This window comes from Salvelinus namaycush, chromosome 10, assembly GCF_016432855.1.
Source record: "Salvelinus namaycush isolate Seneca chromosome 10, SaNama_1.0, whole genome shotgun sequence".
In the NCBI taxonomy this organism is placed as follows: Eukaryota; Metazoa; Chordata; class Actinopteri; order Salmoniformes; family Salmonidae; genus Salvelinus; species Salvelinus namaycush.
The window spans coordinates 5,457,353-5,745,710 of record NC_052316.1 but is presented as its reverse complement, the minus strand read 5'-3'; the positions used below and the strand labels follow the sequence as shown (position 1 = coordinate 5,745,710).

The 288,358-nt window shown below is 41.8% G+C and overlaps 4 protein-coding genes and 1 long non-coding RNA gene across 6 annotated transcripts; 2 read left to right on the top strand and 3 right to left on the bottom strand.

Moving 5' to 3' along the window:
• Positions 1-6,993: 6,993 nt before the first annotated feature.
• On the top strand, positions 6,994-109,171 carry LOC120054610 (26S proteasome non-ATPase regulatory subunit 1-like). The gene is made up of 25 exons (XM_039002084.1): positions 6,994-7,171; positions 15,642-15,685; positions 15,817-15,890; positions 16,015-16,184; positions 16,441-16,649; positions 16,825-16,965; positions 17,521-17,747; positions 18,016-18,073; positions 18,188-18,316; positions 19,953-20,041; positions 20,191-20,269; positions 20,383-20,556; positions 20,777-20,888; positions 24,282-24,478; positions 26,761-26,856; positions 28,141-28,205; positions 63,491-63,605; positions 76,883-76,999; positions 78,669-78,771; positions 88,155-88,324; positions 91,383-91,475; positions 91,879-91,965; positions 101,086-101,250; positions 102,747-102,902; positions 108,988-109,171. Exons 1-24 carry the CDS (start codon positions 7,156-7,158, stop codon positions 102,891-102,893), a joined length of 2,877 nt encoding a protein of 958 aa, XP_038858012.1. The 5' UTR covers positions 6,994-7,155; the 3' UTR covers positions 102,894-102,902; positions 108,988-109,171.
• On the bottom strand, positions 41,164-53,840 carry LOC120054611 (5-hydroxytryptamine receptor 2B-like). Of its 2 annotated transcripts, XM_039002085.1 has the most exons (4): positions 53,752-53,840; positions 51,702-52,338; positions 44,733-44,933; positions 41,164-42,839 (listed from the first exon to the last, which is right to left on the bottom strand). In XM_039002085.1, the coding sequence occupies exons 2-4, from the start codon at positions 51,961-51,963 to the stop codon at positions 41,917-41,919; spliced, it is 1,386 nt and encodes a 461-aa protein (XP_038858013.1). In that variant the 5' UTR covers positions 51,964-52,338; positions 53,752-53,840; the 3' UTR covers positions 41,164-41,916. The 2 variants fall into 2 exon arrangements, with proteins under 2 accessions (XP_038858013.1, XP_038858014.1); XM_039002086.1 differs by lacking the exons at positions 51,702-52,338; positions 53,752-53,840 and adding an exon at positions 53,391-53,572.
• Positions 109,172-121,860: 12,689 nt separating the features above from the next.
• On the top strand, positions 121,861-124,511 carry LOC120054393. Its single transcript, XR_005477608.1, has 3 exons — positions 121,861-121,992; positions 123,870-123,940; positions 124,375-124,511. It is a non-coding gene; the product is annotated as an uncharacterized LOC120054393 (long non-coding RNA).
• A 1,753-nt stretch (positions 124,512-126,264) lies between these two features.
• LOC120054609 (arf-GAP with coiled-coil, ANK repeat and PH domain-containing protein 2-like) lies at positions 126,265-245,660 on the bottom strand. Its single transcript, XM_039002083.1, has 23 exons — positions 245,328-245,660; positions 195,580-195,637; positions 192,382-192,501; positions 191,286-191,339; positions 181,761-181,819; positions 180,197-180,380; positions 173,378-173,422; positions 173,179-173,274; positions 166,960-167,034; positions 144,332-144,444; positions 143,289-143,340; positions 141,875-141,975; positions 135,861-135,966; positions 135,385-135,590; positions 134,861-134,930; positions 133,957-134,051; positions 133,296-133,498; positions 132,197-132,289; positions 131,720-131,955; positions 131,464-131,573; positions 130,928-131,038; positions 130,619-130,680; positions 126,265-127,131 (listed from the first exon to the last, which is right to left on the bottom strand). Exons 1-23 carry the CDS (start codon positions 245,378-245,380, stop codon positions 127,025-127,027), a joined length of 2,409 nt encoding a protein of 802 aa, XP_038858011.1. The 5' UTR covers positions 245,381-245,660; the 3' UTR covers positions 126,265-127,024.
• A 560-nt stretch (positions 245,661-246,220) lies between these two features.
• Positions 246,221-267,362, bottom strand: LOC120054392 (protein phosphatase inhibitor 2-like). Its single transcript, XM_039001805.1, has 6 exons — positions 267,203-267,362; positions 260,051-260,158; positions 252,853-252,924; positions 252,150-252,247; positions 249,402-249,566; positions 246,221-248,427 (listed from the first exon to the last, which is right to left on the bottom strand). Exons 1-6 carry the CDS (start codon positions 267,337-267,339, stop codon positions 248,414-248,416), a joined length of 594 nt encoding a protein of 197 aa, XP_038857733.1. The 5' UTR covers positions 267,340-267,362; the 3' UTR covers positions 246,221-248,413.
• Positions 267,363-288,358: the final 20,996 nt, after the last annotated feature.

Sequence of the window (288,358 nt, the reverse complement as noted above, 5' to 3'; positions counted from 1 at the left end):
TTGTGGTGAACTAGGAAATACTTTATTTCGGTTGTACTGAATGACTGTCAAATAGATCAAATTGCAGGATGAAATTGTTCACATGATAATATCCATCAGAGGGCAAAATTGTTGTGAAAAATGTTGGTTGCAATGAGGACCAAAAAAAATTCCTCGACATCCAAGTTAGGGAGCGGTAAATCGGTGGCCAATACTGGTTGCAATTGAGATCAGTTTAGTGGGTGATTTTAGTGCGTATTGATGGTTTAACAAAAGTTGATGGTTTAACCAGTTTTTGAAAAGGTATCTGGATTTTGCCTATCGGATAGGATTAAATGCATAAAAATGTAATAAATAGAACGAAAGTCCCCATTCAAGTTTATGATTAATCCGTTCTATAAATGTTATTTCAATGTATTCAATCCTATCCAATAGGCAACATCCAGATAACCTTTTTTTTTTAAACTGGGCCCTGCCAATAATCTGGTGGCTTTCGATGGTTGCAATTGGCCCTTTATGTTTGACCATCCAGAGATAAATGAAGAAAAGTTGTGTCCTATCTTCTAAGCAAATGTAACACGAAACCCTGGGGGACAAAATAACTGGGGAGAAACATCTCATCAAGAGTAAAAGACAAAAATCTGTTTTTCCTCTCATAACTGGTGATTAAGATCAGATTGTAAAGGACAGAAAATGTTGTGGATTGATTAAGCAGTATTTTCATTGTGCAAGTTTGTGAAGGAGATCCAACATCAGGTGTAGGTATTCCGCTTGATTGTAGTGTACTGTGCTACTCTATGCCATCTTGTCTGTGTGATATCTGTATTTGGGGTATTGGAAAACTGTAGAATATTGTAAACAATACAGTAACTGTTTCTCTGACATTTTATTTTCTTCTATAATTCACATAATAAGTAATAATATGTAAATAGTACTGTGTATTGAAGTAGAGTCAGCCGTCATTGGTTCATATTTAAATATCAGTGTCAGCTACTGTGTGCCCATATCCACTAAAATTTTAGTGACACTCCTTCAATTATGAAAGGACATTTTAAAATAGAGTCCAAAATGCGAAGTCTACCAGACACAAATCCCCAAAAACAAAATAACATTCAGAACAGAGCAATGCAATAACACCTTTTCGCAAAGAACTGACGTGCAACCATGTTTCCGTTATGAAAATAGCTCCCTTGAAGTTTCCCTCTCTGAAGATGTGCACAGTGACGGTCCACACTGAATTAGATTGATAAGACCTCAGCAGTAATTCTCGTCTCAAATTAGAAAAGAGGGAGCTCTGTAAAACTAGACACAGCTATTTTCCTGCCAAAATATTTTGTTCCCTTTTGCTCATGCAGATCTCATCCAAAGAACAATTATTTCCTGTCACGACCGCTCTCCCGCTCTGGCGCCCGAGGGTGCCAGACTGCCTTCATTACGCGCACCTGCACTTCATCACCGGTCACCGTCACGTGCAGCTTCGCATCATTGGACTCACCTGGACTCCTTTAATTTGTTAATTGCCCCTCCTACATCTGTTTGTTTCTTTGGTTAGATCCCTGTGTCAGCATTGTTTGTTCCTGTCCAGACGCTGTCCTGTTCCATGTCCGTGGTTAATTAAATGTTCACGCCCTGTACCTGCATCTCATCTCCAGCGTCATTCCTTACAGAATTCTGACACCAAAATTGAAAGCATCAGGGAGGCCTGGTTTTTTGTTGGTGACGTGCGGTCCGGGTGACGTTGTCAATGGAACCGGGGGGTGCCTCAGCTAGCTCGTCGGGCTTCCATGCCCTAGTTGGCTCTAGAAGTTTTTCTTGCCCCAGTGGGCTCGGCAGGCGCCCCCCCCACATCATGCTTCGGCCGGGCCATCGGGCTCCCACGCTTCCGCCGGTTCGTCAGGCTCGCACGTCTCAGCGGGATCATCAGGCTTTCACGCCTCAACCGGATCATCAGGCTCCCATGCCTCAGCCGGTTCGCCATGCTCCCACACCTCTGCCGGTTCGTCGGGATTCTACGCCCCAACCGGCTTGTCCAGCGCCCATGCCTCGGCCGGCCCGTCAGGCTCGCCCAGGTGGGATGCTGGGTGGCGCCATCTCCCGCTCTGGCGCTTGAGGGCGCCAGACTGCCTTCATTGCGCACATCTATCACCATCGTTACAAGGACCCACGCTTCATCACCGGTTACCATCACGCGCAGCAGCGCATCATTGGACTCACCTGGACTCCTTTAATTTGTTGATTGCCCCCCTATATCTGTCTTTGTCTTTGGTTAGATCCATGTGTCAGCATTGTTGTCATTGTGTCTTCCTGTCCAGACGCTGTCCTGTCCTGTTCCATGTCCGTGGTTAATTAAATGTTCACTCCCTGTACCTGCTTCTCATCTCCAGCATCATTCCTTACAATTTCCCTTTATTTTGGCAGCCGTGCCACAGATCACATTAGTCAGATGTGTCTTCAGCTCGTGTACTTTGGTCTCCCCACGCTTGAGGAAAAACATTGTATACTGTGAACACAGCCCCTCAGTCTGGTGGAAAGTGTTGAGGTCATATTACCTTCAAAGGCTAATGTTGCAGGTGAACGATGGATGCTGCAGGTGCCAGTGCCCCTAGTGACTCAGAGAATGCAGTCAGCACCAGCACCAAAGGATGCCTCACAGCTTGGCCCAGGAGTTTTTGTGTGTGACCATATTACTTAACCAGTAAAAATGAGGTCTTAGTCAACACAGAATAATAATTGTTTTATTTAACCTTTGTTTTGCAAGTCAATTAAGAACAAATAACAATTTAGACTATAGAGAGCCCCTGTGTCCAGTTTTTCTAAACTTTTAATCTGGATCAGAATGATTCTTTTTTTGCCTCCCAGAATCAGATCGATCTGGCTGTTTCTGATCCGTTTTTTCTGAAAATAATCGGACATGATCATTCTGATCCAGATACCACAATATCAAGATCACATAATCCGGATTTTACTTGCTTTGAACAGGCCAGCACCTTGCTATCTACTGGGAAATATATGGTACTACTTCTACACTGTCATAGGGAACCAGAGATGAGTAAACTAATACATGAATAAAGGTGCCTAGATTACTTGTAAGTACATGCATTTATTTGTACTCAATATAACAACTGACCACATACCTATACTGTGGTCAATTTAACATAATGAACCTTTGTTTTTTCAGATGTAAGAAGGTTTTTAAACCTTGTCACCTTAGTTACATTGACCTTTCTTGGTTGTAGTGCCTCGCACCTGAATCCACCCTTCCAGTGGGTTCAAGATAATCCTGATGTTCAGTATCAAAACTCTCCTAATCACCTGGAAAATGCAAAAACAACATTTAATCCTGATTAAATGTCAGAATGGATTACCAAATCTGAACCCAATTTTAACATTTAATCCTATCCAATTGCTGAAATCTGATCAGATAACTTTCTAAAAACTGGGCCCTGGTGGCAGTGACTGAGAGAGGCACTTATCCAGGCAGATATTTTAGCTTAGGTGGCACTATGGCACAGAAGAACAGTGCATTGACAGTGGCAGGCTCCCCGGAGGGGATGCATAAGGCAGGTGCCAAGCCCCTGCTACTCTTGAGGCAAGGCACCCCTCAACCAGGGGGGAGATGGCAGCTCTGAGTGCTGGCTTCCAAATCATCAGTGAGCAGCTGCAGAGGAGCTCTCTGAGAGCTGGATGGCAGCAGTGGCATGGTTTTCTCTTGGCTGGAGGATGGTGTGTTGCAGGAGGACAGAGCCAGTAGTGGGAAATACTGTCGTTGAGTCAGACTGCCTATACCCCAGTGTAGTAGGACAACACACTTAAATTGAGGTTTCAATTGTGTTTCTTCCTTTGTCTATTCATCTGTTATTTGTTACACATGTTTGTTTATAATTAAACATTTTGGAACAGATTTTGGAAAATAATTTTCAGCTATATTTAGTATAGAAGGTTCTTAACTCGCATTCCATGCATTTTTTTACTTCACAGCACAGGGCTTTCCGTAGAGCTTGTATTACAATTATAAGACAGCTGCATAACCCTTCTTGAGGAAAGACAACAATTAAGATTGGGTAAACATTTCTGAAAAGTACCACTTTAACATGATCTAATAGGAATAATAAAAGTTGTTCACATTGATCTGCGGCTGCAGGTTACTTGGCCCTTGCAGCTGAGAAGACGTTTCTGGTCAAGTTTCCAGCCCAATCACTTACAGTGGCGTGTAGTCATAGATACCAAGGAAAGCCAGGCTTCCCAGAAAAAAAAAGATAACAAAAAAAGATAAAATAAAGTATCTTTTGTCTCTCTGTGTTTCATCATTTTCCTTCAATTCACAAGAGGCTGGATGTATCTCACAGGAGAAAGCATCCGAGCGAGCGAAACAGCGCCCCTTTGTCTCTCTAAGTGTAGGCCATCAATCTGATGCTGTCTGGTCCAAATGAGTATGACATGTTTGCCGCCAGTAGCATTGAAGGCACGGGAAGCCAACGAGCATCTGGCCTCACTTGACAAAAAAAGTATACAAAATGTGCCAATCAGTGTTGAGCTAAACTGAGCGAGCTCCCAGTTTGGATTTGGCGTCATTCCTATCAAATTCCATTGAGAGCATTCGTCATTGACAGAAAAAGTTGAATTGTTGCATCTCGTTGTGTTGTTGTCCTCCGGTGGCTAGCTAGCCAGCTAGCTAAAATTGTCTCTTTCCTAAATTAGCCATGGATGGAGATAGGGATTTGGACTTGGGGTTTTACTTAATTCTCTGCCTGGCTAATGATTATAACAGGGATTCTGATCCAACCATTAATTCATACATTGTTGTGCCCCTGTCCTCAGAGGATGGAAGTTCAATATGTAGCTAGATGTAGAAGGCTTATGTTAACTAGCTAACGTTGCCCGTGAATGGAAGTTAGGCTAGAGAGAAAACATTTTAGCCAGGTAGCCCAGAGCCCTATTCGGACCAGGTAAGTTTTACTGAAGGAGCTAAGGTATTGTAATTATGTGCATGAGCACAAATCACAACATCTGGCATTTTAGTCCCGTCCATATCAGTAATTTTTACTAAGCAGGAAAGTTATTATCCCAGCCCTAAAAACCTGTTGTTTTGAGGGATATTATAGAGTTAACAGGTGCTGCACCCAGTTTGGGTAAGAAGAACATGGGACCAAATTGATGCTTCAAATGTCACGCCCTGAACTTAGAGATCATTTTTATGTCTCTATTTTGGTTTGGTCAGGGTGTGAGTTGGGGTGGGTATTCTATGTTCTATTATTTGTATTTCTATGTTTTGGCCGGGTAGGGTTCTCAATCAGGGACAGCTGTCTATCGTTGTCTCTGATTGAGAACCATACTTAGGTATCCCTTTTTCCCACCTGTCTTTGTGGGAAGTTGTCTTTGTTTGTTGGCACTATAGTCTTTAGCTTCACGGTTGTTTTCTCATTTGTTGTTTTGTTGGCGTCATTTTTTATAATAAAAGAAAATGTACGCCTACCACACTGCACCTTGGTCCACTTCCTTCAACAGCCGTGACATCAAAACAAAGTGCTATGGACCTATCCTACAGACGAACTATCTGTTTTGTCACATATCAACTTTCCTAGTGCCATTGTTCTCTTTTAAAAGATGAAGTGGACAATATTGAGCCAATTAGTTGATAAATTGCCAAATACGTTAGGTAATTAAATGTCTGCATAGGTTACAGTTCATGGTTCTTAGATTATTGATAGGGTTTTATGGGTTTTACGCTGCATTGGCAAGATAGAACAGCTGCCTCCGGTAAGACAAGGGGTGGCGGTCTGTGTATATTTGTAAACAACAGCTGGTACACAAAATCTAATAGTAAGGAAGTCTCAAGATTTTGCTCGCCTGAGGTAGAGTATCTCATGATAAGCTGTAGACCACACTATTTACCAAGAGAGATTTCATCTATATTTTTCGTAGCTGTCTATTTACCACCACAAACCGATGCTGGCACTGACCGCACTCAATGAGCTGTATACGGCCATAAGCAAACAGGAAAATGCTCATCCGGAGGTGGCGCTCTTAGTGGCCGGGGACTTTAATGCATGTTAAATGTGCAACCAGAGGAAAAAAAAAGTCTAGACCATCCTTTACTCAACACACAGAGACGCGTACAAAGCTCTCCCTCGCCCTCCATTTGGCAAATCTGACCATAATTCTATTCTTGCTTACAAGCAAAAACTAAAGCAGGAAGCACCAGTAACTTGATCAATAAAGAAGTGGTCAGATGAAGCAGATGCTAAGCTACAGGACTGTTTTGGTACCTTAGTTCAGTCTTATAATAGCAATTGCACTAATCCAACCATTAATGGGTTATGGGTTTACTCTAACTTGTATTTATGATTTTAAACTAATGGTTGTATAATTGCTCATTCATACAATATTAAATAAAAATATACTGAATTTATTTGTTGGATTCTACGTTCTGTCTTTCATGATTCATTCATTGTTTTCAGGCAATTTATTCATAGTTTGAAGCCGCTGCTTCAGTTAAACAATTACAATAGATTTATCAAACATATTTTATTTTGAAAGAGCAACAATGTATTGCACCTCTTTGCTTTAAGTTATGTAGAAGGACTGATAAAAGGGAGATAAATGTAAGTCACACAAATCTATTTTCATTTAAAAGACGTACTAATGATGGTACAAAACTCGTCTAAAATAAACACGCACTGATGTGAATTCACTGTCATTATTTCTGACTGAAGATTACTAGTATTATTTTTCTCTCCAGCGCGAGGGTTGCAGAAAAACGTGTGTATGACATGTAAAATAACGGATTCATGCGAGACTGGCAGAATAGAAGCCTGTTTGTCGAAACAAAATCATACCGACATGATGCTTTAAATGTTCTAAGAATCGAAATATACAGTCTTTTGACAATGATTTAAATCATAATTTTCCTTCACCCTTTTCAAGAATCAGCCAATTTGACAACGATGAACTGTAATTTCACCAGGCACTAACTATATATACCTAACTATGGGTCTTTCAGAAGGGGGCGTTCATTATTGAGCAGAACAATTATTTTCAAGAGACAAGTGTCCCTCTGTTGAGAACAACGGACACCTTTACGGTCCTGTCAAGATTTTGATTTTCCATAAGTTCATTGTTGCTAACTGAAACGGTACCTGGGTTCTTGGAGTTGAGGGGGCGAATAAAGAACCAAACATGATAACATCTGCCGGTAAGCAGTAACGTTAGCAAATGTGAGCATGGAATACGGGAAAGATGCCGAGTCACATATTAGCTGGCTACCTATTTTACAAACTTTTCAAGCGAACTAACGTTACCAAACTAACTAGCTAGAAACAGACAAATGTATTCCAAAACATTATTGATAGTTAGCGTTAGCTATATTGTTTCATGACTCTATAGTCGGCATCAGCTGTTGGACAACAATTTAGCTAACGCTAACTAATGTTAGCTGGCTATCTAAATTTAGCTACTTAAACTCAGCAAAAAAGAAACGTCCTCTCACTGTCAACTGTGTTTATTTTCAGCAAACTTAACATGTGTAAATATTTGTATGAACATAACAAGATTCAATAATTGAGACATAAACTGAACAAGTTCCACAGACATGTGACTAACAGAAATGGAATAATGTGTCCCTGAACAAAGGGGGGGTCAAAATCAATAGTAACAGTCAGTATCTGGTGTGGTCACCAGCTGCATTAAGTACTGCAGTGCATCTCTTCCTCATGGACTGCACCAGATTTGCCAGTTCTTGCTGTGAGATGTTACCCCACTCTTCCACCAATGCACCTGCAAGTTCCCGGACATTTCTGGGCGGAATGGCCCTAGCCCTCACCCCCCGATCCAGCAGGTCCCCGACGTGCTCAATGGGATTGAGATCCGGGCTCTTTGCTGGCCATGGCAGAACACTGACATTCCTGTCACGAGCAGTATGGCTGGAGGGTCATGTCAGGATGAGCCTGCAGGAAGGGTACCACATGAGGGAGGAGGATGTCCCCCCTGTAATGCACAGCGTTGAGATTGCCTGCAGTGACAACTAGCTCAGTCCGATGATGCTGTGACACACCGCCCCAGACCATGACGGACCCTCCACTTCCAAATCGATCCCGCTCCAGAGTACAGGCCTCGGTGTAACGCTCAATCCTTCGACGATAAACGCGAATCCGACCATCACCCCTGGTGAGACAAAACCGCGACTTGTCAGTGAAGAGCACTTTTTGCCAGTCCTGTCTGGTCCAGCGACGGTGGGTTTGTGCCCATGGGCGACATTGTTGCTGGTGAGGACCTGCCTTACAACAGGCCTACAAGCCCTCAGTCCAGCCTCTCTCAGCCTATTGCGGACAGTCTGAGCACTGATGAAGGGATTGTGCGTTCCTGGTGTAACTCGGGCAGTTGTTGTTGCCATCCTGTACCTGTCCCGCAGGCTTGATGTTGTTGTTACACGTGGTCTGCCACTGCGAGGATGATTACCTGTCCGCCCTGTCTCCCTGTAGCGCTGTCCTAGGCGTCTCACAGTACGGACATGGCAAATTATTGCCCTGGCCACATCTGCAGTCCTCATGCCTCCTTGCAGCATGCCTAAGGCACGTTCATGCAGATGAGCAGGGACCCTGGGCACCTTTCTTTTGGTGTTTTTCAGAGTCAGTAGAAAGGCCTCTTTAGTGTCCTAAGTTTTCATAACTGTGACATTAATTGCCTACCGTCTGTAAGCTGTTAGTGTCTTATCGACCGTTCCACATGTGCATGTTCATGAATTGTTTATGGTTCATTGAACAGGCATGGGAAACGGTGAAGATCTGTGAAGTTATTTGGATTTCTACTGATTATCTTTGAAAGACAGGGTCCTGAAAAAGGGAGGTTTCTTTTTTTGCTGAGTTTAGTTAGTACCTGCATCACATTAGCTGTTACCTTGTAAGGAAATAGCATTGTTTCAGCTAGGCTGGATGCTGTGTGAGAATTAAGGCTACGTGACTGACTTACCATTGAACTCGTCTTCTAAACTCCGGAGTACATAAAACGATATCTATAGGTGAAATAGATACAGTGGCGGTCGGTGCCGTTTAAGATAAGGGGACTATTTGTTTTTATGGGCCTTATTTCTATTACAGCATATTGGATGACTGTCAGTCATATTCCATTCACCCAGTTCAATGTAACATCGATAGGTTTAGGTTACTACATGATACTCAAATTTTTTCTATACCCATAATGAGGTTGCTACAACCTAGCCTATGAGTGAAAGTTTACAGTTGCAGAGGTCGAGAGAAACATTTGAGACATCAAGGTGACAGTGTAACCGTTAGTTCAACAGTTACAAACGAGAGTATTTATTGGACAAATTCAGGTATGTTTATCCCCGTTCTGTTTGCTTCTGTTTAAGAAATGTTTTTCAACAGAATCGGAGGAATGAATACCCCCTGATCACACTCACAGTTCACTTTCATAGCAGCCACAAACAAAGAGCATAATTACTTTGCTTGTTAATTCCTTCTCACATCTACGCACTCTACTCTCACCGTTTCCCTTTGCTTGTAGGCTTCAGTGCACAACACATCAGCAGTATGTGATCAGGTGAAAAAAAACATGCCAAGCCAAACCTTCATATCATAATCTTTAAACGCTACATCGTTGTCCCCATATTAGCTAACGTCAATCAACATAGCTACTAGAACTAACACATTAGTACTCCCTCTACAAGCATGCAGTACAGTTAGCTAGCAGTTACACTGGCGGGCCCCGGTGGCAATAAATTAATAAAACTTACCTGGAAAATTTCCTGTGGTGTATAGTCATAGCCAGAGCTAACATGGCAACCCTTTCTGTTTGAGTAGGCTAAACTAGCTAGCGAAGTGAGAGATAAAAATACAGCGAAATATTGCTAGCTCTCTCTCTTGCTTGTCCTTTTTCTTTCTTAAACAGTTAAACTATTGTCTTTCACTTTCTCGGTCATCTACTCACCATATTTATGCACTGCAGTGTTAGCTAGCTGTAGCTTATGGTTTCAGTACCATTATTTGATCCTTTGATTGGGTGGGCAATGTCAGTTCATGCTGCAAAGCTCTGATAGGTTGGAGGACGTCCTCCGTAAGTTGTCATAATAACTGCATGTCTATGGAAGGGGGTGAGAACCATTAGCCTCCTAGGTTTTGTATTGAAGGCAATGTACCCAGAGTAGGACGGAAACTAGCTATCCTCTGGCTACACCATGGTGCTACCCTACAGAGTGCTGTTGAGGCTACTGTAGACCTTAGTGTTGTAATCAATTATTTGGTGAAATTAATATATTTAGTATAGTTTTATCTAAAATGGATAACCTTTTTAATGTTTCACTATTTTTATGATATTCACTGAGGAGTATGGTCCTCCCCTTCCTCTTCTGAGGAGCCTCCACTGGATATATATTGATTTTGACATGACATGTAGTAGGGACGTCTAACGTTCAGCTTTCTGCACAGACCCTATGGACGCTCTAGTCGAATGTTTGGTTCAATTGTTCTTAGGAGCAATTTTTAAATCTCTAAAGGGTTAACATTTTTTATAGTTTACTTCATTTAGTATCATCCTAAATAAAGATATTGAATTATTTAGCCATATCTAATTAATGTATATTACGCTACTTTAATGAAGTGGACAGTGTATGTTACTATGTTATACAAGCTGATGTTTGACCACAGTGAATTGAGGGGGTGTTACACATCCTTTTTACCTCAGATTGGTGATGTTTATAGTCAACACGTTGACAAGATCAATTGCTTAAAACAGATCAATATCTTTGGTTTTGTACTGTTGATTTAGTCATGCGCTGGGGGTCGCAGAAAAGGATAGCTGCATTCTTAAATGGCATGGATAATTCGAAGTGGTCTCTATAAAAGTCGCTGGCCACACACCAATACACGACTTAGTTTGAATTTCAATCATTCAAATAGCAGCCAACCATTGTCACTTGATATCCTGTGGCGGATTGTGAATAGTTGGAATTAACAGAAAAAGTAGTTTGTTCCCTTGCGTGATGGCAGCCTCCCAAAATCAACATCCAACCATGTATAGGTTATTACAAGTTTCCATGTGGCCGTTGAATAGTGTTAGTTTAAACAATGCTACACCCCAAATGTTTGCCCCCTGTTCTATTGATTTCAGCGTGATATCGATGGAAGTGATTAACAAAAAAAGTTGTGCGTTACACTTAGAGTTGGCGACCCACTTGAAACAAAATGCAACACTTCAAAATGTAGCTAGCTGTCTTGTACAGTCGTGGCCAAAAGTTTTGAGAATGACAAATATTAATTTCCACAAAGTTTGCTGCTTCAGTTTCTTTAGATTTTTTTGTCAGATGTTACTATGGAATACTGAAGTATAATTACAAGCATTTCATAAGTGTCAAAGGCTTTTATTGACAATTACATGAAGTTGATGCAAAGAGTCAATATTTGCAGTGTTGACCCTTCTTTTTCAAGACCTCTGCAATCCACCCTGGCATGCTGTCAATTAACTTCTGGGCCACATCCTGACTGATGGCAGCCCATTCTTGCATAATCAATGCTTGGAGTTTGTCAGAATTTGTGGGGTTTTGTTTGTCCACCCGCCTCTTGAGGATTGAACACAAGTTCTCAATGGGATTAAGGTCTGGGGAGTTTCCTGGCCATGGATGCAAAATATCAATGTTTTGTTCCCCGAGCCACTTAGTTATCACTTTTGCCTTATGACAAGGTGCTCCATCATCCTGGAAAAAGCATTGTTCGCCACCAAACTGTTCCTGGATGGTTGGGAGAAGTTGCTCTCGGAGGATGTGTTGGTACCATTTCTTTATTCATGGCTGTGTTCTTAGGCAAAATTTTGAGTGAGCCCACTCCCTTGGCTGAGAAGCAACCCCACACATGAATGGTCTCAGCATGCTTTACTGTTGGCATGACACAGGACTGATGGTAGCGCTCAGCTTGTCTTCTCCGGACAAGCTTTTTTCCGGATGTCCCAAACAATCGGAAAGGGGATTCATCAGAGAAAATGACTTTACCCCAGTCCTCAGCAGTCCAATCCCTGTACCTTTTGCAGAATATCAGTCTGTCCCTGATGTTTTTCCTGGAGAGAAGTGGCTTCTTTGAGGACGGTCTGGTGTCAAGAAAGGCAGCAAAGTCTTCGCCTCACTGTTCATGCAGATGCATTCATACCTGCCTGCTGCCATTCCTGAGCAAGCTCTGTACTGGTGGTGCCCCGATCCCTCAGCTGAATCAACTTTAGGAGACGGTCCTGGTGCTTGCTGGACTTTCTTGGGCGCCCTGAAGCCTTCTTCACAACAATTGAACTGCTCTCCTTGAAGTTCTTGATGATCTGATAAATGGTTGATTTAGGTGCAATCTTACTGGCAGCAATATCCTTACCTGTGAAGCCCTTTTTGTACAAAGCAATAATGACGGCACGTGTTTCCTTGCAGGTAACCATGTTTGACAGAGGAAGAACAATGATTCCAAGCACAACCCTTCTTTTGAAGCTTCCAGTCTGTTATTCAAACTCAATCAACATGACAGAGTGATCTCCAGCATTGTCCTCGTCAACACTCACACCTGTGTTAACGAGAGAATCACTGACATGATGTCAGCTGGCCCTTTTGTGGCAGGGCTGAAATGCAGTGGAAATGTTTTTGGGGGATTCAGTTCATTTGCATGGCAAAGAGGAACTTTGCAATTAATCTGATCACTCTTCATAACATTCTGGAGTATATGCAAATTGCCATCATACAAACTGAGGCAGCAGACTTTGAAAATTAATATTTGTGTCATTCTCAAAACTTTTGGCCACGACTGTACACATTGTCCTCTAACCAGTGATGTTCATATTGTTCCTAGATTCTGTGCGGTTTTGAGCTGTGTTATTTTTAACAGGACGTGCAACCTCATCCCCCACTGTTGTTTCTCCTTTAGTTTTGATGACCCTCATATCAAAATGTGTCATTCCAAAATGTACTGTGCCTTCAGAAAGTATTCACACCCCTTTACTTTTTCTATATTTTGTTGTTACAGCCTGAATTAAACATTTATTAAATTGAGGTTGTCACTGATCTACACAATACCCCGTATGTCAAAGTGGAATTAATTAAATGAAAAGCTGAAATGTCTTGAGTCGATAAGTATTTGACCCTTTTGTTATGGCAAGCCTAAATAAGTTCAGAGGTAAAAATAAGGTCTAGGGCTGTGACGGTAATTTAAAAACTGTGTAACTGATGGTTATGGATGAAGACCGTAAGGAAATTAAAATATCCATCAAAACCGTTTAAATAGGCCTACATTCATAATAGGAAAGTTTCATTTTTTTTTTAAATTAACTTAATTTTAATGTAGTTGGAGTGTTTTACTAATGATTATAAGCAGGTGTTTTGCTAACTTAGTCTAAACGTTCTACATCTCCTATTTCCAACTGATGATGCACGGGGTGTAGAGTGCTATAGACTAATCGTTTGATGTGTGAACCTGCATTGTATAAAAGTCTATTGCTTGCTAGTAAATCGGTCTGACTATTTATAAATTATTCAACAGCAGTCTATAATGCGCTAATGTTGTTTCAAATGGAAAATGCGCCAATCCTCTCCCAACCTAACATGTAAGGATGTTAATGGTTAATCGGTTAGCAGCAGAAAATACATTTGACGGTTCATGCTTATCGGTCTATAGGTTAATTTGCATCATTTTGTGTAATGAAATTGCTGTGTGTGTATTTTTGTTAGTCGTCACAAAAACAAGCATATATCAAATTTATATAGCCCTTCTTACATCAGCTGATATCTCAAAGTGCTGTACAGAAACACAGCCTAAAACCCCAAACAGCAAGCAATGTAGGTGTAGAAGCACGGTGGCTAGGAAAAACTCCCTAGAAAGGCCAAAACCTAGGAAGAAACCTAGAGAGGAACCAGGCTATGAGGGGTGGCCAGTCCTCTTCTGGCTGTGCTGGGTGGAGATTATAACAGAACATGGCCAAGATGTTCATAAATGACCAGCATGGTCAAATAATAATAATCACAGTAGTTGTCGAGGGTGCAGCAAGTCAGCACCTCAGGAGTAAATGTCAGTTGGCTTTTCATAGCCGATCATTAAGAATATCTCTACCGCTCCTGCGCTCTCTAGAGAGTTGAAAACAGCAGGTCTGGGACAGGTGGCACGTCCGGTGAACAGGTCAGGGTTCCATAGCCGCAGGCAGAACAGTTGAAGCTGGAGCAGCAGCACGGCCAGGTGGACTAGGGACAGCAAGGAGTCATCATGCCAGGTAGTCCTGAGGCATGGTCCTAGGGCTCAGGTCCTCCGAGAGAGAGAAAGAAAGAGAATTAGAGAGAGCATACTTAAATTCACACAGGACACCGGATAAGACAGGAGAAGTACTCCAGATATAACAAACTGACCCTAGCCCCCCGACACAAACTACTGCAGCATAAATACTGGAAGCTGAGACAGGAGGGGTCAGGAGACACTGTGGCCCCATCCGATGATACCCCCGGACAGGGCCAAACAGGAAGGATATATTCCCCACCCACTTTGCCAAAGCACAGCCAACCCACACCACTAGAGGGATATCTTCAACCACCAACTTACCATCCTGAGACAAGGCCGAGTATAGCCCACAAAGATCTCCGCCACGGCCGTTCACCTTCACACTCCTGGGCCAGACTACACTCAATCATATGACCCACTGATGAGATGAGTCTTCAGTAAAGACTAAAAAGTTGACACCGAGTCTACGTCTCTCACATGGGTAGGCAGACCATTCCATAAAAATGGAGATCTATAGGAGAAAGCCCTGCCTCCAGCTGTTTGCTTAGAAATTCTAGGGTCAATTAGGAGGCCTGCGTCTTGTGATCGTAGCGTACGTGTAGGTATGTACGGCAGGACCAAATCGGAAAGATAGGTAGGAGCAAGCTCATGTAATGCTTTGTAGGTTAGCAGTAAAACCTTGAAATCAGCCCTTGCCTTAACAGGCAGCCAGTGTAGGGAGGCTAGCACTGGAGTAATATGATCAAATTTTTTGGTTCTAGTCAGGATTCTAGCAGCCGTATTTAGCACTAATATGTCTGTGAAATGTCAATGAAGCACTGAGCTTCCCGCTAGCTTTTTATTTTCAAAGCCTTTTACATTTATTTCAGCTCGTGTCATGCTAATTTTGCTATTTGCGAGCTGTGAAAACAACTAGAAAGACAATTACCACAAAATGTAAATTCCTCAAGTTTTGTCAAGAAAGCTGCACCGCTCTGTCAACAGAGCTCTGCTTATCAGATGTATTAAGTTACAACATTTTGGGAGATAATGTTAATTATATGTTAGAATAAGACCCCACTGAATGATTCATAACATAAATAATCATATTTGTCTTGGTGAAATGTATTTTTATAACATAAGTGAAATGTCATCACCTGAGCGTGTTTTCACCATGCTGGGCAGAGTGGGTGGACACCCTACTAGTTGTCAACAGTTGTGCCCGGCTCATCTTGCCAATAGGCAAACTAGATAATGTAAAACAACATGCTGTATAATTTGTTTTCAAAGCCTGGTAAACGCGGCTACTCATTTGACCTGTTTGGGCTTCACATGTAGCTAATTTAACTAGCTAGGTATGACAAATGTTAGCTAGCTAGGTACACATATGTATCAGGTTTTATCCATGATGTTGAAACTGACTAGCTACATATTCTTTGATTTCAGCTGGAATCATTTCGCTCCTGGATGAGGAGGAGCCCCAGCTCAAGGTATCATAAACACAGCTTGTTATTCAGTGAGAATACACCAGGGGTCACCAATCCTGGCCCTAGAGTAGACAAATCCTATTAGACCATGATCTTTAAATGTTATTCTAACGTTGGGATTGTTTTGCTTGTAGGAGTTTGCTCTGCACAAGCTGAACTCCATTGTCAATGACTTCTGGGCTGAGATATCGGGATCTGTTGACAAAATGTATGTGTTTTTTAATAAGAAAATGAAGCACAAAGTTGTCCAGTTTTATTGGAAGAGAAACATGACAAGGTAAAGTTCTTCATGATAAATGGGTTTATTTCTAAATGGTGTTCTCTCCTCACAGCGAGGTCCTGTATGAAGATGAGACATTTCGGAGCAGGGCGTTTGCTGCCTTGGTGGCTTCTAAAGTGTTCTACCACCTCGGGGCATTTGATGAGTCGTTGAACTACGCTCTGGGTGCAGGAGACCTTTTCAATGTCACAGACGACTCTGAGTATGTGGAGACCATTATCGGTGAGTGATGTCACAACTGCATGTTTTGGTGTCCCCAAGTACACAATCTTGATGATGACCTCAGGGTCCTGCTGATCTTTAGGCTTCCCTTTTGTTACATTACCCATAGACACCTCAATAACGTTCAATTGATGTATACCCACTGACCAGCGTTGCTAATTCAGATATCAACTCACTGATACCACAAATCACAGCGGTTAATTATTCCTCAGCGGTATAAAGCAGTTATTTGATGACCTCTGTCTCTCCCTCTTAGCCAAATGTATCGACCACTACACCAAGCAACGGGTGGAGAACGCTGAGCTTCCCGAGGATGAGGAGAAGAAGAGCATCGACCCCCGGCTGGAGGGCATCGTCAACAAGATGTTCTTGCGGTGCCTGGGTGACCACAAGTACAAGCAGGCCATCGGCATTGCCCTGGAGACGCGGCGCCTGGACATCTTTGAGAAGACCATCCTCAAATCGGTCAGTGGTTCCCCTGCTCGTCTTCTGAACCAATTCTGTTTTGGTTACACAAATTAAGTTTAATTTGACTACTTAATGTAATCAAAAATTATTAGCTCCATGAAAATCCACATCTGTTTTTCTTCCAGTGACAACTTGCAATCCTAACCCTCTTCCTTTTTCTCGTTTTGTACAGAATGACGTTAGTGGCCTACTGGCCTACAGCTTGAAGGTCTGCATGTCACTGCAAAATAAGAAGTTCCGCAATGAGGTCCTCCGAGTGCTGGTCAAGCTCTACATGAATCTGGAGAAGCCTGACTTCATCAACGTTTGCCAGGTAACAGGAAGAAAGGACACTTCAAATTGAGCTCAGATTTTTTTCGTATCCATTCAGCTTCCCACAGTTTGGTGGTAGGATGGTTCTCTGATTTCACCATCTGAAACTAACATCTTGACCCAGTGGAATTAGACAGTCATTCAATGACAAATTACTTTGAAAATTAACATTGTCACATGCACACCTTATTGTTAGGGGGGTATGTGAGAAACTGCATGAGGAAACGAGAAGACAAACACAATATTGTTCATAAACCACTTTTATTTGTAGCAATGTTTTGGTCTGAGGTGGGTCTTCATCAGGACAAACAGTTTGCATGTACCCATACTCACGTGTGTTGCCAGCAGAATCAGTCGCTTTGAGGCTGACTAGAGATTACCGGTCTTCATTCCCCCACCTAAATCTCTTTTTGTTTTGGTTACTGCAATTCAGCTTTTAGCTGCAAATGTGTTCAATGTCATATAAATACACTTTACTAATAGAAGGAAGTAACCACTTGACCACCATGCATCACACTCAAACTTTGTTTCTCCCTTCTTTCTCTCTCCTCCACAGTGCCTGATCTTCCTGGATGACCCACAGGCGGTGAGTGACATCCTGGAGAAGCTGGTGAAGGAAGACAACCTGTTGATGGCCTACCAGATCTGCTTCGACCTGTATGAAAGCGCCAGCCAGCAGTTCCTCTCCTCCGTCATCCAGAACCTGCGCACTGTGGGCACGCCCATCCCTGCCGTGCCCGGCTCTACCAACACGGGCACCGTGCCCACCCTGGACAAAGACAGGTAGGCGAGGCGGAGGGTACAGCCTCAGGGTGTGAGGGGTAGGTAAAGGAAAGAAAAAAGGGTTATGGAAAGATGGATGGAACAGGGTAAATGGGTAGAAAATGTAGTAAGATGTGTTAAAATTGCATCTCTGTGTAGGCAGAATATCTTGACACTTCACAAATAATTTACTGTGAAACGAAGTTGATTTTGCCAAGTTTAGCCAATCAGGATTGTTTTGTATCTTTTAAGTTGCATGGAAGTTATCATATTTTCTCCTTTGTCTCAGTGATGCTATGGAGACGGACGATAAGGCCGGCAGCTCCCCTGCAGGAAAAGCAGCAGACGTGAGTACGAAAGACCCAATGTTACCCCCACCTCTACCTGATGGTTGACTTTTGCAATTTTAAATGGTTGTTGTCACCCAAAATAATTGGTCAGCCCTGCCTCTGCTTCCATAGAACGATGAGCCGAAGGACCAGAATGCAAAGATGACAAAAATTCTCAGCGGCGAAATGGCCATCGAATTGCATCTACAGTTCCTCATCCGGAACAACAACACAGACCTAATGATTCTCAAGAACACAAAGGTAAAGGATGCCAGTATGAGTATTAGACATACAGTACCAGTCTCAAGTTTGGACACCTACTCACTCAAGGGTTTTTATTTCTTTTTTACTATTTTCTACATTGTAGAATACTGGGGTAGACATCAAAACTATGAAATAACACATGGAATTACGTAGTAACCCAAAAAGTGTTGAACAAATCAAAATATATTTGAGATTCTTCAAAGTAGCCACCCTTTACCTTGATGACAGCTTTGCACACTCTTGGCATTCTCTCAACCAGCTTCACTTGGAATGCTTTTCCAACAGTCTTGAAGGAGTTCCCACAAATGCTGAGCACTTGTTGGCTGCTTTTCCTTCACTCTGCGGTCCAACTCATCCCAAACCATCTCAATTGGGTTGAGGATGGGTGATTGTGGAGGCCAGGTCATCTGATGGAGCCCTCCATAACTCTCCTTCTTGGTCAAATAGTTGAGTTGGGTCATTGTCCTGTTGAAAAACAAATGATAGTCCCACTAAGTGCAAACCAGATGGGATGGCGTATCACTGCAGAATGCTGTGGTAGCCATGCTGGTTAAGTGTGCCTTGAATTCTAAATAAATCAGCAAGTGTCACCAGCAAAGCACCATCACACCATCACCTCCATGCTTCACGGTGGGAACCACACTTGCAGAGATCATCAGTTCACCTACTCTGCGTCCGACAAAGACACGCCGGTTGGAACCAAAAATCTCGAATTTGGATTCATCAGACCAAAGGACAGATTTCCCCCGGTTTAATGTCCATTGCTCGTGTTTCTTGGCCCAAGCAAGTCTCTTCTTCTTATTGGTGTCCTTTAGTGGTTTCTTTGCAGCAATTCAACCATGAAGGCCAGTTGATATTGCGATGTGTCTGTTACTTGAACTTAGTGAAGCAATTATTTGGGCTGCAATTTCTGAGGCTGGTAACTTTAATGAACTTATCCTCTGCAGCAGAGGTAACTCTGGGTCTTCCTTTCCTGTGGCGGTCCTCATGAGAGCCAGTTTCATCATAGCGCTTGATGTTTTTTGCAGATCTACTTGAAGAAACTTTCAAAGTTCTTCAAATTTTATGAAGTGACTGACCTTCAAGTCTTAAAGTATTGATGGACTATCGTTTCTCTTTGCTTATTTGAGCTGTTCTTGCCATAATATGGACTTGGTCTTTTACCAAATAGGGCTTTCTTCTGTATGCCACCCCTACCATGTCACAACACAACTGATTGGCTCAAACACAATAAGAAGGGAAAGAAATTTGTGAAATTAACTTTTAAGAAGGCACACCTGTTAATTGAAATGTATTCCAGGTGACTACCTCATGAAGCTGGTTGAGAGAATGCCAAGAGTGTGCAACGTTGTCAAGGCAAGGGGTGGTTACTTTTTAGAATCTCAAATATAAAATATATTTTTATTTGTTTAACACTTCTTTTTTTTGATTACTACATGATTCCATATGTTATTTCATAGTTTTGATGTCTTCACTATTATTATAATATAATGTAGACAATAGTAAAAATCAAGAAACTCTTGAATGAGTAGGTGTTCACACTTTTGACTGATATTGGATATATACTGGATTTTTTACCTCCAAGGTTAAAAGGTTTTCACGCACATTTTGTTGCTTCGTCTACTTATTCCAGGATGCAGTCCGAAATTCAGTGTGCCACACAGCCACGGTCATAGCCAACTCCTTCATGCATACGGGTACCACAAGTGACCAGTTCCTCAGGTATAGCCACTATGCTTTAACATTAACAAATGGAGACTATCACCTTCTGTTTTGCCAGTATAGTTTTACATTTACCTAGTGGTGTGAGGACATAAAGGAACAAAGATGTGTTTAAATGTGTGATGTGATTTTATTCATTATTTTAACAGAGAGAACTTGGAGTGGCTTGCAAGAGCCACCAACTGGGCCAAGTTCACTGCCACAGCCAGTCTTGGCGTCATTCACAAGGTAAACTTTTGCTGAAACAATTTAAACCTAAATGGATATCTGAGACCTCTTTTTTGTTTTTCTGATTTTTATATAAAGAACCACTTTTCACCCAGATCTCTGCATATTTTCAGGGCCACGAGAAAGAGGCGCTGCAGTTGATGGCCACATATCTGCCCAAAGACACCTCCGCTGGATCGGCCTACCAGGAGGGAGGCGGGCTGTACGCCCTCGGGCTGATCCACGCCAACCACGGGGGGGACATTATCGACTACCTGCTCAGCCAGCTCAAGAACGCCAGCAACGACGTGAGTGGCAACAAGCAGATGCGTCACATTTATAGCGCCCAATTCCAAATCAACCCATAGCCTCCCTACCCCTTTGGTCACTTAGATTTGATCTTGTGTGTGTGTGTAAGCAGTACCGGTATATAAATAATTATATGAAGCCCATCAGAGGGACATCATGTCACTTTTGAGTTGAATACAAAGTCTTTGTGTCTGTGGTTTGCTTTGTTTGCTTCCACAGATTGTCCGTCATGGCGGAGGTTTAGGCCTGGGATTGGCTGCCTTGGGGACAGCCAGGCAGGATGTGTACGACCTGCTCAAGTCTAACCTGTACCAGGATGACGCAGTAACAGGTACATGAACCTGAACAGACAATAGGGAATTCAGTGCTATTCAAGTTTAAATGTAGCCAACTAGCATCTCTCTAGCCTTTATAGAGTGTAACATGGGATGTCAAATCCCCATCGGTAGTGAATTCAGAAAAACATTTTGATAAGAGTTCAGTGATACTAGCGAAAACAACACGGTGCTCCTATTGCCCAATTGGAGCACCGTGTTGTCCTATTGTATATCCTATAGGAGCACCGTGTTCTATATGTAGAGGGAAGAGATCATTGCGGCGCGGTCTGCATTTTTCGTACTGGGTGCAGGTGGTCAGACAATTATGGAAACGGTCATCTTTCTGTTTTGTATGCGTTCTCCAATATATTGTATTAAAAGCACCTTTTTGTCACACTATTCTCACACACACACACTCATCATTCGCTGCTTCAAGTTCAGTAGCCTATACCTCTCCTCTCCTAGTTGGGCGTGCAAGATCATGTGCGACAATAGGCTAAATGTGTGGTCTCAATTAAATGCATGGGCAGAGAAGCATGGTACAGTTTCTTTCCAAGGAAATTCACTTTAATACGATTAGGCTACAGTTTACTACAGTGTCTTGAAATAAATATTGGTAATGGAAAGAAGTGGAGGGCACTCAACCAACGTGAATTGAGTTGCGAAGGAAAAGGCGCAACGTTATTTGTCTCTGGCTGCAAATCGTCCCGCTCCTAGGCTATAGGCCAGGGGTATTCAACTCTTACCCTACGAGGTCCGCAGCCTGCTGGTTTTCTCTTCCAGCTGGTAATTCATTGCACCCACCTGGTTTCCCAGGTATAAGTCAGTCCCTGATTAGAGGGGAACAATAAAAAAAAAACTCAGTGGAACTGGCTTCGAGGTCCAGAGTTTAGTTTGATGGCTATATAACGTTAGACAAAGTTTCTTCATCATTCTTGCTGCCTTAAGTTTCAGTAGCCTTCCTCTCCTAGTTGGGCATGCGAGATCAGGTGCACATGTGGTCTCTATTAAGGAATGATCCAACCCCAGAAAAAAAAATGAAACTCCTATCAATTTGGTGAAAGCCTATGTTCTATCAGTGGGTAAAATAAGTGTTCCCCATGATTTAATTTCTAAGTGGTCCATCTGTAAAATCAGGAAATCGTGTAGGAACTTAGCTTAGATGTGCTGAGTCTGACCGGTGTACTAAATTATTCAACTCCGTTTCTCCTTCAAGTACCATCTCGCAATGCGCCCTGTGTCTGTTGTTGCCATAGCAATGCACTCTGCACTCGCTCTGGGCAGAGAGGAACTACAAGCTGAACTGTGTGAGATGAACTCCTAAATTGATAGTACAGTTTGTTTAGGCAATTTTACAGCTAGCTCCTTCACATGATTATATTGACTTTGGTATTATTGTGTACAGCCATTTTAATCCTCGGGTAGCCTTTTATTTTGTTTAAATATATTTCTGGGATGGAAAACACTTAAGTGTAAACTTAAACGACTAAAACCCAAATATAAAGTATGTGGAAAAGATAGTGGACCTATATTTTTTTTTTAAATAATATAGTCTTTGTTAGTTCTCAATCACCAAAATAAAAGATAGACGGAGAATTGGCAATTCCAAAAACAATGAATTTAATGTTTGAGCAAAATAACACATTCATGGATAAATGAATAGAATTGCCAATTAGCTTTAAAACTGCTAAATGTTTTCTCAGCTGCATGGAAACATTTGTAGAATTGCAGGAAACTTGCTTTAAAACTGAAGGAAAAAAACTCGGCTCCATGGAGAAATTAGTAGTTGCAGGAAATTGGCTTAAAAATAGGAACTATCCACCCAAAACCACTCATTCCTTTAATTGACAGTGTTAAATAACACTGAGAACAACATTTTTTGAATTTTTTTTGTTCTTTAATTTTAGTGTTTATAATAAGGTTGGTAGCAACATGGAAAATCGTTATGGAAATCTGTTTCAGCTCAAGTCGACTCATCTGCAATGCTTTCTCTATGGGCTCTAATACCAAAGACAATATCAGCATGCAATGTAGCTAGTTAACTTTAAAATTGCCTAAACAAACTGAACTATCAATTTAAGAGTCTACAATCTCACCATGTTCAACCTGCAGATCGATGTGCCTCAGAGAGGAGTCTAACGTTCACAACGGCAGATATACTTTTGAGAAGTTGGGGAAATGTTACCCATGCTATGTCAATGGGTCGTGCAGTGCATTCTGGGCGATTCTGGGACAAGGAGCGCTCTCCTTCAAGGGGTGAAGGGGAGTTTATTGGGCGCTAGCTCAAAAACCCAACATAAGCACGAATTTCGTCAACAAGAAGTACAACATTACAAATCTTTTCAAAGATGTGAGATAATTAACTTACTATCTGTAGTATCGTATAGCTTTGGAATCGTGACATTACGTACTTTTGAAGAAAATAGGCACGTTTATCGACATACACTGACTTTGAGAGGGGATTGTGTGACAATTAGCTTAACAACTGCGTGACTCAGCATGACAACTTGAACGCGATTCATTGACAGTCTGCAGCGCGGGGCGTTATACATTTCTTTATTCATTGTATTCCTATCTGCTTTCTATAATATCTCTGGCAACAGCACCCTGGACTAAAAAAGCAGACACAAATAGGAAAAATTCAGTTAAATTACACATTTTTCGAGGTAGGAATATTACAAAAATATGATCAATGGCTCATTCGAGATAAGAAATCCTTCCGAGTAATGACATGTATGATAGACGTCTTTGCGATCTAAAAGTTGTATTCCTGTTAACTTCCAGTGTAGTCAGCGACTTCATCATGGTGCTACGTCATACTGGATGGATTTCTGGCTGCTTGAATGCTGTTAACTCAAATACAGATGAAAACATGAAATGACCCAGGGAATTGATAGAACATCACTCAGAGATACACAAAAACAATATAACATTCAAAATGGGTGAACCTTTCCTTTAAGGTAGGCTAGATTATGCAAAACGTAGCTGAAGTAAAAGCGCAAGTGTCCGTTCTCGCTCCAACTCTGGCTCTTTCAAACTGTCTAGCCTATTGGCTGATATAGCCCAGTAATACCGATAGCTTAATATAATTGGCCACGTGAGAATCTAATTTTTTTTAATGTATTTCTTGGTTATTTTTGCCCATTTTGGTTTTTCCTATAGGGCACAAAAATTGCTGGGACCATGGTCTGCCAAGCAAGCTGTGTCACATAAGCCTAAAATAACATTTGCAGGACTGCGGTTTGGTTCGGGACCAGTTCTTGCGGGTGGGAGTCGGACAAAAAGCCAGCGGGAGTAGTCGCGTCCGGTATGAAAAGCTGTAGGAGTGGGTGGGATAAAGAAATCAGTCCCGCACAGACCTCTACCATCATGCGGCGCTCATGTCTGCGTCTGCCCTCTGTTCCCAGGTGAGGCTGTGGGGCTGGCCCTGGGGCTGGTCATGCTGGGCTCGAAGTCGGCACAGGCCATTGAGGACATGGTGGGCTACGCCCAGGAGACGCAGCACGAGAAGATCCTGCGCGGCCTGGCCGTTGGAATCGCCATGGTCATGTACGGATGCATGGAGGAGGCAGACACGCTCATCGAGAGCCTCTGCAGAGACAAGGTTACAGTCGGACTTGGCACACATTCACACGCACACACTCTTCTTCCATTATGCCTGTTGATGATGGGTATATGGCTTCTCAGCACTTTGCATTGTAAGGGGGGAAACTCGCCTTATCTGCTACCACCATATTTATTCACATTTATTCCTTGGCTATGCACCCATGACAGTTAACCCTTTTGCCTATTGTTGCCAAATGTGGTTGCTTTTGCTTTTTTTCCAGCCTGTATTCATCTGTTTCAATTTACTGTGACAATGAATACCTCTCTTGAACTGTACAGCTCTGGGGAAAAAAATTAAGAGACAGCTGCATATTTTTCTTAAATCAGCATCTCTACATGTATTGCTTCCATTCCAGTGTCTGTTGAATTCCAACACAGCCACACCTCATTCTACTGAATGAGGTACTGATTAGGTGATCATCTGAACCAAATCTTATTTAACGAGGGAAAAGTATAAAAACCACTGCTGTGGTCATCACTATCCTCTTGCAATAGGACCAGCTGGATGGCAAAAGCAGTGCTAGTAGTACCTCAAAAGTAATTGGAGTTAAAAATAACAATTGACCATGCCAAAAGAGTTGAAAAGGAAAGTTTTGAGTGAGCGAAAGAAGGGTTCAATTCTGGCTTTACTGGCAGAGGGATACAGTGAGTGTCAGGTTGCTTCCATCCTTACAATTTCAAAGATGGCGGTTCATAAGAACAAGGTCAAGCAGCAGACATTGGGGACAACAAAGCTACAGACTGGCAGAGGGCGAAAATGACTCCACTGACCGGGATGACCGACAACTCATTTGAATGTCACTCAACGACTGTAGGATGATATCAAGTGACCTACAAAAAGAATGGCAAACGGCAGCTGGGGTGAAGTGCATGGCGAGGACGGTTCGAATCAGGCTCTTAGAGGCAGGGCTGAAGTCATGCAAAGCTAGAAAAAAGACCAATGAGAAGCAAAGAGCCAGGCTGAGGTTTGCAAAAGACCATACGGATTGGACCGTAGAGGACCTGGTTGTCTAATGACCTGGAGAGGCCTACAAGCCACATTGTCTCGCACCCACTGTGACATTTTGGAGGATCAGTGATGTTCAGGGGGTGCTTCAGCAAGGCTGGAATCAGGAAGATTTGTCTTTGTGAAGAACGCATAAATCAAGCCATGTACAAGGTTGTCCTGGAAGAAAACTTGCTTCCTTCTGCTCTGACGTTCCCCAACTCTGAGGATTGGTTTTTCCAGCAGGACAATGCCACACAGCCACGGTGTGGATGGAGGACCACCAGATCAAGACCCTGTCATGGCCAACCCTGTCATGGCCTGAACTCCAATGAAAACCTCTGGAATGTGATCAAGAGGAAGATGGATGGTCACAAGCCATCGAACAAAGCCGAGCTGCTTGAATTTTTGCGCCAGGAGTGGCATTAAGTCACCCAACATCAATGTGAAAGACTGGTGGAGAGCATGCCAAGACGCATGAAAGCTGTGATTGAAAATCCAGGTTATTCCACCAAATATTGATTTCTGAACTCTTCCTAAGTTAAAACATTAGTATTGTGTTTTAAAAATGAATATGAACTTATTTTCTTCACATTATTTGTTATTTGGACCATTTTCTGCAAATAAATGCTCTAAATTACAATATTTTTAATTTGGATTTGGGAGAAATGTCAGTAATTTATAGAATAAAACCAAAATGTTAATTTTACCCAAACACATACCTATAAAAAGTAAAACCAGAGAAACTATTAATTTTGCAGTGGTCTCTTAATTTTTTCCAGAGCTGTATATTTCTACACTGAGGTTGGAATAATATTGTGAAAATGCTGATGATGCCCTTTTAGTGTAAAAGCTGTAAACTTGAAATTTCAGCCTGTTTTGGTGGGTGTCGGCCTGCCCGGTGACGACATCAGACGGTAAATGAGTTAATAGACCAATAAGAGTTCCATACCCCTGCCAATAACAGCTAAATGTCAGTTTTCCCCTCCCCATTTAGACCACTCCCTGACAGTTCTATCAAAATGCTTGCTTGAGAAATTACTCTTTGCTAAGAATCACATTTTTTTTTATTTTTGGCTATTTTGATTGAAAACAATCACTGTAAGGTTGTTAATTGTTACCCAGAAATTATTTGATATTGAGATGAAAACATCTGCATTGGACCTTTTTTTAAATGTGCTAGATGTCAAATAAGATGTAGATGTTGTTGACCACACATTGTTGCCATGGCTAGACTTACTGCTGCAGACTCGTCTCTTAACTAAGGCTCTGTGTTCTGTCACTGTCTGCTCTAGGACCCGATCCTGCGACGCTCCGGAATGTACACAGTTGGCATGGCCTACTGCGGCTCCGGAAACAACAAGGCCATCAGACGTCTGCTGCATGTGGCTGTAAGTATCCTCCTTCCCCTTTCTCATGCAAGACACCGACAACCAGGTAACAGATCACGCCATGGATAGCCAAGCTATTACGTATTGTAATTGCGAGGATGGTTATGACAGATTATTATGTGTTGGTATACTTTTGTATATCGTATGTGGACACTCCTTCAAATTATTGGATTCCAAACTGCCTCTGGAAGCAACGTCAGCACGAGCTGTTTGTCGGGAGCTTCATGAAACGGATTTCCATGGCTGAGCAGCTGCACACAAGCCTAAGATCACCATGCGCAATGTCAAGTTCCACCATTGGACTCTGGAGCAGTGGAAATGCGTTCTCTGGAGTGATGAGTCACGCCTCACCATCTGTCAGGCCGACGAACGAATCTGGGTTTGGCGGATGCCAGGAGAACGCTACCTGCCCCAATGCATAGTGCCAACTGTAAAGTTTGGTGTAGGAGGAATAATGCTTTGGGGCTGTTTTTCATGGTTCAGGCCCCTTAGTTCCAGTGAAGGGAAATCTTACCGCATACATTGACATTCTAGACCACCGCATACATTGACATTCTAGACAATTCTGTGCTTCCAACTTTATGGCAACAGTTTGGGGAAGGCCCTTTCCTGTTTCAGCATTACAATGCCCCTGTGCACAAAGCGAGGTCCATACAGAAATTGTTTGTCGAGATTGGTGTGCAAGAACTTGACTGGCCTGCACAGAGCCCTGACCTCATCCCCATCTAACACATTTGGGATGAATTGGAACGCCAATTGCGAGACAGGCGTAATTGCCCAACATCGGTGCCCGACTTCACAAATGCTCTTGTGGCTGATTGGAAGCAAGTCCCCGCATTTAGTGGAAAGCCTTCCCAGAAGAGTGGAGTCTGTTGTCACAGCAAAGGGGAGACCAACTCCATATTAATAACCATGATTTTGGAATGAGATGTTCGACGAGTAGATGTCAACATACATTTGGTCATCTAGTGTATATTTTTCACGATAATGAAATCCTTTGGTAGTACAGGAAGCCCAAATAGATTAATTAATGTTATTGTTACTAGGTCAGATGGTTGTTCCTACAGATGGCAGCCTGCATAAGCAAAAGGTGTGATTATGCTTTGATATGAGCTGTTTATGAACAAAAGTATAGGTTTCTCCCAAATCTTTGATATTTTGGCTGATTGGGAGTTTTTCATTTTTGCTTTTGTGCAGCAAAATTATTAGTAGTGGATGTTACATTATCTCCTTGCCCCCACCGCATTCTTCCTGCTGTTAATTCATCGTTCTCTACCTTTTCAGGTGAGCGACGTGAACGATGATGTCAGAAGGGCAGCGGTGGAGTCCATTGGATTCATCATGTTCAGGTAAGGCCTTGGCCCTATGCAATCCTGTATACCTCTATGTAATCCCCTTTTCGCCCAGCTGAGGTCCCCCTACTTTCAGCCTCTTGGTCCACTGTGAGTCTCAGCCAAGCGAACTCTGATTAATCAGCCCCTACTTGTATACACATAGATGGCATTCTTCCCATATCCCGGGAATACTTTCCAAATGCGTTTGGAGTATGTCCTCGAATGGGTATTGTTGGCAGTTTATGTAGCCTCCTCCCCCTCATCCCGACCGTTAAAACATCCAAAGCAAACAGTGAGATAGATATCTTCCGCCCAGACCTCAGATTAATAGATGGGGCTTTTCCAGTTGTGAAGGCCACTGGGGCTGTTACCCACCTTCGGCCCAGAGGTTAATCCATGTTCTCCCGTCAAGAATTAGGTTTTCACAATTGTCACCTTGCTTGGCTAGAGAGTTAATGTTGTCTGAACACTGTTTTGGGTTTTAAGTAACCATGGGCATGCAGTATAGTTACATTTAAGCCCAGATGGAGCTCTGGGCTGATCTGTTTTCTTATAAGCTGAATTGTTTATGTAAGTGATGGGTGTCAATTGTAATTTGAAAAACCAAGACTGTTAAATGTTTTGAAAGTGTTTAAGTTTCCAAAATGTGAGAACTTGTTTGATGTTCAAGTTAAATCTATTGAGCATGAAAACCCTTTGAACCACCCTTGTGTTGGTCCGTGCAATGGTTTTCGGTAGTCTTATCCAATTATTAAGTGTCATTCATGATCAAAGATATGACACATTTTGAAGTGATTTTACTCTTGAGAAAGTATTTCATTGCATCCTTTATAGCTTAGCCTACCTCAAGGAGGTGAAACTATCCCTCACTTTCCTACAGGGTTAGCACTCTTAAGTGATCCCCATGTGATTGGTTTTCATGCGGAATATCAATATGACGTAATGACCAACATCTCCTCTGTCAAATCAAAGACAGAATTTAGATGCACTTTTAGCTGAGAGGTTATAATTACTTCCTGGCTCTCCTTACAGGTAGTTCAGTGTCTGAGGACATTGTTTTTCATGTCGTCCTCTTGAGTCACACATTCTTCTTTTCTGTCTGTTTACGGAGACTCATCACTCATTCTCTGACGTGAATTTACCCACCAGGCAGCACTGCAGCATTAAACAGTGCGCTGGGCCAAGTGGAGGAACATGGGGGTCTATTTTAAGCCCAAAAAAGGTTATGCGATATTCCCATGATCAATTGGCTGTTAGATAAACCGTGTGTAAATCCTTCCTGTGTTTAGAGAGCCTCCTGAGCAGCAACAATCCCCCCCCCCCCCCCCCACTCCCTTCTTTGTCTTGGGAAGCCAGGATGTGGTGCTCCGAGCTGCTGTCTCTGAGTGGGCCAGAAGTCAAAGGTCAGAGTGACTGCTCCAAAAGGCCATGGGTATATTCTTCCCCATTGGCTAATCATGATCGCAGATATATGCATTGAAAGTTCTGAGAAGGTTCTGTATGAACCACATGTGGGCTATTGCATTACATTTCAATGCAGGGTGGTACACCCTGTATACTTAATATTATTATAGATTTTATGCTATGGACTCCGGAATTAGTTAAACTCATCCAAAAAGAATACCCTTTTTGGTTTATTATGTAAATTCCTTCGTTGTTTTTGCTTAGTCACTTCATTCACTGGTATGGATTTTGTAATGGAGAATTTGTCAAAATGCCCTCTTTTATGGCCACTCCTAAAGTGATCATGACACTAGGCACTTAACTTCAGGATTCGGCCTCCCTGTAGTCATTGTTTGTGATTATGAACTCCAGAGTTAGCGTGGGGGATTATGGTGTGTTTATTTTGGCTCCCCTGTCCATTTAGCGAAATGTCCTTTCATAGGGTAGCCGGAGGCAAAGTCATTAATATTCATGAGTTACTTTGGTTGATTGGTTGAGCCTTCTTGGGTGTGACGTCACATAGATGGGCCATCTGTTTAGTTTGCTCGTGGGCATGAGCAGTGAGCACCGAACGACTTGGGAAACCCAGCTTCAGCTGAATTAATTAATTGGGAAATAAATGAAAGCCCCACCAGATAGCTACCAATCTATTTTAGTTTCATTGTCCGATCTTTCATAAAGAGTCCACTAATTGTTATTTGTACCTTCCCACAAACTGTATCTTGCATGATATGAGCAAGTTAACCCAAATGTATCAAAGAATAGGAAATCCATGATTAGTTGGCTAGTAGTGGCTACTGCCAGGCCAGTAAGCTAGTTAACGTTAGCTACATTTCAGACAGTAGCTATCCTTCTAAATATGGTGGTCACAGGATAAACTAGCTATGAGTTGAACATTAACTACCGGTCAAAAGTTTTAGGACAGCTACTCATTCAAGGGTTTTTCTTTATTTGTACTATTTTCTACATTCTAGAATAATAGTGAAGACTATTAAATAACACATGGAATCATGTAGTAACCAAAAAGTATTAAACAAATCAAAATATATTTGAGATTCTTCAAATAGCCACACTTTGCCTTGACAGCTTTGCACACTCTTGGCATTCTCTCAATCAGCTTCACCTGGAATAGTTTTCCAACAGTTTTGAAGGGGTTCCCACGTATGCTGAGCACTTGTTGGCTGCTTTTCCTTCACTCTGCGGTCCAACTCATCCCAAACCATCTCAATTGGGTTTAGGTCGGGTATTGTGGAGGTCAGGTCATCTGATGCAGCACACCATCACCACCATCACTCTCCTTCTTGGTAAAATAGCCCTTACACAGCCTGGAGGTGCGTTTGGTCATTGTCCTTTTGAAAAACAAATGATAGTCCCACTAAGCACAGACCAGATGGGATGGCATATCCCTGCAGAATGCTGTGGTAGCCATGCGGGTTGTGTGCCTTGAATTGTAAATAAATCACAGACCGTGTCACCAGCAAAGTACCATAACACCACCTCCTCCATGCTTTACGGTGGGAAATACACATGCCGAGATCATCCGTTCACCCACTTCGCGTCTCACAAAGACATGCCGGTTGGAACCAAAAATCTCCAATTTGGACTCCAGACCAAAGGACAAATTTCCACTGGTCTAATGTCCATTGCTCATGTTTCTTGGCCCAAGCAAGTCTCTTCTTCTTATTGGTGTCCTTTAGTAGTGGTTTCTTTGCAGCAATTCGACCATGAAGGCTTGATTCACGCAGTCTCCTCTGAGCAGTTGATGTTGATGTGTCTGTTACTTTAAATTTTTGAAGCATTTATTTGGGCTGCAATCTGAGGTGCAGTTAACTCTAATGAACTTATCCTCTGCAGCACAGGTAACTCTGGGTCTTCCATTTTTGTGGCGGTCCTCATGAGCCAGTTTCATCATAGCACTTGATGGTTTTTGCGACTGCACTTGAAGAAACTTTAAAAGTCTTGACATTTTCCGTGTTGACTGACATTAAAATGTTAAAGTATTGATGGACTGTCATTTCTCTTTGCTTATTTGAGCTGTTCTTGTCATAATATGGACTTGGTGTTTTACCAAATAGGGCTATCTTCTGTAAACCACCCCTACCTTGTCACAACACAACTGATTAGCTCAAACGCAATAAGAAGGAAAGAAGTTACACAAATTAACTTTTAACAAGGCACACCTGTTAATTGAAATGTATTACAGGTGACAACCTCATGAAGCTGGTTGAGAGAATGCCAAGAGTGTGCAAAGCTGTTATCAGGGCAAATGGTGGCTATTTGAAGAATCTCACGTATAAATGGTGGCCATTTGATGATTTAACACTTTTGATTCCATATGTGTTATTTCATAGTTTTGTTGTCTTCACTATTATTCTACAATGTAGAAAATAGTCATAATAAACAAAGCCCTTGAATGAGTAGGTGTTCTAAAACTTTTGACCAGTAGTGTATTTTGGTGAATACTAACTAGTAGCCAGTTTGTTGTGGCCCATGGTGGAGTCATATCTAACTAGCTGGCTCCTGAAACCTGTGGTCGTGTTCCCCTGCTCAGACGTTGCATGCATCAACCAATGGTTGCGTGCCATGTCATGGACTGTGTCATCGAATGACTGATTGCATTAACTAACATATGATGTGTGTAGCTGTTACTTAAAATACCAAAGTCTGTGTCCATGCATGAGCTCTTGAGTATAGCTAACGTTATGGTACAGACACACCGATAGATCTGACTGCCAATAAGGACTTTGCACAGTAGGAGGCCATTTCTTCTCTTGCTAGAACAAAATATATGTCTGCGGTGTACCGACCTGGTACCGATGAACCTGCCGTTTCTACTTGTATACAAGCTGCTGATGTGCGCCTTTGGAACATCTACATAAAAAAAAAAGTTATACATCCGTTTAATATACACCATCACAATAAATCAATTTATGCTAGGCAGGTCTAAAGAAACAATATGATATAATTTTTTTCTTCTCAGAACAGAATGAGTTGGCCTACTGTATTATCTGGCTATTTGCCGTATGCTAGTTCATTTGGACTAAATAGGGACTAAATATGCTTAAGTCTCGTGCCATTATTTTATAGTAAGAAGAATATAATTGAACTTGGCTGAAATAGAAAGGATATTTTTCCCCTTTCTGGAGCGAGTGTGCATATGATGTGTCTATGTCATAATTTCAAACAAGTCCTATACGCTAGATTTAGTTATTTGGTATTTTTATTTGGGAATAATACAAACCTTAATGTCTTAGAACTCCAAAACAAATATGGGCTGCATGATGCGACTATAAGCTATTGATGATTTGTTGCAAAAAAGCTTGCACTCTGTTCTTGCCTCAGGCTACACACACTGCTCTCTCATCAAGTGTTCATATTTTCACCCATCAGACTATTCTCAATTTAATCTCGTCTTTTATTAGTAATGTAAAATTTGTTTTGATTTAGAATGGCCCATCCCATTATCAAATTAAATAAAGACATGTCATCCGTATGCACTCGAATAGCGAATGAAGACCGCTTTCTCGCAGTTAGTTTTTCAATCATGCCGGGTAGACTAGTCCATTTTTATAGCTGAACATGTGCTTAATATGAGCAGCTGAGAAATAAATATAGTAGCCGGTAGGATCCTCCTTTTTAGTGGCAACTATCAAAACTCTGCTTTAACACAGTATTGCAGATAGAAATGTCTGGGTTTATAAGAACACTTACAGTACATGGCCAAGGTATGTGGACACCTGCTCGTCGAACATCTCATTCCAAAATCATGGGCATTAATATGGAATTAGTACCCCCTTTTGCTGCTATAACAGCCTCCACTCTTCTGGGAAGGCTTTCCACTAGATGTAGGAACATTACTGCGGAGACTTGCTTCCATTCAGCCACGAGCATTAGTGAGGTCGGGCACTGATTTTGGGCGATTTAAGCCTGGCTCGCAGTCGGCATTCCAATTAATTCCCAGAGGTGTTCGACGAGGTCAGTGCTCTGTGCAGACCAGTCAATTTCTTCCACACCAATCTCGCCAAACAGTTTCTGTATAGACCTCGCTTTTGCACAGGGGCATTGGGGAATGCTCTTTCCTGTTTCAGCATGACAAACTGTTGCCACAAAATTGGAAGCATAGAGTTGTCTGGAATGTCATTGTATGCTGAAGCGTTAAGATTTCCCTTCACTGGAACTAAGGGGCCTAGCCTGAACCATGAAAAACACCCCCAGACCATTATTCCTCTTTCACCAATCTTTACAGTTAGCACTATGCGTTGGGACAGGTAGCATTTTCCTGGCATCCCCCAAATCCAAAATTAGTCTGTCGGACTGCCAGATGGTGAAGCGTGATTCATCACTCTAGAGAACGCGTTTCCACTGCTCCAGAGTCCAATGGTGGCGAGCTTTACACCACTCTAGCTGCTTGGCATTGGTCATGGTGATCTTAGGTTTGTGTGTGGCTCCTCGGCCATAGAAACCCATTTCATGAAGCTCCTGACGAATACTTCTTGTTCTGACGTTGCTTCCAGAGGTAGTTTGGAGCTCGTTATTGAGTGTTGCAACTGAGGACAGATTATTTTTACACGCTTCAGCACTTGGCGGTCCCATTCTGTGAGCTTGTGTGGCCTACCACGTCACGGGTGAGCCGTTGTTGCTCCTAGATGTTTTCACTTCACAATAACAGCACTTACAGTTGACCGGGGCAGCTCTAGCAAGGCAGACATTTGACAAACTGACTTTTTGGAAAGGTGGCACGCTATGATAGTAGTGTGGGCCATTCTACCGGCAATGTTTGGCTATGGAGATTGCATGGCTGTTGTGCTCGATTTTATACAGCTGTCAGCAATGGTGTCGCTGAAATGGCCGAATCCAGTAATTTGAAGGTGTTTCCACATACTTTTGTCCAACCACTGTTTTGAGGAGCATGCAGTCTCTCTGTATGACAGGTAATATATTCCGCCCAAGCTCTGTATGCCATGGGCTCTCCAACCTTGTTCCTGCAGCTACCGATGGTAATGTTTTCACAACTAAACATATTTCATTAAACTGTTGACAGACCCTCTCTCTGCACGCTCAAGATAGGAATGAAGGACAGAGATGAGGAGAACACACAGTGGTGAGATATTCTGTATCTAAAGGTAATGTGTCTGCCTATTAATTATGAACATATAAATTCACTATAATTGTAGGCCAACTCTGTAAGCCGCCCTGCAAAATCAATGAGCCAATAGCGTTGCCTAGGCCTATACTTTCTCTCCCAGACTCATGCTACACTCCAAACATTCTATTCATAAGGCACCAGCCCATCCAGTATGGATAATAATACAGTCCACACTCAAAAGAGATTACTAGAATTTGTTTAATTCTGGAATATAGCCTAGACCAATTATTTACCAAGGACATATAAAATATTTTATCAGCAACCATCACTCCTGTGTTCCAATGGCACGTTGTGTTAGCTAATCCAAATTTATAATTTTAAAAGGCTAAAAGATCTTTAGAAAACCCTTTTGCAATTATGTTAGCACCTCTGAAAACTGTTGTGCTTATTAAAGAAGCAGTAAACTGGCCTTCTTTAGACTAGTTGAGTATCTGGAGCATCAGATGTGCTACCTATCCCAGACCTGCTGTTTTCTCTCTAGAGACAGCAGGAGCGGTAGATATACTCTCAATGATCGGCTATGAAAAGCCAACTGACATTTACTCCTGAGGTTCACCCTGGACAACTGCTGTGATTTATTATTATTTGATCATGCTGGTCATTTATGAACATTTGAACATCTTGGCCATGTTCTGTTATAATCTCCACCCGGCACAGCCAGAAGAGGACTGGCCACCCCTCATAGCCTGGTTCCTCTCTAGGTTTCTTCCTAGGTTTTGGCCTTTCTAGGGAGTTTTTCCTAGCCACTGTGCTTCTACACCTGTATTGCTTACTGTTTGGGGTTTTAGGCTGGGTTTCTGTACAGCACTTTGAGATATCAGCTGATGTAAAAAGGGCTATATAAATACATTTGATTTGATCAGCATTTGTGGGTTCGATTACAGGCTCAAAATGGCCAGAAACAAATAACTTTCTTCTGAAACTCGTCAGTCTATTCATGTTCTGAGAAATGAAGGCTATTCCATGCCAGAAATTGCCAAGAAACTGAAGATCTCGTACAACGCTGTGTATAACGCCCTTCACAGAACAGCACAAACTGGCTCTAACCAGAATAGAAAGAGGAGTGGGAGGCCCCGGTGTACAACTGAGCAAGAGGACAAGTACATTAGTGTCTAGTTGGAGAAACAGACACCTCACAAGTCCCAACTGGCAGCTTCATTAAATAGTATCCGCAAAACACCAGTCTCAATGCCAACAGTGAAGAGGCGACTCCGGGATGCAGGCCTTCTATGTTTAGAAAATAACCACTATATTTTCCCAACATTTATGCAATGCATTTTGGGTTTTTACCATTAGCAGGACAAGCCATTCCATCAATGTGTTATCAGACAGCTATACTGAACAAAAATATAAACGCAACAATTTAAACGATTTTACTGAGTTACAGTTCATAAGGAAATTAGTCACTTTAAATAAATTAGGCCCTAATTTAGGGATTTCACATGACTGGGCAGGGGCACAGCCATGTGTGGGCCTGGTAGGGCACAGGCCCACCTACTTGGGAGGTAGGCCCACCAACTGGGGAGCCAGGCCTAGCCAATAAGAATGAGTTTTTTTCCCCCCACAAAAGGGCTTTATTACAGACAGAAATACTCCTCAGTTTCATCAGCTGTCCGGATGGCTGGTCTCTCCAACGATCCCGGATGTGGAGGTCCTGGGCTGACGTGGTTACACAGTCTGCGGTTGTGAGGGAGGTTGGACATACCTGCCAAATTCTCTAAAACGATGTTGGAGGCGGCTTATGGTAGAGAAATTAACATTAAGTTATCTGGCAACAGCTCTGGTGGACATTCCTGCAGTCAGCATGCCAATTGCACGCTCCCTCAACTTGAGACATCTGTGGCATTGTGTTGTGTGACAGAACTGCACATTTTCGAGTGGCTTTTTAATGTCCCCAGCAGTAGCTGCACCTGTAATGATCATGCTGTTTAATCAGCTTCTTGATATGCCACACCTGTCAGGTGGATGGATTATCTTGGCAAAGGATAAATGCTCACTACCAGGGATGTAAACAGAATTGTGCACAGCATTTGAGAGAAGCTTTTTGTGCGTATGAAAAATGTGTGATCTTTTTTTCAGCTCATAAAACATGGAACCAACACTTTACATGTTGCGTTTTATATTTTTGTTCAGTATAGATATACCTACTTACATTTTGGAAGCTAATAGATTACATTTATTGTCGCATCTTTTAACTAAATGCAATCTGAAAATACTAATAACATGTAAATATTATTGGTAACAGAATAAATAGCAGAAGAATAACTGCAGATTAAATAATGCTGTAATTTATAATTACAGCATTATAATTCCAGCGCCCTGTGAGTCCTAATGTAGGCTATTGCCCCTTTTAAGAGCTATAATTTATTTTGTAGGCATACCTTGTGTTGTGAATCTTACCAAATATGTTGTCTTTTCACACTATTCAAACCCCAATTAAATAAACAGCTGATGAAGCTATTTTAGCCTATAGTTCACATACTGCAAACAAATAATCTGAACTAAAATCTTTACACATATTTTGGGATTTCTGTGCATTCTTGACAATCCCTAATCAGTATCCAAAAACGGCACGTTTTTTCCGCGAACCTGCACATCTTCTCTCTTGTGGCACCAATGTAAGGGTTTGTGGCAGGGGAAACAGTGTTGCAGTAGTCTAGTGTGTGGTGCGGGAATAATGACAAGTGAACTTGGAGAGCATTTCGAGAGGTTGTCTAACCTGACCTCAGACCACCTCTTAATTGTATTTTCAGTTCGCTTCGGCAGCTCTTTTGAGGGGTCTGAGTTCATACTGGACAAAAAAATGGTACTGAGCGAACGGTACTGAGTTTACTGAAATTGGCTGAAATTTTGCTGCGGTCAAGACTCATGACTGGCGGTAATACGGTCACCGCAATCGCTCTAGTCCCATCTAGCTATTTTAAAGAGTAATCTACCCCCAGAAATAAAAATCATGATACTTCTGTCAATTTGCTGAAAGCCTATGTTTTATCAGTGGGTAAAAAAAGAGAACTCCCCATGATTTAACTTCTAAGTGGTCCGTCTGTGAAATGAGGAAATTGTGTAGGAACGCGTCATAGCTACATGGTTCTCATCACTGGAGATGGGGGATAACACACTATCACATTTCATAGCCCTTTGAAGACAATTTCCTGCACTCCAGATTAGAGGTCGACCGATTAATCGGAATGGCCGATTTCAAGTTTTCCTAACAATCGGAAATCTGTATATATTTTTTTACACCTTTATTTAATCTTTATTTAACTAGGCAAGTCAGTTAAGAACACATTCTTATTTTCAATGGCGGCCTAGGAACGTTCTGCCTCAGATTTTTTACCTTGTCAACTCGGGGGATCCAATCTTGCAACCTTACAGTTAACTAGTCCAATGCTCTAACACCTGATTACATTGCACTCCACGAGGAGTCTGCCTGTTAGCGAATGCAGTAAGCTAAGGTAAGTTGCTAGCTAGCATTAAACTTATCTTATAAAAAACAATCAATGACTGTCATTGCTCCAATGTGTACTTAACCATAAACATCAATGCCTTTCTTAAAATCAATACACAAGTATATATTTTTAAACCTGCATATTTAGCTAAAAGAAATCCAGGTTAGCAGGCAATATTAACCAGGTGAAATTGTGTCATTTCTCTTGCGTTCATTGCACGGGTATAGTCATGGTATATGCAACAGTTTGGGCCGCCTGGCTCTTTGCGAACTAATTTGCCAGAATTTTACGTAATTATGACAACATTGAAGGTTGTGTAATGTAACAGGAATATTTAGACTCATGGATGCCACCCGTTAGATAAAATACGGAACGGAATAAACGTTTTGTTTTCGAGGTGATAGTTTCCGGATTAGTCAAAGGTATATGGTTTAGAGAGAAATAGTCGACGCGTTATAATTCCTGTAAAAACTTGCGGCTGAATTTGAAAGGGGTTCCTTCGTTATTTTACCGTTCATGTCTTCCATAGAGAATGTCTTGATCTACTTCAAATAAGGTCTGTGTTTCGTGCAGGCTTAAACCGCCTCGACGTTTTGATACCCGTGTAAATCTCACTAGGATAAGGTAACGTTTGTCAACATATTTTCATAAATCCACTCTACAAAAAAATGTATCTTCGCTTATATTTAGCCAATATTGATCAGAGTTACCTTGTCCTATGGATATCTACACAGTTATAAAATTGGCACGGTGATGTAAGCCTACATGAAAAAAAGACCTTTATTTTAAGTGAATCTAAAAATATCCTATGGAATAAATGAAGGAACCGCGTTTCAGATTTTGCTAGAAGGTGTCATGGGAATTATGACTCGCACTTTGGTTGTCAATTCTTACCATGCCCATTATTAAAATAGGATTTCCTGCATATAGAAATTAAAGTTTTTGTTTTCAACATTCATCACAGGTAACTTAAACTCTATTTTTATTCAAACAGTTGAGAGTATTTGTCTCCTAAGCAGACTCTTCAGTATCATTGTCACTTCAGAGCTGTGTGCGTGTGTGTATTTATGTATTATATTAAGTTAAAATAAAAGTGTTCATTGTTCATTCAGTATTGTTGCAATTGTCATTATTACAAAAATGTGTGTGTATGATATATAATATATATATATATATATATATATATATATATATATATATATATATAAATGTTTTATTTTAAATAAATCGGCCGATTACTCGGTATCGGCTTTTTTTGTCCTCCAAGTATCGGTATCGGCATTGAAAAATCATAATCGGTCGACCTCTACTCCAGATTGCCAAAAGGCCAATGGATGGTATGGGCATACTTGTCTAGAACACATCCATCCGTTTTATATCGTCATGATAAAGTATATATTTCACTTGGATGTGTTCAATCTAAACAGTGTACCAAATTTTTCAACTCTGTTTGTCCTTCAAATACCATCTCGCAATGCACCCTGTGGGAATGGGCTGTTGATGCCATAGCAACATACTCTGATAAATGACAAAAATGTCAATGTAGTATCAACAAGGGCTTTCTAAAAATTCTAGCTAGCTAGCAACAAAATTAGCACAGCTTGCTAGTTAGCTTACATTAGCTACAGCAGGCACAAGCTACTGCCATCTTGTGGCCTGGAGTATTTAACGTAAAACTATTCCACTGTAAAATGTCAATTTAATAGCCTTGGCATTTATTTGTTTAAATCACTGAACAAAACGGGCGCTTATTAGAGACAGGTTTCTTTTTGAGCCTGGCGTCGATTTCCTTAATGCACACACCTTTTGCTCATTTGCATAGTTAATTGTTTAATTCCAACATTCACCTCCAGGATTTTAAACAATCTTAATTATAATTTACAGTGTCACATTTTTTTTGTCTAAGTATGCCTCCATAAAAATGTTTTATTTTGACTATTTCTGGGGGTCTGTACTCCAGAAGTTCTTACTGGCAATAAAAACTGATGATTTCCAGAACATGGTGTAGTTTTTAAATGCATTGGGGCCTGTAGATTGCCATGCTTCTCTCTCTATTCAGCTATTAATAGACTACATCTAGTTATTATAAAGCTGTGTAATATAATTTTGCAATGCAAGTCATTACTATATTCTTTAGAATTGTATTAAATGCTTTCATTTTATTCTAAAGTATGTCATTTTGAGATGATGATTTTTTACATCCCAAAATAGGACACTGCCCCTTTAAGACAAACATTCCAAAATATATCAACTCGCTACAGTAGGCTAGCCAAGACACATGCTAGGTGTCTTTTTGCAGCTTTCTTTTAGCAGACTATCAACAGTAGCCAGCATATTGCTAGTACTGTATGTTCACTATTGAAGGTTGTAAATCACTTTCCCTAAAGTAAAGGAGCTCAGCGAATGGATTAATGACCATTTATTTTGCTCAGGACAGCTCGTGTGTGTGCTGTGTAAAGGCCTTTGGCGTCGGCTAATATTTTATTTTATTTCATGTGCTGTAGTTGTGACTTGCGGGAACAAGTGGCGCTTCAATGAACGGTCAATCATATTGCTGAAATACAAATGGCATGACTCTATCGCGTGTAGTATTCAGTGGTAGAGCGGGTAAATGTTGAACTGGAACACGAAAATGCGCTGAAAAGTTACTGGGCCAGTGACTGACGAGATCCATCGGGCATAGTCAATGTAAGACCCTGTTTTATAGCTTCAAAACGTGGCTAAAACAGTAGTTTGAATATCATAGATGGTCAGTCCTTGCATCCATAGCTCTGCCTATGAATTTGAGTGGTTACATTTCTCCAGATCCATCCCTCAGCTTTTTACTGGAACAGGGATGGGGATAACATTTTTAATGTTTCAACTGCTGATTGTCCCTTTAAGAACTGTAAAAAAAAGACATACCTTTGGCTTTTCTTTTAGCAGAGCACAGTTTTATCAATTTATGAACCAGGAATTTTATGCTAAATACATATCCATCTGTAGGCTATACATTTGTATTTTACAATCTTCCCGTTTGCAAAGGTTTTGTCTTTATTGCATTTTATATATAATAATCAATTTGGATGCTATAACAGTTTGGGAAAATAGGACCTGTGACTATACAATAAATCTGTTAATATTCATAAAAGCACTTACCAAAAAATTGCAATTAAAATGGGTGGTATTTATAAACTATTGTGTGAAGGTGAAGTGTTTGTCCTCTCAATAGGTAAGAATGCCATCTCCTCAATGGAAATTGTCCATAGCAGAGAACTAAATAGCCCAAGGTGACAGGATTAGCATTGGAATACACATTGTATGCACTGAGAGAGTTTCCAGACAGTCATAGGTCTTCATTCCTTATGTATTTCTCGTGTGGCTTTCTTAGGAACAATCCGACCTGACCCTTGTCAGCTTATCTTTTATTGAGGGCAACCACCTCAACACACCTGTTTGATGTCTCATTTTACGCATAATGTTCAGCTATCTCTGTACAGAGGGCCTACTTAGTTGTTTGACAGAAATCGACGTCTCCTTTTTGTTTTCCCCCTGAGAGCACACTGTTTTCTTGAATAGAAAATAATCCACGTGATGCTCATGGAAGGTAATCCCCTGGGGAGTTTACAACTCAAGCCTTGGGTGCCTCTTACATGTGACTTTCTCGTTCTAATTGTTTCCCTTTTGCTGACTGCATTTTCCGAAAGGCCTACAAGTAACTGACATGCTCTTCGGATTTGCAATCCTCATTCTCGGTAAGGAGCAGGGTGTCCAGTAGAACGCTGCCAGAGGACTGTATTGGTGCTTGCCTTCGGCTCAGTTGACTCTGATAGCACACTGGCCCGATGCCGTTTTTCATTCCCCGCTTCATGAACAGCTTAGAGTTCTCTGCCACAGATGAACGGAAGGAGATCCGTGTTAGATTCCTGCAGCCATGCTGTTCCCTTGTATGGCTGGCTGGCCCATTACTGATGCGGCTGTAGTTAAAGGTGATGTAGCGTGTAAAGGCCTGGCGGAAAGTCTTGTTGAAGAGGGTGTAGACCAGTGGGTTGATACCAGATGACACGTAGCCCACCCACACAAAGATCTCCATCAGACGGCCGATCACATTGACGTTGCAGCTCGCACAAAGCACAGAGGTGATGTTAGTGATAAAGAATGGGCACCACATGACCACAAACAGCAGGAAGACGATGCCCAGCACCTTAGAGGCACGCTGCTCATTGGTCAGGTTTTGCATGGACTTCTTGCCCATGGTGGACATGCGACGGATGGGGATATCTTCACTTGTCATGGGGTTGGTAGGAGGGGTGGGATTTCCTGGATGTTTCTCAGTTGTGGGAGAGGCCATGGACTGCTCCCTCTGGAAGACTGTGGAGACTGTTGGCCGAGTGAAGCGCTGGGTGACCTTTGACCTGAGCAGAAAAGCTTTCTTGCGCAACACCTGAATGGTGAGCAGGTAGATGACCATCATGATGGTTAAAGGGATGAAAAAAGCTGTCATGGAGCCATACATGATGAACTCTCGGAAGCTGTCTGGTTTCAGTAGGCAGGTGTGGTTGCTGTTAAAGGTGACATTGTTTGGAAGATGGTAGTTTCTCAGCCCCTTGATGGGAATGGGGATTGCGATACCTGTGTAAGAGAGAGAGAGAAGTTTGGTTAAACAAATCATCAATGCAAACTTTGCATCCTACTCTTGGTTGTTTTTGAGATTCAATGTGTTTTGGGAGTAGATGCAGTATCTTCTCACAGCTTAGTTTTCCACGGTGGTCACTTTATGCTGCTTTTCATTTTTTTCATTTTATTGTTGGACATGAAATCTTATCTGCTTTTCCTTTTGATGTTGCCGGAGTATAAAACTGTATAAAGCCTCATGCTTTCACAACTGAGGACAGCAGAGGTAGCACAACGAGTTAGGAAGAAAAACTGCTTTCTGTGAGTCCTGGAAGTTCTCATTCTTTGCTTAACAATCCAATAAACTAACCATATATCGCCAGCTATAATACAGTGACAATGAACACACACCCTGGACAAAGACACTCTTCCACAGTCGCGGTGTCTAAGTGCTGCCCCTGTAACTCAAAGCAATCTGGTTTTGCTCAGCGAAAGAAAGTAAATGTGTAGAACCTAGCCCTGAGTGAAAACTAGGGGTGTACTGTTGTGAAGATGTCCGAACGCTCCATGACTACCACTATTGCCAGGCTAAACTCTGCCAAGTCCTCACACCGCAGTCTCCCAAATGCCTCAGCCAGAGGAACCGTCTGGGCTGACGATGTTAACGAGCATAGGGGGGGGTTTAATTTCATTTCCTACTGGAAAGCTAATATTTAACGGATAACAGATCATTAAAAGCACACCAGTATGCTTATATACCGAGGGTTCACTGGCCAGTCATCAGTAATACAGACTCGGCCAGAGGACTCTAAAGTAATATCATCAATCAGGAAAATAAAACGATGTTTGTCTCAACTGTCAAACTATCTCTTTGGACTATGGCAAATGACATTTGGGTCTAGGCTTACATTGGGCCAAAAATGGGAAACCAGTTTGAGTCTGGAATTCCCTTGTATGAAATATGCCCTGTGAGAAGAGGATTCCAGTGTTTCAGATCCATCTGCAGCTCATTTATAGTCTAATGGGCTAAGCAAATGGATGCAATGATCAGGGGTCCTTCGAGTTCATTAAGGTAGACCTAAGATTTGAACACACACTCCCATCTTTCATAGCAAAGTAATCTGAGATTAATAGCAAAGAGAGCGGGGCAGGCAGACCGACAGTCGGAACCGTGCGTATAGGCGATAACATGGTCATCTTTATCTCGCATTGTCTTGTCTTGCAATGCCTCAAATTCATTCTATTAAAATATATACACTACCAGTCAAACGTTTTAGAACACCTACTCATAACGGAGTCGCCTCTTCACTGTTGACGTTGAGACTGGTGTTTTGTGGGTGCTATTTAATGAAGCTGCCAGTTGAGGACTTGTGAGGCGTCTGTTTCTCAAACTAACCACTCTAATGTACTTGTCCTCTTGCTCAGTTGTGCACCGGGGCCTCCCGCTCTTTCTATTCTGTTTTAGAGCCAATTTGCGCTGTTCTGTGAAGGGAGTATAAACAGCTTTGTGGTGACGTGAAATTAATTTCCTTCCTGGAGGAATACTTCAATCTTTTAACCTCCCTTTTCATTTTATGCTTCTTTTGGTCAAGTCTTTCAGGATCGTTTACTGGGTTTTCCCACAGGTCACCTTGACTGCTATCACTCTGATGCTCTGTTACTGTTACGATGTGTTGCATTCCCTCCCTAGAAACTTCACCCCCACTGTATGTGAAAGTTGATATAGCTTCTGCTTTTATTGCATCCAGCTTTCTTTTCTGACTATCCACCAGGCTTGCCACAGATGCTAAGGAATTGAGTAGACTAAAGTATAGACTAAAGTACTTCGATCAAGCTATCACTTTAGAAACATTGCAGAATGCTCCTGATATCAGCAGTCAACACAGGACCAAAAAAAACAGCACAGCTTACCAATGGATATGAGCCACACCACTGCTATCTTGGCCATGGCTTTGGACCTGGACTTATACTGGCTGTGCTGAATGGGTTTCTTGATGGCTATGTAGCGGTCCAGTGAGATGGCACACAGGTGCATGATGGACGCTGTGGAGAACAGGACGTCCAGGAAGAGCCAGATTGGGCAGAGGAACTCCGGAAGAGGCCACCCGGAATCTGAGAAACAGAAAAAAAGATGGCAAGAATTGGATTTGTTAACTGCTCTCATAGGCCAATACAGAACCATTTGAGATGAAAAGAACACAGTTCTCAAACTTGATTACTGTGGTGCTAAATCTTTTATGTTTTCACCTTGCATCAAATAAGCCTTATTGAATTTAGATTTCAGTGACTGTAAGTCATGATGATTTTGTTTTAACTCTGAATTCAATTGCTATCTATTTGGATTATTCCCATTGAAAACAGGACTACACTGAACAAAAATATAAACGCAACATGTAAAGTGTTCGCTCTTGAAACATGGGACCGAAATAAGATCCTATAAATTTGCCATGCGCACAAAAAGCACATTTCTCAAGTGTTGTGTTGAGGAGGATTTCTGTTTGTAATAAAGCCCTTTTTTGTGGGGAAAAACTCATTCTGATTGGGTGGGCCTGGCTCCCAGGTGGGTGGGCCTTGGAGGGCATTGCTACACCCCTGCCCAGTCATGTGAAATCCATAGATAAGGGTCTAGTGAATTTATTTCAACTGACTGATTTCCTTATATGATCTGTAACTCAGTAAAATCTTTGAAATTGTTACATCTTTCGTTTATATTTTTGTTCAGAAATTGTACTGATATGTCCTCAGCGCACGCCTATTATATTCTAAATAGAGCTTGTGTTGTTGACCCCACCAGCGTTGGGGAGATACGCTTCAATAGTGGATTAAAACCAGCTCTGATGTAGTGAATTCTGTTTGTTTATTTTAGTAAAGAATGAATTCACCGCAGAGCTGCTTCTCTTATGACTGTGTATGGAGCTGAAAGCTCTATGCTTTTGATGTAGATGTGTTCAAGCACCCTTCTCTCCAGAACTGTTTATCCTGGGTCTCGGATGTGAAATTAGCAAGTAGTTGGGCTGGATTATGTCCCATTGCACATCAGCATTGTGAAAGATCCTGTTGTTGAAAAAGTTGTTGAATGATTTCTTTAGTGTTAACCCTTTAGCTGATTGCTTGTACTTCATAACTCGAGCATTAGTGAATACATCACATTTATTTTTGTATCCAAGTATTACTTCTAATATTGCATATTCGTATACAATTATAAAATAAATGCGCTTTTGAAGAAATGGTTCTTAAACACAATATTTGAGTGTCCTCCCTTCATGTTTTACATGCGCTCTCGGACTGTAATGGACACTCCTTACCCACTTTATTGGGTTCCACGGCACACCATTTCAGGTGCTTTGTTCAGCTTGATGCACCATTTTGCAATTTCTCCGTATTTAATTATTATATATTTTTGTTTATAATTAAATAAACTTTGATAGGGACTTTCTAAGAGTATATTTTTGTGGTCCCTTTGTAATTCCTATCATCTGTCTACTTAACATGGACAAAGAGAAAAACTATTCTCTCTATGGGAATAAGCTCATACACTCAACATGTTCTTTACATGTGGTGATATTATGTGCTTAGACCAGAGTTTAAATCTGTCTGCAGGCAAAGTTTCTGAAGATGTACACTGACTAATAATATAAACGCAGCATGCAAAACTGTACAGTTCATGTAAGGAAATAAATAAATTGGGCCCTAATGTATGGATTTCACATGACTGGGGATATAGATTTGTATCTGTTGGTCACAGATACCTTAAAAAAAAGGTAAGGGCGTGGATCAGAAAACCAGTCAGTATCTGGTGTGACCACCATTTGCCTCATGCAGCGCGACACATCTCCTTCGAATAGATTTGATCAGGCTGTTGATTGTGGCCTGTTGAATGTTGTCCCACTCTTGGCTGTGCGAAGTTGCTGGATATTGGCGGGAACTGGAACATGCCGTTGTACAAGTAAATCCAGAGCATCCCAAACATGCTCAATGGGTGATGTTTTTTACATTTAACCTTTATTTAACTAGGCAAGTCAATTAAGAACAAAACTCTTATTTACAATGAAGGCCTACCTTTTGCCTGACTTCAGTGGGCAAATGCTCCCCTTCGATATGCTCTTCACGGATGAATCCCGGTTTCAACTGTACCGGGGCAGATGGCAGACAGCTTGTATGGCGTCGTGTGGGAGAGCAGTTTGCTGATGTCAACATTGTGAACAGAGTGCCCCATGGTGGGGTTATGGTATGGGCAGGCATAAGCTACAGACAACAAAAACAATTGCATTTTATTGATGGCACTTTGAATGCACAGAGATACCGTGATGAGATCCTAAGGCCCATTGTTGTGCCATTCATCATCCGCCATCACCTCATGTTTCAGCATAATAATGCACAAAATTGCACATTCCTTTGTAACTTGTCCCAATTGAAACCAGCTGCTTTCTATGAGAACGTCGCAAGGATCTGTATAAAATTCCTGGAAGCTGAAAATATCCCAATTCTTCCATGGACTGCATACTCACCAGACATATGGGCTCCTGAGTGGCGCAGCGGTCTAAGGCACTTCATCTCGGTGCAAGAGGTGCCACTACAGTCCCTGGCGCACAATTGACCCAGTGTTGGCCGGGATAGGCCGTCATTGTAAATAAGGATTTGTTTTTAACTGACTTGCCTAGTTAAATAACATTCAATTCTCCTGCAACAGCTTTGATGGACGTTCCTGCAGCCAGCATGCCAATTTCCCTCAACTTGAGACATCTGTGGCATTGTGTTGTGACAACTGCACATTTTAGTGGTATTTTATTGTGCCCAGCACACGGTGCACCTGTGTAATGATCATGCTGTTTAATCAGCTTCTTAATATGCCACAGGTGGATGGATTCTTTTGGCTAAGGAGAAATGCTCACTAACAGGGATGTGCAAAACATTTGAGGGAAATTACCTTTTTGTGCATATGAAAAAAATGTCATGGATATTTTGTTTCAGATCATGAAACATGAGACCAACACTCTACATGTTGCGTTTATATTTTTGTCCATTATATGTGTTGCCAATGCTACAGAGGTGTCCATCCAAGGCCACATTTCTAAGTAAAACTTATAAAGCCATTGCAGGCTACTCTGAGAGCGAATACTTTGAAAACCGAGCTACAAACCTCTAGTGTAGGGTGAGGTCACCATTCCAAAGTGGGAGAAAGCCAGTTAGCATTTTCAGCTTTGTTTTAGTACTGTCTTATTAAAGGGCTGTCTTTTGAGTATTATTGTCTTAACGATAATTATTATTGCTTACTTTAGAAAATGTCCCCGTTCCAGCAAATACCAGGGTATAAACGCTCTGTCCTGCGCCATTGATGTCTGTCAGGCTCTCTGATTACACAAGACATGCACACAGTTCTTAAGGGGTTCCATACTTTATATGGGAATCCTTTATTAGTGGATTTATCTGGACACCCGTATTAGTGGATTCGGCTATTTAAGCCACACCAGTTGCTGACCGGTGTATAAAATCGAGCACACAGCTATGCAATCTGAATAGCCAAACATTGGTAGTAGAATGACCTTTCAATGTGGCACCGTCATAGGATGCCACCTTTCCAACAAGTCATTTCGTCAAATTTCTGCCCTGCTAGAGCTGCCCCGGTCGACTAAGTGCTGTTATTGTGAAGAGGAAACATCTAGGAGCAGCAACGGGTCAGCCACAAAGTGGTAGGCCACACAAGCGGTAGGCCACACAAGCTCACAGAACGGGACAGCCGAGTGCTGAAGCGCTTAAAAATTGTCTGTCTTTGGTTGTAACTCTCACTACTGAGTTCCAAACTTCCTCTGGAAGCAATGTCAGCACAATAACTGTTCATCAGGAGCTTCATGAAATGGGTTTCCATGGCCGAGCAGCCGCACATAAGCCTAAAATCACATTGTCAAGTGTCAGCTGGAGTGGTGTAAAGCTCGCCACAATTGGAGCAATGGAAACCTGTTCTCTGGAGTGATGAATCACGCTTCACCATCTGGCAGTCCGACGTACAAACCTGGGTTTGGGGGATGTCAGGAATATGCTACCTGTCCCAATGCATAGTGCCAACTGTAAAGATTGGTGGAAGAGGAATAATGGTCTGAGGCTGTTTTTCATGGTTCGGGCTAAATTTGATGCCCATGATTTTGATATGAGATGGTCGACAAGCAAGTGTCCACATACTTTTGGTCATGTAGTGTTGCTAGATTCTTTGTTGGACAATGGAGATCCCACAGATGAAAGTAAATAATTGGTGTTTTTTGAAGGCTGTAAGAACTTCCAGAGTTTTCTGTTTGCACTGAGGTCCTTTTAAGGCAGCATTCATTCATAAATTGTATTGTTCTTGTTTTAAGCTCTCCACTGGAGCACTAATTTGATATTCTGGAGGTGGCTCAAAAGCTTTAAATCTATCATGTTTTGACCCAGGATTCTCCAGACGAATTATGGTTAAAGACTAAATTAAAAGACAGCTCTGGTTGAGTGGGAAATATATCTATGCCTACCTGTTGTGTGTGGGTAGACTGGGTGAGTCTGGGACCGAGGCATGCCTTCTAAAAGCGTGACCTCTCCCTGAAACAGACAGCATTGAGCTCATTAGTGAAGAAGGGTAAGAATATTCTGTCATCCCCTTGGTTCAGAGGAGCATCGACCATAGTGACACTTGTGGGCTATTTCGTGAAATCTAAATCATCACTCTACTTTTCACTCTGGTGGTAGAAAAATGTACATCGTTTCTGGAATGTCAGGTCTTGTGACCCAGTTGTCCCAAGGCCCAAACATATTTAAGTAAGCATTTATCTCTGTCCTCAATATAAACATATCTTGTCGTGCTACCTCGCAAACATGGCACTAGGGTAGGCGCCTCCCTGCTCGAATCCTTCAAATAGCTTTTCTTAATGGGTCTCTATGGTTACCTGAGACTTATTCAGCTGTATATTTAGGTTTACTCTGTAGTGTAGTCAGTTTACAGTGCGCCTTTTTAAACAGTGCAACCATTTAAATTTTCTAGGTGTTGACTGTAAGCCTTAAATTCATCTGCTAGGCAGATGTGGAAAAGGACCTCAGGACTTCTTACAGCTCTTACAGACATCAATTGTACACTAGCCATGCCGTCTTTCTCAGTAAAAGGTTTACTTTTGGAGGAAGGTCTAACTATGATTGGGTTCACCATCTCATTAATATTGGATGTTTGATGCAATAGCTAGGCTAATTGTGATTAGTCTGGCACTTCCCCCGCAGCCAGGGCTTGGGATGGAGAGGAGATATTTATCCAGCCAGACACAGAAGAAAGTGGAGAAATGTTCAAAAACCATGAATTGCTGGCACTTTCTCTACGCTATGTAGTTGTGTTTTATTTGGAGTTTAGAGAGTCTTAGGTTTAATGGCAGTGGTATATTAGCGGTCACGATACTGTGGTTATATAACATGTAGCTACAACATGTCGTCCCTGTCCTCTGGTAAATGTCTTGTATTATTTGGATGTGAGCACTGATCCCCTCGCTCGCCGTTTGCCTTCACACACTGTTCTTAGCGCCGCCGGCCTGGATGTACACACGCCTTAACTGGCCCACCGTGCCGAAAGGCTCTAAAGGCTCAGCGTGAAGCACTAAACTCTGTTTATGTGTGTTTATGTCCCCCTGACCCCCCCGCTGTGTGCTCTGTCTCCAGCCAGGAGAGAAATGACAGCTGCCTCTGCACAGTCGTACTTTGCATCCATTCCGTACATTCACACATTGACGAGCTCCGTGTGCTCTTACACATGCGTACGCATACTCGCACACACAGCCCCACTCCATCCTCTGAACAAAGGCTACTTCTCTTCAAAAGCCACTAGCTGTTTAGTCTTGGCCCTTTGTCAACTATAAACTATGGTCACTGAAGACAATCCATCTGCTCATGTTCTCCAGATTTAGAACTAGGACCCTCGGAAAAAGACACGGGGATTGTCTGACATGATAAGCATGAGGACATGGCTTTGACTTTGTTTATCTCCTCTGTTCCATGCGTCGAGCCCCGACGACTGCATTAAGATGTGATGGAAGGAAGCAGCTTCCCCCCCTTAGCAGTTTGCCTCATGCCCGCAGTTTGCACGGCACATATGGTTCTTATGCAAAGAAAGTGCTTGTTTTCTGAAAGCAAGACTTTTGCTTTCTGAAAGGTTGGTTTGTGATTTGGAAAATTGTCTGTGAAAGTCGTGCAGAAATTGGGTCATCATGATCATTGGTAGCTGATAGGGCTGTGCTACGGTCGTGATTACATAGCCAAAAGGAAGTAGTTTGTTTATTGTCCACTATCTTGTGTTTTTGTCATCTGCTATAATTTGTTTATAGCTGGCGGAGATTCAGCAGCATCTCTGTTGGTGTCCTATTAAACTCTAGCGCTCTTGAATTATCGTAAATATGCATGCCTATTTTTTTTGTTCTGTTAACGAATGATGAACACAATTCTTGTTGTCAACAAATGAGTGTGCTCGATCCAATTTCCACTTTTAGGCAACCTACTGTAATGGCTTTCTGCGTTGCAATGCACATTTACTGAACCGGTGCACTCTGGTGTTTCCTGGGGCTCTCGACTGACAGCAGCTTTACAATGGCAACTCCATGGGGACTGTGCTATTTAGACCTCATTTATGGGAGCTAAGCATAAGTCCTAGGCCAGCCTTTTCACTTGAATCAGCAATATGTCGCCGTATTGAGGCTGGAAGGGAATCATTCTAAATTAGAATGATGTTGAGACAATCATCGGGTCACAGTTCTATGAACTGTTCACACTTGTAGGACCAGTAGATTTTAGTATAAGCAGTGTCTTGAGTTTCAAGTGCATGTACCAGTGAAGGGATCCTTTCTCATGGCATGGCAAACGGGCAGTCATGTTGGGGTGACTTACTGTATAGCACAGTGATGAGGGCGATGGGCATCACCAGGAGTCCCACCAGCAGGTCGGCCACTGCCAGGGACATCAGGAAGTAGTTGGTGGCGTTTTGCAGCTTCCTCTCCAGCGACACGGCCAAGATGACCAGGATGTTGCCCCCGATGGTGGGGATGATAACCATGATGATGAGCAGAGCAGCCCAGTGCAGCTGAGCTCCGGCCACCTCCCCGGCCCCCGAGCCGTTGGTCCCCAGCGGGACCGCATCTGGCTGGGACATCCTGCTATGGAATGGATGGCTGACCTGGGCGCGGGTCGTGGTTCTGCTCTGGCTGGCTCAGGGGGCTTGGCCAGCATGGTCACAGGGTCCCACAGGCACGGGGGAGGGCAGTGGAGGGCAGCTCAGAGCCAGCACACAGGGCGGTGGCTCATCCTCAGACTCAGCGTACAAACCTAAAGGGCCACGTCACAATCGAAAAAGCCCCGCCGCTCCAGAACTGAACAGGTCGCCTCAAGCTTGTTCCAGGCAGTAATCCAAGCACAGGTTGTACCACCACAGTAAAGGAGATGTTAGGTCAAGAGTTGGTTGTCTGACTCGTAGTCCAGGCGCCGATGTCTTTTGGTTTGTGTACTCCCTAGAACAGACCAGTTTCTACTGAAAGTTTTAAAAGGAAACAAAAGCCACAATGTTAAACCCCTTGCTCTGAAGGGGACATTAGCTTCAGTTTGAAGACTTAATGATGAGTGACATTTATGGTAACAAATGGTATGGATTCTTCCTGTATATTCATTAGTATTGGGTTCCAGTTCATGGCTAAACAATTAACCAAGGAAGCAGATATCAGCTGTAATCAGTGCTTGCATTCTTAACTCTGGCATGTTTGTGTGTGTGTGTTTGCAAAAAAAATTATCTACTGCTAATATGTTCATTCTAGGTCTATTTCTGTAGTTTTCAAACAACTAACTTACAAAACAACTTTTAACCCGTAAGGTTTAAAACCATTGCATGTCATTTAAAAAACATAGAACTAATATTAAATTATGCATGGTTTAATTTTTTTCAAATGCGATTTTAATTGACTTATTTCCTTAATTTCCCTATTGCTTTGTAGTGTTTATAGGAACTTAAAACGTTGCTTATTTATTGCATATCCTAGTGGCTTTTTTTCCTTTCATATTTCTAGGTCAAAGTCATTATTTCATTGACAATAATATTACTCTAAATAGATTCATTGCATTCTCTAAATGTACATGTTTTTTCCCATCAATTTATCTTAGCCTTTTAATTTAGACATACTTCAAGAGTCGTTTTGAAGTGTAGAAAAATGATTTGACCCTCCTTAGCCTCTAGTCCGCTTGTTGAAGCCGCTCCCTAGAAACAAACTGCTTATCCCTATTTAAGTTGTCACTGTTTTATCATTTGTCTACAACAGTCGGTGCACCTCTGTCTGTGAGGGCCTTCAAAGGCTTTTTATAAATGCACTTGATAACAGAAGAGACTTCAGGGTCTTAGCAAAAAGAAACTGGTTTTGTTAGACCATACCATTCCAGTTCACGTCTAACGTTAGAACGAACAAAGCTCAGAAGTTCTCACAAATTGTACACTATTTGAACACGTTAACAATTTTCTGTAGATTTGTGATTATTTTATTTATTTTAGAATTATGAACAAACAGTAAATGATTTTACTGAGTTTCTCTTTCTTACCTTCAGCTAACGCAGAAGCCTGTGTGTTCTCCTTTAGTTTGTCCAGTTCATTTGCATCGCATTCAGAGCTGCTATATCCTTACTTTTCAATCACGCAATACCTTGCGCATTGGATGAATAGTGCTGTTCATCACCAAACAACTCAATCCTCAGACTCCTTTTGAGTGGCAGCTTTTTTTCTTGTCCCTGCTCACGTTTTTATATACGTAGAACCCCTCCAAAATCATAAAATGTCATAGGCAGCCCTCCCCTTGTGAAAATAATTGCCTAATAATATCTCACTTCGGTGCATTCCATGCTGAGGAATTTCCTTTGTCCCCGCATGTTGGATGAGCCCCTGGTTTGGATTCGCATCACCTACCGTTATCACAGGTTGAAAACGTTCAGATGTCCTCTCTCTGTCTCACGCTCTCTGTCTCACGCTCTCTGTCTCACGCTCTCTGTCTCACGCTCTCTGTCTCACGCTCTCTGTCTCACGCTCTCTGTCTCACGCTCTCTGTCTCACGCTCTCTGTCTCACGCTCTCTGTCTTTCGCTCTCTCAGGCTCTCTCTCGATCCCTCAGGTTCGCTCTGTCTCTCGCTCTGTCTCTCGCTCTGACGCTGTCTGTCTTTGGTCGACTTGCTATTTCTCACTGTTTCTTCCTCCCACCTCCATGCTTACCCATGAGTCATGCTAAGGAGAACATGGATGAATGTCTCAGAGTTGGCCAAATGCCAGTGGTTCTGGGAGGTAATTTCCTTCAACACAGTTGTCCTACTGTTTATATTTGTCACTTTCTGCTCTCCTCCAGTAGGGACTGGGGATGGAAGTTGGAGGAGGGAGTTGTTAGTGATGTCCTATTGAAACGGCATTTTCACTTCTTGAAAATATTTTGGTCTGCCTAGTCTCACGTTCATTGACAACGTTCATTGACATTTAAAAAAAATCAAAGGTAAAATTCTAGAAAAAATTGCCTTAAACGGGTATATTAGAAATTGCAGCGCCAACCATTTTTGTTAGTGTTGATATACATACACCTAGCATCTCCTTGCATGCTTATATTACTTCCACTGCTGTCTCGTTGCATTGCTTTTAAAACCAGATGAAAACCATGAAGATGAGTATAAATATGATGTTCCTGAAGTATACTGTGCTCCTAATGCACCTCAGGTGTCTAGACAGGAGTTGGACCAGACAAGGTATTTTATAAGCTACCTTTCAGTGCCTGTTTAGCGTCTCAAATCACAGGAGCCAAGAACGTTTCATCTCACTCAGATACCAGGCAGATACATTTTTGATAGTGCTCTAATTCATGACCACTGGTGTTAAGGACTGCTCTACCTCCACTGGCCAAGCGATTGGTCATTCCTGATTCCTGTGTGGATCACTTGGATGCTCCTGATCCTCTGATGTAAGGAGTTGCTGAGAGACTTGCTGCTAGCACCCCAGACATCTGTTCTCCACTTTGCTAGGCCAACGCTGCAGATGCTACTAGAAAACATTCTTGAAATAAATGCAATTTGAAGTTTCAGCTTACTTAGATATTCAGACCATGACGTGCCCAATTCTTTAGATATCTTCTAGCTATACAGGATAACAATGGACATGTTTTCACTTAGATTTTCAGCCCTTTCAACTCTTGATTAAGTCTGCAGTCATTTCTAATTGGAGGTGGATTGATGGTGCACAAAGAGGAGAGCTGCAAAAGTTTCTTATGTCTGTTTGTGGAAAGGAACACTACACAGATGCTTTTCATGGCACATTTTAATCATATGGATTGACAAAGGGAATCAAATCTGCTTTTTGGCATTGCAAAAATGAACGGGTACTGGTTTCATTAGCCTTAGTGTTTCCCTGCTTCTTTCACCTACTATGTGTGCCACTTCACTGGCCACGCTGAGCGTGGAAGGGACAGGATGGATTGACCTGGCGCTACTGTGCTTTTTTTTGTGTCTTTTCTGTTCTCTAAGCGTCAGACACCGTCTAGACGTCTGGTGAAATGAAACATGAGGTGTGCACTAGGGTTGGTGCGATGTCATTCAAAATTAAGCTGTGATAGAGAATCACCTATAGACTCTGACTTTCACAATTGTTCCCATTTGAAAGCTGCAACTTCAGAACAAACACTTATCAAATAAGCCTATTTGGGAAATACTCTTCATAACTTGTCTCAAAGGGATACTTTGGGATTTTGGCAATGCGGCCATTTATCTACTTCCCCAGAGTCCGATGAACTCGTGGATACCATTTTTTTATGTCTCTGTGTCCAGTATGAAGGAAGTAGGGGGTAGTTTTGTGAGCCAATGCTAATTAGCATTATTGCATTGGAAGTCTATGGGTATCTGCTAGCGTGTCGCCTGTATAATGATATTAAAGCCTCGGACCTGGTGCAATTGGATGAATTTTTCTAGAATGACCCGCAATGTTGATATAACCCCATTCTCTTCAAAGATGGCCCCATTCTCTTCAAAGATGAATGAGGGGTCAGGAAAAAAAAAAATATATATTAGTAATGAATTTTTGTTCGGCCTATTTATGTTGTTTGTGTGCAAAGCACAAGACCATGGCTCTGATGGCACTTCCAGTCCAGGGCTTGACATTGTCCTACCTAAAAAAGGTTAGATTCTTTACTTGTCTGAAAGCTGAAGTCGCCACCCCAAAAATAATACTTTAACATCATCGCCCAAAATGGTGACAAAAAAATTGTGAAGTACATAGGAGGGATCTGAAAGAATTTTCTGCACTTGCCCATAGACGATGCTATCGTCCCCTAGATTGCCCCCCCCCCCCCAAAAAAAGACTGCGAGCTCAAACTTGCATATACGGGCGAGGGAGGAGAGGAATCATGACACTATCCAGGTTTTCATCCAACCTTTTTAAGATAGTAAAGTACATGTCGGATAAAAAAAATGTAATGACAGTTCTGATGGAAACAGAACATTTTTTCGGTAAAATTCCCAAATGTTCCTCAAAACAAAATACGCTACACACGGTGGGATCTTTTTGTGTCTAAAATTTAATTATGTGAAAAATGTTGGTGGAAATGCTTTCATGCTCAAATATTGATATAATAACCATCATATCGAAGTAAACTTGAAGTCATGCGACGCCGTGTGAGTCACCCACTACCACTGATTGGGAAAGCATGTTTTCTGTTAGGTTACCGATGAAATAAATTAGGACGAACTTCACAGGGTGATGAAAGTGCAAGGTGATGCGCTTGATGTTCAACTCCAGTAAATATTGAGGGTCTTATTCTGGTGACATGATAATCGATGCTCGGCTGCTGTCTGCCTACGAAAAATAATTTTTTATTTTGTTCATAATCTCATCATGTAGGCTATACGTGCGCTATAGCCAACAGCATCTCATCACGTAGGCTATATGTGCGCTGTAACCAACAGCATCTTATCACGTAGGCTATACGTGCGCTATAGCCAACATCTCATCACGTAGGCTATACGTGCGCTGTAACCAACAGCATCTCATCACGTAGGCTATATGTGCGCTGTAACCAACAGCATCTCATCACGTAGGCTATATGTGCGCTGTAACCAACAGCATCTCATCACGTAGGCTATATGTGCGCTGTAACCAACAGCATCTCATCACGTAGGCTTTAAGTGCGCTGTAACCAACAGCATCTCATCACGTAGGCTATATGTGCGCTGTAACCAACAGCATCTCATCACGTAGGCTATACGTGCGCTGTAACCAACAGCATCTCATCACGTAGGCTATACGTGCGCTATAGCCAACAGCATCTCATGTGTCCACAGCAGGCAGAAAGTGTACAATGGAATAATGTGCAGTGGAGCCCAAAAATATTGCTTTTGTTGTGTTGAACTTGACAGTAACACTTGTGAGGGGGATTTATTTATTTTTTTACTCAGTGAATGTTATTTTTGCACACATGTAGCCTTGTGCACTTGATCGATGTCTACTTTAGTGGCCACTATAATAGAGCAAATAGAATGCCTGTTTGTTTCATTCTATTTCTACTTAAGATGTTTTTTTCCCAAGTGCAATATTTAGATGTGTGTGGTCACAAGTGTTATATTATAAAGCCTGTCATGGCTAACTGCAATATTAATGTATTCTTTTTTATCAAGACTTGAGTGTCATTTAGTAATGTCTAGGCGAAAATAACATTGGATTGCTTTCTTTACATTTTTTAGCTGTGAGTTGGGTTCACATGAACCACTTATTTTACACACAGAGACTGATCATGTAGATCATATTCTTTGTTGTTTAATTTGTTAACCTGCATTTCCCCCTAGCAGGGATTTCTTTTGCATGTTTCAGTTTTTGGGCCCTCACCAGTTTGCATCCCTGATTTAAATTGAAAGAGTAGTGTAATAGGCCAGTCATCATATCAAATGGAGAGAAAATTGACTTCGGCTATTGGCCCAGATCATTTGAGAGAGAGATCATTTGTCTTCTGCTTTGTGTAAATGTAATATGTTTATTGAAATAAACTATAGGAATATGGGAAATTTACTCAATGTCAACCACGCACTGCCAAATTACTGGAGTAATTCTTTGATATTTATGTGCAATTTTGTAGAATTTTTTAATTTTTAATTTTCTAGTTGTCCAGCAATTTATTTATTTTTTACTTGCCCCGGACAAGCTTTAATGTCCTGCAGTCATTACGCGACTTCCTTCAAATGGCACACAGAGACATAAAAATGGTACCCATGAGATCATTGGGCTTCATTGCCAAAATCCCGAAGTATTGCTTTTGATAACCTATTTTAATTAGTAGGTTTTGTATGTTCTTCAACTGCAAGTAGGAGGGATGCATACATTTATTTTGTAATAGACTAAGCTTTGCTCAACTGTAAGATTTGTTCAAACTACTCGCTAGAAAAATCTATCTTGCTATTGTTTGTTCTACCTCTCTCATTATTACCTTAGCCCTATCATGTTTTTAAGTTATTCAGAAACAACCTAAAACTTTCTGAGAGACCGTAGATCTCCGTTGGCTAAAATGATGTGTTTCATGTTTAATCATGAAGTAGCACGGTGGGAGAAACCCAGCATGCATAAAAATTGTCATTCATATCAAATGGACAGAAAATACAAAATGGGGCTTTTATAGAGTGTCTGCTATATGGTGTTTGTTTATATGGACCAGATCATCTGACATTGAGAGAGGAAAAAAACTACATATTTTCTGACTGGACATTTTGCACTGCTTTGGTGATAATCTTAGCTTTGTCTACATTGTTCTCTTGCTTTTTGTAAATTGTTTGTAACATATTTATTGATATGTTATGCAGGCTGCAAAGGAATAGGCCACTTTGCATGGCCCAGCTTTGAACTACCAGGTCATGTCTCTACTGCGTGGTGCTAGTCAAGTTGAAATAGGTTATAAAGTGCATCGTCTGTCACATCACAATGTCGTCAACATCGACGATGGCTGTCAATCATATTCGATAACTGATACTATCGTAAATATCGCTGAACCCTAGTGTGCGCGCACACACAGACATATCTTACACTCATGGTCAGAATGTACAGCTAACTCCTGGGGCATTCCGTTTAACTCTGCTTATGAGTGGCTCTAAATGTGAATTATTTCTCTGCAGTAGCAAAGCGAAAGGCACATTCAACTTCAAGCCATTGCATTGCCACACAATGGTCGTAACCTTACATTTAGAAAGCATTGGATCATTGGCAAGTTCTTATTTTACCACACCCTCATATTTTGTAAACATTAGCTTGATGGATGAGAATTGTGGCATTGACAATTTTGGCACTGGCAGGAATGTATTGTTTTGCCATACAATAGACTTTATAGGCTACCTGACGACCCCATCCACAAAGCCTGTGTTTGGACACAGGTCTCGCTCTACTCTCTACAGGTTGCGGTTGATCCAAGAATAGATTAGTGGTAGTCATATATGTACCAGAGTAGCATCTCATATCCCTGCTGGCGAAATTGAAAGGCAATCCAGATCTTCCAGAGATTTGCCATTTGTGATCAATTAGAGCCCTGGTTGGCCAGTTGAAATGCGATGCTAAATCCAAACAGGCCAGTTGACATTATGCCGCCGGAATTCACCACTGCATTAATGGAGAAGACTGAATGAATGACCCTGGGAGGTTAATCGATGTATGTGCATAGAACCTTCTGGGCTTTATCATTGACACTGAAAGTGTTTTAGACCCTTTCCGAGTACCCTAAGGTACTTCATTTAGCGTTTGATTACAGCGAGCCGATTGTACTCCGATAAAAGCTGAAGTCAAATCACTCTATGTTTCCTGCTTGTTTGTGTTAGGGTTGGTTAGATGCTAGTATTTTAATTGTGTGTAAAATCAAGACGGCGCAACTCACAGACATCAACGGATTCTGACGGTTTTCGTGAACTACTCCTATGTTGTTTTCGGGTTTAAAAGTCTACTAATCAGGCTAAAATATGTTCTGAGTGGGAGCGCAACCGTATGAATGTGTACATTGTATTCAGTGTCCTGCAACAGGGATCCATCTTTATTCCTCCTGACCTCTTCACTCCATCAAACCAATAAGGTTTAGTTTTCTCTGAGAAGCAAAGGACCTCTTCAATTGCCCGCAACGCGTCACATTTCTGGGAGAGAGTGGCAAATGTGACGTTTTTGTGAGTTAGTGGCATGGGAGTCATCAACGATGATGCCTGTTTTTTGGAGAAAGCTGAGGAGTCTGTTTTTTTATAGAGGATTGGTTTACCGCCTAGCGTTTTTTGAGTGAATGACGATTAATACCTGACTGATAGACTCCCAATTACCATTACAAGGAACCGAATCGTTCTGGGAAATCTGAAGGCACATGGTAATCTGATCGGTTTCACTGTTCATGCCGAGGCAACGTTGGTCTTCTCAAGCGCCTTTCATAGCATAGCAGGGTGTATAACACGCTCAATATGATGTGCTTACTTCATCCCATTGTCAATTGTTTTCTCCTCTATGGTTTCAACCATGTCTGTGCCTGAGAGACTTCCTAATTCAAGACATTACAACGGGCTATACCGTAATACATTTCCAACACTGGTAATACAGCACACATTATACTGATTTGAGTAAGAGGTGACTTGTACAGTTATGTCATTACTTCAGAGGAAATCCCTCTCTTTCTCAGGCAGTATTATTCCATGCCAGTTGTAATTTATTGCATTCCCTTTTTTTTGTGACCAAATATGATTCATTAAACATTTCATTTAGCTGACAGGTTTGGCTAACCGTTGGCAGGAGTTTTCACTAAAAGATACACTGGAACACACCGTACAGGCTACAATCAACAGCACATTTTGTATTTTTTTAAGTTAGACTTTAATTTTCCCTCAAGTTATGAGTGGTCCAAGGTTGAAAGCCATCCGCAACTTTAGAAGAATTGGGAAAGATGGAGACTGCGCGCATGTGATGGTTGGCCACTGACTGTTTTTGGCAGATCGTCGGCCATGTGTGTCCTCTAAGACCTACCTGTCTTGTTCCAGCAAGAGTCGAGTAGACCAGATTTTCCTTCTCTATCTGGTCCCGCTTCATTCCTCTTAGAACAGAGCCCATTAAATTCACTTCACATCTCAAGCGCCTAATTGCAAATGGCACTTACCCTAACGGCACATTAAGTGCTAAGTAAAGATGCAGTTACGAGAGGTTAGGGTCCCAAATCTACATCCCCTGGTCTCCGCCCGTACACCCCACACTGCTCTTACCTCTATATTCTCACCCCATACTCCTGTAAGGGTTCTAATGTCCCAACCTGAACAGGGAAGGCAGTGGGTTAGGATGGGAGGAAGATTGACCATAATCACCTTGTGTAAATTGTTTAAAGAAACCATCTTGATACAGCTGCCTGGACTTGGGAGAGTTTGTAAAAGGTATTTGAGTCTTGGTTCAAAACGAACATGTGAGGAGGCTCCTCATAGTGAGACGGTTGGGCCCGTGGAAGCCAGGAAAATGTGATTGGGAAGAAGCCCTGGCAGTTACATGTGAAACACAAGATGGTCGAAGGTAGTGGAGTGGAAGGGTTAGCCAGAATATTCACTTCATTACCCTGGTGGTGTTAGACTTGATGTAATATTCTGCCAAAATCCACTAAGTTGGCATGGGGCACAGTTTTCTGCAAAAATCCCATCACCTAAATGATGGTGTTCTTTATTATTATTTAATGAAAAACATTATTTTATTAACTTTGACTGTTGGGTGGATGTTAAAATGTTTCAGTGTGCTCGTTCTTTTCGTAAGACTAAAAGGGATCTTGACAAAGTGAACGAGTTAAGAGGCTGGCGTCGCCCCTGCTGTACGTCATAATTGACTTTGCTCAGTCTTCACTTAAGTCAGCAAAGAAATAACAATATATACTTAGCAGAGAATTTTCTTTTCCTCCATTCTGCGCTAGACTCATGCCATTATACTTCAAGCCAAAGATTTCAATCTAGCAAAATGGTTAAGCACAATGTTTTCCCTTTCCCATACAGCACAACCAGATAAAATGCATGAAGACTTTGTGTTAGACCTATAAATCACTGCCCCTATTTCACACAGCACACACGCCCCACCAGTGCTCCCCTCCAACACCGGTTCAGAGTTTGGTTGTTGCAATTCCTTTTGATGTGCTGTATCTTTGAGCCACCTGTCGCCTGTACAATTCTGTATACTTCTGGCCCCTCTTTGGACACTGTGTTAACTAACCTCCAGACGAGCTTCAATGCCATATAACTCTCCTTCCGTGGCCTCCAACTGCTCTTAAACGCAAGTAAAACTAAATGCATGCTATTCAATCGATCACTGTCCGCACCTGCTCGCCCGTCCAGCATCACTACTCTGGACGGCTCTGACTTAGAATACGTGGACAACTACAAATACCTGGGTGTCTGGTTAGACTGTAAACTCTCCTTCCAGACTCACATTAAGCATCTCCAATCCAAAATTAAATCTAGAATCGGCTTCCTATATCGCAACAAAGCATCCTTCACTCATGCTGCCTAACATACCCTCGTAAAACTGACCATCCTACCAATCCTCGACTTCGGTGATGTCATCTATAAAATAGCCTCCAACACTCTACTCAACAAACTGGATGCAGTCTATCACAGTGCCATCCGTTTTGTCACCAAAGCCCCATACACTACCCACCATTGCAATCTGTACGCTCTCGTTGGTTGGCCCTCGCTTCATACTCGTCGCCAAACCCACTGGCTACAGGTTATCTACAAGTCTCTGCTAGGTAAAGCCCCGCCTTATCTCAGCTCACTGGTCACCATAGCAGCACCCACTCGTAGCACGCGCTCCAGCAGGTATATCTCACTGGTCACCCCCAAAGCAAATTCCTCCGTTGGTCGTCCTTCCTTCCAGTTCTCTGCTGCCAATGACTGGAACAAACTGCAAAAATCTCTGAACCTGGAGACTCATATCTCCCTCAGTAACTTCATGCACCAGCTGTCAGAGCAGCTCACAGATCACTGCACCTGTACATAGCCCATCTGTAAACAGCCCATCTATCTACCTACCTCATCCCCATACTGTATTTATTTATTTATCTAGCTCCTTTGCACTCCAGTATCTCTACTTGCACATTCATCTTCTGCACATCTACCATTCCAGTATTTAATTGCTATATTGTAACTACTTCGCCACCATGGCCTATTTATTGCCTTAACTTACCTCATTTGCACTCACTGTATATAGACTTTTTGTTTTCTTTTGTTCTACTGTATTATTGACTGTATGTTTTGTTTATTCCACGTGTAACTCTGTGTTGTTGTATGTGTCGCACTGCTTTTCTTTATCTTGGCCAGGTCGCAGTTGTAAATGAGAACTTGTTCTCAACTAGCCTACCTGGTTAAATAAAGGTGAAATAAAAATATATTTCTATAATGATAATAAAGCCTTGGACCTGGTGCCAATTGGATTAATTCTTATAGAATGACCTGCAATGTTGATAAAACCCCAGTCTCTTCAAAGATGGCTGAGACAGTTCATCATAAGAATAATAATGATGATGATGATTAGTAATGGATTTTTGTTAGGCCTATTTACATTGTTTGCAAGGCTCAAGACCGTTGCTCGGATGTTTGATGTAAATAACAATGAGCGTAACTGTATTACAATGTCTTTCTCTATCTTTGTGTGTGTACAGGACCCCAGAGCAGTGCCCTAGTGTGGTGTCCCTCCTGTCAGAGAGCTACAACCCCCATGTGCGCTGCGGGGCCGCAATGGCCCTTGGCATCTGCTGTGCCGGGACAGGCAACAAGGTTAGTGCCCCTTCCACCTCATTACTGTACATCCTTTCCCGACCTCCCTCCCTCCCCTCTCTGTGAACAACCTGTAAATTCTATTGTCCAGTCCAAAATCAGCCCATAGGCTTAGCTGTAGACACTTCTTAATGCAGCTTCATGAATCTAAAATAATTTAAAGGGTCTATGAAGTATTGCGAAAGCTCCTCCTAGCTTACCACAGGGCTGTGTTGTATCCCTCACACACACCATGAGTGTAGCAAAATAATGGACACCACCGAATATCTGAGGCTAACCGAGGCTAACTACTAGAAGACTCAACCTCTGCTAGGAACATACGGAGAAGGAACTGCCAGATGTGTCATAATAGCCCGGAAGTAAAGCTGCACTGGGAGCCAAATTTGAAATTGAATACATGGAGTGGTTGGAAAAAATCTAATTAGAACATGATTTAAATGTATTTTCAGAAGGGCTGTGGTCAACGTTTAAACAATACATTAAATATAAACATTACAATGGTAGTGGGGAGCTATTTTATACTTTTTTCACAGATCCATTATTTTCCCATTTGTCTTATAGCAACCCTATATTGTTGGCAGCCCTGGTGTGAAGGGGAGATAGGGCAGAGTAGACCGTCATATGACCCTAAATATTTTTGCTACTTGGAATTACAATTTAAGAGAACCAGTGCTTTAACAGTGAAAAATAAAACCTTACATCTGTGCTGTTTGGGAGCAGGTTCTGAAGGTTTGCATTAAAAGAGTGTGTAGGCTACTACATATCACTGGTGTAGCCTATAGGCCTGCTATGACATTTTTTTTACAGCATATAACCTGATTGGATCCCCCTCACCTACTGAACCAACACGTTATACAGTGCAAAGCCCGCCACATGATCTCCAGCCCAGACCACCCACTCCACCACTGCTTTGATCTCCCATCAGGTCAGAGAAATCGGACAATTAAATGGCGCACACTGCACGCTTTTGGAGGAGTTTCATCCTACGGGCAATAATTTATTATGAACAACTCCCCATATGGGCAGGGATGGGAGGGTAGGAAAGGAAAGGAAAGGTATCTTTCCTATTGTTTTGTTTCCTGCTGTGTTTTCTATATGTGTTGTTTAGGCCTACATGAGAAGTGGGAAGATTTTCCTCTTGTAGGACAAACATGAATCTGAATCGGAATTGTTTTCACTTTTCCATCATATGACAGTCATGATTCTAATGCATTGATACAGTTGAATTCAATCAATGAATCAAAGGTTAATGCCGGTATTATTTTCTCCTTCATGGCATGAGGAGCGTAAGCTCATAAACTGTAGAGAACTTAAGATTGATTGGCTTCTTTCTCGCATTGATACATTTCACACCTTCACAATCCAGAGCCAAACACACATTTGAATGACACACATGAGGACTTGATTAACATAATGTGGGATTTGATGGATTATGGTCTTCTCTATTCGCTACAGAAAATTGTAAAGGAATAACGTTAAAAAGTAATAAACACACAGGTTAAATCTTAATTACAATATTAGTGGGAATATATCCATGATAAAAACTAACGCTCAATGAGTGAATGGGTGTGGAGTCAGGCGCAGAGAGCAAAGGATACGGGGAAAAACACGCTTTAATGTCCAACCAAAAAAAGGTACAAATGGTAACACCAAACATAGGCGTTAATAACGCCACTTCAGTACACTCAGGTAAAATAATCCGGACAGCGAAAAACCTCAACGAACACCTCACACAAAACAGAAGACAAGCCCGCAGAAACAGAAGCGGGCTAAACGAACTTAAATAACACCACCCTAACAACCAAACAATGAACAGGTGAAAACAATTAGACAAAACCAAACGAAAAAGGAAAAAGGGATCGGTGGCAGCTAGTAGACCGGCGACGACGACCGCCGAGCGCCACCCGAACGGGAAGGGGAGCCACCTTCGGTAATATTCGTGACAAAAACAAGAGAATGGAATATAATTGGATAAATTACAAAAAAGATTAGTTGATGCAGCCACCACTCGCGTGTGGATCGCTAATTGTTTTTATTTTTTTTGTTCTCCCCAATTTTTTTTTGATCTTGTCTCATCGCTGCTACTCCCTAATGGGTTCGGGATAGGCGAAGGTGGAGTCATGTGTCCTCAAACTCTTTAACGCTCTTTAACACCCACCAGCTTAACCCGGAAGCCAGCCGCACCAATGTGTCAGAGGAAACGCTTTTCAAGTGGCTACCGGGGTCAGACGGGGTCAGACTGCAGGCACCCGGCCCGCCACAATGAGTCACTAGAGGGCGATGACCCAATCGGAATTGCCGATTAATTATTTTTGGACACCGATTTGGCCGCTTTAAAAAAAAACACCTTTACACCTTTATTTTACTAGGTAAGTCAGTTAAAAACAAATTCTTATTTTCAATGACGGCCTAGGAACGGTGGGTTCGACAGATTTTTACCTTGTCAGTTCGGGCATTCAATCTTGCAACCTTACGGTTAATTAGTCCAACGCTCTAACCAGCTGCCTCTCATTGCACTCCACGAGGAGACTGCCTGTTACGCGAATGCAGTAATAAGCCAAGGTAAGTTGCTAGCTAGCATTAAACTTATCTTATAAAAAACAATCAATCAATCATAATCACTAGTTAACTACACATGGTTGATGATATTACTAGCTTATCTAGCGTCTCCTGCGTTGCATATAATCGATGCGGTGCGCATTCGCGAAAAAGGACTGTCGCTCCAATGTGTACCTAACCATAAACATCAATGCCTTTCTTAAAATCAATACACAAGTATATATTTTTAAACCTGCATATTTAGTTAATATTGCCTGCTAACATGAATTTATTTTAACTAGGGATATTGTGTCACTTCTCTTGCAACAGAGTCAGGGTATATGCAGCAGTTTGGGCCGCCTGGCTCGTTGTGAACTGTGTGAAGACTATTTCTTCCTAACAAAGACAGCGTAACAAAGACAAACTTCGCCAAACGGGGGATGATTACACAAAAAAAAAAAAAAAATGGTTGCACGACTGTACCTAACCATAAACATCAATGCCTTTCTTAAAATCAATACACAGAAGTATATATTTTTTTACCTGCATATTTAGCTAAAAGAAATCCAGGTTAGCAGGCAATATTAACCAGGTGAAATTGTGTCACTTCTCTTTCATTCATTGCACACAGAGTCCTGGTATATGCAACAGTTTGGGCCGCCTCGTTGCAAACTAATTTGCCAGAATTTTACGTAATTATGACATAACATTGAAGGTTGCGCAATGTAACAGGAATATTTAGACTTATGGATGCCACTCGTTAGATAAAATACGTAACGGTTCCGTATTTCACTGAAAGAATAAACGTTTTGTTTTCGAGATGATAGTTTCCGGATTTGACCATATTAATGACCTAAGGCTCGTATTTCTGTGTGTTATTATGTTATAATTAAGTCTATGATTTGATAGAGCAGTCTGACTGAGCGATGGTGGGCACCAGCAGGCTCGTAAGCATTCATTCAAACAGCACTTTCGTGCGTTTTGCCAGCAGCTCTTCGCAATGCTTCAAGCATTGCACTATTTGACTTCAAGCCTATCAACTCCCGAGATTAGGCTGATGTAACCAATGTGAAATGGCTTGCTAGTTAGCGGTGTGCGCGCTAATAGCGTTTCAGACGTCACTCGCTCTGAGACTTGGAGTAGTTGTTCCCCTTGCTCTGCATGGGTAAAGCTGCTTCGAGGGTGGCTGTTGTCGATGTGTTCCTGGTTCGAGCCCAGGTAGGAGCAAGGAGAGGGACAGAAGCTATACTGTTACACTGGCAATACTAAAGTGCCTATAAGAACATCCAATAGTCAAAGGTATATGAAATACAAATCGTATAGAGAGAAATAGTCCTATAATTCCTATAATAACTACAACCTAAAACTTCTTACCTGGGAATATTGAAGCCTCATGTTAAAAGGAACCATCAGCTTTCATATGTTCTCATGTTCTGAGCAAGGAACTTAAATGTTAGCTTTCTTACATGGCACATATTGCCCTTTTACTTTCTTCTCCAACACTTTGCTTTTACATTAATTAAACCAAATTGAACATGTTTCATTATTTATTAGAGTATAAATTGATTTTATTGATGTATTATATTAAGTTAAAATAAGTGTTCATTCAGTGTTGTTGTAATTGTCATTATTACAAATAAATTAAAATAATTGGCCGATTTTAATCGGTATCGGCTTTTTTTGGTTCTCCAATAATCGGTATCGACGTTGAAAAATCATAATCGGTCGACCTCTACAATGTAGCCTAACATCGCTTGCAAACTGAACTTATGTGAGATTTGTTTCAATATAGAAGCATTGGTCCTCTTTAATTTTCATTCAAGGTTCATATCAAAATATTTCCAGGCATATCGGATGGTCTCCTCTCCTATAACAGTCACGCCAAGCATAGGGTTGCTGTAAGACTGAAATGGGAAAATAATATATCTGTGAAGAAACTATGAAATAATTCCCCAATAACTTCTGATATATATATTTGCATACGTTTGATGTATATATCTATTACATGAATAGTGACCACATCCCTTCCCCGAAAATACATTTAAATGTTGTTTTAATGTGATGTTAATTTCTTCTCCACCCTGCTCCATGTGTTCCATTTCAAATTTGGCTCCCGGTGGGACTTTACTTCCGGACTATTATGACACATCTGGCAGTTCATTCTCTGTATGTTCCTATACCCTCTGTAGCCTCTGTCCGAGTTTTCAGTGCCAAAAATATCATGAATGAATGACACTGAAGTAAGCAAATGTGTGATTACTTTTCGAAAAGAGTAATACAGTGCATTCGGAAAGAATTCAGACCCCTTGACTTTTTCCACATTTTGTTACGTTACAGCCTTATTCTAAAATGGATTAAATAATTTTCCCCCCCTCATCGATCTACACACAATACCCCATTGTGACAAAGCAAAAACTGTTTTTTATAAATGTTTGCAAAATAAAGAAATACCGTATTTACATATGTATTTACATTCCCTTTGCTATGAGACTCGAAATTGAGTTCTGGTGCATCCTGTTTCCATTGATCCTCCTTGATGTTTCTACAACTTGATTGGAGTCCACCTGTGTTAATTTCGGAAAGGCACTAACCTGTCTATATAAGGTCCCACAGTTGGCAGTGCATGTCAGAGCAAAAATCAAGCTATGATGTCGAAGGAATTGTCCATAGAGCTCCGACACAGGATTGTGTCGAGGCACAGATCTGGGGAAGGGTACCAAAAAATGTCTGCAGCATTGAAGGTCCCCAAGAACACAGTGTCCTCCATCATTCTTAAATGGAAGAAGTTTGGAACCACCAAGACTTTTCCTAGAGCTTGCCGCCTAGCCAAACTGAGCAATCGGTGGAGAAGGGCCTTGGTCAGGGAGGTGACCAAAACACTGATGGTCACTCTGACAGAACTCCAGAGTTCCTCTGTGGAGATGGGAGAACCTTTCAGAAGGACAACCATCTCTGCGGCACTCCACCAATCAGGCCTTTATGGTAGAGTGGCCAGAGGGAAGCCACTCCTCAGTTAAAGAAAGGCACATGACAGCCCGCTTGGAGTTTGCCAAAAGGCACCTAAATACTCTCAGACCATGAGTAACAAGATTCTCTAGTCTGATAACCTAGATTGAACTATTTAGCCTGAATGCCAAGCGGCACGTCTGGAAGAAACCAGGCACCATCCCTTCGCTGCAAAAGGTGCTTCAACAAAGTACTGACTTAGTACTGAGTTATGTAAATGGCATATTTCAATTTTTGCAAACATTTCTAAACCTGTTTTTGCTTTCTTATTGATGTATTGTGTATAGCTTGATGAAGGGAAAAAACGATTTAATCAATTTTAGAATAAGGCTGTAACGTAACAAAATGTGGAACAAACTTTCTGAATAAACTATGTTCAAGTCTAATAAATGATATAGAAAGGGAATGAATGAGAAATTATACATTTTGCGCAACTCAGGAGAAGTTTGGTTTAATGTTTGGTTGGTATATCGCCACTGGTGGTCAGGGATCTAGGGGAGGGAGAAGAGGCCATCCTCTTCACCCTCGTCTTACCAAAGTAGCAAGGACCCTTCAGCACACAAAAAAGGGACGCCTGAATGGAAGGGAATTAAAGTTAAAGTTCTCAATCAGCTTGCAGGTGACAAAAATAAATTTCATTATTGAAAGGTTTTTACTCTAACATTTGAACATGTAACGTAATTTCATATCTGATAGTCCATATATGAAATAATGTGTGACTAAGTAGCAAAGTTACGAACCAGCTAACCTTAGACCAGAGGGGTATCCTACAAAGCAAGCTAGATCTACTCAGGGTTTTCGTCATGTGAAGCTTCAGTTAGTTTCACATGAAGCTCCGGCTTCATCCGTACTATGACGGTTGATATTGCTCGTCCGCCTGCTGCTAACTCTAGCAGGCTTGTAACGGCGTGTGCATTTAACACAAGGCTAATCAAACTCCGAACTCTTCATTGAGACAATGCTGAAACATCAATCCATGGGTGAGTCAGTACCATATTTTCATTTGTGCCGAAATCAAAATGAAAGACAAGTAATCTTGCAAATTCTGCAGGCTGTGGTGTGAATTAGGCTTTTAGAAGTGCCATCTTTATTAGTTATCGTTAATGCCGTGTTTTGTGTGCTTATCAATGGACAAGCAACTTTTTTCCCAATCTTATCAATATTTATTTATTAAGTCATACAAAAGTTGCATTGAGTGAAGTTTAAAATACATTCTGTCATTACAAAATATGTAATGGGAAATATCTTAACATTACTAATTTCTATCACAAAAAAACATTTGATTAATAAAATATTAAATCAGTCATCTTCAAATGATGGTGACAGTGGCGACCCGTCATTCAGGGCAGGTGGGGCAGAGCCCTACCTGTTTAGCTAAAAAAATATACAGTACTAGTGAAAATTTGGACACACCTATCAAGTTTTTAAAAACTATTTTCTACATTGAAGACATCAAAACTATGAATTAACACATTTGGAATCATGTAGTAACCAAAAACGTGTTAAACAAATCAAAATATAAAAAATGCCTTGAGGACAGCTTTGCACACTCTTGGCATTCTCTCAACCAGCTCCACCTGGAATTATTTCTTGAAGGAGTTCCCACATGTGCTGAGCACTTGTTGGCTGCTTTTCCTTCATTTTGGGGTCCAACTCATCCCAAACCATCTCAATTGGGTTGAGGTCGTGTGATTGTGGAGGCCAGGTCATCTGATGCAGCACTCCATCACTCTCCTTCTTGGTCAATTAGCCCTTACACAGCCTGGACATGTTGGGTCATTGTCCTGTTGAAAAAAAACGATAGTCCCTCTAAGCGCAAACCAGATGAATGTCGTATCGCTGCAGAATCGCTGCGGATTTGGTGGTGCGCATGTAGCCTAAAGCCTGTTTTAGAGAGATGTAATCATCAAATATTGTAAGTGCTTTCATTGTCTGCTTATAAACCCCCTTTTTATCCTACGGTTCTGACTTGGTCAATACTGTAAGAACGGTCCATGTTCTGAATTCTGTCGCTGTACATTTCAAAAGTGCTGAACAAATAGTTATATTGACCACGTCCATCTTAGCTCGCTCATTAATGTCTTAATCGATATTAATAATTGCCTCTTATCAGCTCATCGTTCCCATGACAAAGTTTGTACATCTCATATGTCAGTAGAAACCACATTTGTTTAACCAAGTCAGCTATGTTTTTTTTTTTTTTTAAGGCAGTAAATGAGGCTGAATTAACTGTTTCGCTGACCGTCAAGGCTCCGCTGATAGCAAGGTGTAGCGGTGGTGCGTATTCACTCCATGGTGCTGAAAAGAAAGCTTTGTTGTTGGGACAGCTTTATATTATATACCACCCTGCATACCACTGCTGGCTTGCTTCTGAAGCTAAGCAGGGTTGGTCCTGGTCAGTCCCTGGATGGGAGACCAGATGCTGCTGGAAGTGGTGTTGGAGGGCCAGTAGGAGGCACTCTTTCCTCTAGTCTAAAAGTATCCCAGTCCCCCAGGGCAGTGATTGCGGACACTGCCCTGTGTAGGGTGCCGTCTTTCGGATGGGACGTTAAAACGGATGTCCTGACTCTCTGAGGTCATTAAAGATCCCATGGCACTTATCGTAAGAGTAGGGGTGTTAACCCCGGTGTCCTGGCTAAATTCCCAATCTGGCCCTCAAACCATCACGGTCACCTAATAATCCCCAGTTTACAATTGGCTCTTTCATCCCCCTCTCCCCTGTAACTATTCCCCAGGTCGTTGCTGTAAATGAGAACGTGTTCTCAGTCAACTTACCTGGTAAAATAACAGATAAATAAAATAAAATATTGGCCCTAACAGTTTGTGGGCACCGTTTGTCACCGTTATAGTGCAATTAATGTGCTGTGTAGTGGCTTTGCTGGCATGCTTCTAAGAAGAAACTGAGTTTTTAGGAATCATATCACAGATAAACCGACACATTATGAGATATTAGCTAGCTATATAGTTAGCTAGCTAGTTGTTATAAATGACTGTATATGGGATCATAACGTTACATTTTACTGGTAATATAGCAGTCCTGCAGATGTTCTCTCTTCCTGGCTTGCTAGCTACAGCAGCTTCATATCTAATCACTAGCCAGTTCGTTTTAGCTAGCTCTAGCTCAGGCCTGGGCAATTATTTTCCATGGAGGGCCACATTAGAATATATTTTTGCCATCGTGGGCCAGAATCCTATTACAGGATTATACATCATGTGTATGACTGTGTTGACAGATATATCTACTGTAAATCACGTCCAGATATGCTACTTTTTAACATGCACAGAAATAAACCACATCCATGTTCTCCTTTTTGGTAGGTATTTGCATTATTAAACATGCAATGAACTACACGAAGGGAAAAGTACACTGTGCATTCAGCACCACGGACAGAACTCTTGTTAATGGGTCTGCATAAAAACACAAGAAAGAGAGAGCTCAATATTACATTTAAACTACTCAATCAGTGTGAGGAGTGAAGTCTCTGATGGGCATTGACTAGAGCAGTGAAGTCCGGTATAGTTTCTGATGTCGCTATGTGCAGGATTGGTGAGAGTCCGTAAGAGATGATCTGTGCCTTGACTTGTTATATTTCATCACTGAAAATGTCTGTTCACATACATAGGTTGACCCAAACAGTACAAAAATCTTCTGAGCATTACTCCTAATCTTTGGAAAGTTTTGTTCATCGAGAAATGCATAGAACCTCGTCAGTGACATTGTTTTAAAATAGTTCTCCAATCACTGCATCAGACTGAAGATTGATAAGCTCATGTTGGGAGCGTTATCCACATTGAAGGTGAAAGGAGAGGAAACCAACAAACTCACCGTTCAAAGCACGCAGCGGAGACGTATACTTCTCCCGCTGGTCATCTGATAGGGAACAGACTAGTAGTGTCGGAAGGTGGGTGAGATTGTTGGCTTGTACTTGGCGGGTCAGGAGGAGTAATTTTCCCTTGAAGGCTTTGACAGGGTTGTACATCTGATGTGCAAAAAGGCCCTTTTAGTTTGGAATTCAGTTCATTTATGAGGGCCATAATGTCCACGGTGATGGCAAAATCAGCCAACCATTATGTATCTTGCAGTTGAGGGAAATCCACATATTTTCCTTTCATTTGCAAGAACTCGGCAATCTCCGACTTCAGGTCCAACACCCGTTTAAGCACCTTCACCAAACTCAGCCATCTCACGTTTGTGTGGTAGGGGAGATCTACATGACCTGACTGTCTCATCCAACAGTGAGACAAACTGCCTGTGGTTTAAAGATTTTGCTCTTACGAAGTTTACCACTTTAGTGACTATGTAAAACATGGTTCATTTTCAGAACACATTTACAGAGCACCTCCAGATGAATAATGCAATGCAGGAAAATAATTTTCTGATCTGGGTTCAGCTCTGCTACTTGCACTTGTATCCTTTTGAAAAGGCCAATGTTTTTTCCTGTCAAGTTTGGGCTGGATAACCTTTCAAAACTCAGTCCCAGCTTTGCCGCACACTCCTCCAATAAATCTTTCCCTGTGGTTGTGCTCTTCATTGACTGCACTGAAGCAAGCTCCTCTGTAATTTCAAAGTCTGGGGTTATGCCTCTTAACCTCTCTAGGGTGTGTGGGACAGTAGCGTCCCACCTCGTCAACAGCCAGTGAAACTGCAGGGCGCCAAATTCAAAACAACAGAAATCCCATAATTAAAATTCCTCAAACATACATGTATTTTACACCATTTTAAAGATACACTTGTTGTAAATCCAGCCACAGTGTCCGATTTCAAAAAGGCTTTACGTCGAAAGCAAACCAAACGATTATGGTAGGTCAGAGCCAAGTCACAGAAAAACACAGCCATTTTTCCAGCCAAAGAGAAGAGTCACAAAAATCAGAAATAGAGATAAAATTAATCACTAACCTTTGATGATCTTCATCAGATGACACTCATAGGACTTCATGTTACACAATACATGTATGCTTTGTTCGGTAAAGTTCATATTTATATCCAAAAATCTGAGTTTACATTGGCGCGTTATGTTCAGTAGTTCCAAAACATCCGGTGATTTTGCAGAGAGCCACATCAATTTACAGAAATAGTCATCATAAATGTTGATGAAAATACAAGTGTTATACATGGAATCCACTTCTCCTTAATGCAACCGCTGTGTCAGATAAAAAAAAAACTTTACGGAAAAATCAAACCATGCAATAACCTGAGTACGGCGCTCAGACGACAAATCAGCCCAAAGACATATCTGCCATGTTGGAGTCAACAGAAGTCAGAAATAGCATTATAAATATTCACTTACCTTTGATCTTCATCAGAATGCACTCCCAGGAATCCCAGTTCCACAATAAATGTTTGTTTTGTTCGATAATGTCCATCATTTTTGTCCAAATTCCTCCTTGTTGTTCGCGTGTTCAGTACACAATCTAAACTCACGACGCGTGGGCAGGTCTAGGCAAAAGTTCAGACGAAAAGTCATATTACAGCCCGTAGAAACATGTCAAACTAAGTATAGAATCAATCTTTAGGATGTTTTTAACATAAATCTTCAATAATATTCCAACTGGAGAATTCCTTTGTCTTCAGAAATGCGATGGAACAGAGCTCTCTCTCGCATGGTCAGCGCATGTTCAGCTCATGGCAGACCTTACTCAATCCCCTCTCATTCGGCCCCACTTCACAGTAGAAGCATCAAACAAGGTTCTAAAGACTGTTGACATCTAGTGGAAGCCTTGGGAAGTGCAACATGACCCAATTTCCACAAAGAGTTGAAAAACTAAAAACCTCAGATTTCCCACTTCCTGGTTGGATTTTTTTCTCAGGTTTTTGCCTGCCATATGCGTTCTGTTATACTCACAGACATCATTCAAACAGTTTTAGAAACTTCCGAGTGTTTTCGATCCAAATCTACTAATAATATGCATATCCTAGCATCTGGGCCTGAGTAGCAGGCAGTTTACTCTGGGCACGCTTTTCATCCGGACGTGAAAATACTGCCCCCTACCCCAAAGAAGTTAAGAATATCAACAACTGCGTCTTGTCACGTGCATCACTGCTCTCATCCAGGGCCAAGGAGAAATGGGTGAACTCCTTTACCTTTCAACTGTTGTTCCATGTTCTCTGCGATGTCCTCAACACATTTTCAAACAGCTCTTTCTTGTTGGGGCAAAGTATTGCTGCAGAGTCAATTAAACATTATTTAATGATTTCGCCCTCAGCGAATGGCTTGCTATGTTTTTAGCAATTTTGTGGGACAGTACATAGCTAGCTCTCGCAATTCTGTTTGCTGAATGCAGTTTTGTGAAAAGTCCTTGCTTCTTTTCCAACTGAGAAACTTCTCTGCTCAGAAGACATATTCGTATATTTTTCTGCATGCTTCATCTGGGGGTGTTGCTCTCTTTGCACACTAAGCACACAGCTTTCTCTGATACCTCAAAGAAATATTTCGATGTCCACTCTTGCTGGAAGAGCCTACATACCTTAAAACTTAAAAAAAAAAAAAAAATCCTGTCCCAGAGGCGGTGGGAGTTAAATCGTTACACAAAGGCGAGTATTGGGCTTTTAAAATGAATAACAAATACGTTTTTCGAAACTTTACTATTGCAAATTCTTTGATCTGAGCATGATTCCGTGGCCCGTATTGAATCTTGTCCTGTGCCGCATGTGTCCCCCGGGCCTGCCTTTGCCCAGGCATGGTCTAGCGCATACCTAATGACAAATGCTTTTTAAATTGTCAATATGAGCATTTGACTTTGTGCCGTTGTCAATGAAACAATTACATCAAAAAGACAAGACAAGACCTAAATCAGGTAGTCTAGCTAGCTACCTTGTCTAGTTTAGGCTGATTCAGTAATTGTCTAACGTTACTCGGCTTGTTATCAAAAAAAAAATATCACAGACTCATCGGAAAAGTGCTCAAATAATTAACATAAAAACAGATTGTATACAGTTTCTTACCTTAATATTGTTGTTCTGATCTCCATTGCAGAGCTGTAAAAGATGTGAGAAACATTTCTGGTCTAGTAGAGGTGTGGCAGCATTCACTTTCAGTCTCCGTGCAAAAATTCACAATTTGCTCAGTCCTACCAATGACTCATTGGCATCAGTTGTTACTATGACAATTCAAGATGGCGCTACCCATACCTCTAATAGTAAATGCTCACAATCAAAATACAAAAAATGCAGATGTTTCCATGTTAAATGCACTTGTTTCGTATTAGTGGATTGAATACATCTCTTTGCTTAGCTTTACTTTCTAAAGTGTTTTCAATCTTTGAATCTGATAGAGATCTCAAGTGTAGGCCTCATCTTGGGTCCTCACTGCTGAGTGCTGAAGTTTGCCCTGGCACAGCTGAGCCCGCCCTTCCTCAGAAGCCCCTGGTATCTTGTGCCAAGCGGCTGAGCTGGCACCCTCTGCCAGGCTTACTTCTTAATACCCAGGAGAGCGCTGGTCCAAACACTGGCCTAGAAGTTCCTAACTGGACTGAGAGAGCTCACTGTTTACCCACCTGAGTCTCTTCTCCCTTAAGGAGCTGGGGCTTATCCTCCTGTAGAACAGCAAAGTACTGTGCTCGTACTTAGCGAGTAGCACCCAACTTTATCTATGTATTTATTTGGAGTCTAAACAACACAATAACCTCGTCTTGAGGATTTACCTGTTTTCTGTTGAAGTTGTCATCTAGGTATTTGTTTAGTTTGTGTATTGTATTATCATTGAAAAGTTATTTTGTTCTTTCTCTCTTCTCAGGAGGCCATCAACCTGCTGGAGCCCATGACTAATGACCCGGTGAACTATGTGAGACAGGGCGCCCTCATCTCATCAGCCCTCATCATGATCCAGCAGACCGAGGTCACCTGTCCCAAGGTGAGTGGAAGTGAAACAGTCCATCCCATTCACAGCCCGCATTTAGGAGAGAAATTGGCGACCAGTAACTTTGTTATTCACTGACTTTAATATATCTTCGTTGTATGGCTGATGGTGGAATTATCTGTTTGCATGGTATGCTACTGTAGCCTATTGAAATGTTCTCAACATTGTCTAGAATGTTACTTTTCGTTGCCTGGCTTGCTAGATTGACATATCTTAAATATATTTTTTTACCGTTTGTTTTTTTTGTTGGTGGGGTGGGCGTGCAAAAAATTATGCGGGTTATGTTGCTATTTGGACCAGTCTTCTGCGCTGTCATGCAGACTGCTGTTTTGGTGATATACTTTTTCATAATGACAAAGACAAGTTTTATGTCGGACAACAAAAATAGAATGTTCATGATTTAATCCATGCCTAAGACGGTAAGATGAAAGGCGATGTTGATACTGAGGGGTTGGCGAGACTTTGAAATACCTTACCGCAATCATGACTATGCTGGTTGGCGGAAATAAAAGTACAGGCTTTGACGCCAGTAATACCTTTCAGATATAAAGAAAAGGTGGCAGGTGTTCGGTTCTGTTTGAAAGGGATATCAGTCAGCAGAGGGTAGGAAAGAGAAGGGTGGGGAGGCTAGCTAAAAGGAGCTGCTCTCTCTCCCCGTTTTTGCACAACAAGCTCTGTCACAGCCGTTTAAGAAATGCCAGACTCATTTTCAAAGCGTCCTCTGGTCTCGGCCTGTACATCAACAGCCTTTGAGCTCGGGGCGGTGTGAAAGATTGTGCAAGAGACTCTCATTTTAAATTGGAAACGGCAGGAGGCACAACACGTGTGCCTGTGTAATTTTCAGCGTCTTTCCAGATTTTGTTTGGTGTGTTCTGTCACTGGTGATGGTGGCATGGCAGTTAGCGTCACAGTGCGGCGGGTGTGTCAGTACACCTTGGGCATGCAGGTTGTTTATGTAGGCCTACACTGCCATACTGTTATGGACTGCCCGCCTGCTGTTTTTTTTTTCTCTGCACACTTTTATTTTGTGCCCCACACACGGTACATAAGTGCCAATAACGTAAACGCACATGCTCAACTAAACTTTTCTTTCATACACACACCCTCTCTGGGTTATTTCGTTGCATGACATTTTTTATGATTGAAGCCCACGCTGTCATTAATTGCGGTGGGCCTGTTTAAATGTGAAGCCACACTGATATTTTCGAGTGTTCTCGAGACAGGAAGGCGATTCGGTGCAGTTGTGTTAAATCGTGTTCGTCGAGTGTGTGCTTCGGTGCCTCACTCCCAGGTGGGCCACTTACTTTACAAAACTCATTTTTTAAATATCTTACATGGAATTATTAATGGTAATGTTTTAACCATATAACCCTTCTTATATATTTATTATCGAGAAGTGTGGCTAGTGAGTTTTTAACCAGCTAATAGTGGCTCTCACTTCACGTCAGTTCCAAGTGTGGGCCTTGGCATGCATATTGACTTTATCAAAGCCAAAGTGACGTTGGTAGCCAAAAGGTTTCCCATATGCAGCTGAAAAACCAGACAACAAAGAACTTAAGTATATTTCATCGAATACGAGTGCTAGATTGTAATGTGGAGGCCCACCAAATAAACTGAACAATGAGTTTGAGTCATAATGGTTTTTGTTGCTTTCCCGGCACAGGTGAACCAGTTCCGGCAGCTCTACTCCAAGGTCATCAATGACAAGCATGATGACATCATGGCCAAGTTCGGGGCCATCCTGGCCCAGGGCATCCTGGATGCAGGTCAGTCTTGTGTCAAGTGTGTTTGACTGATATTTGGTGGCAGCGGTGGGATTTCTTCAGAAAACTTGTGGGTGTATCTGTTTGTCTGCTCTTTAGGGAAAGTGTGCCTGCGTGCGTGCGTGTGTGTGTGTTGGCAAGATTTACAAGGGGTCCAGTTCCAGCCGCCCCTCAGGGCTTGACCACCCATGTGTCCTGTGATTCAGGGCTTGACACCCCTGTGTCCCCTGACACCCCTGTGTCCCCGACTTCCTTCTCTGGAAGCGATCATGCTACGATGCATTAGCACCTGGCTGTTCAGCACTGAGAACAGCCACATGACTCTTGATATTACTGTTAGTATGACGGTGTGTGTGTGTGTGTGTGTGTGTGTGTGTTCGCCAGGGTTTCCGTTAGCCATTAGTGCTGAGATTAACCAAAATGTCAATGTTTTTTTTTTTGGTTATTAAACAACTAATTGACCGACGTCAATTAGTTGGATACACTTTTACGTCTGCTACGTTAAGTTAGATGATACACACAGACCACATACACGGCCACATGAGAGGAATGTTCACAACACAACAACAGGCAAGAGGGATGGAGAAAGTTTGAAAGTATGTCTGATCTACTTTGAAAAACAAGTAAAAATTATTGTCAGACAGCTCTGCATCATACTTAGACAGGCTAACCTAGCTAAATAGGATAACTAAAGACAGTACAGTATGGGGAAAACAGAGAGACTGTAATGTTAGATGGTTGGCTGGCTGCTACTGCCTGAGTAGAGATCAGATGATGACTAAGGAATGAACAATTATGAAGTCATCAAATAAAACTAAGTAATATACACAACTGAAATATTTGATTATTTCGATGGAATATTTTCAATGTTTTGGCAATTGAATGTTCACTGTTTTTGGTTTTGGAATTTCTATTAAAAAGCTCTAATCATTTTAATGTCATTATTTCATAATGCATTTAATGTTTAAAATATTAATAGAAATCGAAAACCGTGATGTTTTTATAATTGCACCTAAACCGAACCGGCCTAAAAAAGCACATCAGTCATCACTATTATCCCGCTTTTGGACAGAAAATCTATAAATGAAAAGCCGATAAATAAAACTGATGTCGGCCAATTGTCCGGGAGAAGAAATAAAGTCCCATTGTAAAATAATTATTTTTTGCCTATTCATTGATGGAAATACCAGTCAATGTAAATACATTTGACCGGTCAAAATTGGTCTATAGGTTTATAATTTAGTGGAATTAAATTGGCGGGTGTGTATTTTTGTTAGTCGTTATGTTTATCACACAGAATACATATACAGAGCCTATGATGAGCAGAAATCTGTTAGACAGCGCGAGAGCTGCTGCTACAGCTTCATAAACAGCTCATTTGTCTGGAGTGAAACGTGTATTTAAAAGACCAATCATTGCATAACAATTCTAAATGCAATCGTGGTTAAACAGTTTTGATGGCCACGATTAAAAAAAAATAATAAAAAAAAAATAATAATAATCTATTTTTATTTCTCAACTGGTAATTGAAGCAAGCTTTCCATTTGCCATTCAAGTGCATATAGGCAACGGTAGGCAGGCAATGAGGTGGAGACAGTATGCATTTTTAACATACACTAAATTGTTTGAAACCTGAATGTTTTACTTCATATTATGATGCATGTCTTACCTTGCTTAAAAGTCAAATCCGACCATAGAAACGGGGAGGCAATTATTTCATAGACTTCCATATGTCATTAGCCTATTTCTCTCATGTTCTATAGACTGTTTGGCTATTTAGCAACAAAACTGACGCATGCTCAACTATGGGGCAAAACAGACTGGGTTAGCTTAGATTGTTGACTTCATGTAAGCTATATTTCGTCTCTAATGTTTATTGAAAACATAAATACATTTGCAGAATGAGCACTTGCTGTCTCTCAAATACATTGTTAAAGTTGTTGGTTAGCTAGCGAATTGTAGCCATATTAGCGTTGATATGAAATCAATGGAAGCGCGCACGTCGTTTTCGTGACGTTGTAAGCTAACCCATCTAATGGTTTTCAAGTCCACTTTCTTTCATTGTCCACTAGCCAAAGGTACAATCATAGTTATATTAGCAACCCATGCTAGTTGTTGCATCTTAAGCTCTCCCCTCTTTCTAAATTTCCAACAGATATTTTGATCTCTGTCACATGAAACTGCTGGCATGTGCAGTGTGCTTTTGATAAGGGTTTTCCTGCTAATTGCATTATGGAATGAACATTCCCATGTAGCCTACTGCCTTCTGCGCATTGCTGTACGTATAATGTGAAGAAATAATAGTTAATCAACATTTTAAGCTCAACGTTCTGATCTGTTGCATCAGCCTCATTGCTTTAAAATATATACAGTGCATTCAGACCTCTTGACTTTTTCCACATTTTGTTAGCCATATTCTAAAATGGATTGAATAGTTTTTCCCCCTCGTCAATCTACACACAATACATCATAATGGCTAAGCAATAAAACTTTTAGTGATTTTTTTTTTTTGCAAATACAGTATATATAAAAAATTACTCAGTGCTTTGTTGAAGCACCTTTGGCAGAGATTAAGCCTCAAGTCTTCTTGGGTATCACTACAAGCTTGGCACACCTGTATTTGGGGAGTTTTTCCCATTTTTCTCTGCAGATCCTCTCAAGCTCTGTCAGGTTGGATGGTTACCCCTTTCAAGGTAAAAATTGAGGATTGGGGGGGGGGGGTAACTAAATCAACAAAGCCACCAGTTTCACTAAATCACATTGATTTCTCTTAATCCCAGGCCAAGGGCCTCGCTAACGTTTCCATTAGTCATTTATGACCATTTTAGCGTAACAAGCTTTTAAAAGTGAAAAGGGAACAAATGTCAGTAAAACAATGACCTGGCACGGCTAGTATAAGAAGAGTGGGTGGTGTTTGCTGTGATTAGGCGGTCAAGGGCTGGGGGTGCTGAGTTAGAATAATGGACTGCCATTGCCCTCTGGGAGACAAATACGGAGAGGAGGATGGAGGGAGTCGGAGGAAGAGGTGCAGAGGAGTATCAGGATGAAGGGAAAAGCAGGGTGATTGGAATCAGTGTTGGGAGAAGGGGAGGTCCTTCCCCATATAAATAATGTAAAAAGTCCTTTCAAAACGAGTTACTTTGGAGGAATCATTCGATTTAAAATACATTGTTACACTGGAAATGGTTCCAATGTAAAATCAGATCAGACAATAGTGGTTAAATCACGTGCCGCTTCAGCCCAGTTTTTTCTTTGTAATTACAGTGATGATGACTTGTGGGTTATTTAATTCCTTTATTTTGACATCTGAAACGGTGCCTCCTAATGCCCCGAACAAATGGATTTTGTCGACAGAGTGACTCACAGATTCGAGTTGCTGCGCCTAAATGAGTGTCACACAAGTCTCTTTAAAACTTAAGACGCCTCTGGAAGGAGGGGTGTGCTCTGTTTTTGTCAACCTATATGGGAATCGAATTGTAATTTTCCTAGGAGGGGACTTCTTTTCCCAGAATCCATAGGTGTTATGTGATTACTAGCTAGATCAACTACCATTTTTTTTTTGTGGTGGCATAAGGTCCTTCGGCAGTACAGAGCAGAGGGATTTCTTTAGAAAGTTGCCCTGGATAAGAGCATCTTCTACATTATTAAAAAAAAAAAAAAAAAAAAAAACGTTTTGGAGGAGCTTTGAGAACTGAATACATGAACAGACACTGAAAAGCTTCACATTTAGGGCCGAGATTAAAAGGAGTATAATTCTACGTAATGAATGAGGGAATGTCTGGCGAGACGGAGGGAACGGTTGGGTGTGCGGTTTCTTTGCGAGAGCTGCTTTCGAAGGCTAAACCCTCGGTAATGAGCGCCAGAGATCATGAAATGGAACCCTAATGGTTTCCGCCTGTCACATTTCATATGATTATCCAACCCCACTCATAACTTAAGACTAATACTCCACATCTGAAATGAAAGTGGTACACCAGAAGTGAAGTGATGGTTCTTTAGGTGGAAGCGGCCTTTACAGTACTCAACACATAGCCTTTCTGCCTGCCTCAACACATGGATGTGTATCTGGGAGCAGTGGCCTGACGGTTAAGGGTAGTAGAGTGAGAGGAAGAGGCGATAGTGTGTTATCTGGCTAACGATCCCATATTAAGATCTTGTCTGGGCGGTCTAATGCGACAGAAAACAGAGGGGACTCGGGAGTTCTTTATCTTGGCAGGAGAATGGGGGCTCCCGGTTTGATCTTGTCTGTTGCTGTAGTGGCACGGATCGGCTAAAAGCATTATGGGAACACAAATATTGCAAAAGACTAATCCTACTGCAGTATGAGTGCAATATAGGCTCGTTTACTATAATGTGACACACACATACACACACAAAGTGCACATGCACAGCATAATTCTGATTTACACTTGTTGCCAGTGTTAAATTTGACTAAGTATTCTTCAAAATGAAACAAGGCTTGGTTGTGTATACACCCGCACCTGATGTGTATTTAGACAGCATTTAACACATAGAGGGACCTGCTGGTCTCTATCGAGGTAATACACAAGGCCCAATGTTAGCAGTGTGACGTATGCCTTTCTGCTCCAGCCTGTGTTTGGGGTATGCGTATACACATCTGTGAGTGTGTGTGTCAAGTGTTTGATGTGCAACTCTCTGGGACCCCACACACAAATGTAGACTGTATGCTTGCACGCACACACAAAAGCGCTCACTGTTCCCTTGCGCGCACACCAGGGTTTACAGACGTTTGACTGAAAGCATTTTTATTTCACGGACATTTGAGAGATTTACTGGACCCATATGAGCAACGTGGGCATCCACCCACGGTGCTCAGAATGACAGAAATAGTGCAGATTGTAGATTCCATCAATGTAATTGTCGGCATCATTTCCAATCCCCCATATATTTATGTAAATGTGCTAATTAATTGCTAACATTTCTAAAAACCTGTTTTTGCTTTATCTGTGTTTGTGTGGAGATCAGGACTGGACAATTATTTTTCATGGAGGGTCACATTAGAATATATTTTTGCCATCGCGGGCCAGAATCCTATTACAGGATTATACATGTGTATGACTGTGTTGACAGATATATCTACTGTAAATCACGTCCAGATATGCTACTTTTTAACATGCACAGAAATAAACCACATCCATGTTCTCCTTTTGGTAGGTATTTTCATTATTAAACATGCAATGAACTACACGGAGGGAAAAGTACACTGTGCATTTAGCACCACGGACAGAATTCTTGTTAACAGGTATGCACAAAACACAGAGGAAGCTCAACATTACATTTAAACTACTCAATCAGTGTGAGGAGTGAAGTCTCTGATGGGCATTGACTAGAGCAGTGAAGTCCGTATGCGCCGGATTGGTGAGAGTCCGTAAGAGATGATCTGTGCCTTGACTTGTTATATTTCATCACTGAAAATGTCTGTTCACATACATAGGTTGACCCAATCAGTACAAAAATCTTCTGAGCATTACTCCTAATCTTTGGAAGGTTTTGTTCATCGAGAGATGCATAGAACCTCGTCAGTGACATTGTTTTGTATAGTTCTCCAATCACTGCATCAGACTGAAGATCGATAAGCTCAAGTTGCAGGTCAGTGGGAGCGTTATCCACATTGAAGGTGAAAGGAGAGAAAACCAACAGCATGTCATTTTCCAACACTTTGAAATCCTCAAAACGACGAGAAAACTCAGTTCAAAGATCGCAGCAGCAATGTATACTTCGCCCGCTGGTCATCTGATAGGAACAGACTAGAAGTCGACCGATTAATCGGCATGGCCAATTAATTAGGGCCGATTTCAAGTTTTCATAACAATCGGTAATCAGCATTTTGGGATACCGATTTATATTGCTGCCACTGCGTGACAGGCTGACCACTTGTTACGCGAGTGCAGCAAGGAGCCACGGTAAGTTGCTAGCTAGCATTAAACTTATCTTTAAAAAACTATCAATCTTCACATAATCACTAGTTAACTACACATGGTTGATAATATTACTAGGATAACTAGCTTGTCCTGCGTTGCATATATTCAATGCGGTGCCTGTTAAATTATCATCGAATCACAGCCTACTTCGCCAAACATGGGGTGATTTAACAAAAGCGCATTTGCGAAAAAAGCACAATCGTTCCACGAATGTACCTAACCATAAACATCAATGCCTTTCTTAAAATCAATACACTGAAGTATATATTTTAAACCTGCATATTTAGTTAAAATGAATTCATGTTAGCAGGCAATATTAACTAGGGAAATTGTGTCACTTCTTTTGCGTTCATTGCATGCAGAGTCAGGGTATATGCAACCGTTTGGACCGCCTGGCTCGTTGCAAAATAATTTGCCAGAATTTTACATAATTTTAACATAACATTGAAGGTTGTGCAATGTAACAGCAATATTTAGACTTAGGGTTGCTGCCCGTTCGATAAAATACGTAATGGTTCCGTATTTCACTGAAAGAATAAATGTTTTATTTACGAAATGATAGTTTCCGGATTTGATGATATTAATGACCAACGGCTTGTATTGCTGTGTTTATTATATTATAATTAAGTCTATGATTTGATAGAGCAGTCTGACTGAGTGGTGGTAGGCAGCAGCAGGCTCGTAAGCATTCATTCAAACTTTACTGCGTTTGCCAACAGCTCTTAGCTTCACAGCGCTGTTTATGACTTCAAGCCTATCAACTCCTGAGATTAGGCTGGCAATACTAAAGTGCCTATTAGAACATACAATAGTCAAAGGTATATGAAATACAAATGGTATAGAAATAAATAGTCGACGCGTCATAATTCTTATAATAACTACAACCTAAAACTTCTTAACTTAACTGGGAATATTGAACCACCAGCTTTCATATGTTCTCATGTTCTGAGCAAGAAACTTAAACGTTAGCTTTTTTACCTGGCACATATTGCACTTTTATTTTCTTCAACACTGTTTTTGCATTATTTAAACCAAATTGAGAATGTTTCATTATTTATTTGAGACTAAATAGATTTTATTGTTGTATTATATTAAGTTAAAATAAGTGTACATTGTTCATTCAGTATTGTTGTAATTGTCATTATTACAAATGTATATATAAAAATCGGCCAATTAATTGGTATCTGCTTTTTTTGGTCCTCCAATAATCGGTATCAGTGTTGAAAAATCATAATCGCTCGACCTCTAGAACAGACTAGTAGTGTCGGAAGGTGGGTGAGATTGTTGACTTCTACTTGGCAGGTCAGGAGGAGTAAGTTTCCCTTGAAGGCTTTGACAAGGCTGTACATCTGATGTGCAAAAAGGCCCTTCCCTTGTAGTTTGGAATTCAGTTCATTCATGAGGGCCATGATGTCCACGGTGAAGGCAAAATCAGCCAACCATTCTGTATCTTGCAGCTGAGGAAAATCCACATTTTCCTTTCATTTGCAAGAACTCAGCAATCTCTGACTTCAGGTCCAACACCCGTTTAAGCACCTTCACCAAACTCAGCCATCTCACGTTTGTGTGGTAGGGGAGATCTACATGACCTGACTGTCTCATCCAACAGTGAGACAAACTGTGATTTTAAAGATTTTGCTCTTATGAAGTTTACCACTTTAGTGACTGTATCCACAACATGGCTCATTTTCAGAACACATTTACAGAGCAGCACCTGATGAATAATGCAATGCAGGAAAATAATTTTCTGATCTGGGTTCAGCTCAGCTACTTGATCTTGTATCCTTTTCAAAAGGCCAATGTTTTTTCCTGTCAAGTTTGGGCACCCATCAGTGGTCACACTGGATAACTTTTCAAAACTCAGTCCCAGCTTTGCCGCACACTTATTTAACCTCGTCCAATAAATGTTTCCCTGCAGTTGTGCTCTTCATTGACTGCACTGAAGCAAGCTCCTCTGTAATTTCAAAGTCTGGGGTTATGCCTCGTAAGAATATCAACAACCGCGTCTTGTCACGTGCATCACTGCTCTCATCTGGGGCCAAGGAGAAATACGTGAAATCCTTTACCCTGTCTTTCAACTGTTGTTCCATATTCTCTACAATGTCCTCAACACACCGTGTCACAGTTTGTCTTGACAGGGAAACATTTTCAAACAGCTCTTGTCGGGGCAAGTATTGCTGCAGAGTCAATTAAACATTCTTTAATGATTTCACCGTCAGCGAATGGCTTGCTATGTTTAGCAATTTTGTGGGACAGTACATAGCTATCTCTCGCAATTCCATTGTTTGCTGAATGCAGTTTTGTGAAAAGTCCTTGCTGCTTTTCCAACTGAGAAAGCAACTCTTTCAATGCACTTGCCCTCTGCTCAGAAGACATATTCCTATATTTTTCTGCATGCTTCGTCTGGAAATGTTGGGACAAGTTGTAGTCTTTCAAGACAGGGATGCTCTCTTTGCACATTAAGCACACAGCTTTCTCTGATACTTCAATAAATAAATATTTCGATGTCCACTCTTGCTGGAACACCCTACATTCATTGTCTACTTTCCTTTCCTTTGAAATCTTTCAAAAACACATTCTTGCACAATTTCTAGCTAGCTACTATTTGTAACTGACGTGTGTGTGTTAGCCTGTCAGTCACTGTCTGTCCTCGTGCAGTTATTCATATGTGCCTTCAAAATAAATGTCCCACAGGCGGTGGGAGTTAAATCGTTACACAAAGGCGAGTATTCATTGGGCTTTTAATTTGAATAACATTCGTTTTTCAAAACTTTACTATCGCAAATTCTTTATGTGATCTGAGCATGATTCCGTGGCCCGTATTGAATCACGTCGCGGGCCGTATACGTTCCCCGGGCTGGCCTTTGCCCAGGCTTGGTGTAGATTGATGAGGGGGGGGGGGGGGGGACAATTTAATACATTTTAGAATGAGGCTGTAACGTGGAAAAAGTCAAGGGGTCTGAATACTTTCCGAATGCACTGTAAGTCTGGGACATCAACAATTCAAAGTTGGTATTAGTAGGAGTGACTATAGAATTGTGCATTTGTCAATTTTTGCAAATCACTACTGTGTGGCGTGGCTCCATAACCAAGGAGCACAAGACACGTACGGGGGAGGATTAGGGGGAAGATGTTGTAGGAGATGATTGGTTGGTAGATTTAAACCAATGTCTATGCGCCGGGAGTTTCTTTCTGTATTGGCTGACGAAGGCCAAGTTTGACGCTTTGGTCCACCAGACACTTAGCGCATTTGGGCGGAAGTGTCTTGAGAACGAGATTAGTTTCATTGTATCCCCCTTTTGTGCCTAACTCTGTCTTTTTGTCTCTCTATTTTTCTGATTTATGGTTGACTGAAGTGGAAGATCATTGTTGCCAAAGCACAAAGATTATCACAACTGTATTATCACGACTATGTCAAAACTCTCCTCTCCTTCGTGTGTGTAGGTGGCCGTAACGTCACCATCTCGCTGCAGTCGAGGACGGGCCACACCCACATGCCATCAGTGGTGGGCCTGCTGGTATTCACACAGTTCTGGTTCTGGTTCCCCCTTTCCCATTTCCTCTCCCTGGCCTTCACCCCCACCGCCATCATCGGGCTCAACAAGGACCTCAAGGTAAACAATGTGTGTGGGTGGGGTGCATCTGAAGTATACGCATGTACAGTTGAAGTCGGAAGTTTACATATACCTTAGCCAATTACGTTTAAACTCCGTTTTTCACAATTCCTGAAATATAATTCTAGTAAAAATTCCCTGTCTTAGGTCAGTGAGGATCACCCCTTTATTTTAAGAATGTGAAATGTCAGAATAATAGTAGAGAGAATGATTTATTTCAGCTTTTATTTCTTTCATCACATTCCCAGTGGGTCAGAAGTTTACATACACTCAATTAGTATTTGGTAGTATTGCCTTTAAATTGTTTAACTTGGGTCAAACTTTTCGGGTAGCCTTCCACAAGCTTCCCACAATATGTTGAGTGAATTTTGGCCCATTCCTCCTGACAGAGCTAGTGTAACTGAGTCAGGTTTGTAGGCCTCCTTGCTCGCACACTCTTTCAGTTCTGCCCACACATTTTCTATAGGATTGAGGTCAAATGTTGTTCTTAAGCTATTTTGCCACAACTTTGGAAGTATGCTTGGGGTCAATGTCCATTTGGAAGACCCATTTGCGACCAAGCTTTAACTTCCTGACTGATGTCTTGAGATGTTGCTTCAATATATCCATATAATTTTCCTCCCTCATGATGCCATCTATTTTGTGAAGTGCACCAGTCCCTCCTGCAGCAAAGCACCCCCACAACATGACGCTGCCACCCCCGTGCTTCACGGTTGGGATGGTGTTCTTCGGCTTGCAAGCCTCCCCCGTTTTCCTCCAAACACAACGATGGTCATTATGGCCAAACAGTTCTATTTTTGTTTCATCAGACCAGAGGACATTTCTCCTATATATAGATATAAATAGATAGGTATGTTTACAAATTAGCTATGACATAGCCAATGAATGTATAAGCACATCTTTTGGTATTTCACCCCCAACCCAAAATTGAATGGTTTTGACCATTCTGAAGTTTTTAGTGAGATTATTTTCTCCTCCAGCGTTGGCCATGCATTGCGCCTCTCAAAAGGATTGCTGTCCTCGTTATACAGGGTAAAGTTGATAATGTCATGTCTGAAAATGACCATATACTCTGATTGTTAAAGCAAAACTACTAAAACTTTTGCTTTTGGTGAACCTGGACAATTATAATAAAATATATTATAAGCCCCGTTCAGCAGGTAGCTTATAGCCGCATAAGAGTTCTCCTGTAACTTACTTTCAAAATATTTATAAATGATTTAAAAATTAAAAGCTGAAATGTACTGAGTCAATAAGTATTCAACCACTTTGTTATGGGAAGCCTAAACAAGTTCAGGAGTAAAAATGTGCTTAACAAGTCACATAGTAAGTTGCATGGTGTTAAACATGATTTTTGAATGACTACCTAATCTCTTTAACCCACACATCTGTAAGGTCCCTCAGTCGAGCAGTGAATTTCAAACACAGATTCAACCACAAAGACCAGGGAGGTTTCCCAATGCCTCGTAAAGAATGGCACCAAATTGGTAGATGGGTAAAAAAACATATTGGATATCCCTGTGAGCATGGTGAAGTTATTATTAACACTTTGGATGGTGTATCAAATCACTACAATGATACAGGAGGTCTTCCTAACTCAGTTAGAGTTTAATGGCTGTGATGGGAGAAATCTGAGGATGAATCAACAACATTGTAGTTACTCCACAATACTAACCTAACTGACAGAATGAAAAGGAAGCCTTTAAATAATACACATATTCCAAAACATGCGTCCTGTTTGCAACAAGGCACAAAAGTAATACTACAAAAAATTTGCCAAAGCAATTCATTTTCTGTGCTGAATACAAAGTGTTATGTTTGGGGCAAATCCGATACAACACTTTACTGAGTACCACTCTCCATATTTTCAAGCATAGTGGTGGCTGCATCATGCTATGGACAATAATGGAAAACAATTAATGTTTTTAAGTGTAGGAGTTACAGTTTTGACTTAAATCTACTTGGAAACCTATGGCAAGACCTGAAAATGGTTGTCTAGCAATGGTCAACAACCAATTCAACAGAGCTTGAAGAATTTTGAAAAGAATAATGGGAGAATGTTGCACAATCCCAGTGTGGAAAGCTCTTATAGTCTTACCCAGAAAGACTCACAGCTGTAATCGGTGCCAAAGGTCCTACAAATTATTCATTCAGGGGTGTGAATACTTATGTACTGAAAATTTGATATTTCTGTATTTAATTTTCAATAAATTTGCAAAAATGTCTGTTTTCACTTTGTCATTATGGGGTATTGTGTGTAGATGAGTTAAAACAAAAATCTATTTAATTTTGAATTCAGGCTGTAAAACAACAAAATGTGGAATAAGTCAAGGGGTATGAATACTTTCTGAAGGCACTGTAGACAATGTTCCCTCCTGCCTACACCTGGTCCAGCCTTAGCAGTTGCCCAGATCAGCAGTTGTGCACGGTGGCTTTGTGCGCCTAAAGGAGAAGACGTTATTTACCAGCACTCATATTGCGCCACCCTACTGCAGCCATGCCATTCCATGCCAGCCTTTTATCGCAGGTGAAGTCATCCACTGCTTTGACAGCCAGAGAAGCACTTTATGTTCCCCTTCCCTCTCATACTTACCACCCTGCAGAGAACAGAAGTGAGTTATGACATAACAAACTAAATGAAAGCCTCTCTGGTCAGTGGTGGCTCCCTATATGGTGCTGTTTAAGAATTTGTTATTAATGTTAACACATTAATTTCCTGTGGGCATTATCAATTGACTACAAGAGAGTAGGAGTTATACTATTTTGCTCCTGTGAAATAAATCATTTGTGTTATTTATATCTGACTTTCCATGAAAACGCATTTCAGATACAACGCTCAATGCCATGCACCGTAACTACTATGCTCAATAGCTTTTTCATTTTTGTTTCAATTCTGAGTGGTATTCGTATCAATGTGGCCAAAGGAAGGTGGTGTTTTCAGCGTTTCTTGTTGTCAAACCAGTCTATGAATAAGTCAAACGGAACATCCCTTTTCAATGGGTGATGGGTCGGACTTTACAATCATTGCTTTTTTTTGGTGTTTGACCCCCCTATCCAGATGCCCAAGGTACAATACCGCTCCAACTGTAAGCCCTCCACCTTCGCCTACCCTCCGGCCCTGGAGGTGCCCAAGGAGAAAGAGAAGGAGAAGGTGAGAGCCCCAACGGCGAAAGGATGTCACATTGTTTTGATCGATTGAAGTCATATGTGCTGCTACTCACGGTTGTCATTCTGAATGAAGTTTCCTCAGCCGAGATCAATTTCTTGGAGGGTTTTGTTATTAGTGTCCCTTTTTGAAATCTTTCTCATTTTAATTTCATTGCCATGTTCGCAAGTCTGAGACCAAGTTATTTTAGCTGCTCAGTCTAGGGCCCAAATGTTGTTTCATTTTAAAACCGAGGTACAATATAATTACGTAATAAAAAAAACGGTCTGTTTTGTGGTTCATGCGTTCTAAGAAGTTTTCTGATTGGCCTCAGTGCCTAAAGTATATTTTTACTTTCTTTGCAATACTCCCTTCATTTCGTCTCTCACTCCCTCTTTCTCCATGAAAGGTGTCTACTGCTGTTCTCTCCATCACAGCCAAAGCTAAGAAGAAGGAAAAGGAGAAGAAGGAGAAGGAGGAGGATAAGATGGAAGTGGTGAGTGTGTGGAAACAAAACCCATCCTTTTACGACAGCCAGCCCCATAGAAACCACTTTCTATTTTATATAAAAAAAAAAAAATTACAAATCAAATGAAGTCTTAGTTTCTATGTAGTTGTTTTCAACCATCCTCAAGCAAGAATCCTGTAGCCCCCGTACCAAACAGAGCTCTGCTCATATTGAACAGCCTATTGAGGAACGGTCTGTGTAATTGATAGTGGGGTGCTAATGGTTCACAGACCTGAACCACAGTCTGAGACGTTTTGGGCCCGGTACCAGGGCTCTTTAAAGGGGTAGTTCACTCCAAATCCATAAACTGCTTATCGATTTCTTACCTCAGAAGTCATGTCCAGGCACATAGACTAAATCAAATCGAATCAAATTTTATTGGTCACATACACATGGTTAGCAGATGTTAATGCGAGTGGAGCGAAATGCTTGTGCTTCTAATTCCGACTACTGCAGAGAAGACAATTTCAAAGGTAAGAAAACGATAAATTGAAATGTGAGTGAACTATCCCTTCAAAATAGCAGTTATTACACAATATGAAATGAGGGAACTATCCCTTTAAGGAGCAGCTAGTTCTCAGCCTTGGCAGGGTCCCACAAGCCCCTCTCTCCACTGATGTGACCAACTCACCCATGAAGCACACAGCTGGAACACACCAAACAAATCAAATTGTATTTGTCACATGCTTCATAAACAACAGGTGTAGACTAACTGTGAAATGCTTACTTGCGGGTCCTTTTCCAACAATGTAGAGTAAAAAAATATATATATATATTAGTACCAGTCAAAAGTCTGGACACCAACTCATTCAATGGTGTTTCTTTATTTGTACTATTTTCTACATTGTAGAATAATAGTGAAGATATCAAAACTATGAAAAAACACATATAGAATAATGTAGTAACCAAAAAAGTGTTAAACAATTCAAAATATGTTTTATATTTGAGATTCTTCAAAGTAGCCACCCTTTGCCTTGATGACAGCTTTGCACACTCTTGGCATTTTCTCAACCAGCTTCATGAGGTAGTCACCTGGAATGCATTTAATTTAACAGGTGTGCCTTGCTAAAAGTTAATTTGTGAATTTCTTTCCTCCTTAATGCGTTTGAGCCAATCAGTTGTGTTGTGACATGGGTGGGGTGGTATACAGAAGATAGCCCTATTTGGTAAAAGCATATTAATGCAAGAACAGCTCAAATAAGCAAAGAGAAACGACAGTCCATCATTAAGACATGAAGGTCAGTCAATGTGGAACATTTTAAAAACGTTTAAAGTTTCTTCAAGTGGAGTCGCAAAAACCATCAAGTGCTTGGATGAAAAATAGCTCTCATGAGGACCACCACAGGAAAGGAAGACCCAGAGTCACCTCTGCTGCAGAGTATAAGTTCATTAGAGTTAACTGCATCTCAGATTGCAGCCTAGATAAATGCTTCACAGAGTTCAAGTAACAGAAACAATATCAACTGTTCAGAGGAGACTGTGTGATTCAAGCCTTCATGGTCGAATTGCTGCAAAGAAACCACTACGAAGAAGAGACTTGCTTGGGCCAAGAAACACATTAGACCGGTGGAAATCTGTCCCTTGGTCTGATGAGTCCAAATTGGAGATTTTTGGTTCTAACCGCTGTGTCTTTGTGAGACGCATAGTAGGTGCCCGGATGATCTCCGCATTTGCTGATTTATTTACAATTCAAGGCACACTTAACCAGCATGGCTACCACATCATTCTGCAGCGATATGCCATCCCATCTGGTTTGCGCTTAGTGGGCCTATCATTTGTTTTTCAACAGGACAATGACCCAACACACCTCCAGGTTGTGTAAGGGCTATTTGACCAAGAAGGAGAGTGATGGAGTGTTGCATCAGATGACCTGGCCCCCACAATCACCTGACCTCAACCCAATTGAGAGGGTTTTAGATGAGTTGGACGGCAGAGTGAAGGAAAAGCAGCTAACAAGTGCTCAGCATATGTGAGAACTCCTTCAAGACTGTTGAAAAGCTTCCTCATGAAGCTGGTCGAGAGAATTTCAAGAGTTTGCAAAGCTGTCATCAAGGCAAAGGGTGGCTACTTTGAAGAATCTCAATATAAAAAATATTTTGGTTAGTTGAACACTTTTTTTGGTTACTACATGATTCCATATGTGTTATTTCATAGTTTGTCTTCACAATTATTCTACAATGTAGAAAGAAAAAAGAAAAGAAAAAAATGTAACTTTTGAAAGAGTAGGTGGTGTCCAAACTTTTGACTGGTACTGTATAAAGAATAAAATGTGGGTTCACAGTGCAGACCGAACCGAGGTCCCAGTACCGTACGGTACTGATACGTGTACCGTTATGCACCAGTATTGCTTCTAGTAGGATGTCGACCGCAGGGCATTATCGGCAAGTTTGGTTTCATGTCCTCGTTGAGGAATGGCTTTGCGATCTGAGGCGAAGTTGGATAGTCTTATTTTGATTGATTGGGCTTGCTGTCATCAAGGTTAACGAGAAGGGGGGAGTATTGTAGTCTTGTGTTTTATCAGTGTTTTAGTTTAACCGTTTTCTCACACAAACACTATGGGAGTGTTTGTTCTGCAGTAAACACACACACAGACAAACAGGCGTGCTGATACGAGTCGCTGCACCACTATGGTTCAGTTTTCAGCATAGCGTCAGACAGTGCAGGGCTTCCTGGTAGCAGCCGGTTCCACACATGCATGGTAGAGGCCTGGGCAGGGAACAGATCAGAGCCAGGGATAGGTAACACATAGAATGACAGGCCAGGTTCTGATAAGTGCCACAAGGTTTGTTTGTTTATTTGGATCTTTTGCAGAAGCATCAGCTACTCTTCCTGGAGTCCACAAAAATGCAAAACATGACAAGTAACAAAACACACACAAATGTAAAATAGGATATACAAACAATACAGCAAAACAATTATACAAACAATGCATCAAAAAATTGTGTGTGCATGCATTTGTGTGTGTTCTCAGTCCCTGCCATTCCATTAGATGTTTAATCTGTTTTTTAAAGGCAATTTTGCTGTTTGAGTAATTGGAGACGGAAGGAAGTTCTGTACGATCATGGCTCTATATATCACATTCATTTGTAAAGCCCATCTTACATCAGCTGATATCTCAAAGTGCTGAACAGAAACCCAGCCTAAAACCCCAAACAGCAAGTAATGCAGGTGTAGAAGCACCGTGGCTATGAGGGTTGGCTAGTCCTCTTCTGGCTGCGCCGGGTGGAGATTATAACAGAATATGGCCAAGATGTTCAAACGTTCATCGATGACCAGCAGGGTCAGATAATAATAATCACAGTGGTTGTAGAGGGTGCAACAGGTCAGCACCACAGGAGTAAATGTCAGTTGGCTTTTCAAAGCCAATCATTCAGAGTTAGAGACAGCAGGTGCGGTAGAGAGAGAGTCCAAAACAGCAGGTCCGGGACAAGGTAGCACATTCAGTGAACAGGTCAGGGTTCCATAGCCGCAGGCAGAACAGTTAAAACTGGAGCAGCAGCATGACCAGGTAGACTGTGGACAGCAAGGAGTCATCAGGCCAGGTAGTCCTGAGGTATGGTCCTAGGGCTCAGGTCTTCCGAGAGAGGGAGAAGGAGAAAGCAAAAGAGAGAGAGAGCATTAGATGGAGCATACTTAAATTCACACAGGACACTGGATAAGACTGAAACCTAGCCCCCCGACACACAAACTATTTCAGAATAAATACTGGAGGCTGAGACAGGAGCTTAGTCTCTCATTCACAATTTGACAAGCACTTGATAATGCCTCTAATTTCACGATGGCATCCCCTTTGTGTGGCCTTAACTTCTCTAGGGTAGGGGGCAGCATTTTCACGTTTGGATGAAAAGCATACCCAAATTCAACTGCCAGTTACTCATCCCCAGGAGATCATCCCCAGGAGATGCATATTATTGGTATATTTGGATAGAAAACACTCTGAAGTTTCTAAAACTGTTTGAATCATGTCTGTGAGTATAACAGAACGTATTTAGCAGGCGAAACCCCGAGGACAAACTATTCCGTTTTTTTTTTTTTTGAGGTCACTCTCTTTTCAATGAGATTTCATTGGGAAACCAGATTTCTAAGCGAATTGCTTGCAGTTCCTACGGCTTCCACTGGATGTCAACAGTCTTGAGAAATAGGTTGAGGTTATTCCTTTGTGTAATGAAGAAATACGGCCATCTTGAAGTCGAGTCACTCCAGGTGTCGTGTTTGATTGAAGTGCATGTCCAAAAGGCATGCTACATTTCGTTTTAATCCTGTATTGAACACAGATCATCCCGTCTTCAATTTTATCGATTATTAACGTTAAAAAATACCTAAAGTTATATTACAAAAGTAGTTTGAAATTTTTTGGCAAAGTTTACAGTTAACCTTTGAGATATTTTGTCGTCGTGTTTGAGCAAGTTGAAACCTTGTTTTTCTGGATCAAACGCGCCAAATAAATGGACAATTTGGATATATATCGACGGAATTAATCGAACAAAAGGACCATTTGTGATGTTTATGGGACATATTGGAGTGCCAACAACAGAAGCTCGTCAAAGGTAAGGCATGAATTATATTTTTATTTCTGCGTTTTGTGTCGCGCCTGCAGGCTTGAAATATGCTTCTCTCTTTGTTTACTATTGTGCTATACTCAGATAATGGCATCGTATGCTTTCGCCGAAAAGCCTATTTGAATTCTGACATGTTGGCTGGATTCACAACCAGTGTAGCTTTAATTTGGTATCTTTCATGTGTGATTTAATGAAAGTCTGATTTTATAGTAATTTTCATAGTAATTCATATTAATTTGGCGCTCTGCATTTTCTCAGGCTTTTTGCCAAGTGATACAGTAGCGTCTTGCCTAAACTCAGATTTTTGGATATAAATATGAACTTTACCGAACAAAAAATACATGTATTGTGTAACATGTCCTATGAGTGTCATCTGATGAAGATCATCAAAGGTTAGTGATTAATTTTATCCTTATTTCTGCTTTTTGTAACTGCTCTCTTTAGCTGGAAAAATGGCTGTCTTTTTCTGTGACTTGGCTCATACCTAACATAATCGTTTGGTGTGCTTTCGTCGTAAAACCTTTTTGAAATCGGACACTTTGGCTGGATTTACAACAAGTGTAGCTTTAAAATGGTGTAAAATACTTGTATGTTTGAGGAATTTTAATTATGGGATTTCTGTTGTTTTGAATTTGGCGCCCTGCAGTTTCACTGGCTGTTGACGAGGTGGGACGCTACGGTCCCACATACCCTAGAGAGGTTTGTGACCTACTCCCTGAGTGCTGCGTTGTGACCTACTCCCAGAGTGCTGCGTTGTGACCTACTCCCAGAGTGCTGCGTTGTGACCTACTCCCAGAGTGCTGCGTTGTGACCTACTCCCAGAGTGCTGCGTTGTGACCTACTCCCAGAGTGCTGCGTTGTGACCTACTCCCAGAGTGCTGCGTTGTGACCTACTCCCAGAGTGCTGCGTTGTGACCTACTCCCAGAGTGCTGCGTTGTGACCTACTCCCAGAGTGCTGCGTTGTGACCTACTCCCGGAGTGCTGCGTTGTGACCTACTCCCGGAGTGCTGCGTTGTGACCTACTCCCGGAGTGCTGCGTTGTGACCTACTCCCGGAGTGCTGCGTTGTGACCTACTCCCGGAGTGCTGCGTTGTGACCTACTCCCAGAGTGCTGCGTTGTGACCTACTCCCAGAGTGCTGCGTTGTGACCTACTCCCAGAGTGCTGCGTTGTGACCTACTCCCAGAGTGCTGCGTTGTGACCTACTCCCAGAGTGCTGCGTTGTGACCTACTCCCAGAGTGCTGCGTTGTGACCTACTCACTTTAGACACTTTATCAAAACATATATAGGCCTATGGGCTAGGTTACATGAGGTTTGAGACTATGATTTGAAAAAGTAATAAGAAATGGGCTTTGTTTCTTGCCTTATGCTGGGCGTCATTCACAAGTGATAATATATAATTCACATGACATGATTGGTTAATATTATCACCCATCAGACTATTCTTGATTTAATATTGTCTTTACATATACTAAATAATATGTGTGAAATTTGTTTTGATTTAGAATGGACCATTATCATGCATTATCTCGAAACAGGTGCAGTGGGAAAAAATGCATGTCATCTATGCACCTAAATAGGTAATGGAGGACGCTTTTTCCATAGTTCATTTTCATGCCAGCCAGGTAGGCTATACTCCCTTTGTAAAGATAAGCAATGCATTGATGTCAGAGTGATTAGATGAACAATAGAGTGCTGAGTACCAGACAGTTAGCAAGTTTGGTAGCCTACTAATGACCATCAGCAGCATCAGAGCTTGGAGAAGCCTAATTACCGTGACTAAGCGGTGACGTGGAATTTGACTGCCTACATGACTCGTGACCGCAGGTGTGTGAGTAATACGGTCTCCGCAACAGCCCTATGCACAACTCCAGTTGAGGTTTAGGTCTTGGAGAATATTTTGAAGCAAATAAACTCAACAAAAAAAGAAACGTCCCTTTTTGAGGACCCTGTCTTTCAAAGATAATTCGTAAAAATCCAAATAACTTCACAGATCTTCATTGTAAAGGATTTAAACACCGTTTCCCATGCTTCTTCAATGAACCATAAACAATTAATGAACATGCACCTGTGGAACGGTTGTTAAGACACTAACTTACAAACGGTAGGCAATTAAGGTCACAGTTATGAGAACTTAGGACACTAAAGAGGCCTTTCTACTGACTCTGAAAAACACGAAAAGGAAGATGCGCAGGGTCCCTGCTCATCTGCGTGAACGTGCCTTAGGCATGGTGCAAGGAGGCATGAGGACTGCAGATGTGATCAGGGCAATAAATTGCAATGTCCATACTGTGAGACGCCTAAGACGGCGCTACAGGGGGACGGGACGGACAGCTGATCGTCCTCGCAGTGGCAGACCACGTGTAACAACACCTGCACAGGATCGGTACATCTGAACATCACACCTGTGGGACAGGTACAGGATGGCAACAACTGCCCGAGTTACATCAGGAACGCACAATCCTTCCAGTGCTCAAACTGTCCGCAATAGGCTGAGAGAGGCTGGACTGAGGGCTTGTAGGCCTGTTGTAATGCAGGTCCTCACCAGACATCACCGGCAACAACGTCACCTATGGGCACACACCCACCGTCGCTGGACCAGACAGGACTGGCAAAAAAAGCTCTAAACTGACAAGTCGCAGTTTTGTCTCACCAGGGGTGATTGTCAGATTAGCGTTTATCGTCGAAGGAATGAGCGTTACACTGAGGCCTGTACTCTGGAGTGGGATCCATTTGGAGGTGGAGGGTCCATCATGGTCTGGGGCAGTTTGTCACAGCATCATCGGACTTAGCTTGTTGTCATTGCATGCAATCTCCACGCTGTGCGTTACAGGGATGACATCCTCCTCCCTCATGTGGTACCCTTCCTGCAGGCTCATCCTGAAATGACCCTCCAAGCATGACAATGCCACCAGCCATACTGCTCGTTCTGTGCGTGATTTCCTGCAAGACAGGAATGTCAGTATTTTGCCATGGCCAGCGAAGAGCCCGGATCTCAATCCCATTGAACACGTCTGAAACCTGTTGAATCGGAGGGTGAGGGCTAGGGCCATTCTCCCCCTGAAATGTCCAGGAACTTGCCGGTGCCTTGGTGGAGAGTGGGGTAACATCTCACAGCAAGAACTGGCAAATCTGGTGCAGTCCATGAGGAGGAGATGCACTGCAGTACTTAATGCAGCTGGTGGCCACACCAAATACTGACTGTTACTTTTGATTTTGACCCCCCCCCTTTTGTTCAGGGACACATTATTCCATTTCTGTTAGTCTTGTTCAGAACTTGTTCAGTTTATGTCTCTGTTGTTGAATCTTGTTATGTTCATACAAATATTTACACATGTTAAGTTGGCTGAAAATAAACGCAGTTGACAGTAAGGGCATTTCCTTTTTTTGCTGAGTTTACAATACTTTTAGTTTTATATGTATTTAAGACCAAGTTATTCTTAATCACCTATTCTGATACTGACTAACTCTTTATTTATAATTTCAGTGAGCTCACTGTCTGTAGGTGCTGACATGTTGTGTGGATTCATTCTAGCTTTGTGTAAGACCAGTGGCAAATCATTTGTAAAAAATAGAGTGCTGTACATATCTGATGTCAGAAGAACTTCAATTGAAGAACACTCTCCAAACATGTGATGGCAGGTGATGTAAAGCCAATATTATTAAAGGCTGCGCTGAAATCTAACAATACAGCTCCAGCGATCATCTTATTATTCATTTATTTTCACCAATCATCTGTCATCTTAGTCAATGCAGTACAAGTTGAATGCCCTTACAATTTGTTTGGTCAAACACAATTCTCCATCAGTTTACTAAGAACAGGCAGCAAACTGATAGGGCGGCGGTTAGAGCCAGCAACAGATGCTTTGCTGTTTTTTTTGGGCAGTGGAATTACTTTAGCTTCCTTCCACACCTGTGGACACACTCCTTTAGATTTTGGTTAATTATATAGCAAATAGGGGTAGCAATACAGCTGCCATTCTTAGTTTCCCATCAAGGTTGTCTATACCTGGTGGCTTATCATTATTGATGGATAACAATAGTTTTTCCACCTCTCCCACACTAACTTGACCAAAAGAAAGTGTGTCCATTTCAGAGAAACGGAAAGTCACCCACTAAAAAAGGCAGGCCAAAGAAGCTTGTGAAATGAACTTAATTTTCATGCTGCTCCCCCCACAGGACCTTGTACCATTCAATAACTCAGACCCGACACACAGTGTCTTATAGAGGGGGAGTTTGTTTTATTGTTTGGATAGTTGAACAGTGAGATTGTCTTGCGCAAATAGCCTAACAAATCACTGGCCACCAAGTGCAACACAACAGATAAGGTGTATCACCCATCTCCAAATCAACACATCTTCCAGAGTTTAAACTTTTCGGTTGTCGGGAAACGTGTGACATGAAAAGCCCACTTTATTTCGGGGTGACGCTTATTGCCATTGACATCTATTGTATCATCCAATGCATTTTGTAGTCACTGAGTCATGGGTTTTCCTCAGGAAGAGGGGGGAAAACGCTTAGCATTGTTTGTGTTTGTTGGACTCTCAGGAGGTACAGGAGGCTGAGAAGGAGAAGAAAGATGAGGAGAAAGAGAAAGAGAAGAAGGAGCCCGAGCCCAACTTCCAGCTAATGGAAAACCCAGCCAGAGTGATGCCCGCCCAGCTCAAAGTGCTCAACATGCCCGAGACGTGCCGCTACCAGCCCTTCAAACCGGTACGTACTGTTGGTGTGTTTGTGTTTTTTTTTTGTGTGTTTCTGAATCCAGCAATGAAGCTGTCTTTTATCAGCCATCTTTTATTTCTATTTAGTCTGAGATTATAACCCCTGGTTGTTTGGTTTTGGACCGTATATCTGACCCCTATCATCACCCACTGAGTCTTAACGTTGCCGGCATTAAACCACTGGACTCTGGCCCCTCTCAAAGTGTTGACAGGTTTCCACAGTAAATAAAATGAGATATATGCATTATGCAGTCACCCGCACATTTATCGTAATCCCACTCCTATAAAGAGGAGCATCGCCTGGTTACGTGTAAAATCAACACAAGTCGAGCAAAGACCAATCATCATGGGTCATATCATGTGACACAGGTGCCTCTTTGCTCTCGTCGATCTTCTAAAACATTACACATTTTGTTTTTTGTATCCAACCTTGAGAGGTATTTTTTTTAAATTAAACCTTTATTTAACTAGGCAAGTCAGTTAAGAACAAATTCTTATTTACAATGACGGCCTACCCCGGCCAAACCCGGACGACGCTGGGCCAATTGTGCGCCGCCCTACGGGACTCCCAATCACGGCCGGATGTGATGCAGCCTGGATTCGAACCAGGGACTGTAGTGACACCTCTTGCACTGAGATGCAGTGCCTTAGACCATTGCGCCACTTGGGAGTATTGTTTCAATCTATTGTTGCAGGGTCAGGGTGTGCCTCCCACAGAATGTCCCTCCATATCGTGACTATTTAATTTCACCTCTTCCATAGAAGGCAATCAGAGCACTGTTTCAAAGACCTTGTAGTGTGGTCTGTAAGTAGTTTAGTGTTAGCTTAGCTGCCCAGTGATAATGTAGGAGTTAGAATCAATCCTGTGCAGTGCTCACCATGCCAGACGCTTTAGTGTGGACCTGAAACGCATCATATCTTAAACAACCATATCTATAACACTGATGTACAGTGATAACAAAGCTGCTTGATGTACAGTACAACCACTGCGATGGCAATTTGATAACGGAGTATTACTGAGGCAACCATCCCCTCAAAATCCTCACAGGCAGACCGAGAGACTGAAAAAATACCTGTTCTTTCTTGCACTCACGATAAATCTCTTCACTGTTATCCATCACCTCGTCTGTGGATTGTTTTGAAAGAACCTCTCTCACTTCTCGGCTTCAGAGATTTACGTAGACATGAGCCTTCTGTGAAACCTTGTCAAATGTGTCCAATTATTGCATAAGCCTGCTAGTCAGTGTTGACAGTGGAGAGTGGGTGAGATTTAAACAGTATGAGGTGCAGTGTGTTCTCTTGAGTTGAGATTATTGTGGGGCAGGTGGGTGATGTTTGATGGGGTGTACTGATCAGTCGGGGAGGCAGACAAGGTGTTGGGTGTTAACACAGCACGACACCGCCCTTGAGATCAAAAAGACACTCGTCATTGGTCAAACAGCCTACAGTCGCTCATGCCATTGGTCCATGTCCCCTGTCTGTCTTCAGCTGCACACTGGTGGCATCATCATCATGAAAGACACCAGCGAGGACGATGAGGAGCTGGTGGAGCCCGTCTCCGCCCACGGCCCAAAGATCGAGGAGGAGGAACAGGAGCCAGAGGCCCCGGAGTCCTTTGAGTACATCGATGAGTGAACGTAAAAGGTATGTATCTGTTTTACCAAATGATGGATCTGGATCCATTGATGGTTCGCAGGTCATTCATAATGGGTTCTCTCTGAAAGAGTGGGTGCTGGTTAGATACCGGTGTTGTTGACCAAAAGCTGTAGATGGGTCACATTGCTAAAATATTTTAGAACCGCAACCCCATTGGATCTGTAGCCTAGAGTTACATACAGTGACCATTCGTTCCCCTTTGTATAAGAACTCAAACTTTCAGGATCAAGCTGCCTGAATATTTAATATTACCTTGTAATTTGCTATACAGAGCAGTGAGGCAGTCTCAGACAGAGTGGCTCTGCCCCATCGCTGGTACAGAGATAGCAGAGAGAGGTAATGGTACAGTGCAGGTCTTTGGGTTTTTGTTCCCATGCCTAAACTGGCTCGCACCCATTGGTGCATATGGAATGTAAACAATACTGCCATTTCCCCTGAGGGCAAACCCTCCATCTGTAATGGCAGTAATTGCACAGCAAAGAGTGAGCCGAGATAGATTGTTTTGTCCGTTTTGGCTCAGCACACTTATGTTTGTATTGGTCCCAATTACTTCCCATGAAGGCTTGTACAACATGTAAAAAAAAAAAAAAATAAAAAATACAATTAGGGGATTTAGATCGTGTCATGCCTTTTGGGATTAGAAATGCTCCTGCTCTGCATGTAAGAGGATTTGAAATACACACCACTGTGGTTATCTTAATGAATTGTCTTCATGAAAATCTTTAAATTATCATATTGAAAAGCATCATTTAAAAAAGAAAACAAATCTGAACAAAATATAAACGCAACATGCAACAATTTCAAAGATTTTACTGCGTTGCAGTTCATATAAGGAAATCAGTCAATTGAAATAAATTCATTAGGCCCTAATCTATGGATTTCACATGACTGGGAATACAGATATGCATATGTTGATTAGAGGTCGACCGATTAATCGTTTTCATAACAATTGGTAATCTGCATTTTTGGACACCGATCATGGCCGATTACATTGCACTCCACGAGCAGACTGCGTGGCAGGCTGACTACCTGTTATGCGAGTGCAGCAAGGAGCCAAGGTAAGGTGCTAGCTAGCATTAAACTTATCTTATTAAAAACAATCAATCTTAACATAATCACTAGTTAACTACACATGGTTGATGATATTACTAGTTTATCTAGCTTGTCCTGCGTTGCATATAATCGATGCGGTGCCTGTTAATTTATCAATGAATCACAGCCTACTTCGCCAAACGGGTGATGAATTAACAAGCGCATTCGCGAAAAAAGCACTGTCGTTGCACCAATGTGTACCTAACCATAAACATCAATGCCTTTCTTAAAATCAATACACAAGTATATATTTTTAAACCTGCATATTTAGTTAATATTGCCTGCTAACATTAATTTATTTTAACTAGGGAAATTGTGTCACTTGTGTTGATGTGCAACAGAGTCAGGGTATATGCAGTAGTTTGGGCCGCCTGGCTCGTTGCGAACTGTGAAGACTATTTCTTCCTAACAAAGACAGCCAACTTCGCCAAACGGGGGATGATTTAACAAAAGCGCATTTGCGAAGAAAGCACAATCGTTGCACGACTGTACCTAACAATAAACATCAATGCCTATCTTAAAATCAAAAGAAATCCAGGTTAGCAGGCAATATTAACCAGGTGAAATTGTGTCACTTCTCTTGCGTTCATTGCACGCAGAGTCAGGGTATATGCAACAGTTTGGGCCGCCTGGCTCGTTGCGAACTAATTTGCCAGAATTTTATGTAATTATGACATAACATTGAAGGTTGTGCAATGTAACAGGAATATTTAGACTTATGGATGCCACCTGTTAGATAAAATACGGAACGGTTCTGTATTTCACTGAAAGAATAAACATTTTGTTTTCTAAATGATAGTTTCCGGATTTTACCATTATTAATGACCTAAGGCTCGTATTTCTGTGTGTTATTATGTTATAATTAAGTCTATGATTTTATATTTAATAGAGCAGTTTGACTGAGCGGTGGCAGGCAGCAGCAGGCTCGTAAGCATTCGTTCAAACAGCACTTTCGTGCGTTTGCCAGCAGCTCTTCGCTGTGCTTCAAGCATTGAGCTGTTTATGACTTCAAGCCTATCAACTCCCGAGATTAGGCTGGTGTAACCGATGTGATAATGCTAACTAGTTAGCGGGGTGCGCGCTAATAGCGTTTCAATCGGTGACGTCACTCGCTCTGAGACCTTGAAGTAGTTGTTCCCCTTGCTCTGCAAGGGCCGCGGCTTTTGTGGAGCGATGGGTAACGATGCTTCGAGGGTGGCTGTTGTCGATGTGTTCCTGGTTTGAGCCCAGGTAGGGGCGAGGAGAGGGACGGAAGCTATACTGTTACACTGGCAATACCAAAGTGCCTATTAGAACATACAATAGTCAAAGGTATATGAAATACAAATGGTATAGAAAGAAATAGTCGACGCGTCGTAATTCTTATAATAACTACAACCTAAAACTTCTTAACTTTACTGGGAATATTGAACCACCAGCTTTCATATGTTCTTATGTTCTGAGCAAGGAACTTAAACTCTAGCTTTTTTACCTGGCACATATTGCACTTTTACTTTCTTCTCCAACACTTTGTTTTTGCATTATTTAAACCAAATTGAACGTGTTTCATTATTTATTTGAGGCTAAATTGATTTTATTGATGTATTATATTAAGTTAAAATAAGTGTTCATTCAGTATTGTTGTACTTGTCATTATAACAAATACATTTTTAAAAAATTGGCCGATTTAATCGGTATCAGCTTTTTGGTCCTCCAATAATCGGTAGCGGTATCGGCGTTGAAAAATCATAATCGGTCGACCTCTAATGTTGATCACAGATACCTTAAAAAAAAGGTAAGGGCATAGATCAGAAAACCAGTCAGTATCTGGTGTGACCGTCATTTGGCTCATGCAGCGCGACACACATCTCCTTTTGCATAGTTGATCATGCTGTTAGTTGTGGCCTGTCCCACTCCTCTTCAATGGCTGTACGAAGTCGCTGGATATTGGCGGGAACTGGAGCGCGCTGTCATACACGTCAATCCAGAGCATCCCAAACATGCTCAATGGGTGACATGTCTGGTGAGTATGCAGGCCATGGAAGAACTGAGACATTTTCCGCTTCCAGGAATTGTTTACAGATCCTTGCGACATGGGGCCGTGCATTAAGTTCGCAGACGATACAACAGTGGTAGGCCTGATCACCGACAAGGATGAGGCATTCTATAGGGAGGAGGTCAGAGACCTGGCAGTGTGGTGCCAGGATAACAACCTCTCCCTCAATGTGATCAAGACAAAGGAGATGATTGGGGACTACAGGAAAAGGAAGACCGAGCACGCCCCCATTCTCATCGACTGGGCTGTAGTGGAGCAGGTTGAGAGCTTCAAGTTCCTTGGTGTCCACATCACCAACAAACTATCATGGTCCAAATACCCCAAGACAGTCGTGAAGAGGGCACGACAACACATATTCCCCCTCAGGAGACTGAAAAGATTTTGGCATGGGTCCACAGATACTCAAAAAGTTCTACAGCCGCACCATCGAGAGCATCCTTACTGGTTCTACAACTGCTCGGCCTTCGACCGCAAGGCACTACAGAGGGTAGTGTGCACGGCCCAGTACATCACTGGGACCAAGCTTCCTGCCATACAGTACCTCTTTACCAGGCGGTGTCAGAAGAAGGCCCAAAAAATTGTCAAAGACTCCAGCCACCCTAGTCAGAGACTGTTCTCTCTATCGCACGGCAAGCGATACCGGAGTGCCAAGTCCAGGTCCAAGAGGCTTCTAAACAGCTTCTACCCCCAAGCCATAAGACTCCTGAACAGCTAATCAAATGGCTACTCAGACTATTTGCATTGTACCCCCATTTTTACGCTGCTGCTACTCTATTTATTATCCATGCATAGTCACTTTACCTCTGCCTGCATGTACATATTACCTCAGTTACTTCGACTAACATTGACTCTGTACCAGTACCCCCTGTATTCAGTTTATTTTAGTAAATACTTTCAAATTTCACTAAGGTTGTATTTGGCGCATAACATTTGATTTGATTATTATGCTGAAACATGAGCTGATGGTGGCGGATGAATGGGCCTCAGGATCTCATCACGGTATCTCTGTGCATTCAAATTTCCATCAATAAAATGCGATTGTTTTCGTTGTCCGTAGCTTATGCCTGCCCATACCATAACCCCACCGCCATGGGGTACTCTGTTCACAAAGTTGACATCAGCAAACCACTTGCCCACACGGCGCCATACACGTGGTCTTCGGTTGTGAGGCCGGTTGGACGTACTGCCAAATTCTCTAAAACGGCATTGGCTTATGGTAGAGAAATGAACATCAATTCTCTGGCAACAGACTCCATCAAAATCAAATCAAATTTTATTGGTCACATACACGTGTTTAGCAGGTGTTATTGCAGGTGTAGCGAAATGCTTGTGCTTCTAGTTCCGACAGTGCGGCAATATCTAACAACTAATATCGAACAATTTCACAACATATACCCAATACACACAAATCTAAGTAAAGGAATGGAATTAAGAATATATAAATATATGGACAAGCAATGTCTGAGCGGCATAGACTAAGATACAGTAGAATAGAATACAGTATATACATATGAGATGAGTAATGCGAGATATGTAAACATTATTAAAGTGACATTATTAAAGTGACTAGTGTTCCATTTATTAGTGACCAATGATTTGAAGTCTGTGTATGTAGGCAGCAGCCTCTCTGTTAGTGATAGGCTATTTAACAGTCTGATGGCCTTGAGATAGAAACTGTTTTTCAGTCTCTCGGTCCCAGCTTTGATGCACCTGTACTGATCTCGCCTTCTGGATGATAGTGGGGTGAACAGGCACGTGGTTGTTGTCCTTGCTGATCTTTTTGGCCTTCCTGTGACATCGGGTGCTGTAGGCAGGGAGTTTTAAGTTCCTGTGACATTATATTGTGTGACAAAACTGTACATTTTAAAGTGGCCTTTTTATGGTCCCCCAGCACAAGGTGCACCTGTGTAATGATCGTGCAGTTGAATCAGGGTTATCTTGTCAAAGGAGAAATGCTCATTAACAGGGATGTAAACAAATTTGTGCACAAAAGTTGAGAGCAATACGATTTTTGTGCGTATGGAACATTCCTGGAATCTTATATTTCAGCGTATGGGACCAACACTTTACATGTTGCGTTTATATTTTTGTTCAGTATTAAAAAAAAGAATTTGATTACACATTGAATTTGGCATTACTGCTATTAGCCAATAGAAACACATTGCATAACAGATTCACTACATGGAAGAACAGATTGTCCCAAATAAAACAAAATAAATAGTTCTGAAGTGTCTGTCCTATATCTGAGATATAACAAAGATCAGGAAGCTATTTGTATTTATTTTTATTTATATATATATATTTATTTAACCTCTTAGTTTAATGCCTTAAATATCTCCATATATACTTACATTCATTTAAAAAAAAACTGGTACAGGGGACCTTCAGACAAGTCTTGTGGGGTTTGTGGGCGTCCTAGAACAAAACAATTGATATGTACGTGTTCGTGAGAGATTAGTGTGTAACCCAAACTGTTCAGACACTACAGACAGAAGTTGGCAGATTGGCTGAACCGACTTCAGAAGAGTCCAGTGACGCTTGTGGGGGTCTTAGAGCAAAATGGCGAATACCATCGTGTTCGTGGGAATTCTCATAATAGTTTGTAGGCCAAACCATTTGGACACTTTAGACTTTTTCGTGAGAAGACCGGTTTTTGGGACGTCTCATGGTCTGACCACTCGAGCACTGCCACCTTTTGCCGCAGATGCGGAAGGGTGATATCGGCGGATGTGGTGGATTGAGATGCAGCCCATGCAAAAAAAACATCTCTAGATTTCCGCAGGGCCACGGACATTGTAGGAGAAGGGTTAATAAACATTGAAATATAGATAGGCCTAATTACCATAACTTTCTTGTAAAAACAAGCAATGAATTAGGTGTTTAGTGATCAAACACAGCCTATTCACGTCATATCCTTCTAACTGCTCTGCCCTTTCTATTCCACAGGTGGCATTACGAGGCTTCTACAGGAAGAATCTTGACATCCCAGCATGCATCTCTTTGTTCCCCCTCCGTCCCTCTTTTACACGTTCCTGTCCTGGCCCCCTTTGTCAGACAGGGAATGTTTTACATTCTCTTGTTAAATGGTCTAATTTTCTGTCAGTTCAATTAAAAAAATATATATATTGGAGAATGAAGCATGTGTGCTTATTTTTGTTCCTGCATGTGCTGCGTGTACATAGCGTAATCCCTCTAATCCTACACATTTAGGCTGGTTTACATTCTCTCAGCAGTTTTTCCTCATCACAGTCTGGCCATCAGCCGGGCCGCCTCATTATTCCGCCCAGTTTAGCTTACTCCGTACCATACCAAGGGCTTGATGATACACACAGTCACATTGAATTTACAAGGACATACTCACCTACGCTTAGACATACAGGTCTAATTAATAAAAACAGACATCGCAACTGAGGTTTTTGGCTGCATAATGCAAACTGTTAACACTTGTTGATGGAAAGACAACTAACTAAATGAGGCTATTTCTATTTCCCCAGTTGGTTTTGGTTTTATTTGTTTATATGGAAGAATGCCAGTATGGAGGCAACGTTTGATATTTAACATGAGAAGCAACTGTTAAGACTTAAAGGTAATTTGTATTTAATGAGTGGCTGCTGTTAAAATGTGCCCTCCTTTTTTTTTTTACCCAATTTCGTGGTATCCAATTATTAGTAGTTACTGTCTTGTTTCATCGCTACAACTCCTGTACGGGCTCGGGAGAGACGAAGGTCGAGAGCCATGCGTCCTCCGAAACACAACCAAACCAAGCCGCACTGCTTCTTAACACAGCGCATCCAACCCGGAAGCCAGCCGCACCAATGTGTCGGAGGAAACACCGTACACCTAGCGACCTGGTCAGCGTGCACTGCGCCCACCCTGCCACAGGAGTCGCTAGTGCGCGATGAGACAAGGATATCCCTACCGGCCAAACCCTCCCTATCCTGGACGACGCAAGGCCAATTGTGCGTCGCCCCATGGACCTCCCGGTCGCGGACGGCTGCGACAGAGCCTGGGCTCGAACCCAGAGTCTCTGGTGGCACAGCTACCTTAGACCACTGCGCCACCCGGGAGGCCCCTAAAATGTGCCCTCTTTATTCCATTGCCATCTGGGGAAGAGATGAGTTCTCTTGAAATGTCGCTGGACAAGAATGAATGAAGCAAGCGTGGAAAGAAATTCCACAAATTAACTTTTAACAAGGCACACATCTTAATTGAAATGCATTCCAGGTGACTGCCTCATGAAGCTGGTTGAGAGAATGCCAAGAGTGTGCAAAGCTGTCCAAGCAAAGTATGGCTACTTTGAAGAAACTCAAATATAAAATATATTTAGATAACACTTTTTTCGGTTACTACATGATTCCATATGTGTTATTTCATAGTTTTGATGTCTTCACTATTATTCTACAATGTAGACAATAGTAAAAATAAAGAACAACCCTTGAATGAGTAGGTGTCCAAACTTTTGACTGGTACTGTATATTTCACCTAATTTTAACGTTGTCATAAAGAGCACATGTTCACCTTCATTAAAAAAAAAAATGTTTTCCCATCAAGAGGTTAAATTTAAATAAAAAAATACTATACTAAGTGCCAAATAAACATGGTTGATGATTTAATCTTAAATCAACAATAAATCCCCCAGCTAGCACAGTGGATCTGGGCCGATTCAGGCTGAGAGTGATACTCGGCCGACGTCATGTGGCTCAAGTCAGGGCTGCCTTCGGCAGTATTACTTATGGCTAGGATGCGGGGATTGAGCTCAGGCCGATTCCGGTGAGAGTTATCTTAACCCAAATGTACAGTTGAAGTCGGAAGTTTACATACACCTTAGCCAAATACATTTAAACAGTTTTTCACAATTCCTGACTTTTAATCAGAGTAAAAATTCCCTGTCTTAGGTCAGTTAGGATCACCACTTTATTTTAACAATGTGAGAATAATAATAATAATTTTATTTCAGCTTTTATTTATTTTATTACATTCCCAGTGGGTCAGAAGTTTTACATCCACTCAATTAGTATTTGGTAGCATTGCGTTTAAATTGTTTAACTTGGGTCAAACATTTCGGGTAGCCTTCCACAAGCTTCCCAGAATGAGTTGGGTGAATTTTGGCCCATTCCTCCTGACAGAGCTGGTGTATCTGAGTCAGGTTTGTAGGCCTCCTTGCTCGTACATTCTTTTTCAGTTCTGCCCCAACATTTTCTAGAGGATAGAGGTCAGGGCCTTGTGATGCCACTCCAATACCTTGACTTTGTTGTCCTTAAGCCATTTTGCCACAACTTTGGAAGTATGCTTGGGGTCATTGTCCATTTGGAAGACCCTTTTGCGACCAAGCTTTAACTTGCTGACTGATACCTTGAGATGTTGCTTCAATATATCCACATAATTTTACTCCCTCATGATGCCATCTATTTTGTGAAGTGCACCAGTCCCTCCTGCAGCAAAGCACCCCCACAACATGATGCTGCCACCCCCGTGCTTCATGGTTGGGATTTTTTCCTCCAAACATAACGATGGTCATTATCGCCAAACAGTTCTATTTTTGTTTCATCAGACCAGAAGACATTTTTCCAAAAAGTACGATCTTTGTCCCCATGTTGAGTTGAGTTGAGTTTGAGTTTATTTTTACAGGGACAGTGCACATTAATCAACGTTTCAGTAAAAGTGCCGGTTTTAGTCAGCCGGCTAATTTTCAACCGCAGTCCCTGGGCAGGTTATTAAAAACAATTACAATATAGACAATAGCAACATAGAACAAGACATAGCATACAGACATAGCAACATAGGACAAGCAAGACGTAGCATACAGACAGAGCAACATAGAACAAAAAGCAGCAAGACAAAATTCATAAAAGCAACAAAGTGTTTCCATACCTCACAAGTTACAGACAACAGACATGGAAAGCGGCAACACACAGCTAGGGACCATGTTCACAAATCTGATTGACCTTTAGCCATGTCTTCAAGCATTTTGTGAAAGTGTGATATGTGGTGCAGTTATGTGCAGCTGCAAACCGTAGTCTGGCTTTTTTAGGGCAGTTTTGGAGCAGTGGCTTCTTCTTTGCTGAGCGGCCTATCAGGTTATGTCGATATAGGACTCGTTTGACTGTGGATATAGATACTTTTGTACCTGTTTCCTCCAGCATCTTCACAAGGTCCTTTGCTGTTGTTCTGGGATTGATTTGCACTTTTCGCATCAAAGTACGTTCATCTCTAGGAGACAGAACGCGTCTCCTTCCTGAGCGGTATGACGGCTGCGTGGTCCCATGGTGTTGTTACTGCGTACTATTGTTTGTACAGATGAGCGCGGTACCTTCAGGCGTTTGGAAATTGCTCCCAAGGATGAACCAGACTTGTGGAGGTCTACAATTTTTATTCTGAGGTCTTGGCTGATTTCTTTTGATTTTCCCATGATGTCAAGCAAAGAGGCACTGATTTTGAAGGTAGGCCTTGAAATACATTCACAGGTACACCTTCAATTGACTCAAATGATGTCAATTAGCCTATCAGAAGCTTCTAAAGCCATGACACAATTTTCTGGAATTTTCCAAGCTGTTTAAAGGCACAGTCAACTTAGTGTATGTAAACTTCTGACCCACTGGAATTGTGATACAGTGAATTATAAATAAAATAATCAGAAATAATCTGTAAACAATTGTTGGAAAAATTACTTGTCATGCACAAAGTAGATGTCCTAACCGACTTGCCAAAACTAGTTTGTTAACAAGAAATGTGTGAAGTGGTTGAAAAACAAATTTTAATGACTCAAACCTAAGTGTATGTAAACTTCCGACTTCAACTGTATATATTATTTGGGTCTCGGGCCGATTCTGGTGAGGGTTATCTGGCCCAAAGGTATTACTTGGGGCTCGGGCCAATTGGGCTACTCTCTGGCAGATGATTACACGGGCTGCTTTATATAATTAACATTTATTTATTTTTCCATATTTTCTCATTGTTTCTGTGGTCAAAAAATACAATTAACATTTAAATTAAATTCTTTAGGAGTCCTGTGTAGTATTTTAGTATTTTGATACTTTGTGCAAGGCAATTGATAAACATTAAAAACTTTGTGGATGGAACTTCCAGAGTGGCACAGCGGTCTAAGACACTGCGTCGCAGGGCAAACTGCGTTTCTACAAATGCTATTTCGAGACCCGTGCCGGCCGCGACCGGGAGACCCATGAGGCGACGCACAATTGGCCCAACGTCGTCAGAGTTAGGAGAAGGTTTGGCCGGCCGGGATGTCCTTGTCCCATCGCGCTGTAGTGACTCCTGTGGCGAGCTAGGCTCATGCACGCTAACACAGTCACTAGGTGTATGGTGTTTCCTCCGAGACTAAATGTTTTTTTTGTGGATGGGTATAATTTATATGTATAATAATATTTAAAATTACTAAATTAGGTAATTTTGTATACATTTGCTTAAATTTGCATCGGGCCGCTTCTGGGGGGATTCTGGTAAGATGCCGGCAAATTTGGCTGAATTCCGGTAGACGGAAACAGCCCGATGTACATGGGCCGATTCTGGGCAGTCATTAATTTTGATTCCGGGCTGAGTCCGACACCCGATTCTGGGCCGATTCAATCAGTTCTGGCCCACCGGAATTAAAAAAAAGATACATATATTTCACCTTTATTTAACCAGGTAGGCCAGTTGAGAACAAGTTCTCATTTACTACTGCGACCTGGCCAAGATAAAGCAAAGCAGTGCGACAAAAACAACACAGTTACACATAAACAAACGTACAGTCAATAACACAAAATAGAAAAATCGTTGTACAGTGTGTGCAAATGTAGAAGAGTAGGGAGGTAGGCAATAAATAGGCCCTAGAGGTGAAACAAATTACAATTTAGCATTATACTGGAGTGATAGATGTGCAGATGATGATGTGCAAGAAGAGATACTGGGGTGCAAAAGAGCAAGAGGGTAAGTAATAATATGGGGATGAGGTAGTCGGGTGTGCTATTTACAGATTGTCTGTGAACAGCTACAGTGATCTGTAAGCTGCTCAGACAGCTGATGCTTAAAGTTAGAGAGGGAGATCTAAGACTCCAGCTTCAGAGATTTTTGCAATTCGTTCCAGTCATTGGCAGCAGAGAACTGGGAGGAAAGGCGGCCAAAGGAAGTGTTGGCTTTGGGGATGACCAGTGCAATATACCTGCTGGAGCGTGTGCTATGGGTGGGTGTTGCTATGGTGACCAGTGAGCTGAGATAAGACGGGGCTTTACCTAGCAAAGACTTATAGATGACCTGGAGCCATTGGGTTTGGTGACGGATATGTAGTGAGGGCCAGCCAATGAGAGCATACAGGTCACAGTGGTGGGTAGTATATGGGAATTTGGTGATAAAACGGATGGCACTGTGATAGACTACATCCAGTTTGCTGAAAATGACAAAGAAGAGTAGAACCAGCTCACCTGCTTTTACACTATGAAGAGTAGAACCAGCTCACCTGCTTTTACACTATGATTTATAGATGTTCAATGTTTCTACTGAAAATAGTTTCACCGTATTAAATCGATAGTTCAGTTCACGTAACAGGATTGACCTTAAAAACCTCTTAAGCTGGCATTCCCCGCGAAATCGGGTACTAGAATTACTTAAATATCTATATGTTTACATTACTTATTTTATTGATTTCCCACATTTCCCACTGTCCGAAGACAGCAATCCAGACCTTCCTAGGACCATGTAAACTTGTATTTGCCTCCCTATGGTGGTCGGCTGCATCATTACATCGATTTAGATCACTCCGCTACTACGTTACCTGAAAGGGGTGGTCCTTTTTATCCAGATCGACTGCTTCAAGCCATAGATATTGCAAAGCAATCTTTGAATTTGTCTCTAACAGGCAGATCTAAATTCATAACTTTCATAACTCTACAATAAAGAATGTGACCTACACACTAAAATAAGTTATTTGGTGTGTAAGTCAAACATTTGTTTTACGTCTGAGGCAAATGCTCACAATGACAAAATGGATCCCTTTACATAACCGTTCTCCCCTTGTCTATAGGAGGGACGCACGCTGTTTAAATGGCCCAATTGTTGAATTAGACGTTCACAGATTTTGACTATCACTAATGTCATGATATGTTTGGTAAAGTAATTAAGGTGAAATATTTTAGGTAGATGTTCCTAAAACAGATTATAACTATATATGGACATTTTCTAAAGTATGAAAGGCTTATTAATTCACCCCCCCCCCCCCCCCAAAAAACATATTTTATCATATATTTTGTGTACTAGATTATATGGGTTGAAAAGTGTTTTTTTTCTTCTTCTCAGATGTAAATTAACAATTCCAGTGAAAGCCAAAGGTCATAGCTTTCTAGGGGGTGGGGGAACACTACTACATGAATAAAATATGACCCTATTGCTAGATTGATGACTAAAGCCATAGCGAAACAGTGCAAAACCTCTGTCAGCTCATTGAGGGACGGACATAAATGCATCACTAATCACATGGAATGTATAATCATCTTCAGAAATGACAGTCAAAGCCACAAAATAACTAGGGCTTTACAATGATGGTGAAAACTTCAATAAATGGGTTGAAATCTTCCTAGAAGTCAGAGGGTGCACGGAGGGACATGTCAAAATGCTAAATTTTGATTTATTGAATTCTAAATGTGGTCTATTTTAAAGGACACTTCATGTAATATAACAGGCTTTTAAAATGCAATATTGGAGCACATTTTATACTTAAAATATCAAAGGGATGCAAAAGGCACTCTTTTTGTGGAACGACTCAAATGCATGTTTATTATGGAGGGAATGTTAAGCTGTTGGGAAACAATAATAATGGGCAGTTTTTCTGCATGATATGGTACTCTGGGGATAAAAGTATTGGTACTTAAATTTGTATCCATAAAAACTAGCGGAAAAGTCCAGTGCTACTCGTTAATTCCTTGTCAGAAATGTTTTGTAGCTGTCAATTCCCATTAATGAAATGGCTTGTCAGTAATATTACCAGTATGTTTTTGGCCCAGATATTAAGTCATGGATGTCTTCATAATAGCCTTTTATTGAGAGTGAGAGTTCCTCATTCCTAAATCTTTACTCATGTGAATCTGGTCTCTATTCTTTTTGAGGTACAGTTGCTATCATCATTCACCATCTGGGAATACACAACTAATGAGATTGTAGATGCCGCCCTTCCTTAACTAATGAACTCTCGAAATCCTGTTCTGATTATAGACTGAGCTAGTCACATGGGCCAAATTGTGGGTTTGAGGGGTATAGCCTCAAACAACACAGGACGCTATAACACCCTGTACTCCCCAACTGACAGGAGGAAATGTTTAGTCACACTGAGCCTGCCTTCTCTCCACCCTGTTTCCAAAAGATGAGCGGACTGCCAACGTTTCACTTCCCGTATGTCTGTTCTATGCGGTTGGGATATTGTAGATTTCTGGGGAAAAAAGTGGGAAATCATCTCAATTCCTGGAAGAAACTCATACATTTTAAATAGTTAACATTGACTTTAATGTTTATTTCATCTCAGCTTTGCTTGTTTTCTTCTTCCTCAACATCCTGTCCTTGGTGCTCACTTATCTGACCAAGTAATTGAACAGAGTAATGACGTGCGCACACAAACCCTCTCCATCATCACTTAAGTAATCAACCTTTTTATTACCCCAGTATTGCCACATGGAATAATTCTATAGGTTCTATAATTCTATATCAACTCTAACCATGACCTTGTTCTGTGACCTCATGAACTCTTCCTGTTACCTTAACAAGTTCTAAACCAGGAACTTGTCTTTATGAATCAATATCCGGAGCAACATCGGCCTTTTCTAAAATTGGTGGGTTATGGGGGCAAAATCACAACACCATACAAGGCGAAAAATAATAATTCTGAGGTTGCGTCCAGCCAGGCCAAGCTGTGAACCCTGGGGAGAAGTTATGGGCAGGCAGTAGACCGGCGCCTCCAGTGCCTGTCAGCAAACTGGGCAGGGGAGGAGAAATGGAAGGAACGAGTAGCACTGTGCATACCTTTTGGGGTTCTCGCCCGTGTAGTCACCGTCTGCTGGAACGTTGGTGAGTAAGTGTCGATGAAAGGACGGCGGCTCAACAGCATACTCATGTTATTTAGGCAAACGAGCAGACCCACCAGATCAGCATGGGCCAGTAGTCTTCGGAGAGGAGGGTTGTGAAATTGAGTGTGTGGCTATGGAGCTGAATGCAGGGTCCCCAGCATATTCGCTTGACTTATGGGCCAGCAAGTGACGTGTAGGTGGTTCATGGGACTCTGGACAGGACAGACAGTTTTGACTCCTCTTGATGAGACTTGAGATGTAATGGGTGGGATGTTGTGGATCTTGGCTGATGTGGCCTGGTATCTCTGATAACTAGAGGGCAGAGTGCATCGGACATACCATTGGAACAAGGATCATCAAGAAAAACATGAAGAGATGACCCATCATGAAGTGATGATAGCACGAAACTGCATGTTCATCATGCTGAGGTTTGTTTGCATGCCTGCATCATCATTTCTTCTGAAGGACTTGGCTAATGATCTTCACATGAAAACAAAATCAAGCCATGCATACTTACTTTATCCCTAGTTACAATAAACGTGCAACTGAGTTCAGTGCTCTTCTTTAACCTGCAGCTTTTTCTCTGGAGGTTACGGCCTAGTTTGTATCACAAGAGTGGCTGTGCTCACGCGAGATAGCTTTCCCTTGTTTATGAAGGGCTTACAGTGCATTCAGAAAGTATTCAGGCCCATTTACTACATTTTGTTATGTGAAAGCCTTATTCTAAAACTGATTAAATTTCACTCATCAATCTACACACAATTCCCCATAATGACAAAGCAAAAACATTTTTTTTTTTAATTGTTGCAAAATACCCTTTACTCTGTACTTTGTTGAAGCACTTTTGGCACCGATTATAGCCTCAGGTCTTCTTGGGTATGACGCGACATACTTGGCACACCTGTATTTGGGGAGTTTCTCCCATTCTCTGCAGAACCTCTCAAGCTCTGTCAGGTTGGATGGGGAGCGTCGCTGCACAGCTATTTTCAGATCTCCAGAGATGTTCGATCGGGTTCAAGTTCGATCACTGGCTGGGCCACTCAAGGACAGTCAGACACTTGTCCCAAAGCCGCTCCTGCGTTGTCTTGGCTGTGTGCTTAGTGTCCTTGTCCTATTCGACTGGGGTGAAGGTTCACCTTCCGAGGTCCTTAGTGCTCTGGAGCAGGTTTTCATCAAGGATCTCTCTGTACTTTGCTCCGTTCATCTTTCCCTCGATCCTGACTAGTCTCCCAGTCCCTGCCACTGAAAAACATCCCCACAGCATGATGCTGCCACCATCCTTTACCGTAGGGATTATGCCAGGTTTCCTCCAGATGTGACGCTTTGCATTCAGGCCAAAGAGTTCAATCTAGGTTTCATCAGACCAGAAAATATTGTTTCTCATGGACTGAGAGTCCTTTAGGTGCCTTTTGGCAAACTCCAAGCGGGTTGTCATGTGCCTTTTTACTGAGGAGTGGCTTCCGTCTGGCCACTCTACCATAAAGGCCTGATTGGTGGAGTGCTGCAGAGATGGTTGTCCTTCTGGAAGGTTCTCCCATCTCCACAGAGGAAGTCTGGAGCTCTGCCATCTGAGTTTGGCGGATGCCAGGAGAACGCTACCTGTCCGAATGCATAGTGCCAACTGTAAAGCTTGGTGGAGGAGGAATAATAGTCTAGGGTTGTTTTTCATGGTTTGGGCTAGGCCCTTTCCTGTTTCAGCATGACAATGCCCCATGCACAAAGTGAGGTCCATACAGAAACTGTTTGTCGAGATCAGTGTGGAAGAACTTGACTGGCCTGCACAGAGCCCTAACCTCAACCCCATTGAACACCTTTGGGATGAATTGGAACGCCGACTGCGAGCCAGGCCTAATTGCCCTACATAAGTGCCCAACCTCACTGATGCTCTTTTGGCTGAATGGAAGCAAGTCTCCGCAGCAATGTTCCAACGTCTAGTAAAAAGCCTTCCCAGTAGTGGAGGCTGTAATAACAGCAAAGGGGGAACCAACTCCATATTAATGCGCATCATTTTGGAATGAGATGTTCGATGAACAGGTGTCCACATACTTTTGGTTATGTAGTGTATCTATCATACTTCCATAAAAGTTGTATGGTAAAAGCTGATTGACCCAAAGGAGGGATGTCAATAGGGCTAGACTTGCCAGCCTTCACTCTCTCCAGCTTGGGTTCCCCACCCCTGGCAGAGAGGTGTGTTCTGGGGTCCTCTGAACAGCTGGAGGCCAGACCTGTGATGAGTGGACTCAATTTTCCTAGCTGGAGCAGCCCGCTGGAAAGGCTGACCGCTGGCTGCTCACTGGGGTGTGAAGGACAGGCCTCCGGGAAGCCCTCTCTCATAAAAAGTCTCCTCTAAACGAGATGGGCAACAGTGCCGGCCCATTCTGGGAACCTAGACATAAACAGCTGAACTGCAGAATGAAGTAGCAAGTGAGAGGAAGAGGGGGTGGAAGGACTGTATAATATTCTACACGTCCTCCACTTTTCATCCCCCCTCTTTGTAAGGGAGTGTGGTGGAGGACGAAGGATTTGCGGTGTGAAAGAATGCCTGCAACACTATGCCTATTCATCCTGGCCGTCCATTCATCAGCATTTAGAAAATACAGGCAGGACTGTTTGGATTCCCCTCGCAAGCCCATTCCAAAATATGAAACCCTAGCCATTCTTTCTGAGTGAACTCATGAGCAGTCTACCCGTTAGTGCTGTTAGCTTGTTGAGCTGTGGATCTCGGGAGTTAGAGGTGAAGAGAACTGAGGCCTACCGCTAATGAGGTGGATACATCAAGGTCTGACCGGGAGTTGTGTCCTGTCAAGCCATTGTCTATGAGGCCTCAGTCTCTGCCTCTGGTTCCAGTAGATTAAGTTATTACCTGGTCTTGTGACAGTTGGCTTTATCCTGAGGGGTAAGGATCCTCCTTTTTTGCATGTTTGAAGAGCAAAAGTAAGCTTAAGTGTACAAGTGTGTGTGTGTATAATCTGCAGTGTTGTATAAAAGGGTCGTTCCTCGAAATGAGGCCCTTTTGTGCCTGTTATATTAAATGAAGTGCCCTTTAATATAGACCACATGTAACATTCAATATATCTGTTTTTAATATGAATACAAAGTTGCTAAAGTGCCAAAATTCGGCATTTTGGCATGTCCCTCTGAATTCTAGGAAGATTTTAACCCACTTAACCCCAGAAGTTTTCACCATCATTGTAAAGCCCTACTTAATTTTGTAGCTTTGACAAAATCATTTGCGGAGATTATTATTTGTGATTAGGACACACAAAACAACTTTTTTTAATATGGTGAAACTATACATTTTCAATGGTTTTTCCCCCCAAAAGAAACACTGAACATCTAATAGTAAAATCACAGTGTAAAAGCGTTGAGCTGGTCCTGCTCTTTTCTTTTTTTTGTTGCCATTTTCTGTTGTTTTGTGGTGGAAAACTGAGTGTGTCGAGCCAGTCTCTGCCCAGGTAGCTGTAGTCCCTGGCAGGCTCAGCGTACCGAGGAGACCATTGGATGTTGTGACTGGGTGAGTGACATTAATGGAGCTTGGCCTCTTTGCGTTTGTGCACAATTCTCTTTTATGGAGAGGAAACGTCTCCAGCAGCGGCCCTCTGCCTCTCTGCAGGGGAGCCGAGCGCAGACTTCTCAAAAAAAAAAGCCTAGGATCTAGGACCTGTGGCTGGGTACAGACTGGACAGATGGCCTTACCACCACAAACTGTGTCTAGACCTCGACAGGTACATCTATACAGGTTGAGTCGGCATTGTGGTATCAGGTGTATATATGCTCTTAAATAACCGTTTCCCCAGGCTCACAAATTCTGGTTTTGTTTTTTCAAAATGTGATTTCTCCTTTATTTTTCCTTTTATTTTTTACATACAGTACCAAAGAATGAACTATGAGTAACAGGCCTACACAGCAGATGTAATTCCATTGCCAATAGCACATACACTTATGTGACCAGGCTAGCAGTACATATTGTGATTGTTCCAAAACCATTGCCCTGGAACACGACTAAACACACCATAGCTCATCGGAGGAATAGAGGACTGAATGCCTTACATTTTTGCACAAGGTGAAATAAACGAAGTGTGCCATCAGGGATGTACAGGTAACTGCCAAAGTAAAGGAAACCCCAACCGGAAGTGTCTTAATATGGCATTGGGCCACCACGAGCCACTAGAACAGCTTCAATGAGCCTTGGCGTAGATCACAGGTGTCAAACTCATTCCACTGAGGACCGAGTGTGTGCGAGTTTTTTTCTCCTCCCTTTTACTTGATTGATGAATTAAGGTCACTAATTAGTAAAGAACTCCCCACACCTGGTTGTCTAGGGCTTAATTGAAAGTAAACACCTGCAGACACTAGACCCTCAATGGAATGAGTTTGACACCCCAGGCATAGATTCTACAAGTGTCTGGAACCTTATTGAGGGATGCGACACCATTCTTCCACAAGAAATTCCATTATTTGGTGTTTTGTTGACGGTGGTGGAAAAGGCTATCTCAGGTGCTGCTCCAGAATCTCCCATAACATGCTGACCACACCGCTCGCGTTATAAAATAAATGTACACATTATTCAATAATTTCATTCAAATTGCTCCTCGTAGCCAGGCGCTAGAATAGAACTTGGTTCTATTTTTGACGAGTGACTTGCTGCAAGTCCCACCTTTTTAGGAGCATATACCCACGTGGATGATTGACCGATGAATTGAGACCCACACTCCAGTCCATTTGGTGGTGGTGGTAATACAACTTAAAGTTGGTTGCCAACCGCCATATAAAGTCCACAGAAGAAGAAGACTGAAGGAGAGATTACTAGAAACTAACTAGGTTTCCCGTTTTATCTGTGGATTAATTGTCGGAGTAGAGAAAACAAAATGGGTCAAAAATCTACAAAGGACCTTGTGGATTTCAGGTAAAATAACAATCCAATGTTTATATCCCAGGACAAATTGGCTAGCAACAGCAAGCTAGCTAATTGGCCATGAATGTTTCATGTGTTTCGACGTGTCCCCAAATTAATATAGTTGGTTCAAAGTTTGTTTTGATATTTCAACCTGCGTGTCCTAGTCGCGTCTGGTGTGGATAGACAAAATCAACATCCTTCGCGATGGCAAACGCGTGTGCCCGGTCTAGTCAGATATGACTCCAAACACCCAGAAAAGGCTACTCTTCTTGATGTTATCCTCACAAATAATCCTGATAGGTATCAGTCTGGTGTTTTCTGTAATGACCTTAGTGATCACTGTTTTACAACCTGTGTTCATAATGGCTGCTCAGCTGAAACGACCACCCCTGATTTGTCATAGACGCTTGCTAAGAAACTTTAATGAGCAAGGCTTCCTTCAGAAACTGGCCTCTGTCGAAGACGCTTGGACCTTCTTTTTTTGATATTTTCAGTGGTATTGTTAAACACATCCCCATAAAGAAAATGAGAATTAAAAACAGGTTTGACTGTGATCTTGCAGAGTTACTCCACCTCAAGAATTGAATTTGGCGAAAGGCTCGGCACACACATACTCAGGCTGACTGGCTCTCGTTCAGGCAAATGAGAAATAAGTGCACTCAGGCTATCTGGAAGGCCAAAGTTAGTTACTTTAAATGATCTCTCTCTGTGGGTCTAACCCCAAGAAGTTCTGGAAAATGGTCAAAGACATGGAGAATAAACCCTCCTCACAGCTGCCCATGTCCCTTAAAGTTGATGATGTGGTTGTTACTGATAAGAAGCACATGGCTGAGCTCTTTAATCACCACTTCATTAAGTCAGGATTCCTATTTGACTCAGCCATGCCTCCTTGCCCGTCCAACATTTCCTCATCTCCCACCCCTTCTAATGCGACTATCCCAATGCTTCTCCCTCTTTTTCCCCTGCCCCGCTACAAAGTTTCTCCCTGCAGGCAGTCACTGAGTCCGGGGTGCTAAAGGAGCTCCTGAAACTTGACCCCCAAAGAATAATCTGGGTCAGATGGTTTAGACCCTTTCTTCATTAAGGTTGCTGCCCCTTTCATCACCAAACCTATCTCCAAACCTTTTAACCTGTCTCTCCTTTCTGGGGAGGTTCCCATTGCTTGGAAGGCAGCCACGGTTCGTCCTTCATTTAAAGGGGAAGATCAAGCTGAACCTAACTGTTGTAGGCCTATTTCTATTTTGCCCTGTTTATCAAGTGTTGGAAAAACTTGTCAATAATCAACTGACTGGCTTTATTGATGTCTATAGAATTCTCTCTGGTATGTAATCTGGTTTCCGATCAGGTTATGGATGTGTCACTGCAACCTTAAAGGTCCTCGATGTCACCATTGCCCTTGATTCTAAGCAATGTTGTGCTATTTTTATTGACTTTGCCAAAGCTAAGAAAATCTGCTGTCTCTGCCACTGCCTGTCACCAAGGGAGAACCCCAAGGCTCAATCCTAGGCCCCACGCTCTTCTCAATTTACATCAACAACATAGCTCAGGCAGTAGGAAGCTCTCTCATCCATGTATATGCAGATGATACAGTCTTATACTCAGCTTGCCCCTCCCTGGCTGTTGTTAAATGCTCTACAACAAAGCTTTCTTAGTGTCCAACAAGCTTTCTCTACCCTTAACCTTGTTCTGAACACCTCCAAAACAAAGGTAATGTGGTTCGGTAGAACCCCATGGTCTAATTACTATCTCTGAGGGTTTAGAGCTTAAGGTAGTCAACTCATACAAGTACTTGGGAGTATGGCTAGACGGTACACATCAAAGCTGCAGGCTAAAGCTAAATCTAGACTTGGTTTCCTCTATTGTAATCACTCCTCTTTCACCCCCAGCTGCCAAACGAACCCTGAATCAGATGACTATCCTACCCATGCTAGATGACGGAGACGTAATTTATAGATCGGTAGGTAAGGGTGCTCTCGAGCGGCTAGATGTTCTTTACCATTCGGCCATCAGATTTGCCACCAATGCTCCTTATAGGACACATCATTGCACTCTATACATCCCAGCCCCCGCAGGAGGCCTTTTGGTAGGCATCATTGTAAATAAGAATGTGTTCTTAACTGACTTGCCTAGTTAAATAAAAAATGAATAAATAAATGTAGGTTTTCAATTAGGTTGAGAGCTGGATTCTGACACCCTTTGAAACCCCTCTTTCAAGTCAGAGCTCTTTTTCTAGTCATTCTCAGCAAAAATAATGGGCAACTGGGCATTTTTATACATGACCAAAAGATGATGGGATGTTAATTAACTCAGGAAAGACACTTGTGTGGGACCACCTGCTTTCAATATACTTTGTATCCCTAATTTACTAAATTATTTCCTTTATTTTGGCAGTTACCTGTATGTTCCCGACGTGGTGATCCTTTCTCTGTGACATCACTGTTGTGAGCACATTGCAAGGACTGCTGGTGAGGCTGAGACACATGCATTGTTTGTATTCGCCTGCCTTCCATGGAGGAACATAAATCCTTCATGAGGTAAGGACTCTGCTTGGAAGAGAGTGGGTGACATTTCTCAGAAGGAACCAATAACATCAATGTATCAGAGATAAAATGAGGACAGGACATTTAATATGGAAGCCAAACTCAATTTTGTGTATGATAAAGCCCTTAATTATTGCTGTAATTGTTGTTGAAATTCATGAAGACAAAATCACAACGGAAAATGTATTTATAAAATCAATCTGACAAACAAGCAAACAAACAATTCAACATTCAGCAATACATTTTCAGTCCACTATTTGCAGTAAATGTAATATAGTCCTTAATTACATGGATAGTATACATATGAGTGGTATAGGGAGAGAAAATATAAAAAGACAACATTTAAAAAAATGAACAGCATTTACAAGAGCTTATTTAATTATTCTGGTACCACTACTTTATATTTAACGTAGGCATATACAAAAGCTGTACAAGAGATATCCCATGTTGTATTAAGTATAGCCCCGTTTATACTTGCTGATAACATGTCCAGATCTTGCCCACATTTTTAGACAGGTATAGACAATTTGAAGAACAGATCTTCCTGACCACCTTCAGGGATGAATTGATTGGTTGGATGAAAGCTCAGTGGGCCGAGCCTAGCGACTGGTCAGTGGGTGGGTTTTTATAGGTGAGAGTCAAAGAAATGTTACGTTCCAGACTACATCCAGAAGTAGTCAGGAAAATGTTGTTGTTTTGGTAGGTATAAAAATGTGGGCATAATCAGAATGTGGAGCCGATACGGACACAGGAAGCATGTTAGCACCAGGTATAACGGGCTGAAGAGCTCTTCGAATTGTAAATGCAATGCCGAAAAGAGTGACAGTAGTATGTATCCACAGAATATTGAGTTGCACCCCCCTTTGCCCTCAGAAAAGACTCAATTTGTCGGGGCATGGACTCTACAAGTTGTCGAAAGCATTCTAAAGGAATACTGGCCCATGTTGACTCCGTTGCTTCCCACAGCCCACAGTTGGATGTCCTTTGGTTGGTGGACCATTCCTGATACACACTGGACATTTTTGTGTGAAAAACCCAGCAGCATTGCAGTTCTTGACACACTCAAGTACTACCATACCCCATTCAAAGGCACTTAAATCTTTTGTCTTGCCCATTCACCCATGTCTCAAGGCTTAGAAATCCTTCTGTAGCACTTTCCTGCAGTCAATGACCAAAAGCACCTTTGGCCTCATGGGTGGAATGTTAATATTTTTCATAATTATAAACACATCTGGTGTATCTCAAACAGTTTTGTGATGTGTGTGTGTGTAATATTGGGATATAAACTCAATTTAATACATTTAAACTCGGTACATACAGGTGTATTTTTTTTAAGCCCATAACCATGAGGTTTGTAGATTTGTTTAAGATTACCATGATTTATCCCAGTGCAGTAAAAGGTTACCGGTCTCCTCCTCTACACTGATTGTTTGTAGGTGTTGTTTTTTGCTATCCAATGAGCAGGAGGCAAAAATACTTGAGTTTGAAATATAATAGTTAGCATTTCAGAAACAGCGGGTACTACAATATGGGGACCTAAACTCAAACATGAACATACAGAAAGGGCCAAACACAGGGCCTCCCGAGTGGCGCAGCGGTCTAAGGCAGTGCTAGAGGCGTCACTACAGACCCGGGTTCAATCCCAGGCTGTGTCGCAGCCGGCCGCAACTGAGATGCGGCGCACAATTGGCCCAGCATCGTCCGGGTTAGTGGAGGGTTTGGCCGGCCGGGATGTCCTTGTCCCATCGCGTTCTAGCGACTCGTGTGGCGGGCCGGGTGCATGCACGCTGACTTGTATAGTGTTTCCTCCGACACATTGGTGCGGCTGGCTTCCGGGTTCAATCCCAAAATGAGATTGAATATGAAATGATACTCCAAAACATCATAAGGCATGTTTTCCCCCACACAACAAAACAAAAACACTACCCCACACAAACAGATAACTAGTCTGGTATCTGACAATTCATTTTTACCCCTAAAATCACAAGTATTGTCATCAAAAATACCCACTATCAAAATCTTTGCATGTACCACATTATGGGCTTTTATCGGAAGAGTGACAAACCAGCAACGTGCACTCTACATCGACTCACACTTCAAAGTTTCACTGTAAACATCAGTGATGACTTAAGACTAGGAAAGTGGGACCTTGTGCAATTAAGTAAGATGCCAGGATATGTTTACCTGGGGGATGACCATTAACCTTAATGTTTAACATTGTGACATCATGAATCTCGCTTGTAGCTTAATATACAATAGATCAATGCTATGAAAACATGCTACCAAAAGGTGCTTATTATGGATCAACAACAAAACACCACATTGAAATGTATTTTTTACCCGAGGGGTAAAAATGTAGACCATTAAAAAGCGATATATGACAGACACCTTCGCCATTGAGGTTCTGGAGAAACGGCCTTCTGGTGCTGAGCACACCCCGTTAGAATTGCGGACCTATCTGCACACTTCCAGGCGGGTCCTCCTGAGTTGTAGCATCTCCCTCATGGCCTCTGTTGCGAGTCGTACTGCTGGTAGCGGTTCAGCTTCTCCGGGTCGTTTGACGCCATCTGGGAAAAGTCCTGGAAAATGTCTTGGTAGGTTTCATCTCCTGCAAGTACAAAGTAAACCATTACAGTGTAAGTACAAGACTAGCAGAGACTTACAGAGCAGAAAACAAGTTGCTATTGTATAATACAACGCAAGACTGCGGAAGGAAAGTTTTCGAGAGCTCAAACGGTTGTCACAGACATGCATGCACATGATATAGGTGAGGGGTTTGAAGAGCGAGGGAAAGAAATATAGGAAGTTGGCCATACCTGTTAAAGTGTCACTGTGGCTCAGTAGAGAGAAAGCACATTATGTGGAGGAGAAAGAGGTGACAGAATGAAAGAAAGAAGCAGCACCACAGTGTTTGAGCAGTGTGAAGGCCTGAAGCAATACCAAGGTAAGGAGCCCTCTCTTTGCAGTGAATTGTGATGCGGGAAAAAATGACCACAAGATTAGTTTTGTTAGCAACTGTATTGTATTTAAAGTGCATGATTTATGTACAAAAATACAGCTGTGTTGGCCTCAGCACCCAAAAGAAACGAGAGAACAGAAGAAAGGCACAAACTCCGGGGAGGAGAGAGAGGAAAAAAGAGAACAGTACAGAACAAAGAAAAGTGAAGTTAAAGAAAGACTAAGTAACAAGACAGCCTCGTTCCACACTTCAATTGGATCCATTCATACACTTCAGGTTCCTTCAATAACAAAGTGTTAAACATTGTCTTTGTAATCAACACTACTGTATCCACACTACTGTATTTGCTCTTGACCTTTAGGCAATAATAATCACTCACATCGCATTTTTAAAGCATGACAGAAGTTACATTGAGGAAAACGGTACGTGGACAGTCGTATTCAATCAAGTATCCTTCTTGTTACAGGTCCAATAATCTATGGTCATTGACTGAATCTACATAGTGAGGGAAAATATCCAGTAGCCTACATTACGTCAAGTCCAAAGAGCAACATGCTGTCACCTAGGCTGCTATTCAAACGCAACTGTTAGCCCTCAGTATATTCCACTCATTCGGTGAATAGGGGGGAATTTCTAAATGCAGCACTCTTGTGGCCACCAGAGGTAATTGCACAAGTTGTTTCCTTACCCTGTCAGACACACACTGCAAACTCTAGCCTTAAGGCCTTTGCAGACTGTACAATTTTACCCATCTTATGTCATGATTTTGTCGCCCCCCGACAAAGTTTCCAAGTCGTGGGCAAATTCTTAGGTCGTAAACGGTTGTCGGATGTCTTGGCACGTAGGGTCTGCCAATTAAGTACCACTACGTGCAGTCGTAGGCTCCGACCAATTTTTTGGGGCCTTTATCCTGTAGTGTGGCTGGTGTTATGAGCCGATCCACGGTGACAGACCAATAGGAACACAGCCAGCACTAATGATTAATATTATTGTGATTAGTCAGATTAATATAATTGTTCGATTTAAACATGTACATGCTGTGCAAGAAGAACGATTTCCCTAATAATCTTGTTTACATGACATCTGAAAGCCGGCTACCTGATGGGATTTTGATAAATGCACAAAATCGGCAATCAAAATAAACGTTCTACCACAGCGTCCATTTTATTTTGGGAAAGCCTGTTTGGACATATAAAGTTGGCATACTTCCAGTTTTTCCGAACTCACTTCACTCGCGGAAAAGCAGTGTGCTGGTTCATGCGCAGATCAAATACACCGATGCAGTTGATGTAGCCTATGTCTGCTGACGTGGCCAATTTGGTAACATTGCACAGTGTGACGTGATAATCGTCAAAGACTGAATCTGACATACAAAGGCCTTTAGACAAAACTTTTCAGGAACAGCGCTAATCAATCTCCTCAGTGCACACTCACACACACTGGCTGGTCACAGAGCAGGACTACATGAGACCACCATTGACATATATCAGACAACCAAGGGGGAGGTACATGTCTTGCCTCTGGGCTGTCCAACCTGCTCAACATAGTCTCTGTGTGTTCTCTTTCAGCTGGTATCCATCCCCTTTGGCCAGGATCAGGGTACAGTTGTACTCAGTAAGTGCTAAGGGGAGTCTTATATGGACTTCTAGGAGCAGTCTGATAAAAGTGCTTTTTGTCCTGTTTAAATTACCCATCTGGCCCGGGGGCATTGCCAGGGGCACAGACTACGAGAGCGGGGAGATGAAGAATGAAAGAGGGGTACATTTCATTCATTCATTATTTTCCAACAATACTCAAGTGAGCTTCACACTGTTCTATATTGACATTCTCAGTTAATATTTTTTTCTTCTAAACTCCAATAAGTTTAAGGTAATTATATAACTAGTATGTGGTAAAATGCTGTAAATGGTTAAATATGGATACTTTTCTATACTACTGCCCTCTACCACCTTGATATCCCATATCTAAACTTAAATTCACACCCTAAATAGTGTCAGCTAACATTAAGGACAGTCAATTAATGTTGTCAAAAGTCAGACAAAGAACAGGATTCCCAGTGGGGGAAAATGTTCAATTTTGACAGGCATCATACTGTAACCAGGTAGACTAACAATCAGATCAAAGCTTAAAACTTAAAACAGGTGTATAAAATACCACACAATACAAAAAAACTAATACAAGGATGCAAGCACAGAAGCCACAGCACTCACCCAGTGTTTTACATTACCGCTTCAGAGAATCTCTCTCAACTTTACTTCCTATTCTGCTTAATACTGTTATGATATAGAAATGTATGTATATTTATGTACAATACATAATTTACAACAATTTTTATGCTTATATGGATCCAATTGTTGTTTTAAAATAGATTCTTTCCGAAGTCAATTTCACAAAAGTAAATGTGCCAAGATTAATACTTCCTTGTAACGATAAAAATGTCAAACAAGACAAGGTCTTTTACACAGGAGTTTAAGACTCACTGTGGGAAACATACAAGCATGTAACACACTGAAATATTGCATAAGCATATCAGGAATATGCATATAAATATTCTCTAAGGTAAATCACTAATAATCACACCTGGTGCATGGCAAGACACTGCTAGCTACTCAACAGTCTGACTGTCAAAACTGTCATTCAAAAAGTCAGGATTATTGCCTGATAGTCAAGACTGACGTAACATAGTCTTGACTGCTATTTGATAGTCATGAAGACCTCTGTTGCAAGTTCTCTTTGAATAGACATTGCAACTAATAAAGACATGGCTGTTTGAAAGTTGGAACGCATCAGACAACAAGAGCCACGACTTCAAAGGAGCAGCGAGTCACAGCTGTTCAGTAGTCAAAACACTGGCTCTACGGCGAATGGCTTTGACCCCGGTCACGTAAATAAAAGTCTAGCACCTTTCTCCAGACACAAGATGCAGCTTAGCTTACCACCTGGCTGACCTGAGTCTTCATAGAGGTATTGAACAACAACACAGGACATCAAATGTCTGCTTATTAAAGATATGATGCCAGTCCTGTCTGTCTGTTTGGGCTCTACTGTCTCTAGGGTTCATCCAGCTGCAGGTTAATAAACTCCTGCATGCATTTCCTGTATTGCATCTCGGTGGGGCTGTTGGTGGAATATTGACCTGACTGCATGTAGGGCCCCTCCGCCTCCCGCATCTCCTCATTCATCTTGGCCAATCGCAGCCTGGGAAAAAGGGAGAGGGGAGCGAGATTTGAACAAAAGTTAAGAGATTGATATGGGGAAAGAACAGTCACTTAATTCTTTCATGTTTTGCCAACCCGTGTACGGTACAATTTTAATGATGCAAACACAGAATGTTAGCTTTTAGTTACAGGTATCCATTATATATTTTTTTAAATAAACGCACTTTACGTATCCAGTATCTACTGTATATATTCTATTAAAAAAGGCCAACAGGCACAACACTCACAATGTGACGATGTCTGCATTGGCAGCGTCCACTGCCATGGATAGTGGTGTTTTCTCTTCAATGTCTGCCGCTTTCTGATTGGCTCCTCTTTTCAGGAATAAACACACTTGACTGTATTGGAGAACAAAAATTCAAAAGGAACCAATACATTTTACCCCAACATGAACTAAGATCATAGACTGTCAACTTGGGTCACCACAATTAACCTCAAACACAAATAACCTCAAATACTACCCTGGTCTATTATGGTCAAATCATTTACAACCCGCCTTAGCGGAGGCTTGACATAATGGCTTTAATCTAAACCAAAACACATAAAAAAAGGTCAGATGACTGAGATGGAGTCAAAGAAGCAGTCTTATCTATTAAGCCAAGTGAAATCGTCTAGGAATAACAGACCTTTAATGCTGGAGCTGTATTTTTTGTACAGGCCTCTAATGTCTACTCTATAAGAGCAGTCATTGTATGGGGTCTTTAACGGGCCTAGTAAAAGAGTGGAGGATGTGGTAGTGGTAAGTAGTGAGGGGGAGACTGACCCAGTGTGACCCAGGATGGTGGCGTGGTGAAGTGGTCCTCGGCCCTGGGCGTCCTGCTGGTTCACGTTGGCCGCATTTTGGAGAAGGAACTCACAGGTCACCAAAGAGCCCTGGAATAATAGGTATGAAATGCAAATTTACACACGCATACAGGTGACAGATGTTTAGAAAAGGACCAGTCCATTTAACACACGAAGAACACACACACTCCCCATGCCTGTCCACAATACTCAAGTATCCTATCCATCCATCTCACCCCCTGCACAGCCATGATGAGCGGGGTTCTCTTATCGTTGTCGGTGTTGACCCAGTTGACCTCTGCTCCGTGGGCCAGGGCCTCGGCCATGTCAGGCAGGCTGCGTGCACACGAGGCCCAGTACAGCTGCAGTCCCGGGGAGTACTCCTTGGGCTCCGAGAACACCACCACCTCCTTACAGGGCGACGGAGGGGGCAGGGTGGCAGGCATAGTCATGGGAGGCGCCTCAGCAGCTTCTAGGGGTGGGGGGAGGGGTAGAAAAAGAGAGAGGGAGTAAAAGGGTTATCAGGAGTTATCAAGGTGTAAATTGTTGTTTGTCATGGCAATCAGAAGTATATTTAAATAAAGGAATTTAAATAAGATATGGCGTTCCAGTTTCAATGTGTGCACATGTATAGGGTTATTGAACAGCTAGCTATATTTCACTATAGGCTGGGTACAAGTGAGACTCATCAGGCTGGTGTGTATGTTTCTTACCTGCTTCAGCCAGGCTGTTCGTGCAGGGGATGGTGGCCAGCATCTCCCTACTCCCATCAGCACTGTTCTGGATGCCACTGTCCGCACTTCTTACTGCGGGGGACCAAACAGTCACAATCACTCACAGTCACTATACAACAGCACAGCAGCGCACACACATTCACCAACTTCAACCAAGTGGTTAGAGAATTCAGTGCACTTTGGCCACCACACCCAGTGAAGCCATTTCCCGGCTGACTCCACAGCCACGATAACCCATAAACAAGTCACTGACCACAACCACGTGATGAGACAACCCTGAGAGGAACACATGGTATGCTCCACACCAATACATTCAAGATGACTGCACTATCCATTTAGAGAGTGAGATTGGGGTTGTGTGAGGGGGATGGAATGGGTATTAGTCGACAGCCTGAGCGGTGAGTACAGATGGGTGGAGGGAGGTGGAGAGCGAAACACACAGAACCATACTTACTGCTCCTAAGCTTGGCGGAGGTGTCAAAGTAGGAGAAGAGCGAGTCAAGCTCGTCTGGACAGAAGAGAGAGTCACGGCGGGCCTCCAAGCCCTTGGTGGCAGCTAGGCAAGGGCAATGGATGGTGTCGGAGAGTAAAGGGCACAAGGTGGAAGGGTAGGAAGGAAAGAATAAAAGGCAGCGAGGGGGAAGGGGTTAGTCCAGAAGCACAGAGCAGCCGGAGGAGGGTGGAGAAGAGAGGGATTGAAAGGAGAGGATAGAAGCACAAGCAGTTAAGACTACAGGCTAGGCTACCTCAAAGAGAGAGAGCAAAAAGAGAGAAGATGGGAGAGAAGGTGCCTTCTGTTGTGTGTCCTGAGCATGACATGGTGTTGTTCTATTATACTAGTGTAGCGCAATTCTGTTGCCGTACCTTTAAAAAGGCACACTCCATAGCTGGTACTGTATTTTTGGTCAATAGTAATAACAGTAACAGGCCCTAATGCTTGTTTGTTTTTGTTTCGGAGGACTGAGAGGGATGGGGTCTTCGCAAGTGTAAAATCAAAGAGGAAGAGGAACAGGTGCTATGATTGGCGTTTCTGTGCTGCACCTTTAAGAGACTGGATCCGGGACTTGTTGACACCTACCTGACTGACTTGAGGAATTGGACGCGGGCCGGAGTTTGGGCGTGGGCGGGGGCGGCCGGGGAGGCAGGTGCTCCGAACTGCTGCTCAGCCTCTTCTCTTGCTTGGACAGGGACACCACCTTGAAGCGCAGCTCCTCGTCAGACGGGCGACGCACGAAATGCCGGTCCACGTACTTGGCCCTGATGTAGGCCTCGATCTCCTGCCTGGGGAAAGACATGGGATGCAGAGGGAAAGTGAATTCAACAAACTGAACAAATCTGGCAACCCAGGCAAATACGGCAAGCAATCTTGAGAGTGAATTCAACAAATTAAACCAATCTGGCAACCCAAGGAAAGATGGCAGTCTTTGAGCAATACTATTTACACACATGCTGCAGTATCACACTTGCTACTTATGTGGGACTACCCTTTATTTATTTAATAGAAATATAATGTAATTTTTCAGATGCTTTTATCCAAATCGACTAGCTGTAGTGTTTATTTAATGAGGTTCATGGATGAATAATCCACAACTCGAATGTTGCAAAAGCCATGAATTGTCCCTTTAATGTTAATATTCGTCATCATCAATCAATCCAATCAATGGCCAAACCAATGGTTAACATTAACCATCGCCACCCTTGTCTCCATGATGGTAGACAGAGAAGTTGCAGTACCGTACCTGGGGTCTGCTGGCCTTGGCTTCCTGGCTCCCAGTTCCTCTCTCCGAGCCTCGTAGATCTGGTTGATGACCCCGTTCCCCAGCTCACACATCAGCTGTGTACCACACACACACAAACAAACAAGGAATAAAGTTACTATGTGTCAAAATTAACCAGCACATTCAGAGGACAACATGCCACATTTAATGTAAAGTGACATATAAAGTCAGGCATGTAAAATCATGACATATAAAAAGTCGGTTAAGTCATGACGTTTTGGCTGTGTTTATATAGGCCGCCCAATTCAGATTTTCCCCCTCAATAATTGGGCAAAAGATCAGAACTGGGCTGCCTGTGTAAACGTAGCCATAAAGTCATGACGTGAAGTCCGCTGTAATCTGTAACCATTACATTTGAGCATTTATTTGTCACCAATGAATGTAAAAGAGTCTGAGTATGTGAAAGTCTGAAAGAGACACTTAAATATGTAAGCTGCCTTAAGGCTTCTGCATGCTTCAGTTCGGCTGGCCAAACGAGTGTTCTTGCATACTCCCTTAAAAGAACTTGAAAAACAAGAAAAAAAGCGCCGATACTATTGTTTGTCCATTTTGAGACGCCGCAGCCAGTATACACTTCCTCAAAATAGTCTGAATTAATCTAAAATAACTCAAGAAATGTGTCATTAATTCACGCAATTTTACTTCTGTTTGGTGCAGTTTTTCTCAATTGAATGACAACAAAGACTTTACTGAAGAATCCCTACTGTTGACCAATCACCGGCAAAGGGGCGTAGACAAACATGTCACAAAATGTTGTCATAATATATGTAGGAACTGTTCCGAACTGTTTCGTCTGGGAAGCATGTGGACAACTTTAGGCCCATCTGTTAGGCAAACCCTCCTCCCACTCTCTCTCTTTTCTCACCTTGAGTAGTTCCGGTTCCCATGAGTCCAGGGTGAGCGAGCGCACCTTGGAGAAATGGACCCCCAGACTCCTGCAGATGGAGAGTCTGTTAGCAACTCATACATCAATGATATTGTCTAAAAATAACTAAATGACTCCACACAGCTCCAAAGGCTGTGTAGTTTGCATTACATGCTGGTCCATTGAGGGTGTAGTGTGTGCTGTGGCCACAAGGTGGGAGTACACAGTCAGTAAGAGAGTACAGTCCAAAATGTACTTGGGGCCAAATTTGCTGAGCCTTTGATTTTTTGTATTATTATTTCCATCTAGTAACAAAACGTTGAACATTTGTACTGTTGTATAGCACCAGTCTAGTACCTTGTTGTATAGTACCTTTATAATACCATGGTAAGATAAGTCCAAAGTATTATCTCAGTGTCATCTTGATGGTACTTCGGTATAGTACGTTGGTGAATACATATGAAGTTTGGTACTTGTATACAGTAGTGCCTTAGTGTGTAGTATTTGCAGTGATAGGAATGTACCTGTGTATTCCAGAGCACTGGATGCAGAGGGTGATGCCCAGGTTGATGCTGGCCCAGCGAGGGTCAGGCTGGCCACAGTCGCAGCAGCAGGCATTGCCCCCAATGACCATGACCCTCTGGAGGGCACTCTCCCCCTTTAGTGACTTTTCTTTGGGCTCGCCGCCTGATTCCAGGCTGCCAGTCGACGTGGAAGACTTCCGGTCCAGCTTCCGGTGTGGAAAGTCGATTACATGATGTTATACATAAGACACACACACACACACACTCTAGAAGATTACTTTATTGCCTATTGTCACAGACCACAGATTTGTCAGGCAAGACAGATACGCACAAACACAGAGGGGTTGCAGCACACTAGAGGGATATCCTTTATTTTTGTTCACATCTTTTGTCTACGAGGTATGTCTGATTATTTTCGTCCTGACATTGAGATAATGGATTGATTGCATAAGTTAAGCCAGTGTGTGGTGACTCACCTCAGCGTCCTCTCCCTGCTCCCTGAAGGCGGTGGCGATGCTGTTCTGGACAGCTTTGATCCAGGCCTGCCTCAGCTTCTCAGAGTCCGCCTGCATCATACAGCTCCTGAGAGGGGAGGGACACAAAGAGACATCAGCCTGTCCCCTGGCCTGCTACTGGAGCTCTTCACTATGTGTCGCTGTGTGTGTGCGCGTTTGTGTATGTGTGTGTCTCCCTCTCGGTGTGTGCGCATTTCTGAGTGCACTTGTATCTATAAATGTATACACACCTAAACTTCTTGCACATTTTGCTGTGTTACAAAGTGTGATTTTTTTGGTCAATGATCTACACAAAATACTCTGTCAAAGTGGATAATTATTTATTTATTGAAATTACATTTGGAGAAAAAAAATTGAAAAATACCACTAATATATACTGAGTATTCATGAGTATAAGTATTCAACCCCCTGAGTCAATACATGTTAAAATATCCTTTGGCAGTCTTTCTGAGTAAGTCTCTAACAACTTTGTACACCTGGCTGAAAATTGAGTCAAAACTGTAACTAGGCCACTCAGGAACATTCAATGTCATCTTGGTAAGCAACTCCAGTGTATAGTTGGCCATGTGTTTTAGGCTATTGTCCTGCTGAAAAGTGAATTTGTCTCCCAAGGTCTGATGGAAAGCAGACAATAAGGGTTTCATCTTGAATTTTACTTGTGCTTAGCTCTATTCCGTTTCTTTTTATCATAACAAACTCCCTAGTCCTTGCCGATGACAAGCATACCCATAACATGATGCTTGAAAATAAACCCATGCTTGAAAATATGAGAAGTGGTACTCAGTGATGTGTTGTATTGGATTTGCCCCAAACATAACGCTTTATATTCTGAACAAAAAGTTTATTTCTTTGCCACATTTTTTTTGCAGTTTTTGCCTTATTTCAAAACAGGATGCATTTTTTGGAATATTTGTTATTCTATACAGGCTTCCTTCTTTTCACTGTCAATTATGTTCGTTTTGTGGAGTAACTACAATGTTGTTGACCCATCCTCAACTTGAATAGTAATTGACTCAAGACATTTCAGTTTTTCATTCATTTGTAAAAATGTTGAAAAACATAATTCCACTTTGACATTATGGGGTATTGTGTATAGGACAGTGACAATTGAAAATCTCAATTTAATCCATTTTAAATGCAGGCTGTAACAAAACAAAATGTGGAAGGAGTCAAGGGGGTGTGAATACTTCCTGAAGGCACTGTGAATTCGGAAAGTATTCAGGCCCTTTGACTTTTTCCATATTTCATTACATTACAGCCTTATTCTAAAATGGATTCAATAATTTCCCCCCTCATAAATCCACACACAATACCCCATAATGACAAAGCAAAAAAACTTTTTAGAAATTTTAGCAAATGTAAAAAACAATTTCACATTTACATAAGTATTCAGACCCTTTACTCAGTACTTCGTTGAAGCACCTTTGGCAGTGATTACAGCCTCGAGCCTTCTTGATTATGACGCTACGAGCTTGGCACACCTGTATTTGTGGAGTTTCTCCCATTCTTCTCTGCAGATCCTCTCAAGCTTTGTCAGGTTGGATGGAGAGCATCTCTGTACAGTTATTTTCCAGTCTCTACAGAGATGTTCGATTGGGTTGAAGTCCAGGCTCTGGATGGGCCACTCAAGGACATTCAGAGACTTGTCCCGAAGCCACTCCTGCGTTTTCTTGGCTGTGTTCACCTGTCCTGTTGGAAGGTGAACCTTCGCCCCAGTCTGAGATCCTGAGCGCTCTGGAACAGATTTTCATCAAGGATCAATCTTGGTTTCATCAGACCAGAGAATCTTGATTTTCATGGTCAGAGTCCTTTAGGTGCCTTTTGGCAAATGCCAAGTGGGCTGTCATGTGCCTTTTAATGAGTGGCTTCCGTCTGGCAACTCTACCATAAAGGCCTGATTGGTGGAGTGCTGCAGAAGGGCCTGACCAAGGCCCTTCCCCCCCGGCGGCAGGCTCTAGGAAGAGTACTGGTGCTTCCAAACTTATTCCATTTAAGAATGATGAAGGTCACCCTGTTCTTGGGGACCTTCAATGCTGCAGACATTTTTTTGTACCCTTCCCCAGATCTATGCCTTGACACAATCCTGTCTCTGAGCTCTACGTTGAATTCCTTCAGCCTCGTGGCTTGGTTTTTACTCTGACATGCACTGACAGCTGCGGGACCTTATAAGCCAGCAGCATACCACCCTACATACCACTGCTGGCTTGCTTCTGAAGCTAAGCAGGGTTGGTCCTGGATGGGAGACCAGGTGCTGCTGGAAGTGGTGTTGGAGGGCCAGTAGGAGGCACTCTTTCCTCTGGTCTAAAAATAATATCCCAATGCCCCAGGGCACTGCCCTGTGTAGGGTGCTGTCTTTCGGATGGGACGTTAAACGGGTGTCCTGACTCTGAAGTCATTAAAGATCCCATGGCACTTGTCGTAAGAGTAGGGGTGTTAACCCCGGTGTTCTGGCTAAATTCCCAATCTGGCCCTCAAACCATCACGGTCACCTAATAATCCCTAGTTTATAATTGGCTCATTTATCCCCTGTAACTATTCCCCAGGTCGTTGCTGTAAATGAGAACACGTTCTCAGTCAACTTACGAAAAAAATGTATACAGACAGGTGTGATCCTTTCCAAATCATGTCCAATCAATTGAATTTATAACAGGTGGATTCCAATCAAGTTGTAGAAACATCAAGGATGCTCAATTTCGAGTCTCATTACAAAGGGTCTGACTACTACATTTCTAAAACCCTGTTTTCGCTTTGTCATTATGGGGGATTGTGTGTATATTGATGAACATCATTTTTTTTTTTGAGTAAGGCTGTAACATAACAAAATGTGGAAAAAGGGAAGAGGTATGAATACTTTCCAAATGCACAGTATACAGTTGAAGTCTGAAGTTTACATATACCTTAGCCAAATACATTTAAACTCAGGTTTTCACAATTCCTGACTTTTAATCCCAGTAAAAATTCCCTGTCTTAGGTCAGTTAGGATCACAACTTTATTTTAAGAATGTGAGATGTCATAATAGTAGAGAGAATGATTTATTTCAGCTTTTATTTCTTCCATCACATTCCCAGTGGGTCAGAAGTTATCATACACTCAATTAATATTATGTAGCATTGCCTTTAAATTGTTAAACTTGGGTCAAACGTTTCGGGTAGCCTTCCACAAGCTTCCCACAATAAGTTGGGTGAATTTTGGCCCATTCCTTCTGACAGAGCTCGTGTAACTGAGTCAGGTTTTTAGGCCTCCTTGCTCGCACATGCTTTATCAGTTCTGCCCCCAAATTTTCTATAGGATAGAGGTCAGGGCTTTGTGATGGCCACTCCAGTACCTTGACTTTGTTGTCCTTAAGCCATTTTGCCACAACTTTGGAAGTATGCTTGGGGTCATTGTCCATTTGGAAGACCTATTTGCGACCAAGCTTTAACTTCCTGACTGATGTCTTGAGATGTTGCTTCAATATAGCCACATAATTTTACTTCCTCATGATGCCATCTATTTTGTGAAGTGCACCAGTCCCTCCTGCAGCAAAGCACCCCCACACAACATGATGCTGCCACCCCCGTGCTTCACGATTGGGATGGTGTTCTTCGGCTTGCAAGCCTCCACCTTTCTCCTCCTAACATAATGGTGGTCATTTTGGCCAAACAGTTCTATTTTTTTTTTCATCAGACCAAAGGACATTTCTCCAAAAAGTATGATCTTTGACTCCATGTGCAGCTGCAAACAGTAGTCTGGCTTTTTATGGCGGTTTTTGAGCAGTGGCTTCTTCCTTGCTGAGCGGCCTTTCAGGTTATTTCGATTATAGGACTCGTTTTACTGTGGATATAGATACTTTTGTACCTGTTTCCTCCAGAATCTTCACAAGGTTCTTTGCTGTTGTTCTGGGATTGAGTTGCACTTTCGCACCAAAGTACATTAATCTCTAGGAGACAGAACGCGTCTCCTTCCGGAGCGGTTTGACGGGCTGCGTGGTCCCTTGGTGTTTATACTTGCGTACTATTGTTTGTACAGATGACCGTGGTACCTTCAGGCATTTGGAAATTGCTCCCAAGGATGAACCAGACTTGTGGAGGTCTACAATTTTTTTATGAGGTCTTGGCTGATTTCTTTTGATTTTCCAATGATGTCAAGCAAAGAGGCACTGAGTTTGAAGGTAGGCCTTGAAATACATCCACAGGTACACCTCCAATTGACTCAAATGATGTCAATTAGCCTATCAGAAGCGTTTAACTTCTTATGGCTGCAGGGGCAGTATTGAGTAGCTTGGATGAAAGGTGCCCAAAGTAAACGGCCTGCTCCTCAGTCCCAGTTACTAATATATGCATATTATTATTAGTATTGGATAGAAAACACTCTGAAGTTTCTAAAACTTTTTGAATTATGTCTGTGAGTATAACAGAACTCATATGGCAGGCAAAAACCTGAGAAAAAATCCAAACAGGAAGTGGAAATTCTGAGGCTGGTCGAGTTTCAACCAAGATCCCATTGAAATCACAGCGAGATATGAATGAGTATTCACTTCCTACGGCTTCCACTAGATGTCAACAGTCTGTTGAACTTTGTCTGATGACTCTACTGTGAAGGGGGGCCAAAGGAGACAGGAATGAGTCACCACTGCCATGAGGTGAACATTCTTTGACCACGTGCGTTCACATGAGAAGCAGCTCCGTTCCATCGCTCATCTGAAGTCAACGTAATTCTCCTGTTGGAACGTTATTCAAGATGTATTTTAACAACATTCTAAAGATTGATTCAATACATCGTTTGACATGTTTCTACTGACTGTTACGGAACTTTTGGACATTTCGTCACGTTTTAGTGAAAGCGCTTTGTGACTTTGGAATTGTTTACCAAACGCGCTAACCAAAGTAGCTAATTGGACATAAATAACGGACATTATCGAACAAATCAAGCATTTATTGTGGACCTGGGATTCCTGGGACTGCATTCTGATGAAGATCAAAGGTAAGGGAATATTTATCATGTAATTTCTGGTTTCTGTTGACTCCAACATGGCGGCTAATTTGACTATTGTTCTGAGCTCCGTCTCAGATTATTGCATGGTTTGCTTTTTCCGTAAAGTTTTTTTGAAATCTGACACAGCGGTTGCATTAAGGAGAGGTATATCTATAATTCCATGTGTATAACTTGTATTATCATCTACATTTATGATGAGTATTTCTGTTGAAACGATGTGGCTATGCACTATCACTGGATGTTTTTGGAACTAGTGAATGTAACGCGCCAATGTAAACTCAGATTTTTTTATATAAATATGAACTTTATCAAACAAAACATACATGTATTGTGTAACATGAAGTCCTATGAGTGTCATCTGATGAAGATCATCAAAGGTTAGTGATTCATTTTATCTCTATTTGTGCTTTTTGTGACTGCTATCTTTCGCTGGAAAAATGGCTGTGCTTATTGTGGTTTGGTGTGACCTAACATAATCGTTTGTAGTGCTTTCGCTGAAAAGCATATTTGAAATCGGACACTTTGGTGGGATTAACAACAAGATTACCTTTAAAATGGTATAAGACACATGTATGTCTGAGGAATGTTAATTATGAGATTTCTGTTGTTTTGAATTTGGCGCCCTGCACTTTCACTGGCTGTTGTCATATCATCCCGTTACCGGGATTTCAGACTTAAGAATTAAAGCCATGACCTCATTTTCTGGAATTTTCCAAGCTGTTTAAAGGCACAGTCAACTTCGTGTATGTAAACTTCTGACCCACTGGAATTATGATACAGTGAATTCTAAGTGAAATAATCTGTCTGTAAACAATTGTTGGAAAAATTACTTGTGTCATGCACAAAATAGATGTCCTAACCGACTTGCCAAAACTATAGTTAGTTAACAAGAAATGTGGGGAGTGGTTGAAAAACGAGTTTTAATGATTCCAACCTAAGTGTATGTAAACTTCCGACCTCAACTGTATGTGCAATATATTGTGTGTGTGTGTGTACTCACTTGGTGGGGGACACCACTTCAAAGCAGAAGCGGCGTTCGATATCCTCACAGTGTTTGACTGTGCATAGCCGCAAGTCCTCCACCACCACTGTGGGATTATCCTGGGAAAGGAGAACACACACAGTCTTAGTAAAACGAACACACTACAATGCACAATACACACAACTCAGATACAATTGCACACACACAGCGCTCTGACACACATGTGCAAATGGAAATGCTTCATAGATTCTGATTTCACATTGTAACCAGCAGCAGAGTGAATTGTTTTCCTCCACATTCCACAAACTCATCATCTGTTAACTGTGCTCCTTATTCAACGCTACTTCATGACATAAAAAATGTAGGGGGAATATTGGGCTGGAAGTGAAACATGTACAGTACCGTTCAAAAGTTTGGGGTCACTTAGAAATGTCCTTGTTTAAAAAAAAATTAAAATAACATCAAATTGATCAGAAATGCAGTGTAGACATTGTTAATGTTGTAAATGACTATTATAGCTGGAAACGGCAGATTTTTTTATGGAATATCTACATAGGCCCATTATCACTCGTGTTCCAATGGCACGTTGTGTTAGCTAATCCAAGTTTATAATTTGAAAAGGCTAATTGATCATTAGAAAACTATTTTGCAATTATGTTAGCACAGCTTAAAACTTTGTGCTGATTAAAGAAGCAATAAAACTGGCCTTCTTTAGACTAGTTGAGTATCTGGAGCATCAGCATTTGTGGGTTCGATTACAGGCTCAAAATGGCCAGAAACAAAGAACTTTCTTCTGAAACTCGTCAGTCTATTCTTGTTCTGAGAAATGAAGGCTATTCCATGCGAGAAATTGCCAAGAAACTAAAGATCTCGCACAACGCTGTGTACTACTCCCATTACAGAACAGTGCAAACTGGCTATAACCAGAATTGAAAGAGGAGTGGGAGGCTCCGGTGCACAACTGAGCAAGAGGACAAGTACATTAGAGTGTCTAGTTTTAGAAACAGACGCCTCACAAGTCAGGAAATTTCTAAGTGACCCCAAACTTGAACAGTAGTGTATATTTGATGGTGGGTGGTGCAGTTGGAGTCTGCATCCTAAATCAATCAAATTTATTTCAATCAAATGTATTTATTAAGCCCTTTTTACATCAGCCGATGTCACAAAGTGCTGTACAGAAACCCTGCCTAAAACCCCAAACAGCAAGCAATGCAGATGTAGAAGCACGGTGGCTAGGAAAAACTCCCTACGAAGGCCAGAACCTAGGAAGAAACCTAGAGAGGAACCAGGCTCTGAGGGGTGGCCAGTCCTCTTCTGGCTGTGCCGGGTGGAGATTTTAACAGAACATGGCCCTATTAAGTGCACTACTTTTAACCAGGGCCTATAGGGAATAGGGTGCCATTTGGGACACTGCTGGAGTCATCGGACTTACCTTGAATTTCTTCTGGTAAACTAACTGATTGTTTTGAATGGAGAACCAGCGCCTGAAAGGAGATCACACCAGCAGTCACGGTCACAGGTAAACGGGTGACACAATTTATCGCATTTATCTCAGAGGCTGAAGGTTGACTCTGAAATGCATGCTAGCATTCCAACTATTCTCAGTAGTCAGAGAAACAAGTTAGTTAAGAAAGTAAATTGAAATGGTTATAGATTTAATGAAATATAAATATATAGATTAAATGTCCCTAGACCTGATAATATGGTTTTTAAATCCTGGATTCCTATTCTAGAAAACTATGCTGTTTGTCATGGTTTGACAGAAAATATCGGGGAAAAAGTTGTGTGTGGTAACATTTAACTTTGTAACATTTGAAACCCAATTGTTTGCCTGAGACAAATAGTTGATTAGATATTACAAGTTATTCTAAAAAGGCATGGTTCCAGAGACATCCAACTTGCAGTACAGGGAATGGCTTTGGAGGCTACAGGACAATAAAGAGCTGGAGGTCTACTTGCTAACTCCATGCAGCACACAGAGCCATGCGCCAATCAGGCAGCGCTCCCCGTGGTGTCAGTTGACTACGCCACATGTCACTATTGATCGCCATGGAGACGCCGCCTCAGCAGCTTGAATCCCTCCCTCTATCCATCCCTACCTCCCTCCATCCTTCCCACCTGGCTGACTAGGGCCATGGGCGGATTCATACTAAACAGAGAATTATCACCTCTCCACCCTAATCACCATACAGTTAGAGGACATAAAGATTACTTCTTCCATGCATGTTCAACATACTGGACATGTATTGTGGAGTTTAGTGCACTGGTGAAGCTGTGCTCGGGGACATATCAGCTTGGCCAGAAAGAGACAGGGGGGGAAGGTGAAGGGAGAGAGAGAGAGAGAGCGAAAGAGAGAGAGAAACGGGGGAGAACGATAAAGAGAGAGACAAGGGGGAGAAGGAGAGAGAGAAAAAAAGAGGGAATGTCAGAGAATGAGGGAAGAAATAAGAAAGAGCATAATTTCTTGCAGCTGACCTGTTCCATGTCTTGAAGGCATTACTGGCCCTCTTAAACAGGTAGCCCTCCATCGCGATGCCATTGTCTGCGTCCACATTGTACTCCAGCTTGGTGTCGTCATTCGAGAAGTCCTGCAAGAGAGAGTCAGTCAGGAGGGTCAACAGAAACAGTCTGATCCTGATTCACTGTGGGTGGCCAGTTGAGGACGATGAGTGACTCAGTACTCTGTGCCACTGAGCCACACATCTGGGGTCCAGAACAAGGAGGTACCACCAGCTAGTTTAATAAGAAATGCCCGTTTTGCTACGGTGGGCGTTCACTCGTTGCACTCGTGGGAATTGGCCTATATATATAGGGCTAAATTTAAATGTTTCTTACAGAACAAATATGAAAATGCATCCATGGTAGCAATTGATAGGGAACAGTTTGGAGATAATGGGATTTTTTGTTGTTAACCAAAGGTGAGTACACAACAGTTTACCTGACAAGTCTGAATCCAAATATTACACTGTTCACTTTCTGTGCATTTTACATTTACTGTACTTTTCGTAACATTTGTTGATAATGAAATCTTAAAATACTCTGGATACATTCAGTAACATGAAAAATGTAGGGGAAGGTGCAACATAAGACAAAAAAATTACAAGGGTTTGAGTGAGATGACTGACTGGTGTCTCCAAGTGGCCATACACCTCTTCAAAGTGTGCAGTTTCTAAGCAATTTCAATGCACTTTTATGACAAAGAAATCTTCAACTATAAGGTACTTTTTTGAGCTCTCCGAGCTGTGTCGTTGAGGAACTAGAGCAAGCATTATTTTGGAACACAACCCTGCATCCCCGCCATGCACACAATTTATGTTGTTGTACAAAAACGGTACATTATAAATCACAATCTGGGTCAGGTGTGCTTGATCTCTTGTCAACATACGATCTTACAGTGTTAGGCTTTCACAAGGTTATTCGGAGAAACAGATCATAATTTTGGTGTCCATAGAAAGTAGTCATGAGCGCATTCAGGTGCGTTTGCTGAGGCAAATGTCCTTCATAGGCTCATTCTGTTCAGAACAACCCAGGCTATGACGACATGTCATCTTGTAACAAACAGTGATCATAAATATTGACACTGTATATGACAAGTTTTATGATTTGGAGATGTGGAGTAGATTTGGACTCATGGGTGTTTGACTTGCTTGTATAGACTGTCATGACGTGGCCCTCTTTGGGTATAGTGAGTGGCTTCCCCCTCTCAACCTCCTACACCCAGGTTCTGTTATCTCAGGTCGTAAATTCCTGGAGGAGACTCTCTCCTCCTGGCCATGCAGAAAGAGACACAGAGAGAACAAAGGAACTTCTTCTACATCACAGAACTTGAGAACTGAACAATATCCATGTTTTGGAGAATGTGTAAACGGTAGGTGGAGAAGCCAGCTACGACCCGGTCCGTTTTGTTTCATGTTTGTGACCTCATGAAAGACAATACAGCCACATTACCATAACTCTGTTTATACAGGAGCTGACTTGGAATTCTAAGTTGGATGACAAGTAAAAAAAAAAAAAAAATCCCCAGTTGGAGCTCGTTTTTTTTCAAGGTCCCTGTTGTCTTGAACGCACCGAACTCTGAGTTCCCAGTTGTTTTGAACGCGGCATTTCCCTCACCCAGTGTGACGATGGTCCAATGTCCCCCGTCACTTAATCTAAAGACATGCTTATATGAATAACCAGATGATTTACGGTTGATGAGCACATATATTTATTTATAATAAAGTGGGTTAGCGATGTCCTACTGATTGTTGCTGATCACCAGTAAAAGAAGAAACATGTATAAGAGTTTGGAGCACCGGCAACTGGTTTGGCGCGGAAACCTATTGTTGTGCGTCTCCCTGTAAACTGTTACTTTCTTATCACGTAGGCTATGCAATGATCAGAAGTTACCTATATAATGTGATCATGTTTAGCAATTTAAACGTTAAGGTGAATCTTTAGAAATGATCCCTGTGTTTTCCTCTGTGACTGAAGAGGGTTCTATCCATTTCCTGGCCCGAGACATGACGGTCAAATGGGGTGCTTTCGATCGCATAGTTAATGAATAGTGCGGTAGTAGCTTATCCCGGGGAGACATACATGTTTATATCCCAGATGGTATTTATGCTCCAAAGCAGGGTTTCCCAAACTTGGTCCAGGGTTAGGGGAAAGTCTAGAGGCAAAACGAGCCAGCTACTACACTGAACAAAAATAGAAAAGCAACATGTAAATTGTTGGTCCCATGTTTCATGAGCTGAAATAAAAGATCCCAAAAATTGTCCATACGCACAAAAAGCTTATTTCTCTCAAACTTGGTGCGCAGATGTGTTTACATCCCTGTTTGTGAGCCTTTCTCCTTTGCTAAGATAATTCATCCACCTGACAGGTGTGGCATATCGAGAAGTTGATTAATACGCATGATCATTGCACAGGTGCAACTGTGCTGGGGTCCCAAAAAAAAACACTATAAAATGTGCCGATTTGTCACACAATACAATGCCACAGACGTCTCAAGTTTTGAGTGAGCGTGCAATTGGCATGCTGACTGCAGGAATATCTACAAGAGATATTGCCAGTGAATTGAATGTTCATTTCTTTACCATAAGCCGCCTCCAATTTCATTTTAGAGAATTTGGCAGTACGCCCAACCGACCACACAATCGCAGACCATTTGGCGTCGTGTGGTCGAGCAGTTCACTGATGTCAACGTTGTGAACAAAGTGCCTCATGGCGGCGGGGGGGGTTATGGAATGAGCAGGCATAAGCAACGAACAACGAACACAATTGTATTTTATTGATGGCAATTTGAATGCGCATAGATACCGTGACAAGATCCTGAGGCCAAATTGTCGTGCCATTCATCCGCCGCCATCACCTCATGTTTCAGCATGATATTGCACGGCCTGCCCCATGTCGAAAGGATCTCTACACAATTTCTGGAAGCTGAAAATATCCCAGTGCTTACATGGCCTGCATACTCACCAGACATGTCACCCATTGAGCATATTTGTGATGCTCTGGATCGACGTGTACGACAGTGTGTTCCAGTTCCCGACAACATCCAGCAACGTTGCACAGCCATTGAAGAGTAGTGGGACAACTCCAAAGGCCACAATCAACAGCTTGATCAACGCTATGCGAAGGTCATGTGTCGCGCTGCATGAGGCAAATGGTGGTCACATCAGATACTGACTGGTTTTCTGATCCACGCCCATACCTTTCTTTTTAAGGTATCTGTGACCAACAGATGCATAACTGTATTCCCAGTCATGTGAAATCCATAGATAAGGTTCTAATTGACTGTTTTCCTTATAATGAACTGTAACTCAGTAAAATCTTTGAAATTGTTGATTGTTGCATTTATATTTTTGTTCAGTATTTTTTATTCTGGTTAGAGCCAGTTTGCACTGTTCTGTGAAGGGAGTAGTACACAGCATTGTACGAGATCTTCAGTTTCTTGGCAATTTCTCGCATGGAATAGCCTTCATTTCTCAGAACAAGAATAGACTAACGAGTTTCAGAAGAAACGTCTTTGTTTCTAGCCATTTTGAGCCTTTAATCGAACCCACAATTGCTGATGCTCCAGATACTCAACTAGTCTAAAGACGGCCAGTTTTATTGCTTCTTTAATCAGAACAACAGTTTTCAGCTGTGCTAACATAATTGCAAAAGGTTTTTCTAATGATCAATTTGATTTTTAAAATGCTAAACTTGGATTAGCGAACACAACGTGCCATTGGAACACAGGAGTGATGGTTGCTGATAATGGGCCCCTGTATGCCTATGTAGATATTCCATGAAAAATAATCTGCCGTTTCCAGCTACAATAGTCATTTACAACATTAACAATGTCTACACTGTCTTTCTGATCAATTTGATGTTATTTTAAATGCGCTTTTTTTTCAAAAACCAGGAAATTTAAAAGTGACCCCAAACTTTTGAACGGTAGCGTACATACGTACATACACACCTACTCATTCAAGGGTTTTTCAAGAGTTTTTCTTTTTATGCCTTGTTAAAAATTAATTTGTGGAATTTCTTTCCTTCTTAATGTAGGGTTAGTATACAGAAGATAGCCCTATTTGGTAAAAGACCAAGTCCATATTATGGCAAGAACAGCTCAACTATGCAAAGAGAAACGACAGTCCATCACTACATTAAGACATGAAACAGTCAACCCGGAAAATGTCAAGAACTTTGAAAGTTTCTTCAAGTGCAGTCACAAAAACCATGATGAAACTGGCTCTCATGAGGAAAACCACAGGACAGGAAGACCCTGAAGTTACCTCTGCACCTAAGACTGCATTCCAAATAAATGCTTCACAGAGTTCAAGTAACAGACATCTCAACATCAACTGCTCAGAAGAGACCGCGTGAATCAGACCTTCATGGTACAATTGCTACAAAGAAACCACTACTAAAAGACACCAATAGGAAGAAGAGACTTGCTTGGGCCAAGAAACACGAGCAATGGACATTAGACCAATGGAAATCTGTCCTTTGGTCTGATGAGGTCAAATTTGAGATTTTTGGATCCAAACGCAGTGTCTTTGTGCGACACAGAGCAGGTGAATGGATGATCTCTGCATGTGTGGTTCCCACCGTGAAGTATGGAGGATGAGATGTGATGGTATGGGGGTGCTTTGCTGGTGACATTGTCAGTGATTTATTTAGAATTCAAGGCACACTTAGCCAGCATGGCTACCACAGCATTCTGCAGCGATATGTCATCCCATCTGGTTTGTGCTTAGTGGGACTATCATTTGTTTTTCAACAGGACAATGGCCCAAAACACAGTGATGGAGTGCTGCATCAGATGACCTGGCCTCCACAATCACCCGACCTCAACCCAATTGAGATGGATTTTTGTTATTTAACTAGGCAAGTCAGTTAAGAACAAATTCTTATTTACAATGACGGCCTACCGGGGAACAGTGGGTTAACTGAATTGTCAGCTCAAGGATTCGATCCAGCAACCTTTCGGTTACTGCCGCAACGCTTTACCCACTAGGCTAACTGCCGCTGTTTGGGATGAGTTGGACCACAGAGTGAAGGAAAAGCAGTCAAGAGTGCAAAGCTGTCATCAAGGCAAAGGGTGGCTACTTTGAAGAATCTCAAATATAAAATATATTTTGATTTGTTTAACAATGTTTTGGTTACTTCATGATTCCATACGTGTTATTTCATAGTTTTGATGTCTTCACTATTAGAAAATAGCACACAAAAAAAAACTGGAATGAGGGAGTCCAAACCTTTGACGGGTACAGTACATACAGTTGAAGTAGGGAAGTTAACATACACTTAGCTTGGAGTCATTAAAACTTGTTTTTCAACCACTCCACCCTTGCTAACAAACTATAGTTTTGGCAAGTCGGTTAGGACATCTACTTTGTGCATGACACAAGTCAGTCAATTTCCCAACAATTATTCACAGACAGATTATTTCAATGTATGACAAGTCCAGTGGGTCAGAAGTTTACATACACTAAGTTGGCAGTGCCTTTAAACAGCTTGGAATATTCCAGAAAATTATGTCATGGCTTTAGAAGCTTCTGATAGGCTAATTGACATAATTTGAGTCAATTGGAGGTGTACCTGTGGATGTATTTCAAGGTCTACCTTCAAACTCAGTGCCTCTTTGCTTGACATCATGGGGAAATCAAAAGAAATCAGCCAAGACCTCAGAAAAAAATTGTTGACCTCCACAAGTCTGGCTAATCCTTGGGAGCAATTTCCAAATGCAAGTATAAAACCATGGGACCACACAGCCGTAATACCGCTCAGGAAGAAGACGTGCTCTGTCTCATAAAGATGAACGTACTTTGGTGCGAAAAGTGCAAATCAATCCCAGAACAACAGCAAAGGACCTTGTGAAGATGCCGGAAGAAACGGGTACAAAAGTATCTACACTGCTCAAAAAAATAAAGGGAACACTTAAACAACACAATGTAACTCCAAGTCAATCACACTTCTGTGAAATCAAACTGTCCACTTAGGAAGCAACACTGATTGACAATAAATTTCACATGCTGTTGTGCAAATGGAATAGACAAAAGGTGGAAATTATAGGCAATTAGCCAGACACCCCCAATAAAGGAGTGATTCTGCAGGTGGTGACCACAGACCACTTCTCAGTTCCTATGCTTCCTGGCTGATGTTTTGGTCACTTTTGAATGCTGGCGGTGCTCTCACTCTAGTGGTAGCACGAGACGGAGTCTACAACCCACACAAGTGGCTCCGGTAGTGCAGCTCATCCAGGATGGCACATCAATGCGAGCTGTGGCAAGAAGGTTTGCTGTGTCTGTCAGCGTAGTGTCCAGAGCATGGAGGCGCTACCAGGAGACAGGCCAGTACATCAGGAGACGTGGAGGAGGCCGTAGGAGGGCAACAACCCAGCAGCAGGACCGCTACCTCCGCCTTTGTGCAAGGAGGAGCACTGCCAGAGCCCTGCAAAATGACCTCCAGCAGGCCACAGTTTGGAAAGTATTCAGACCCTTTACTCAATACTTTTTTGAAGCACCTTTGGCAGCGATTACAGCCTCGAGTTTTCTTGGGTATCACGCTACAAGCTTGAAGCACCTGCACAGGTATTTCCAGGTCTCTACAGAGATGTTCGATCGGGTTCAAGTCCGGGCTCTGGATGGACCACTCAAGGACATTAACACTTGTCCTGAAGCCACTCCTGCATTGTCTTGGCTGTGTGCTTAGGGTCGTTGTCCTGTAGGAAGGTGAACCTTTGCCCCAGTCTGAGGTCCTGAGCGCTCTGGAGCAGGTTTTCATTAAGGATCTCTGTACTTTACTCTGTTCATCTTTCCCTCGATACTGACTAGTCTCCCAGTCCCTGCCGCAGAAAAACATCCCCACAGCATGATGCTGCCACCACCATGCTTAACCGTAGGGAGGGTGCCAGGTTTCCCCCAGATGTGACGCTTTAAAGTCAGGCCAAAAAGTTCAATCTTGGTTTCATCAAACTAGAAAATCTTGTTTCTCATGGTCTGAGAGTCTAAGCTGGCTGTCATGTGCCTTTTACTGAGGAGTGGCTTCCGTCTGGCCACTCTGCCATAATGGCCTGATTGGTGGAGTGCTGAAGAGATGGTTGTCCTTCTGGAAGGTTCTCCCATCTCCACAGAGTAACTCTGGAGCTCTGTCAGTGACCATCGGGTTCTTGGTCACCTCTCTGACCGCCCTTCTCCCCCGATTGCTCAGTTTGGCCAGGTGGCCAGCTCTAGGAAGAGTCTTGGTGGTTCCAAACTTCTTCCATTTAAGAATGATGGAGTACACTGTGTTCTTGGGGACCTCAATGCGGCAGAATATTTTTGGTAACCTTCCCTTGATCTGTGCCTCGACACAATCCTGTCTCTGAGCTTTACGGACAATTCCTTCGACCTCATGGCTAGGTTTTTGCTCTGACATGTACTGTCAACTGTGGGATCTTATATAGAAAGGTGTGTGCTTTTCCAGATCATGTTCAATCAATTGAATTTACCACAGGTGGACTCCAAGTTGTAGAAACATCAAGGATGATCAATGGAAACAGGATGCACCTGAGCTCAATTTCGAGTCTCGTAGCAAAGGGTCTGAATACGTTTTTTCCCCCGCTTTGTCATTATGGGTTATTGTGTGTAGATTGATGATATGTTTATTTTTTAAATATACATTTTACAATAAGGCTGTCACGTAACAAATTGTGGAAAAAGTAAATTAGTCTGAATACTTTCCGAAGGCACTGTACATACATACACAAACATACATATAGTGTTCTGTACTCTCAAGTCATTGACCCTATGATGGTCAAACATACAGGTTTATTTGATTTAGGCCTAGGTGAGATCAGATGTTGATCAAAGAAAGATACTGACAGGGATAGCTACGGTAATCCAGGGTCATGTTCAGTTGGCATGAGATACAGGCCTAGAAAACACACAGAAGGACGAGGGAATGACTCTTAAAATGGTTGGCAGTCCACCCATTACGGCATCATTGACTTGAATGGGGACGCCATTCTAGTTCTGTGACGATGCATCCTTTCAGTGTGTCTGCTGCATCCTCATCCTTGTTATCAGCAACAGTAAACTAACTAACACCTCTGGTCTGGGTCAGAGTTGACTTCTCTCTGAAAGAGCCACCGACAACCCCATAACCCGACAGGCTAGCCACCATTGTCATGAGCTAGATCTCACCCCTGCCAAACTTTCCTCTGTAACACTAGACACCACAAACAGTCAGGGTGTTGGAGGAACGATGGAACTTCTATTAATTCACTGTTCAATTCCAAGGATTGTTGTGGGAAACATTTGAAGACAAACTATAGGAGTCAATGAAACAGTCCTTGAAGCAGTCAATCGGGGATCGAAATATATTACTATAATTTGTAGGCTTATAAACATCAAAGTGGAAATGATGGAAGTAATCCTCAGCTCCAAATGACTATTAGCACGACATGGAGATCACAAGGCACTTCCTAAGATTGTCATGGTCAAATCTGCCGTCTTCATACTGTCAGATATTGGTTCCACTAGCCTATATTTGGCCCAATTGCTCCTGAGTCTGTAAGGTCTGCAAAACGCCGTTGGCTCATCTGGATAGGAGTTTGACCACTGTGTTGTGCTTCATCATCACTCTCTCAGCCTATACTTACAGATAGCGGTGTGTGTGTTTGTCTTCACAGCCAGATTAGATTCTGCACTGTAACCTGAGCAAAAGGGCCTGGAGCTAAACACCTCAGCCTAGGGATTTCCTGCTTTGACACACCCTCTTTTCCACCATGACACACCGTAGGACAGAGGATATTTCTGGATGGGGGTACAGTACAGAATTTATCCAGTGGACAGTGCCAGGTTCATGAATGGTAGGGGAACGGAAAATGTAATTTAAGATTCCCAACTGTGTCAACACAAGACTCCCATCACAGAATGTAATTAACCCTTCAATCCAAGAGTGGGTGACTGGTAAATACACCACAACTCTCATACTACTGGCAAGTATCACTATCAAGTGCCCCTGTTTTGAAATGTATTACTGTTATAGTGTTGCTGTATTTTTGCTAAATATAAAAAAATATATTTAAAAAAAAGTAACTAGAGAGTCTAATGTTATGCTAGAAAGACACATTAGAAAGACAAAACAATTTAGGGTTGGGCGATGGAAACCTTTGTCCTATCGTGATTATGCACTCATAAAACATTGTGATATGATGGTATCGCCCCCTATTCCAAATTTTTTTACTCCGCTAAAAAACACAGCTGGGCTGTAGCACGAAATCGCATGCTACAACTGGATGAATCATGATGAAATATCATGTTGTTGAAAGCCTGGGCAGAGGCTAAGGGCAGGCAAATCTTTTCTAATATTCCTTTTTGGTGGAGCTTCAGCATGGAACAGGTTTGTATGTGTCTGTGTGTGTGGCACGCACATGGCGGATCAAAGCGACTGAACAACTGATGAGGAATGGACTGTCCTGCTGTAGTGAGTTCAATTATAGAACTGGATAATTGCTTTATTTGCCTCATCCTCTCTTAATATTGTTTGTTCAATCTCTCAAAGTTGTGACTGAGAATTGCCTATACCTAGTAGGCCTATAGACTCAGACTTTCATTCTTGTTCTTTTTGAAAGGGGCAACTTTAGGACAACACCGTCTTAGGCTATTACAATACTTGGGAAATAGGCTAGGCCTACTGTTCATAACTTGAACTTGTCTTAAAGGTTTTATGATAGGTCTAGTAGGAGGATTGTCCACTTGGTTTTCAACCTCGCATGGAGTGATTTTTATACCCCACACGGATAATTTATTTCTTAATAAGCTTAAACTTGATTCAACTTCTCATTCGATTTTTATATAGGCTATCGATATAGTCCCCTGGCTACCTTTCGTTTTTGAGGGTATTCAAACAACTTTTTGAGATGGAACTCCATTAAATTCATTCATTGTTTGATCGAGAGAAAGCATACCGTAGCCCAAAGTCATATTTATAGCCTATCGAATGGAGAGAGAAGGGAATATAGCCTACTTTTTAAAAACAGGGTTCCAGCAATTATAAAAGTTTACGCTATTCATCTATGGCAAAGACACATATATGTCTCCCCTTTCATCCGTGTCTGACGTTAGCTAGTTACTGGCTAGCTAGGTCTTCAGCCAGCATGGAACAAAGGGGGGGGGTTCATTCAAAACTGCTGCTGTGAACCGCATCACAAGAGCCAAACGGGAGATGTATAAAAAAATGTACATCATTGATGTAATTTCCATGTTGCTTGACTTGCTTTGTGTATCACCATATTTGCTTGAGATGATTTTACTGAAACACTGCATCCAAGTTTCTTGACATAGGCGTTTCAAAGAACTGTCAAAGAACTGCGAGCTCATGAATATAAGCTCCCCGCCCACTCAGCCGGTCTTTTCAAACTTCCTGGTAGTTAGAAATACTTTCTCAATTATTTAGCATTGCTATCCCCCAAAAATATGATGGGTGATATTTTAGTCACTCAAAAGGCTATTTTACATGGGAATTAGATTTAAAGGTCCCGAACGGTCAAACAAATAAAAATCAGCAATTTTTTGGGACTTGGGGCGGTCGCACCCGAGGCCCTCAAGCTAGCTCACCTTCTGCAGGGGATACAATCCTTTTGACCCTTAGATTTTTTGTATTTATTTTTTATTACTTGTTAAACAAAATCTTTCTCTGAGCAATTGCATAAGTATAAAATAATATAAAAATAATAAAGTATACAATAGCATACAAATACAGTATTTGTATTTATTTTAGTATTTTTTGCTCTTCTTTATCAAGGGATCCAATAATTCCAGACCCCACAGTATGGTTTAGACTATAATCTGACAGAGAGAAACAATATTTTATGATTCGACATTTTGCGCTGCTTTGGTGGAATTCTCTGCTCACCCTACATTCCTCTCTTGCATTCTGTATACAACATATTTATTGAAATAGGTTATAGCAAATAGGAATAGGCAAATTACTCGGAATGTCACTTGTGTGCTGCCCTGCTGTGCGAGATTTTATAGGCAGTCAAGTTAAAATAGGCTATCCATCGTCTGTCATATCACAATGTCTTCACCATCAACAATGGCTCTCAATCATCGTCGATAGATGATACTATCTTAATATCACCCAACCATAAAACAATGTACCCTAGTGTGTACACTGTATAGTACACTTAAACTAAGGAATCCTTTTACAATGTAACAGTGTGTAGCCTACTCAAACAGACTCTCTAAGACGTATTTTTAGGCTGTATGTATTATTCAAGGCCTCTGTCCCAGCATGTGCCCTGGAAAGGAATAAAATAGTTGTTACTTTGGGGCAGGGATAAAAACATGGCATCCCTCTACATACACACCACTAAACCTGGATCCTGTCCACAATACCCACACACAAAGCCATACAACTGTAAAACAGCCATACAGCCAGGACTCAAGACAGACAAGGGACATAGAATCCAATCCCCAACCGTTCAAAGGACAAGGCAATAATCGACTGTGTGGGCAAAACGTGGCCCTGTAAAAAAAAAAAAAAAAAAACTGATCTGACACGATTGGATAGGTGAAAGCATGGGTTGCATCATACAGTATATCAATCCATCAATCCATCCATGTCAGACAGGATATTGCTTCAAGGAACAGAAGTAATAAAGGTGTAAAACAGAGCCCAAGTAATGACAACAACCAGAGCTCAGAACTCACATGTAAGCAGACGTCAAACCCATGCTTCTTTAGCCTGATCCCAGATCCAATTGGGCTGTCTTGACAACTGGACCATGAGTGACAAGGAGTTGGCAAGACAGCACAAACAGATCTGGGACCAGGCTATTGCTTTGTAGTCAGAAGGTAAACCGTGGGAGACATACTTTAGAATGTGAAAACCACATGAATGTACAGCATGACAATGGAATCCCTAATCACTCTGGTTATGCAGGGAGAAGAGGAGGGAGTTGGCGGGGGGGGGGTCAATGAAAAAAAAAAAAAAATGAAAATCAATTATTACATACGGAGGACCTCCACGCGCAAAAGCTGCGTCCATCGGGAAAAGGTTCAACCTCTGTCACCTCCTAAAAGAGTAACACCAGAAGACTGAGAAAGGGCTGAGAAACTGAGAAAGAGGAGACAGTTGAACACACACACAACAGAGAGCATGACCATGGCACAGAGCCATATGAAGCTAAAAATAAACATGTTTTGCCCCCTTCTTTCAGCGGACTCACCAGATACCACACATAGTGGAATCTGCTGAAGATCTTCATCTTCATGTCTGTGACAGCAGGTCAGTGTGTGTGTCGGTGTCCCAGTCACCTTGACAATGGCTAGCTAGTGGAAGCTACCTCTGCCTGTCCTCCCGCAGCATCTCAAGTGACAGCCCTGTCACACTCGGACTAGCTCCCTCTCTCCAAAACAAGCCTCCCTCCTTACCCTGTGTGTGTCTGTCCGTCCCTCATCAACACTCGTCACTGCTGCTGGCTGAGTTTGGCACCTCCCCCTTCCGCTGAGGCCGCAGCGGCATGCGAACTCATTGGGATGCGAGTGTGTGTGTGCGTGTGTGCAGGTCGATGCTGGCTTGCGCAATGGGTTTAGAATAACCAACCGAACCCCGTGCAGATTATCTCCAGCATGAAACATTTATACAGCCTCTATTTGAGAGCCATGTACTCTACTTTGTGTGAGTATGTATATAGACTCATGTTTTCTCCTGCAGCATGCACAAACCACAAAACCAAAATGAACCCTTTCCAGTTCACAATCCACTGCCTCCTCCTCTGAGAAGCAGAAAAGCTAATACTTTGAGCTAAACTTAGCTTGTCCAAAAGGGGACAATCTGTAACACGATGGAGCCCTCTAGAAATGTATTAATAATTCACACAGGCAGATATAAGGCATACTAAGCACACTCTAAAAACCGCAGTCATGAGGAAATGAAATGCACATGAGTCTAGGCGAATATTTCAACTGAGCAATTAGCTAGTATGTTATAGATTCAGCCTATCCCAGCTAGCACAACACATTTTCGTAATGTTCTGCAACGTTGCAATTAGACCGATATCAACCTTGCCTCTCACATTCCCTTTGCAGTAAGGCATAAAGACTAGACTGTCGCAATATGCTGTATCATAAACACATTAGGTGAATGAATGACTGGTATATAACACAGCCGACATGCATGGATTTCAACAGACACGCGCATACCTGTGACGAGGACTGAGTGGTCTTAACCCGGTCACGTCATGTATGTGTCAATAATATATCATGATGACTTCAGACAATCAATATGCAGAAAGAACCGAAATAGCACAGAAATACACAGAGGAAAAAAGGCTTACCTGCAGAGCAGCCTGGGGAACAGTGGAGAGAGGTGGAAGAAAAAGAGGAGAGGTTAGAACTGCTGATACATACTGGCAGAAAGAGAAAGAGAGAGGGAGGGAGCGAGACAACATAAAAATAGCATCTAGTAAAAGGGAGGGGGTTGGACAGGGAGGGCGCTGGGATGCAAGACGCACAAGGATGAGTGTAAATTTGCACGGGCCGCGAATGAGAGGGCACCTGGCTGGAAGTGCTGCTCATGCTGGAGAGCAAGCTGCTGTTCGTCATGTTCCGCTCACACACACAGACAGACATGCACACACAGACACAAAAAATGGAGCTGGAAAGAGATTTACATACAGACACAGACTGACAGACATACTAAGAGGCCAGACAGGCAAACAAACTTGGACGTAGATCCATACACAGACATTCACACACAACAAATCCCAACAAACTCAAACAACAAAAACAGGTTCCAGTGAAACTTATCCATTGTGTTCCATTTTTTTTTGGAGATATATGCATTCGAAATGTATTCAGACGCCTTGACTTTATCCACATTTTGTTACGTTACAGCCTTTTTCTAAAATCAAATTTTTAATCAAATTTACACACAATACCCCATAATGGCAAACCGAAAACTGTTTTTTAGAAATGTTTGCAAATGTATTAAAAATAAAAAACTGAAATACCTTATTTACATAAGTATCAGACCCTTTGCAATGAGACTCGAAATTAAGCTCAGGTGCATCCTTTTTCCATTGATCACCCTTGAGAATTTTCTACAACTTGGAGTCCACGGTCTCTATAAGGTCCCACAGTTGACAGTGCATGTCAGAGCAAAAACCATGCCATGAGGTGGAAGGAATCGTCCGTAGAGCACAGAGACGACAGGACTGTGTCAAGGCACAGGTACAAAAAAATTCTGCAGCATTGAAGGTCCCCGAGAACACATTCTTAAATGGAAGACGTTTAGAACCACCAAGACTCTTCCTAGAGCTGGCTGCCTGGCCAAACTGAGCAATCGGGGGAGAAGGGACTTGGTCAGACAGGTGACCAAGAACCCGATGTTCACTCTGGCAGAGTTCCTCAGTGGAGATGGGAGAACCTCCCAGAAGGACAACCATCTCTGTAGAACTCCACCAATCAAGCTTTTATGGTAGAGTGGCCAGACGGAAGCCACTCCTCAGTAAGAGGTACATGACAGCCCTCTTGGAGTTTGCTTAAAGGCACCTAAAATACGTTCTGACCATGAGAAACAAGATTCTCTGGTCTGATGAAAGCAAGATTTAACTCTTTGGCCTGAAAGCCAAGCGTCACATCTGGAGGAAACCTGGCGCCATCCCTACGGTGAAGCACAGTGGTGGCAGAATCGTGCTGTGGGGTTTTCTTCAGCGGCAGGGACTGGGAGACTAGTCAGGATTGAGGGAACGATGAACGGAGAAAAATACAGAGAGATACTTGATAAAAATCTGCTCCAGAGCCAACAGGACAACGACCCTAAGCACACAGCCAAAACAACGCATGAGTGGCTTCGGGACAAGTCTCTGAATGTCCTTGAGTGGCCCAGCCAGAGCCCGGACTTGAACCCGATCGACCATCTCTGGAGAGACTTGAAAATAGGTGTGCAGTGTCGCTCCCCATACATCCTGACAGAGCTCATTATGGGGTATTGTGTCTAGATTGATGAGAAGAAAAAACGATTTAATCAATTTTAGAAAAAGGCTGTAACGTAACAAAATGTGGAAAAAGTCAAGGGGTCTGAATACTTTCCGAAAGCACTGTATACAGTACCAATCAAAGGTTTGGACACACCTACTCACTCAAAGGTTTCTTACTTTTTTACTATTTTCTACATCGTAGAATAATAGTGAAGACATCAAAACTATGAAATAACACATATAGAATCATGTAGTAACAAAATAAGTGTTAAACAAATCAAGTAGCCACCATTTGCCTTGTTGAAAGCTTTGCACACTCTTGGCATTTTCTCAACCAGCTTCACCTGGAATGCTTTTCCAACTGTCTTGAAGGAGTTCCCACATATGCTGAGCACTTGTTGGATGTTTTTCCTTGACTCTGCGGTTCAAATCATCCCAATTTGGTTGAGTGACTACCTCATGAAGCTGGTTGCGAGAATGCCAAGATTGTGCAAAGCTGTCATCAAGGCAAAGGGTGGCTACTTTGAAGGATCCCAAAAATAATCTGGCACACACAACTATATATACAACTATATATACAGTTTATATAAAAAAGTATGTGGACAGCCCTTCAAATTAGTGGATGTGTCTATTTCAGCCACACCCGTTGCTAAGAGGTGTATAAAATCTAGTACACAGCCATGCAATCACCATAGACAAAACATTGGCAGTAGAATTGCCTTATTGAAGAGCTCAGTGACTTTCAACATGGCACCATCATAGGATGCCACCTTAACAAAAAGTCAGTTTGTAAAAAGTCTGCCCTGATACAGCTTCTCCGGTCAACTGTAAGTGATGGTATTGTGAAGTGGAAACGTCTAGGAGCAACAACTGCTCAGCCGCAAAGAGGTAGGCCACACAAACTCACAGAACGGGTCCGCCGAGTTCTGAAGCACTTGGCGAGTAAAAATCGTCTGTCCTCGGGTACAAGACTCACTACCGAGTTTCAAAATGCCTCTGGAAGCAACGTCGGCACAATAACTGTTCGTCAGGAGCTTTATGAAATGGGTTTCCATGGCCAAGCAGCCCCACACAAGCCTAAGATTACCATGCGCAATGCCAAGCGTCTGGAGTGGTGTAAAGCTCGCCGCCATTGGACTTTGGAGCAGTGGAAACAAGTTCTCTGGAGTGATAAATTATGCTTCACCATCTGGCAGTCTGACGGACGTATCTGGGCTTTGCGGATGCTAGGAAAACGCTACCTGCCCCAATGCATAGTGCCAACTGTAAAGTTTGGCGGAGGATAAATATCGGTTTGGGCTAGGCCCCTTAGTTCAAGTGAAGGGAAATATTAAATGCTACGGCATACAATGACATGCTAAACGATTCTGTGCTTCTAACTTTGTGGCAACAGTTTGGGGAAGACCCTTTCCTGTTTCAGCATGACAATGCCCTTGTGCACAAAGCGATGTCCATACAGAAATGGTTTGTCGAGATCGATGTGGAAGAACTTGACTGGCCTGCACAGAGCCTTGACCTCAACCCCATCGAACTTCTTTGGGATGAATTAGAACGCCAACTGCGAGCCAGGCCGAATCGCCCAACATCAGTGCCTGACCTCACTAATGCTCTTGTGGCTAAATGGAAGCAATGTTCCAACATTTAGTGGAAAGCCTTCCCATAAGAATGAAGGCTGTTATAGCAGTAAAGAGAGCCCAACTCCATATTAATGCCCATGAATTTGGAATGAGATGTTCGATGAGCAGGTGTCCACTGAGAGCATAGCCTGAAGGTAAGGAGGGGCAGTTCCCCTTGCTGCTCCGTAGGCAAACAACAGGGTCTTGAAGATGATGCAAGTTTCAAATGGAAGCCAGTGGAGTGTGCGGAGGAGCGAGGTGACATGGGTTGAACACCAGGCGGGCTGCGGCGTTCTGGCTAAGTTGCAGGGGTTTGGTGGCACAAGCGGGGAGCCCAGACAACAGAGAGTTGCAGTAGTTTAGATGGGAGATGACAAGTGCCTGGATTAGGACCTTCGCCAATTCCTGTGTGAGGAAAGGTTGTGCTTTACATGGATGTTGTAGAGCATGAACCCGCAGGAGCGAAGTCACTGCTTTGATATTTGCAGAGAACGACAGGTTGTTATCCAGGGTCATGCCAAGGTTCTTTGCACTCAGAGGAGGACACGGTGGATTTGTCAACCGTGCGTGATGGAGAGGTCTTGCCAGTGATGGAGAAATCATGCCAATTGCACGATCCATCAAAACTTGAGACATCTGTGGCATTGTGTTGCGTGACAAAACTGCACATTTTCAAGTGAACTTTTAATGTCCCCAGCAGTAGGTGCACCTGTGTAATGATCATGCTGTTTAATCAGCTTCTTGATATGCCACACCTGTCAGGTGGATAGATTATCTTGGCAAAGGAGAAATGCTCACTAACATGGAACTAAACAAATTTGTGCACATCATTTGAGAGAAATAAGCTTTTTGTGAATATGGAACATTTCTGGGATCTTTTACTTCGGCTCATGGGACCGACATGTTGCGTTTATATTTTTGTTCAGTGTACATTCATAAAGCATGTCACGGACCATTTTAAAACTAGGCTACTTGCGGACGGGGCTGCTAAAAATTTGTTTAGGCTTCACCTTGTTCAGGCTTGTTACCTCATTAGCTACCGTAATTTCCGGACTATAAGCCGCTACTTTTTTCCCACGCTATGAACCTCGCGGTTTATACAATGACGCGGCTAATTTATGTTTTTTTTTCTTTTTTCACAAGATTCACGCCGCCAAAAAAACTGAGCACCGTCACATAATGTGACGTAAATCGAGCGCGCTCAAACTTCCCATCATTCTGATTACGGTAGTCATTTTGTCACCCTCATCATGGCAAAGACACGGAGAAATGCATATGATGCAGCTTTCAACTTGAAGGCGATCGATCTGGCTGTTGGAAAAGGAAATAGAGCTGCTGCACGGGAGCTTGGCCTTAATGAGTCGATGATAAGACTTTGGAAACAGCAGTGTGAGGAACTGACTCAGTGCAAAAAGACAACAAAAGCTTTCAGAGAAGAAAAGCAGATGGCCCGAACTAGAAAATGAGCTTGAAGACTGGGTCAACACACAGAGAGCAGACGGCCGAGGTGTTTCAACTGTGCAGATCCGACTGAAAGCCAAAACAATCGCCACCGCAATGAAGTTTGACTTTCTTGGTAGGCTACTGTTTACTGCTATTTTTTTTATTTTTGTTACAAGCCGTGTTTCGTTAAAGCCTATTTATTTTTGTTACAAGCCGTGTTTCGTTTAAAAGCCTATTTATTTTTGTTACAAACCGTGTTTCGTTTAAAGGCTGTGTAAAGTTCATTTGTTTCAATGTACCGGTAGGCACTTGCGGCTTATAGACATGTGCGGTTTATTTATGTACAAAATACATATTTTAAAAAAATTCAGTGGGTACGGCTTATATTCAGGTGCGCTTAATAGTCCAGCAATTACGGTAGTTATAGCTGGGGCACGTTCAGCAGGACGCAACGTTTTGGTACGTTCAGATATAAATATGCTATGTAGAACAAACATCTCTCTCTGACATGTTGAATAAGGAATAACGTTGGCTCTATTCATGGAATCTTTATCTGCAACGTTAGAGAATGTTTTGCAACTGAACGTGGCCCTGGGAGCCAAAATGCAAACATTTGGTAGCAGGGGACTTCAATCGGACTCGACTACATTACTGGGCTTTTAGCTCATTAGTTCCCATTCAAAGTCATTAGCCTCCGTTTTACTTTTGGACATCAATGTGGCTTCGGCGTCTGTGGAACATTGATAATGGCGTGATCGAGTGACGGAGGTGCAACGTCTCCCTCTCCGTCGCTCTTTAATATCTATGTAGGCTTAGGAATTCATGGCCAGATGATTATATATATATATTTAATTCCCCCCCCCCCCCCCCTCATATTTATTCTGTTGGGAAGAGAATAGGATGTTAAGCAGAAAAACGATAGACTAAAAAGAGTTCCAAAATGAACACTGCCCGAGAGGAAGATCAGCTGTGTATTGTCGAGGTTGACCTTGAGCTGGTGGGCCGACATCCAAGCTGAAAAGTTTGCCAGGGTGTAAAGAGAAAAAAGGAGAGGGCCTAGAACCGAACCCTGGGGGACAGCAGTAGTGAGAGCACGTGGTGCAGACACAGATCCTCTTCACACCACCTGGTAGGAGCGACTTGCCAGGTATGATGCAATCCAGGATTGTGCAGAACCTGAGACACCCAACCCTGAGAGAATGGAGAGGAGGATCTGATGGTTCACGATGTCGAAGGGAGCAGTTAGATTTAGTCGCAGAGGAGAGAGAGTCCGCTTTGGCAGAGCGGAGAGCCTCCGTGACACAGAAGAGAGCGGTCTCAGTTGAGTGAGTCGCCTTGAAGCCTGACTGGTTAGGGTCAAGAAGATCATTCTGAGAGAGACAACGAGAGAGTTGGTCAGAGACAACAGGCTCAAGTGTTTAGGAAAGAAAAGAAAGAAGGGATACCGGTCTGTAGTTTTTGATGTCAGGGATGAGTTGAAGGAAGTGAAGAATGGGCAAAGGTCTCCAGAGATGGTGTGGAGAAGGGAGGAGGGGATGGGGTCAAGTAGGCAGGTTGTCGAGCGGCCAGACATCACTAGTCACAGGATATCATCTAGAAAGAGAGAGGGGAGAAAGAGGTCAAGGCGTAGGGAAGTTCTGTGTGAGTGGGATCAGTGGGCTCAGTAGCCCGAGAGAATGAGGAACGGATATTGTTAACCTTTTTTCCAAAGTGGTTGACAAAGTCGTCCACAGAGCGGGAGGAGGGAGAAGGTGGAGGAGAAAGTTGAAAAAAGCTTGAAATTTAGAGTGATAGAAAGTGGCATTAGAAGCAGATAGAGAGGAAGAGAAGGTACAGAAGGGGGAGTGGAAGGATGATAGGTCCTTCAGAAGTTTAGTTATCTTCCATTTCCGCCCAGCCCTGTTCTGTAAGCACACAGTGAGTCACTCAGCCACTGGAGCAAGAGGGGAAGGTCGAGCCGGCTGGGAGGAAAGGGGACAGTGGGGGTCGAAGGATGCGGAAAGGGAGAAGAGTACTGTCGAAGAGGCAGAGTCAGGAGACAGGAGGGAGAAGGATTAAGCCAAAGGAAAAGAGGATAGGATAGGAGACAGTAGTGGGAGAGAGAGAGCAAAGATTGCGGCGGCGCATGACCATCTAGGTAGGAGCAAAGTGGGAAGGGTTGGAGGAGTAGTGTTCCGAGACATGGAGGGGGGTTGCAGAGAGATTAGAAGGGAAACAGCCTCTTGTGAAGATGAGGTTAAGCGTATTGCCTGCCTTGTGAGTGGAAGGGGATTGGGAAAGGGGTCAAAAGAGTAAAGGGCAGGGTTCATACACATTTTGACAGATGGAATTTCATGACTTTTCCATGATTTCTCCATCACTTTTACCCCCCCCCCCTCCCCAAAGTAGAACACCTGTTAGGCAACAGTATAAAACACGTGGTCTACCCTCAGTCTGGAGAGGTACTGGGTGTGCAGGCTTTTGATCAAGCTCTGCTCAAACACAGGGCCAGTTTATCAAGGTCCGGTTGAGCAGCTAATTTCTAAAATTAGGTTTGTTAGAGGGGCACTGGAATAAAGGCCTGCACACCCATTAGCTCTCCTGGAGGATGGTTAACCACCCTTGATGTACAACAATGCAACATTACAACCAAATACGTTTTATGCTTTTTGAAATAATTCACTCATTTAATATATCAAAGATCAAATGGCTATTCAGCTGAAGCAAGCCCACACTCGCAAGTGTCGGTGGAAAGTTTTTGGGTCATGACGAAAACATTTAACTACAAGATATGTTTTGAATTGGCTACCTATTTATTAGTCTGTTCTCTATCATATTGTCCGACTGCCTCTCTCTCCTTGAGCAACGGCCCACTCGTCTCGGCCCACACATGCATGCAGGTGATACTCGCTAACACAGACGCGCTAAAGTGTCATTCCGATTCTGGCTGATATTTTTATTTGATTCATAAAATATTTTAAAACAGTACCTAGATAAATTACATGAACTGAAATTATTTAATTTCCATTGACTTTTCCAAAACTTTTCTGATTTTATAATTTTACAAGACTTTTCCAGGCCTGGAAAACACAATTTCAAAATTCCATGACTTTTCCAGGATTTTCATGAAACCCTGAAAGGAGTGGAAAGAAAGAGTTGGAAAGAAATTAATTGCAGTCAGGCGTCGGGAGTTTAAAGTCGCCCAGTACGATGACTGGTGAGCCATCGTCGGGAAATTAGCTTATCAAGAACTCTCCAAGGACACCTGGTGGCGATAGACGAAAACAATGTTAAGCTTGAGTGGACAAGTAACAGTGACCAGATGGAATTCAAATGAGGAGATACTGGTGAGAGAGAGGGAAAAGAGAAAATCTCCAATTAGGAGAAGTTAGTAGCCCAGTGCCACCACGACCAGACGCTCTCGGATTATGAGAGAACACAGTCAGATGACGAGAGAGCAGCTGGAGTAGCAGTATTTTTTGGGGTAATCCATGTCTCCATCAGGGCCAAAAAGTGTAGGGACTTAAGGGCAGCCTTATTGACCACAAATCGGCAGGTCTAAAAGCTGCCGGAGACTAGGAATTCCACATGGGTTGCAGCCACGGGCTGGGGAGCATCTATTAAATCTACAGGGAGAGTAGCGAACAGGGATAGATGGTGAAACGTATCCCTGTCGTTTGGTAAGTGAGCCCCGAAGCGTCCGACCCACTTGAATAAAGCATGGTGTGTGTCGGTGACTTATTAGGGTGCCATTTAGGACATAGCCTGTGAGATCCCATTATCAACGCCTGCCCAATGACTCCTCTACTCTTCTAGTGTTCCACAACACATTAGTAAGTTGCAGTTCTGTGTTTCATAGCGCTAAATAAACCATTAATAGTCATCATTAATGAAATAATGAATTCACCATTCATACTGTTTGCATAGAAATAGAATGATAAATATAATGATAGTGTGTGTATTAGAGTGAGTAGATAGGTACAGAAGTGAAGGGGGTGACAAAATACAATGACAAAATACCTCATAGATAGTCGTTAATAATTACTTTTTTTCATTACAATACATGCTGTACTCATAGAAGTAGAATGACAGATCCTCCATTTCTATGACTGCATGCATTAGAGTGAAGAAGGGCAGAAGTGGATGAGTAACTGGGGGTATATTGGTGAGGCTTTCTGAAAATCCCAGTTTCAGGGCTGATCCTTTCATAGAATGGGTTAGAGTGCAATAAGAAAGGCTTTATGGCTGAGGGAAAAGGACCCGGCTCAGTCAAATCATTGCTTTAAACCAGAGCTCCCCAAGGCTAGAGACAAGGAGGGTGTGTGTGTGCGCGCTCAAGCTTAGCTAGAGCAGGGTTTCCCAAACTCTATCCTGCCAGTGCCAAAGGACATCCAGCCAACTTGGGAAGCATTGGAGTCAACATGGGCCAGCATCCCTTGTGGAATGCTTGACACCTTTTTGAGTCCTTGCCCCGATAAATTGAGGCTGTTCTGAGGGCAAAAGTGGGGGTGCAACTCAAGATTTGGAAGGTATTCTTAATGTTTTGTACACTCAGTGTATAGCGCAAGTGTGCCAAAAAAGGTGAGTCATGTTTCTGTGTGTGTGTATGTGTGTGTTACCTTCTGTTGAATGGTGGAGTGTTTCTGCTCCATGTCCCTCTTCTCTTTGGCTGCATCAACCACCAGCTGGTCCAGCTGAAACACACAGAGCACAGGTTAGGATTGTTTGAAACCATCAAGTGTGTGTGTGCCATATTTTTAAGCAGGTTGCAATAGTCTAAAGAATATGACCGTTCCTTATTGGACAAGTTCAGGTAGTCCCTCCCTATTTCAGTCAGATATCTGAACGTTTTGTGCCTAATGAACATGATCCCGGTCTGTTCCCCACAATCCCCAGTAGGCCCCATATCCTCTCTAGCTACAGTAAAGGGTTCAAGGCTAGTTTGTAAGGGTTTTTGTGTCTGTAGTTGCTAATTAACTTTCAGTTTCCCCTAGAAATAGAGTTCATATGCAAAATACTTGGTTATCTGAAGTGGCTTCCTCTACTCATCTGCTGTCCTTAATTTAGCACTGTTCTGAAAACACTGCATGAAAGCAATATTGCAGTCTGTAGTCTGTATGCTCTCTTTCAAACTTGGACCATAAAGGTGTCCCTTGGATAAAGAACTGCTCCACTACGAGATGAGCTCTCCTCCTTCAGATTGAGGAACTTGAAGACTGTTTGACTAGGTCGTTGGATGACCCCAGAGTTTGTTTCCTACATCAGTGTAATTCTAGTCTCCGCGTCGGGAGGGTTCTCGGCCACAAACAGCCTAAATCAGCATCTATGATAACTCATCTCAAGCAAACACTATCTGGTAACAAAGATCATTTGGCGAGAAAGGAACCAGGACGCAGCGAATGTGTGTCTAACGGAACTCCTGTATCATCACAACCTACAGAAACGATCTAACCTAAGGGAACTATGGGACATTACACTTTATTTTACAGTTCTGTTTTAGTCTTGGTATGAACTAAGGAACAACCTATTACTTACAGTAGGTTTAGAGTTTCAATGAACCCCAAATAATCAAAAAGTAGGTACAAATCGACTAATAACCATTTTTCATGCAATGTCTAAGTATATACCAGGGCTGTAAATTAAAGCATAAACAACCTCACTGATATAACTTATTAAACAACATGTTTATAAATGAATGAATACACTGAGGAGGATTAGCTAACACTCCACAGAATCTATACTCCAATAAACCCAGTACTAAGTAACGTTATGAAAAAGACATACATTAATGTCATCAGAGGCAATCTGGGGGGCTTTATTGAAACAAAGAGCACAATTACAGCACAGATTCGCCACAAGTGCAGCATAGCATAGGCCTAATTTCATAATTCATACAAGACAAGCCGACACTATGGAATAAATTATTCTAAGGAGCCTAAATCAGGATCCAACTCCACTCACACTAAACCTGGGCGACAGGAAGCCTAGCGGTTAAGAGTGTTGGGCCAGTAAACGAAAGGTCACTGGTTCGAATCTGCTGTTCCGCCCTTGAGCAAGGCAGTTAACCCCCAACAACAACCGCTCCCTGGGCACCGATGATGTGCACATCGATTAAGACAGCCCCCCGTACCTCTCTGATTCAGAGGGTTGGGTTAAATGCGGAACACACATTTCGGTTGAATGCATTCAGTTGTGCAACTGACTAGGTATCCCCCTTTCCCTTTACCGACTACTAAAGCCCATTACTAGATGCCTCTGGAGCTGAGATAGATATTTGGGGACATAGTGTTTTGTTTTAGCAAAAAGTGGGCAGGTTTGCGGAATGACAGCTGGATTGGATTGGAAATATTTTCCCCCTTCTCCATAAAAACCAGACTACAGCTTCTAGTGGATTTTAACAGTACATGTGACTATATCCATAAACACAGAATTACAGTCCCTTCTGGTCATTCTATTTCTATGTGTAGGCTATATCACTGTAACTGGTCCATTCAGAAGTAGGCCTTGTGATTCTGACTCACCCACTGCACGACCACCGACTGACTTGGTCTTACAATTCAAACCACTCACTAGGGTGGTGGTTGTGCATCTTTGTTCCCTTTCACTCTGTCATCATGTAGAAAATCAGTCACTAGTTACACAGTGTGCATATTGGTTCTGACATTTGACTGATGAATAGTCATGGTAAATTCATTCATTCATTTCTGTGGGGAAAAAAATACATTTCGTTATTCAACCTAGGCTAAAAGCATCTTGGAAAGACAATCGCTTCAATCTTTCAGTTCCTGATATGAAAAGTTCAGTTACTGAAATCCCTAAATTGTTTAGGAAACACATTCCATACCCTTGCTCTCTTTACATGAAACATGTAAGTATTGCATGCATGTGACCAATAGGGCCTGACCTATAGGTGGACTGGCAGGTAGCCTAGTGGTTAGTGTTGGACTAGTAACCGAAAGGTTGCAAGATCGAATCCCCGAGCTGACAAGGTAAAAATCTGTCATTCTGCCCCTGAATAAGGCAGTTAGTTAACCCACTGTTCCTAGGCCAACATTTAAAATAAGAATTTGTTCTTAACTGACTTGCCTAGTTAAATAAAGATAAAAAATATAAAATAAATTGCCTAACATAATCACATCAATAAATCGGTTAAAACAAACTCTGAACACAGTAATGTCGACAGCAACATTTATGCGGAGGATGTGAAAAATAAACTTGAAATGGGGGAATGTTTACTGGTTGCTCAGGAGGGAAAAGGGAAGTCATATCTGTGGAAGACATTTGATATAAGTGTGGAAACTACTGGAGATCAAGAAAAAGGAAGGTATAGGAGCAAGTGTGGCATGAGTATTATGTGTGCCAAACAGTTCCTGTTAGATTACAATATAATAATTTTTCTGACCATTTGGAACAATGTAAACACTAAATAAGTGTACCAGAGAGTCTGTTCTAACGAGAAAATAAATAAATATATAAAGCATTTATTTACATTTTAGTAATTTAACAGACGCGCTTATCCAGAGCGAGTTACAATAGTGAGTGCATACATTCTCGTACTGGTCCAACGTGGGAATCGAACCCACAACCCTGGCGTTGCAAGCTCCATGCTACCAACTACCAACTTACCTCAGACTAAAAATAGTTACATGCATTCGTGAATAGATGTTTATTTATTGTTTAGACTAATTATTCAAAGCTCCCTTTGTTATTTCATTTTAAAACTAAAACGCTTGATTGCATTTCAAAGCATGAACATCTCGTATGTTGTGTGATGGCATGAACAAATTATTGACTGATTGATAGATACAGTAGCCTATATATTGAAATATAGGCCTAAGTAAGTTACGGTACAAAGATGCGCTCTTAGGCCTACAGCTCGATGGTGGTTATACAAGGCTACTATACAAAGGCTACTAATGATAACGACATAACTTATTATTATAATGATGATCATAATAATAATTATAATAATTACAATAAGAAGGAGATCAAGAAAAAGAAGGGTACAGGAGCGAGACCTGTGTGTATATTACGTGTGACAAACAGGTGCTTTTAGATTACAATACTCTTTTTCTGCTTGTTTGAAACAGTGTAGGGCTGGGCGATAAATCAATATCAATAATTACCGAGGTAATTACTTCCCTCTATAACGATATAAAAACGTTTAGATTCATTTTCGATAATGTCGATATAGAATAATTAGGTACAGCAGTCCATTTCAGCTCTGACGCAGCAGGAACGTGCGGAGAAGTGACAATATGCACGTGGAGAGGTATACGCCCACTAAAAACCACTTAGCACCTCGAGTGATGGAGTAGCCACAATTAACCAATGAAAAATGAGTAATGTCGGCGATAACAGTGGCAGTGATAGCCATGGAAAAGGAGCAGCTTCCAACGAAGAAATGATTGATAAAAAGGGTTAAACTGTTTCAGTCATTTGGAATTGTGCTGTAGACAGGTGGCTACGAAGTCTGATAATACGACAAACCTTTTTCAACATCTGAAGCAAAATCACTCTTTTCACATGCAGGAAGTTTGAGTTGGCGCCACGGCATTGATAAACGCCCCTCAAGCACCAGCCAATCTAGAGATGTTTGCCCGAAGCAGTCAACACTGACAGCGTTTATGCCCTACAAGCAAACATTGAAAAGACAAAGACATCACAAATGCTATTATGCATTGCTAAGGACCAATTAGCACAGTCGAAAAGGAAGGTTTCAAGAGGCTTATCAATTTAATTGACCCCAGGTACGTGCTCCCTGGCCACAAACATGGAACAATTTTCCTTCAAGTATAATTTTATGTGTTGCTCACATAATAATATTTTTTAACCTTAATTTAACTAAGCAAGTCAGTTTAGAACAACTTCTTATTTACAATGACGGCCTATCGGGGAACAGTGGATTACAGCAGATCGGTCACGTTTTCCCCTGTTTAAACTAGGGCTGGGTGGTATACCGTATTTTACGATATACCGGTATTGATGCACAGACCGGTTTTGGTTTTTACTTAACCTTCTATAACAGTATTTTAATGTTTAGTTTGTTAAATGTGATTCGCCGTGTGTAAAGTACATTTTTATAGTTAACTTCGCTACTTGAGTCATCTCTCTGCGCTCTCTCTATGCCGCTTTCCACACAGACTTAGTCTCGCACCGTCACTCAAGGAGTGCATTTGTTGTTCCTCGACCACGCGACATTTGCGTTCAGTCTGCATGGTCAATGCAGCACATGCAACAATGTTGATGACAACGATGCTACTAGCGTTCTATCATTACACTATTCGTTTGTGTTCCTTACATCTGCAAACAGCTAATTTGTCTTTTATTAGCAAGTTGGGACTAAATTTTGTTAGCCGCTAAAGCTAATCTCTAGTTAGCTGGCTAGCTAGCTAACTAGCTAATAAATGTACTGAGTCAGAGCAAACGTAATTAGCTATAGGAAACACTTTGGATCCTACCCTGTCACAATAACTCCTCCCTGGCATTTTCATTTGGTGTCATGTCAAAAAACACTTTATTTAAAGTGGCCACTATTATATTATAACTATATAATTAGAATAATCATTATATTTCCATGATTCCAACAGTTCACCCAAGTGTTTTGCTCTAAATCGCAAGTCAAATAGCAATTGCAACATTTGGTTAAAAATAAAGCCTAAATTGTTTGCCCATATCACGCAGCCCTACGTGGCAGTGTGGAAATGATCTCAAATGAGTGCAGGAAGTGCAGAAATGTATGAAAATGCAGGATTTTTTGGGGGGTTGAAGTTGAATTGAAAGTATAAAACAATCAGAATGGAAAAAGACCCATTGAAATCACTTAGGATGTTTGTGTTGCCACCCTAGGGTCACGCACTACTCACAAAACATAAAATGTTGTCAAACCGTCAATTTAAAAATTATACGTGATATGATACTTTGGCCATATCGCCCAACCCTAGTTTAAACTCCCCCTGGTCCAGAGGAAGCTGCTGATATATCTGACCAGTGATGGGGGGGGTCGATAGTTACATATTCTTTTTGGATGATATTACATCAATATTTCACTCAATATTTCACCCCACCGAGTGCCAATTACTAACATTTGCTACTGTAGGTAGCGTTAGCTAGTGCTAGTTGTCTGTACCTGAGCCAAAACTCCAGTATGTTTTATCCTATAGCATGTTCTCCATCTTCTTTTTAAATAGTGAGCCAACAACTCTTCAGTACTTTTATTTGCCTGACTGATCAAAACTTGTTTTCTCATGCTCTCTCTTCTCTCTGCAGCAGATAGTGAGTAATATCGAATTGCAATACATACAGTATCGGCACCGAAGGATCATGATAGTATCGCATCAGGTCGGCCCCTCCAGTGACCATGACACACACAATGAAAGTGCATCATCACTGGCCACAGGCCTAGTGCCACTGAACTAAACTAGGGCACATTTTTGTACATGTGTGCACCCAGCAAAAATAATGGACAACAAGTTTGGTTTGTGGGCCGAAGCAATTACTTTTCACCCTAGTTCAACTCCTTGGCAGGGAGGAAAAGCGTTGACTGGGATGGCTTTACCTTTCTGTATAGAGAGTAAGAGCTTGATGATAAGCTGCCAAGTTGAATCAGGTGTGTTAGCGCTGAGGGGACAGTGGTTTTCAAACCTCTCCTCGGGGACCCCCCCAGAGCTAGCACACCTGATTCAACTTGGCAACTTATCATCATCAAGCCCTTGACTAGGTGAATTGTAAAACATCTGGAGATCCCCGAGGAGAGGTTTAAGAACCACTATGCGTTTGGATGGGCCAGGTGGAGATAAGGTTACAGTTTAATGGGAGTAAATGGGGTAAAGGCCTACCTGTCCCCCCAGCTGCTTCATGAGAGGTTGTAGTTCACTGAAGAGGTCGTAACCCTGGTGGAAGAAGGTCAGGTGGGCGTACATGAAGGACAGCATCTACGGACAGGAACGTACCAATCAGAGTCGTCGTAGACGAGGCAAAAGACATGGGAACAACAGTTAAGTTCATATGGTTATTTTCATAGAAAACGATACTTACCGATTTGAGGATTTCCGATCTTCTCTTAGACTGGAGTACATTGATCTGTGTGGGTAGAAAGAAAAGCTCACAGTTAGATTGGGTCACCACTGTGCGTGAGCGTGTGTGTATATGAGAAAAAGAGAGCACTGTACTAGTGAAATGATCGAATTAAATACTCATCCTAGTTCACACCAATGAACTTCAAATGCATTTAAAGTTCATTGGTTCCCATTAAATGGGCATCATGAATAGTGTATAATTAACCAGAGCTGCATCACTGTAGATGTGGTAGGAACTGGATAGGTAGAAGCAGGCCCTAGGAATGGGATAGGTTTATTGCATCTACTCTCCTCGCTTCTACTATTGCGTTTACTTTCTTTCATACATCTGCAAAAGCTGAAGGGGTTTGAGAACAGTGGAAGGTTATTTTCAGACTGGGCAGTTGAGAGGACATTGAGCAACTTAAAGAACTGTGTCCGTGTCAATTGGTAAACATCTAAATGTTCCATTATAGCTGCTAAGGAAGGTGTTGTTGACATGCTGCTGACTCTCGTGTGGAAAAGAACAACATGCTGTTATTGTAAAACGTGCGTGCTAGTAGGGTTGCAAAGGGTCGGACACTTTCCAGTAAATTGTCCGAAAATTTTCCATGGGGAGTTAAGCCCTGGAATTTGGGGAATTTTGCTTAAATTCATCGACAAATCTAGCTTATAAAAGTGAACGTTTTTTGTGGGATACACATAAGGCAATTCTAGGTCTTGTGGCATATTATGGTTAAACTATCCCCAATTCAATGGAATTGCAACCCCATGCATGCATTCTTCCATCACATGTACAGCTGATTCTCAAGATCTTGCACACTAATGAGATGTTATTGAGCCCACACTACTACTGTCTGAGCCAAGGACTACATGCTTTATGGTAAGTTTTGATTACAATATGGGGTAGGGTGAATATACACTGCTCAAAAAAATAAAGGGAACACTAAAATAACACAACCTAGATCTGAATGAATGAAATATTCTTATTAAATACTTTTTTCTTTACATAGTTGAATGTGCTGACAACAAAATCACACAAAAATCATCAATGGAAATCAAATGTATCAACCCATGGAGGTCTGGATTTGGAGTCACACTCAGTCATGGTCTCAACTTAATGTTGAGAGTTAGAATAGTAGAATACACAAGGTGCAATTTCTGAAAAGTGGTTGTGCATCAGCAGTTTTGTTATGTCAGTCACTAATAGTCATTCAATTAGCCCATGTCAGCTAAAATGTTTTAGATTGGTAAGTTGGTATAGCCAGCTATTTAAACTTGTATTAATCATGGTCAAATGACTGACCGGTGGGCTCCCCTTGATTTTCTTTAGTTTCTCTCACTCCGATATCAAATTCAAAACTGCAAACATCTCGACACCCTATGGCAAAATGAGTAGAATTGCCGGAAATTAACAAAAACTAGATTTTTTTTTCTCTCTCTGCTGTTAAGGGGGGCCACTAAAATGTTTTGCTCACAAGATCCCACTGGCCCCCCCAACAAAATGTTACTAAGGGCCCCTAAAAGGCTAGGGCAGGCTGACTGCATGTGTGGGTATGGATGTGGGTACGCAGACCCGGGAGCCACTGCGGCCCCTCATGATGAGTTCAGAGTTTTTGTGACCCCCACCTCCATCAAAGTTGCCCATCCCTGATTTAGTTGATTCCTTATTAAGGTCAATAAACGCTTGAATATTGTTGAATTCTGCCTTACTGCCTGTATTCCGTGAGGTCCCTAATTATCTTATTTGTATTAGAATGAGGGGGGGGGGGGGGGGGGGTACTGCTAAGCTATATGCAATTGTTTTAAGAAGGTCATACCAAGGGTAATTTTGCTATTAGAGTTTGAATTTTAAGACCCCTTGAAATATAAAAAAAACAAATGTATATACACTGCTCAAAAAAATAAAGGGAACACTAAAATAACACATCCTAGATCTGAATGAATGAAATATTCTTATTAAATACTTTTTTCTTTACATAGTTGAATGTGCTGACAACAAAATCACACAAAAATGATTAATGGAAATCAAATTTATCAACCCATGGAGGTCTGGATTTGGAGTCACACTCAAAATTAAAGTGGAAAACCACACTACAGGCTGATCCAACTTTGATGTAATGTCCTTAAAACAAGTCAAAATGAGGCTCAGTAGTGTGTGTGGCCTCCACGTGCCTGTATGACCTCCCTACAACGCCTGGGCATGCTCCTGATGAGGTGGCGGATGGTCTCCTGAGGGATCTCCTCCCAGACCTGGACTAAAGCATCCGCCAACTCCTGGACAGTCTGTGGCGCAACGTGGCGTTGGTGGATGGAGCGAGACATGATGTCCCAGATGTGCTCAATTGGATTCAGGTCTGGGGAACGGGCGGGCCAGTCCATAGCATCAATGCCTTCCTCTTGCAGGAACTGCTGACACACTCCAGCCACATGAGGTCTAGCATTGTCTTGCATTAGGAGGAACCCAGGGCCAACCGCACCAGCATATGGTCTCACAAGGGGTCTGAGGATCTCATCTCGGTACCTAATGGCAGTCAGGCTACCTCTGGCAAGCACATGGAGGGCTGTGTGGCCCCCCAAAGAAATGCCACCCCACACCATGACTGACCCACCGCCAAACCGGTCATGCTGGAGGATGTTGCAGGCAGCAGAACGTTCTCCACGGCGTCTCCAGACTCTGTCACGTCTGTCACATGTGCTCAGTGTGAACCTGCTTTCATCTGTGAAGAGCACGAGGCGCCAGTGGCGATTTTGCGAATCTTGGTGTTCTCTGGCAAATGCCAAACGTCCTGCACGGTGTTGGGCTGTAAGCACAACCCCCACCTGTGGACATCGGGCCCTCATACCAACCTCAAGGAGTCTGTTTCTGACCGTTTGAGCAGACACATGCACATTTGTGGCCTGCTGGAGGTCATTTTGCAGGGCTCTGGCAGTGCTCCTCCTTGCACAAAGGCGGAGGTAGCGGTCCTGCTGCTGGGTTGTTGCCCTCCTACGGCCTCCTCCACGTCTCATGATGTACTGGCCTGTCTCCTGGTAGCGCCTCCATGCTCTGGACACTACGCTGACAGACACAGCAAACCTTCTTGCCACAGCTCGCATTGATGTGCTATCCTGGATGAGCTGTACTACCTGAGCCACTTGTGTGGGTTGTAGACTCCGTCTCATGCTACCACTAGAGTGAAAGCACCGCCAGCATTCAAAGGTGACCAAAACATCAGCCAGGAAGCATAGGAACTGAGAAGTGGTCTGTGGTCACCACCTGCAGAACCACTCCTTTATTGGGGGTGTCTTGCTAATTGCCTATAATTTCAACCTGTTGTCTATTCCATTTGCACAACAGCATGTGAAATTTATTGTCAATCAGTGTTGCTTCCTAAGTGGACAGTTTGATTTCACAGAAGTGTGATTGACTTGGAGTTACATTGTGTTGTTTAAGTGTTCCCTTTATTTTTTTGAGCAGTGTATTTTATATGCGATACATGAGTTTTTGTTAACTAGTAAACAGTAGCCTACAGCAAAATCTGTTTAAATAATTTTTAACTTGTTAACAATTTCTGCTAGTTAGTTTTTACTACCATGTGGGGTTTAGCTTGCTTGAGCCTGCTAACTGAAGAGTGTTAATTCACCTGTTTCCATACATGTTTCGTTTTTATTTTTTATTATTACAAAGGAGTTGTTTAATCTAACTGCTTAACTATTTATCTGTGCATGGAATTGTATTTGGGGTTTTTTAACAATTTTTTTCCGAATCATTACAGGAAAATGCCAGGGGCACTATCTGATGTGTGGAGACATTTCACTGCAGCTAATGAAGGAAAAGCTGTGTACATTTGCAAATACTGTGCCAAAAAATATGTGAAGAATGCAACAAAGATGCAGAATCATCTGGCCAAGTGCATAAAGTTCCCTCAGCGCTCACAACAAGCAACCTCTGACAAAAGGCCCTCTACTTCAATTCGAGGTGAAAATGATGAATCAGACACCTTAACGATAGCAACAGCTCATGGTCCTCTTGGAATCAGAAGATTTTTTGACTCAATGGAGGGATGTAGTCAGAGAAATGCTGACCTCTGATGCTCACAGGCAATGTGTATTGGAAGAGATTTCTGAATATTCTTCACCCAGCATACACTTCTCCAACCAGACATGCTTGATCTACTCATTTGCTGGATACAGAGTTCAACAGAGTTCAAATGAAGGTCAAGCAAATCATAGAGAAAGCAGACTGTATTGCAATCATCTCTGATGGGTGGTCAAATATTCGTGGGCAAGGAATAATTAGCAACATAATCTCCACCCCTCAACCAGTATTCTACAAGAGCACAGACACACGGGACAACAGATACACCGGTCTCTACATTGCAGATGAGCTGAAGGCAGTCATCAATGACCTTGGACCACAGAAGGTATTTTCACTAGTGACAAACAATGCTGCGAACATGAAGGCTGCTTGGTCTAAAGTGGAGGAGTCCTACCCTCACATCACACCCATTGGCTGTGCTGCTCATGCATTGAATCTACTCCTCAAGAACATCATGGCACTGAAAACAATGGATACACTCTACAAGAGAGCCAAGGAAATGGTTAGGTATGTGAAGGGTCATCAAGTTATAGCAGCAATCTACCTCACCAAGCAAAGTGAGAAGAATAAGAGCACCACATTGAAGCTGCCCAGCAACACCCGTTGGGGTAATGTTGTCATCATGTTTGACAGTCTCCTGGAGGGAAAGGAGTCTCTCCAAGAAATGGCCATATCACAGTCTGCCGATATGGACAGCCCCATCAAGAGGATCCTCCTGGATGATGTATTTTGGGAGTGAGTGGTAAGCAGCCTGAAACTCCTGAAACCTATAGCAGTAGCCATTGGACGGATTGAGGAAGACAATGCCATCCTGTCTGATGTTCAGACTCTGCTTGCAGATGTAAGAGAAGAAATCCGTACTGCCCTGCCCACTTCACTGTTGCTCCAAGCAGAGGAAAATGCAGTTCTGAAATACATCAAAAAGCATGAAGACTTCTGCCTGAAGCCCATACACGCTGCAGCGTACATGTTGGACCCCAAGTATGCTGGCGAAAGCACCCTGTCTGGTGCAGAGATCAACAAGGCCTATGGTGTCATCACTACTGTGTCTCGCCACCTTGGCCTGGATGAAGGTAAGGTTCTTGGCAGTCTGGCGAAGTACACTTCCAAGCAAAGGCTTTGGGATTGAGATGCAATATGGCAGTCGTGCCAACATATCTCATCAGCCACCTGGTGGAAGGGACTTTGTGGATCTGAGGCTCTTTCCCCCGTTGCCTCCATCATCCTTCAAATCCCACCAACATCAGCCGCCTCAGAACGCAACTGGTCCTTGTTTGGGAACACACACACCAAAGCACGCAACAGGCTGACCAATATAAGGGTTGAAAAATTGGTGGCCAACCGGGCAAATTTGAGGCTTTTTGAGCCTGACAACTAGCCATCCTCAACAAGGTTGGAAAGTGACAGTGCAGATGAGGCCTCAGAGTCTGATGTTCAAGAGGTAGACACTGAGGAGGTCCAGGGAGAAGACATGGAAGCCTGAGAGGAAGACAACCAAAGCTTTAGTTTTTAGACTATAATTTTATAGATGTATGTTGAAAATGTTTTTTTGTGAGATGCAATGGATCATTGGGGATCATTCAATATTCCCTTTCTTTTGTTGTTCAGTGAAATCATCCCATGTGACGAGTCATCTCATTTAATTAAAGTTAAATTCGCAACATTTTTTTTTCTTCTTCTGTTGGAAGTATTTAATAATTTGCAATTATGTCTACTTATGATAGGGTAAAATGTGTATGTTTCTGTCTCCATATGATATGGTAAATATATCCAATGCAAAAATATCTACATTTAAACGGTATGAATATTAATTTGCATATATTTCTGTTAATTCCCATATATTCCCGTTAATTCCCATATATTCCTGTTAATTCCCACGGAAAGTTTCCACCTCTGAATATTCCCCAAAATGTGCAACCCTATGTGCTAGTAAATGCAGTCCACTTCCCCATTCACAGCAACACTATGAAACCCAAGCTATAGCTAATGCTAAGCTGCCTGGCCCCCTTATCAGACAACATGGCCCATTCATCAACATTACAGCAGCCCAGGAGAAGACCAGACAATGAAGGTACGGCTGTATACATGACTGTACTCTCCATTGTGAAAGGTCAGCTTAGCCATCGGGGGAACATAGCACAAACTGTAGAGCCATATGGGTTTGACAAGCCAGGAACTTCAGAATAGTATGAAAGAAAGGCCTATAACACTTTGGTATCGATCGGAAGAAAAATAGACTGAGGCTCTGTGAAAATTACTCTGTTGGTGTTGGACCTGTAGACGGAATATACCCAAGTGTTAAAGCCTCCAAACAGGGTCTGTATGGCATTGTATGGACAGAATTGATAGCTGGCCTTTATTTTCAGGCTACAGCCTTTCATCAAAGATGCTTAAAGAAGTTTAACATTGGAATGGGGGGTAAACTCACCCTTGTGCCAGACCACTCAACATACGTAAAATGCTACTGAACAATAGGGGTCACCAACCCTAGTCCTGGAGAGTACGGTCTAGTGTTCCAGACTAACACTGTCACACCTGATTAAATCAATCAACTGCTCAGCAAAATCTTGATTAGCTGAACCAAGTTTTAGAGCAGGGCTGAAACAAAAACATGCACCCCGATGTTGCTAAGAAATTGATCTGAGGTCAGTTTAAGGATGTTTACTCTCTAAAGGTCAAGTTAAGGATTTCTAAAGTAAGCTGATCCTGGATCTGTACCTGAAGGACATAGTCGAGGACGATGTGGCGGAAGCACTTGCGTGTGGCCGTCAGGATGTTGGTGGCCTCCTCCACCTCGTGCTGCTTGTTGCGCGGCACCTGGGCATTCTTAGTCAGCGCCGCCTCCTTCTCCTCGCTCACCTTGTCAAACTGCTTCTTGGACTCTTTGAACTTACGTAGGTCCCTAAGGGCGGGAGGTGAAACATAAGTAAGAAATAGGTATGATAATGAGGAAGTCACACCTCCGCTAAATCTTTGTCAATCTAATACAAATGTACTTTATCTCATTTGGAAACTTCAAATCCAGGTGTATAGACCTTTCTCTCGTTGGCATTCAATTGTTTCTTTGTAGTCATGTTTTGGTTGTACAAGTTGTATAGAGAAGGTTTTCTGGTTTTTACACGGTTTGAAAAACAACCAGAGCAAGTGGCTACAATGGCATAATCGTCCAAATACAGGTAAGCAAGAAGCAAGGATCCCATTTCTTATTATCGCCTTTGTGAGTGGAATGAAGCCACTCACAAAGCCGGAAAGAAGAAATGGGAAACATTGAACAAACAATCTAGTTAATGTCAATCATTAGAGGAATAAGTATATCGTCTATGTCTATTTAAAGGTCTTCTCAGTTTATTAGGTGTATGACTAAAGGGAAGCTATTGCCCTAAAAAATCTAATTTCTCTCACAAATGTGTCTACAAAAGGCTTTGGGGGGTGATTTGTAACCAGCAAGTACAGTATCATTTGACAAAGCAATTAACGACCATTTGGAAATTTGCCTCACATGCACCCTGACACAACTTCCAAGTGGAACTCAATGTTCAAACTTGAATCATTTGCTAGTGTTCGCAATGTGAATTGTACATTTAGAAAGAATTGGCACAGATATGAGGACACTATTTACTCCAAACGGAGGGACAAAGGACACTACTTAAACTCAAGTGCCCACATCTTGTTCGTTGGCTTGTACTGCTTGAGTGAAATAAAGTCACCTTTGGATCACAGAAGGAGTGAGTAATTGTTTGGGAACATTCTTTTGAGCTCTTCATTTATAGGGCAGAATGCTGATGTAGGAGTTTAGCCCGTGTGTGGTGTGAGCAAAGGCTGAGGCAGCGGGCTAATCCTGCATAATGAAACAAATGAGGTTTCCCTGCAGGCTTAAACTCTTACGCAAACTGTCTGGGAAAATGTGGGTGCATTAGCTAATAGGTTAGGAAACATTTAGAAGCTGTACTTTTACACAACCTTTAATACTGAGCAAATAATATAGTATTCCACATTGCGTCGCAGACCGTGTCTCATCCCATCCTTTATCGTATCGGATACACTGCCGCCGATCGCCTCATACATATTCATGTACTGTTTGTGTGACTGAGATTCCTCCTTGTGCTGTTGTGCTGTGTGAATTTATTTATGTCATTTCCTTCCTTAGTTATTTTAGTCCTAGACCATGATCTATCACAAATCATTTGAATGTTGAATAGAGACACTGTCCATTGTTATTGTGTACAATAAGAATACAACTAGCAGTGATATGGTGAGGGTGCATTCATTTCGACCTACTTACTCCTTCACAAAAGTTAGAAGCTGGGTCTTGACTGATCGCTGGGCCTGGTCAAACAAAATCTATAAAGCAGAGAAACGTGACTGATTAGTACTTTATGCAACCGGGTAACAGTCACAAGCTTTTCACATTTTAATTATTACAAGCTGAAGTGTGTATGAAACAAATTTCTTTACAGGGAATGGTGTGTGTGTTCTGCAAGTTAGCACCTCAAACCAGGGTGTGTACTTTTACTTCAAAGGTGGGCTCACAAAACACATAAAAAAATCAGCATAGATCGGGCTGACTTTGTACCTTTCAGGAGTACTTTTTTAATGCACACCAGCACAACAGCCTACTGGTTTCAGCTCAATAATGACATGCTGTGCTGCTGTGTTCATTCTCACTAGTTAGAGGACACAGACTCATAAAACTTCTACCTCCTTCAAACAGACAGCCAGCAAAATTAGGATCAGAGACATCGAAGTTTAAGCCCTCATGGTGTTGAGCCTGCTGATGCAGGGCCAGACAATATGACTGTGCTCTGGTGACAAACAGATTCGGCTCTGTGCTTAAAGGATCATGTGCTCGGGTTAACGCTGAATGGCAAACTATAACCATCAGTCAGCTGATCTCACTGCAGTCTCCAGTGTTGAGTCACGGTCTTAGATCTGTGGCCCTCAGGGGTTTAGGGAGTATAGAGAGGAAGAAGGACACTAAGAAGGAACTAGGGAGGTCTCTCCAGTGATGAGTCACGGTCTCAGACTTTAGGGCAGGGGTATTCAACTCTTACCCTACGAGGTTCGGAGCCTGCTGGTGTTATGTTCTACATGTTCTAATTGCACTCACCTGGTGTCCCATGCCTATATTAGTCCCTGATTAGAGGGGAACAATTAAAAAATGCAGTGGAACTGGCTTCGAGGTCCAGAGTTGAGTTTGAGGGCTCTAGGGTTTAGGAAGCATAGTTTTTTGAATGTATTATTATTATTTATTTATTCAGGGCAAACCCATTGAGTGCATGGTCTCATTCCCAATGGTGCCCTGATCACAACAATACAACAACCAATATAATGTAAAACAAAACAGCAATCAATACAAAACACAAAATGTATGACAGTTACAGTCCTCAGCTACTAGGTCCTCAATTAAACACCATAAACTGCCTGAGTAGCACCTGAACATCTAATTGTAATGAGTTTTGCAAGTTGTTCCAGCAGTGAGGCGCATTAAAACTAAAAGCGGATTTACCCGAGGAACCTCAAGGGGTAACCAACCCTGTGAACGGGATTGGTAACTGATTTGTCATACCTCAACAACGAAGTTAGGTAACTCGGAAACAAAAAGGGAATAGTGAAGTGATCTATGGGACTTTAAATGAGGACCAGACAACCTTTTTACACAGGATGCAGTGATGAGTATTAAAAATGTCACCTGTGATAAAGCGAAGGGTGCTATGGTAGACGGCATCCAAAGGTTTAAGAGTAGTGGCTGCTGCATTCTGGTAATGGTGTCACCATAGTCAAGTACTGGCAGAAAATTGGCTGTACAATCTGCTTCCTGCTGTTTAGGGAGAGGCAAGATGTGTGTGTAAAAAAAAAAAAAAAAAGGCCACTTTAAATCTTTGCTTTTTAACTAACCCGTCAGTATGTTTATTTAGGCGTTAAATCCTTGTCAATCCAAAAGCTCTGATATTTATAGGCGGGAACCCGATCGATGGGAGAACCATTAAATTAATAAATATGTAGTCCATCTGAAACATTTTTGCGAGAATTAGAGAACATATATTTAGTCTTGCCCACATTAAGTACACGTTTTAAACCAACTAGGGCATTTTGTAAGACAAAGTCAGATTGCAGCTCTAATAATGCCTGGTCTACAGTTGGGGCAATGGCATACATAACAGTATTGTCTGCATACAGATGAATATTACAAGTTTTAACAAAGGACTTAGGACACTAAGAAGGGACTAGGGAGGTCTCCGATGTTGAGTCAGTCTCAGACCCTTTAGTTTAAGGAGTAGGACACTAAAATGGGTCTAGGGAGGTCTCCAGTGTTGAGTCACAGTCTCTGCACTACCCTGATGGGGTTTAAGGGTATGGGGAGAAAGGGGGTAGGACACTAAGAAGGGACTATGGAGTCTTGAACAGAAAGGGCTGGGGAGGTCTTTGAGAGAAGGCAGGAAGCTTGTTCCAGATTACATGTGGTTATACATTTGGAGCAAGATTTGGTTATGGTTTGGGTTTGCAGTTCTGCGTTTCCAAAAATTACAAAAAAATGTAATGTCCCACTCTTAAAACCACCCACTGGACACTTAACCAGTGTTTTAGACTAGCGCCGGCTGTCGGCTATAAAGCCAGTAACACACATTTCCAGCCAGGTATTTCTTCCACTTAAATTAAATCCACTTAAAATTAAACATTTTACAATTCGCAAGTCAGGAAAAAAAAGTCAGTCAGAGAGGCTCTCCCGCTAGAATGAACGATATGCATCTTCTAGCGATCTATTGATAGGACATGCGCCTGACAGTCACAAAGTGAGCGATGATAGGGAAACACTGTTGGTTTGACGTAAGGCCGGGCGATATATCAAATGAATTCAATTAATTTGAATGTATGTTTTTGCGTGATATTCCAAATGCCTGTATCGCAAGAATCAAGGTTTTGTTCTTTTTCGTTTTTATGATTGATGTCCGCTTGTTCTCATGTTGTATTTTTGGTCTCGTCTCCTTCGCTCCTTTGTGCACCTTCCCATTTACACCAGAGATCAGTATATAATGATGAGATGGACGTCATCGCCCTAACAATTGGAGTCGTTGTCCCAAAGGTGGGAAGGCAGGCGACAAGCTTACTGTAGGTCCAAAAAAAGCATTGGCCTTATTTTTGGACAGATTTTAGCGTCCCCACTTCCTCTATGGTTTACACACACACCAAACCCCACCCCTTGCCTCTGACGCCAACAAAGTTGAGAGATGACATCTTCCTCTCTGACATTTGCATTTGAGGTTCGGGCCCACAGAATCAGTCATATGGACACCAAAACCCATTGACACACTGTAATAGAGGGGAAAGTTGACTTTTCTAACGATACCCTGTTTATATGTCCCAACTACTCAAATTGCACGCAGAGCAGACACTACTAAAGTGAGAGTATCAATGAACATTGATTCTGGAAAATTACTGAATGCTAAGTTTGGCTAAAATGCTGCTAGCGGTACGTGACAAAGACTGTTATACTAGCTGTCTAGTCTGTGTTTTATAAATGTGCAATAAGCATAAACACAATTATATTCGGATTTGGCAGCTCGATCTCATTCAAGAGAAATAAGGTAGGCTATTTGATTTCAACATCTGAACATAGTGGACAGGCTAACATACTTTTCAAACAGTTGGAGACAGACAAAAGGTGTTTTCATAACAATTCAACTGTTCAAACTGGTTCGCTAGCAAATAGATCGAAGTTGGCTACAATTGAAATATAAAGATTAGCTGGCTAATCACTAGCACATGGGCTTGAGAAATTGTTGATGAGACCTGTGTTAATATTCTATAGCCTAATGCTTGCTACAAGAAGTTAGTCATTATTAGTGAATGTACATTATATTATGCATGGTTCTAGTTAAATTTGTATCAAAAAAGGGCATTTTCATAGACTTGAAAGCCAGATCAGTGATTGCAATACAAAACAGGTTAAACTATTTTGAAACAATTATTAAATTATTAGTGGGTCTTGTGGTTGTGGAAGGCTTATATTTAGCCTAGGTATAACTTCACAAGCCCTGAATTAATTTCATTACTGCTGACTGTTTGATTGTACAACCATGCTTATTTAGAGAAAACATAAAACAAATTGATGTACACTACCGTTCAAAAGTTTGGGGTCACTTAGAAATGTCCTCGTTTTTGAAAGAAAAGCAATTTTTTGGGTCCATTAACATAACATCAAATTGATCAGAAATACAGTGTAGACATTGTTAATGTTGTAAATGACTATTGAAGCTGGAAACGGCTGATAAGCTGGTAAGCCTTTTGGCCCCTATCTGCAGACAAATAATGAAAACATTCGATGAAGGTAGTGAATCCTCCTCAATGCATAGGTAGGCTACTGGAGCGATAGCCTCACTCTGGTCCAAAATATAAAATAAAACAGATTTAATGGTTTTAAAAGCTAATACTTATACTGAACAAAAATATAAATACAACATGCAACAATTTCTAAGATTTTACTGAGTTACATATAAGGAAATCAGTCAACTGAAATAAATTCATTAGGCCCTAATCTATGGATGTCACTTGACTGGGAATACAGATATTAAAAGTTATCCTTTTTTAAATAAAGCTATACTAAATATAGTACATCCCCAAATAATTGATTAAAACACACTGTTTTGCAATGAAGGCCTTCAGTATCCTGAACAGCACTCTGTAGGGTAACACCATGGTATAGCCGGCTCTTGTTTGCAACTGTTGGACTAATGATTACACCCTAGATCAGCTAGATAATTACCTTGATTACTCAAATTTCTCGACCTCGACCATTCATAGGCTATGTTGTAAAAACCTCATGATGGATATAGGGAAAATTCAAGTATCACGTAGTAGCCTAAACCTATCGATGTTACATTGAGCTGGGTGAATGGAATTAGAATGACAGTCATCCAATATGCTGTTACCGAAATAAGACCATGCTCATAAAAAAAATTATCATCCACCCTCATCTAAAAAGGCACTGACCGCCACTGATCTGTTGGTCAAATACCTTAAAAATAGGTAGTGGATCAGAAAACCAGTCAGTATCTGGCGTGACCACCATTTGCCTCATGCAGCGCAACACATCTCTTTCGGCATCAAGTTGATCAGGCTGTTGATTGTGGCCTACGAAATGTTGTCCCACTCCTCTTCAATGGATGTGCGAAGTTTCTGGATGTTGGCGGAAACTGGAACACACTGCCTTACAAGTCGATCCAGAACATCCCAAACATGCTCAATGGGTGACATGTCTGGTGAGTATGCAGGCCATGGAAGAACTGGGACATTTTCAGCTTCCAGGAATTGTGTACAGAACCTTGCAACATGGGGTAGTGCATTATCATGCTGATACATGAAGTGATGGCGGTGGATGAATGGCATGATAATGGGCCTCAGGATCTTGTCACATATCTCTGGGCATTCAAATTGCCATCGATAAAATGCAGTTGTGTTCATTGTCCGTACATTATACCTGCCAATACCATAACCCCACCATGGGGCACTCTGTTCATGTTGACATTAGCATAGTGATAATATTAATCCCCTAAGGTCGAAGTCTGCACCCCTGCAGAAATCTAATTAGCACAATTTTTTTTAATCCCTTAAAAACCTGATATGTTTTTTTGCATTGGATGCGTCTCTATGTCGCACTTCCACATCTGTGGTGAAAGGTGACAGAGCTAGAGCGGTGTTTGTCAGACCATGAGACATCCTGAAAATCTGTCTTCTCACAAAATTGTGCGTAGCATCCGAACGGTTTGGCCTACTCGGACTTCCGAGTGGCGCAGCGGTCCGAGGCACTGCATCTCAGTGCAAGCGATTCTGGTTGAAATGCAGGCTGTATCACATCCGGCTGTGATTGGGAGTTCTATAGACAATTGGCCCAGCGTCGTCCGGGTTTGGCCGGGGTAGGCCGTCATTGTAAATAAGAATTTGCTCTTAACTGACTTGCTTAGTTAAATAATGGTTAAATAAATTAAAAAATTACATTTTTTAACAAAAATAAATTACCCCTCTATGGAAAGATGAGAATCTCACCAACATGATAGCGTCTTGGGACTGACAGCCAATCTGCCAACTTCTGTCTGTAGTGTCCGAACAGTTTGGGCTACACACTAATATGAACCCTCTGTGGAAAGGTGAGACTCTCATAAACATGTCGGTTGTCTTGCTCTAGGACGCCCACAAGTCTTTCAAGTCCAGTCTGAATCTCCAGTTGAAAAAATGTATGGAAGTATATATATATGGAGACTGTTTAGTGACTAAAATAAGGGGTTAAATACATCTACAAATAAAAAAATAGGCCGGGGGGGGCTTTACTTGGATCATCGCGCTCTAGCGATTCCTTGTGATGGGCCGGGCGCCTGCAGGTTGACTTCGGTTGTCAGTTGAACGGTGTTTCCTCCGACACATTGGTGCAGCTGGCTTCCGAGTTAAGCGGGTGTGTGTTAAGAAGTGCGGTTTGGCGGGTCATGTTTCGGGAGGACACATGACTCGACCTTCGACTCTCCCGAGACCATTGGGGAGTTGCAGCGATGAGCCAAGATTGCAATTGGATATCAAGAAATTGGGGAGAAAAAGGGGGTAAAATACAAAAAAATAAAATTACACGTTTCCTGATATTTCTCATATCTCTCAGATATAGGACAGACACTTCAGAACAGACTTTCTTTTTATATTTGTATTATTATTTATGAATCTGTTATTCAATGCGTTTGTATGGGCTAATAGCGGTAAGCCCAAATAAAAATTATAGGTAAAAAAATATATATACATTTGTTTTTTTATATTTCAAGGGGTCTTCAAATTCAAACTCTAATAGCAAAATTACCCTTGGTATGACCTTCTTAAAACAATTGCATATAGCTTAGCAGTACCCCCCCCCCCCCCCCCCCCTCATTCTAGTACAAATAAGATAATTAGGGACCTCACGGAATACAGGCATTAAGACAGAATTCAACAATATTCAAGCGTTTATTGACCTTAATAAGGAATCAACTAAATCAGGGATGGGCAACTTTGATGGAGGTGGGGGTCACAAAAACTCTGAACTCATCATGAGGAGCCGCAGTGGCTCGCGGGTCTGCGTACCCACATCCATACCCACACACGCAGTCAGCCTGCCCTAGCCTTTTAGGGGCCCTTAGTAACATTTTGTTGGGGGGGGCCAGTGGGATCTTGTGAGCAAAACATTTTAGTGGTCCCCCTTAACAGCAGAGAGAGAAAAAAAAATCTAGTTTTTGTTAATTTCCGGCAATTCTACTCACTTTGCCATAGGGTGTCGAGATGTTTGCAGTTTTGAATTTGATATCGGAGTGAGAGAAACTAAAGAAAATCAAGGGGAGCCCACCGGTCAGTCATTTGACCATGATTAATACAAGTTTAAATAGCTGGCTATACCAACTTACCAATCTAAAACATTTTAGCTGACATGGGCTAATTGAATGACTATTAGTGACTGACATAACAAAACTGCTGATGCACAACCACATTTCAGAAATTGCACCTTGTGTATTCTACTATTCTAACTCAACATTAAGTTGAGACCATGACTGAGCCCCAGTATTCAATCATTTTCGCTGTGTATTTCAGATGGAATCAAGGCAGTAGAAGGCGGGGAGGTAGGTATCAGGCTACTTTATGTAGTTGTGGAAAACACTGCTTAACTGGACATTTGTGGTCTTTGGGTTAGACACACAAGCCAAAGACGATACAAGTGCGTGTTTAGTTTAGTCAATAAAACCTGCTGTATATCATGTACAGGGCCTTCAGAAAGTATTCATACCCCTTGACTTTTTCCACATGTTGTTGTGTTACAAAGTGGGATTAAAATGGATTTAACTGTTTTTTATTTCAACAATCTCCACAAAATCCTCTAACATCAAAGTGGAAGAAACAAACATTTTGGGGGAATTAAAACATTAATATATCTTGATTAGATGAGTATTCAACCCAGAGTCAATACATGTTAGAATCACCTTTGCACAGCGATTACAGCTGTGAGTCTTTCTGGGTAAGTCTGTACGAACTTCACACCTGATTGTTCAATATTTGCACATTCTTTGAAAAATTCTTCAAGCTCGGTCAAGTTGATTGTTGATCATTGCTAGACCGCCATTTTCAAGTTTTGCCATAGATTTTCAAGCCGATTTAAGTCAACACTGTAACTAGGCCACTCAGGAACATTCAATGACGTCTTGGTAAGCAACTGCAGTGTATATTTAGCCTTGTGTTTTAGGCTATTGTCCTGCTGAAAGGTGAATATGTCTCCCAGTTTCTGTTAAAAAGCAGACTGAACCAAGTTTTCCTCTAGGAGTTTGACTGAGCTTAGCGCTAATCCGTTTATTTTTATCCCCAAAAAACATCCTAGTCCTTGCCAATGAGGAGTATACCCATAACATGATGCAGCCATCACCGTGCTTGAAAATATTAAGAGTGGTACTCAGTTATGTATAGTGTTGGATTTGCCCAAAATATTTTTATTCTTGACAAAAAGTAAAATTTATTTGCCATATTTTTTGCAGTATTAGTGTCTTATTGCAAACAGGATCCATGTTAAGTCATATTTGTATTCTGCACAGGCTTCCTTCTTTTCACTATGTCATTTATGCTAGTATTGTGGAGTAACAAATGTTGTTGATCCATCCTCAGGTTTCTATCACAGCCATTAAACTCCAACTGTTTTAAAATCACCCTTGGCCTCATGGTGAAATCCCTGAGCAGCTTCCTTCCTCTCCGGCAACTGAGTTAGGAAGGACGCCTGTATCTTTTTCATGATTGGGTGTATTGATACACCATCCAAAGTGTAATAATTGCACCATGCTCAAAGGGATATTCAATGTCTGCCTTTTTTTTAAACCCCCTTTTTCTCCCCAATTTTGTGGTATCCAATTGTTAGTAGTTACTGTCTTGTCTCATCGCTACAACTCCCGTACTGGCTCGGGAGAGACGAAGTTCGAGAGCCATGCGTCCCCCGAAACACAACCCAACCAAGCTGCACTGCTTCTTAACACAGCGCGCATCCAACCCGGAAGCCAGCCGCACCAATGTGTCGGAGGAAACACCATACACCTAGCGACCTGGTCAGCGTGCACTGCCCTCAGCCCGCCACAAGAGTCGCTAGTGCGCGATGAGACAAGGATATCCCTACCGGCCAAACCCTCCCTAACCCGGACGACGCTAGGCCAATTGTGCGTCGCCCCATGGACCTCCCGGTCGCGGCCGGCTGCGACAGAGCCTAGGCTCGAACCCAGAGTCTCTGGTGGCACAGCTAGCACTACGATGCAGTGCCTTGGACCACTGCGCCGCCCGGGAGGCCTTGTCTGCCTTTTTTTACCCATCTACCAATAGGTGCCCTTCTTTGCGAACCATTGGAAAACCTCCCAGGTCTTTGTGGGTGAATCTGTGCTTGACATTCACTGCTCGACTGAGGGACCTTACACATAATTGTATGTATGTGTGGGGAACAGGGTAATTTAAAAATCATGTTAAACACTATTATTGCACACAGAGTGAGTCCATACAACTTATTATGTGACTTGTTAAGTCCATTTTTACTCCTGAACGTATTTAGGCTTGCCATAACAAAAGGGTTGAATACGTATTGACTCAAGACATCTCAGCTTTAAATTGTTATTCATTTGTAAACATTTCTAAAAACATAATTCCACTTTGACATTATGGGTTATTGTGTGTAGATCAGTGACAAAATCTCAATGTAATCCATTTTAAATTCAGGCTGTAAAACATAAAAAAGGTACTGTATAGCACACCAAGTTCTGTTTCACATCAAATGTCGCCTTACCGTGTGATAGTTGATCATCTCCTGCAGACTCTCGGCAAACTTTGTGAGACTGGACTGTGGGAGGAAAAAGAAAAGTGTAAAACAGAGATAAAGTAAATAAATATGTACAGACACATGGGATAGAACATTTCTATGTAAAACATCGGTCTCAGAGTAAAATGTATTATCCATAAATGATACACCTATCCATCAATGTAAAATAGTCCTATTGTATGAACTAGTCACACCATCTCAGACACACACCGTTATGAGTGACAGGGTATAATAATAATAAACACTGAATTCCAGACTAGTAAAACCTACTAACAGTGACTGAGGTATGTGTATGAGGAAATGCTCAAGTGCAGGGGTCTTCAACCTTTTCTTGCCCAGGGACCCCCATGTTAGACGTTAAGAATTTTCACATCTTATCTGATAAATGATAATGGCAAGGAGAAGTAATCAACATTTTAAAATGAACAGATTTGGTAGATCGTTTCATTATTTTGGCCTCCCCACATAATTGGAACATAGCCTATTAGCTAGAAAAATGTATATTCAAACATATTGACGCAGCTGTTTAACTAGTCAAACAAAGGTGAGCCATTTGTTGGCAAAAATGTATGGCCACGTCAAGAAAGCTTTGCCGTGCCTTGTACTCGTGGGTGCTTTTTCAAAGCCTGTGTCATAGACTCCAATGAGTGTAATTTGCTCAATATTAGGAGTTTAGAAATAAAGTTGACATCATTAGAAAGAAGACAATTTTTTTTATTTTTTTTTATGAATAATTTTTTCCGCAGACCCCGGTTGAATACCCTGCTCGTGTGCTGCTACGCCGCTTTAGCCATTTGAGCAACAATGGTGCCTTCAGGGAGAATTCTTCAACAATAGGGACATTCTTTCAGAAAAATGCACTGTGGCTGAACTTCAGACCCAGGAAGTATACAAAGAAGGAGCGGAAATGCAGGCCACTCAACGCAAAAATGTGTGTGAGAAAATAACAGAGGAGCCCCACAAGCCTAAAGGAACATAGTTGAGGACACCAGCGGTTTTCTAACAATATAAACGGTCAGTTTTGACTTGCGACGCTCAAGCTAGGTTACTGTAGCTCTTTTACCTCAATGACTTCATCTTTGGTGGAGCTTGCAGCGAGCTCGCGGATTCCATTGACAAACTGTTTATTGGCAGTGTTGTAGGCCTTGCCGGCATCGATCATCCCGATGCATAGCTTCACCAGCTAGAGAGGAGAGAGAGGGATGACAGAAGTGATTAATGGATGAAATAGTGCTTGCTTTCCATGCCATCCCTTTAAGACACTGTTCCGTGTTCTAACACTGGAAATTTGTTCCTGACAAAAGATAGCAGTTTGATACATAAACAAAACAATTCAGAGGTTTGAAAATGAAACAGCTGTTTGCTTGGGCAAACATGACTTCACCAGAAACCAGCTACCAGTAACTAGGCTAACAAGCAACCCTCTACATTTAACACTTTTTTCTGACTCGTTGGGGGCAGACATAATTCAATGTTAAGTAATCCCACAAACACACCCTGGACTTTATCCATGCACTCCTACACAAGAGTAAGCAAGGAAGCGGAGAGGCTAAATGTTCCACTATGGTCTGTCTGATAGCTTTAGTGCTTACGAGAAACAGCCTCACTCCATGACAGGGTCTATGACCAAAAGCGAGAGACTTCAGTTGAGATTCTGTAGTTTAAGGTGAAATTGGACAGGCTATATGCCTAATTTTCAAGGACACTTGTGATACCTTTGCTTAGTTAGCATTTTCCCCCTGAAGAAAGCTGCTCACTTCCCTTTCTGCCATCATTGACTGCTGCTCACAAATATGGTCGTTACGTTACCACCACACCTGCAGTCACGAGTCATGCCCGCAGTCAAATTCCACCTGACCGTTGAGTCACGGTAACTAGGCTTTTCCAAAACCGAGCTCTGATGCCGCTGATGGTCATTAGTAGCTTACCCAACTTGCTAATGGCCTGGTGCTCAGTGCTCCATTGTCCCTCTAATCACTCTGACATCAATGCAAATGAATTAGAAATTCAAACACTTCATGAGAACACTGGCATTTAGAGTTTGAGCGGAATATAGGGTAACCTGTTGCGCAGCAAGAGCCAGTTCCTCATAGCTGGTTGATGTATGGAATGAAATAAGTGATCCTATAAGCCCATAATGCTTAACATTTCTATAGGCTATGCAATTGCATGAGAAAACAATAGTTTTGATGGCCTATATTAAAAATCATAGTCGCATGTTTCATGTAGCCTAGCCCATAGGCCTATATGTTTTGATAAGGTTTGTATCAAAACTAATGTGGCCAAATAATTAAGCGCATAGGACCCCTGGAACAGTGTTGGAGCGCCCAAGCCTACAGAGCTTAGCGAAACATATGTTCTGATAATCCCAGTCATTGCGCAATCGTGTGTGAAAACAGAGTTGACTGGCCACTATTTTAAAGAGGTCCCCAGCTTTCACGTGCTTCATTTCCTGCAATTCTACACATTTTGTCACAGGGTGGAGGCAAATGTTTGCAGTTTTAAATATGATAACTAATTATCAAATGGGCCCCACCCCGGTCTGTAATTCAACCATGCTTATTACATGTTTAGATAGCTGGCCGCTAGACCATTATTATTATTATATTACCAATCTAAAAAAAAAAATGCTGACATGGGCTATTTAAGTGACTGCTGATGCACAACCAAATTTGAAATTGCACCTTGTGTAACAGTACAGATGAGTCCCCTCCCAAAAAACGTTTTGTAATTTGTTTATTGGTCCGCGGGCCTACAAAAGGGGTACGCCAATTGCCCATCCCTGATTTAGACAATTTCACCATAGTAAATTATCAGAATGAGGGGATGTTATTGTCTGAAGTTTATTTACTTTACATTCAAGGGGAAATGTGCTTCAAGAGACTTAATATTGGCCCAATAAAGCCTGTGTTGTTTTAATATTCAACTTGGCTGTGTGGAGGGCTTTCTCTATCTCAATGGCAAGGCTTAGTTTCTAAGAAAAGACTGAACTTTAGCCTCCTCTTCAAGGCACCCTCCACCCTGCTGTCACACCAAACCCATCTGGAGCAGATCCTTCCACTACAACGCAACAGGGAAGTGACACCAGGGTATGGAATGAGTCAGATACATGATGACCAAAGGGTGGGAGACTAGAAAAATGCAGTGGATATCACAGGAGATCCAGGATCAGTGAGTGAACTTGCAAAAAATAAGTCAATTCCACCAACAAACCATTGAAATACTCCAGTGACTGGCTGCAGGGTCTTTATAGACTTACCAGTGGGATTTCATCACACCTCTCTTATGTACATAGCTTCACAGTTTGAGACTCTCACCCCCTCACTCGGTGTGATCTCGTACTGATCTCAGGCTAGTTATAGGGGACCGAGACACAGGGTTTTTATAAACAGGGAGTGGTTCATAATGCAAACAATAGGATTTCCATCATCATTGCTCCAAACTTGGGTTGGGCGGTATCCGAATGTTCATATCGTCATACTGTCCTTCCCTCATCCCAGGATATATGGTAGTACCGTATTAGTACACAAGGAGCCGCTAAAAACACAAAACAACTCCTTTTGATTCGGCCACTTAATTAGCTAACTAGCAAGTTAAACCAAATACACAGCTGGACTATTTAAAAATAAACACCTGACTGGCTCATCTGTTCTGAGGAACTACGGTAAGCTTTATAATGTAAAACAAAGTAACAGGTCAAATGAAGTATGCAATCAGATTTATCTCTTAACATATTCCCCAAGTTGACTAAGTAGGCTAGCAACAAATATTCTAATATATAAAAAAAACTTCAAATAATGTCACGCCCTGACCATAGATTGCTTTGTATGTTTCTATGTTTTGTTTGGTCAGGGTGTGATGTGGGTAGGCATTCTATGTTGTATGTTTAGGTTGTCTGTTTCTGTGTTTGGCCTAGTATGGTTCCCAATCAGAGGCAGGTGTCAGTTGTTGTCTCTGATTGGGAGCCATATTTAGGTAGCCTGTTTTTCTTTGTGTTTTGTGGGTGGTTATTTTCTGTGTCTGTGTTTCACCATACGGAACTGTCTCGGTCGTTTGTCAGTTTGTTTTTGTTCATTGTTCAAGTATTCTTATTAAAATGGATACTTACCACGCTGCGCATTGGTCCTCTTCTTCTCATTCCAACGACAAGCGTTACAAATAAATAGTTTTGAAAAACCATCCTGTGGCTATTTCTAAATACCCCTGTATGTACGGTATACCGCCCAAGCCTACTCAAAACCCAAAACTAGACCCAACTCACCTTATCAAGTTTGGACTCCAGTTCCCCGACATCCCCCTCCACCTCCTCTACAGTGGCCCTATGAGGAGAAAAACAACACATTTCAGTCACTCCACTGGCAGAAGGGGCTGCTACATTTCAATCGATAAAACAGTCAATGGCAAACAAGCTACAAGGGAAAATGAACAGTCGATACATTGCTTTGCACTGGAAGGTGAGTCAGACTGAAATTAGCATTCCACGTGAAGGTGGGGCAATGCGTAGGACAGACGAAGAAAGGAAGCGAAAAGCAGAGGAAAAAGGGAAGATACTTTTTCTACCATTTAATCCACCTAATATACACTACCATTCAAAAGTTTGGGGTCACTTAGAAATGTCCTTGTTTTTGAAAGAAAAGCAACATTATTGTCCATTAAAAAAACATGAAATTGATCAGAAATACAGTGTAGACATTGTTAATGATGGAAATGACTATTGTAGCTGGAAACGGCAGATTTTTTCAAATGGAATATCTACATTGGTGTACAGAGGCCCATTATCAGCAACCATCACTCCTGTGTTCCAATGGCATATTGTGTTAGCTAATCCAAGTTCATCCTTTTCAAAGGCTAATTGATCATTTGAAAACCTTTTGCAAGTATGTTAGCACAGTTTAAAACTTTTGTTCGGATTAAAGAAGCAATAAAACTGGCCTTCTTTAGACTAGTTGAGTATCTGGAGCATCAGCATTTGTGTGTTCGATTACAGGCTCAAAACGGCCAAAAACAAAACTTTCTTCTGAAACTTGACAGTCGATTCTTGTTCTGAGAAATGAAGGCCATTCCATGTGAGAAATTGCCAAGAAACTGAAGATCTCATACAATCCCGTGTACTACTCCCTTCCCAGAACAGCGCGAACTGGCTCTAACCAGAATAGAAAGAGGAGTGGGAGGCCCCAGTGCACAACTGAGCAAGAGGACAAGTACATTACTAGTGTCTAGTTTTAGAAACAGAAGCCTCACAAGTCCTCAACTGGCAGCCTCATTAAATAGTACCCGCAAAACACCAGTCTCAACGTCAACAGTGAAGAGGCGACTCGGGGATGCTGGCCTTCTAGGCAGAGTTGCAAATAAAAAGCCATATCTCAGACTGGCCAATAAAAATAAAATATTAAGGTGGGCAAAAGTACACAGACACTGGACAGAGGAAGATTGGAAAAAAGTGTTATGGACAGATGAATCTAAGAATCTAACATTCGTGAGACACAGAAATAATGAAAAGATGCTGGAGGAGTGCTTGACTCCATCTGTCAAGCATGGTGGGGGCAATGTGATGGTCTGGTGGTGGTATTGTGGGAGATTTGTACAGGGTAAAAGGGATCTTGAAGGAAGGCTATCACTCCATTTTGCAACGCCATGCCATACCTTGTGGACGGCGCTTAATTGGAGCCAATTTCCTCCTACAACAGGACAATGACCCAAAGCACAGCTCCAAACTATGCAAGAACTATTTAGAGAAGAAGCTGTCAGCTGGTATTCTGTATATAATGGAGTGGCCAGCACAGTCACTGGATCTCAACCCTATTGAGCTGTTGTGGGAGCAGCTTGACCGTATGGTATGTAAGATGTGCCAATCAAGCCAATCCAACTTGTGGGAGGTGCATCAGGAAGCACGCGGTGAAATCTCTTCAGATTACCTCAACAAATTGACAACTAGAATGCCAAAAGGTCTGCAAGGCCGTAATTGCTGCAAATGGAGGATTCTTTGACGAAAGCAAAGTTTGAAGGACACAATTATTATTTCAATTCAAAATCATTATTTATAACTTTGTCAACGTCTTGACTATATTTCCGATTCATTTTGCAACTCATTTCATGTATGTTTTCATGGAAAACAAGGACATTTCTAAGTGAGCCCAAACCTTTGAACAGTAGTGTATATATACACTGGATGGAGCGAGTACCTAATGGCAGTCAGGCTACCTCTGGCGAGCACATGGAGGGCTGTGCGGCCCCCCAAAGAAATGCCACCCCACACCATGGCTGACCCACCGCCAAACCGGTCATGCTGGAGGATGTTGCAGGCAGCAGAACGTTCTCCACGGCGTCTCCAGACTCTGTCACGTCTGTCACATGTGCGTGTGAACCTGCTTTCATCTGTGAAGAGCACAGGGCGCCAGTGGCGAATTTGCCAATCTTTGTGTTCTCTGGCAAATGCCAAACGTCCTACACGGTGTTGGGCTGACGTCGGGCCCTCATACCACCCTCATGGAGTCTGTTTCTGACCGTTTGAGCAGACACATGCACATTTGTGGCCTGCTGGAGGTCATTTTGCAGGGCTCTGGCAGTGTTCCTCCTTGCACAAAGGCGGAGGTAGCGGTCCTGCTGCTGGGTTGTTGCCCTCCTACGGCCTCCTCCACGTCTCCTGATGTACTGGCCTGTCTCCTGGTAGCGCCTCCATGCTCTGGACACTACGCTGACAGACACAGCAAATCTTCTTGCCACAGCTCGCATTGATGTGCCATCCTGGATGAGCTGCACTACATTTACATTTAACATTTAAGTCATTTAGCAGACGCTCTTATCCAGAGCGACTTACAAATTGGAAAGTTCATACATATTCATCCTGGTCCCCCCGTGGGAATTGAACCCTGGTCCCCCCGTGGGAATTGAACCCACAACCCTGGCGTTGCAAGCGCCATGCTCTACCAACTGAGCCACACGGGACCACTACCTGAGCCACTTGTGTGGGTTGTAGACGCCGTCTCATGCTACCACTAGAGTGAGAGCACCACCAGCATTCAAAAGTGACCAAAACATCAGCCAGGAAGCATAGGAACTGAGAAGTGGTCTGTGGTCACCACCTGCAGAACCACTCCTTTATTGGGGGTGTCTTGCTAATTGCCTATAATTTCCACCTTTTGTCTATTCCATTTGCACAACAGCATGTGAAATGTATTGTCAATCAGTGTTGCTTCCTAAGTGGACAGTTTGATTTCACAGAAGTGTGATTGACTTGGAGTTACATTGTGTTGTTTAAGTGTTCCCTTTATTTTTTTGAGCAGTGTATATATATATATATATATATATATATATATATATATATATATATATATATATATATATATATATATATGAGAGAGAGAGCATTCAGAAAGTATTCAGACCCCTAGACTTTATCCACATTTTGTTAACCTATAGCCTTATTCTAAAATTGATAAAATGGTTTTCCCCCTCAATCTACACACAATACCCCATAACGACAATGCACATTTATGGGGGAAAAAACTGAAATATCACATATACAAAAGGTATTCAGACCCTTTACTCAGCACTTTATTGACGCACCTTTGGCAGCGATCACAGCCTCAAGACTTCTTGGGTATGACGCCACAAGCTTGGCCCACCTGTATTTGGGGAGTTTCTCCAATTCTTTTCCATAGATCCTCTCGAGCTCTGTCAGGATGTATGGGGAGTGTCGCTGCACAGGTATTTTCAGGTCTCTCCAGATATGTTAGATCGGGTTTAAGTCCGGGCTCTGGCTAGGCCACTCAAGGAAATTCAGAAACTTGACTTGAAGCCACTCCTGTGTTGTCTTGGCTATGTGCTTAAGGTCGTTGTCCTGTTCGTAGGTTAACCTTCATTCCAGTCTGAGGTTCTAAGTGCTCTGGAGCAGGTTTTCATCAAGGAGCTCTCTGTACTTTGCTCCGTTAAGCTTTCCCTCGATCCTGACTAGTCTCCCAGTCCCTGCCGCTGAAAAACATCCCCACAGCATGATGCTGCTACCACCACGCTTCACTGTAAGGATGGTGCCTGGTTTCCTCCAGACGTGACACTTCACATTCAGGCCAAGGAGTCCAATCTTGGTTTCATCAGACCAGGGAATCTTGTTTCTCATGGTCTGAGAGTCTTTAGGTGCCTTTTGTCAAACTCCAAGCGGGCTGTCATGTGCCTTTTACTGAGGAGTGGCTTCCATAAAAGCCTGATTGGTGGAGTGCTGCAGAGATGGTTGTCCTTCTGGAAGGTTCTCCCATCGCCACAGAGGAACTCTAGAGCTCTGTCAGAGTGGCCATCGAGTTCTTGGTAACCTCCCTGACCAAGGTACTTCTCCCCCAATTGCTCAGTTTGGCCAGGCGGCCAGCTCTAGGAAGAGTCTTGGTGGCTCCAAACTTCTTCAATATAAGAATGATGTTTTTGTTCTGACATGCACTGTCAACTGTGGGACCTTATATAGACAGGTGTGATCCTTTCCAAATCACGTCCAATCAATTGAATTTACCACAGGTGGACTCCAATTAAGTTGTAGAAACATCTCAAGGATAATCAATGGAAACAGGGTGCACCTGAGCTCAATTTCGAGTCTCATAACAAAGGGACTGAATAATTATGTAAATAAGGTAACTCTGTTTTTGTTTTTTTATCAATTTGCAAAAAAAATGTAAACCCTGTTTTCATTTTGTCATTATGGGGTATTGTGACGAGGATTTTTTTAAATGTGATCCATTTTACAATAAGGCTGTAACATAACAAAATGTGGAAAAAGGGAATTGGTCTGAAAACTTTCTGAATGCACTGTATGTGTGTGTGTGTGTGTGTGTGTGTGTGTGTGTGTGTGTGTGTGTGTGTGTGTGTGTGTGTGTGTGTGTGTGTGTGTGTGTGTGTGTGTGTGTGTACATAAACACATATACACATGAAGTCGGAAGCTTACATACACCTTAGCCAAATACATTTTAACTCAGTTGTTCACAATTCCTGACATTTAACCCCAGGAAAAATTCCCAGTCCATGGTCAGTTAAGATTACCACTTTATTTTAAGAATGTGAAATGTCAGAATAATAGTAGAGAGAATGATTTATTTCAGCTTTTATTTCTTTCATCACATTCCCAGTGGGTCAGAAGTATACACACACTCAATTAGTATTTGGTAACATTGCCTTTAAATTGTTTAACTTAGGTCAAACGTGTCGGGAAGCCTTCCACAAGCTTCCCACAATAAGTTGGGTGAATTTTTGCCCATTCCTCCTGACAGAGCTGGTGTAACTGAGTCAGGTTTCTAGGCCTGCTTGCTCGCACACGCTTTTTCAGTTCTGCCCACAAAATTTCTATGGGATTGAGGTCAGGGCTTTGTGACAGCCACCCCAATACCTTGACTTTGTTGTCCTTAAGACATTTTGCCACAACTTTGGAAGTATGCTTTTGGAAGACCCATTTGTGACCAAGCTTTAACTTCCTGACTGATGTCTTGAGATGTTGCTTCAATATATCCACATCATTTTCCATCTATTTTGTGAAGTGCACAAGTCCCTCCTGCAGCAAAGCACCCCCACAACATGATGCTGCTAACCCGTGCTTCACGGTTGGGATGGTGTTCTTTAGCTTGCAAGCATCACCCTTTTTCCTCCAAACATAACGATGGTCATTATGGCCAAACAGTTCTGTTTCATTAGACCAGAGGATCTTTGACGATCTTTGTCCCCATGTGCAGTTGCAAACCGTAGACTGGCTTTTTAATGGCGGTTTTGGAGCAGTGTCTTCTTCCTTGCTGAGCAGCCTTTCAGGTTATGTCGATATAGGACTCGTTTTACTGTGGATATAGAAACTTTTGTACCCGTTTCCTCCATCATCTTCACAAGGTCCTTTGCTGTTTATCTTGGATTGATTTGCACTTTTCACACCAAAGTACGATCATCTCTAGGAGACAGAGCGCGTCTCCTTCCTGAGCGGTATGATGGTTGCGTGGTCCCACTTGCGTACTATTGTTTTTACAGATCAACGTGGTACCTTCAGGCGTTTGGAAATTGCTCCTAAGGATGAACCAGTCTACATTTTTTTTCTGAGGCCTTGGCTGATTTCTTTAGATTTTCCCCATGATGTCAGGCAAAGAGGCACTGAGTTTGAAGGTAGGCCTTGAAATACATTCACAGGTACACCTCCAATTGACTCAAATGATGTCAATTAGCCTATCAGAAGCTTCTAAAGCAATGACATAATTTTCTGGAATTTTCCAAGCTGTTTAAAGGCACAGTCAACTTAGTGTATGTAAACTTCTGACCCACTGGAATTGTGATAGTGAATTATAAGTAAAATAATCTGTATGTAAACAATTGTTGGAAAAATTACTTGTGTCATGCACAAAGTAGATGTCCTAACCGACTTACCAAACTATAGTTTGCTAACAAGAAATTTGTGGAGTGGTTGAAAAACCAGTTTAAATGACTCCAACCTAAGTGTATGTAAACTTCCCTACTTCAACTGTACCTCTGCTGCAGAGGATAAGTTAGAGTTACAAGACTCAAATTGCAGCCCAAATATATGCTTCACAGAGTTCAAGTAACAGACACATCTCAACATCAACTGTTCATGGGAGACTGCATGAATCAGGCCTTTACTGTCGAATTGCTGCAAAGAAACCACTACTAAATGACACCAATAAGAAGAAGAGACTTGCTTGGGCCAAGAAACACGAGCAATGGTCATTAGACCGGTGGAAATCTGCCCTTTGGTCTGATGAGTCCAAATTTGAGATTTTTGGTTCTAACCGCCATGTCTTAGTAGGTGAACGGATGATCTCTGCATGTGTGGTTCCCAGCATGGAGGAAAAGGTGTGATGGTGCTTTGCTGGTGACACCGTCTGTGATTTATTTAGAATTCAAGGCACACTTAACCAGCATGGCTACCACAGCATTCTGCAGTGATACGCCATCCCATCTGGTTTGCGCTTAGTTGGACTATCATTTGTTTTTCAACAGGACAATGACCCAACACACTCCCAGGCTGTGTAAGGGATATTTGACCAAGAAGGAGAGCGATGGAGTGCTGCATCAGATGACCTGGCCTCCACAATCACCCGACCTCAACCCAACTGAGATGGTTTGGGATGAGTTGGACCGCAGAGTGAAGGAAAAGCAGCCAACTTACGAGGGAACTCCTTCAAGACTGTTTGAAAAGCATTCCAGGTGAAGCTGGTATTGCTGGTAGAATGCCAAGATTGTGCAAAACTGTCATCAACGCAACAAGAGGCTACTTTGAAGTATCTTGTTTAACACTTTTTTGGTTACTATATGATTGCATATGTGTTATTTCATAGTTGATGTCTTCACTATTATTCTACAATGTAGAAAACAATAAAAATAAAGAAAAATACTTGAATGAGTAGGTGTATCCAAACTTTTGACATTTCCGGGATGGAAAAACACTTTCAGTGTAAAATTAAATGTCAAAAACCAGTATGTAGAAAATATAAATGTATACTGTTTTTATAATATTATCTTTGTGAACTATCAATCACCAAAATAAAATCTAGACAGTCAGAAAGAATTGAAAACTCCCAAAACAATGAATTTAGCATTATTGATTTTGTTATTTTGATTGGGCAAAATAGCATAGCATTAGACATGGCAAAATGCATAGAATTGCAGAAAACTAGCTTTTAAACTGCAGAAATGTCTCTCAGCTCAATGGAGAAATGTGTATGGTTGCAGGAAATTGCCTTAAATTCACAGATTTTGCTACACCTCCAAGACGGGGTTATCTAAAACGTTCTCTAAAATTCAGCTGGGCTGACCGCACCCATACCACCTAAGCCCCTTTTTGATACAGAAAAAACCCTGCACACACACGGCCAGATTGAGAGATGCCACAACGCCACGGGCCTATATCTGGCATTTTGCTAGAATAAACATGACACAGCTTGGCCTTCCTGGGAACAATATACTTGGAGCAGCAGCAGCAGAATGCCACAGGAGAGGAAACGGAAACTGGAATATCAGCATCTCAAGGTTTTATTAAGAACAGTGGTGTCGCTTGAGAATCTCCATTAGACCGACAGACTTGAGCCCTTATGGGAACAGCAGTAGCTCCGAACAGCAGAGCAATAGCTCAGAATTATGCACAATGCTGTCCAGCCCTCCTTGTTGCATATTGGGGACATGTCCTTGAAAGAAATTGGAGACCATTGCGACAGAACACTGATAAATCTCTCACAAATGCATTTGCTTGTGATGTTAGCACTTTGGCCTCACCATATCTAAATTTGAACAGATAGTAGAATGGAAGATGGACACAGTACAAGCTTAGCTCGTTGCAGTGTGTTACCAATCTATTTGCAAGAGAATAAAGGCAGATCTTGTCTGGTGAAGGTGATCTCTCCTTATCCTTACGACACACCCCAGTAAAAGAAGACCCCCCCCCCCCCCCCAGGGACACAAGGTGAGAGCAATTAATTATCAGGTTGAACAGAAAACCAGCAGGCTCCAGACCTCGTAGGGTATGAGTTTAAAAACCCTGATATAACGTCACAAGTTCACAACATAAAGAGGACCAAGCATAGGAGTCATTTGAGGGATCACTTTCAATCTATTCTGGAGCTCCATATTATGACTATGGCACCCAGCAAGCCTCTCCTTAATATCAAGGGAATGATCTCAAAATCAAACACATTAAATTGTATTGGTCACATACACATGGTCATCAGATGTTAATGCGAGTGTAGCGAAATGCTTGTGCTTCTAGTTCCGACCGTGCAGTAATATCTAACAAACAATCTAAAAATTTCACAACAACTACCTTATACACACAAGTGTAAAGGAATTAATAAGAATATGTACATATAAATATATGGATGAGCGTTGGCCGAACGGCATAGGCAAGATGCAGTAGATGGTAGAGTACAGTACATGCATATGAGATAAGTAATGTAGGGTATGTAAACATTATATAAAGTGGCATTGTTTAAAGTGACTAGTGATACATTTATTACATCCAATTTTTATTATTATGTGTCTAGAGATTTGAGTTAGTATGATCTCCGGCCGTTATGCAGGCTGCAGCACAGCCAAAGTGCTGACTGTATGCTCAAGCAACCTTGAGTTCAGACCCTCCCCCTTCAAACCTGGCCGTATGTCTGCTCAAGGTATTATCCCAGATGGCATACTGAGTCCTGAGATAACAAGGTGGGGATAAAAAGGTGGCAGAACATAGACATTCTGCAATGCGGCCTAGTATCAGAATCGTTAAGGCCTAAACTATTGATGTAATTAGGCACAGAGCCTATGGCATGAAAATAGAGTGAAAAGAACATGGGTTACTGAGTGCAGAATTGTAGTCCCGGCCTGGGTTTTTCCACAGTACTGCGAACACAAACTGCAGTGAAAGCTTATCTTGTTCTCTCCACACATCCTAGCTATGGTTCCTCATCGGGACAATGAGGCACCGATAGGAATCAGTGATGGTCTGAAAAAGCGATTGAGGAATACGGGCTTATTCCCCCGGGGTCGTTTTAGTTGAATGTGCTGCCATTGCGATTGTATGGTGCACCCAGCATAATCAAATGAAGATAGTGGTGCGGGGGTGGGGGGTGGGATTACAGTGACACCCAGGGTGGACCAGGCGGGAGGGTCCATCCAAACCCACTCTAGCTGTTTCTATGGCTGTCATGTCCCGCACAGCACCGCTATGCCACAACATCTGGCCACGGACTGAGAATAACGAGATGCAAGCATGTCTCTGTCAACTCGTCCCAAAGTCAGAGGATGCTTTGAAGAGGAGCCCCTGCTCCCCTTGAATATGTTAGGGTATTTTAACCATCTCACTGAAATTATGCGTGTGCGTGTTTGTGAAAGACATGCACAGATTAGACAGCAATGACACTAAGTAGTAATAGAATGGAATTATGTTCAAAATATATTTTCTGGCTACCGGCCCCCCCAAAAATGGAGCCAAACAACTATTTTATGCATCTACACCGAACTCTAAATATAACACAAACAGTCGAGAGTTGTACAAGCCTCTTTACAGATGCATGCATCCTCACAGTCAGAGCTTTCGAAATGAGTTTCTCTCATAAGGACCTGGCTGAGTCCAAAGAGCTATGATTGAGTTGTCACTTCACCCACCCTGTTTGCTTTACAATAATTCTGCTGGGCAGTTATAGCTTGACAGGGGCTGCCACTGGTGACTACTTCCACAACGCATTATTGACCGATATCAAATATGATGGTAGACTGCACATTCCAGCTGAAGCCATAGATTCTACCTCACCTACCGAAAATACTAGTTAGGGCCCTGGTCAAAAGTAGTGCACTAAATAAGGAATATGGTGCCCGTAGGAGGAGAGAGAGTGGTGGCCTATTTTAAATTGGACAATCCCCAGGGCCCTACAAAACTGTGCTGCAGAGAATCCAGACATTAAAACAGATTCAACAATATTTCAAAATGTAATGAACTTAGTTGGAAATCAACCAAATGTATTGAACTTAAGAACATTCATTATTTTGCCCAAGATGATAATAACAACACGGATCAGTGATACGCATTTTCCTTAAACTTCTGAAGAGCTAATGGCACTGAAATGTCTGTGCGTCTGTGTGCACACGTTTCTCTACCATGTTGTGTAGCCGTTTGCATTATCAATAGCGCTTTGACAACCATCTTCTGGCAGATGGAAAGGCTTTCCCAAAAAACTTTAATTCATGCTGAACAAAAATCTAAAACGCAACATCGTTCATGAGCTGGAAAAAAAGATCCCAGAAATGTTCCATATGCACAAAAAAGCGTACTTTAAAAAAAAAAGTATGTACATCCCTGTTACTGAGCCTTTCTCCTTTACCAAGGTAATCCATATACCTGACAGGTGTGACATATCAAGAAGATGAATAAACAGCATGATCATTACACAGGTGCACCTTGTGCCGGGGACAATTAAAGGCACCTCTAAAATGTGCAGTTTTGTCACACAACGCAACAGATGTCTCAAGTTTTGAGCGAGAGTGCAATTGGCATGCTGACTGCAGGAATGTCCACCAGAGATGTTGCCAGAAAATTAAATGGCTTAAGATACATTAATGAACGTCTCCAACGTCGTTTTTGAGAATTTGGCAGGACGTCCAACCGGCCTCACAACCGCAGACCACATGTAACCACGCCAGCCTAGGACCTCCACATCCAGCTTCTTTACCTGCGGGATCATCCGAGACCAGCCACCCGGACAGCTGATGAAACTGTGGGAATGCATGCACAACTGAAGAATTTCTGCACAAACTGTCAGAAACCATCTCAGGGAAGCTCATCCACTGGCACGCTGGGGAAGGGTGCTCGTCATGGATGAATCCCAATTTCAACTCTACTGGGCAGATGGCAGAGTGTCGTGTTGGCGAGCGGTTTGCAGATGTCAATGTTATGAACAGAGTGCCTCATGTTGGCTGTGTGGTTATGGTATGGGGCAGTATAAGCTACAGACAACGAACACAATTGCATTTTATCGATTGCAATTTGAATGCACAGAGATATTGTGACGAGATATTCAGACCCATTGTAGTGCCATTCATCCACGCCATCACCTCATGTTTCAGCATGATAATGCACGGCCCCATGTCGCAAGGTTCTGTACACAATTCCTGGAAGCTGAAAATGTTCCAGTTCTTCCATGGCCTGCATACCCACCAGACATGTCACCCATTGAGCAGGCTTGGGATGCTCTGGATCAACGTGTGCGACAGCGTGTTCCAGTTCCTGCCAATATCCAGCAACATCGCACAGCCATTGAAGAAGAGTGGGACAATATTCCACAGGTTACAATCAACAGCCTGATCAACTCTATGCGAATCAGATACAGCAGCCTAATTCTGAAAGTGATTAAATAGATTTTTTCCCTCATCAATCTATACACAATACCCCATAATGAAAGCGATTACAGCATCAAGATTTCTTGGGTATGACGCTACAAGCTTGGCACATCTGTATTTGGGGAGTTTCTCCAATTCTTTTCAGCAGATCCTCTCAAGCTCAGTGAGGTTGGATGGGGAGCGTTGCTGCACAGCTATTTTCAGGTCTCTCCAGAGATGTTTGATCGGGTTCAAGCCCGGACTCTGGCTGGGCCACCCAAGGACATTCAGAGACTTGTCCTGAAGCCACTCCTGTGTTGCCTTGGATGTGTGATTAGGGTCATTGTCCTGTTGGAAGGTGAACCTTCACCCCAGTCTGAGGTCCTGAACACTCTGGAGCAGGTTTTCATCAAAGATCTCTGTACTTCACTCCGTTTATCCTTGCCTCGATCCGGACTAGTCTCCCAATCGCTGCCGCTGACAAACATCCCCACAGCATGATGCTGCCACCACCATGCGTCACCGTAGGGATGGTGCCTGGTTTCCTCCAGACGTAACGCTTGGCACTCAGGTCAAAGAACGGAACGGTTTCATCAGACCAGAGAATCTTGTTCCTCATGGTCAGAGTCTTTAGGTGCCTTTTGGCAAACTCCAAGTGGGCTGTCATGTGCCTTTTACTGAGGAGTGGCTTGCGTCTGGCCACGCTACCATAAAAGGCCTGATTGGTGGAGTGCTGCAGAGATGGTTGTCCTTCTGGAAGGTTCTCCCATCTCCACAGAGGAACTCTAGAGCTCTGTCAGAGTGACCATCGGGTTCTTGGTCACATCCCTGACCAAGGCCCTTCACAGTTTGGCCGGACGGCCAGAGTCTTGGTGGCTCCAAAATTCTTCCATTTAAGAATGATGGAGGCCCCTGTGTTTTTGGGGACCTTCAATGCTGCAGAATTTTTTGGCACCCTTCCCCAGATCTGTGCCTCCACACAATCCTGTCTCGGAGCTCTACGGACAAGTCCTTAGATCTTATGGCTTGGTATTTTCTCTGACATGCACTGTCAACTGTGGGACCTTATATAGACGGGTGTGTGCTTTTCCAAATCACGTCCAATCAATTTAAATTTACCACAGGTGGACTCCAATCAAGTTGTAGAAACATCTCAAGAATGATCAATGGAAACAGGATGCACCTGACCTTAATTTCGTGTCTCATAGCAAAGGGTCTGAATAAGGTATTTGTTTACAAATTTGCAAACATTTCTAAAAACAGTTTTTGCTTTGTCATTATGGGGTAGTGTGTATAGTTGTGGCCAAAAGTTTTGAGAATGACACAAATATTAATTTTCACAGTCTGCTGCCTCAGTTTGTATGATGGCAATTTGCATATACTCCAGAATGTTATGAAGAGTGATCAGATGAACTGCAATTAATTGCAAAGTCTCTCTTTGCCATGCAAATTAACTGAATCCCCAAAAAACATTTCCACTGCATTTCAGCCCTGCCACAAAAGGACCAGCTGACATCATGTCAGTGATTCTCTCGTTAACACAGGTGTGAGTGTTGACGAGGACAAGGCCGTAGATCACTTTGGCATGCTGATTGAGTTCGAATAACAGACTGGAAGCTTCAAAAGGAGGGTGGTGCTTGGAATCATTGTTCTTCCTGTGTCAACCATGGTTACCTGCAAGGAAACATGTGCCGTCATCATTGCTTTGCACAAAAAGGGCTTCACAGGCAAGGATATTGCTGCCAGTAAGATTGCACCTAAATCAACCATTTATCGGATCATCAAGAACTTCAAGGAGAGCGGTTCAATTGTTGTGAAGAAGGCTTCAGGGCGCCCAAGAAAGTCCAGCAAGCGCCAGGACCGTCTCCGAAAGTTGATTCAGCTGCGGGATCGGGGCACCACCAGTACAGAGCTTGCTCAGGTATGGCAGCAGGCAGGTGTGAGTGCATCTGCACGCACAGTGAGGCGAAGAATTTGAGGATGGCCTGGGGTCAAGAAAGGCAGCAAAGAAGCCACTTCTCTCCAGGAAAAACATCAGGGACAGACTGATATTCTGCAAAAGGTACAGGAATTGGACTGCTGAGGACTGGGGTAAAGTCATTTTCTCTGATGAATCCCCTTTCCGATTGTTTGGGGCATCCGGAAAAAAGCTTGTCCGGAGAAGACAAGGTGAGCGCTACCATCAGTCCTGTGTCATGCCAACAGTAAAGCATCCTGAGACCATTCATGTGTGGGGTTGGTTCTCAGCCAAGAGAGTGGGCTCACTCACAATTTTGCTTAAGAACACAGCCATGAATAAACAATAGTACCAACACATCCTCCGAGAGCAACTTCTCCCAACCATCCAGGAACAGTTTGGTGATGAACAATGCCTTTTCCAGCATGATGGAGCACCTTGCCATAAGGCAAAAGTGATAACTAAGTGGCTTGGGGAACAAAACATTGATATTTTGAGTCCATGGCCAGGCAACTCCCCAGACCTTAATCCTAATGAGAATTTATGGTCAATCCTCAAGAGGCGGGTGGACAAACAAAAACCCACAAATTCTGACAAACTCCAAGCATTGATGCAAGAATGGGCTGCCGTCAGCCAGGATGTGGCCCAGAAGTTAATTGACAGCATGCCAGGGCAGATTGCAGAGGTCTTGAAAAAGAAGGGTCAACACTGCAAATATTGACTCTTTGCATCAACTTTATGTAATTGTCAATAAAATCCTTTGACACTTATGAAATGCTTGTAATTATACTTCAGTATTCCATAGTAACATCTGACAAAAATATCTAAAGACACTGAAGCTGCAAACTTTGTGGAAATGAATGTGTCAGTCTCAAAACTTTTGGTCACGACTGTAGATTGATGAGGTTTTTAAAAAAAAAAAATACATTTTAGAATAAGGCTGTAATGTAACAAATGTGGAAAAAGTCAAGGGGTCTGAATACTTTCCGAAGGCACAGTATGTCACGCTGCCTGAAGCAAATGGTAATCACACTTGATACTGACTGGTTGTCTGATCCACGCCCTTACCTTTTCAAGGTACTGTATCTGTGACCAACAGATGTGTATCTGTATTCCCAGTCATATAGCAAGCCATAGATTAGGGCCTAATGAATTTATTTCAATTGACTGACTTCCTTAAATGAACTCTAACTCAGTAAAATCTTCGAAATTGTCGCATGTTGCATTTATATTTTTGTTTCGTGTAAATGTAAACTACAAAGTAGCCTGCATCAATCCTGTGGCTATTTGTTTTACAAACTCTGCAATCACAAGAGCACGACAGAAACATTGCTAACCAAAACAACAGTTTCTTGCTGGTGCACACTTGCAGTAAAGGGTAACTAAATCAAAATGACTGTCTAGGCAGCCACAGACAAATGCCATTTCATTGACTTATCTTTTTTTTTATTTTTTATTAAAGGTTGAGTTGAATGGCTATGCCTCCTGGAAAATATCAATGGGAGACAGATGACATGGGCATAGGCCTAAATTACAAAAAAATGTAATTGCGATGACAAGCAAAGTAGCCTACGCTTGGCCACAACTAACAATATTTAGGCCTGATAAATTTAGGCTTAAGGCCAAAAACTGTACAAAGATAATTTCTCATTTGTAAGTAGTCAAGGTAAGTAGTCATTGGTGATCTGTTCAAGTCAATTCCTTAAAAAAAAATCCCAATAGCTGCCATCTAACCAAAATGTAAATTAATTGGTCCACTTTCATGCTCTGTCTAGCCACAAGAATGTGAACGTTTTTTTTTTATATGAAACTCTGGCCTGGAGGGAGAACTTGTGAAAGTGCTTACGGATGATAAAATAGGAGAGATTCTGGCTAATGAAATCTTGGACGTTGCCTCACAGCCTTGGAGAATGCCCAAAGTATATCTGTATAATGAGCAGAGAGCGAGAGTCACACTAATGAGAGAAGTTCACAGACATCACTTTAGACCAGGATTTCAGTGACACATCAAGGCAATAACAGTTCTACCTATTACTACTCAGTGGCTGGGTCCAAAAACCCATACTAGCGTAATACAGTTGAAGTCGTAAGTTTACATACACCTTAGCCAAATACATTTAAACTCAGTTTTTCACAATTCCTAACATTTAATCCCAGGAAAAATTCCCTGTTTTATGTCAGTTATGATCACCACTGCATTTTAAGAATGTGAAATGTCAGAATAATAGGAGAGAATGATTTATTTCAGCTTTTATTTCTTTCATCACATTCCCAGTGGGTCAGAAGTTTACATACTCAAGAAGTATTTGGTAGCATTGCGTTTAAATTGTTTAACTTAGGTCAAACGTTTCGGGTAGCCTTCCACAAGCTTCCCACAATAAGTTGGGTGAATTTTGGCCCATTCCTCCTGACAGACCTGGTGTAACTGAGTCAGGTGTGTAGGCCTCCTTGCTCGCACACACTTTTTCAGTTCTGCCCATAAATTATCTATAGGATTGAGGTCAGGGTTTTGTGATTGCCACTCCAATACCTTGACTTTGCTGTCCTTAAGCCATTTTGCCACAACTTTGGAAGTATGCTTGGGGTCATTGTCCATTTGAAACACCCATTTGCGACCAAGCTTTAACTTCCTGACTGATGTCAGGAGATGTTGCTTCAATATATAAAATTAATTTTACTCCCTCATGATGCCATCTATTTTGTGAAGTGCACCAGTCTGCAGCAAAGTACCCCCACAACATGATGCTGCCACTCCCGTGCTTCACGGTTGGGATGGTGTTCTTCGGCTTGCAAGCCTCCCCCTTTTTCCTCCAAACATAACGATGGTCATTATGGCCGAAGAGTTCATGTTTTGTTTCATCAGACCAGAGGACTCCAAAAAGTACGATCTTTGTCCCCATGTGCAGTTGCAAACCGTAATCTGGCTTTTTATGGCGGTTTTGGAGCAGTGGCTTCTTCTTTTCTGAGCTGCCTTTCAGGTTATGTCGATATAGGACTCATTTTACTGTGGATATAGATACTTTTGTACCTGTTTCCTCCAGAATCTTCACAAGGTCCTTTGCTGTTGTTCTGGGATTGATTTGCACTTTTCGCACCGAAGTACGTTCATCTCTAGGAGACAGAACGCGTCTCCTTCCTGAGCTGTATGATGGCTGCGTGGTCCCATGGTGTTTATACTTGCGTACTATTGTTTGTACAGATGAACGTGGTACTTTCAGTCATTTGGAAATGGCTCCCAAGGATGAACCAAACTTGTGGAGGTCTACAATTTGGCTGATTTCTTTAGATTTTCCTATGATGTCAAGCAAGGAGGCACTGAGTTTGAAGGTAGGCCTTGAAATACATCCACAGGTACACCTCCAATTGACTCAAATGATGTCAATTAGCCTATCAGAAGCTTCAGAACCCATGACATAATCTTCTGGAACTTTCCAAGCAGTTTAACCTCTCTAGGCTAGGGGGCGGTATTTTCACGTCCGGATGAAAAGCGTGCCCAAAGTAAACTGCCTGCTACTCAGGCCCAGCTAGGATAAGCATATTATTAGTAGATTTGGATAGAAAACACTCTGAAGTTTCAAAAACTGTTTGAATGATGTCTGTGAGTATAACAGAATTTATTTGGCAGGCGAAACCCTGAGGACAAACCATCCAGGAATTCTTTTTTTTGAGGTGACAGTGTTTTCAATGGGTTTTCTATGTGGATCTAGATTTCTAAGGCACTTGCTTACAGTTCCTATCGCTTCCACTGGATGTCAGTCTTAAGAAATTGGTTGATGTTTTTCCTTTGTGTAATGAACAAGTAGGGCTGTTCAGAACGAGGGTCGAGTCTAGTGTACTGTTGTGGTTGGGGAGCGCGACCTGAAAGCTCGACCACTTTGTTTTTATCCGCTATTGAACGCAGTTTATCCCATCTTAAATTTGATTGATTATTTACGTAAAAAAATACCTAAAGTTGTTTGAAATGTTTGGACAAAGATTACAGGTAACTTATTAGATATTTTGTAGTCATATTGCGCGAGTTGGAACCAGTGTTTTCCTGGATCAAACGCGCCAAATAAATGGACATTTTGGAGATATAATGACAGAATTAATCGAACAAAAGGACCATTTGTGATGTTTATGGGACATATTGGAGTGCCAAAAGAAGAAGCTCTTCAAAGGTAAGGCATGAATTATATCGTTATTTCTGAGTTTTGTGTCGCGCCTGGCGGGATGAAATATGATTGTCTGTGTTTGTTTGATGGGGTGCTGTCCTCAGATAATCGCATGGTTTGCTTTTGCCGTAAAGCCTTTTTGAAATCTGACACAGTGGCTGGATTAACAAGAAGTTAAGCTTTATTTTGACATATTGCATGTGTATTTTCAAGAATGTTAAATATTTACAATTCTGTCGTTTGAATTTGGCACCCTGCACTTTCACTGGATGTTGGTCAAGTGGGACGGTAGCATCCCATCTAGCCTAGAGAGGTTAAAGGCACAGTCAATTTAGTGTATGCAAACTTCTGACCCACTGGAATTGTGATACAGTGCATTATAGTGAAATAATCTGTCTGTAAACAATTGTTGGAAAATTACTTGTGTCATGCACAAAGTAGATGTCCTAACCGACTTGCCAAAACTATAGTTTGTTAACAAGAAATTTGTGGAGTGGTTGAAAAACTAGTTTTAATGACGCCAACCTAAGTGTATGTAAACTTCTGACTTCAACTGTACACACTGTACTTAAACTGCATACCATGTAGTCATCGTATACTATTTTGCTAGTAGTGTTTAGTAAAAAGTATGCAGTATGCCACGGCTGGAACGCAGTAGCGGCTCATTACTGGTTCAGTAGGAAGGTCAGCGCCGATTGAAGGTGGATTTTCCCAAATTCAACAGACATGCATCGCATTAACCAGCTTGAAAATAGCTCATTTCCAAATCGATTAATTTCTCTGAAAATAATAGGGATTAAATTATAGGCCTACTCAGGCTGGTTATATGCAGACTATCACAATCAATGAAACTGAGGAGTATTTCTGTCTGTAATAAATCCCTTTTGTGGGGAAAAACTAATTCTGATTGGCTGGGCCTTGCTCCACAGTGAGTGGGCCTGGCTCCCAAGTGGTTGGGCCCAGTCATGTGAAATCCATAGATTGTGGCATAATGAATTTATTTCAAATTACTGATTTCCTTATATGAACTGTAACTCAGTAAAATCATTGACATTGTTGCATGTTGTGTTTTTATTTTTGTGCAGTATAGTTTAAAAGCTCTGACGAAGGCCAAGAGAACAAGAAACACTTTTCAATGAGAAAACAGAAATCCAATTTTTTTTAAAGATATAGCCTACGATGCAATACTTGTGATTATTTTAAGGAGAACAAAAACGACTTACACGGAACCCAAACCGGCTGCGCCATCGTGCGCTATCGTGCATTCATTTATTTTGCCCCCCCACACCAAACGCGATCACGACACGCAGGTTAAAATATCAAAACTAACTCTGAACCAATGACATTCATTTGGGGACAGGTCGAAAAGCATTAAACATGTATGGCAATTTAGCTAGCTAGCGTTAATTTGTCCTATTTAGCTAGCTTGCTGTTGCTAGCTAATTTGTCCTGGGATATAAACATTGAGTTGTTATTTTACTTGAAATGCACAAGGACCTCTACTCCGACAATTAATCCACACATAAAACAGCCAACCGAATCGTTTCTAGTCATCTCTCCTCCTTCCAGGCTTTTTCATCTTTGAACTTATATGGTGATCGCATCTAAACTTTCATTGTATTACCACGACAACCGGCAACAAAGTTGGTCTCTCAATCACCCACGTGGGTATAACCAATGAGGAGATGGCACATGGGTACCTGCTTCTATAAACCAATGAGGAGATGACTTTCAGCGCGATCTGCGTCAGAAATAGGAACGACTTCTATTTTAGCAGACGCTCGTTGGCGCGCGCAAGCAGTGTGGGTGCAATAATTGAATAACATGGATTTCTACATTTATTTTGCGACGCTCGCGCACGCGACGTGTCCGGTCTGGTCAGCATGTTAGCCTACATTTGAACACCACCGCAGAAGCTTCACTATTCAGCGTCTTCCCAATTAAGTAGCATAGTAGTTGTTTGGCTACTTGAAGAGAACTAGGGCCTATCACACGCAGCCCAACTCTTCCAATGCATTGTGGAAAAGTGTGCATCGAATTTTACGAGATGAAGAGACAACATTAGTATACCATCCTGGCATTTAAACCACTCGATTTTGAAAATTCACATAACACATTCTATTTCCGCATACTGAGAATGTGTCATGCGCGATTACGTTGTTCCCCGCCATTCGTTGATCTCGGTAGCACATCCCCAAATCTAATTGAAAAGCTGTTGTCAAAGCCGAAATAAGTATGACATCCGGGCATTTAAAGTATACATGATTTTCAAATTACCTACAATTTATTACGCAAGTATGGGTATTTGGACATGGCCAGTGTTTCCTCTAAGACTTTTTTTTTGCCTCAGAAATGTTTTGCTGTTTGAAGGCAAATTTCCTGCAATTCTACACATTTTGCCATGGCTTATGCCGTGTTCTTATGCCATCTGAGTGACGCAAACATAAAATCAATGGGCACCATGCCATATCATTTTGAGAATTTTAGATTCTCTCCGATCAGTTTTTATTTTGGTGATTGCTAGTTCTCGAAGATGATCTTACTGAAAATATTTAGCTACATTATCTTTTCTACATACTTTATATCATTTTTAGTCGTTTAAGTTTACAGTGAACATTTTTACAATCCCCCCAAATTTTGGGGGGGAGGTTTCCCAAACTACTGCTACCTACCACTTAAGCTGCTGCTACTATTACCACTAGCCTATAAAACTTACAGATAAGGGATGACCAAAATATCATATGGCAATATTTTGGCAAATTTTTACGGTATGAAGATATTTGACGGTTGACTGACAACTCAGACTGAATTCTTCCACTGTATGTGGACACCTGCTTGTCGAACATCTCAATCCAAACTCATGGGCATTGATAGAGAGTTGGTCCTCCCTTTGCTGCTATAACAGCCTCCACTCTTCTGGGAATGCTCATCTCTAGGACAGGGTTTCCCAAACCCCCAAGGGGTGCACGTTTTGTTTTTTGCCCTAGCACTACACAGCTGACTCAAATAATCAACTAATCGTCAAGCTTTGATAATTTGAATCAGCTGTGTAGCAAAACCCAAAACGTGGGTCCCGAGGACTGAGTTTGGGAAACGCTGCTCTAGGATATTGGAACATTGCTGAAGGGACTTGCTTCGATTCAGCCACAAGAGCATTAGTGAGGTTGGGCATGGATGTTGGGCGATTAAGCTTGGCTCGCAGTCAGCGTTCCAATTCATCCCAAAGGTGGTTGATGGGGTTAAGGTCACGTCTCTGTGCAGGCCAGTCAAGTTCTTCCACACTGATCTCGACAAACCATTTCTGTATGGATCTCGCTTTGTGCACGGAGGCATTGTCATGCTGAAACAAAAAAGGGCCTTCCCCAAACTGTTGCCCCAAATTTGGAAGCACAGAATCTTCTAGAACAGGTATTCCAAAACTGGGGTACGAGCAATGCCGTCGGGGATACACCAAATAAAAATGTGATTCAAATGTTCTTTTTTTACGGGGCTATAGATTTGGGTGGGGGGGTTTTCTCGACTGAGTAACCTCGTTTCACTGCCAAAAATAAAATTAAACCATCTAGTGTCCACGAAATAACAACACAATGTCAAATACAGCTTAGCCAAATAATTAACATCCAATCACATTAAAACCTCTTATGGCTGCATCCCTTGTTCTCAATTTCCACCTGAAGACATACCCTAATCTAACTGCCTGTAGCTCATGCCCAGAAGCAAGGATATGCATATTCTTTGTATCATTTGAAAGGAAACATTCTGAAGTTTGTGGAAATGTTAATTGAATGTAGGAGAATATAACACAATAGATCTGGTAGAAGAAAATACAAGGAAATAAACATACGTTTTTTATTGTTGTAGCATCATCTTTCACATGTACTGGAATAGCCAAACAGTCAGATAGGATGCTGGGGACAATTTAGATGGAGAACACAAGAGGGCAACTGTAGTTGTGCAAAGTTTTAGACTGATAACTTCAGGAATGGGTGAGCTACATGACATTTAGCAATGAAGTCACCCAGGTGTCCCACACAAGTTGCCCAAATGTACCCAAGTGGCCGAATTGGTGAAATGATATATAACTATATACAACAGTGCAAATAACTATATACAACATATCAAAAAGCAATTCTAACACACAAAAAAAATTATAAATTTTAAAAATATATATATTTGTATTGTATGAGCCTTTTATCATCACATAAAATAAACATATGTATTGTATAGAGCAGAGGGAACAGTCACTAAGGTGAAGTGCTGTTCCATTCAACTCTGGCCATTGTTGTGGGCCTGCCCTCCCCCCAACAGCACCCAATGGCTATTTCATATGGAAATGGAGAGGAGTAGCAGGCGCAGTGGCCATGTGTGTGTTTGCTGTTCTACTCCATTACATTTGAATAAAAAATGGAAAATATATATATCTGACATGGAATATATATATATATATATATATATATATATATATATATATATATATATATATATACATACACGTACATACATACATACATACATACATACACACACACACACCCAAACATACAAACAAACAAACAAGCAAAACACACACACAGGTTATGGGTCGTACACATAAATACACACACTATGTATAGCCAATGTGTAACTTTACACATTTCATCACACATTTCATTGCAAATGGCAAATTTGCAAAAAAAAAAAAAAAAAAAAAAATGATATTTCAAACAACGGCATTAGCACTTACCGGTCCAGAATTGCGTCCTGTCCTTGCAGAAAAAGCTCCTCAATGTTGGAATCATAACTGTATTCACTCAAAGATTCTTCAAACAAAAATTCTGTCTCACTTTCTCGATCAATTTCGTCTATAATCTGGTGCAAATCTGTATATTTAGACTTGGACTTAGCTTTTCCGGATTTATTCGCCATGATGTCTTCAATGAAATCGTTGAAATAACACTTTCCAAACAATGCCGTGCGTAAAGAGCGTTACTGCAACTAGTCCGATGGTCAATGGCGAATGAAGTTCGTTACGCGTGCGTTCACAAACATGGGATGGTAGTCCAACCAATAACCATCACATACTGGCCTTTACCTCAGCTCATTGGCTATCTACCCAGCTAGATTTACATTTACATTTACATTTTAGTCATTTAGCAGACGCTCTTATCCAGAGCGACTTACAGTAGAGTGCATACATTTTATTACATTTACATACTGAGACAAGGATATCCCTACCGGCCAAACCCTCCCTAACCCGGACGACGCTATGCCAATTGTGCGTCGCCCCACGGACCTCCCGGTTGCGGCCGGCTGCGACAGAGCCTGGGCGTGAACCCAGAGACTCTGGTGGCGCAGCTAGCACTGCGATGCAGTGCCCTAGACCACTGCGCCACCCGGGAGGACAAGAAGATTTCAAGAAGATCAGTGGTCATTGGGCAGAAATACAGTCAATCAACAAAGCTTCGCCAATATTATTGGTGCGCAAAGATGTCATTGCTCGTTGTCTTCAAATCAGTTCACTTCGGTCAATACTCCCCACAAAAAAAACAATCAAGTCTGGCTGTGTTGCAAACATCCAGAGGATTGCAATGAAACCAACCATGACTAGATAAACGATTGTTTACTGTATGTAATTAGGTCGAATGCTCCGTAAAAAGTTGATAGAGATGGAAATCATGACACAAACGTTTACAAAATGTTTCGTTTTAGGCTATAAAAATGGATTTTATCAAAGAAAATCTGCACTACGCAATGATATGGGCAGCGACCATGTAACGCTTTTACAACATACAGAAGTGCACTGGTTATCAAGGGGCAAAGTATTGACACATTTTTTTAATTGAGAGACGAGCTTAAAGTTTTCTTTACTGACCATAATTTTCACTTGTCTGACCGCTTGCATGATGATGAGTTTCTCACACGACTGGCCTATCTGGGTGATGTTTTTTCTCTCCTGAATGATCTGAATCTAGGATTACAGGGACTCTCCGCAACTATATTCAATGTGCGGGACAAAATTGAGGCTATGATTAAGAAATTGGAGCTCTGCTCTGTCTGCATTAACAAGGTCAACTGAGACTCTCCAATACAACATTGCAGAGTTATGTGCATCCTTTCAAGCACACCCTTCTCATTAACCTGTGGTGAGTTATTCAACATTTTTGATGGATAAATAAAGAGGAAAATTATTGATTATTATTATTTGTGCCCTGGTCCTATAAGAGCTCTTTGTCACTTCCCACGAGCCGGGTTGTGACAAAAACTCAAATCAAAATCAAATCAAATTGTATTAGTCACCTGCGCCGAATACAACAGGTATAGTGAAATGCTTACTTACGAGCCCCTAATCAACAAGTGCAAATAAATCCAAGAACAACAGCAAAGGACCTTGTGAAGATGGAGGAAACGGGTACAAAAGTATCTATATCCACAGTAAAACGAGTCCTATATCGACATAACCTGAAAGGCAGCTCAGCAAGGAAGAAGCCACTGCTCCAAAACCGCCATAAAAAAGCCAGACTACGGTTTGCAACTACACATGGGACAAAGATCGTACATTTTGGAGAAATGTCCTCTGGTCTGATGAAACAAAAACAGAACTGCTTACTTGTGTATATATAGTGTACTTCAGTCTGATATTGCCATCATTGAAGTCGTTTGTGGCGATGTCAAAATGAGGGGTGTTGTACAAAACAAAGTCATCAGTGATTGGATCATTTCTAACCGATCAGAGTATCAAAGCCAAAGACACATTTTCAAAACCCAAATGGGACTTTATCTGTTTTATACTGTTCAATCAAACTTCAACCCAAAATAAATTTTCAGCATTTATCAATTTCCTTCACTCATTTCTTATCATTTCCACACTAAGACATCTGTCTTTTTTTTTTCTTGTGCTGTTGGTGATAGGTGCACTTGATTCAGCAGCCCTAGCGCCAGAAAGGCATAGTGTTTCCATTTGAACCATTTCATGTGTCTGAAGGTAGAACTGCGCTTACCTGGCAGGCCCAGAGAGCAAAATCAAGTGCACCTACATGCCTACCGCTGGCCAATCAGATAGCTCAGATCACCGTGTCTGCAGTTTCCTCGAGCCATAGACTGTAAAAAGAAGCCTCAAGCGCGCAGAAAAATTGATACTGTAAGATTTCAAAACATATAAAACCATGACTAGAGAGAGACTGAATGAATACAGCAAACTGCTGTTTAAGTTATTCAGCACTCTCAACACTTTTATAAGCCATAAAATATGTGTTCTCCCTACTTCGACCCATGCTACAACCAGCACTGCAGCTGCAATGAATGAGTGTAGCAAAGTGTTTAGAGAAGCTTGCGTTATTATTAGCGGCTTGTCTCTTTTTATATCGAGTAATATTTCACTTTATCTGGACATCGAATTAACAACATGAATTGGTGCATGAGGCAGAAATAATGCAGCACGACTTGAGTTTCACCATCAGCTGTAACACTGTGTCCCCTTTTCTCTGCGGAGGGAGGGAGAGCGGAAGGACGGTGAGTCAGGTGAGTCAGGTGAGAGGCAGCCACACCGCTGCTCTCTCACTCCCCATCAGATGCAGGCCATAAAAAAATCTATTTAATATGCCCACTCAGCTGTGCCTCACAAAGAATACAACAAATGATCGATTACCAGCATGATCATATAACTAAAATGTTGAAATATAATTTCAAAATGGTCTGAGACTAATATTGTCAGGGCAAATTAAGCATGCAGTGACAATATATTGGACACATAGCCTACTACAAACCTCATTGCTACAGAACGGTTTTTAATAGGTTAATGTTGCATAGGCTTACATTTTTTCATGTTCAAGTCACGTTCAAAAAAAAAATAATCTGTGCGGTAGATGTAGGCTTGCATTTTGACTCAGTGATCTTGACTCAGAAAAGGTTGGTTACCACTGATTTAAATGTTAAAAAAATAAACACAAATTATGTGAATTCACAATTCAGATGTGGTTCTGCATTTGACCGTGAGGGGGCAATGCAGTTGAATCTAACGCAGTCCTGGCTATCTACCTACCGGTCATCACTAGTTACTGCAGCCACAAATCCTGCCCATTTCTACAATTTCTCCTCTTTAAATGTGTTTTTAAATCTAACCACACTGCTAACTATATGATTTACGCTAACCTAAAAAAAAAAGTGTTTAAGCATTTTTTCCCCGATATAGCCACTTTTGAATTTGTGGCTGTGGTACCTAGACAAAACCCTACCAGACGGCGCTCACCTTAATGATGTCCCCCACCAACTCACCTAGTAGGTTTGGGGATTCGAACCAGTGACCTTTCGGTTACTCGCCCAACGCGCTTAACCACTAGGCTACCTGCTGCCCACGGATGGGGTTTGAGAGCTTGCGCTTTGTACTTGCAGAGCAATCATTGCACAATTTCTCCATCAGGGCCATCACAGTTTTACAACATGGCATCTTGTAGTCTGGTTCTAGATATGCCATTATGCTATTGAAACAGACATCCTCTATTGACCATTGACCATGGCTGCATATCAACTGCAATAATTTTGTTAATCAGCACTGTGATTTACTCACTCTGTCCCTTATTGCACTGTGCCAGCAACGGGTTGGGTTGTTCCTTTCAGTATTGCACATGTACTGCCACTGTAGCGCAATTCCACCTTGCAAAATGTCTATTTCATCACCTTCTCAAAGTAGCCTATTTCGTTGCTGTCGCTTCCCTGTCACACTGCCATTTTTCCAAATGTTAAAGATGTGCGGAGCCTAGGGCTGGGCGATATGGCAAATAAGTTATCACGATATCTATATATATATATAAATATATATATAATTATCGCAATATTGATCAAATAATGTTTAAAAAGGTGCATATCTGCGTCAAACTCAAGAATGCCTGAACAAACCGTGGTTAGAGCGTTGGTCCAGTAACCGAAAGGTTGCTAGATCGAATCCCCGAGCTGACAAGGTAAAATTCTGTCATTCTACCCCTGAACAAGGCAGTTAACCCACTGTTCCCCGATAGGCCATCATTGTAAATAGAAGTTGTTCTTAACTGACTTGCCTAGTTAAATAAAGGTTACATTTTTTTATTATGAGAGCTACACATAAAATTATACTCGAAGGAAAATTGTTCCATGTTTGCGGCCAGGGAGCACGTACCTGGGGTCAATTGAATTGATAAGCCTCTTGAAACCTTCCTTTTCGACTGTGCTAATTGGTCCTTAGCAATGCATAATAGCATTTGTGATGTCTTTGTCTTTTCAATGTTTGCTTGTAGGGCATAAACGCTGTCAGCGTTGACTGCTTCGGGCAAACATCTCTAGATTGGCTGGTGCTTGAGGGGCGTTTATCAATGCCGTGGCGCAAACTCAAACTTCCTGCATGTGAAAAGAGTGATTTTGCTTCAGATGTTGAAAAAGGTTTGTCGTATTATCAGACTTCGTAGCCACCTGTCTACAGCACAATTCCAAATGACTGAAACAGTTTAACCCTTTTTATCAATCATTTCTTTGTTGGAAGCTGCTCCTTCTCCATGGCTATCACTGCCACTGTTATCGCCGACATTACTCATTTTTCGTGGTTAATAGTGGCTACTCCATCACTCGAGGTGCTAAGTGGTTTTTAGTGGGCGTATACTTCTCCACGTGCATATTGTCACTTCTCCGCACGTTCCTGCTGCGTCACAGTGGTGAAATGGACTGCTGTACCTAATTATTCTATATCGACATTATCGAAAATGAATCTAAACGTTTTTATATCGTTAGAGGGAAGTAGTGATAATTATTGATATATCACCCAGCCCTAGCAGAGCTCTTTATATCCGTCGCAAATCATTTGAAAGACGCATATCTTTTATTGTATTAGGTATTTGTATAATTTCAATGTATCCCTTTATGATGATACATCGGGGCCTGTTAGTGGTAGTTTTGTGATAACTGCAATGTGACTAATTTTGATTTGATAATTTTTCAGTTACTGATTTTTTCTAAACGTTAACGACCCCAATGTCGTTTAAACGTTCACACCCCTAATATGTAAGGTCCCTCAGTCGAGTAGTGAATTTCATGCACAGATTCAACCACAAAGACTAGGGCACGAATGGTAGATGGGAAAAAATAAAAAAGCAGACATTGTGAAGATAATTAGTTAACTAATTAGGCTTCGGATGGTGTATCCATACACCAAGTCACTACAAAGATGCGGGGGTCCTTCCTGACTAAGTTGCCGGAAAGCAAGGAAACCACTCACGCCAAGGATGATTTCTTTTAAAGTTACGAGTTTAACTTCTTATGTCTGGGGGGCAGTATTGAGTAGCTTGGATGAATAGCGTGCCCAGAGTAAACTGCCTGCTACTCAGGCCCAGAAGCTAAGATATGCATATTATTAGTAGATTTGGATAGAAAACACTCTGAAGTTTCTAAAACTGTTTGAATGATGTCTGTGAGTATAACAGAACTCATATGGCAGGCAAAAACCTGAGAAAAAAATCCAACCAGGAAGTGGGAAATCTGAGGTTTGTAGGTTTTCAAGTCTTTGCCTACCCAAAATAGTGTAAAATTTGGTCCGATTGCACTTCCTAAGGCTTCCACTAGATGGCAACAGTCTTAAGAACCTTGTTTCAGGCTTCTACTGTGAAGGGGGAGCGAATAAGAGCTGTTTGAATAAGAGGTCTGGCAGAATGCCATGAGCGCGGCCGTGAGAGTGAGCTGCGTTCCTTTTCATTTCTAAAGACAAAAGAATTGTCCGGTTGGAATATTATTGAAGATTTATGATAAAAACATCCTAAAGATTGATTCTATACATCATTTGACATGTTTCTACGAACTGTAATGGATTTTTTTTTACTTTTCGTCTGGACTAAGTGCCTGCGCCTCATGAATTTGGATTTGTGAACTAAACACGCGTACAAAAAGGAGGTATTTGGACATAAATGATGGACTTTATCGAACAAAACAAACATTTATTGTGGAACTGGGATTCCTGGGAATGCAGTCCGATGAAGATCATCAAAGGTAAGTGAATATATATAATGCCATTTCTGACTTCTGTTGACTCCACAACATGGCGGGTATCTGTATGGCTTGTTTTGAGCCTGAGCGCTGTACTCAGATTATTGCATGGTATGCTTTCCCGTAAAGCTTTTTTGAAATCTGACACAGCGGTTGCATTAAGGAGAAGTATATCTTTAATGGGTGTGATATGCGAACACTGAGGATGAATCAACAACATTGCAGTTACTCCACAATACTAACTGACACTACTGACAGAAATGAAAAGAAAGAAACTGTTCAGAATAAAAATATTCCAAAACATGCATCCTGCTGGCAACAAGGCACTAATGTAATAAAGGCACTAATGTAACAAGGCACTAATGTAATACAATTTTTTGTCCTGAATACAAAGTGTTATGTTTGTGGCAAATCCAACACAACGGAGTACCACTTCATATTGTCAAGCATGGTGGTGGCTGCATAGTGTTATGGGTATGCTTGTCATCGGCAAGGACTGGGGAGTTTTACTGGATACAAAGAAATGGAATGGAGCTAAGCTCAGGTAAAATCCTATAGGAAAACCTGGTTCAGTCTGCTTTGCAACAGACACAGAGACAAATTCACATTTCAACAAGGCAATAGCCTAAAACACAAGGCCAAATCTATACTGGACCTGCTTACCAAGACTGCATTGAATGTTCCTGAGTGGCCTAGTAACAGTTTTGACTTAAATATGCTTGAACATCTATGTCAAGACTTGAAAATGGCTGTCTAGCAATGATCAACAACCAACTTTACAGAGCTTGAAAAATAATAAAATGGGCAAATATTGCAAAATTCAAGTGTGCAAAGCTCAGAGACATACACACTACCAATCAAAAGTTTGGACACACCTACTCATTCAAGGGTTTTCTTTATTTTTACTATTTTCTACATTGTAGAATAATAGTGAAGAAATCAAAAATATGAAATAACACATATGGAATCATGTAGTAACCAAAACAGTGTTAACTCCAAATATATTTTATATTTGAGATTCTTCCAAGTAGCCACCCTTTGACTTGATGACAGCTTTGCAAACTCTTGGCATTCTCTCAACCAGCTTCATGGGGTAATCACCTGCAATGCATTTCAATTAACAGGTGTGCCATTGATAAAAGTAAATTAGTGGAATTTCTGTCCTTCTTAATGCATTTGAGTCAATCAGTTGTGTTGTGACAAGGTAGGGGTGGCATACAGAAGATAGCCCTATTTGGTAAAAGACCAAGTCCATATTATGGAAAGAACAGCTCAAACAAGCAAAGAGAAACAGCAGTCCATTATTACTTGAAGACATGAAGGTCAGTCAATCTGGAAAATGTCAAGAACTTTGAACGTTTCTTCAAGTGCAGTCGCAAAAACCATCAAACGCTATGATGAAACGGGCTCTCATGAAGACCACCACAGGAAAGGAAGACCCAGAGTTGCCTCTGCTGCAGAGGATACGTTAGAGTTACCAGGCTCAGAAATTGGAGCCCAAATAAATGCATCACAGAGTTCAAGTAACAGACACATCTCAACATCAACTGTTCAGGAGACTGCGTGAATCAGGCCTTCATGGTCAATTGCTGCAAAGAAACCACTACTAAAGGACACCAATAATAAGAAGAGACTTGCTTGGGCCAAGAAACACGAGTAATGGACATTAGACCGGTGGAAATCTGTCCAGATTTGACATTTTTAGTTCCAACTGCTGTGTCTTTGTGAGACGCAGAGTAGATGATCGGATAATCTTCGCATGTGTTGTTCCCACCGTGAAGCATGGAGGTGGAGGTCTGGTGGTGTGGGGTTGCTTTGCTGGTGACACTGACTGTGATTTATTGACAATTCAAGGCACACTTAACCAGCATGGATACCACAGCATTCTGCAGTGATACGCCATCCCATCTGGTTTGCGGTTAATGGGACCATCATTGGTTTTTCAATAAGAAAATGACACAAAACACCAATATTTCTGGTATATTTTAATTCAGCTTATGAAACATGGGACCTACACTTCACATGTTGGGTTCATATTTTTGTTCAATAGACATCCAAAATACAGATTTGGTTCAAATAAAGTGAACTTCTCCTTTCAGCAAGGACACTCCAAATTCAATGTTTACAGTACAATGTCCTTGAACCATTCTAAAACAAAGCAGACTGATTAGAATGAAAGAAAAGAGCAGGATTTTACTGAGCCTTGAGATAACCAACCTCCAAGTGTTCTCTCAAGTTCCTGCAGTACTGATAGTGGCGTTAGAGCAACAAAACTAACAAGAACATTTGATTCGCTTCTTTGTCAAAAGTTAACTGTGAGAGGGCAAAATGGAACAATAGGAATAATAGCAACGCAATGACGTTTTTGCTGACCAAAATCTATAGGCTACTGAATCTCTAGACTGCAGCAGACGCCATGACACCGGAGGGAGACTTTAGGATTTACAGAGGAGGGTGAAGGAAACATCTAGGCTACTCATTGACCATGCAAATCATGTTCATGCTCCTTGCCAATCAGGATCTTCCCAGCGACATTTCCTGAATACTTCCAAACACTGAAAGACCAAAAACAAGCTGAAGAACATTTACAGGCATGAAAATGTATTCGATATTTCACTCTGAGCAAGACCCCATTGGTGATACAGGCGTGTTAATCATATCCACTAAAACTGAGAAGAGCACAAAGAAACCATGTGAAATACAGCCTAGACAAAAGGATATCCAATCGTAACAATGCATTGGTCTACAGATACAGGTCTGTAGAGCTAGACATCCTTTAAATAGGAGGCGCATGAAAGGAAACTATGCAACAAGATTAGTGCTGAATAATGAAATTGGACGCACACTTGAAGAATATTGTTGATTAGTAAGGATCCTTGTAACAGACTGATTATTGGTGGTTTTAACTTGCACAAGCTGGTCTTAATTGTTGTACTGCATTTCATAATGGCTTTAAAATGTCCAGCTTCCATCCCAGCAACACGAGAACTCACGCTGATGAAAGCAACACTAGGGAGATAGAGGTGTCCTGTTTTCCTCTCAAAGGGATCTTGGACCAAATACAGGTATCGGTCTCCCGCGATCTAAAAATAAAGACATCTAGCTAACAAAAAGGCACACAGGGAGTCTTCTGAAGAGGTAATAGGGTCCAAATCTACTACCATTTCGCAATCCATGCCAGGGAAACAAGAAAGTAGGGATGTCCCTGACTAAAACAAATCCTGGCTTAACGAAAGTCAGCTGCTCTTTCGAACCAATCAGTTGGTCGAAATGTTTTGTATTTTTCCATATATAGACACACCCAATGTGTTTTAATAAAATCAACTATATGCATTGAGCTTGTCTGATGCTTTAAGTGCACCGATTGATGAAATAAGACACTATTGACTCAAGAGGGAGCCAGAGATCAAGATAACCAGAAGAAAAAAAACAACCTGACCATCCTCGTCCTGCTGGCTTTTGCAGATTCTGACATTTCTCTCCTGAAGTTGCCGGTAATAGGCCACACAAGGAGTCGGCAACCATTCACATGTGGAATGCCAATTTATCTTACCATGTCTACCCAATCTGCCTGCTAGTTATGGTTTTCATATGGACATTTTTTGTGTAAGTTATTTCACTTAATGATCTTCGTATCTCAGAATTCTGATTAACCTTTCCAGGACACACGTTCCGCTAGCGGAACCCCTCGACAACATTCCGCTGAAAAGGCAGCGCGGGAAATTCAATTATTATTATATTTTTTTAAATATGTAACTTTCACACATTAACACATCCAATACAGCAAATGAAAGATAAACATCTTGTTAATCTACCCAACGTGTCGGATTTAAAAAATGCTTTATAGCGAAAACACAACATATGATTATGTTAGATCACCGCCAAGTCCAAAAAACACAGCCATTTTTCCAGCCAAAGATAGGAGTCACAAAAAGCAGAAATAGAGATAAAATGAATCACTAATCTTTGATGATCTTCATCAGATGACACTCATAGAACATCATGTTACACAATACATGTATGTTTTGTTCGATAATGTGCATATTTATATCCACAAATCTCAGTTAACATTGGCGCCATGTTCAGAAATGCCTCCAAAATATCCAGAGAAATTGCAGAGCGCCACATCAAATAACAGAAATACTCATCATAAACTTTGATGAAAAATACATGTTTTACATAGAATTAAAGATATACTTGTTCTTAATGCAACCGCTGTGTCAGATTTAAAAAAAACTTTACGGGAAAAGCAAACCATGCAATAATCTGAGACGGCGCTCAGATAGAAATAACATTTCTCCGCCATGTTGGAGTCAACAGAAATACGAAATTACATCATAAATATTCCCTTACTTTTGATGATCTTCATCAGAATGCACTCCCAGGAATCCTAGTTCCACAATAAATTGTTGTTTTGTTCGATAATGTCCATTATTTATGTCCAAGTAGCTACTTTTGTTAGCACGTTTAGTACACATATCCAAACGCTCACGCAGGTCCGGGCGAACTTCGGACGAAAACTTCAAAAAGTTATATTACAGGTCGAATAAACGTGTCAAACTAAGTATAGAATCAATCTTTAGGATGTTGTTATCATAAATATTCAATAACGTTCCAACCGGAGAATTCCTTGTGTCTATAGAAGTAATGGAACGCAAGTCGATATCATGTGGAATGCGCGTGACCAGGACCTGGCACTCTGCCAGACCACTGACTCAAACAGCTCCCATCCGGCTCAACATCACAGTAGAAGCTTCATTCAACGTTCTACAGACTGTTGACATCTAGTGGGAGGTGTAGGAAGTGCAAACAGATCCATATCCCACTGGGATTTCAATAGATATCATTCAAACAGTTTTAGAAACTTCAGAGTGTTTTCTATCCAATAGTAATAATAATACGCATATATTAGCATCTTGGACAGAGTAGGAGGCAGTTCACTCTGGGCACGCTATTCATCCAAAGTGAAAATGCTGCCCCCTATCCCTAAAAAGTTAACCGCATGACAATGACTATCTAAATGAAAATTATACATAATTAAAAAGTAACTTTAATTGCCATATTTGCCTACATTTGCCCGCAGGACAGGTGGCCTATAGGCTTACTTTGCGTAATTAGGTGCGCGTCCATACTTAACATTGACACGAGCGCTCCAAACGAAAGACAATGACTAAATTGATGAAACTCATAAATGGAATGAAATAAACTAAAACTTGTTTCTCACAAGTGTAGCACACGTTGTGCGCTCTGCAAACAACGTGTCCACTCCGACAATGACAACAGTAAGAGACTGAAATATCAATATATTGAATGATTTAACAGAAATTAACATAACCAATCAAACATTGTAAATTAGAAATTATAGGAATTAACAGTAAATGTAATGGGGAATTGATAGACACGAACAATCAACTGCAAACAATACACACAATGAAGTTATGAAACAATGAATATTCACAAATTGGCGGGAGAGTGCGCAGTCTGGAGAGAGACGTGCATTGAAGCCACAATCCCATTCTTCCCCGCAATGGATTGCCTCCGCAATGGATTAGTTCTCTGAGATGGGCACGAATCAGACAAGTGTCTCGTATGCCATAACAAAAAATGATATTTGCTACTGCTCGACTAACAAACACCTTGGTCGACCAACAGCCTATCGATCAAATAATCAACCAGTCCACTAACTGGGATCAGCCCTACAGGAAAGGGACTGACAGGCAAAACCAGCACACTCGCTGACCTTTTCTTTGTAAGAGCTTAGACTCTTCAGGGTCGTTCCATATGGATTCAATCACTTTTTGACCACACCCCTCTTGATTTGACCACAACCCTTTTGATTTGACCAAAACCTTCCATACTTGTTTGCCCATGGTAGAAGTGGACAGAAACTGAAACTGAATGCAAAAACATTCAGGAGATAGAGGTGCTAAAAGTGAACCCATTTTGTGTTCCCCACCACACCACGAGACATCCATGTCTTCGTCACTGAAAAACAACAGTTGAGTTATGCCATTTGAAAGCTTACAAACAAGGTTTTAAAAATGTATTTTACCTTTAAAAACACCCACAAGAGCAGAAATTAATTTATTTTCAGCTGAAAGATGATGCCCATAGTTCACCCATGATGTTGCACAACGGTTTAAGTCAATAAGTCATCGTTTTAGTCAAAGTATGATATATTTGGTGTTGAAGTGGAAAAGCCGAATTTGTAACTTCTGATATTTTCCGTGCGTTTCCCTTATGATATGACGTGCTAATACTTTTCAGTCTACGCTTATTTTCCGGACTGGGTTTTATTTGAATGTTACCAGCCACCAGCATGGCATTGTTAAATAAATCAGAAACACCTGAAAAGCTTTCCAGGTGAAGCTGGTTGAGAGAAATGCCAAGAGAGTGTGCAAAGCTGTCAAAGGCAAAGGGTAGCTACTTTGAAGAATCTCAAATATAAAATATGTCCAAACTTTTGACTGGTAATGTATGTGAAAATGAAACAGTCTGAATTCTTCAGGGAATGGAAACGTTGGTCAATTGGTATCAAGGGACGTAATGTGTGCCAGGAAAACATTCCCCACACCATTACACCATCGTTACCAGCCTGTGCCATTGACACCAAGCAGGATGGGGCCATGGACTAACGTTGCTTACGCCAAATGATGACTCTGCCATCACCATGACGCTACAGGAACCGGGATTCGTTGGACAAGGCAATGGTTTTCCACTCAATTGTCCTGTGTTGGTGATCGCGTGCCCACTGGAACTGCTGCTTCTTGTTTTTAGCTGATAGGAGTGGAACCCGGTGTGGTCGTCTGCTACAATAGTCCATCCGTGATGAGGACTAACAAGTTGTGCACTCCGAGATGCCGCTCTACACACCATGTTTGTACTGCGCCTTTATTTCCCTGTTTGTGGCCCACCGGTTAGCTTGCACGATTCTTGCCATTCTCCTTCGACCTCTCATCAATGAGCTGTTTTCGCCCACAGGACTACCGCTGACTGGATGTTTTTTGTTTGTCGCACCATTCTGGGTAAACCCTAGACACTGTCGTGCGTGTAAAGCCCAGGAGGCAGACTGTTTCTGAGATACTGGAACCGGTACGCCTGGCACCAACGATCATACCACACTCAGAGTCGCTTATGTCACTCGTTTTGCCCATTTAACGTTCAATCGACCAGTAACAGAATGCCTCAATGCTCGTCTGCCTGCTTTAAATAGCAAGACACTCACTGTCTGTAGGAGTGAACCATTTTCGTGAACGGGGTGGTGTAATAAACTGGCCACTGAGTATATAAAACACAAGAAAATCATGTTGAGTGCACTGGACATTTAAATTGGACAACTTTTAATAAAAGTTTGACAACCCTATTTGTATGTTTTCAAATGATAACAAACTGTTGATAAACAGTTGTCTAATGGTATAGTGGGTTATGCAAAATGGGTCAACTTCGAGCACCTCCATCTCCTGAATGTTTTGTCATTCAGTTCCAAAAAGTAACTTTCTCACCACTTCTAGCATGGGGAAACATGTATGGAAGGTTTCGATCAAGTCAAAAGGGGCTGCGGTCAAAAAGTGATAGATAAAGGGTTGTTTCATTTGAATTCTAAGATTACCCTCTCAGAAGAGGCCAGACAGAACAATTTTGGAAAAGAAGCAACAGCACATGTTTAACCCAACAGCTCTTTATTGCAGAATGAAAAAGCAAGAATACAGGCAAGAATTGAGAAAAACTTTCTCTGTGTTTAGTGCAGTTTGGTTGTGAGTGAGAAGCTATATTCAGACTTTTGTGTGGTATGAGGGAGACTGAAACAGACCCATGAATACACATTTCAGGCAGGCCTGGGAAAACTACATCAATAACAGAAGGCCAACTCAGCATTACAGAGGGGAGGTAGGCCTAGAGGTAGAAGCAGCCTCAAGGCACTGGTCAAAGGCAATGTTTGGGTAAGGCTCCTCTAGTTCAGATTCAGTTGACTAGGTGTGAAATACTGATCCTGGACATCAACCGGGCCCATCTGGTGGGGATTCCATTATTATACTCTGTACCACCAACTCCCATTTCCCACCATGTTCATACAAAACTACTGTGGAGTCACCCTGGCTGGCACAAAATCAGCCTTACAGTGCATTCCATAGGAGGCTGGTGGGATGAGCTATAGGAGGACAGGGTCATTGTAATGGCTGGAATGGAACAATATCAAACATATAGAAACCACATTTGACTCCGTTCCATTAATTCCATTCCAGCAATTACAATGAGCCCGTCCTCCAATAGATCCTCCCACCAGCCTCCACTGGTGTGTTCTGACCCCTTCACTTTTTCAACATTGTTACGTTACAGCCTTATTCTAAAATGGATTAGAATGTTATTTTTTTCTCATCTACACACAATACCCCATAATGACAAAGGAAAAACTGTTTTTTAGAAATGATTGCAATTGATAAAAAAAAATAAAAGAAATACCACATTTAAATAAGTATTCAGACTGTTTACTCAGTAATTTGTTGAAGCACCTTTGGCAGCAATTAAAGCCTCAAGTATTCTTGGGTGTGACGCTACAAGCTTGGCACACTTGTATTTGGAGAGTTTCTCCAATCCTTCTCTGCAAGCTGTCCATGCTCTGTCAAGTTGCTGCACAGGTATTTTCAGGTCTCTCCAGAGATGCTCAATCGGGTTCAAGTCCGGGCTCTGGCTGGGCCACTCAAGGACATTCAGAGACTTGTCCCGAAGCCACTCCTGTGTTGTCTTGGCTGTGTGCTTAGGGTAGTTGTCTTGTTGGAAGGAGAACCTTCGCCCCAGTCTGAGGTCCTGAGCACTCTGGAGCAAGTTTTCATCAAGGATCTCTGTACTTTGATCTGTTCACCTTTCCCTCGATCCTGACTGGTCTCCCGGTCCCTGCCGCTGAAAAACATCGCCACAGCATGATGCTGCCACCACCATGCTTCACCGTAGGGATGGTATTGGCCAGGTGATGAGCGATGCCTGGTTTTCCAGACCTGACACTTGGCATTCAGGCCAATCTTGGCTTCATCAGACGAGAAAATCTTGTTTCTCATGGTTTAAGAGTTCTTCAGGTGCCTTTCGGCAAAACTCAGGTGGGCTGTCATGTGCCTTTTACTGAGGAGTGGCTTCCATCTGGCCCCTCTACCATAAAGGCCTGATTGGTGGAGTGCTGCAGAAATGGTTGTCCTTCTGGAAGGTTCTCCCATCTCCACAGGGGAACTGGAGCTCTGTTAGAGTGCCCATCGGTCCTTTCTCCCCGATTGCTGTTTGGCCGAGCAGCCAGCTCTACGAAGAGTCTTGGTGGTTCCAAACTTCTTCCATTTAAGAATGATGGAGGCCACTGTATTCTTGGAAACCTTCAATGCTGCAGAAATGTTTTGTACACTTCCCCAGATCTGTACATCGACACAATCCTGTCTCGGAGCTCTACGGACTATTCCTTCGACCTCATGGCTTGTTTTTTGTTCTGACATGCACTGTCAACTGTGGGACCTTATATAGACAGGTGTGTGTCTTTCCAAATCATGTCCAATCAATTGAATTTACCACAGGTGGACTCCGATCCAGATGTAGAATCATCTCAAGGATGATCAATGGAAACAGGATGCACCTGAGCTCAATTTCAAGTCTCATAGCAAAGGGTCTGAATACATGTAAATAAGGTATCAGTTTATGAATTTGCTTACATTTCTAAAAACCTATTTTTGATTTGTCATTATGGGGTATTGTGTAGATTGAGAATTATGTTCTAGCAATTTTAGAGTAAGGCTGTAACGCAACAAAATGTGGAAAAAGTCAAGGGGTCGGAATACTCCGAATGCACTGTATATACGTATAGCTTGAAATTGGACTCCTGTTACAGTGCTATTTGGGCTAATTGGATTCGTTCTAGCATTTGATTTTTTTATTTTGTATTATTGCTTGTGTACTTGTTTGACATTTTACTGCATTGTTAGGAGCCAGTAACAAACATTTCGCTGCACCCACTATAACATCTGCTAAACTGTGTACGCAACTAATAAACATTGGTTTGATAGTCATGATGAATAGCCTACTGGATAGACTGTTTACATTCGGCCATCCTACTTTCCTATGCCCACACCACAAAGGCTCGGACTGAATCAAATGGCCATAACGAGTGTACAAACCATTAGGAACACTGACTCATTGAGGGTTTCCAGAGAAAGGCGATGGCTACTTAAATTGAGTTTTGTTGGCTGTTTGCCAAGAGGGAGTTGTGTGTTAGCCTTAGAGTGGGAGTGAGGTAGTTCAAAAGTTTAGGCCTAGTCTCACTCACACACACAATGTCCTCCTATGTGGGGCCCGACACAGTGAATCTGAGGCACCAATCTGAGTAGTACTTCAAAATATCTCCCAAATCAAATGGCGTGTTGCACAGGCTCTTCCTGACAACTTGTAAGGACATCAATATCCTGTAGGAACTTATGAGCCGAGAGTGGGGTTTAAGGGGCAAATGATGACATTCATACTTCTTCTTCATACTTCTCTATGACGCTCAATTGAAAAATGCAGGACTAGGCCGAGCCCCTGTGCCGTGGCGTATATCCTGTCATTGTTAGAGTGGGGATGTGTTGATAAGGGGGGGGGGGGGGTCCCGCAAGGGTATAAAACAACCATAACAGTACCAGTCAAAGGTTTGTACACACCTACTCAGTCAAGGGTTTTTCTTATTTTTACTATTTTCTACATTGTAGAATAATAGTGAAGATATCAAAAATATGAAATAACATATGGAATCATGTAGTGACGCAAAAAGTGTTAAACAAATCAAAATATATGTTATATTTGAGATTCTTCAAAGTAGCCACCCTTTGCCTTGATGACAGCTTTGCACACTCTTGGCATTCTCTCAACCATCTTCATGAGGTAGTCACCTGGAATGCATTTCAATTAACAGGTCTGCCTTGTTAAAAGTAAATTTGTGGAATTTCCTTAATGCGTTTGAACCAATAAGTTGTGACAAGGTAGGGGTGGCATACAGAAGATAGCCCTATTTGGTAAAAGACCAAGTCCATATTATGGCAAGAACAGCTCAAACAAGCAGAGAAACGACAGTGCATCATTACTTTAACACATGAAGGTCAGTCAATCCGGAAAATGTCAATTACTTTGAACGTTTCTTCAAGTGTAGTCGCAAAAACCATCAAGCGCTATGATGAAACTGGCTTTCATGAAGACCGCCACAGGAACGGAAGACCCAGAGTTACCTCTGCTGCAGAGGATAAGTTCATTAGAGTTACCAGCCTCAGAAATTGCAGCCCAAATAAATGCTTCACAGAGTTCAAGTAACAGACTCATCTCAACATCAACTGTGTCTTTGTGAGACGCAGAGTAGGTGAACGAATGATCTCCGCATGTGTGGCTCCCACCATGAAAGCATGGAGGAAGTGGTGTGATGGTGCTTTGCTGGTGACGGAGTTAACGCGAGTCTATTTGCAATGCGTTTACACAGTGGGAAATGCAGAAGTATTTTCTTTTCAATATGATCAGCTTGTCAAAAACTTTAGGGATAAACTTGAAACCACTAATCATGACAATGGCGTGAAACTCTTGGACAACAGTTGTGATTGTCCATTTTACTTTGACCTGTCCTGTTTTTAGGATATGTTGCTTTGTTAACATGACAGCTCATTTTTTGGGGGGGATTGAGCACCATTTAGGTTAGGCTATTTGATCTGAGAAACCTGCTTGATGTAAAAAGTGTCCGTGTCATTACATTGTCATTCATTTTATCTCCAGCCTGTATGCTACAGAAAAGTCCACATACTCTTTCTACTATTTCCGATATCTGCTACATGATTTATGTTAGATAATTTTTGGACTGAACGTTGGTGGAGTGCTGCAGAGATGCGTCTCTCCAACAGCACCCTGGAGAGGCACGCTGGGAACGGACAAGCAAAATATTTTGCACCCCTGCCTTTAACAAAGTGGGCACTGCTTACCAAAGGGTGGCATCAGCACTCACCTAAAAAGCCCATATGCCACTGGTTGAGAGAAATTGTCATTGTTTTTGGGCAGAATTACGTGAGGTTGTGTGTGTTGGAGGTGCGTCTTGGTCAATTTAGCTCAGAAAATGCCGCCCTTGTCAATCTTGCCTAATAAGCGGGCAGGCCGTGCTTATAGCATATCATATTCACATCAATAAATTGGTTATAACAAACTCTAAACACTAACACGTGACAGCAAAATGGATGCAGTGGACGTGACAAATAAACTCGAAACAGAGGAATATTTATAGGTCGCTCAGGAGGTAATGGGAAAGTCAGATGTGTGGAATAAATGTGACTAGTTGTGGAAAATACTGGAGATCAAGAAGAAGGTAAGGAGCAAGTGCTGAGTGCATACTATGTGTGCCAAACAGGTGCTGTATAGATTACAATATCATTTTCTCTGACCGTTTGGAACAACGTAAACCTTAAAGTATAAGCATACCAGAAAGTCTTGTAATAAAGGATTAAAAAAAAGTTTTTACAGCTAAGACTAAAAACAGTCACACTCATTTGTGAATGCAATTCCCGAAATGAAATAGTTTATATATTGTTTCAGTAAATTATTGAAGGCTCGCTTTATTTCTTTTTAAAACTAAAATACTTCATAGCATTTCAAATCATGAATGACTCGTATGCTGTGTGATGACATTAATTAATTAATTGATTGATACACTATAGAAGTATTGAAATAGGTTATTATAATAAATATAATTTCAGACAATTTGGAACAGTGTAAACACTAAATAAATTATAAATAATACTAGAGGATGTTCTAATGAAAAAAAAGTATAAAGCCTTTATTACAGCAAAACAAAAGTTTAAAAACAGCCGAATTTGTGAAATAATTTACTTGACATGTTGTTGCGTGAGGATTGGTGTTAACGGAATCAGTAGGCTATTAAACAAACACTCAAACAGGCAACAGAAGCAGGATCTGTCTTATTTCTGTAGATATATTGATGATTTATAAAGCCAGGCACATTTAACAGGTATGCTATTGATTATAGGCCTAATTAAGTTCAGGTTTCCTCTTTCATCCCTTTTCTTAAACAATAAGGCACGGGCTGTTTTCTCATCTCATTCTGCTGCTGCCTATTGGTTCTCAACCCCAATATGCTGCTTAACGTTTCTATTTTGGACAAAGCAACACAGTCTAGGAAAAGGCGCCAATTCAACAGGGCGCTGGTCCGTTTCAAAACTGTGGACAGCAACCGCTATCCAACAAGGGAGAAAGCTCATTTGTTACAAAATAATATAATTTTTGTTATGTAATATAACCATATACAATTTCAGTAGCACATCTTAGACTGATGGACTGTGCCATCCCCATGGCCTCCACAATGGATCAGTCCACTCAGCGCAAATCAGACAAGTGTCTTGTTTACCATGATATTTTTTTGCTACTGCGCGACTAAAGAAATCGCGATCGACCAAACAATCGACCAGTCGACTAAATGGGAACACCACAAGCGTGATTCAGTTACAGTAACTTGGGTGCCAGTTCAAGAGTGAAACAACAACATGGACCATATAGACGCTCAATGTACATCAGGTAGAAAACAAAACAAAATTCTGCAACAAAATGAATCACAATACTTCAAACCAATACAGAATAGTTTAAGCAGATCAAACATTCAAAGATAGCTTGAATAGACTACCATGTCCTCTGACCCCACCCAGAACTCTCTGACGAGGATTCCCATGAATCCACCTCTTGTAATAGTGTAACAGGCTGACAGACAACAATGTCTCAAGAGATCTACTCAACTGTAGGCTATATCCAGAGGCGCACCCAAAAGTCAGTCATATCCACATTAACCTCCACCTTGAGGACACCCTTTTTAAAAGGTTAGTGAACGATGAATAAGCTACTCTACTCAGTGTCCCAGCTGCTCATTAGTCCTATTAAAAAATGTGTTGTGTGTGTTCATTGCTAATGGTATCCCGTAAAGTCACGAGGGAATCGTAGATTAGGCTGAGGCTATATTGGGTGTGCAAATGAGATCACCTGAAGGGAGCCAAAGACGTTCTTGTTGACAACCTGAAAAGCTAACTACAGTTAGTCCAGTGACTAGCCCACCATTAACATTCTTGAACTAAGGTTAAAGTATCTGGCGCTGTCCTCTGCATTATCAAGGCTAGTGATGAGGTGCCAACGGTGGGTTCATCAATGAGGCAGAACAAATTGCTACCACTATCGAGTGGCCAATGTCATCATGTAAATGGCACTCTGCCAAGCTTGGTTTCTGAATGACTTTCAATTACACCGCATTTTAACAGGGTAAAGAGGAGAGAGAACATAAAAGGACAATCCATAATTGCTAAATGAAAGACAACCTCAAGTGCTTGATATAGGCTGAAATGAATGGGTGCAAAACCAAACAGTCACAAAAATTATTTAAATTCTCAACCATTTTTACTGTGCTTATATATTTCTTTAAAGCCTTAAATGTGGTTCAAAGTCAGTCATAACTGACACATTGTCTAGTCTAGGCCCAACTGTCATTGCCACTGTACTGTGGTTGAAGGGGGACAACTTTAATAATGACTTTGTAGGAAAGTTACGTTGTGTTTAGCCTAATCTGTAAAACAGATAAGAACCAAATTCCACAGTTCAGAGAAAAGATGACTTATGATAGGCCTACTCTTCAGGGAATTTCAAGTTGCATATTTGAAGAGGAGCCAGTATAACTGTAGTGAAAATCTTTCAGTGAGCAATAGGCTGCTAGAGTTGATATTTCAGCAATCTCATAGCGTAATGCAAATTACAGTAGGTCTACAGAATCAGCAGAATTTGCACCCGAGTCCCAGACCAGTCGTTGAAAACCGGTTTCAGGGCTACATGATAACTTTTGCTACATCTAAAAAGAGACCTTAGAGAGGAGGGAATGTGGGGTGTAGCCTACCGACTTGGGAAAAAAACATCCCACATTTGGGGGCTCCAATTTCACTGGCACAGAGTTGAAAGCCCACACACAAATGGAAACAGATGTCAAGAGACAGAGTTATTCCTCGCTGGTCTGCATCCGTTTTCATCCATTACTCTCCAGCTCTCTCTGTGTCCTCTTCTCTGCCAATTCAAACATGATGGAAAAATGAGAGTGATGCAATAGTGGTCAAAGTGGGAAAAATGTATGTTGTTTAAGGATCTTTGGTAAATCCTTAACCACAATGAACCCCAGCGGTGCTGAGGTTAAGGGCTAATGGAAACGATAACCCTCAGTAGAAACCTGGTCTAACTGTCAGTGGGCGTATGACAGAAGCTTTGTGATTCAAGGGATCACAGCAACATCGCATAGAATATTTATTATCTTTCCTTAAACAAGCTGCGGAAGGTGGAAAGAGAATCACTGTAGGTAATGAGGGAGTGTAGGCATCATTCACAGCTGATTCACAGTCATATTACATAGCCTAGTTTGCCTAAGAGAAAGATAGGGCAGGGATTTTAAATCACAAGTCTTGTGAAGGAGCCAAACGAAAGCACAGGTGCCACCACCACCACGACAAGTGCCAGCCAGAGTTTGTGCCAGTCATCGTTTCACGCTCAGCTGATTGGAAGGCTTTTGTTCATCCCACAAGCTGATCCTTGATGAAAAAATAAAGCCTCTTTCCAAGTTTGCTGCAAACAACTTTCTAACATCTGCTCCTCATTTTGTAAGAATAGTGTTCAGCGCAGAGGGAGGGAGAGGGGACAGAGGGGAGGGGTGGCCCTTTCTCAAAGCTTGGAAAGCCCAATAGGATGAAATAACACTTAATTTGAGCAAAGTTTACTTTAGGCAATAGGGCAAGAGAGTATGCACCGGGAAAAAAGCTAGAAATGAGACGACATCAGGTGTCAATCCCTTAATGGCAGGCAAGGCACACGTGTACATCTCCTTCGAAGCAAGCACAATGCATTAGCCTATATTAGAGAGATATCAATTGTCAACTGCCTATATCTTTGAAGAACAATGACAACACTGTTGAAAACCTAGAACCAAGCTGCAATGTTAGCTAAAACTTGCTACTTTATGGTGGCAAGTTGAGACATCTCTCTGAATGTTTATCTTGATATTGCCTTGTTGGCACTTGGCATGACAACATCCTATCCCATGACCCAAGTCAAAGAAAATATGGGCTTGTGATACTGAGGTGACAATGCAGGTAGAACTGGGAGTTGACCCTGACAGTGGAAATTAATAGGACAATCATTTTCACTTACTGAGCTAGCCCTACGAAGCTCGCTGTCACGTATACAGTTAATAACATTAAGTACAGTTATCTTAACAGTAAGGCATTACATAGAAGCTTGCAAGATTAGTACTCGGCCAATGATTGTACAGGTTATAGCAGCACATGTCCCGCGTTGGACGGTATCCATAATCGGTAGATTGTTCTGGTGGAAAGGCAATGCCCAAGAACCTATTCAATCAAATTGTTTGATGTTACCACACCCCTCCAAATCAACACCAAAAATAGATCTCAATGTTTGAGCGAACTAGCTCGGTTAGTGCTGTCCGGAATCCTTAGAACAGTGGTTCTTAACCTGGGTTTGATCGAACCCCAGGGGTTCGGTGAGTCAGTCTCAGGGGTTCGGCGGAGGTCAAGACACACATCCGACTCATATGATTCGTGATGACACACCCCGCTTGGCCATCATTGGCTGCAGGTGATCACGCTACATCGCTTGGCCTATCTGTGCTGCAGGGAATTTGGTGCGCTCAGTAGTCGACTTGTGACTGTCGTGATGGTACGTCTTGTGATTACTTTCTTAATATTTTAATCCCTTCATACTTACTATGTCGAGCAAAAAAAGAAAGTGGTCGGACGAATATGTACAATATGGATTCACATGTATAACGGAACGTGATGGGAGTCAGCGTCCTAACTGCATGATTTGCAATGCCAAGTTGAGCAATTTTAGTCTAGCACCGGCAAAACTAAGAGAACACTTCCTTAAGCTGCATGGAGATGGAAAATACAAGAACACAACCCTCGCTGAATTCAAGGTGAAGAGAGCCAGATTCGATGAAAAGGCTACTCTGCCTGTTCTCGGCTTTGTACCCATCAACAAACCGATCCTCACAGCATCGTACGAAGTTGCTTACCTGATCGCAAAGCAGGGCAAACCACACACCATTGGTGAAACACTCATAAAACCAGCTGTGTTGAAGATGGCGAATATCATGCTGGGAAAAGAGGCTGAAGTTAAGTTATCCCAAATTCCTCTTTCAAATGACACCATCAGCGACAGAATAGAGGACATGAGCAAAGACATCTTGGCTCAAGTAGTTGCAGATCTGATTTCAAGCCCGGCAAAATTCAGCCTTCAACTCGACGAGACCACAGACGTTTCCAATCTAAGCCAGCTTGCTGTATTCGTGCGCTATGTGAAAGACGACGTGATAAAGGAAGATTTTTTATTTTGTAAGCCTCTTACAACAACAACTAAGGCAGCCGATGTGAAGAAACTTGTGGATGACTTCTTCAAAGACAACAATCTTTCGTGGGATATGGTTTCTGCAGTTTGTTCGGACGGAGCTCCAGTCATGCTGGGAAGAAAGTCTGGTTTTGGTGCGCTAGTGAAAGCCGATGCACCACACATCATTGTTACGCATTGTATTCTGCACAGGCATGCGTTGGCAACAAAAACCTTGCCTCCAAAACTGGCAGAAGTATTAAAAATTGTAGTGGAATGCGTGAACTATGTGCGAACTAGTGCTCTGAGGCAACGCATCTTCAGTGAGCTGTGTAAAGAAATGGGCTCTGAATTCGAGGTACTTCTGTACCATTCTAACGTTCGGTGGTTATCCCGGGGACAGGTGCTGAATCGTGTTTTTGCCGTACGTGTGGAATTAGCCCTGTTTTTGCAAGAGCACCAACATTGTCATGCAGATTGCTTCAAAAATTCTGAGTTCATTCTCATTTTAGCGTACATGGCTGATATCTTCGCAGCTCTCAATCATCTCAATCAAAAGATGCAGGGCGGTGGAGTCAATATCATCGAAGCGGAGGAAAACCTGAAGGCTTTTCAAAAAAAGCTACCGTTATGGAAACGACAAACAGAGAACGATAACTTCGCAAACTTTCCCCTGCTGGACGACTGTGTAAGTAAGATCGAAGATGTATCTGGAATCGGAGACATTTCTGTACCCGCGGAACTGAAGCAAGCAATTGCCACGCACTTAGATGAGCTTGCAAAGTCTCTCGACGGATACTTCCCTACAAGAGAGTCATATCCAGCATGGGTGAGACAGCCGTTCACGTTTAGTGTTGAGACAACAGATGTCAATGATGAATACCTCGATGAAATCATTGAAATTCAGCAGAGCCAGGTTCAACAGCAACTCTTCAGAACAACAACGCTTTCAACGTTTTGGTGTCAACAAATGGTAACGTACCCTGTTATTGCTAAGAAAGCTCTGGAGATTTTCATACCGTTTGTTACAACATATCTTTGCGAGCAATGCTTTTCAAGGATGCTGGACATAAAACTGAAGAAAAGGAACAGACTTTGTTGCGAAAATGACATGAATGGCACTTGCCAAGGTGAAGTCGCGCAAAGGCAACAGCAGAAGTCACACTGATTTGCAGTAAATATTCATTATTATGTTTTTGTTTTTGTGTGAAAATCATGTTTTGATGATTTTGTTCTTTGAACACACGGTGTTGATGTTGATGCACGGTTCATTTTGTGCACCAGTAAAATATATACCTATGTTTTGAATTTGAAAAAAATCATATTTTATTTTTCCAATTAAGAAGGGTTCGGTGAATGCGCATATGAAACTGGTGGGGTTCAGTACCTCCAACAAGGTTAAGAACCACTGCCTTAGAATGTCCCTACCCTAAAATCTTTCCTCAAAAATATAAAATATTGTACATACATTTTTACGATAGACAATTTTGCTTTTGTGGCTGTGCTATCTAGTGGAAATTTTGGGCAATCAATTGCAGCGCTCCAATGGATAGCGATTGTCGTCAAGTCCGACATCTCGGATAAGCTCATGTTTAAATCACATGAAAGCCAGTGAGGGCTATGACAAAAACTGAGTTATTTTTAGACAAGGAAATGTTTAAATGGCTAAATAATTTAACTTGCTTCTGTGATTGCTGAAATGTTGGGAGTATTTTACAAATCCTAAATTATACTTTTGTTATATTGTTTGCTACCTCAGGTGGTTAGCTAGCCCTCAGTATCATTGACTACCAAACGTTGCTAACGCTAACTAGCCACTTAATATAACTTGTTTTCCCAAAATGTATGTTAGCTAGCATTATTATGAATACAACTCCCATCTGCTGTTAACATCAGGATATGATTGAGAGAACTAGTTAGTTCCAAAGGTGGTTAGAGCTAAAGCCTCGAATGCATGCTGATTGGCTCGGAATTCACTGTCAGCATTCAGAAGATACACTACAAACAATTTTCCCAGGTTCCTGTGAAGGAATTGATAGTTCACCACAATATACCCAATAGTTTCCTTTTTAGCAAGGGGTATAGTCTGTTTTCAATTTCATTGTGTATTAGAAACACCGTTAGAGATAATTGTGAGGGGATTTCGCTAGTGGTTGAATTGGGCTTCCCCGGAAAATGTTGTCCAAGGTTGCAACAGTAACCAAGGGGGGCGGGGCTTAGCGAAGGGTCAATTGTGGGGCCGATTAGCGTGAAACTCCTGCAAAAGTATACTGGAATTCTAAACGTATTAAAACTTCTTAAGGATCTAACCCTTTTTTTCTCTCAATTTCCACCTAACATGATACACCCAAATCTAACTGCCGGTAGATCAGGACCTGAAGCAAGGATGTGCATATTCTTGATACCATTTGAAAAGAAACACTTTGAAGTTTGTGGAAATGTGAAATGAATGCAGGAGAATATAGCACATTAGAACTGGTAAAAGACAATGCAAAGAAAAAATCATGCTTTTTTTTGTACCATCTTTGAAATGCAAGAGAAAGGCCATAATGTATTATTCCAGCCCAGGCGCAATTTAGATTTTGGCCACTACATAGCAGCAGTGTATGTGCAAAGTTTTAGACTGATCCAATGAACCATTGTATTTATGTTCAAAATGTTCTATCAAGACTGCCCAAATGTGCCTAATTGGTTTATTAATAACGTTAAATTCATAACTGTGCACTCTCCTCAAACAATAGCATGGTATTCTTTCACTGTACCAGCTACTGTAAATTGGACAGTGCAGTTAGATAAACAAGAATTTAAGCTTTCTGCCAATATCAGATATGTCTACGTCCTGGAAAATGTTCGTGTTACTAAGAACCTCATGCTAATCCCATTAGCCTACTTTAGCTCAACCATCCCGCGGAGGACCCACGGATCCTGTAGAGGTTTTAATATTAATTTGAATGCGGTATGGGATTGAAAAATGAAATATTGTCACTAACAAAGTCTGAAGTGTTTATTGTTATTATTATTATTCAGTTAACCAGGCAGGTACTGTCAAGATTCAAAATAGATGCGTGTTGTCAAATTGAAAATGGTAACAAATTTATTGTATTTGCACCAAGATTGTTTGACAGATCTTGGGACCGCATATTTTTTTTGAAATAATGCACATAGAACAGAATTAACAGGAAATAGAACAGAACATAAGTCTCTTAGGCTTGCTTTCAATGAGAATAAATGTGTCTACATTTGGTGGGTTTGCTCAAAAAGTTACTTGTTGCAGCTGTAAAAATGGTGAATGCATACATTTGAAAATGGTTGTCCAAAGCTCATCCTAAATTGCCTGTGAAGCCTTAACAAGCTATGCATTTGTTTAAATGTGTATAAACTTGTCTGTTTTGTATACTGTGTAAAAAAAATTATGCCAGGTATTCGCGACATGCGAGACAAGATGGAATCCATGTTTAACTTTCTTTTTTTACCTTTATTTAACTAGGCTAGTCAGTTAAATGCTTATATTCAATGAACAGTGGGTTAACTGCCTTGTTCAGGGGCAGAACGACAGACTTTTACATTGAGGTGAGGTGGTAGCATCAAACGATTACGGAGGTCGTTTTGGACGCGGAACACATGCTCCTAGCAGGTACCGTCATAAAACCATGACTTGTCGTGTAAGAACAAAGATGAGGTCACTTAGCCTACCTGAATCTTGGAGAGTCTTTGAGACATTCCTCGAATTCCACCGTTATCTTCATTTTCTTTAACAAGTAAAAACAGGATTAAAAGCAGTTGCTGTATGCCCTGGACTTGGCTACCCGCTACTAGCTAACGCTAGCTGGGCTATCAATCCACAAGACCTCGGCCAGCTAGCCTGTATGGCTGGCTAGCTAATAATAGGCTCGCGATGTAACCATAAACAAGTAAAATAAATACTTAAATATAACGTTATACCAAAAATTGTATAATTTAGTCAAATTCAAAATGGAAAAAAAAAAACACTTCACTAGCTAGGTGATAGCAGCCAGTGGGAGGCGTTTCTTCCACACAAAACAGTACAAACTGAATCGACATATTATATAATCGTGTCAAGACAAGTGCTACTGCTTCCCGATCCATGAAAAACGCACGTGAGTGATACTTGAAACAACCAATGAGAATGCTCTCTTCAGGATTAGAGGCTGGACTTTGTTTCCCCCCCCCCATGTACTCTACTCCTACTGTACCTTATTGACAACTTGATTCAGCCAATATAGAAAATGTAACAGATAGTGATGAGGATTAGTGGTACACACAGTGCATATTTAACTTTCAATTAAATATATGAAATCTACCCTTAACTGCTGTATCTGCCAATATATTATTATGCAAATGACAAACTAAAGAATATGAAGCCAGAGAACTAGAAACCTTTACACTCGGCAGTTCCACTTATATTATTACAGTCAACATGAAAGTGAGATTTATTGTAGACTACTGCTATCTAGTGGCCACACAGAAGTACATGGCATTTCTGAAAAAGGTACCTGGTTCAAAAACAGTAAATAATAAACGAAGGGCCACATTAAACAAGACAAAAAAAAGCAAATGGGTTCATAAAATAACATTTTAATGTGAGACAAAAATAAAACATTCTTATGATTTTAAGAACGTGCACATTTAAGAGCTCAAAAAAACCAAAGTCCCCATTATTTGGGGACAGATAAATGATCATGTGAGATAGAATCTTAGTCCACTGTCCCTAGTAAAGAAAGGGAACGCGGGTGGGACACCTAGTCAGTTGTTCAACTGAAATGTGTCAAGAAAACATGGTAAAAATTAAGCAAAACAACAAATAGGCAGGGGAATCCAAGCCGTTGACCTGCACGGGTAAAATTGAGCGTAGCCTATTCACTTAGAGACATGTATATACATACATTTGCCTTGTAGTATCGACCAATAGTTAATGTTATACAACTTTTATTTTTTTTACAAAAAGCTATTCATAAGTTAAAATAATTACTCAAATTAACTTGTTGGTTTTTGTCAATAAATCTTCCCTTAACATAGACATGATAAAAACAAATAAAAAACAAAGTGGGAACAGTCATATCAGTCAGTATTTCCTGTGGGTGTTGTATTTTCCAAAAGGATCCAGTAGTGAGCTTTTGAGATTGTAAGGACAGAATCCAATGGATAGCCTCTTATGGCCATTAAGACAGGTGAAACGAAAGGGCTCAAGTCTAGTTCTGAGAAGAAAAGATAACCATTTCTACATGTCCTGATGTGTGCCCATAAAAAGAAAAGAGAAACTTAGTCATCATGGGAGGACTGTGGTTCTCAAAAGTTCACATGTAGATCAAGGTGCTATGATTCAAAAGTCATAGAAGAAATTAACAATACACCAATAGCTTACTGTCTTGGTTGCCCAGATATCACTCCTTTTATCAGCAAGGTAGCAGGTCGCAACAACGGGGGTTAATTGTTCCTAATCAAGCACATGCTACAATACCATACAAAATGTCAGTGAGCATAATATCAACTACAGTACATATCCCAGAAATCTTGCCGTTCAACCTACACACCCCGTCTTATTGATATTGTATTGGACACAGTCCTGGGGTGTATTCCTTAGTGGACACCATAGCAAAAATATTTTCTTATTGGACAAGTGCAGATTAATCCCTTGCTATTGTAGCTGTTTGGTTCCTAGTAAATACACCCCTGCTTATCAGTAGTACAAACCTTCTCTGGGGTTCATTTCCCCAATGCTATCCCTCATTAGCTTAGTGAGCAAACGTCGCATTAGTGCTGATGGCCACAAGGCTTTAGTAGCCATGCTTAATACAGCTGGGTTCCATAAGTATAATGGCAAACCTGACCATCTGCATATCAATTTTGATATGCAGTAGTCCTGTGTGAAATGACCTTATGCATGTTATCACAAGGCAATACATAATAAATGAATATAATTTTATTGCAAGAGAATAAATAGGTTTAGCTGTCAATGTCAGTACATTAGCTGCCATATTAAGATAATGGTACGTTGTTGGAAACATAGCTATTCCTATTAGTCTGTGCACATGCGTCTGTACCAAATCCTATAGTGGGTGTAAATATGTGTAGGACTGAGTCGAATGCTGGTCACCTTAGATATCGAGATGCCCTGTGGGCTGGTTAAAAATGCAGTCTGCCGTTCCTATATCCATTCCAGATAACACCAAATCCAAGATCGGAACGGAGGAGGAAATTGAGAAAAAAAAACAGCAGCTGGCTCATCAAGGTTTCAGATTTCCCCAATGAAGGTTCTGGTGGTAGTTAAAAAATATAAAATAATTAAACAAAAACAGGTATGGGGACAGAAGGAACAAGACAAAAATCCTCCTACCTCCACCACCGTCAGCATAATTATCCACCACTTTCATCCAATGAGAAACCCAATGGGTGCTGCTGTTCTTTCTGACAGCATTCGCCAGGTGCTCGAGAGGAGCCGGGACAGAGACGGCAGCGAGCGAGCAAGGCAGGAGTCCTCACTGATAATAACAGTCTTTAGGTCTCAGTTCCTTGAGGTCTGGTTCCTTTGAGGCAATGACAACTTTTTGTGAGGGACTCTTGGCAATGAAGAGAAGCAACCAGCAGGGTCAAAATGCTTTGCATTTCAGTGTTACTGGGAAATATACACACGCATGAACAGGGGTTGTTTGAGGGAAGATTGTGAAGCGGTGTCCGTCTGCTCTATGGCCCGGCACTGTCTGGCTAAGTGTCTCTTAAATGTTTCAGAAGCCGGGACAGGAGAGGTGGCGCGTCCTCCTCTAGGAATCCAGAGCTGTAATCCAAAGAGAGCTATGTGAGTGAAATCACCTTAAGTGTTAATTAATACGACATCAAATCTAACAGAGAAACAACAGGTTGAAATGCTAATATTTTAGTAGTCTTATAGGAGTGGGAACAGCTCTCATTTCAGACTGTTGACATTGCTAAGTCCAGTACTAAGACTTTCAACATTATCCACAGTTTACCACACCAATCCCTTGCTGAGGACTGTTTGACCTCTGACATTTGGATGGCCTACTAAATCAGGGCCCAGTAACCTTCTGTGTGGGGCTTACACTTATATAACCCTCCAAGAATCAAATTGACTTTGTTATGATTAAATGTCTTCTGAGACATTTACTTTGTTTTTATTCTTATTGTTGCATTGTCAAGAAGGAACCTGCAAGTAAGCATTTAGTTGGAGTATTTACCATGTGTATCCTGTACATACAACTAGTAAAAACTTGAAAGGTGAACATTAAATAAGGGAAATACCTAGTCAGTTGTGCAGCTGAATGCATTCAACTGAAATGTGTCTTCCGCATTTAACCCAACCCCTCTGAATCAGGGAGGTGCAGAGGGCTGCCGTAATTGACATCCACGTCTTCAGCGCCCGGGGAACAGTGGGTTAACTGCTTTGCTCAGGGGCAGAACGACAGATTTTTAACTTGTCACCTCGGGGATTTGATCCAGCCATTGTGCATATGCTTGGCGATATGATGGGGCAATTGGCCAATTGAGGCTCGCTATAGTTTCCAGCCCGTGCTGAATTGGCTGTTGATACCCATCAATACCTAGCATGCTGTCGGCTTGCTGCTCAAAAAAAAAAATAAAGCTCCCAGTGTCGATGACCAACCGTTGGTGAATCAAGCATTTTATCGCCATCAATGGATTTAACTGGTGAGAGCTCCCGATTTTCTTTTTCTGATTAGTCACCATGTGAAATGCCCTGCCATTATAAGATTTGAGTACCCCCATTTCTCTTACCGTCTTGCGGCGAGTCTACGTTGATGTCCTCCGTTTCGTCTCTCATCTCTTCGTCCTCGTCCTCTTCTTCCGCCAACTCGTTAGCTATGAGTTGCTTGGCCATCCTGATGTTGAGGCCCTCGTTGTAATGCATCTTCCTCATCATTTGAAACTGCTTCTTTTTCGCTGAGGGGGAGATTGAGTGAGAGAGTATGAGTGAGAGAGAGAGAAAGCTAGAGAAAGAAGACGGAGGGTATGTGGTGCAGAGGGAGGCTAGGAGAGCCACAACTCAGACGTGTAAACATCATGCTTCCTCCGTGTGGAGAAAATAGAGCAATAGAGCTACATTAGGGGAGGCTCAGATGGAGCGTTCAAAAGCTAAAAGGGGGGTTTCAGTTTAAAGAGAAGGGAGAGAGTTAACACGCTCATCCTCCAATGGCACTTCAAGGACGAATACCTCAAACTATTTTTATGAGGATCCTGGCTGAACAGTTCCAGTAAAATCTAATCTACTTTCAAGGACATGGTTCAGAAATGAAAAACTGTAAATATAATAATTGCTTTCCAATTCAAGGGCATATAGCATCAAACTACTGCTACACAGAGACATTTTCAAAGCTGACTTGCAGACGCACACGGTGCTGTAAGAGGCGGGCAAGGCTTATTTTTAGTAGACAATTACTACTAGACATCAAGGTCACTGCAATCAATTCCACTGTTTGTTACAAGCACACATTTTATCCAACTAATTTTAAAGTAAAATGATGTCTGATCAAAACTAAAGCAACACCATTCAGGTAGAATTCTAAACCAACTCCATTCCGGTGCTTGCAGCATAAATAAAATAGGGGGATGTGCATATTTACTGAGAGTTGGTCAAATGGAAAAAGGATTGGCACAAAGGGTCTGTCCTGCATGCTAGCCTGCAAGGGCACCACTATACTGGTAGATTCACACTGGAGGGAATAACTACTTCAAATTCAGGTCACTCATACTTTTGAAAATCTAAAAAATAATCTAATATTAAATACATTTTATATTAAGTTGATGACCCATCTAACTCTAATGAATAGTATGTATGAGTGCTTTTTACCAGGTCTCATACACTATACACACAAAAGTATGTGGACACCCCTTCAATTTAGAGGATTTATCCATTTCAGCCACACTCGTTGCTGACAGGTGTATAAAATCGAGCACACAGCCATGCAATCTCCATAGCCAAAACATTAGCAGTAGAATGGTTTTACTGAAGAGTTCAGTAACTTCCAACGTGGCACCGTCATAGGATGCCACATTCCCAACAAGTCAGTTTGTCAAATTTCTGCCCTGCTAGAGCTGCCCCAGTCAACTGAAAGTGATGTTATTGTGAAGTGGAAACGCCTTGGAGCAACAACAGCTCAGCTGCGAAGTGGTAGGCCACACAAGCTCACAAAAGGACTGCCGAGTGCTGAAGCGCATAAAAATCGTCTGTCCTCAGTTGCAACACCCACTACTGAGTTCAAAACTGCCTCTGGAAGCAACGTCAGAACTGTTCTTCAGGAGCTTCATGAAATGGGTTTCCATGGCTGAGCAGCCACACACAAACCTAAGATCACCATGCACAATGCCAAGCGTCGGCTGGAGAGGTAAAGCTCGCCACCATTGGACTCTGGAGCAGTGGAAACGCGTTCTCTGCAGTTATGAAACACGCTTCACCATCTGGCAGTCCGATGGACGAAACTGGGTTTGGTGGATGCCAGAAGAATGCTACCCGCCCCAATGCATAGTCCCAATAATGTTCTGGGGCTGTTTTTCAAGGTTCAGGCTAGGCCCCTTAGTTCCAGTGAGGGGAAATGTTAACGCTACAGCATACAATGACATTCTAGACAATTCTGTGTTTCCAACTTTGTGGCAACAGTTTGGGGAAGGTCCTTTCCTGTTTCAGCATGACAATGCCCCCATGCACAAAGCGAGGTTAATACAAAAATGGTTTGTCGAGATCGATGTGGAAGGACTTGACTGGCCTGCACAGATCCCTGACCTCAACCCCATCGAACACCTTTGGGATGAATTGGAACATAGACTGCGAGCCAGGCCTAATCGCCCAACCTCGCTCGTGGCTGAATGGAAGCAAGTCCCTGCAGCAATGTTCCAACATCTAGTGTAAAGCCTTCCCAGAAGAGTGGAGGCTGTTACTGCAGCAAAGAGGGGACCAACTCCATATTAATGCCCATGATTTTGGAATGAGATGTTCGATGAGCAGTTGTCCACATACTTTTGGTAATGTAGTGTATACAAGGTTGCTATTACAGGTAGAAAAAAGCACCATATTTGCAATGTTCTATGGTATTGAACATTCTATTAAAGTTCTATGACGTGTCTGTCTGGACACCTAGTAAAGCACTATAACCTACATGGTGATGACATCGACATCAATGTACCACACACACACGTTTCAGTATTTTGGGAGAATTTATATTTTCGGCTCTTGCTTTTCCCTGTACTGCAGAGATAAAAATGTGGGAAAGGGCGGAGAGAGACATGTGGGTCTGGAGCCAAAATGGACCAGAGTAAACTGGAACAGTCTCCGGGAGTGAGCTCCGTTTGGACCATTGGCCGTGCTCGTGGCCACTGAGCTGTGAGAATCCATTATTAGAGCACACAGGGCTTGACATGACAACACATGGAGAGGTCAGGGAAAGGTCAGGGCCAGACGCCCAATGGGAATAGAGACAAGGTAGGGATGAGAGGAGGTCAACAAAGAGGGGGAAGAGGGAGACAGCCCACCTTGATCCTCTGGGGTTAGTTCATCTTCCTCTTCATCACTACTCTCCTCCTCCTCCTCTCTCATGAAGCGCGGTTCCTTTCCCTCTGCCGCTGCCAATCTGGGGGGAAGAGAGGAGAGAGAAAGTGAACCTAGCGAAGGATCAATAGAAAGTGAGTGATTCAGTTTACACCTCTACTGTAAACTCAACTGGTTCGAGGGTCAACAGAGGGCTCCTTAGAGCGAAATTCCATCTAGGCCTATACTCCATGTTAACAGCGGGACATCAAATGCCCTTGACCTCAAATAGTTAAAATCCAGATAATATACAAAGAGTACATTCTGTTATACAGTATATCCAAGCCATAAACCATAGTGAGAGTCCCCACCTTCAGTCTCATAAGGCCCAGATCACTGCATTACTACCCTCCTCCTATAGCAGGGGTGGGAAACATAGGCATTCAATCTGACCCGGGGGAGGTTTGAGTAAAAAACTAGATAGAAATTATGTAGAAATTATAATGGACCTATAAGTTTAAAAAATAACTGCCCTTTCACTGGTGGGCAAATTGCTTTTGACAAACAAATTGTCCAGAAAATCTCTCGGCCCTCCGCTGAATTTTGAAATTCTGATGTGGCCCTCGATAGGGGTCATAACCTTCCAAACCTTTGAGGAACAATATCCTCCTCTCTCCCAGACCTATCCAGTCAGCGATGTTGACTTACTTCGAGGCCAGGTCGTCCACGTTGGGCACGTTGCCCTCTGAGTCGCTGTGCGCCCCTTCGTCCTCCACCATCCTGAGGAAGAGGGAGAGAGAAAAAGAGAACGAGTCAGGTAAAGTGAGAGGGGGAGGGAGAGAAGGACAGAACAGTGTCACAGGGGTGACCTTCTACGCAGCGGCCTTGGCAGATGGCAGGGGGGGGCTCATAACCCAGACAGGGCTAGGGCCCTATGAAATCCAGATTTTTTTCTTCTCCAAATTCCGTTTTTCTGAATTCTGTGTTTTACGATTTACACTCATTTTATCATCAGAAAGAGTGTCTAATAATGTGAATTAATAAAAAGTCAACAATTTAATAAGATATAACAGTACATTTGTAATGATGCAACACGACATTGCACTATTTTTTTTATCAAGGCAAGTGCTTCAGTACAGAGTTCTACTAAGGGTTTCATTATAAATGAAAAAAAGTAATGCAAGAATCTAGGCAACAATGCAGCAACATTCTCCTCTGTTTCCAGCTGGCTGAGGATGTTTATGACTGCATGGGATGATGACTTTTCTGCCAACAAAAACTCTGTACAGATGAACATGCTCTGCATGGTACTTCACTGCCTCAAACCAGCTATTCCATCTGGGGCTCAGAGCTTCAGGAGGAGCCTTGGCCTGCACAAACTCCTTCATAATGAGTAAGCTCACCCATCTTCTCTTTCTGGCAGGCTTCTTGAAGAAGACAGATCTCATCCATGTCACAAGTGATGCAACTTCAGAGAAGTATTTGTAGTGCTGCCAGGTCTCACCCACCAGATTGATGACATGGCAGAGACAGGTTACATGGACACTGTTGAGCATCACTCCTTTCAGAACCTCCTTGTATGCATTCAGGTAGTAGGAGGCATTATCTGTGACCACTGCCCGGGCATCATTCAGGTTCAGATTGTTGCTGTGGAGGGAGGCTAGTATAGCTGGGAAAACATTGAGTAGTTGCATCTGTCCATGAAAATGACAGAAAGTACTGGTTTTGAACACCTGCAATGAAAGATAAGAAAAGCTTGAATTATGTTTTAACCTAAAATAATATTGTGACAAAATAAGTGTTATTTAAATTTCACGTGTAAACACAATATGAATACAGCGATAGTTAGCTAGATGGAGAGGCAGACAGCTGCTGACATTATGCATCCTATATTTCACCACGATAGCTCGTCGTTTGGAATATCACAATTTGCATGAGTACAATTCACATTGCAGAATGTAAATGTAGGCTATTGCAACGGTATATTAATAGGCTGTTAAGTTAACTCACCAATGACGATGTTTAGAACGCTGCAATCCCTTGCATCTTGTCAACAACCACCGCAAACTTCTTCCCACGGATCTTCTGTAGAACGGCAGTCATATGTTGGTCGAACACCGAGGCTGCTCTCATTTTCGGGCAACGGTCCTCCCTGTTCGCAATGCTTCACTAGAAGCGGCCGTAGCTTTCTTAGCTTTTCTAAGGGGATGTCAGACTCGGCGCACACAGCCACAAAGTCCTGAATAAATTCTCGTCTTGAATCTGCTGATGCGCTTGCACTAGTAATGGTCGTTTGAAGAGGCATGCTCTGGCTAACACGGTGCTTTTCCTTGTTCTTCACATGGGCTTTAGACTAAGTGGTCATAACACGTATTTTTACAGGTCCAATCAATAGTATGTTGACAGAATTTGCAAAACAGCTTATCGCCTGACTCATAATAGTCCTTTGGGTATCGCTCTGCTCTGAATTTAGGGGTTAGGGTCAAATTGTTTTGTTTTTTTGAGGACTTGGCCCTCTCAGACAGCGTCTTCGACATGTTTCTCAAAGCGACAGCCAAGTTGTGAGGTGACGTATGGGTCCCACGCACGACCGACCCCCTCTCAAAATACCCCAATCGAAAACTTAATTATTTCTCTAGGCCTACTTATCTGTAATTTTACAATTATGAAATCATAGGGCCTCCCGGGTGGCGCAGTGGTCTAGGGCACTGCATCGCAGTGCTAACTGCGCCACCAGAGTCTCTGGGTTCGCGCCCAGGCTCTGTCGCAGCCGGCCGCGACCGGGAGGTCCGTGGGGCGACGCACAATTGGCATAGCGTCGTCCGGGTTAGGGAGGGTTTGGCCGGTAGGGATATCCTTGTCTCATCGCGCTCCAGCGACTCCTGTGGCGGGCCGGGCGCAGTGCGCGCCAACCAAGGGGGCCAGGTACACGGTGTTTCCTCCGACACATTGGTGCGGCTGGCTTCCGGGTTGGAGGCGCGCTGTGTTAAGAAGCAGTACGGCTGGTTGGGTTGTGCTTCGGAGGACGCATGGCTTTCGACCTTCGTCTCTCCCGAGCCCGTACGGGAGTTGTAGCGATGAGACAAGGTAGTAATTACTAGCGATTGGATACCACGAAAATTGGGGAGAAAATGGGATAAAATTAAAATAAAATAAATAAATAAATAAAAAAATGAAATCATTTAGGTTCCTACAATAATTACGACTACTTTTGGTTATTTAAAATATATATATATATATATATATTTCAGACAAATGGAAAATTCTGCAATATTCCACGTTTTACAGTTGTTTTCATTTTAATTACCAAATTCCGGAAATCATAGAGCCCTACAGTGCAGAAACTCATCCACACACTGAACCTGCACTGCAAGACTGCTTCATAGGAACTGAGGTCTCTAAACTAAGGTGAACATATTATGTACAAAAATGATCAATCCAGAGTCATCTCTTTTCAACCTCACACTAGTCATGTTCACACGGCACTTAGCCCGGGGTTAAAACGCCCAGTGCAGTCAAAAACGTGATTTTCCTGTACTTTATATACATTTCCACACTATGCGGTTGGAATAATACTGTGCAATTGTGAAAATTATGATAATGCCCTTTTAGTGGAAAAGTGGTTTGAAAAGACAGCCTGACAATTAAGTCCGTTTTGGTAGGATGGCACCTGGTGACATAAGACCAGTAAGAAAGAGTTCCAAACCTCCAACCAACAGATCGTTTTCACAGTTTTCCCCTCCCAGCAAAATTCTTGCTTGAGAAATTGCTCTTTGCTAAGAACCCATTTTTGTTTCTTTTTGACCATTTCAACTGAAAACAATCGCAGTAAGGTACTTAATTGTTACCCAGATATTGAGATAAAAATGGCTGCATTGGTCATTTAAACTCTCTAAATGGTTAAATTAGTGAAAAATAGATGCCATTGTGGCAATAATTTGTGAGTTCTATCATCCTAAACTGACGTTGAATTATTTTGACATATTAAAATTATTTTATATTGTGCCAATTTCCCTAATGTGGACAGTTGGGCCAGTCACCGAAAGGTCGCAGGTTTGAATACCCGAACAGACAAGGTGAAAACTTGTCCATGTGCCCCTTGAACAAAGCACTTGACCCTAATGTGCTCAAGAGGTGCCGTACTACTATGGCTGACCCTGTAAAACAACACATTTCACTGCACCTATCTGGTGTGTAACAATTAAAAACAATTTGTTATTAGATTACACAAGCTCACATTTTCACCACATAGTGGTTTTACACATTTTTTTACCTCAGATTGGTGATGTGAATATAAGTCAGCCTGTAACACTGCCCCTCACACCATGCCCAAACCAGACGCACCTCGTGCGCGAGCATTGCAAAATAAATGTACACATACATGTTATTCAATCATTGCGCCAACGAGTGTCTGCGTTGCCAGGCGCTAAAATAGAAGTTGATTCTATTTGTGACGCAGAACAGGCTGCAAGTCCTGCCTCTCCCATCTCCTCATTGGCTTTTAGAAGCATATAGCCACGTGCCATCTTCTCATTGGTTTTTGGGAACATATACCCACGTGGGTGATTGAAAGATGAACCGGTAACTTTCGGTTATGGTAATGCACCTTATTATGAAAGTTAGTTGCCAAATCGCCATATAAAGTCCAAAGAAGAAAAAGAAGCATGAAAGGAGGAGAGATGACTAGAAACAATTCGGTTGACCATTTTGTGTGTGGATTAATTGTCGGAGTAGAGGACCTTGTGCATTTCAGGTAAAATATTAACTCAATGTTTATATCCCAGGACAAATTAGCTAGCAACAGCAAGCTAGCTCGCTAAATAGGACACATTAGCTAACAACTGCAAGCTAGCTAGCTAAATTGCCATAAATGTTTAATGTTTTAGAACTGTCCCCAAATGAATGTAATTGGTTCAGAGTTTGTTTTGATATGTCAATCTGCATGTCGTGATTGCGTTTGGTGTGGGGGGACAAAATTAATTTGTGCGCGTCCGGTTTGGGCATGGTGTCAGTGTCATTCAAACATACTTTTTGTTTTGTTTTGACCTTGTTTTTTTACTTTTATCTTTGATTGTCATTCTAACCCCCCAGTAACTCCACTCCCACATTCCAACCCTCAGCTTCCCTCAGCCCATCCCACCTTTCTACGCACCATACACCTTTAAATTATGTTGTGATGTTTAACATACAATTTGAATCTAATCCACAGATTGCGAGTTGAAGATAAATACTTTTACTAAGAGTATTAGTAACTGACTGACCAGGTCTCTCCAGATCTCCCAACAATACTATTTCTAGGGTCAATTTTAGATCAATGTTATGCATTTTCAACCATTCCAGAACCTGAGACCAGAAACAGGCTACCTGAGGGCAATACCAAAACAAATGGTCTATTGATTCTGTATCCTCACAACAGAGCTGTGATGATTGTATGCCTGCAGAGCTGCGATGACTGTATGGCCCAAATATTCAACATTTATGCAACAATTTTAGCTGAAAAGCACATCCATAATATTTGTTGTAATATTTATTCTCTTTTCAGGGGGATGAAATTGAAATTGTAGCCAGCTCCGCAATGCTTGTTTGAAAAAGAGATACACTTTGAAAAATTCTTAATTTTCAATTAATCTGCACAAAAAGGCCATTTTGAAACAATGGATGAGCTTTTCTTAGTAATCTACTTAAGAACCATTTAGGGTTCAAGTAAAACGTGTCTAAGTGAAGTATTGAGAGACATTTAGTGCTTTTATATTTAATAATCTCAACCCACCCAGTTCATATTCATTATATAGATAGGCACACTTTATCATGTCTGGTTTAGTATCCCAGATAAAGCTAAATATTTTTTGCTCATATGATTTGAAAAACGAATCATCAGGAATAGGCAGCGCCATAAGTGAGTGAGTAAACTGAGATTTGACTAAGTAGTTAATCAGGTAATTTTTTTCCATAAATAGACAGGCAAACATGGACACATTTGTTTTTAAGCCTTGGCTTTCTAATCTTCTAATGTTGTTATTTGACCTGATTTTAATAGCTAGCATTGATGGCCATTACAAATACATATGGTGACAGCGGACACCCTTGTTTAACTCCTTATGACAATTCAAAACTCTGAGAAGTAGCCTCTATTTACTATTTTACACCTGGGGTTGCTATATTACTTTTACCCATTTTATAAGAGACTCACCAAAATTGAAAAAATAATCCAGGCATTTATAAATAAAATTCAGTCTTACTTTATCAAAGACCTTTTTTTAAATCCGCTATAAATACCAGGCCTGGCTTTTTAGATGTTTCATGTTGTTCTATATTATCTCCAATGTATCGTCCATGTAAAATAACTTGTGATCAGGATGAACAATAACTGGTAAAACCTTTTTAATTCTGAGTGCTATGCAGTTAGCTTGTATTTTTCGCTAGCCAATACTCCCGGTCGGTATTCAAAAGCATGTTGTGTCTTAACCGATGGTGGGCACAACACTAAAACCTCAGATGCTGTAAAATAGGGTCTAAGCTACAACATATGAGAATCTGAAAAAAAATCTACGTAAATTGACATTTTTATAAAGGTTATAAATCCTCTTAAGGATCAGACCCTCTTTTTCAATTTCCGCCTAAAATGACCCAAATCTAACTGCCTGTAGCAAGGATATGCATATTCTTCATACCATTTGAAAGGAAACACTGAAGTTTGTTGAAATGTGAAATTAATGTAGGAGAATATAACACATTAGATCTGGTAAAAGATAATATAAACAAACACGCATTTTACATTTTTTGTTCCATTATCTTTGAAATGCAAGAGAAAGGCCACACATTGAGACAGGTGTAATTTAGATGTTGTCCACAAGATGGGAGCAGTGTGTGCAAAGTTTCAGACTGATCGATCCAGTGAAGAACAACATCAGTACACAACATTTTGTATAAAGTCTGCCAGGAGTTTGCCGAATTGGTCCATTTCTACATTTTCAAACACATAACTATAGAGAACATACAAACATGCTATGGTAATCAAAAATGTAAGTTTTAACACTCCCAGGAATGTCATACATGATGGATCATTAGCTTCTCTACAGAAAAGACACTAACCTTCACACATCTAAATGGCTGGGCGGGGGTGGAGCCAGAGACAGCAGCAACCCAGTTCCTACATTTGAATATAAAAGTGTATTTTTTTTCAAACAAACTACACATTTTATCTCTGGGACCCTCAGATGACAAATCAGAGCAAGATTACTGAATGTAAGTGCATTATTTACCTTCAGAGGTGAATGTATCAAACCAGTTGCCATGATAAGTGTTTTGTTGTTGTGCACTATCCTCAAACAATAGCATAGTCTTTTTGTTGTTGTAATAGCTACTGTAAATTGGACACTGCAGTTAGATTAACAATAATTTAAGCTTTCTGCCCACATAAGACATGTCTATGTCCCGGGAATTGGCTGTTTACAATGTCATTCTATTCACATTATCGCAATTTGAGCAACAGCTGTCCCGGTTTAGGGACACCGAGCCGTAGAGGTAAAAAAAAATGTCAATTTGTTTTATTAGAAAACTATTTTTCAACTGTTTATCTTTTCCAGTGATGAAGACAAATATTTCTCATGGTATGGTGGTGTATGCAAAACAGGTTAACACCTTTATCTCGTGAATGGTTTTGGCATTCAGGTCCAAAAAGTAAACTTGAATACTTCTACAATGGGCAAATATTTATGGAAGGTTTCGTTAAAATCAAAACGGGTACTGTCAAAAAGTGATTGAATTCAAATGGATTTACCCTCTAACATGAATCCAAAACACTTTTCGGCACAGTTCTATCTTTTCCCAATACTGGGAAGCAATTTTTGCCGTCTCTGGGTAACTATATCCTTACCTGTTCATGAGAATGAATGGAGCAACTCACCTGTTGTAGGGTGTGCTAGGCTCATCGATCTTCATCATCCCGTAGTCCTTGTCTGCCGGGTGGTACGTTGCCAGTATGTTCATCTCGTCCCATTTCTGTGACTTCTTCCTGAAAGAATGGGACCAGAGAGGAGAGCTCAGGGTGGAATTTAAAACCAACCAAAGATATTACCCTAGAGACCTGTCACATTTAATATAGGACTCCACTGTGCCCCAGTTCTCACTCCTGTTGTGTATTTTGGAAACAAACAACGTGGCAATTAAATAAAAAGGGTCTTATTCTCTGCAATTCAATTAGTAATTGTTCGGAAAATTACGGTGGCCTGAGGGTGACTGAATAAGTGGGAGTGTGGAGGAAGTGCTTTTCCTTCAGGTGCGAATGAGGTCAGGAGACTAGTCTATTCTAACACAGCTCAAGGTACATTTTGGGGGAAAGGACAAGTAGAAGTTGTGGCCCTAGGAGAAGGTAGAAGTTGGCACTAAACGAACATACAGGGTCAGACATTTAATTCCCTTAATGGTTAAGGTTAGGACTAAGCATCTAAGGGTAGTGTAGTCTGACCCTAGATCTGTGGTTAAAGGTAACTTCTTCCTCGAGTGTGCACCTAGCAGTCCTGCTAAGGAATGTACTTTCCAAGGTACAAATTGTAGGCTCTCTGTGCTTCTGGTTGGAGTCCTCTTTACCATCACAGTCTGGACTTGGAGACTGTGCCAAATACAGCCGTTAAACTGTCTCTGCTGGCGCTCCCCTCTCCTGTCATAAAGGAGCCTCGTGGGCGTGTTTATGGAGGGAGAGGCCTTCCATCATGAGAGAGAAAGGCAGGTGGGAGAGGGCAATAGATCTACTACCTGCTGCAGTAATCCTGTAGAGCCTCTCCTAGCTGCTAACTTACACAGACACCTCTCCCGCACATGCGCACACAGGTTCTCAATAAGTCAGGCGCACAGCAGACAGTTTGACTGTGTCGATGGCACTGGGCTAAATCAAATCGGGGACATGCCCTGTCCTGCTGTGTCTCAGACGAATATGGCAAATCATTGGATATGGCACATATGCGTACTGCTCAGTTAGGCTTGCTGAGGTACAGTAGCCTGACTCTAAAAGGGGATACCTAGTCAGTTGTACAACAACGCATTCAACTGAAATGTGTCTTCCGCACTTAACCCAACACCTCTGAATCAGAAAGGTGCGTGGGCCTGCCATAATCAACATCCATGTCTTCGGCGCCCGGGGAACAGTGGGTTAACTGCCTTGCTCAGGGGCAGAGCTACAGATTTTTACCTTTTCAGCTCGGTGATTCGATCGAGCAACCTTTCGGTTACTAGTCCAACGCGCTAACCACTAGGCTAAGCAATGTTTCATAATATGTAGGCCTATATCCCATGGGATGCATGACAGGAAAAACATACTTTTTCACTACACAATAGATTGTCAGTGACTTATCAGATCTATATCTGGGCGATTCCAGCAGTATGGGTGTTACATTTGCACACAAAATCACAACTTTGACATACAAAATAGAAACAAAACTTTTGATGTGTATTGTACCCCTTGGGGTGAGTGTATACCCCAAAAAGGGGACTTCTACATATGGGCATGTTGGAAAAATAAAGCATAAATGGACAGATGTTATGGATGTTTCATGACATGGGCAAGCTTTTTGGGGTAAATTGAACATGTGACTAGTTTCAGGAAAATAGGCATATGTCGTGCGTCATTGCTTCACAGGAGCACCATTTGAACGTAAACTTTTTTTTTTTTATCTAAATGCATTTTTGGGCAGAAATGCCTTCTGGAAAATGTAAACATGTGCCTTAATAACAAACTTGTATGCCATCTGTAAATATGAATAAAATTGTTAAATTACGAGCCTAGTTGGGTTAGCCACAGAAAAAGTCAGGAACCTTCAAGCTAACCATGATTGGCTAAGATAATGAGTGGGCTGGATATGCCGAGATGAGTTCGGATTGGTCTGCCATGTAGCACACGTCTATAATAGGAGCTGGTCAGTATGTGTAGGTAATCCTTTCTAATACTGCTTTTTTGAAAGATATCACGTAGTAGAACTGCATAAGTGTTGCTCTCCACTTTCTGGAGGACCGAGTTTTGAAATCGGTGGAATTAGAGTCTGATAATTCTGCCGTTTGATTGCAAATATGCATAGTCAAAAAGAGAACACACAGAAGTCTGGTGTTGTATAAAACACTTGTATCCAGATTATATCTTCAAACTAAGGGCAACCATGGAATCCGTGACAGAGGGAGAAGCATCCATCCATGTAAAACAGGTAAGGGAGTCTAGTTAGCAAAAGTTTCAGATATTACATGTTTCTAAATGTCAGAAAGTCATTCTCATTTCAAGTTAAAGTGTACTGTTACCTAGCTAACGTTAGCTGGCTGACTAGCTAACGTTAGGTGTATGATCTGTGTAGTAATATTATTCGTATCTCAGCGCTATTTGCATTGCTAGTTATAGCCTAATATTAGCTAGCTAACATTGAACCTAGTTGGTTAGCTACCTGCAGATTCATGCAAGGTATTAACATTATGAGTTGTGATTATGGTTCATTGTTTTGCTAGCTAGCTACATATCTAAACAAAAATCTCCACTATGCAAGTATCTATTTCAATAGACATAGCTGGTAAATTCGCTCCGGCTAGCTACTCCGATTTCAGAGCCCTCTCGTCTGAGTGTGCCAGAGCGCAGAATAACTAACGAATTTACAAACGCTCAACACCCGTTGAATATGGCCAGTGTCAGTAAACGTTGCCCCCAAAAAAAAGGGTCATTAAAAATTGTTGCCAGCAGCACAGTTACAGTCACCAACACCCTGGATAACATAAAAACAGCCTAACCAGCTCTGCCAGGGCGAGTAAAATGGTCAGCGTGAGCTGTTCTCTCATGTGTCTGGAAGTAGCGATCAACCCTAAGTTTCAGCCACGGCATCCAGTGTGCACTTCGAGAGCGAAACGCTCTGAATTTACGAACAGACAATCTGACAACGCTCTGATTTTACAAACGCCCAGAGCACACTCTGGCACTCCAGATTAAAAATGTACGAACACAACCGTAGTATAAGCCAGCCTTTAGTCTTGGAATCTTTGGTTGTTTAGTACATAGCCTCACATGTAAATCCTTAAAGAGATGGGTGGGGCTAAAGCTTATGAGGGTGTGAACGATGGGTACCAAAACATTCAAGGGCCATTTTCTCAAACGTGAGGATACAAGTCTATCAGCTTTCAAAGCAGAATTACTTTCCCCATTGTTCCTCAACTGTAGTGTATGATATACAATTTTCTAGCTCTGAGTCTTCTTTTATCCAATGTAAAAAACACAAATCTCAAATTTTGCTACATAAGACCGAATCGAGCCGGTCGGTCCCATATTGGTAAAAGTCTGAGTTGAAGTCTTAGATCAAAACATGGATAGCCATTTCGGAGGAAAGGCTTGGCTGAACACAAAATGATCATTTTGAAGAGATTGTCATTTCTATTATTACTTTAGCAATCAAAAACAACCGTTATTGATCTTCCACCCTCTGTTAAGGATGTTACAGTCTGAAATAGACATTCAAATGTAAAAAAACGTCTTAAATGAAATATCTAGGATTAAAAAACATGAGCTGGCGCACACCCAGAAAAATGTGTTAATGTGGAGGTGCTGACTAACGGCGAATAAACTTTTAAAATGAAGTAAGTCGCACACTCTATGTATAAACTCCCAGCAATTTAATGGGTATTTACCAACGTTTCGGCATCACTGTGCCTTCCTCAGGGTAATGTCAAGAATACTTGAACCAGGTTATGTAGACAAACAGTACAATTAGTGCAACCAATGACAATAGTGAGGGGTGTGTCATAATGATTAAGTTAATTAAAATGGTTTATGGCGTATTAAATATATTAGGTTATTGTTATCATATAGAAACATAATTGAATATTGGACATATTAGCAGCAACATATTGTTTAATTCAATTTCACAATTGTTTCGTATTTCATATTTGTTACATGTAAACTTTTAAACAATTATGTGAAATTGAATTAAACAATGTATGTTGATGCTAATATGATGTACAATATTCAATTATGTTTCTATATGATAACAATAGCGTAATATATTTAATATGCCATAAACTATTGTTTTTTTAAGTTTCACAAATTCATTTTAATTAACTTAATCATTATGACACACCCCTCACTATTGTCATTGGTTGCACTAATTGCACTGTTTGTCTACATAACCTGGTTCAAGTATTCATGACATTACCCTGAGGAAGGCACAGTGATGCTGAAACATTGGTAAATACCCATTAAATTGATGGGAGTTTATACATGGTGTGCAACTTTATTTAGATATTTCATTTAACTATCTATCATAAGCAGGGTTCCAGACTGCGACCATTTAGTAACCCTTTAACTTGGCTGTGCGATTTACATTTTTTACCCGTTGCACATTCTACCTGGTCCCTTCCGAGCCCATTGGGGAATTCCAGCAATGAGACAACTAATAAAAAAATACAACTAGCACAGCTCAAAAACCACACGGAATCTGGCAAAAATTACTTTATCACTCTAGGAGACAACTTATAGAAGACAGCCAGCTACATTTAAGTGTTGCATTTTCATTGAAGTTGGTCGCCAATGCAGTAAGTGTAATGCAACTAGAGGTCGACCGATTATGACTTTTCAACGCTGATACCGATTATTGGAGGACCAAAAAAAGCTGATAACGATTAAATCGGCCGATTTTTATATATATTTGTAATAATGACAATTACAACAATACTGAATGAACACTTATTTTAACTTAATATACTACATCAATAAAATCAATTTAGTCTCAAATAAATAATGAAACCTGTTCAATTTGGTTTAAATAATGCAAAAACAAAGTGTTGGTAGAAGTAAAGGTGCAATATTTGCCAAGTAAAAAAGCTAACGCTTAAGTTTCTTGCTCAGAACATGAGAACATATAAAAGCTGGTGGTTCCTTTTAACATGAGTCTTCAATATTCCCAGGTAACAAGTTTTAGGTTGTAATTATTATAGGACTCTCTCTATACCATTTGTATTTCATATACCTTTGACTATTGGATGTTCTTATAGACACTATAGTATTGCCAGCCTAATCTCAGGAGTTGATAGGCTTGAAGTCATAAACAGCGCAATGCTTGAAGCACAGCGAAGAGCTGCTGGCAAATGCAGGAGTGCTGTTTGAAGTGCTGTTTGAATTAATGCTTACGAGCCTGCTGCTGCCTACCACCGCTCAGTCAGACTGCTCTATCAAATATCACCTCGTTTAGTCATTGTCAATTTAGCACAAGGTTCATTAGGCTGTAACAATAAAAAAACAGCATTCAGCATGAATTTTCGTAGTGTGACCTGATAACTATTGTGCCGAAACAGATTGTGAACCCAAATATGTAACTGATTCTAGTGGGGGGATAACACATTGAAAAATAATTTTGGTTGGGTGTAGAGCGGGTCAGATTTAGACTGTCATCTTGTCTTCAGGAGACTATTTTAAATATTGTCTTTCACAATAGCTGATGGGAATTGTTCTAATGACTAGGCCTATCTCCTACAATGGGCAAAAAATAATAATTTGACTAATGCATCTTACCTCAAATATCCTGTTATGTCATTTTAGTATTGTGCACAAGCTGCTACGCATAAATGCCTTGTCTATGTAGAGTAAGATGATAGCCACGTTTTGCAAATCAGCCTCAACCACCTTTAATTTGATATTCATTAGATATTTCTTGAATGTGGGGTAATTTGCCACATTAACATATTCAAAGCACCAGTAGTTGAGAAAAACAGATCAGGGGTTTGGCGGCCAAACCTCTTGAAGGACCGCCTCTAAGCAGAATTTTCTACAGTTCTATTTTATAGGGATAGTTCACCCAAATGAATTACATATTTACATGTTGGTTTCTTATGAACAAGGAGTGACTAAGTCATCCTATGGTTAGCCACTGCCACCAACCATTAATATTAACATATTCTAACCAAAAAAACAATGTAATTCAATGTCCCCCATATAGCATACTCTAAATGTCATGCCCAAATAGTAACCGCAAACCAAGTCGTCGAGTTTTGAGTGTGTATAGACGGGTTGGTTGTTTAATTAACAACAAAACCAACCCATGCACAACTATGGGGCAAAACAGACACAGATTGTTGACATGTAAACTATATTTCATCTCCAATGTTTATTGGGGGGAAAATACATTTGCACAATGAGCACTTGTCTCAAATACATAGTTAGTTAGAGATATAAAAATATAAAAATCAATAACAAGCTAAAACTAGCTGAGCCAAACCACCTACGATTCCCCACATGGCAGCTTCTTGTCATTGTTGCTAGCTATCTGGCCATCAAGAAACACAACACATGGGCTTCTGCCCCATTGAAGCGTGCGCATAGTTTGTGACATTGTCAGCTAACCCATCTATTCAACTTTAAAAGAATCCTGAATACAGCTGACCGGTGACTAAAAAAATATAGAATATGCCACCCTGGACATAAGCCATGTGAAAATGTAGAATTTCAGGAAATTAGATTTAAAAACAGTTTAACCGGGCGCTCTAGAAAGAGCTCTTGCAGCAGCCCATTCATTCGATTCCCCTATTCTAAATATGGAAGTTGTTTTTTTGCTGGTAAAAATGGCTGTGCCAACTGCCAGTCAACCAGCCCATTCACCAACCTTTAACAAGTTGCCTGATGACACACCCACATTTACACTTGTTTACAGGTCAGAAGCCGGATAAGATTTTAGATACTTTAGCATTTCTCAGCTGATAAGCAGACATTGTGATTGTTGCTAACTATCTAACGTCTTGGGCAAAATAACTAGTAAATTGGTTAGCAAATATTAACTGGCACGGTAGCGTTGGCCAACTAACGTTAACAGCCATAGAAAGAACGAGATGAGGACATCAGAAAAGCAAGCATGACAACTTACTGGCCAACTAGCTAATTATGTGCAACCCCTGGAACATTGCTGACGACGGTAACAAGTCCATAACGTTTTTAGTCAGGGCAGCACCCAAGCCTAACAAACTGGAATAGCTCACTTAGCTAGCCATAGATACCTAGCCTGACTGTCCGTGTCAAGACTCTAAGCTAGCTAACTGACTATCTACTCACTGTGGGTCATCCTCCAGAAGTCCAAGTGCCGCTTGTTCTGGAGTCTCTACTGGTACTTCTTCGGCCGGGCCCACCTTGATGCCTGTCCCGTTGTTCTTGTTCTTCAGAATACCTTTTATCGGCCGGGAAGCTGCCATTCCACATGCGCTAGGTCACTGGCGTGGTTGTCAATGTTCAAAACTAGCTGCTACGCGCTGCACCTCTATTTAGTAAACGTTGCGTTTATGATTCAAAAAGCATAACCAGATCAAGCTGCTTGTGCCTGCACTTCAAACTCCTGGTTGCCTTGTAAACACACGCGATAGCTGAAACTATTGAAACTACTGGCATGTCCAAGACACCGCCTGTGCGCTTTTTTGTCTGTGTGTGGCGACTGGCGGTAAAAAGCATCTGTCGCCGAAACTTCTTATTTTGTAATCATCGCGAGAATATAGGCAAATACACTATAGTATCAAAGTTCATTGATATTCTGACAAGATACATGTCTCGACTCCGCCATAACAATGGGAGTCGTTGTCCACAAAGCGGCACAGCGGGCTATCTAGCTCCCGCCTATCCTTTCTTTGGATTGGTCATCTCATTATTGTAACATATTTTTGAATATTTGATTAGGGTTGTTGACGTCAACTTCCTCACCTCCTATGTCATGAATAGACAACTCCGATATAAAGTGTTTTTTTCTCAAAATTATCGGGATGTCATGTGCCCTAGCTAGTTACCCATAGCTGGCTAGCTACGTTTTATAGGCTCCTCACTAAGAGACTAAGACAATTTGCAAATGCTAAAATCAATGTCTCTCTCTCTCTCTCTCTATATATATATATATATATATATATATATATATATATATATATTTAGCAAGTTTTAGCAAGTAAGTTTCATTATTTTTTCTGACATGCCGAAAACACTTTGCAGCCATCAGAGTTTGACATGTGACTACAGTTTGCATTGACACTTTGCAGCCATCAGAGTTTGACATGTGACTACAGTTTGCATTGATTGTGGGTCATATCAACCCCGCAAATGACCATAGTAGTTCACTCGCCCTCTCAAGCTAAATCAAGGGTCGAGGGGGCAATGTTTGTGATTTGGACCACCCCTTAAGATGGCAATCAAACTGCATCCGGTTTCGGAATCCCCGAGGGAAAGTGGCTAGCACAAGGGCTGAGGGGGTACAAATAACCTGTTTGGACTGCAGTCCTTTTTTCTGCCTTCCTCTCTCTTCCTCTCTGGCAGTATGAAGATAGGTAGAAACTGTGGGCTTGTTTGAGTGGTAAGGCTGAAAGTCGAGGAGTAAAGTCAGGGAGGTCCATCTACTAGGCTACAGCCGAAAGACGGACACAGGTGATTTTTTTAAACAGCAAGGCACAGTGCAACATGTTAGTGTTGCCATTGTTTATAAACGTTTTTCTTTGTAATGTCGAAATAAACATGTCTCCAACCCCCATATCACACACTCACAAACTGTAGATATGTGTGTACATTACTATCAATTTGGGAGAGAAAGACTCAAATTTCACATTAATTTGTACATAATACATATCCACTGTATACATCTGAATCGTGGCAAAGTTGCTTCTCGTTTCAGTCACATCTTTGGCCCCGTTCTCGTGGATCAAACAAAAACACCCGAATGATTGGTTGACGAATAGTGCCTCCCACAATGCAGGTGATGGCTGCAAGTGGCAGCTGGTGAGGAGCAACTGCAGAAACTGGCAGCATTCCAAACACTTTAAAGACAGCCTATCCCCTCAGCCCTCAAATTAAGTGGACATTTATGATGACGTATCATGACGTCTGACGAGTATACACTTGCAGGGCAAGAGGTGAGGGAGGAAGGAAAGATTTTTAAATAGACCACTCTTGCCCGGAAATTCGTCACTTGTTCATCCCACCATCGGTAGCTTGTGGGTGCTTTATATGTGCTACAGTCAATTATGATTGCATGTCTAGTTATATTAACTATATACTTATTAATATACACCTACTGTATGATAGCTAGCAAATTAATCAGCTAACTAACATTAGCCTGCCAAGCTACTTCTGAAGAAGGATTTTTTATTCTTCTACAATTTCCAAAAGCTAATCAAACAAAAACATAACTTTTACGAGATATGTTTGTGCATTAGTAGCACAATTATGAAATTATTTACATTCGTTTTTACTTACACTTGTATGTTGACTCCATATTGACGTTGAGGTTTTAAGTTTTGGCTGACTTTTCTTAGCGGATGTACAATCATCACAAATTGAATTATGGGGAGTTTCAGGCCCCAGAGTGAACATAATTGTTCACTCGCAAACTTCCCTTGCTTGGCTAATCATTTGGACCACCCTCCAAGATGGTGAAGGGGATTTCCCCAAGGGCATAAGACGATGGTGTGTCTTTTATGAGTTTGAACCACAGCCAATGTAAGTTGACTGCAGTCTAAACTTCATGACCTTTGATCACATGGTTGTTGTAAAGTTCATGCAGTTGGACAATATTTATCCAGTGGTATAAAGTACTTAAGTAAAAATACTTTAGCTAACTCTTCTCACCTGTGAACACACACACAAGAACCCACATCAAACCACACACTTAATGAACCACATCTAAAACGAGGACAAATCAGAAAGCGCAGTCACCCTTTAAAATTACATGTTGCACCTCTACCTTGCTACCTTTCAGATGAGCAAAGGAGGACAAATGAGAACAGCAGGCCACTGGAGCACTTAGAACAGGAGCAGCCAGAGGTAGGGAAGAGGATGATTTTGGTGACCAAAACACAGGCCCGAAACAAGTTAAGCTATCCCAGTATCTCCTTGACCGTTTTGGATTGCAAAGCTAAAGAGACACGTGAGACAAGACACAGAGACAGCAACAGAAAAATAGATGATGGAGAGAGACACCAGATGAGACACAGAGGCAGCAACAGAAGAGAAGGATAGAGACACACCAGACAAGACACAGAGACAGCAACTGAAGAATAGGTGATGGAGAGAGAAACCAGAAAAGACAGAGACAGCAACAGAAGAATATGATATGATGGAGAGAGACGGCAGAAGAACAGAACAGGCCATAACAGAAGAGGCTAGACAAAGGAGACAGTAACAAACAAGACACTGAGACCGCAACAGGCAAAACACATAGAAAGTGAGAGAAGAAGGCAGATGGAGAGAGAACAGAGGTGGGTTAAGCACACAGTAGGCTGTATAGCTTCAAGCTGCTCTATAGATTCTAATGAGTTGTATTTATTTGCACAAATTATAAGAGGTGAAATACAGACAGTGAAAAAGTAAAACATGGTTTACAAAGAATTTGCTGGTGAGGTGAAAAAGCCTGTGAAATTACTATTAAAACAATTGTTTACTTTTACACATTTTACAACCAGGAGGGGACGAGAGAGGAGGGTAAACAAGAGACAGCAACATAGAATACTAAGAGACAGCAACAGATCAGGGCAGACGAGAGACAGCAACAGACGACCCAGAGAAAGCGATAGAAAGAGACAGAGGAAGGGTGAGCACACAGTAGACTGTTTCACTTAAAGCTGTTCAATGGATTCTAATTACTGTGTGTGTGTGCGTGTGTGTGTGTGTGTGTGTGTGTGTGTGCGTGTACGTGTGTGTGTGTGTGTGTGGTGTGTGAGTGAGTGAGTGAGTGAGTGAGTGAGTGAGTGAGTGAGTGAGTGAGTGAGTGAGTGAGTGAGTGAGTGAGTGAGTGAGTGAGTGAGTGAGTGAGTGAGTGAGTGTACTGTGGGATTCTTTAATCAGTTTGGCTCATTGGACAGGTCAGAGTCTGTTTGAAGTTGTTGAATCGTTTTTGGCAATGAACTGTAGATGTATGTGTTCGAGAGTAGAGCGTGTTTCAGAGTAAAGAGACTCACAGTGTACTGGCAGCGTCTAGTGTGTGAGATGAGAAGGTGCAAGTTACCTGAAAAATATCTAATCTGTCAATGTTTTAATCTCTTAATGTTCATCTCAAAGTGCACCAAACTCATACATTTAGCTGTTGAAATTCCAATTTTTTATTTTCAATTTTTTTGCTGGGGGAGAATGCCCCCGGATCCACCTACTGGCTTTGGGCTAAGTCCCCAATGTCTTCAACTCCTAGAAACGACCCTGCTCCTGGTCATCCAGCAGTGACACAACCTCCGTGCCACACCCAGGAACATTTTGCGGTGCAGTCATTTTCTCTCCAAGCCTGGGGAAATGGACAGAGCACACCCTCTCCTCTCCAGGCTCTTGAGAGAGCTTGGTCATAATAAATTCAGTATCAGTAAATGTTCTGGATGAAACCACACACACCCCATCATAGGGCAGACACCCCTGCAGAGCGCCCTCCAGCAAAGGAGCAGGAAAGAGACAGTTCAGCCTCCAACATGGCGTCCTCACCAGGGCTCGACTGGTAATCTTGACCTTACCCTTATAAATCTAAATCAAATATTACAGGCGGAGGCATATCACGTTATTCACTTAGCCTACCACAGAGATGAGAAGTATTTTTCCACGCTTTTTATGGAAACCCAAAGGAGTCCATCCTAACTGCCCCAGTGGCTTTCCATATCCCCCCTACACACACCAGAACGCGCTGTCCATTGTGCTGACACAGCGCAGCGTAGAAATATATTTTTTGGCTGCCAACCTGTCACTCAATCAGGGACATAAAACTGAGGGGGCACAAGTTTGAACTGAGGGGGCTAAGCTCCCTTTAGCCCTCTCATGGAGCTGCAGGCCGTCAAATCAAAGGCACTCCTTCTATATAAAGTTTTTTTTGACAAAAATGAAAACTTGTCAGTTTGCCACTTTCACAAGGTTGGAGTAATAACATGTTCAACTACACTGTAAGACTTTTCTGTAATTTCAACAGTAAAACACTGTATGATTCACAGTATAATACCATAAATGTGTTTTACAGCATTTATGCTGTAGATTGCACTGCATTATGGGTCAAATGCTGAAAAATACTTTTATTAACTGTAATTTGGAAGCATCCTGTTAAAATTACTGTAGATTCAAATGATCCGTTTCAGGAGCCAACCTCATGCTAAACAATGTTGCTAGACAATGTTGAATTACTGCATGTTTCCTTAGCTCACTTAGCAAGATAATGTTTGCTAGCTAGCTAGCTAGCTAGTTGATGTTGACAAAAGCCATTTTGGTCTGCTCTAAATTGCTCGTAGATACCTAGCTGTGCGACCTAGAAAAACATCACAGAGAGAATATTGGGATCATAGAGGCTGCAATACAGCCTAAGTGCCATTGAGAATACACTGAGTGCAGATTCGTGACCGTTATGTTTCCACCATTACTACAGAAAAAATGGCTTGTTTCTAGCAGTTCAAAAGATGACCCATATTTTTTCGGCTTGACGGGCGCATTTTACACATACATCGCGTTGTGGGCCGTACTCTCGAGCCGCTAAAGCTGATGCGAATGACCAGTGCACTATATTGTATTGAGGTGCCTGGCAACCTAAGATGCAGTGCCACTGGTCAGCTGTAGCCTAACATAAACTATAACTTGGCAAATTTTCTCCTCCAAGTAGGATAGCAGCCTACACAATAAATAACTAACATTGGTAGTCATCTAGATGTCACTGTGATATATTTTACTCAATGGGGAGAGCATAAATGTCAAACACCGGGACAGTGTCCTCCTTAGCTGTTACAACCCTGTGTGATTCAGTTCACTTGGCTCTCATCTGCGCGACATAAATCATCGTTTTGTAGGTCAGGATTGTCCATATTGCCTCTCCCGCTAACCATTTGTTTAATTTCAAAAACATTGTTCCATAATGTTACAGTATTAGCTTAATAACCTGTTAACTTTACCAGTATTTCGCAAACATTTGTTAATTTGTTTTTTAATGTTGTTACCAATTTGAATGCATGTATTTTATGTAGAAATGTATTGTTTTTCTTACATTTAGATTTGAGATAGAATTTTACTAAATGTACAGTATTATCCTGGCGCCAGAGTTGCCAGCTTGATACTGTAATTTTTCTTTACAGTACTATTTTCCTTACTGTAAAACATTAAGCATCTGTGTAAATTTACAGCAAGGATGCTGTAATATGTCTTTACAGTAAGGAAAATAGTTCTGTAAAACATTTTAAAGCATTTCTTCTGTAAAGCAAAATCACAGTATTAAGCTGGCCACTGGGGTGCCAGTATAATGCTGTACATTTACAGGGAAAAGTTTTACAGTGTACTTAAGATATTGGCTCGAATCTAGGTTTTGCCTAATGATTTCGAGATAATGTTTCACTTCTCCCATTGACTTTCCAAATCCCCAAACCCCAGCCTGGTGTGCTAGGTCTGTTTAGAAAACATTCTCGAAGTCTGACGATGTTGCGCCTCTGGGTTTAGAAACTCTGTGATATAAGGTTGCTATAACAAAGCTCTCCACAGTGACCTGTAAAAGTAGCCATACTTATTGTGGTACTAGAAATAATCACCATAATGGGGACAATCTTAAAGTATATTAATAGCAGAGATCTGTATATAATGACGAGATGCTCATGTCTCCGCCCAAACAACAGGAGTCATTGTCACAAAGGTGGAAAGGCAGATGACAAGCTTAGGTCCAAAATAAGCACCAGAGCAACACATTGGGCTTATTTTGGAGAGATTTTGGCGAGAGCGAAACCGTATTAAGAGATACAGTAACAAAGATAAAATAAGTATAACAGAAAAACTAACAAAATAACCAACATACAGACAGAAATTAAACACAAAAGCCTTCCTTTAAATAAAGGAATTAGGTCCAACACATGGAAGGTACAATGTACCCGAGACAAGTAAACAACCACCATTCTAAGAAAATCCTTGCAGCATAATAGCTGATAAATCAGGTTCTAGGTCATTTAAATAAGGTTCCCACACTTTGTAGAACTGATCTGTTTTAGAATGTAATGTACATGTCAGATCTTCCAATGGCACCCATTCAAATAGTATCTTATGCCAATCCTTAATAGAAAGGACCATGTCATTAATCCACTGTAAGAGGATGATTTTCCTCGCTGCGATGGTAAGGATGTTGTAAAGCCTCCTCTTACCCATATAAGTAATATGCCTACAAGGGAGACCTAACAGCAAAGAAACTGGGTCGAATTCTAGGTTGACCCCTAGGATTTTTTTAAATTTCTTGAAGAACATTAGACCAGTATCTTTGTAATTTGGAAAATTACCATAAACAATGTGTTTGGGTGCCTGTATCAGTTTTACATTTATGACACTGAGGAGAAGAGGAAGAGGAGGAGCTTAAAGGATGTCTGCGATTTGGGGATACATGCAATCTTTGTATTATTCTTAATTGGATTGCTCTAGTACGATTACAGAGATATTGTTTTTGCATATCTACAAATGTCCTCCCCCATCTCCTTGTCAATAGTAACAGACAATTCTTTCTCCCACACTCGCTTGGCCCTCTGTGTGTCAACAGTAGAAAAAGACCTTAAAGCATCATAAAAAAAAATGTAGATATTTTCCTTTGAGAAAAAATGCATTCTTTCAATGACAGACACATCAGGGTTGCCAAACAAGGTGGTGTTCTTCAAAATATAATGTCTTACTTGTAGAAAGTGGAAAAGGTCCTGCTTTGGGAGTCGATATTTCTCAACCATCTGGTCAAATGACAATAAAATCTTATCAGCAAATAAATCATTTAGTCTGCCTATGCCCTTATTAAGCCAAATGTTAAAGCCAGCATCCAGCAAGCCTGGATTATTGCAGTAATTTTTGATTTGAAGCTTCTGAAAAAGAAAAGATCCTGCAAGGGGTATTTAGAAAAATAAGTCTCAATGTATAACCAAATAGAGGAGTCATCATTTGTGATCCAGTCAGAAATATAACATAAGTGGGCACACCACTGATAAAAACCTAATATTGGGCAGATCCAAGACCCCCATCGAACCTGGCAGCTGCAATATTGCTTAACCAGCCATTTAAATATTTGATTACCTTATAGGAAAGTAAGATTGGGATCATTTGCATTGGGTAAAGTAGTCTAGGCAAAATGTTAATTTTCAAGAGGGATATTCTACCCAACTATGAAATCGGAAGAGTTGCAGTGCTCCAGATCCTGTCTTATTGTATCAAATAAGGGGGGGGGGGGGGGGGGGGGGAATTGGCTTTGTACATTTGCTGGAATTTCTGAGTTACAAATATACCCAGATACGTTAAACAGTGAGGGAGACCATTTAAAAGGAAAGGGGGTTGAGGTAGTAGGTACAGAGTGAAGACCACCAAGTGGCATAGCCTCTGATTTAGTTAAATGAATCTTGTAGCCTGAGAATTCACTGAATAATATAAAAAAATGTATTTAAACCTAACTAGGCATGTCAGTTAAGAACAAATGTTTATTTCCAATGACGACCTACTGGGGAACAGTGGGTTAACTGCCTTGTCCATGGCCAGAATGACAGATTTTTACCTTGTCAGCTCAGGAATTCGATCCAGCAAACTTTCTGTTACTGGCCCAACGCTCTAACCACTACGCTACCTGTCGCCCCAACAAGAGATGTAATTGAAGTCTCGGGGCTAGAGATGAATATCAAAACATCATCCGCATACAAGCTTATTTGATGATGAACGTCACCAATGAGCAGACCCTGTATAGCAGGCGTTACTCCGATGGCCTCGGCCAGTGGTTCTGTAGCGAGCGCAAATAGGAAAGGGGAGAGAGAATAGCCCTGTCTGGTACCTCTGTGTGTGGAGAAGCTATGCCCTTAGCCCATTAGTAAGGACAGCAGCCTGAGGGTCATCATATCTCTCACTGTTGCCACTCCCTCAGCTCCCAGCTGTGCCCTGGACACCATATGTGAATTGATTGCCCCACATCTATCATCAGAGTTCGTACTGTTAGGTGACCTAAACTGGGATATGCTTAACACCCCGGCCGTCCTACAATCTAAGCTAGATGACCTCACTCTTACACAAATTATCAAGGAACCTACCAGGTACAACCCCAAATCCGTAAACATGGGCACCCTCATATATATCATCCTGACCAACTTGCCCTCATCCTGACCAACTTGCCCCCTGGTTGAAAACCTCTGCTGTTTTCAACCAGTATCTCAACGATCACTGCCTCATTGTCTGCGTCCGTTATGGGTCCACGGTCAAACGACCACCCCTCATCACTGTCAAACGTTCCCTAAAACACTTCTGCGAGCAGGCCTTTCTAATCGACCTGGTCCGGGTATCCTGGAAGGATATTGACCTCATCCCGTCAGTAGAGGATGCCTGGTTGTTCTTCAAAAGTGCCTTCCTCACCATCTTAAATAAGCATGCCCCTTTCAAAAAATGTAGAACTAAGAACAGATATAGCCCTTAGTTCACTCCAGACTTGACTGCCCTTGACCAGCACAAAAACATCCTGTGGCGCACTGTACTAGAAGTCAGGAACCAATATACACAGTCAGTTAGGAATGCAAAGGCTAGCTTTTTCAAACAGAAATTTGCATCTTGCAGCACTAATTCCAAAATATTTTGGGACACTGTAAAGTCCATGGAGAATAAGAGCACCTCCTCTCAGCTGCCCACTGCACTGAGGCTAGGAAACACTGTCACCACCGATAAATCCACGAAAATCGAGAATTTCAATAAGCATTTCTCTACGGCTGGCCACGCTTTCCAATTGGCTACCCCAACCCCGGCCAACAGCTCTGCACCCCCCGCAACTGGCCCAAGTCCTCCCATCACCGCTTCTCCTTCACCCAAATCCAGACAGCTGACGTCCTGAAAGAGCTGCAGAATCTGGATCCCTACAAATCAGCTGGGCTAGACAATCTGGACCCTCTCTTCCTAAAATTATCCAGCGCAATTGTCGCAACCCCTATGACTAGTCTGTTCAACCTCTCTTTTGTATCGTCTGAGATTCCTAAAGATTGGAAAGCAACCGCTGTCATCCCCCTCCTCAAAGGGTAAAAAACACTCTAGACCCAAACTGTTACAGACCTATATCCATCCTGACCTGCCTTTCTAAAGTCTTTGAAAGCCAAGTGAACAAACAGATCACCGACCATCTCGAATCCCACCGTACCTTCTCCGCTATGCAATCCGGTTTCCGAGCTGGTCACGGGTGCACCTCAGCCACGCTCAAGGTCCTAAACAATATCATAACCACCATCGATAAAAAACAGTCCTGTGCAGCCGTCTTCATCGACCTGGCCAAGGCTTTCGACTCTGTCAATCACCGTATTCTTATCGGCAGACTCAACAGCCTTGGTTTCTCAAATGACTGCCTGGTTCACCAGCTACTTCTCAGATAGAATTCACTGTGTCAAATCGGAGGGGCTGTTGTCCGGACCTCTACCAGTCTATGGGTGTGCCACAGGGTTCAATTCTCGGGCTGACTCTTTTCTTTTTATATATCAATGATGTCGCTCTTGCTGCGGGTGATTCTTTGATCCACCTCTACGCAGACGATACCATTCTGTATACATCTAGCCCTTCTTTGGACACTCTGTTAACAAACCTTCAAACGAGCTTCAATGCCATACAACACTCCTTCCATGGCCTCCAACTGCTCTTAAACGCTAGTAAAACTAAATGCATGCTCTTCAACCGATCGCTGCCCACACCCGCCCGCCTAGCATCACTACTCTGGACAGTTCTGACTTAGAATATGTGGACAACTATAAATACTTAGGTGTCTGACTAGACATAAACTCTCTTTCCAGACTCATTAAGCATCTCCAATCCAAAATTAAATCTAGAATCGGCTTCCTATTTCGCAACAAAGCCTCCTTCACTCATGCTGCCAAACATGCCCTCGTAAAACTGACTCTTTTGCTGATCCTTGACTTCGGCGATGTCATTTACAAAATAGCCCCTAACACTCTACTCAGCAAATTGGATGCAGTCTATCACAGTGCCATCCGTTTTGTCACCAAAGCCCCATATACTACCCACCACTGTGACCTGTATGCTCTCGTTGGCTGGTCCTCGCTACATATTCGTCGCCAAACCCACTGGCTCCAGGTCATCTATAAGTCTTTGCTAGGTAAAGCTCACTGGTCACCATAGCAACACACACCCGTAGCAAGCGATCCAGCAGGTATATCTCACTGGTCATTCCATGCTGCCAATGACTGGAACGAACTGCAAAAATCACTGAAGTTAGAGAGTGATATCTCCCTCACTAACTTCAAGCATCGGGTGTCAGAGCAGCTTACCCATCTGTAAATAGCCCATCCAAACAACTACCTACCTCATCCCCATATTTGTTTTTTGTTTTTTTCTGCTCTTTGCACGCCGGTATTTCTACTTGCACATCCTCATCTGCACATCTGTCACTCTAGTGTCAATTGCTAAATTGTAATTACTTCACCACTATGGCCTATTTATTGCCTTACCTCCTTACTTCATTTGCACACACTGTATACAGATTTTCTATTGTGTTATTGACTGTATATTTGCTTATGTGTAACTCTGTTGTTGTTTTTGACGCACTGCTTTGCTTTATCTTGGCCAGGTCGCAGTTGTAAATGAGAACTTGTTATCAACTGGCCTACCTGGTTAAATAAAGGTGCATTTAAAAAAAATATATATATATATATATATATATATAAAACCTTAACGAATTTTTATAAAGTTGTCACCTAGGCCAAATTTAGTCAGAGCAAAGAATAGGTAGGACCACTCCACACGGTCAACTGCTTTTTCAGCAACTAGGGAGAGCACAAGACCATCCACAGCACTTCGTTGGTACGCTTGAAGAACATTAAGAAGCATTATTACATGAGTTACAGGCCTTAATGAAGCTAGTTTGGTCCCCTTTCACAATTAGTGGCAATAGTCATGTGACTAGGATTTTAGAAAGCAATTGTCTATCCACGTTCAGAAGGGCAATAGGTCTATACGAGGAACAAGACTCTGGGCATTTTCCCTTTTTGAGAATAAGTGATATGTTAGCGTTATGTCAGCGTTTGAGGGAGGCGGTCATTTGAAAATGTGTGGTTAAACATATCAAGCAATGGCTCAAGGATCAGGCCATGGAACTCCTTATAGAACTCACTACAGAACCCGTCTGGTCCTGGGGCCGTACCATTTTGCAGATTCTCAATTGCAAACATTATCTCTTCTTTGGTAATAGGGGTATTAAGGAGAGAACTCTGTTCTTTGGAAATAGTAGGGAGCTCAGTCTTAGAAAAGAAGTCCTCCATTAGTTTGGGTGCATCATTTGTCAGTTCTGAGGTATAAAGATTTGCATAACATTTCTTAAATTACTCATGTATCCATTTATTTGTATATAAATAGTTGCCATCAGAATCAGTAATAGTAGCAATTGACTGGGAGTCTGCTGTCTTTTTAGCTAGGTACGCCAAATATTTTCCTGGTTTATCGCCATGTTCATAAAGCTTTTGCCTGACAAATCTAAATTTATTTTCAGCATCCTGTGTTAGGAGAGTCCAATGTTGATTTAAGGAGAGGACTCTGTTCTTCGGAAATAGTAGGGAGCTCAGTCTTAGAAAAGAAGTCCTCCATTAGTTTGGGTGCATCATTTGTCAGTTCTGAGGTATAAAGATTTGCATAACATTTCTTAAATTACTCATGTATCCATTTATTTGTATATAAATAGTTGCCATCAGAATCAGTAATAGTAGCAATTGACTGGGAGTCTGCTGTCTTTTTAGCTAGGTACGCCAAATATTTTCCTGGTTTATCGCCATGTTCATAAAGCTTTTGCCTGACAAATCAATTTTTCTTTTCAGCATCCTGTGTTAGGAGAGAGTCCAATGTTGATTTAAGGACTGATATGGTCTTGGTATTGGTCTTGAAGAATGGTTGTATTCAATCTCCAATGTCTTGATGGATTGGGTGCCCCTTTGAGTTTTATGTCCAGGATCACCTCCGCATGATCAGATATGACTATGCTTCCTATGTTAGCAGATAAAACAGACTGCAAAGACGTCCTGGGCATAAAAAAGTAATCTATTCTAGTCTGACATCCATGAGGTGCAGAGAAAAAGGGGAACTCTCTGTTGGAGGGATGAAAGGTTCTCCAGACATCAACATACCCCAGATCATCACAAATAACTTTAAGCGACCTAGCTTGAGGAGAGGGTGACGCTATGCTGCTGGGATACTTGTCAATAAGGGGGTTCAACAAACAATTAAAATCTCCTCCAACCACTGCAGTGTCTGAGTTTAATTCTGAGAAGTCTAGAAATCAGGGGGGTGGGCAGAGGGGAAGTAAATATTCATTATAGAAATGTCCTGCCCTTGTAAAGTACCTTTCAATTATAACAAAACAACCAAATGTATCTTTGACACAATTCAACACCTTAAGTGGTAGGTTCTTTTTCACAAGAATTGCCACACCTCCACTTCTTTGATGTAAATGAGAAAAACACTTTACCAAACCCCCCCATGTTGCAATTTCAGATGCTCCTTATCATCCAAATGAGTTTCTTGCAACAGATATTACATATTTTTTGTAAATAGTACTTTTTTCCTTTTAATGGGATTATGGCTCCCTCTAATGTTCCATGTACATAAACGCAGTCTGTTACCTGCCATTGCACGTTGACCAACCAATATTCAGAATGAATCATACTGTAAAAAAAGGGGGATACCTTTCCCCATGTGTTGAACTCTCCCCATTCTCACTGAGCCTAAACAAACTATATGAACCCTGAACCCGAACTATACTACACCCAAAAAGTTCCAAAAGGGGGTTTTCCTGCTAGCTAACATGCAGGGGATTTCAACTCTCCAATGTAGACTTTTAAGTCTGCATAACCACTCTATAGCCTCGTTATTTATACATATGAAAATGAAAATCAATAAAAGGAGACTGAGGCTCTTCCAACTAAGACCAAGCCTGGGCACCAATATAGATTCACATAGATCTCAGTCTGAGCTATAAAAAAGCAATAAAAATAATGCAATAAAACATGTTACTCAACAAGAGCACTTGAGAACTCACATCACTGCTTCATGACCAGATTTGAATTTAAAAAAGTTATCCAATGCTGCAAAAGCCGAGAGAGTCAATAAACGCAGCAGCCTCTTCACGCTTCGAACACACCGCGTCAATACATTTTGGTACACCAGAATTACATTCATTTCCAAAAAAATGCTGCACTTGTCTTGCAGCTTTGCGTTGCAGAGGCAGTTGCAGTGCTTTCGGTGTGCATATGTTGGATTTACCGACCGCCTCAAACTGTATGCGTAGTTGGCTTGACAGAAGTGGAAGCGTCACGCTTTGAACACACCGACAGTGTTTTTGCTCAACATCTGGATATGTATGCAACAAAAGTTCAACATTCATCTTCTGCTACCATTTCTGTCAAGCTGTCTACGGCATACAGTTTGACGCATACGTTCGATATTTCCAACATATGCACCACATCAAATGCACTGCAACTGCCTCTGCAACGCAATGCTGCAAGGCAAACGCAGCGTTTCATTAGAAATGAATGTAATTCTGGGGTACCAAAATGCAATGACGTTGTTGGTGTGTTCAAAGCTTAAAGCTTCTTAAAGCTTCTCCGTTGACCATAATCAATGTGGCCGGGTACAGCAGTGCTTAGTCCATCTTCATTCTCTTGAGTGAGACTTCACCTCATCAAACGCTTTGCATCTTTGTACAACTGCCGTGGAATAATCATTGAAGAATGAGACCCTTGAACCTTGGCGTCAAATACTGTCAAATCCGATGAGTCTGGCCGCAACCATGATGAGCTGCTTGTCGGGGAAGTTGTGGCACTTTATAGTCACTGTCCTTGGGGGCTGGTTGGGACCGGGGTATCGATGTTTGAGAGCATGGGCTCTATCCAGCTTCACACATCCAGCCTTAGTATCCATTTGTAGGTAGCCAGGAATCCAATTTAACTGAAAGTGTCCCTTCAGCATTTTCTGGGAGTCCCACCACACGGATATTGCATCTGTGTCCTCAATTATCCAAGTCATCAATGTGCTCCGCCATTTCGCACACCTGTTTCTCACGTGCCTTCATTTTAGTGTCCATTGATGTAGTTGAAGTTTCCACAGTAGGAATTCTTCCTTCCACCTCATCAACACGCTTGACAACCTTCTGTAGTTCGGTGAATGGCCTGCTGTTGCTTCCAAGACCGTTCCTATCTTGACATAGCATTACTAAAGTAATCTATCAGTCATCTTTTGAATCACCAGGGCCATTGTGCCTGGATCCGCTATGGTGTTAGCTCATCCTACACATTTACGGGGTGATGGTTTTGGTCGAGTTCTTAGTAGTTCTGCTGGGCATGTTGTCAGAAACGTTTGAGAAATAGCCGTCAAAAGAGAGAAATTAACGAATGCCACGAGAGCTCGCTGAAACACGGCTTTGTTCGATTACCCATACTAACATACTGTATACTACATATTTAATGAGTATATACTACATTCTATATACTTTTAGTTCATTTTAGTACACTGTAAACTAATGGTATCATTTAAGTTGAGCGTAATAGAGCTTCGCCTATCTACCGGACGTTGATGCTGTTTCTATGCAACCTCTTGCTAGCTTGTTAGCATAACAAATGACAAGCTAAACATTTTACGATTTCGGGTGTGTTCCTAAATTCAATCTGCAGTGCCAGAGAGCGCTCTGGGCGTTTGTAAATCCAGAGCGTTGTCAGATTGTAAATTCAGAGCGTTTCGCTCTCGGAGCATTCCAGACACAAATGAGAGAACACCTCACTCTGACCATTTTACTCGCCATAGCAGAGCTGGTTAGGCTGTTTTCATGTTATCCAGAGCGTTGGTGACTGTAACTGTGCTGTACTTTTTTTGTCGACGTTTACTGACACCGGCCATGTCTAACGATTCACGAGAGTGCTCTGAAATCAGAGTAGATAGCCAGAATTAACTATGTCCATTGAAACGCACAACGACTATACCACTGAGTTAAGAATGATGTGAATAATCAAGTCAATAAACATTGGTTAGTGAGTTAGATAGCAGATAGTTAATATACTGCCTAGAAAGTTTGATGTATTAGTATCCAACTACAGTAGCTAACATACCGGTACATACTGCTGTAACGCTATGCGGTTCGTAAGAATACCGTAGCTAACAAATTGTCAGCCAACATAACATGTAACGTAACTTATTTGAAAATTCATTACTTTATTACATTGCTCAACATTTTTTAAACATTTGTCGTTAGTCAGTTCAATTAATTTGTATTCGCTCTCGTCGGACTTCGGCTGCGTATTTTCCGCCATTTTCATCAAATCTGAAAACGAACTATATCCATACTATGACCAATAAGCATACTATCTCAAAGAAAAAGCCATATCTCCGTCCAGTATCTGTTCTTTTGGCCATCTTAATATTTAATTTTTATTGGCCAGTCTGAAATATGGCTTTTTCTTTGCAACTCTGCCTAGAAGGCCAGCGTCCCGGAGTCGCCTCTTAACTGTAGATGTTGAGACTGGTGTTTTGCAAGTACTAATTGATGAAGCTGCCAGTTGAGGACTTGTGAGGCATCTGTTTCTCAAACTAAACAGTCTAGGGCGCTGTCCTCAGATAATCGCATGGTATGCTTTTGCCGTAAAGCCTTTTTGAAATCTGACAAAGCGTCTGGATTAACAAGAAGTTAAGCTTTTAAACGATGTGAGACACTTGTATTTTCATGAATGTTTAATATTACGAATTTTGTATTTTGAATTTCGCGCTCTGCAATTTCACCGGATGTTGGCGAGGTGGGGCGCTAGCATCCCACCTAGCCCCTTAAGTACCTCGGTTCTAAAGTCAATGGAAATTTTAATATGTTTCTTTACCATGAGTAGTCCATCATCAATGTAAAGATAGTCTCTGATGTGCCAGTAGGGTGGTGCTTTCAGTGGTGCACTTTTCTTCTTGTCTGGCTAGCCATCTTCCTCAGCAGCTGCATGTTGCTGTCTTTCTCTGTGACTGCTCTCAGCTGTTACATAAGAGCGCCCTCCAGTGGCTCATGTGTGGAGACTGCATAAATTACTTTCTCGTCACTGAGGTCACACTCTTCATGTGTGGCAGTCTGGGGTACAGCCCTGGATAGTGTGTCTGCTATTAACATGTTTTTACCTGGGGTGTAGACGATGTGACTGTCCTATTTCTGTATTTGAAGCAGCACCCTTTGAAGGGCTCCTGAGTGGTGCAGTGGTCTAAGGCACTGTATCTCAGTGCAAGAAGCGTCACTGCAGTCCCTGGTTCGAGTCTAGGCTGCATCACATCTGGCTGTGATTGGGAGTCCCATAGGGCGGTGCACAATTGGCCCAGCGTCGTCCGGGTTTGGCCTGGGTCGGCCCTAATTGTATATAAGAATTTGTTCTTAACTGACTTGCCTAGTTAAATAAAGGTACAATTTAAAAAAGAAATAAAATACATATATGTCCCTTTCTGATGGGCTTGGTGATTACAGACTGAAGTGGTTTGTGGTTGGATTGAACTCTGACCTGGACACCATAGACATACTGGTGAAACACTATTGCTAGGAGTTCTTTATCTATCTGGGCATAATATTGTTCAGCCCCAGACAGAGGTCTGGATGCAAAGGCTATAGGCTGTTTACCTTGCATCAGGATAAGTCCAATATTTGAATGCATCAGCTTGTATTTCAATCTCTTCCTGTCGATTGAAGAATTTCAGCAGTGGAGATGGCCATTTTCAGTCGCTACGATGCTGCTTGTTGTTCTGGGTGCCACTGCCATGCCATGTCCTTCCTGAGGAGCATTCTGACTGGTGCAGTGAGTGCGGCTTCATATGGGTTATACTGGGTTAGGAAATGTGTCATGCCCAGTAATAGTAATAGTAATAGACATTTTTTGTCTTCTGGTGGGGGAATTTGTGTGATTTCTGACACCCCATCTGCGCTGATGATGTGCCCATGTACTTCACTTCACGCACCATGTACTGTACAATGTTAGACGGATGGATATGTCCATCACCTGCTATAGAATACGGTCATAGATACCATCAATGTCATCAAAGTCAATCTGCTGAAATACCTCTCTGGCACTTTTTATGCCAAACTGAAACTGATTATACTGGTACCTCCCCCATGGGGTATTGAATGTGCAGAGACCAGCTGATTCCTTCTCCAGCTTGATTTGCCAAAACCCATCCGGCTCATCTAGGATAGTGAAGATATTCATGTCTGCTAGTTTGCATTGCACGTCCGCTGAGGTGGGAATAGAGAAGTGTTGGCTCTGTATGGGCTTGTTCAGGTCCTTAGGATCCAGGCATACCCTAAGAGCCATTTTTCTTTTCAGCTATGACTAGACTGCTCACCCACGCTGATGTTTTTTTTAAACTTTGCTGACCAATGTCTCTGCACAGCATATGGGATTTTCCTACATCCATAAACAACAGGAGGGACTTTTTCGACCAATGTAGATGTGGTGCTGGCCTAGAAACTCACGAGTCCTTTGAACACAGATGCATAGCGCTTGAGTAGATCCTCCTTTGAGCGTGGCGTAGCATGGCTTGCAACTGTTTCAACTTTTCTGAGGTGAAGCTGCACACAGGCCTCTCTGCCTAGTAGTGATTTCCAAGGCCATATTTTTTAGAACATTGAATGCGGGACACCTCTTTGGTTTGTGTGTTTTTCCACAAGCCGTTGTATGTTGCACACTGATTGCGTAACATGGCAACCTTTTCTTTCCGTAGCATGCACAAACTGTTCTGTGCTACTGGTAGCTGATATAGCCTTAGCCTGAGTGGACGTAACTTATATTGCAAACATCTATGGCCTTAGCTAGGGTTGTCTGAAATGAGATGCTAATCACAATTTTGTCCCTCAGCATTAGATCCTCATATTTCTCCAAACCTCTGTTGTCCTGAGTTTGCATACAACTGCCAGAACATCGAATCTATGGAGACACAATCTATAGAGTTTTTGAATCCTGATACTCTCGACACATTTACAAAAATAGTAATGGCCTCTAAACCTTCCAGCTGTCTACCGGACCCTATTCCATTTAAACTACTGAAAGTACTACTTCCTGTGCTTGGCCCTCTTATGTTGAACATTATGAATGGCTCCCTATCCTCACTAAAAGTGGCAGTAATAAAGCCTCTCCTGAAAAAGCCAAACCTTGACCCAGATTTTTCTTTTAACTATCGGCCTATATCGAATCTCCCATTCCTCTCAATAAAATTTTTAAAAAGCTCTTGGTCAGCAACTCCCTGCCTTCCTGAAGACAAATAATGTATATGAAACCCCATCATTGCACTCGTGAAGGTGGTAAATTAACTTTCAATAACATCAGACCAATACTCTGTGTCTGTCTTGTGTTCCTAAAGCGAAATTGACACCATCGATCATCACACACTGTACCCGTACACAGCCAATCTGTAAATAGCACACCCAACTACCTCATCCCCATATTATTACTTACCCTCTTGTTCTTTTGCACCCCAGTATCTCTACTTGCACATCATCCTCTGCACATCTATTACTCCAGTATTAATGCTAAATTGTAATTATTTCGCCTCTATGGCCAATTTATTGCCTACCTCCCTACTCTTCTACATTTGCAAACACTGTACATAGATTTTTTTATTTTTTATTGTGTTATTGACTGTACGTTTGTTTATGTGTAACTCTGTGTTGTTGTTTTTGTCGCACTGCTTTGCTTTATCTTGGCCAGGTCGCAGTTGTAAATGAGAACTTGTTCTCAACTGGCCTAGCTAGTTAAATAAAGATGAAATAAAACATGTAATAAAACATTATTTTGGAGGGATTGGAAACCGTAATTGGTCTACGTGGACAAGTTCTTGCCTGGTTTAGATCTTATCTGTCGGAAAGATATCAGTTCGTCTTTGTGAATAGTTTGTCCTCTGAGAAATCAGAGGTCTCTGTGAGCTATACTCTGCCTTGTCTCAAGTAAGTCAGTGGTCTGTTGATATCCCTTTGGTGGTATAGGGGCTGTGCTTTGGAAAAGTGGGTGTGGTTGTATCCTGCCTGGTTTACCCTGTCCGTGGGTAACTTTGGAAGGGGAAACAGTGGCCCCTGACCCACAACTCCCCCCCGTCAGTCTCCAGTATCTATGCTGCAATAGTCTATGTGTTGTCGGGCAAAGGTCAGTCTGTCATATCTGTTGTAATTTTCCTGTCTTATATGGTATCCTGTGTGATCTTAGGTATGCTCCCTTTAATTCTCCTATCTCTCTTTCTCTCTCTCTCCCCTTCCGGAGGACCTGAGCCCTAGAACCATGCCTCAGGATTACTTGGCCTGGCAACTCATGGCTGTCCCAGTCTCCAGTCCACCTGGTCGTGCTGCTGATCCAGTTTCTGCTGTTCTGCTTGCAACAAAATGGAACCCTCACCTGTTCACCAGTCATGCTACCCTGTCCCAGACCTGCTGTTTCGATCCTCTCCCTCTCTCTCTTTACCGCACCTGCTGTCACGACCAGGTGAAAAGCCAACGGACATTTACTACTATGAAAAGCCAACGGACATTTACTCCTGAGGTGCTGACCTTTTGCACCATCTATAACCACTGTTGTTGTTATTTGACCCTGCTGGTTATCTATGAACGTTTGAACATCTTGAAGAACGTTCTGGCCTATTCTTATAATCTCCACCCGGCACAGACAGAAGAAGACTGGCCACCCCTCAGAGCCTGGTTCCTCTCTAGGTTTCTTCCTAGGTGTAACGATCGTTGTTTGAAGGATTAGACCAAGGTGCAGCGTGGAAGGCGTTCATCATTTTTATTAATGTGAACCAGCAACAAAACAATAAAGAGTAACAAAACGAAACGTACAGCTTTGTAGGGCTAACAGGCAACAATACAAAATTAAGATCCCACAAACAACAGGTGGGAAAGGCTGCCTAAATATGATCCCCAATCAGAGACAACGAAAGATAGCTGCCTCTGATTGGGAACCATACCAGGCCAACATAGAAATATACAAACTAGAGTACCCACCCTAGTCACACCCTGACCTAACCAAAATAGAGAATAAAAAGGCTCTCTAAGGTCAGGGCGTGACAACCGCCCCAACAGATGACGCAATCTTAATTGCACTCCACACTGCCCTTTCCCACCTGGACAAAAGGAATACCTATGTGAGAAAACTGTTCATTGACTACAGCTCAGCGTTAAACACCATATTGCCCACAAAACTCATCACTAAGCTGGGACTAAACACCTCCCTCTGCTACTGGACCCTGGACTTCCTGACGGGCTGCCCCCAGGTGGTAAGGGTATGC

Bases quoted from the DNA above. Each gene is read 5' to 3' on its own strand.
- LOC120054611 (XM_039002085.1), bottom strand. From the start codon at position 51,963: ATGTCCCAGCCAGATGCGGTCCCGCTGGGGACCAACGGCTCGGGGGCC. The intron at 44,934-51,701 runs GTAAGTCACCCC...TCTGTTTCTCAG, and splicing joins CCTCATCACTGTGCTATACA to ATTCCGGGTGGCCTCTTCCG. The intron at 42,840-44,732 runs GTAAGCTGTGCT...TCTCTTACACAG, and splicing joins GGTGTGGCTCATATCCATTG to GTATCGCAATCCCCATTCCC.
- LOC120054392 (XM_039001805.1), bottom strand. From the start codon at position 267,339: ATGGCAGCTTCCCGGCCGATAAAAGGTATTCTGAAGAACAAGAACAAC. The intron at 252,925-260,050 runs GTGAGTTGCTCC...CCTCTTCCTCAG, and splicing joins CCTAGCACACCCTACAACAG to GATGGTGGAGGACGAAGGGG. The intron at 249,567-252,149 runs GTGGGCTGTCTC...TCTCCCCCTCAG, and splicing joins ACTAACCCCAGAGGATCAAG to CGAAAAAGAAGCAGTTTCAA.
- LOC120054610 (XM_039002084.1), top strand. The intron at 24,479-26,760 runs GTTACAGTCGGA...TGTCTGCTCTAG, and splicing joins AGAGCCTCTGCAGAGACAAG to GACCCGATCCTGCGACGCTC. The intron at 28,206-63,490 runs GTAAGGCCTTGG...GTGTGTGTACAG, and splicing joins ATTGGATTCATCATGTTCAG to GACCCCAGAGCAGTGCCCTA.
- LOC120054609 (XM_039002083.1), bottom strand. From the start codon at position 245,380: ATGAAGATAACGGTGGAATTCGAGGAATGTCTCAAAGACTCTCCAAGA. The intron at 167,035-173,178 runs GTAGGCCTTTAC...TGTGTGTTTCAG, and splicing joins TGAAGCAGCTGGGGGGACAG to CTGGACCAGCTGGTGGTTGA. The intron at 134,052-134,860 runs GTGAGAAAAGAG...TGTGGTACACAG, and splicing joins GGGAACCGGAACTACTCAAG to CTGATGTGTGAGCTGGGGAA.